Consider the following 238065-nt stretch of genomic DNA (forward strand, 5'->3'; position numbering starts at 1 on the left):
TGACCCGTTCTGAGAACTGCCTTTCGGACACCCCAGTTCCGACCGCCGTTGGGCGGCACCGTGAACTCCTGGGGCAATCCTCGGCCGTTCTAACTAGTCCAGGATTAGGTCAAACCCGCGGTGGTCACTGCTCCACCAGCCAGTTTAACCTCAGAGTCGCAAACAGAATGCGGTATGATATGCCGTGTTCAGTAAAAACGCAAGTGATAACAAACCCGAAATGATAATAATCAAGATAATGTCCCATGGGGGCGAGGATATCTGGAGGGAATGAGCGATGCGGTTAGTTGAAGCGTCGCCTTCGAGCTCTCTCAGATGATACTCAATCGTCATGAAGGGACTTACTTGGATTTGGATGGCTTCCTACATTCGAGACATATTCAAGATAGTGAAAGAGGAAGCGTTAGAGTTAAAAACATTAGAGACATATTCATGATGCGGCTCATCCTCAATATGCATGCGTTTAACGGCACCTATGTCATCGATCGGCTCATGGGCCCGCCGAGGAAGTTAGGATAGAGAGGGCCTGAGGGGAGTATTGACTTGAGCCTGACGACGGAAGCGGGCAGGAAGCGGTGGTCGGGGGGATATTTATATTCCAAACCTTCCGACTTGACCTGTCATTACACTGATATGGTCACTATGGGTCAAGTTCGGACAAACTCCCTTCGTCATCAAGCGGCCTCAAGCACTTTTTGGCCCAACTACCTGCGACATTTGCATCGACTTGTCAAATCGGAGGATCTTGCTCGATAATATAAAAGCCACCTGGAATGGTTGATATAAGTATCAGCCTGACTTTGCCTCTCCAATTGCAGCAAAGCTGTACCCACCGCCTTCCATCTCGAAGTATCCGACAGTAGAAACGATGGCATCGGCTGGAACAAAGATATGATTCGTTGACTCCATGCTGTCGAGGTGGAAGGTAGCGCACTCGTTGCATGGGCGGTATCCTGAACTGTCATCTCCATATCTGATGTTGATCTTTGGAATCACACAGTATGCCCAGTTTGTTGTTTCTCCATCAAAGGAGTGGCTGATGAAATATTGGACTTGATAGAAGCGGACAGAAGAATATGGGTGATTGCTTGCTGATGCATCGGGCATATTGGTCCAAACCTGTAGATTCAGAATGCATTAGCTCATATGAGGCTTCGCTATCGCGCGCTGCCGAATGCCTTACCTTCACAACAGAGTTCATCCGATGATGTGCCGTGCTCATCCGATGTGATTGAGATATGACATGTAGTTCCCCCGCGTCCATCTTGGTGTGTTTGGAGCAAGTGTCCGAATTCTGATCCCAAAGTGAATGGACATATTGCAAGGCTTCACGATAGCCGTATGAGGAATTGGCAGAAATCGTCCTGGCATAAGCGCTCTTTAGCTTCGCGACTTGTTCAGAAGGTAGTTTCAGCTTTTGTTGCTGGCCAGACAAGGTTCCGCGGCTATCTTGATTCGAGGCCCGCCCATTGTTTGCAAAGGAGGATGGCCATATCCCAGGGTCTTCGCCCAACCTGGATGTTCCTCTCAAGGTCAAGTTCGGAGCAATGCTTGGACCGCTCAGAGAGCTTTGGAGGACGAGCCGATTGGCCATATTGTCCACTGGATGGACCTTCGATCGCCCGATGAGCTTCAGGCGACCACAGGTTCTTTCCATTTCAAACTGCCATTGATATACCAAGGGTCCAAACAATCGGATGCACCTAGGCAAGTGTTGGAGCTGATGCACGTAGGTTTTCATCAAACGAAGTCCAGACAGGTCTGGAGCTCTGTCTGGAGGAGGTTCGAGTGACTCTGGGAGATTTGCGATTGACCTGGTGAATACATTTCGAGTATACGTGGTTAGATATTGAGAATTAGTGAGCTGCCCAACATCCTCAAGTGAAGGGACTGCTGTCTCGTGCTACTTGCTCTGTGTAGTACTCCTGGAACCTCTGAAGATTTCTCTCGATCTGATTGCATTGAGCAACATTCAACTGGGGAAGCAGCATCAATCGAAGGGCATAGACAAAGCGCCTCCATCCCAATCTAGGCACAATAGCATCACTGTTAGGATCAATTCGAATCAAGTATCTCATCGACCGTAGGACGGGCCCCGGTTCGAGCAGGGTACAATATCAAGAGCTTACAAGTGTTCTAGTGGAAAGCCCGCCGCATTGAGCAGAGGTAGGGAGTACATGATAATCCAATTCTTCCATTCTTCGGTTTTGAAGCTTTTGTATGAGACAGGGTCCCGACAAGAGGCACCAAAGCCTGTTGGAATCTGAATCCTGCCTTCGCTGATCCATCTTCCGATCTTTTTCAGGCACTTGGACGTGATCTTTTGGTCCAAACTTGAGGATGAGGGAGCCTTCCGCGTTCCATTCCAAATCTCCATCATGAGTGGACCGATGTTCGAGATCACATGCATCAGATCGAGAGGAAGACAGAAGCTGAGCTCGATGGACTCAAGTTGAGTTACACCTGGTCGCCCCACGATCCCTGATCAACATAGTTAATGTTAACATCGGAGTCGAAAACAACGCCCTGACTCGTCTCGTTAACGTACCGTTTCGGGGCATGCCGTCTTGATCGATGGCCTCCCATATTCTGTTCAGACTCTCTTCGGTGCGGTATGGACTGGGAGTGTCACGTTCATAGAAGCACATGGCACCCCCGGTGTGATGATCATGCACGTTGGGAACACGTGTGGACTGCTGCGCGTGATGCACCGTGAGTCATGTTTGTTTGTCTTGGCGTGTATTCCCTGATTGGCTGGCGCCGATGACTCTTACTTCGCCTCCGACTGCGCTGTGCTTCGCCCCTCTCTCTAGCAGCTCCGCCTCCCTCGCACCCCCATCTCGTCCCTCGTTTGTCGCTCCACCCCTCTCGCCCACTTTCGCCCTTCGGTTTCCCTCTTGGCTATAAAGCCCCTCCTTTCTTGCACCCATTTTGTATCTGCAGTTCGAACAACACTTGTTGTTATCTGATAAGTCGTAATATAGCTTATCGTTGTTCGCCAAGCACCTGGTCGTCCAGTGTCGTTGCTTGTCGTGGTCCTCACATATTGTTCGAACTCCCTCTCTCTGTCTGACCACCTGCTTGGCTGAGGCTTCGTTGCTGCCCTCATCCTTCTATTCTCTGTTGTCTTCCCTGCATCCTCGCTCCCCACTTTCAAAGCCCACATGGACCAACTCCAGGCCCAAATCGTTGCCCTCCAGGAGGAACTGGTTCTCCTCCGGACCACACATTCTTCCGCCGCCCCACAGCTCCCGCACATGCCGACCCCGGACAAGTTCGACGGCACCAGGTCAAAGTTCCGCCCCTTCGTCAACCAGTGCCGCCTGCTCATGATGCTCCAGGCATCCAGGTTCCCGTCCGAGCAAGTCAAGGTGGGTTACGTCTTGAGTTTGCTCACTGGTCCGGCCCTCCAGTGGGCGACTCCCTTGATCGAGTCGAACGATCAAATCCTGCACTCGTTCGACTCGTTCATGGAACGCTTTCGCCAAGCGTTTGACGATCCCGACCGCACCCACACTGCCGAGCTGCTCCTTTCCTCCATGGCACAGGGCAACCGCTCGTGCATGGATTATGCCTCAGAGTTCCTCCGCGTTGCCGCCGACCTTCCCTGGAACGACGAAGCCAAGATCTCCGCCTTCCGCCGTGGCCTGTCGAGGGAGATCAAGCAGCGCCTCTCCTTCATCGACCCTCTCCCTCTCCGCTTGGTCCCGTTCGTCGAGCGTTGCCTCAAGATCGATGCACGCATCATCGAGCTCAACAACGAGCTCCGAAACACTGGCCCTGTTTCCTTCGGCACCCAGGCCTTCAACTCCCGCACCCCGTCCTTCCAGCCGCCCGCCCAGGAGCCTCCGGTTCTCTACTCCGAGCCGATGCAGATCGACGCCGCCGTCGTCAGCCGCCTGACCCCCGAGGAGAAGAACCGCCGCTTCCAGGAGCGCCTCTGCTTCCGCTGTGGCAAGCCCGGCCACGTCGCCAAGTCCTGCCCCCTCAAGTCCGGCTCCCGTGCTCCCGCCTCTGGTTCCCGCTTCCCCGGCTCCCGTCCTCAGGCTCCCGGCTCCCGTCCCCGTTCGAAGGTTGTCCGAACCATCGTCTACGATGATGGTGAGGAGGAACACTTCGAGTCGGGAAACGACCAGGCCCAGATCTAAGTGGAGGCTTAGATCTGGAGCCGTCTCCCCTTCCTCCAGAAGCAAGCGTCGATGGTAAGGAGCATGAGGTAAGTGTCGAACGCATGGCTATGTGTGGAATGATCAATGTAGTCGGTGGTGGATCGCACTCTGTCAAACCCGCCTCTTCTAAGGGCACATCTGGCTCCCAGATGTCTTTGACAGAGCTCCCGATCTCCACACCACCTGCGAACTTGGTCATCTGCTCGAACCATGCTGCCGACACTGATCTCTGCTCCGAGCCTTCTTCGTGCGTCTCGTCGATTTCTTCGTCTTCTCCCGTTTTCTCCGCTTCTCTTGTTCTCCCTTCTGGTCGCTCCCTCTCTTGCCAACTTCTCGTCGATTCTGGTGCCTCCGGCAACTTCATCGACGAGAGCTTTGTTGACCGCTTCTCGGTCCCCCTCGTTTCCAAATCCACTCCCCTCCCTGTCCAAGGTGTCGATGGCCAGCCACTTTCTTCCGGCCCCATCACTTTTGAGACGGAACCCCTCAAGATTGTTCTTGGGGACTACACTCAACACCTTTCCTTTGATGTCATTAAGTCTCCCCACCAACCTGTTATCCTTGGCTATCCCTGGCTGCAGTCCATCGAACCCAGGTTCCACTGGGCTCGTGGACTCCTTTGCCTTCCCCGTCCTGCAAACCACATCCTCAAGGTTGTGGATGCCTCTTCCCTCCCTTCCGTTTCTTCCGTTTCTCCTTCTCCCCTTCCTCTTGTTGGCGACACACCCAATGTTTTCCCTCGTGCCTCTACCGACACCACTGTGGTGCTCGCTTCTTCGCCTCGCACCGTTTGTACTCGCGAAGATGATCAGAATAAAGTGATCGCTCAACGTTATTCTGATTGTGTTCCGAGTGAGGTGCCCTGTTCCTGTGCTGCTCGTCCTGGTCCCTCCGGTCTCGTCTCCGTCCGTCCTGGTCTCCCCGGTCCCGTTGCTCCCAGCCCCGCTCCTGTCCGTGTCCAAGCGATCAGGTACAAGTCGTTGGAGCAGTCCGTCCTCGACACACAGTCTAGCCCCGACCCCCTGACTGTGTTCCAAGTCCTCGTCCTTCCTGCCACCGATCCGGATCCGACGCCCCTCTCGACGTCGATCCCCGAGGAGTACAAGTCGTTTGGCTCAGTCTTCTCGAAGCAGGAAGCCGATTCGTTGCCCCCGCACCGGACGTACGACTGCCCGATCGACCTGGAGCCCGGCAAGACCCCCAAGTTCGGACCGCTCTACTCCCTGTCAGAGCCCGAACTCAAGGCCCTTCGTGAATACCTCGACGACAACCTCGTCAAAGGGTTCATCCGTCCTTCGTCCTCTCCCGCCGGTTCTCCGATCCTTTTCGTCAAGAAGAAGGACGGCTCTCTGCGTCTCTGCGTGGACTATCGCGCATTGAACACGATCACGGTCAAGAATCGTTACCCCTTACCGTTGATCAATGAGATGCTGGACCGAGTCCGGGACGCGAAGGTGTTCACGAAGCTGGACCTCCGCGGGGCCTACAACCTGCTGCGTATCCGCGCAGGCGACGAGTGGAAGACGGCCTTTCGCACTCGTTACGGCCAGTTCGAGTACTTGGTGATGCCCTTTGGACTCACCAATGCTCCGGCCACCTTCCAGCACTTCATCAACGATGTCCTTCGTGATGAACTGGACAACTTTGCGATTGCCTACCTTGACGACATTTTGATTTACAGCGCTGACCCCACTCAGCATGCAAATCACGTCAAGCAGGTCCTGGCCAAGCTCCAGGCTGCAAAGTTGTACTGCAAGCTGGAGAAGTGCGAGTTCTCCAAGGACAAGGTCTCATTCCTCGGCTACGTCATCTCGCCCAAGGGTATTGTGAGGACCACGACAAGCAACGACACTGGACGACCAGGTGCTTGGCGAACAACGATAAGCTATATTACGACTTATCAGATAACAACAAGTGTTGTTCGAACTGCAGATACAAAATGGGTGCAAGAAAGGAGGGGCTTTATAGCCAAGAGGGAAACCGAAGGGCGAAAGTGGGCGAGAGGGGTGGAGCGACAAACGAGGGACGAGATGGGGGTGCGAGGGAGGCGGAGCTGCTAGAGAGAGGGGCGAAGCACAGCGCAGTCGGAGGCGAAGTAAGAGTCATCGGCGCCAGCCAATCAGGGAATACACGCCAAGACAAACAAACATGACTCACGGTGCATCACGCGCAGCAGTCCACACGTGTTCCCAACGTGCATGATCATCACATCATCCCCTCCCCAAACTACGGCCACTCCTGCGAACAATAAGTCCAGGCTTGTCGGGGTACCGGCGGTGGAAGTCGGCTATCTTGTCGGGAGCGTTAACGTAGTTGGCGGGCTCCCAGCTGCGATGATCAGTCGAGTAGCCCTTCCAATCAACGAAATAGCTCAACTTACCGCGGACCAGCTTGGAGTCGAGGATCTCCTGGACTTCATACTCCAAGTGGTCGTCGACGCGGACTGGCGGAGGAGGGTCTTGGATGCGGCCGGGGAGGGTGTTCGACTTGTGGGGCTCAAGGAGGGAGACATGGAACACCGGATGGATCTTGAGATCCTTGGGAAGGTCGAGGCGGAAGGCGAGGGAACCGATGGCTTCGACGATCTTGTAGGGTCCGATGCGCTGGTAGTCCAACTTCTTGCTTGGACGGGTGGTCTTGATGTTGCGTGTTAGGACCCAGACTTGATCGCCAGGAGCGAACTTGGGAGCGTCGGACTTGTGGGCATCCGCAAAGCGCTTGTAGTCCGCCTTGGCCTTCTCGAGGTTCTCCTTCAGCAACGCCAAGTTGTGCTGAAGGTGTTCGACTCGGTCGGTCGCGGAGGGGACATCGAGGCTGGAAGGAAGGACCGGAGACTCGAATCGAGGGTTGAAGCCGTAAGTCGCCAGGAACGGGGAGGCCTTGGTCGAGGTGTGCTCGAGGTTGTTGTATGAGAACTCGGCGAGCGGGAGCAGCATCGCCCAGTCATCCTGCTGGTACGAGGTGTAGCAGCGGAGATGCTGGTTGATGACTTGGTTGACCCGCTCAGTCTGTCCATCGGTTTGGGGGTGGAACGCCGTGGACAGACTGGTCTTGATGCCGAGTTCTGAGCACAGGGCCTGCCAGAACCGCGAGGTGAACTGGCTTCCTCGGTCCGAGACGATGTTGTCCGGGAGACCGTGGAGACGGAAGATGTTGTCGAGGAACAGCGACGCTGTTTCCTCGGCACTTGGGAGGGACCGACAGGGAAGGAAGTGGGCCATCTTGGTCAGGCTATCGACGACGACAAAGATGCAAGTCTTGCCGTTGGACTCGGGGAGGTCGGTGATAAAGTCCATCGTCACCAGAGACCAGGGTCGCGATGCCGTCGGGAGGGGCTGCAAGTATCCAAACGGCTTATGTCGAGGGACTTTCGAGCGTGCACAAGTGTCGCACGTCGAGACATAAGCCTGGACATCCTTGCGGATTGAGGGCCACCAGAACTGCCTCGAGATCAGTGCCCGAGTCCGCCGAATGCCAGGATGTCCAACAGCGACAGGATCGTGGCATGACTTGAGGACGGGGACTCGACACGACTCGGGCACAACGATCTTGTCCATGAAGGTGAGGAGACCATCCTTCAGGACATACTTGGGATCGTTGCGGAGCTGGTCCAGGGACGGGTCCTTGGGTTGCTCCTCGGCAATGAGCTTGAGCAAGTCCACAGGGCGAGTGGAACTTGCATCCGAGGAGCGACGGACGGCACAGGCGAACGACGAAGGTGGCAGCAACGGGGGAGGCTCCTTGGACACAGGTGCGGACGGAGGGACGTAGTCCGGGCGGCGGGAGAGAGCGTCGGCCTTGCCGTTCTTTGGACCGGGGAGGTACTGGATCCGGAGGTCGAACCGAGACAGGAACTGCGACCACCGGGCGTGTCGCTGGTTGAGGATGCGGGCCGACGCCAGGTATTCCAAGTTCTTGTGGTCGGTAAGGACTTGGACTGGGTGTTGGGCACCTTCGAGGTAGTGTCGCCAGACCTCGAAAGCCTCCTTGATGGCCAAGAGCTCCTTCTCATAGATGCTGTAGTTGCGTTCAGCATCCATGAGCGTGCGGGAGTGGAAGGAGCACGGGTGCAGGTGGCCATCGGAGCCGCGCTGGGACAGGACGCATCCGATCGCAAAGTCTGAGGCATCAGACTCCACGACAAAGGGCTTGGATGGGTCGGGGTGCGCAAGGACGGGCTCGGAGACGAAGGCTTCCTTGAGGGACTGGAAAGCCTTGTGGGCGTCGGGGGACCAGCGGAAGACCTGGGACTTCTTGAACAGGAGCGTGAGCGGACCGGCGATCTTGGCATATCCGTCAATGAAGCGACGGTAAAAGTTCGAGAACCCAATGAAGGAGCGAAGGTCGGAGACATTGCGGGGGACGGGCCAGTCGACAATGGCGGAGAGCTTTGCTCGTTCCATCTCGATACCCTTGGGCGAGATGACGTAGCCGAGGAATGAGACCTTGTCCTTGGAGAACTCGCACTTCTCCAGCTTGCAGTACAACTTTGCAGCCTGGAGCTTGGCCAGGACCTGCTTGACGTGATTTGCATGCTGAGTGGGGTCAGCGCTGTAAATCAAAATGTCGTCAAGGTAGGCAATCGCAAAGTTGTCCAGTTCATCACGAAGGACATCGTTGATGAAGTGCTGGAAGGTGGCCGGAGCATTGGTGAGTCCAAAGGGCATCACCAAGTACTCGAACTGGCCGTAACGAGTGCGAAAGGCCGTCTTCCACTCGTCGCCTGCGCGGATACGCAGCAGGTTGTAGGCCCCGCGGAGGTCCAGCTTCGTGAACACCTTCGCGTCCCGGACTCGGTCCAGCATCTCATTGATCAACGGTAAGGGGTAACGATTCTTGACCGTGATCGTGTTCAATGCGCGATAGTCCACGCAGAGACGCAGAGAGCCGTCCTTCTTCTTGACGAAAAGGATCGGAGAACCGGCGGGAGAGGACGAAGGACGGATGAACCCTTTGACGAGGTTGTCGTCGAGGTATTCACGAAGGGCCTTGAGTTCGGGCTCTGACAGGGAGTAGAGCGGTCCGAACTTGGGGGTCTTGCCGGGCTCCAGGTCGATCGGGCAGTCGTACGTCCGGTGCGGGGGCAACGAATCGGCTTCCTGCTTCGAGAAGACTGAGCCAAACGACTTGTACTCCTCGGGGATCGACGTCGAGAGGGGCGTCGGATCCGGATCGGTGGCAGGAAGGACGAGGACTTGGAACACAGTCAGGGGGTCGGGGCTAGACTGTGTGTCGAGGACGGACTGCTCCAACGACTTGTACCTGATCGCTTGGACACGGACAGGAGCGGGGCTGGGAGCAACGGGACCGGGGAGACCAGGACGGACGGAGACGAGACCGGAGGGACCAGGACGAGCAGCACAGGAACAGGGCACCTCACTCGGAACACAATCAGAATAACGTTGAGCGATCACTTTATTCTGATCATCTTCGCGAGTACAAACGGTGCGAGGCGAAGAAGCGAGCACCACAGTGGTGTCGGTAGAGGCACGAGGGAAAACATTGGGTGTGTCGCCAACAAGAGGAAGGGGAGAAGGAGAAACGGAAGAAACGGAAGGGAGGGGAAGAGGCATCCACAACCTTGAGGATGTGGTTTGCAGGACGGGGAAGGCAAAGGAGTCCACGAGCCCAGTGGAACCTAGGTTCGATGGACTGCAGCCAGGGATAGCCAAGGATAACAGGTTGGTGGGGAGACTTAATGACATCAAAGGAAAGGTGTTGAGTGTAGTCCCCAAGAACAATCTTGAGGGGTTCCGTCTCAAAAGTGATGGGGCCGGAAGAAAGTGGCTGGCCATCGACACCTTGGACAGGGAGGGGAGTGGATTTGGAAACGAGGGGGACCGAGAAGCGGTCAACAAAGCTCTCGTCGATGAAGTTGCCGGAGGCACCAGAATCGACGAGAAGTTGGCAAGAGAGGGAGCGACCAGAAGGGAGAACAAGAGAAGCGGAGAAAACGGGAGAAGACGAAGAATTCGACGAGACGCACGAAGAAGGCTCGGAGCAGAGATCAGTGTCGGCAGCATGGTTCGAGCAGATGACCAAGTTCGCAGGTGGTGTGGAGATCGGGAGCTCTGTCAAAGACATCTGGGAGCCAGATGTGCCCTTAGAAGAGGCGGGTTTGACAGAGTGCGATCCACCACCGACTACATTGATCATTCCACACATAGCCATGCGTTCGACACTTACCTCATGCTCCTTACCATCGACGCTTGCTTCTGGAGGAAGGGGAGACGGCTCCAGATCTAAGCCTCCACTTAGATCTGGGCCTGGTCGTTTCCCGACTCGAAGTGTTCCTCCTCACCATCATCGTAGACGATGGTTCGGACAACCTTCGAACGGGGACGGGAGCCGGGAGCCTGAGGACGGGAGCCGGGGAAGCGGGAACCAGAGGCGGGAGCACGGGAGCCGGACTTGAGGGGGCAGGACTTGGCGACGTGGCCGGGCTTGCCACAGCGGAAGCAGAGGCGCTCCTGGAAGCGGCGGTTCTTCTCCTCGGGGGTCAGGCGGCTGACGACGGCGGCGTCGATCTGCATCGGCTCGGAGTAGAGAACCGGAGGCTCCTGGGCGGGCGGCTGGAAGGACGGGGTGCGGGAGTTGAAGGCCTGGGTGCCGAAGGAAACAGGGCCAGTGTTTCGGAGCTCGTTGTTGAGCTCGATGATGCGTGCATCGATCTTGAGGCAACGCTCGACGAACGGGACCAAGCGGAGAGGGAGAGGGTCGATGAAGGAGAGGCGCTGCTTGATCTCCCTCGACAGGCCACGGCGGAAGGCGGAGATCTTGGCTTCGTCGTTCCAGGGAAGGTCGGCGGCAACGCGGAGGAACTCTGAGGCATAATCCATGCACGAGCGGTTGCCCTGTGCCATGGAGGACAGGAGCAGCTCGGCAGTGTGGGTGCGGTCGGGATCGTCAAACGCTTGGCGAAAGCGTTCCATGAACGAGTCGAACGAGTGCAGGATTTGATCGTTCGACTCGATCAAGGGAGTCGCCCACTGGAGGGCCGGACCAGTGAGCAAACTCAAGACGTAACCCACCTTGACTTGCTCGGACGGGAACCTGGATGCCTGGAGCATCATGAGCAGGCGGCACTGGTTGACGAAGGGGCGGAACTTTGACCTGGTGCCGTCGAACTTGTCCGGGGTCGGCATGTGCGGGAGCTGTGGGGCGGCGGAAGAATGTGTGGTCCGGAGGAGAACCAGTTCCTCCTGGAGGGCAACGATTTGGGCCTGGAGTTGGTCCATGTGGGCTTTGAAAGTGGGGAGCGAGGATGCAGGGAAGACAACAGAGAATAGAAGGATGAGGGCAGCAACGAAGCCTCAGCCAAGCAGGTGGTCAGACAGAGAGAGGGAGTTCGAACAATATGTGAGGACCACGACAAGCAACGACACTGGACGACCAGGTGCTTGGCGAACAACGATAAGCTATATTACGACTTATCAGATAACAACAAGTGTTGTTCGAACTGCAGATACAAAATGGGTGCAAGAAAGGAGGGGCTTTATAGCCAAGAGGGAAACCGAAGGGCGAAAGTGGGCGAGAGGGGTGGAGCGACAAACGAGGGACGAGATGGGGGTGCGAGGGAGGCGGAGCTGCTAGAGAGAGGGGCGAAGCACAGCGCAGTCGGAGGCGAAGTAAGAGTCATCGGCGCCAGCCAATCAGGGAATACACGCCAAGACAAACAAACATGACTCACGGTGCATCACGCGCAGCAGTCCACACGTGTTCCCAACGTGCATGATCATCACAGGTATCGAGATGGAACGAGCAAAGCTCTCCGCCATTGTCGACTGGCCCGTCCCCCGCAATGTCTCCGACCTTCGCTCCTTCATTGGGTTCTCGAACTTTTACCGTCGCTTCATTGACGGATATGCCAAGATCGCCGGTCCGCTCACGCTCCTGTTCAAGAAGTCCCAGGTCTTCCGCTGGTCCCCCGACGCCCACAAGGCTTTCCAGTCCCTCAAGGAAGCCTTCGTCTCCGAGCCCGTCCTTGCGCACCCCGACCCATCCAAGCCCTTTGTCGTGGAGTCTGATGCCTCAGACTTTGCGATCGGATGCGTCCTGTCCCAGCGCGGCTCCGATGGCCACCTGCACCCGTGCTCCTTCCACTCCCGCACGCTCATGGATGCTGAACGCAACTACAGCATCTATGAGAAGGAGCTCTTGGCCATCAAGGAGGCTTTCGAGGTCTGGCGACACTACCTCGAAGGTGCCCAACACCCAGTCCAAGTCCTTACCGACCACAAGAACTTGGAATACCTGGCGTCGGCCCGCATCCTCAACCAGCGACACGCCCGGTGGTCGCAGTTCCTGTCTCGGTTCGACCTCCGGATCCAGTACCTCCCCGGTCCAAAGAACGGCAAGGCCGACGCTCTCTCCCGCCGCCCGGACTACGTCCCTCCGTCCGCACCTGTGTCCAAGGAGCCTCCCCCGTTGCTGCCACCTTCGTCGTTCGCCTGTGCCGTCCGTCGCTCCTCGGATGCAAGTTCCACTCGCCCTGTGGACTTGCTCAAGCTCATTGCCGAGGAGCAACCCAAGGACCCGTCCCTGGACCAGCTCCGCAACGATCCCAAGTATGTCCTGAAGGATGGTCTCCTCACCTTCATGGACAAGATCGTTGTGCCCGAGTCGTGTCGAGTCCCCGTCCTCAAGTCATGCCACGATCCTGTCGCTGTTGGACATCCTGGCATTCGGCGGACTCGGGCACTGATCTCGAGGCAGTTCTGGTGGCCCTCAATCCGCAAGGATGTCCAGGCTTATGTCTCGACGTGCGACACTTGTGCACGCTCGAAAGTCCCTCGACATAAGCCGTTTGGATACTTGCAGCCCCTCCCGACGGCATCGCGACCCTGGTCTCTGGTGACGATGGACTTTATCACCGACCTCCCCGAGTCCAACGGCAAGACTTGCATCTTTGTCGTCGTCGATAGCCTGACCAAGATGGCCCACTTCCTTCCCTGTCGGTCCCTCCCAAGTGCCGAGGAAACAGCGTCGCTGTTCCTCGACAACATCTTCCGTCTCCACGGTCTCCCGGACAACATCGTCTCGGACCGAGGAAGCCAGTTCACCTCGCGGTTCTGGCAGGCCCTGTGCTCAGAACTCGGCATCAAGACCAGTCTGTCCACGGCGTTCCACCCCCAAACCGATGGACAGACTGAGCGGGTCAACCAAGTCATCAACCAGCATCTCCGCTGCTACACCTCGTACCAGCAGGATGACTGGGCGATGCTGCTCCCGCTCGCCGAGTTCTCATACAACAACCTCGAGCACACCTCGACCAAGGCCTCCCCGTTCCTGGCGACTTACGGCTTCAACCCTCGATTCGAGTCTCCGGTCCTTCCTTCCAGCCTCGATGTCCCCTCCGCGACCGACCGAGTCGAACACCTTCAGCACAACTTGGCGTTGCTGAAGGAGAACCTCGAGAAGGCCAAGGCGGACTACAAGCGCTTTGCGGATGCCCACAAGTCCGACGCTCCCAAGTTCGCTCCTGGCGATCAAGTCTGGGTCCTAACACGCAACATCAAGACCACCCGTCCAAGCAAGAAGTTGGACTACCAGCGCATCGGACCCTACAAGATCGTCGAAGCCATCGGTTCCCTCGCCTTCCGCCTCGACCTTCCCAAGGATCTCAAGATCCATCCGGTGTTCCATGTCTCCCTCCTTGAGCCCCACAAGTCGAACACCCTCCCCGGCCGCATCCAAGACCCTCCTCCGCCAGTCCGCGTCGACGACCACTTGGAGTATGAAGTCCAGGAGATCCTCGACTCCAAGCTGGTCCGCGGTAAGTTGAGCTATTTCGTTGATTGGAAGGGCTACTCGACTGATCATCGCAGCTGGGAGCCCGCCAACTACGTTAACGCTCCCGACAAGATAGCCGACTTCCACCGCCGGTACCCCGACAAGCCTGGACTTATTGTTCGCAGGAGTGGCCGTAGTTTGGGGAGGGGATGATGTGATGATCATGCACGTTGGGAACACGTGTGGACTGCTGCGCGTGATGCACCGTGAGTCATGTTTGTTTGTCTTGGCGTGTATTCCCTGATTGGCTGGCGCCGATGACTCTTACTTCGCCTCCGACTGCGCTGTGCTTCGCCCCTCTCTCTAGCAGCTCCGCCTCCCTCGCACCCCCATCTCGTCCCTCGTTTGTCGCTCCACCCCTCTCGCCCACTTTCGCCCTTCGGTTTCCCTCTTGGCTATAAAGCCCCTCCTTTCTTGCACCCATTTTGTATCTGCAGTTCGAACAACACTTGTTGTTATCTGATAAGTCGTAATATAGCTTATCGTTGTTCGCCAAGCACCTGGTCGTCCAGTGTCGTTGCTTGTCGTGGTCCTCACACCCGGCCCTCGTGGCCGTTATTTCGCAGAGACGACAGCCCTTCGTGGCGGTGTGCCCAGAAAATTTACCGAATTTGTTGGATCCGGGCATGTCACTCTGGCAGTACAGCAAGTGACCTCGGAGAGTGAAAGAATGTTCCACGCCATTTTTGTCGACCCTTATCGCCTCAACACCTGGGAGCGAGAGACATTGCTCCGTCAGCAGCGTGCTCTCGCGAGGATTATGTGGAGTGACCAAGTGATCCACACCAGAGGGGCTTACGCACCGGTCTCAAGTCTCTTCATATCTTCGAAAAACGGCTTCAAAAATGTATCAAAGTCACGAGGCGATCGTGGACCAGGCGTAAGCAAGACCGTAATGAGATTTTCCTTTTTGTAGCGCAGAGCAGGTGGAAGATTGAAGTTGTGTGAGGAGTGAACAAGCGCAAGGACGAAGACCAAGTGCTTGGTATGAGCTTTATTAGCTTTTAGCCCCGAACACCAAAGAACAAGTTTTGTTCGAACTGGTGTTCAACATAGGCTCAGACATGCAGGGCTATTTATAGACCGGGAGAAGGTCGAGGGGCAAAAGTGGGCGAGAAGGGTGGAGCATCACAGAGAAGCGAGAAGGGGGTGCGAGAGTGGCTGGTGTGCAAGCGAGAGAGGCTTGGCACAGCCCGGGGACATGTGCCGAGCGGTGGGGGAGGCAGGAAACCAGTAGACGCGGGTGGCAACGGCGCGTGCTCATGCATGGGGGCAAACAAACACGTGGGGACTCATGATTGGTGCGGAGGGCGAGAGCATGCGGGACAATCTCATTGGTCCGTTGTGATGCTGGTCATCACACTATCTCCTCCTCAAACTACGGCGTGTTCCATCTTGAGTTCTCCTGGGGCCAGGCTTGTCTGGGTAGCGTCGGTGGTACTCCGCGGCCACCGTTGGGGCAAAGACAATGTCGGCGGGCTCCCAACTTCGATCGGTGACCGGGTAGCCTTTCCAATCGATGAGATAGTGCAGCTTTCCGCGCACGAACTTGGAGTCTAAGATCTCTTCGACCTCCCACTCCAAGTTCCCATCGATGACCACCGCAGGGGGCGGCGCTTGCACCCGACCCGGAAGCGAGTTCTTCTTGTAGGGCTCAAGAAGAGACACATGGAACACCGGGTGCACCTTTATGTCCTTTGGCAAGTCCAGGCGGAAAGCCAATGTCCCGACGGCCTCGAGGATGGTGAATGGTCCAATCCTCTGGTAATCCAGCTTCTTGCTTGGGCGAGTGGTGCTGATGTTACGAGTCAGCACCCAGACTTGATCGCCCGGACGCAAGTCGGGAGCCTGGGACCTCCGGAGATCTGAGAAGTGCTTGTAGTCAGACTTTGCCTTCTCAAGATTCTCCTTCAACAGTGCCAGGTTCCGCTGGAGATGTTCAACCCTCTCCGTGGCAGAGGGAACATCAGGGCCGCCAGCGATAACGGGGACTTCGAACCTTGGGTGGAACCCATAGGTTGCCAAGAATGGCGAGGCATGTGTTGACGAGTTCTCGAGGTTATTGTAAGAGAACTCGGCCAACGGCAGCAGCTCGGCCCAGTCATCTTGCTGATACGACGTGTAACAGCGCAGGTATTGGTTGATGACCTGGTTGACCCTCTCAGTCTGTCCATCGGTCTGGGGATGGAAGGCCGTGGACAGACTGGTTTGGATCCCGAGCTGCGTGCAGAGTGCCTTCCAGAACCGAGAGGTGAACTGACTTCCTCGGTCTGAAACCACTGTGTCGGGGAGGCCATGGAGACGAAAGACATTGTCGAGGAACAGTGACGCAGTCTCCTCCGCCGACGGCAGTGAACGCCAGGACATAAAGTGTGCCATCTTTGTGAGGCTGCATACCACCACAAAGATGCAGGTGTGACCCTTGGACTTTGGCAGATCAGTGATAAAGTCCATGGTCAGTGTCCCCCAGGGTCGATCGGCTGTCTGGAGTGGCAACAGGAACCCAAACGGCTTGTGTCGCGGAGCTTTCGAGCGTGCACAGGTGTCGCACGTCGAGACGTACTCTTTGACATCTTTCCGATAGGTTTGCCACCAAAACTGTCGCGATACCAGAGCCAGAGTCCGTCGGATGCCTGGATGACCCACAGCGACTGGGTCATGGCACGACTTGAGCGCCGGAACTCGGCACGACTCTGGGACCACAATCCTGTTCTGGAAGGTGAGGTACTGGCCATTCCAGACGAACTTCGGGTCACGACGGTATTTGTCTAGACCGGGATCCCGAGCCTGCTCTTCGGCTATGAGCTGCAGCAAGTCCACAGGGTCACTGCGACTTGCAACCGAAGAGCGGGCGTCTCTGCTTCGGAGCACGCGTATCACCGCGGCAGGATCGAGAAGCAGAGGCGGATCCCTCGACACGGAGGCCGACGAAGGGATGTAGTCCGAGCGACGAGACAGGGCATCGGCCTTGCCGTTCCTCGCACCAGGACGGTACTGGATGCGGATGTCGAACCGAGACAAGAACTGGGACCACCGTGCATGGCGCTGGTTTAGGATGCGAGCCGTCGCCAGGTACTCCAAGTTCTTGTGGTCGGTCAGAACGGCAACGGGATGCTGGGCGCCTTCGAGGTAGTGTCGCCACGCCTCGAAAGCCTCCTTGATCGCCAACAGCTCTTTCTCGTATATGCTGTAGTTACGTTCAGCATTCGAGAGTGTCCGCGAATGGAACGAGCAAGGATGAAGGCGATCATCAGCACCCCGCTGGGAGAGCACGCATCCAAGCGCAAAGTCCGACGCATCTGACTCTACGACGAACGGCTTGGATGGGTCCGGATGCACCAGAACGGGCTCCGAAACGAAGGCATCCTTCAAGGATCTGAATGCTTTATCGGCTTCGCGGGACCACTGGAAGCCATGCGTCTTCCGGAAGAGCCGAGTCATGGGCCCCGCGATCTTTGCGTATCCATCGATGAAGCGTCGATAGAAGTTCGCAAACCCGACAAAGGATCGAAGATCCGAGATGTTGCGCGGTATGGGCCAATCCAAGATCGCAGAGAGCTTGGATCGCTCCATACCGATGCCCTCGGGCGAGACCATGAAACCAAGGAACGAGACCGAGGTTTTGGAGAACTCGCACTTCTCCAGCTTGCAATACAGCTTTGCAGCTCGGAGCTTCGAGAGGACCTGCTTGACGTGCTCTACATGCTGCGACGGGTCAGCACTGTAGATCAAGATATCGTCAAGATACGCAATTGCGAACTGGTCCAACTCGGTGCGCAGGACGTCGTTGATGAAGTGCTGGAACGTCGCTGGCGCGTTGGTGAGCCCAAAGGGCATCACCAAGTACTCGAAGTGCCCATATCGAGTACGGAAAGCTGTCTTCCACTCGTCCCCGGAGCGGATGCGCAGCAGATTGTAGGCTCCACGAAGGTCCAGCTTAGTGAACACCTTCGCGCCTCGAAGTCGGTCCAGCAGCTCGCCGATCAGCGGTAAAGGGTAACGGTTCTTTACCGTGATACCGTTCAGTGCGCGGTAGTCAACGCAAAGACGAAGTGAGCCGTCCTTCTTCTTGACGAAGAGGATTGGCGAGCCTGCTGGGGACGACGAAGGACGAACGAATCCCTTGGCAAGATTCTCGTCGAGATAGTCACGCAGAGCGTGAAGTTCGGGCTCGGACAGTGAGTACAGAGGCCCGAACTTTGGCGACTTGCCCGGCTCCAAGTCAATGGGGCAGTCGTAAGGGCGATGCGGAGGCAAGGAGTCAGCTTCCTGTTTAGAGAAAACAGACAGGAAGTCCTTGTACTCCGCAGGCACTTCGACAGTCGCAGTGCTCGGCTCGTCAGTGGGCAGGACATGGACCTGAAAGATGGTCAGGGGTTGCGTTCCATGCCTGCATGCATCCAGAGACTCGCGCATCGAGCGGTAATCAATGCTGCAGACGCGGAGAGGAGCGTCCGAGCTGAGAGGAGGGGCGTGGACAAGGTCAGAATAATGTTCGACGGTTACTTTATTCTGAACAATGTCCGAAGAACAAACAACAGGAGGAGGTACATCAAGGAGGGAAAGAGAACTGACAGCAGGAGAAGGGGTTTGGGAAGAGCGAAGGGGTTCGGGAGGAACAAGACAAGAAGGGGAAGACGAAGGTGGGAGCGTAGGAGAGGAGCTTAGATCAATCAAAGGAGTGGAATCATCAAGAAGGGGAGTGACATTGGAAGGAATTTTACAAGACGAAAGGGAAGAGGTGCATGGAGAGGGGTCGGAATCAACAGAAGGAGGGAGACAAAGAAGACCGCGAGACCAGACAATCTTGGGCTCGGCGGTGCGCAACCAAGGAAAGCCAAGGATAAGTGGTTGATGTGGAGACCTGATCACATCGAACCGAAGGCGTTGCGAGACGTCCCCGAGAATCACCTCGAGTGGAGCAGTCTCGCGGAGGATGGGGCCAGACGACAGCGGCTTACCATCCACGCCTTCCACTGCCAAGGGCGAAGCCTTGGAGCAGGTGGGGACAGAGTGTCGAGCAACAAAGTCCTCGTCGATAAAGTTGCCAGAGGCACCAGAATCGACAAGTCCTTCGCACGACAGAGAATCACCAGAAGGAAGACGAACAGCGACGGGAACAACCAACGAGCAACGACGAACAGACGAAACACAAGACTTTGGTTCGGTACCAGCTTCGGCACCAGGGTTGCGGCTAGCACAGACAGTTAACTTTGCCGAGGGTTGGCAGGACAGCTCAGGTATTTGCACCTGTGGATGAGGTGCAGTTCCCAGTGACACCAGAGGTGCCACGGGTACTATGCCAGAGCTGAGAGTGTCCGCCGGTCCAGAGGCAAGGCGAAGCTGTCCGCACATCACTGCTTCCCCAGTACTTACCAAAGGCACCTTACCAATGTCTTCACTTTCGGAAGGCGGTGGGCACGGCTCCGGTTCAAGGCCTTCACTTAGAACCGGGCCTGGTCGTTTCCCGAACTGAAGTCTTGCACTTCTCCATCCTCGTAAACGATGGTGCGGATGATCCTCGGGCCGGGAGGTCCAGGGGGCGGTCCGGTAGCTCTGGTAGATCCAAACTTGACGGGGCAGTTTCGTACCAAGTGGCCCTTCTTGCCACAGTACAGGCAGAGTCCAAAGCGGCGGCGGCGTTGTTTCTCCTCGGCGGTCAGGGGTCCAGAGACGGCAGAGTCCACTTGCATGGGCTCGGAAACAATGTAGGAGGGGTGCGGCGGAGCGAGGACGGGCGCGGGAGCGATGGCGGGAACGGCAGCGGAGGCGGAACCAAAGGCGAACTGGGAAGACCGGTAGCGGGCAGGCGTGCTTCGGCGCTCTTGACGGCGCTCGCGGATTCGTGCATCGAGCTCGTTACAAAGCTCGATGTACTCCTCCAGATCTCGTGGCAGAGGGCGAACTCGCGAAAGTTCGTCTCTGACATCATCCGACAAGCCAAGTCGGAAGAACGAGATCTTTGCACCGTCGTTCCAAGTCGTATCGGCGGCAATACGAAGGAACTCGGATGCATAGACTGCGCACGGGCGGTTGCCCTGAGACAGTGTGGTGATCACTGACTCGGCAGTCCTGGCCCGATCAGGGTCGTCAAACACTTTGGAAAAGCGTTCTAGGAAATCGCCAAAAGAGTTGAGTCGGGGATCACCCATCTCAAGCATCGGAGTCGCCCACTGGAGAGCCGGTCCAGTGAGCAGACTAATGACGAATCCGACCTTAATCGGGTCAGCAGGGAACCGGTGGGGCTGCATTCGTATATACAGTTTGCACTGATTTACGAATGCCCGGAACCCTTGCCGGTTACCGTCGTAACGGTCCGGCATCTGCACGCTGTACCCAGCGGCAGGAGCATCGCGAGCTGTCCGGAGCTCGGCGAGCTCGGCCTCCAAGGCACGGAGGCGGTCCACGAGGGCAGGATCCATGGCGGGACTGGGACTGGGACTGGGAAAAAAAAAAGCGAGGAGGTTCAAGAACAGGAGAGCGAAGAGGGCTCAGACACAAGTGTGCTTGAGGTTCGGACAGGACTAGGAAAGGGGCGGGGCTAGGAGCGGAAGATACCAAGCAGGTGGTATCAGTAGAAGAGAGTTCGAACAAAGTGTGAGGAGTGAACAAGCGCAAGGACGAAGACCAAGTGCTTGGTATGAGCTTTATTAGCTTTTAGCCCCGAACACCAAAGAACAAGTTTTGTTCGAACTGGTGTTCAACATAGGCTCAGACATGCAGGGCTATTTATAGACCGGGAGAAGGTCGAGGGGCAAAAGTGGGCGAGAAGGGTGGAGCATCACAGAGAAGCGAGAAGGGGGTGCGAGAGTGGCTGGTGTGCAAGCGAGAGAGGCTTGGCACAGCCCGGGGACATGTGCCGAGCGGTGGGGGAGGCAGGAAACCAGTAGACGCGGGTGGCAACGGCGCGTGCTCATGCATGGGGGCAAACAAACACGTGGGGACTCATGATTGGTGCGGAGGGCGAGAGCATGCGGGACAATCTCATTGGTCCGTTGTGATGCTGGTCATCACAAGTTGATCAAGATGAAGCCCCACGATTGATGGCTTTGCCTACACCAGATACAAAGGTCAGCTGTGGTTATAATCTGATTTTGAAACAGAGAGCGGGCGTACCTCTGATTGATATTGAAGCCATCAAAATGCAGCCCGAGAGCAACGTCGGTGGGCTGCTGGAACATTGAGCGACTACAAAGGTGCTGGTAATATTCGGCATCGAAAATGTCGCTCATGACGCCTGAAGATTCAGATTTGGTGAGTTCAGAGCACCATATAGCAATATAGTATTGGGAAATAATACGGGTGGAAAGTACCTGGTTCGCTCGCTCTGTTTGCTCTGTACATCATCAACTCTGCCATAGTTGGATTTCGGTAGAGTGTCTGAAGTATCTGAACAAAATCGAAATACTTGTAGGTCTGAATCGGCCTCAGTTGTGGTTGAATGCCGCCATTCAGAAGTTTTTCGTTCACCGTCGCATAAGCATCCTCTCCACAAAACGTGCATATTCGACTCTGGTTATCATTGATGTCGAATCCCATGCAGCTGTTTGGGCAGCAGGGAAGCCTCTGAAGATACTCGTTCCACTCGCAACAAATGATCTTTTGGATCTTGTACAGACTGGGTGCAGCTGGTAATGACAATCCTTGGAATTTGTTGCAATGATTAAGGACAGATTTGATGGCTTTGTCGGTAACATTGCACTCGGTCAACACCTTGACCAGCTGCGAATAGAAGGGCGGGATATCTGGGGGAAAGCCGCGGGTGAATACATCAATTCGGATGCTACATCGGATTGCTATCTGTCCTTTGAATTTGACTCACCATCTGATATGCGGGGCTCTTCGTCACCAGTTTCTTCATCATCTTCATTCATTTCAAGCAGTCGAAAGTGGCCGAGGAAGCTATCCGGATACTGTCCTGGAAGGTGAACCGTGGCATTTATATGAGTCAACCGGACTCTGAAGCAAGACCAGGAAGATTCGACGATACGATCAGGCTGGGTGACGTTGATATCTCACCCGAAATGTCATCGAATTCTCTCGGTGAGCTTGAAGTGGTGTCTTCTGAGTCTATCGAAGAGTCTTCAGAGTCTTCGTAGTACATGGACGCTTCTTCAGAGTCCCGCGATGCCCACATGCTTGGCGACCACGAAGGGCAGCGTTCAAATTGAGCTGGAGCAGGGCCTTCGTTGTCTTGGGTGCATTGCTGAATAGATGCTCCTGTTTGGATATCCATGCTCTCGTGCTCAAATGCGCGGGGTGAGCCTTTGGGCCAGGCCAAGGATGAAGAAACAAAGTCGGACAAATCGAGAGTGTATTGGTCATTTCGTAGTGAGCTCTGGCAGCGTCCAAGCACAGATCACTGATTATTGCTCAAGACTGAAACCGTGACGCACACAAAAATTTAGCGAGAATGTGATATCAGGTGCTCAGTCTTACCCAATGAAGGTCGCTGCGATGTTATCCCATGTGGTCGCAGTTCATCTACCACCAACACTGGGGGATGAAATGTCGGCGAAGTTCGCAAATTGGGGTTATTTTCGCATATGCTTGTAATAGGACGGTGAGGGAACGAAGAAAGATGGCCAGCTGTGTTTTCTTGAGGATCTTTGAGCGAGTACATGTGAACAGGGGGGACTCCAGGTGGAAAGCCATAGCGATAGAAGTGGTCGTAGTAGGTCGTTCTGGAGACAATCCTGAAGCCTTGCGAATCGGTGCTACACTTGCGACAACGACAGATGGATCTGTTCTTGGGAAGCCCATCGTGAGCCCTATTTATCGAGGATGGTACCCTGGTCGATGATATTGGATATGGAGTATGCCTTGGGTGATCGTGCCCAGATGGTTGAGCGGCTGAACTCATGATTAGAGTCGGATGAGAAGGTCGAGGGGAGAAAGGATCAAGAGGAGATTGACGAAGCAACTGGGGGCGGAAATGCCCGGTTTTTGTCCAAGTCCGAAGGCTCTGATGACCCATGAACACAGATGAGTCAGGAAAGCAGCCGGGGGTCATGGACAGTGAACGAGTCGCGGAAGACAGTGAAAAGCCGGGATGACTCGGATGCCATGTCACGTGAACGGAAGCAGCCCATTGGCCGAGGGCTCCACGGGATGTGGCAGTGCGGGTTCGGGGACACCCAGGGAGCCAGCAACCTGGACGAACAAGGAGAAATGCGGGTGACCCGAGCCCGTCGCGGTCGCTTCAGTGGCCAGACGCGACCCCCAAGGCAAAACAAAACGCGAGAAGACGTGTTTTTCCTTGTTATGCTGAGTCCGGTGGGGGATTTGCGAGGGAAGTATTGGCCAACGCGTAATTTACACGTCAGCTTTTTTTTCATAGTGCAAGGGGGTGTGGGTGTTGGGTTGAATGCGATGCGTTGGGGGGGTTGGATGATGGTGAGTGCTGAATGTGTTGGGAGGGCGAGTGCTGAATGTGCCGATGTTGAGCGTTGGATGGGATGTAGAATGCGATGCCAGGACGATATCGGGCCAAGTGAGGACAGCACTACGGCTCCTGCCATCTCCCCGCACCAACAAAGAGATCGCTCGGCATGCAGCCACATGCAGATGCATTGTTTTGGTCGGCGCCGGCTCGGTTGGGGACATGGCGTTGAGGATCGCCTCCTGTCAGCCCAGCCAGCCCAGCCAGCCAGCCCGGCCCGCAAAGGGGCGAAAGATGAGATGCATGTGGGATCAACAACAGCAACCTACCAACGCCGTGGGAGGCCGAGGTCGCAGTCGCGACCAGAGTCGATGTTGCTGTTGGCACCGGGACAGCCGCCGAAACAGCAGCGGCAGCATCGGCCGCCACCGACGAGCGGGTTTTCTTGCTCACTTTGCTGACCACAGCGCCGCCCATCTCGTCGTTCTTTCTCTTGGACTGCATGGTGATTGTCGAGTCGTGTGCGGATGGCAGTTGTGGGGGTTGAGCAGGTTAGGATCACGATCGGCGAGGTCGTCGATATTGGCAGGTGCGATGCCGGGGCTGGAGTCGAGAGGGTGGGAGGTCTGGCGATCGCAGTCGAGATATCCAAGGAAGCGACGGGAAGCCTGTTCGCGCTCGGGGACCTATTCTGCCATCAGCTATCTGGTGCGGCTCCGGTATCGGATCGATGGGCGTGGATGCAGCAACTATCTGATGCAACGGCGGTCCTGTCGATCGGCCATGATCCGCTGTCCTGCGACCATGGCCGATCGACAGGGACTCCCGCGGACTGACCCTTTGATCGTCATCCTCAACTCTGACCCGCGCAAATACTGGTCCTCTACACCCTGCGACGCTTATCCGATCCATCTGCCTCCCCATCGCCTCCTCTCAGCGCCTACCGGATGTTGATGCGTTTGTGCGGATGGATGATGTCGACGGCAAGCGCTGGGCGGGACGGTGATCTGTGTCGGCCGTCCGTCACGTGCACACGCGTCCCGGCTTTGTGCTGGCGATCTGATCTGGCCCGCTGTGTCCTCCTGCGCTTGCCTGTATCGCTTCCGCAAGCTCATCCAGAGCGAGCCCCGCCCCGCAGAGACCCATCCAGAGCAACCGACGGACATGATTGCTGCACGCATATCGCTGCGCTTGGCTCGCCCCTATGCCCTTGCCGTAGGGCGACAGCAGCGGGCCATCCACCAGTGCCGCACCCTGCTTCACGGCCATCCCGCTTCGCTCAAGGACCTCGATCGGCTGCTGGTCAAGGACGGAGCAACCCAGACGATCCGGGGCATTGCAAAAGAGCCTGAGACCGTCTTGGCCAAGCACATCAAGGACACCATCAAGGTACAGTGCTGGAACGCCGTGGATCTGAAACTGGAGCTGCATCAGGACCAGCACCCGCAATCCAGGAACTCACAAGGTCGTCTCGTTCTTCGCTCCGCTACCCGTCGAATCGTCCACATGCTCGACTGCAGATAGCAGGGCCTCTATCTGTCGGCCAGTACATCCGCCAGGCCCTGACCCATCCCCTCGGCGGCTACTACATGAAAGGCGATGTCTTTGGTGTCCAGGGCGACTTTACGACGTCTCCAGAGATCAGCCAAATGTTTGGCGAGGTGCGTATTGGGGCATTGTCGGTCGGTCCGGTGGCGATCGGTCCGGTGGCGATCGGTCCAGTGTCGATCGGATACAGCATATCGATTTTGATCTCTTTGGCTGATGATTGCTGCTGACTGTCGCCGAGCACCCTTGCAATCGACCCACGGGCTCAAAGCAGGATACCTCAACTAAACGCAGCATCTCGCTTGGCGGATCAACCGCAACGATCGCGACAGCTCGTGGGTGTTTGGTTCATCACTCAGTATCAGGCCTTGAATGGCCCGGACAAGATCCAGCTTGTCGAGCTTGGTCCCGGCCGTGGAACGCTCATGTCGGATATCCTGAGAGTAAGCACCCTGCGCGGACCAGAGCAACATTGCTTCGACCCAACCCAACCCAGCTCAACCCAACCCAACTCAACTGAGCCTGGTCGAACAGCTCGCCCATATGCGCGGATGCAACCACTCCACTCCACTCCATTCTCATTCTCTCCTTCCCCTTCCTGTCGTACCATCCCAGACACTCGAGACATTCCCGTTTCTCCATAACAAGATCGAGGCCATCCACCTCGTCGAGGCATCGCCGCACCTGAAGCGTGTCCAGGCCAAAGCTCTCACAGGCCAGACCATGGAATCCAGCGACTTCAAGAGCCTCAAGACCCCGAGCGGCGTTGAAGTTTTCTGGCATGAGAACTTTGAAAACGTGCCAGGCGGTAAGCTCGGGGCAGTCTCCGGAATAGCCCATCCCATCTGAGACACCGACTGAGCGCCCGTACTTTCCTCCCTGCAGGCCGATGCTCCATGTTTATCGCCCACGAGTTCTTCGATGCGATGCCAATCTACAAATTCGAGGTAATGCGGACGACGACCTGTCGATAATTGGCCCACCAGCACGGATCCAACGACCCGACGACCATGATCTCTGGACCACGACACAGTCTAACCAGAAGCGAACCTCATTCTCAGATGACCGAGCACGGATGGAGAGAAATCATGGTCGACATTGATGAAAGCGATAGCAGGTGGGCAGCGGGGGTTGACATGCCACCTCGTCCAGCTTGTGTGCCCCTGTTTCAGGTCAAGTCGCTCGGTTGAGACGCAGGATGCCTCTCTGAGTGTACTGCTCGTGGGTCGAATGGAGGACTGCATTTGACCATCTCGCTGAGGGTGTAGCAACCGGATCGACGACGGCGTCTGACTCAAGCTATCTGACGGCCGTGGCCGCCAGCCCGTATCATTTGCGCTTCATCCGCGCTCCTTCCAACACCAAGGCCGCCGCCACGATGATCCAGGGCGAGCGGTATGCGAACTACAAGCAGGGCGAGCGCATCGAGATCGCCCCCGAGTCATGGGGCTTCGCCAAGCAGATCGGAGAGCGCATCAAAGCCGATGGAGGTGCAGCCCTGGTCGTTGACTACGGCCGCAACCACATCCTGGGGGACAGTCTGCGGGTAAGTCGTCCTCAGGCATCAACGCGCGGCAGCCGCAGTTCCGCAGTTGGCATTCTGCTCGGTTGGCCTGCACTGCCGAGACGGACCAAGAGGCGCTGCCCGACTGCGTGTTAATTCCAATCGATTCCCAGGGGATCCGCAAGCACAAGTTCACACACGTTTTTGAGCAGCCGGGTGACTGTGATTTGAGTGCCGATGTGGACTTTTCATTCGTGGCCGACGCCGTCCAGGCTTCGGGCAGCCACGCACACGGACCGATCACCCAGGGCACCTTCCTGCGGGCCATGGGCATTGGCACTCGCCTGCAGGAGCTGCTCAAGGTGGCCCAGACACAGGACAAGCGCAAGGAGATGGTTCAGTCGTTCGAGCGGCTTGTTGGGCCGCTGGGAATGGGTCGGGTCTACAAGTTCCTGGCGATCACCGGCTCGAGCGAGGCGCCGTATCCGTTCCTGGGTGTCGAGGATCCCGAGCTGGACACTGGCGCTGGCGAGGACGGCCCGACGCCGTCGCTGAAGCAATAAACGGACCGCAATCGCTGGACTTTGGCTCAGGACATGCTGGCGGGTGGCTGCGTGTGGCGGCGGATCACTCATGCGACATGTCGCCCAGAACTCTGTGGCGAGACGTTGACACGTCTGCGGCGGAGCACACATCCGCAGGACCGGCGGACCGGCGGACAGGATCGACAGCATCGGCAACAACGGCAGCATCGGCAGTATTGGCAGCATCGGCAGCATCGGCACTGCCATCAACTTCAACACCAACAGCAGCAGCACCATTAACATCAACACCAACAGCAGCACATGCCGTGTCTCGCGTGCGCAGCCACAAGCTGCTATTTCCGGCTGCGAGCGAGGACGGCTCGCCGAGGCGAGAGCATCTCGCCGCCCACAGTCTGTGTGCAGCCTGCGAGCTGTGCCGCCCGGCGAGGCCGCGGCGACATAAATAGACGCCCGCCCCTTTTTTTGCGCCTCTCTCCAACGTGGCCTCAGTCGATTTGGTCGGGCGTGCATCCATCCTTCGCACCAGCGTCCTGCTCCTGGGCCCATATCCCCGTCGCTGCATCGGCCTGCCTGTCCCGTCGCCAGTGTCTCCGTCTCCTGCCACGATCACCGTCGAATCGATCCAACCCCGGCGCATATCTGCATCATCATCGCTGCCACGGATCATCGCAGTCCCGTCACCCACTTCCCGCCTGTCTCCTGTATCCGATCGACCCTTCCTGTCCCTTCAACCCAATCCGGCCCGCACACCATGACCTCTCGCAGCGGGCTATCCACCCCGCCGGATCTGGACCTGTGGCACGCCGTCGACGCCCAGAAGGAGTGGAGGGATGCTGAAATGCAAAAGACCTGGGATCAGAAGGCTAAGGGTACGATCAGCCTCATCTGGACTGGCAGCGCCGACTGCAGAATTCCTCATCTCCAGGGCGTCCACTCCTCGCATCTCTTGTCCGACTGCTTGCATGTGTGGCCCTGGGGGCTCCGTTGATGTGCTCTGGCAGATGCCACCACAGGCTCTTCCCTCTCAGACATCTGGGATGCCACGTCTCGATTCACGCACTGTCCAATCGCTCGGCCTGGTGTCGCCCAACCCACTCGTTCCCACACCTGCTGGCGTCTCTTGAGTGCATTTGCATCCTTGGACGCTTTGATCCGCTTAATTCCGTCGCCATAGTCGTGTCCCATACCGAATGCCTGCGTCTCTCTAACCGCACCGTCTCCCTTTGTACACGGCTCGGCCTCGTCCTTCCGGACCCATTCCCCCCTCATCCAGAGCTCATATCGGCACCGCCCGCCCCAGTCCCATGGGACATTGTCGACATCGATGAGTCTCAGCCCGTGCTGCTCGAGCCCCTGACCATCAAGCCCGAGCTCGATCTGTCGTCGTTTTCCGACCCCATCGGCTTCACTCTCGACGATGTGCCCGACCACGACGGCGCCAACGCCAACGCCAACCCGCCACACCATCCCCTGAGTCTGCTTGAGCCTGCCAGCGAGTTCAGCGACCTGCATGAGCAGCAAGAATTCCAACCCGACGACAAGCTGCCCGCCGTCCGTGTCGAGGAAGATGATGATGTCGTCACTCTGGCCTCAGGAGCCAACACGCAGTCGTCGTCCCTGACCGACCTCGATGTCCCTGGCATCTCCGTGACTTCCCAAGACATCGCTGATGGTGCACAGCCAGAGCCTTCTGGAGCAGAGCCGATAGCATCCAGCTCGTCTGCCTCTGCACCGATACCGATACCAACTTCCGCTTCAACATCGTCCTCAGCTCACCCTTCGGCTAGCCCCAGCGATTCGTCCGAGCGCCCAGCTTCTCAGCCCAAGGACAAAAAGCCCAACCTGCTAGCAGGGGTCCTGAAAAAGGACGGCGCTCCTGCTCCCCACCATGGCCACTCTCACCAGCGCGTCCACTCTGAGCCCCACAACTTGAACCTGCCTGCCACCCTTGCTGCCGCATTCGGATATCTGTCAAAGTCCAGCACCGTTGCCGCGGCCATGGTGCGCACCGCCAGCCAGAACTCGCTCGTTCAGATGGGTGTCAACGCCACGGCTCCGTCCGCGCCGTCGCAATCGACCGCTCTGGTTGTCTCGAACAAACCCCTGCCCGACCCCGTCGTCGACCAGTTGGACGACGAGACCGACGACCTGTCCTCGACCATCACGCTCTACCAGGGATTCCGGGCCGTCTACCCCAAGATGGCGACGGCCCAGGGGCAGCAGAGTGTGCGTGGCCGCCCCGCCCCCGCCGGATCGCGGTTGATGCTCGAAAACGGCCCAGCAAGCGACAGCCCAGCAGCTGGAGGCGAATTGCAGGTCTCGAAACGCAAGTCCGTCAACCTAACCCGGGAAAACTCGATCCTCTCCCGGCTACCCAACAAGGCGCGCAACCATGCCGGTAAGTGCGGCTCGGACCCCTTCGTGGTCAATGTCCTGCTGCCCAAACTCAATGCCCGAATCCAGCAGGGAAATGCGTGTGCTGATCTGGGGAGTGTGTGCGGCTGCTCGGCGCATAGTAACTGGTTCATTTCTCCTCAGCTGCCATCACCAACATTGCTCGGATCTTCACGGAGCTCCTCAATGAGCGCGACCAGGTCCTCCAGGAAAGCGAGCGGCTCACGGCGCAGACGGTATGATTCTCGCCTTGCCGATTCGATTCGATTCGATTCGATTCGATTCGATTCGCACTGGTGCATCCGGTTTACGTGCTCTTGGCTGACCCGCATGTCCGTCCCTCAGTCCGTTATCACCGAGGAGCTGCGCCAGATCGAGGATTTGATGACCGAGCTCGTCAGGCGCAAAGGCGAGCTCGAGGAGCGTCTTCAGCACGTGTCAGAGCGGGAAGAAGTCGTCGAGTCCCTGCGTATGTTGTGCTCCGTCCTGCTGCCCTTGACCGCGCCATCTCTTTCTTGTGCCAGTCGTTGTGCCTATCTGCGATTCTCGCACTTCACCGCAATTGCATCGACGTGACAGATTCCTGGCTTTAACACTCCATTGGTCTTGTACCAGTTGGTGAGCTCGATGAGCGCATCAGCTCCATCGGCGAGGAAACCTCTCAGTTTGAACGCAAGCTGAGATCTATCAAGGGCGACCACGCGCCTGCAGCCGCTCGCCACCAGATCGCTGCTCCCTCGCCGACCCCCTCCAACACATGTCTCAAGGTGGGCCACCCAAATCCTGCTCATAGGCTCGGCCCATTGATATCGTGTTCCGACTGCATCACAACTAACCACGATGCCATGTGCGCCCACATGTCTAGACCCTCTACGGCCACACCGACTCCATCATCACTCTCGACTTTGACACACCGCAAGGCACCCTCGCCACGGGTTCGTCGGACAAAACTATTCGCATCTGGGACCTGAGCAGCCATCGATGCTCGGCGCTGCTGGACGGACATCTCGGCATCGTGCGCACTCTCCAGATCAGCGACGGCGTGCTGCTGTCGGGCTCGACAGACCACACCATCAAACACTGGGACCTCACGCGACTGGACCCTCTGCCACTAAGCCCTGGCAAGTCGGACTCGGGTGCCATCGCGGCAGCCTCGGAGCCGCACTCGCGGCCGCTGCATGACGAGGTCTGCGCCCGCACCTTCCAGGGACACACTGCCGGAGTGACATGCCTCAAGTTTGACTCGACGTGGCTCTTGAGTGGCAGCTTGGACAAGACCCTCCGCCAGTGGGACATGACCACTGGCCAAGAGATCACCGTGCTTAGGACCGAGAAGTGGGTTGCCAGCGAGGCGCCGGTGTCGCCCGTGCTACGCGACAACCCCTTCCTGGATGACGACGACCTGCTGGATCGCCAGCCGAACGGGACCCGGATCCAGGACGTTGGCGGCTCGGTGCACTCGCTCGAGTTCATCCAACACGCCCTCGTCTCGGGCTTCGCCGACGGCATTGTGCGATTGTGGGATCTGCGCACCGGACAGTGCCATCGCGAGCTCAACGGGCATGTCGGCGGCGTGAACCACGTGCGATTCGACTCGTCCTTTGTCATCAGCGCTGGTGCTGACCGGTTTGTGAAGGTGAGTTTGCGGAGCACAGCAACCCGACTGGGTTCGGATGCGTGCGGGTCGACGGGGGCCACCAACCCGAGCAGTGGCATCTCGCATGGGCTTGCTAAAACTGCGCTAGGGCCGGTTCGTGCATATGCCCTTTGCATCCCAACTCACGCTGGTCACTCGACGCCTTATTTCGACGTTTCCTGTTCGCCGCGGTCGCCCTGGGCGGTCTCACTCGTGACTGTGCCTTGATATAGATATGGGATCTGAGAACCGGTCAGATTGTTGAACAATTCCGACTGCAACACAGTGTCTCTGAGTTTTCCTGCGACTCCAAGCGGATCGCTATCGCAGGTGCCAAGGAAGTAACGGTGAGTCTGCCGTTTCCACCGCGGGTGCGATTGGCCTGGCGTCCCTGTCGCCCAACATCCTTGGCTTGGCGTGGCGACTTGCTCGGTCGACTGGTACCTCGCTTCTGCCCCCGGTCGTTGCGATATCCATCGCATCGTGCTCGACATCGTGTAATGTAAGCTCGCTGCTCATGCTTACGTTGCCTCCGTGATTGCCCCCCCCCGCAGATCTACAACCGCGCCACGCTCCAATATTATGCCCTGGACGGCCACTCCAAGCCAACCAACTGCGTCAAGCTCTTTGACGAGACCCTGGTGACGGGTGGCATGGACCATACGACCAAGTTATGGAAGCTATAGACTTGAAAACTCCGTTTTTTGCGCACTCTCCATTGTCACCCTCGAGCCCTCGCTTCTCTCGCCACCTTTGCACAACTCCTCGCTCTTCACCACCCCCCCCCACCATCGATCGCCTCTCCTCCCCCATGTCCTCACTGCTGTATTTTCGTTTGAACTCGCCTCCTTCCTTACTCATGTCGACGCTCTTTACCCTGCTCCCTCGCCGCCTTTGTCCTCCGCACCTTCCACCACTTTCACGCTCGCCGCACATCGAAGCGGCCCTCCCCATCGCGCTGCAGGGGGATTGCGTGGCTTTTTTTTCGGACTCCTTGTAAAAATGAAATCGAAAAAAAGAAAGAAAGAGTAAAGCCCGGAGCCAATATCCACACCGCGATATCGCCGCCTTGCTCTCCGCCTCCACGACGCTGCGGAACCTGCCGCTCCCTCGACAAGATCCGGCACCCATGGCCCACGATCCACTGTACCAATCTGTGTCTCGCTATACGATTCATATTTCGAGTGTAAAGTACAGTCGTGTGCAAGGCAGCTCGCTGGTGGGGTCAGCCTATTTGTTGCTTGTGATAAACAGCTTGCTGAGCGAGTCCTTCTTCCCCTTCCCTTGCGAGGTTTTGAGCCGGGTGAGGGGCGACCCTGATGGAGTCTTGTTGAGCTCGAAGCTGTGCAGGTTGCTGGCGATCATGCGAGTGTCCGTTGCGGCGATGACGCATGTGGCTACACCGTCCACCTCGTCGGTCATGCTCTTGTCGGCCTCAAAGCCGTGGTAGTCCTTGACCAACTCGAGCGTGGTGCAGCTGACGTTGACTTTGTCGAGCGGGCAGCGTTCCTGGACCTGAATGGAGGCGGATGCACAGATTGGTTGTCTATCAGCACAAGAATTGGTCGCGCAAGGGCTGCCAGCGTACATTCAACAAATGTCTGTCACTTACCCGCTCGGCGAATGTAACTGCGTGACCGAGGAGAGGAGAGGAGAGGAGATGAGAGGGTCCATACCACAGAGAACCATGACAATGTGGCAGTGTACCAATAAGTATCGTCGCTGGGATCGATATGCCTCCCCCCAGGCTGTCTCTCTCAGAGCTACTCGTGCCGCTGGTTTGTTACCTGTGTCGCCCATGATGTCGTATCGGAAATTCCTGGAGCCACCCATGATAGCGCCGTAGCCCGGACCTGAGGGACGCCGTTTGCATATGAGTCAACCGCCTCGCTGCTTCCGCACACCGTCCCATATCCAGCAATGTCCTGGCCGGACTTGCCTGTGTGAACGCCTATGCGCATCGACAGCGGCTTCTTGACCACATTGACCACAAAGTCGGACTTGTTGAGATGGTTTGCCACATACGACTGCATCTGGAGGGCAACCACACAGACAGATATGGCTCCCTCCTTCGGATCCGAAAACGTCGATAGTGTCGAGCAAGCCACGTATGCGTCACCTGTTGCAATTGAGGCATTTGCATTTGCGTTCACGTTTTCGTTTTACGTTTGTGGTGATATTGGGAAGCTGGTTAGTGTCCACGCCCGACTGAGGGCCCTCCCACCGATCGGCAACTTTTGCCGTCGCTGTCGTCATCAGCACGACACCAAAGCTGGGGGCTTACCAATGGTCATGATCTTTTCCACGTTGTAGTCCTCTGTTAGCCGGTCAAAGTACGTGAACAGCGTGTTGAGCATCTTGACAATCTTGAGGGGCTCGAGGTCGCTCGACATCGCAGTGAAGCTGTGGAATATCGTGCCGTGTATCGCCGTCAGTGATTTGCGCACCGGAGATGCTCAGGCAAGCATATCTTCGCAGTGAACACCAAGAGCACTAAGAGCACTAAGAGCACCAAAGAGCACCAAAGAGGGCCCAGCCAGCTACACCCAGCAGGGCCGTACCCAGCGACATCCATATGCAGCACCGTGATGGCCGGAAAGTTGTCAAAGACGATTGCATCTGGGTCCGCCAGCATCTTGAGCGACACGCGCTCTGGCAGGATCGTATTGAGCACGACCGAGGACTTGACGGCTTCCTTCTCGAGCATCTCGGTCTGGGTTTCGAGCATCAGGTCCAGCAGATACTCGGCGCGGAGCGAGTGCTCGGTCATATGAAACGTTGTGATCCAGATCAGGGTGGCGCCGATGAAAGCTAGGTTTTCGGTCCAGTTACTACCGCCGCGCTCCGCAAAGTTGATGATGATGATGAAGGGTGCGACGGCGGCGACGACACTGAACTTGTAGAGGAATATCATGCCGTCGATGCGCATGATGTACATGGTTGTGATGGATCCGATGACGCACGTTTCGTAGAACGGAATATCCCACATCCCGTCCCAGACCAATGATACAGTCACCGTCATGACGAACATGGTTGCAGCTGATATCCCAAACAGAATCATCCGGGTCCGAAACAGGCCGCGACTAGACCTTGTCTCGTCTTCGTCGCCCTCGAACATCACGATTCCAGTCAGAAGCATCTGAATGCCGAGACTGAGGATGAACAGGATGAGGACCGTATAGAACTGCCCGAGGGAGGTGAAGATGACGCCGCTGTGGATTTGCGAGGAGCTGAATATCGAAAGTGCCATCAGCACGATCTCGCAGAGCAATCCAATGATGGTGCTGACCATAAACTGGCGCGATGTCCCACGACAGTAGTCTTCACGAAAGGCTCGCTCGAGTGCGCGGTCTCGGAAAACGAGCGTATAGGGCTTGACCTCGTCGTAGATCTCGGAGAGATAGAGCGAGTACACCTCTTCTGCATCGCCCGAGAGATCAATGCCGTTGCACAGCTTGACGATGACATCCGAGATGGCGCCTCTGACTTTGTCGGCGTTCTCCTTCTCATCATCCACTCGTTCAAACTTCTTCTCGTGCGTCTGGTTGTTGATCTTGATGATGGTGGTATCCGCATCCGACGCGCGGCGCTGTGTGTTGATATCGCTCTCCATGAGCGAGCCATAGAGTGTTTTTCGCCGGTCCCGGGAAGTGAAAGAGGTCACAGCAACGGGCTGCACTTGTGGCGTAGTAGCAGTGGTCTGTGGGAATGTTGGCGACGACGGTGATGGAGTCGAGCATTGCGATGCCAGTGACCGAGCTATCAGGTCGTCAGAGTCCGATGCGATACATTCATCTCCCAAACTCTGTTCCTCGTGCTCTGGCGACTCCTCGATAGGTGGGTGGTCGGTCACCAGCGGTGGAACATATCGTATCGGCGATGTCATCAGGTTTCTTGAAAACGACTCTGCTCGAGTTTGAATCGCCAGCGCGCGCTTCTGGGAAGGAATTGGTGGAAGGGGCGGCTGTGCAGCAGGGAGCGGGGCCACTCGGACTGATCGTCGAGAGCGACCACCCGTCGATTTTCGACCCACGGTCCCAGAGTCCGAGAAGCCGACTTTGGTGCCGCTTCGAGACCTGGGACGATCCTCGCCGAGGTTTTCCTTGCTGCCGGTCACGGTGTACACGGCGTCCATATCAATGTCACTCAGGATCTCTTCTGCCTCATCGTGCTCCCGCTGGGCTTCTGGGGTGAGTCCTTGTATCGAATAGATGGTGACTATTCCCTTGCCTTTTACGGCGCGCTCCCCGAGCGAAATGCCCCGGAATCCTGGCCAACGACGGAGCGGTGAATGAGATATCTGTATGGTTCCCACCACCACCACCACCACCGGGCTCTCCTACACCTCAATTCAGACGATAGCACTGCTTACTGTCGTTGACTGTCGACCAGACTTTCTCCGTGACAATGATCTGTCCGCCTTTAGCCTGTGCAAGCATTCTGTCGAGCAGCACAATTGTTTAGTGACACCGATCGTATCCTATGACGGCCACAGAGGAAACGGAATTGGCTACAGATACCTACCGACTCGCTGTTCGGTCCCGTGGTTTGGAGCACAGAGTTGCAAGTTCCGTTCGAGTTAGAACCCCCAATCTTTCGGGGTCACGCTGTTCGCCGCTTTGACATACGTACCTGTGTTTACAACATCTCCATAGACCTTGGTAAACAAGTATAACGAGAACATTCGTCAGTTTGAGTGGTCGTCTACTGCCTGACTCGCGATCAGTCAGCCTCAGCGAACACGCGTCTAGCCTGTCTTGCGATGCCAGCTGGTGTGCTTGATGCACATGCTCGATATTTTCAGCGCAGATTATTGACCTTCTTGACATGCATACTAGACACAACGCGCTGGGTTGCTGCGGTTGATGTGTCGGTGGGATGGACACCGCCGCATTACGTACCTCATACCAAAACTTTTTCTTTCCCACAATTCCAGCAACAATTGGACCTGCACACGTCACATTGAGTGTCTTGTCTTCATCTGCGGCCCATACGGCGCGGGACAAAGCACAGGGGCAAGTACTCACCCATCTCAATGCCAAAGGCGACATTCAGATTCACAGTCCGGCTCTCTGTCTCAGTTTCAAACTGATATGGCTGCGCGAAAATGTTGCGCAGTGTCAGCGCCATGTCGACCATCCGCCGAATTCTACAGTTTACTCCATCGAGGCCGCCGACGAGGAGGATCTTGCTTTGTATCGTCTATAGAACCAAGATCAGCGTAGCGTGTGAGGCGACTCGAACTCATCGGACTGCAGTTCACGAAATCCAATCTCTGTTCGTGCCCTCGCGGATGTCTCTGTGTGATCTTTGCGGCCAATGTCGCTGCTCCGGCGATGGACTTGTTATTCCGCAACGGCATTCCCCAACGCAATCGCCCGTTCACAACGAGGCATCAGGGGCTACACTCACCTTGATCTTCTCAATGTAGATATAGCGTTGCATAACTGCGTCCATGGTCTCGAAAACGCTGTTCAATAAAATGACAGCGTCTTTGATCGAACCCAGATCATGCATGATCTGCTTGAAGTTCTTGAGATCGCCAAACATGATCGAGGCTGTTATGGAGCACGATGAGTCCTCGGTCCGCTGCCTTGTTGACCCTCCTGTGATATCTCAGCCAGCTTTGCTCGAGACACTTACACGACTTTATTCGCTCAGCGATCAAGTCAAAGTTGTCGGTTCCAATGTCTCGCAGTCGAGTGACAATCGTTTGAGGTAGTGACATGGCAAGGATATGGTCTGTCTTGTCTCGCTCTTGCTGCAACAGCTTGAGACGCTCTTGCACAAAGCGCCCTTTGATATACCTGGATGTGACGGTATCGCTGGTATGTTAGGTGGGGTGCCAAAGCAGATGGGGCAGCAGCATATCCAAGGCAAATGAAACCGCTGTGGGCTTCGCTCAGTCCTGCCTTACCTCATACGTTTGTCCATATCTCCACTGCGTATGTAGCCACACCCCATGGTAACTGCTAAAACCACTGGCAAGGCATACATGATCACGCCAGAATAGCTGTTGGCGTTATAGATGAACACACATTTGACAACAGCGATGCTGCAAACCACCACGATGGCACACACGGACTCGACAAAGGTTGCTGAGATCCCTGAGGTGAGCGAAACATAGAGAACATGGATGGCGACGGTGGGGCCGACAACGTCGCTGGGGCCTCTGCCCAGACAAAAGTCAAGGGCGAGCGTCCAAGCCAGAGAGAGCTAGAAGGGCAGAACCGGCAGCCAGGACCGGCAGCCAGGACCGCACCAGTCAGACCGAGACCAAGGGTTGTGTTCCCACGATGCAGCCAAGGCCCCGCGGCGACAGCGAGTGCATGGAAACATGACCAGACGTATTTTTCTGCAGCGGATTGCCTGGCGGCCTCCGAAACTCCCCGCCCGTCTCCGGCTAGCTTACCAAAAGCATCCGTGTAAACATCCTGGAGCCCGTTGTGGCGTACCACAAGCGCGCAAAGAGGATTCCCTGGTCGTAGTGTGCAATGGTCATCCACATGGTCAAGATTGCCACCAGGATCATCCAGGTGTAAAACCGATAGTCCATAGTGATGTTTAGGCCGTTCATGAAGATCAGATACGGATACACCACAAGACAGTAGAAGAAAAAGATCTGTGGCGTCCCCAATTGCAGCTTCACGAGTCGGTTGGGAGCAAGCATGGTGCTTTCGTAGTGCTCCTCGATGCGTCGCGAGCGAAATCGCAGCGTGAGCGGGTCGATGATTTTCTTTATCGTCTCTTGATTGATGTTTGTGAAGGTTTCCTCCATCGCCGCTTCCTCCCGCGCGATGTTGGCCAGGTCCATGCCGCTGCCCTGCATGTAATGGTGGTCCTTGGGAAGCGCCGCGACGCTGTATATCACGTCCTGCGCCAGCTTGATGCGATCCTGGAACGTAACAATCTTCATGTTGTGCTGGTGGAATGGCGAGGGTGTGGCGGTGATAGCGGTAACGGCAGAATACGGTAGGCAGGCGACCCGGGGCTATCGGCGGCTCCGACACGTCTGTTGGCGAGCAGGGCCTGGATCGGAGGATTTGGACTTGAGAGGGGTATCTCACGAAACAGGGTGCTGAATCTGACGCGAGAGCTGCGCTTGCTCCGTCAGGCTGCTTTGTCGGTGCTGCAGCGGCTCAGATTGCAGGTATCGTAGCGGGCGAGGGCAGGGGTGGTGCGCCGGTGATGGATACCGCAGGCGGGAACGAGGGCACGCAGGCGACAGACCGGCGAGGGGCCGTTTCAGGGACACACGGCCTTTCCTCTGAGGCCAGAGCGCCGCCTGCATCCTCACTGGCCGAATTGCAGTCGCAGACTCGACCACTGGGGAGTGCTGGCCCGCGGGGCTGGTGATTGCACCCACGGTCTCGCACAGGGGGACTGTGCGCCCCAATCAGGGCGGCGCCGTCACGTGGGTGCATCGCCACGGCGGCTGGAGTGTGGCTGGAGTGTGGCTGGAGTGTGGCTGGAGTGTGGCTGGAGTGTGGCTGGAGTGTGGGTCCGATGGATGGAGCCGGGGGCACGATTCGATCGCCGCCGCTGCTGCTGCACGACCGATCCTGGCCAATCCAACACCAATCGCCAGCAGAGGACCTGGCCACCCCAGCAGCATGCCGACCAAGGAAATCATCACGCTGCAGATCGGCCACAGCGCCAACTTTGTCGGAACCCACTTTTGGAACCAGCAGGTAGCGACAGCTCCTCTACATCGAAGCTCACCCGTGGCAGATCGTTTGCCTGCGACTCGCTGACCGCCGCTTCGACCACAGGAGGCGCTGTTTGGGGACGATGGAGATCAAGAGCCGGAACTCAGCCACGACGTGCTCTTCCGTCAAGGCAAATCAAGCCATGTATGTTGTCCGCATATTTTACCGTCAATCGGTCTTGCTGGGCTTTCTTGGCAATTAACGAAACTGCTTCCCTGCCGCCATGTTGCTGACAGGGCGACGAGACATACACCCCACGCCTCCTGGCGCTGGATCTGAAGGGTACGGACTTTGTGCGCTCCTTTGCCGGGCTTTGCATTTCGCCGGCTGCAGCTCCTTGACCTGCGCCTCGTATCCTCGTGACAGGTAGCCTCGGCTCTCTCAAGCTCATGAACGAAATCTATGAACGGGACACAAGGTCCGACTCGTGGTAAGCCGCCGCCACTCAGCAAATCCCGAGTGCATTGGGGCCAAAGCCGAGGCAGCCGCAGCAGTTGAAGTTGAATACAGCAAGGATGAGGCTATATGAGCAACGGCGAAATCGGCAACGCGGACCAAGTCCCAACCTGACCTTCCCTGCTGTCGCTTCACAGGGCCAACGGAGTCGATCGCCACGAGTCCGACCTGCATCCAAAGAACGCCTTCCTCCAGCATCTTGATGAGGCGCAGCTCCCAGCACCAGAGCAGCCACCTGTCCAAAGCTATGCCAAAAACTTGGACCAAACCGTCCGCGTCTGGTCCGACTTCAATCGCATGTTCTACCACCCAAAGTCGATTGTGCAACTCCCCCAATACACGCACGGCAGCGAGGAGCAGCCCTTTGCCCTCTTCAGTCAAGGGATGGAGGTCATGGCTGATGCCGATACTGTAAGCAGCGTCGTTCGGTTGCCTGCACTGGTGGAGCATGGTAGCAGGAACATCCACAGCAACATTGGCTGTTTGAGTGCTAATTGATGTCGCACTGCCTGATCGATATTCAGTACGACGACGTCATCGATGAGCGCCTGAGGTTTTTCATGGAAGAGTGCGATGCGCTGCAGGTAAGAACAGTCGTGGAGAGCATCATCTGTGGCTAGATTGGGTGCCGCGGCTGAAACTGATGGACTTTGGCTTGTCGTTTAGGGCATCAACGTTATTGCTGATGTCGGCGATGGCTTCGGTGGTATTGCTGCCTCGATCACCAGTACGCTCCGCGACGACCACCAGAAACTCGCCATCACGACATTTGGAGTCGACCGACCGCTGCCTCCGAGTGCGACGCTGGTATGTTGTATTTGCATGTGCCGATCACCCGCGGGGCACTTCTCGTCGGGTGTGTCCCAACGGTGCTGAGCGACAGCGATATGACAGCATTATAGCCTTGTGTGGCTGCAGTGAAATACTCGGTCAATAACATGCGGGATGGAGGTGCGGGTCAGTCGATGACCCATGCACGCGGATCCCATCCGATTATGGTGTCAATCCGTTGGAGGTCAGTGCTAACGTTAGATGTTATCGCGGTCATGCTTCACAGAAGTCCGTCTGGGCCCACAATGTCAACTCGGCGATCGCCTTGCAGAAGCTGAGTGAAAACTCCTCGCTCTTTGTTCCGTTGAAGGCCGCCACACCGGCGACCCTGGACCCATTAGGCTGGTCCCGATACCAGCGGCCCAATGTGAGTCCGCCTGGCCCTGGTGGTTGCTCCCGAATCCACCGATCTAACCATGCCACGTTCCCCTCCGGACCAATCGACACAGCTCAACCTGCCATACCATTGGAGCGCTGAAATTGCAGCTGCAATCGATACTATCACCATTCCGTACCGGTACGAGGATGAACTGTCTCAAGCTCGGCACCGTCGGATCGCTGCCGAACTTGGGCGAATGGCTGACATTCTTTCGTGATTAACCAATGCGAATGATTATTCATGGATCGCAAAGACTCAAGAAACAGTCGCTGGCAATGTACGACTCCGTATCTGTGATGAATGCCCGCGGCAATTTGCATCTTGCAGCGCTGTCGATGGCTATGCCGTGCCCAATGCCGGCCGACGATCCTCTTGCCACACTCTCTCGCCCTCTGAAGATCGACGAGCGAATCCCTTGGATGCGCGATCTCTCCACAGGCGCCAATTTCGACCAGGTTTGTTCTTTGGCTGCTCCGTCGTTGTTTCTAGGCTTGTTCCAGTGCCCTGGGTGCTGACGCTCTTTGTTTCTTCTGGACAGTGCGCTCATGAGACGGCCCAAGTGAGCGTGCTGAGGGGATCTGTACCAGGCGTTGCTAAAGCTTCGCTGGTGGCAGCATTTGATGCGTTCGCATCTTCGTTCCCGGTTCCCATCGGCGCCAGCCAGAGCTTTGTCGTCGACACTGCCCTCCGGCTGGGTGAAACATTTCCTCAATTCTTCTCAGGACTTGGTGACCAAGGACAGATTCAGGACCCATCGTGAGTTGACATGCCAGGCATATTGAGATTTTGAGCCCGTGACATTCGCACCATTGATATTCTTACCCTTCAATCTATAGCAGTGCAGAAGGTGCAACGGAGGTGTCTCAGCTCCCGGTTCTGGCCCGATTGAGAGCAACGCCCCGCTTAAGAGGTACTGTTCTTGCCAAGGCCGACGCCCTGAGAAGTGCCAAGGTTGCCTCGATGCAAGGCGGCGGCGTGGGCTCCGTCGGCATCCAGTTCGAGAAGGGCGACTTTGGAATGGATCGCGAAATGCTTCAAGAATGCGAAGAGCAACTCCGTGAAATCTGCGACGCCTACGCCGAGCTTGCATAGGGCCCAGCAGCGCATCGATCAGTGATGCTGTGAGACCCTGCCTGTTCGCGATATCCGCATCGCTGTGTTTGGCCAGCTACCGGTGCATCCATCCGACATGATGCTGAGCGGGCTGAATAGCGCTGTTGCTGTTGCTCCTTGCGACTCTCGGCAATCAGCAGCACCATCTGTGCTGAACCATGTCGACTCTCCAGGATCTTGAATACACATCTCTGTCCAGTGTACTCAAGGACACCGTTTCCTGTGTATTCCGATACACCCCGAGAGCCGATGGGCGCTGAGCTGCCCGACCGTCGATGTGGCTCCAATCGGGCTTGCGGTGGCCGTCTGCCAGTCCCGCTGGGGCGATGGGCACGTTTTGCAACTCCGCCTTTTTTTTTTCTGCTCACCAGCCAAGCCAAGCCCAGCCAGCCAGCCCAGCCCAGCCCAGCCCAGCAATCCCCGCTCCGGATTTATGCCGCCCCTCGACTCCCGGCGCTTCGATTGCCACTCATCCGACCCTGTGTTGCGTCCGTAAAGCCCACTCTCCGCTGCCTACTCGCTCGAGCAAACATGGCCCCCGACAAGAAGAAGATCAAGACTGAACACACCAAGGAGCCCGAGGTCGAAGTGGCCGAGCTCCCCGATCCGGACGAGGATGATGAAGAAGAAGAGGACGACGATCTCGACAATGTACTCTCTCTCGAAGATCAGGAAGCCATCAGCGAGCTCTTGGAGCTTGAGGAGCAGTTCTCCGTAAGCATACTGCTCGCGTATCGCCTCCCATCGCCCTTGCCTGCTCGGATCACGTATCGCACTCCTGAGCGACGATCCGTCCACCCCTGGCTGTTCAGAAAGATCGGGTCGATCCAACGTATGGGATCAAGTAGATTTCTTCGTATATTTGGCCGTATCTATCTGACGTGCTGTCTTACCGATCTGATCTCTACGGCTCCACTCCCTCTCCCGGCCAGTCGCGCGAAGACGAGCTGCGAAAGGAGCTCGAGAAAATCGAGGCCAAGTACAACGCTGCCAACAACAATCTCTACAAGCAGCGCGACCAAATCGCATCCAAGATCAAGGGCTTTTGGTGAGCATGACGGACCTTTACGGAGCTGCGAGAAGACAGGCTGCGTCATGGTGTCCCGTTGATGTGCTCCCGAGGCACGATCGTGGAGATGGAGCCCGATTGTTCGCGTGGGGCCCACAGTCCGGCCGGGGAATCTGGTGCGATCGCCAAGTAGCTTTCGAGGTGCATTTGGTGATATGTACTGCCTGGAGTTGGCCGTACAATCCTGGCGATCGAAGACGAGGGCAAGCGATGTACTGATAACGATGCTCGCGCGACAGGGGCAAAGCTCTGCTCACGATCTTCGGGTCCTCCAGCGAGGATGAGGCAAACCTCATCATCGACCACCTGGCTGGAGTCTCAGTTACCTTCGATAAAGAACATCCCCGAGCCTTCAAGGCAGTCTTGGTGAGCCGCGGTTTGTCGTGCTATGCGTGGATGTGAAGTTGTCGAGCATGTGGCTGATGGATCGAATCTGCTCCACCACGCTTTCCACCTGTCGATCCCAACAGAAATTTTCGGCAAACGAGGTAACCATCGCGATGCACAATCATCCTGGAATGCAGCATCGGCCGGCAATGCGCCTGTCCCACGCTGCAATGGATAGTCGCAATCGATGGAGGACGCCGCGCATGTCGTGAATAGACACTGAGCTCTCGCCTCTTCCTAGTACTTTAGCAACACAGCGTTGAACTATGAGCTCAAGTTCAAGGACGACGAGCCCATCATCGGTATGTGATGTCCAGCAGGCACCGGAGCGTGATCACATTGGTGATGGCGAGCTGATCAGGACCTGACCACCACCGTGAATCCCACCCGCTTGACCAACACAGTCCCCGCCAAAATCAACTGGAAGCCCGGAAAGGTGAGCAAGAAAGCGTCTCTCTTGTTGGCCTGGACATGTCACCGATCCATGTGATCAGACGCACGCTTGCTGACTGCTCGATCCAATCGAAACAGAACCTCACCCATCCTGCCGAGAACGATCAGGCGAGCAAAAAGCGCGACCACGACGGCGAGCACAAGCACGACATCGTTGGCGGGGATGTCGGTCTCTTTTCCTGGCTCCAAGATGACGACGTATGCTGTAACATTGAGCAGGCCCAGGCCTTGGCTCATGACTACTACAAGGACGCCTTGAAGGTCTTCTTGGGCCTTGGCGAATACGCAGACGAATTCGGCGAAGACGATGACGGTGATGATGACGGTGATGATGACGAGGACGAGGGCGAAGATGAAGATGAGGATGGCGAGGATGACGAGTAGATTGCTGCCCATCCGGACAACGAGCCTTTCCTTGCTGCAAATCGCACCACAATTCTTGCTTCTGTCTCTATCCTGGTGTGAGCCCTGCCTCGAGCAGCCCCCATTCTGCTGCCTCGCCTCACGCGCCCAGTCTTTTGTTGGCTCGCCTCCCCCCGTTGTAGCCATTGCCAGACGCCGATGGATGGGAGACCAGCTCTTTGCTCTGTGGCCTGCGCCCGACCTTTTGATCCTCCAATACAGGCCCGTGAGCAGCATCCGTGTGGCCGGGGACCCTCCTGCAAGCCCACCCCCTCTCAGCGGGACGGGAGCACCGAGTGCACGAGGCTATCCTCAGCGTGCTCTGGTCTATCCAATACCGCCTGTCCCCTTGGGTTGACGGGCGGAGGGTGCTTCTCGGCCCTTCCGGGCGCACTCAGGATCAGGTCCGATGCAGCCAGCCGCGCCAGCCAGCCGCGCCAGCCAAGCGCCCTTGTCCTCCCTTGCCCCTCCGACGCACCTGCCTTTTCCGGGCGCTGCGCACGTCCATCCAGCCGCCGCCCCAATCCCCAACGCATTTTCTCCCTGCGCCTTTGCTGGTATCTCCCAGCCTTCGTCTGACTCGATCTGCCTTGGTCTGCCTCGATCTCCCCAGCCGCCTCGAATCGCTTCCTTCCGCCATGGCCGACATCGACACCGCTTGCATCAACACCATCCGCTGCCTGGCCCCGGATGTCGTCCAGAAGGCCAACGCCGGCCATCCCGGTGCCCCCATGGGCTGCGCCCCCATGGCCCACATCCTCTTCTCCCGGTTCATCCGCGGCTCTCCCGCCCACCCCAAATGGGTAAGTGCCCGTCGTTCGATCGCCCGCTGCACTGGATCCGTCCAGAAGACTGCTGCCTCGAGCTGCTCGGGCGCCCCTGGCTCCCCGATCGGTCCGCTCATCCGTAGCCATCCTGAGGATCCGCGCACTGCCCGATGGGCCGACAACCGCAATCCTGATGCCGACGCAAGACTGACCCCTGGCCATCTGTCGTTCGTCCCGATTCCAGATCAACCGCGACCGTTTTGTCCTCTCCAACGGCCACGCTTGTGCCCTGCAGTACATTCTCCTCCACCTCACCGGCTACAACATCTCTCTCGATGATCTGAAGAGCTTCCGCCAGCTCCACTCCAAGTAAGCACTTGCGGCGCTTGCCCACGACAGCACTCCATCATTGTGGCTTGCTGGTTGGGAGCGACCGCACAGCATCTAATTTTGCCGTCCCACACTGCACAGGACCCCTGGTCACCCCGAGACCAATCACGGTGTCGACGGCATTGAGGTTACCACCGGCCCGCTCGGCCAGGGCGTTTCCAGCGCCGTCGGTCTTGCCATGGCTGAGGCCCATCTTGCCGCCACCTTCAACCGCCCCGGCTTCGAGCTGATCAACAACTACACCTACTGCATCCTTGGTGACGGCTGTCTCCAGGAGGGTGTCCAGGCTGAGGCTGTTGCTCTCGCTGGGTAAGCTCTGCTCTGATGCCCGCTGTCGATTCCTGGATTTCAGGGCATTGGTCCTGCAATCAGGCGCTGTTCTCGCGCTGCGAGAGATGGTTGGGCCATGAATCCAAGGGCTGCGGCTCTTGCCAAACCAGAGCACTTGACGATCCTAGGCTAACACGCATGCCCGCTGCTTGGTCCTCAGCCACCTCCAGCTTGGCAAGCTGATCTGCCTCTACGACGACAACCACATCACCATCGACGGTGACACTGCCTTGGGCTTCACCGAGGATGTTTGCAAGCGCTTCGAGGCCTACGGTTGGCACACCCAGGTCATCACCGATGGTGACCACGATATCGAGGGCATCGCCAGAGCCATCGAGATCGCTCAGGCCGTCGCCGACAAGCCCTCCCTGATCAAGATCCGGTGAGTCGCGGCTACATCGCCCTCGCTACATCTTGCAATCTGGATCGCCTGCATCGATCTGCAAGTTCCGCCGCCGCCTTTGAGCTGCGAGCCCACCGTCTGCCTCTACTGCATCCCTTGACAAGTGGGAGTGCACTGTCGCCGAACTGACACTTGCATCAACTCCGCTCATCAATGTCCCTGCAGCACCACTATCGGATATGGCTCCAAGAACCAGGGCGAGGAGAAGGTCCATGGCTCCCCTCTGGGTGAGGCCGACATTCTCAATGTCAAGGCCAAGTTTGGCTTCCCCACCGACAAGAAGTTCTATATTCCTGATGAGGTGGGTGTCTCTGCTGTTGCGGCATCTTGTTGCTTTCAACCAGCCCCCTCCTGCTTCTGAGCCCTCGCGCAACACACATCCTTTCTGCGGCTCACCAATCGATTGGCTTTGCTTTGCAGGTCTACGGCTTCTACAAGAACTTCTCCCTCCGCGGCCAGCAGCTCTACGCCCAGTGGACCGAGACCTTTGCCACCTACGGCCAGACCCACCCCGAGCTGGTGCGTGCATGCTCAAGCATAACGTGCCATGGCCGTCGCCGTCGCTGTTATCGTGGCCATTCCGCCCTCTGTGCTCGGCCTGCTCACAATGCTCTGTATCTCGATGCATTCGTGCTTTGCCACACATTCAGCATGCCGAGCTGAGCCGTCGTCTTGCCGGCGAGCTCCCTGCTGGATGGAAGGATGCCCTCCCCAAGTACACCAGCGCAAGTGCCACCCTGGCCACTCGGTATGTTCACAGTTCGATTCGTCCTGTCCGATCGCGCCACTCCCACTCGATGGTGGCCGATCCTGCTCGATTGGGCGCAACGCTGACGATCCAACTTGCTTCCAGCAAAACCTCCGAGGCTGTCTTCAACGCCATCGCTGAGCGCATCCCCGAAATTATCGGCGGCTCTGCCGATCTCACTGGCTCCAACAACTGCTGGTGGAAGACCGCCAAGGACTTCCAGCCCGTATGTGCACATTGCTCGCTTGCTTGACCCTGCTCTCACACGCCCACTGCACTGGCTCTGCTGTGGCTATGTCTGTGTCTGTGTCTGCCTGTGTACATTGCTGACGAAAGTACCAACACTCTCGTATCTCGTGCAGCCCGCCACCGGTCTCGGCACCTATGCCGGTCGATACATCCGCTTCGGTGTTCGCGAGCACGGAATGGCTGCTATTTGCAACGGCCTCCACGCCTACGGCGGTCTGATTCCGTTCGGCGCTACTTTCTTCAACTTCATCGGGTGAGCATCGAGATCGACATAGCGTCGTCTGTCGCCACTGGGCATGCATATCCTGTGGTGGATGTCACTGACGCCACGGCCGATCCGATATCCGCCTCTGACTTGCCGCGCGGTGTCAACTCTGTATTCTGTGTCGTGTTTGATTAGCTACGCCCTTGGTGCCGTGCGTCTGTCCTCGCTATCCAAGCACCAGGTCCTGTACGTCATGACCCACGACTCGATCGGCCTTGGCGAGGACGGCCCTACCCACCAGCCCATCGAAACCCTCGCCGAGCTCCGCGCTCTGCCCAACACCCTGGTCATCCGTCCTGCCGATGGCCACGAGGTATGAAGCTCGTTTGTGACTCGAGTTGACGAACCAGGCACTACGACCTCGCAGACTCGATAGGCGCTTGGCAACCCTCGGCAGCATCCAGTCGAACTGACCTTTGCCGGCCGTGTCTCCAGACCAACGGCGCCTACATTGCCGCCCTCGAGAACCGCACTGGCCCGACTGTTCTGGTCCTCACTCGTCAGAACCTGCCCCACTTTGACACCTCCTCGGCCGAGGGCGTCCTCAAGGGTGCCTACGTTCTCCAGGACGTGGCCAGCCCTCAGGTCATCCTGGTTGCCACTGGCTCCGAGGTCTCGCTCGCCGTCAACACCGCCAAGGAGCTCGCCAACTCTGGTGTCCATGTGAGTGCCATCGCATTGTATCCACACAGCTCGTCGCTTTTGGCCGTTCCTGTGCCCGTTCCTCACCTGCTGCTCTCCAACAGGCCCGCGTCGTCTCTTTCCCCTCCTGGGAGCTCTTCGAGGCCCAGTCGCAGGAGTACAAGGACTCGGTCTTCCCCGAGGGCATCCCTGTGCTGAGCATTGAGGCCCTGAGCACCTTTGGCTGGGACCGCTACGCCCACGCCTCGGTTGGTGTCAACAGCTTTGGTATCTCTGCCCCCGCCAGCCAGATCTACAAGACCTTTGGTCTTGTTCCCGATGTCATCGCCGAGAAGGCCAAGCGCCTCATCAGCTACTACAGCGACCGCAAGCCCGAGTGGAAGCTGCGCAAGCCCTTCTAAGTGGCTCGCCTGCGGCCACCACCACCCAGTCGAAAGCCCTGCAGTCGCCATCGATCCGTAACCCCCCCCCCAGAAGTTCAATGTTAACAAAGCTGACTGGATCTGCGATGATGGATGTGTGGCCGTGCCGGGCCTGCTGGACAGTCCTGTGGACAGTCCTGATGGGCAGTCCTGTGGGCAGCAGGAGTGCGTGCTTCGAATTGTAGGGCGATGGTGGCGAGCCAAGTACACCAAAGGCAGCCGAGCGTTGGCATCATGCAATGTGCGTTGTTGGGTCGAGACGAAAGCCCGTGGCCATGAACCCACCGGGCATCCGGACACACCAGGCATCTGCGTCAGGCGCCGCGCACTGGTCTTCCAGGGTCTGTGCGTGGCAGCCTTCGTTTTGCACAGGAACAAAGCGCAGGCCACGTGCGCGAGCAACAAGAAACCGGGAGACATCAGTCGCGTCACGTGTGTCGCCTCACATCTGGTCCTGGTGAGCGTTCGCATTCGCGCTCCACACAACCCCCGACTTGCACAGTCCATCGCCGAGCAGCCCTGGTCGCCCTACTCTGCCCGTCTGACTCTGGGCAAATGAACACCAAATCAGCTAAGCGGCTGGGCATACTGGACCCAGATGCCTCCGCACTACCGCCGCCACCGCGGGTACAACTGGAGCAGTCCAACGCTGAGGTTCGGCCAGCTCAGCGCAAGACCTTTGCCAAAAACCATCCCAAACTGCGGCTCAAGGAGTCAACGAGGAAGGCAAGCCCGATCGGATACTCAGAAGCAAGGGGAGGTCATCCAGCCAGACCCCGGATGAAACCCGCAAAGACGGATGGGCTCCATCAAGCAGGATCATCTGGCAGCCTGTCCCGATTCACCGAGGAGTCGCCGATCGATAGCCCGCCTCGGGTTCTCCATGAGCAGATATCGAACGCTCGCCTGCTCGATCGAGGAATCCTCCCGTTTTTCAAACCCATATCCGCTTCACCCCCCTCAAGCCACAAGTTGCCGCATGAGGTCCGCCGACAGTCGCTTGAAAGCAGATCGCCTGTCGGGTCCTATCGTCCGCCTCATCCCAACCGCCGCAGCCGCCAGGATCATATCTTGGCCCCATCAGGCGCAGGTGCAGGTGCCGGAAGCTCGACAGGAAGAGCCATTCATGTCACACAGATATGTGATACCGATTCCAGTGACGAGCAAGGGCCGAATGCCATCCGTAGCGGCAGCGATTCATCTCGAACAGCCCGAGTGCCTCGTCAGGCAAGCCCCTCGAGCGGAAAGCGAGACGGCGCATTCGGCCATTCAAAGAATGCGAGCACCCAGCAGCGGTTCAGGACTCCAGAAAAGGGAATAGATCTCGCAGATACATCCGATGACGAGGTTGCAAAGATCACTCCTGTGCGGCACACCGACAGCCGCGAGAACAACCCGGCCAGGAAGCCCATAGGCAGCAAGGTGACAGACGACCGCTGCAAGGCAAGGGAGAGTCTCGATAGCGACGATGATGAGTTTTCTCGACTGACTCCGAAAGCAAAGTCCTGCGATCGTAATCGTGGATCCAAGCCGAGTCTTGTCCCAAACGCAAATGCAGATACGGTGCGCGAGCAGCGGTCCGGTTTGGACCCAAGACCAGGATCTCGCCAGGTTCCAAAGCCTGAGACAATGCCCAGGCCGGCCCCAAGGCCCAGCCCCTTGCCCCAACTGGACGACACCAGCAGCTCCTCTGACGAGGCGCTTACCAAAAAGCGGGTGGTGCGAGAATCGTCAAGCACTCGGCCGCTTCAACCAACGAAGCGAGTGCGCGGAAAAGCACCATCAAGTACCCCAGAGCCTCACGCCCCCAAATCGAAGCCATTGTCGAACTCATCGGCCGCGCCTGCCCTAAGCATCCGCGATACACCACAGTCATCGGCTCGCCCAAAATACACGACCGCGATCGCAATTCAAGATACCCCTGAAGTCGGCGATGTTCAGATTGTTACCAACAACTCAGCTTCCTCTCCAGAACACACGCCCACACACCCGAGAGCATCCAAAACAGGCGCTGTCCGTGCAACTTTCGGTAAGAACATATCGCCAACGACTGCGTCTGCTGGCGATCTGGAGGAACATGCCTCGACAGCAGCTGGAGCGGCCGTTGAAATTGTGGACAGCAGCGACTTTTCCGACGGCGACTCCCTGGACTCTGGCTATGACAAGGCCCTCAGGTGTCCAAGTTGCCAGAGACACCTGTCCGACAGCCTCTCTGCCAAAGCCATGGATCTGTACAGTCACCTCCTGTCGCTCACGCCGGGATCGGAGCAGTATTACATGCAGGGATTCGAGTTTTGTCGGCGCCACAAGGCCGAGGAGACCACCATTCCGGAGGGTATCAGGAGAGGATATCCAACGAGCATTGACTTTAAGCGTATCAAGATGCGGGTTCGGGGTCTGCTGTCCGAGATCAAGGGCATTGTTTCTAATCCAGAAACGAGCTACTTTCGCACCCTGGCGATGCAGGCATACAGCTCCCTCGGCAAGCGGCATGCACAAGGTGGGCCGCACCGTTTGACGAACCGAGTGCACCGAGCACAATGTACTGCCGGCTGACGATTGACCGTCTGCCTCGGATCGATGCCGATGGCCGTTGAGTCATGGCATCGCGGAGTGCCGTCTATCGCTATGGAGAATGAGAGGGCTTGTTGTTCAGCCAGGCCGCTCGTCATACCCCCAGCAACTAAGGAGCCTCTGCCCATCCCATCCCATCGATGCCCCAGGCGTCGAATACAAACTAAGACATAGCCAGCAACTCAAATGTGGCTATTATGGAATGGTAAGAGTATGGACTCAGTAAAATTGCTCGCCAACATCCCCCATGGAGCTTGGACGATGGCGCTAACGCCTGCTTGAACCTCGTCACGACCAGCTCGGGACAAGCATCATCTTCAAAACACTGATCGAGCTCTTGACTCGCGGAGAGAAGCCGATCCTGAAGTACAGAACAACAAAGCCCCAGACCGTTTTCGAGTTCATCCAAGACGTACTTGTACCCGAAGTCGCGAGCCGTCTTATACTCCAGGACTGTCAGAGCGAAGCCAGCCGGATTGGCGATGTGACAAACTTGGCAGAAGCCCGCCAAGTGATGCAGGAGAGCTCCGAGTTTGGCTGGGCGCTCCACGGCGACTGGAGCGACGAAGAAAGCAGCGACTAGGGACTAGGGGGAACTCGCCTCACCTCGTCTCGGAGCGACGAAGCGTCGGCTGAATCGTCTTCGCTAACCCTGCTGTCCAGCGGGCTTGCATGCAGGGCTATCCGGGACTCACTTCCCATCCGTTGTTCATCCACTGTCCATTCGTGTTCATCTGTCCCATCGTCACTGTATGCACAATGCAGCCTTCACCGACCGAGAGGTGGCACCCTGTTTTGAATCCGCATCACCTTGGCTGAATCGCAATACATATACGGCCTATTGTCATTGACCCACCCATTCGTACCATCCCATGCCCATGGAGCTATTTGCAAGAGTTTTGAGCGACTGTCGATTGGGAATACAAACGAGTGTACATAGCCTGAAGTGCATGACCAATAACGGATAGCATTTGAGCATATTGGAAATTGCCCTGAACGACACCAACGACACAAACGACACGGGTGATGCACAAGAAAATAACCAACGCCGTTTCGATAAACGATGGAAAGGGTGGCTCGGTTTGCGGGCCGCTCTTATTGGAGGATCGCTTTGGACCGCCATATTTCAAAGTCTATCTCGGACAGATTGCCACAGCCCCGGAAGTCTCTCACCAACAGACTTGTTGATCGAAACACAGGCCTCAAGACCTCCCTGCGGCGAGTCCAAAATAAACGCACATCCATCGAGTTCGATTCGGACTGGTCCGGCATAGACTGGCTTGGATCCAAAGTCGGGCTTGAGTAAGCCCATGCCGGACCAGGAGCTTACGATAAAGTCCTTTCCGATCTGAATGGAAAGTACAATACGTTCTTGCCTGGGCTGGGTATCGAGATAGTTGACGGTGTCTCGCATGAACTCAGCGCTCGTTCTCTCGATACCCTGTCGAACCCGCCTTGCTGCTTGGGCGATCTTGTCTTGGTCCAGCCCGATCCACTCTTGGCGATGCTCCATGATGGCAGTGAACACGGCGTTACCAAAGTAGTTGGGAGGCAGACCAAGCTTCGCTCGGCCGTTGATGGCGTTGCTGGAACGGAAGCTATACTGAGGATCGCGGGCGGCACCGACAACCATAGTCACAAGGCCGATGAAAGAGTCCATTGTGCTGGCAAAGTGGCCGGCCGGCTGGTCTGGGGGATTGGTCCAGTTCTTGAGCTTGACCAGCTCCTCGGGAGACAAGTAGAGCGAGACGCTGGTCGTCGAAGGTGGGCCAGAAGAAGACCTTGCCTTGGCTTGGAGGGCCTCGATTGGAACAGGCACAGTGAAATATTCGGGGTGAGCCCTGGCCGGAGGGCCGGTGCTGAAGAGGAGACTGCGATCGTGGCAGGGCATCAGCTTTGATTGACCACGGAAAGCACGGCCCCACGACTCCATCAGCTGGAACATGGAATCTCCGTCGAGGACACTGTGGTGCGCCGACAGCCCGATAGAGAGGGCGCCGTGAGCGAGCTTGGAGACCTTGACTGCGAAAATGCGCTCGTCGCGCAGGGGCAGGAGATTGAGCGGTCGCTCCTGGGCAAGAGCGATGTGGTCCTCGGGTCGGTCAACAAAGAGCAGCAAGGGCTTGAGCTCCGGGTCGATCAGCACAGAGGCAGAGCCGTTGTCTGCGCCGTGCTGGACTCGGCCAAAGAGGATGGGATAGTCCTCCATCACAGACCAGAACGACTCTTCCAGGAGCGACTGGGGATACTCGCCGGGCGGGTAGATGTACACCAGCGCAAACAGAAAGACGTGCGCAACGGTGTCCATGGGCGTGAGCCTTACAACGGTGCCGTCCGTGTTGCTGTCGTCAGCCGCGGCTGCTGGTGCTGGTGCTGCTGATGCTGCTGTTGGGGATGTCGAAGCGGGCATTTCGGGCTCCAGCGTCTCAATCGTCGAGGGGGGTGGGCGAGAGGAGCAGGGAGGCCAGGGGTCTGTTGTGGATGTCTTGCAGACCCACACACGGCAGTGGCGCAGTGGCCATGGAGGGACGGCGTGCGCCACCCGCCCCTGGCTTGGCAGGCACCGCATTGCCGAAGCATCAGGCGACATTGCAGTCCATCGCAGTCCATCGCAGTCCATCGCAGTGCATCGCTCTGCCAACGACTTTGTGGATAGTGGCGTATCGTCATCTCGATGGACGGTCGTTGGATGTTGCCTGTGCTGTTGATCCGGCGAAGCACAGTGCAGCGCTGTGCTGGCGACACGTCGTTCCAGACCAGACCCCTGTTGCGATGCGGACATCGACATACAAACGACTCGCAAGCAGTTTATTTCCACGAGCAGGCGGTAGGCGCCAGGCATCAAGGCATCTCTGCGACAAATCCAGCCATCGCTTTCGGCAGCTGCCGAGTGCTGGCGATCTGTGATCCCTGGTGGCTGTGCTGATGAAGACCGGTGCGACGAGATCTATGCGACGGCCTTGCCCTTGAGGTCGGCCGGCTCGTCGTCGTGAAGTGGCTCGAACTCAGGAACTTCTGGAATCTCCCACTTGCCCTCTGCAGCGTTGGCTGGGATAGGATCAAAGTTGCAGAGCCGATTGTGGATATTCGGCCGATGGCGAAAGGCCGCAGGATAGACAGAGGCATGAATGCCAGCAGCGAAACGAGGATGAGAGTTGCATCAGGCGCAGTGCTGTTGTGCACCACCCTCGATGCCATCGATGCACCCAGCGGCGGGATCGTGGACAGGTGGATGGGTTGGTGGATTCGGAAACAGGAGATCTGGGGCTCGAGATGCTAAAGCATTCAAAGGGACAGGGGCAGCACGTCTCACCTTCGTTCGAGATCCAGAACGTCGCAAAGAGAACCGACTCGTTCTTGAGGCCGAGTTGATCGAGCATGCTGCCGTCCTCGAGAGGGGTGTAGACGTTTGTCTGTGAGTTGTGGATCGAAAACCGAACATCGCGAGGGTCCGTTTTCTCGAGGAGCAGAGCCGCAAACCGGGTCTTGACGGCCACGACCGAGTCCGACGGGTTCGCTTCAAGGAACCAGGTCGTTCTATGGCGCTTGATTCGGATATATATTGTTGGGCTCTGCGGCGGCAGGCACCGAGCCAGGTTCGGCCGTAGGTGGAAAATGGCAATCATACGATGAGAATATGGGCGGGCAGGCCGGACCGATCGGCGAGGCTGCAGAGATATCCTATGGGGCAGGCTATCGCTGAAGGCGAAATCATCAGGATAAGCAGGTGGCGGAGCTGCAGCCAGCTCATACCATGGTGTGCGGACAGCGAGGCGGCGATCAGGACGATCCAGAAGGAAGATCTGCGACGAGGCCAAGCGGGACTGCGGGGTCGCGGCAATAGAGCGCTCTCAAAACGAAGCGGGACATCCCGCTCTGAGCCAGGACAGTTGTTGCTTGCTGGAACCTGAATACATCCACCCACTCGTTGCATTCACGGCCAAGCAGTATGTCCAAGGAGACCGAGGCCGTCATCGCCGTTGGCAATGCTTCATGGCGTCAAGGCAAGGGCTATGCATCCAGTCACAGGAGATAGCGATTGTGAGACCGGAGAGCGTCCCAATGTCTTCACTCGGAGGTGATTTGCTGAATTGCATGTGGTTCTGTTGGATTCATTCTCATCACACACTGCGCTGACATGCGGAATCAGTGGGGGTGTCCCGATTCCTCATGAGCAAAGTGTATTGTGTGCGGGAATAGACAGCCCCCCTCATAGAACGCGGCCAGAGTAGCAAGCATGCCAATGAATACCAGCGAATGCCGAGGATGCCGAGGATGCCAAAGATGCCGATGGATGCCGATGGATGCCGAGGATGCTGATTGATGGTGACCGCCGGGGACGGCACACAACGCCGGATCGGCCACACCGAGTACATAATCCGATGGCAATCCGGCGGCTGTCCTTCGATTCTGGTGCTGCCGACATCGCATTGCTTCCCAGTGGCATCGCAATAGCAACGACTGATTGGCTTCGATCACTGCTGATTGCATCCATGCCCTCCGTCAAGCCCGTCGGCGCCATCGCGGTTGCTGAGAGCCGCTTTCCTCTCGGTCTGGACCGGATGTTTTCGGCTCTCCCAGAACCACAAGGTCCCCCCCCGTCTGCCCCCTGTCCTGGAGATCCAGACGGCCGTCTCGAATGAACAGCTTCGGGCAGCGATGGGTTCTAGCTGTCGCCTGGACCTGCCTCGGCATCGCTTCGTGGCTCGCCCAGGCGGCCAGCATAGCCCCCACGAGCACCATCAAGATCGGACTGATCTTTCCTTATAACTCGACCAATCCATACATTCAACGGTGGATCGGAGGTGAGCAAATGTCGCGCCAGCAGATCGTGGTGGCATCCCCAGCACTGCTGCTCGAGATTTCCGACGCGAGTCTCACCTCACATCGTCACAATACCGATGCCGGATCGCAATCAGTTATGGAGGTAGGCTCACGGCATCGTTACGGTGCACCTGGACAAGCACAGCACCCATTCCACGAGCGCGAGTACGCCGTTTGACCCTTGCCAAACTCCTCCATCGACCCGCTTGGACGGGCTGCAGGGCGCCGCCAGAACAGCCGAGTCGCATATCAATGTCGCTGCCAACCGCTCTGTGGTCCAACTGATAACGGGATCGAGTGGCTCAGGCGAAGGCTTCACAGCCGTGTGAGTTTGGCCTCCGGACTCGAATTGCTCGAATTGCTCGAAGCAGCTTCATTCCGACTGACTGCGATTGAAGTCTGCAGCTGCTGTACGAAAGACCAACCCCGAGCGCTCATACAGATCGACCATTCTTCCAACTAGGATCGCTCTCTCGTATCTGTATTACTCTGGCGCCACAGCCCTGATCGGCGACATCCTTCCGCTGGTATAGTGAGCAGTAGAGCACTTTGTACCAATGCTCGCTCGGTAACTCACACTTGTTTCACCACCCAGACGACCACGATTGAGGCAGGATACACCAACGCTTTTGAGGCAGGCATCTCAACTCTCTGCAGGCTGCATATTGGCTTGTCTCGACAGCATCTTCGACAACATTTCTGACGGAATGAGTTTGCAGCTGCCGCAGGTTTCCGTATTCCCCCTGGTGGATGTGCTCGACAACAAAGCGGCGTATCCAGTAAGTCCCAGACATGGCAGCGGCGCCATCTTGGGTGGGATCGATCGACACCGCTGATAGATCGAGTCCGCTCGGATTGGGTCGAGCCTGATGGCACCACAATTCGATTGGCTGACCTGGCAAACCCAACGGATCTGTGCTCAGTTTTATTGGCGAGCGACAGCCGGTAGTCAAGCGATTGCAAGTGCCTTGACAGGTAAGGTCCCTGCCGAACTCAGCACAGCACCCGATAACAACAGCATATGCAGGAGTGACTGACATGGTTACCTCATACTCGATCGGATTTGCATTTCCGCAGCATATGCCACCATGCAAAACTGGACATCAGTAACTGTCATATCCGGCCCTGACGTTGGCTCCCGATCGTTGCTTTCGGATATATATCTGAAGTAAGATACTGCAGTCTGTTCAGGATGAACACGCTCCGAGATCAGCTGTGCTAATAGAAGTAACTGGCGCGCATTTTCCTTTGAAGAATGAAGACCGTTGGGATAGGCATCGATTCCTTCAACATCTTCACTGACACGAGTCTCCCACCGGAGCAGGTATTTGGTATGTCACTGGGATGAGCAGAGCGGATACGGGGGGGACAGCGATGCACCGTAATAGCCCAGAATACACTGAAGTGGCCTTGGTTGGGCACTCAAGTACCGAGCCTGTATTATTCAAGGAAAGTCACCCGGACTTTGAACTCAACCGTCTCGACGTCTGGCCATCACAGCCAATACACTCGATCAAGCTCCAGTCAGCCTCGAGAGCGTCTATGAGGGCGTGGAGTTTGTGAAGAAGCGCTCCAACATTGTCATCCTCAGCATCACCGACCCCGCGGTTGTAATGTTGTTCCTGAAGATCTCATGGTAAATTGCTTAGACTGCAGTCATGCCACGATTTATGCCATGCTGAAATCTATGCAACCTCAGCTAACTGGCACTGAAATGCCAATAACGCACAGGTACGAGTACGGTCTTCTCGGGAGCCCGTACGTGTGGATGGGTCCGGAACTGGCCGGGGATGTCTCCCAGACCAAGGGTAAGCCAGACTTTTCTTGGCATCTGCTGTCGAGCCATGCAGACGATCGCTCTGACGAGCACGATCAGCATCCCGCGATCGACTGGCCCGTTGCTAATGTCTTTGAGTCACAGGCATCTTGGGCGATCTGTTCAACATCCAAGATTTCCAGGGATACATCCAGTTCTCAGAGTCCACTTTATTCAAGGATGCCACGGGGGGCTTTGTGGACCTCAACGGACGTCCCCTGCCAGTCAACATTTCCTTCACCGACACTCAGCTCGATGATAGGGAAACAATGTATTCTTATGCAATGTGAGGATTGCTCGTTCGCCAAGGTGAACTGCTATCCCAGGAGAGTGTCGACGAAGGCCTGACTCGTGATTTTCGACTGATTCGCCATCGAAATTCGATCAACTGGCAACCGATTGGCTGCAGGGCTACCTATGATTCCGTCAATGTGCTCGTTAAGGGAATCCAGCAGGTATGCATCGCTTGGCTGGAGCAGCCCAGGCATCCCTCCTCGAGGGGCTTCCATGTTCACCACTCGATATCGGGCACTGGGTAACACAATCAACTCGATCTCCAGAGCATGATCTCCCCGACCCCGTTGCAGACGCTCATCGCGGATCCAATCCATTTTGCTCGGGGGCTTGACTATACCGTGTTCAAAAACACGGGATATATCGGGGCCGCAGGTCCATTCATTCTCAACAACAACGGCGAGCCTCAGTTCTCGTAGGTTTTAGCTGCGCAGCGATGATCATGTCTCGGTGGTAGCAGCATCGCAGCGGACGACATATAGCTCACCAAATCATGTGTTATCATCACAGAATCATCAAATTTCGCTCGTTTGTAAGTGAAACCACTGTGAATACCTTAGTTCCGGAGATATCCAATCTACCGAGCCACCATTATCCGCCCACCCTTCGTTGCAACCGCTTGGATGGGAGCAGGCTGGCGGAGTCGGCCGCCCTGAAGAGTAACGAGCTGCAGTCACATGGGAATCCGGCTCACTTGGTGCTGTTGAGCCGAACAGATCTTGATACAATTTGAGAGCGCTGACTTTGCCTGAATTCACATAAACCCACCCAGATCAGGCAGCTCAACAGAACATCGACCCTGGCTTACTACAACACTACGCAGCAGAAAGTCACTGTGATGCGTGGCACTGGGTTTATAGGATACTCCGGAAGCGGCAAAGTAAGCGAGGGTGGCCGGTGAGCGACGTTCCTTGGGTTGGTCTCGTGATTGCACTATTTGTGTCTGACCTGTGCTGACTGTGATGCATCAATATCAGCCACCGACATCAAGATGCGGTAGGTGGTCAAACTTGATGCGAGTGTACCAGACATATGCACCACAAGGCCATCGGCTGACATTGGTTTGACTGTCAGACAACTGTCCGATCGGAACGATCCTGGTCGGTGGTGTCTGCATGGAATGTGGATTCAATGGTATGTTCAGAAAGCGGCTGGTGGCCTCGGCTGCAGTTTCGAGTCTGTGCATCACCGGTTGATATCCTGCAGGCCAATGCCTCGCCACTAACGTTTGCCGTTGCTCTGGCACCTTGAACCCGCTGAAACTTGCAGAACCTCAGAGCAGCTCGACAGGACACTCCCAGTACTACAACATGTCCAGCGGGACTTGCGTTGGCCCGTGCCCATACGGTAGGGTACAATCGTCGCTTCGCGTGGATCACAGCGTAAAATCCGCCGCCCGATTGGCTGTTTCTCGGTCTTGACACCAATCGATATCCTACTGCAGGAGGGCGATGCGTCGATTCGTCTACAACGCCTCTACCGCAAGCTGACTATTTCCGGTTTGTCAACACTCACTACTATCGAGTATGGTTTTTGGAATGCCCAGAGGTCGGCGTGTGCTGTCCGGGAGGTGAGTGCCCATGAACGGCTGCAGTCGATGCAGGTCGGCCGCGCGTGTGTCTGTGTTGTTTGACGCCGGTGTCGAATTGCCTCTCGTGACTGCTGCAGGAAACTGCACCGAGTCGTCGCTTTGTGCGCCCACCATGACCGGCACCTACTGTTCAAGTTGTCGTCTCAACAACACATACAAATGGAACGGGGCTTGTGTGCCCTGCGACAGCTCAAACTGGGACATTGCTCCCATAATCAACCTGATCCTCGCCTACTCCGGAGTGGCTATCTTGATTTATCTGAAGCCCAAGAGCGCAAACACGTTTATTTCTGATATGGTACCTGCCATCCGCAGCGGTGCCAAGCCCAGGGGTGGTCGTGCGTGTGCGCTTTGGACGCTTTAGCATGGTAGCTTCATTCGCTAACCCTACCTGTCTGCTCATTTGGCGGTATGGCAGATCATGTTCTATCAAATTGCTACGATTATGTACTCTGACATGAGGACGGTGGCCGGGACCATGTAAGCACAACTGCACAGATAAATCCTGAGGGTGGCCCAATTGTCCATTTGAGTGTCGTGTGAGCGTCGCAACCAACCTTGTTTGTGTAAGCGTCGTCGTTGTCGGTACAGCTTCTGGAGCCTCTGTTGATGCGATAATGATCATATGCACTGGTCGAAATCACACAATTAATGCAAATGCTGGTTTGCCCAGAGTCAACATTGTTGGATTCAATCTGCAGCTTGGATCAAAATCATCCAAATGTGTCCTGCCGCTGGGCCCGCTCTCCAAATCGATATTCGATGCGTACTTCCAGCCGGCCATCATCATTGTCTCGTATGGCATGATCACGTTGTTTGCGTACATGTTCCGGCGGATCAAGGAGCGCAACGTGGTGATCAAGCTGTGGTTTGAGAAGCTTGTGCCGCAGTGGCTCCAGAACTGGAATTTTTCGATCCAGGCCATGATTGCAGCCGTGGACATTATGATGTACGTCGAGAGGCCGCTGATCAATTCGAGTGAGTATATTTGCTCGCACTGGTTCAGCCGCGGCGACTATGCTGCTGCACGAGACGGTGGGATTGCTGTTGGTGCGCATTGCTCTTGACGCTGACTCGTGCATTCGTAGGCCTTAGCTTCAACGACTGCATCAAAGTGCCGCTCAAGAACCAGTACTTGCTGCGATCAAATCCTGCTGTCGAGTGCTTTTCAACAACCCAATTCAACACAGGTGAGTTGATCCGCCCCACCAGCGGGTCTCTTCACCAATAGCGAAACGAAATACGCAACCTCGGCTAGGTATTTTTGATGGTGGCACTCGTCGTCGTCTCAACGTTTCTGACGCTTTGATGTTCTGCTGACTCGACACAGTGTTGATCCTGAGTTCCTTTGTCGCTGCATTTTTGAGCATTGGGATTCCGATCCTCGTCATGGTTGCGCTCTATCTACGCAAAGTACCGAGTATGGCTTGCGTGTCACTGCTGCTGATCAAAGTCGGAGCCCTCGAATCTCAGTGGAGGGGTGGCACTGCGACGATGGCGACGATGGCGACGATGGCTGCTTCACAGGGATGGAAGCGGCAACAGAGACTCACGCTCACGTTCGCGTTCTGTTCCAGAAATGAGGCCCTATCTGATCTGGACCCGTCCGTGGCTCCACATTCTGTTTCGGTCATACAAGAAAAAATATCACTGGGTGTTTTTCTTTGATCAAGCCGAAAAGCCCATTCTGCTGTTGATGATGTTCTTCATCAGCCACAGTGAGTATTTTGGGCACAACAGGCTGGGCAGGCGCTCTGCATGTCGCCACAGCATGTGCATCCCATGGAGCTTGCGATAGTCACGGCAATGCAGCAGTTCGATCGGATGAGTGATTACGGGCAACTGTCTCCGAGCAGCGAGGCTTTTACTGATTCAAGTGGCAATCTCCAGCCGGCATTCAGTCGATTTGCATGATGCTGTTTATCTTTATTTCGGCGACCTTTCGCCACATTATGCAGGTAGGCTCTAAGGGAGTGACTCGTGATTGCTTCCGGACACTCGCATGCGCTTTTAGGTGGATTGCGGCACCACGTCGCGTGCACTGATTGTGATCAATTCCTCGCGACACAGCCATACATATCCACGCTCGATAACTACGGAAAGTCCATGTGCGAGCTCAGTCTCACGGGAATCGTCTGCCTGCGGATGTTGCGACTCATTGCAATCAAGTCGTCGGCACGTAGTGGCTTCCTGTGGAGCAAGAGCGACGTGGCCGGAAACAAGTGGTGGACCCTCGACATGATCCTTCTGGTGATTCCTCTCACTCTTGCCCCAATCAAGATCTGGGTGATGTTCAAGTCGGCAGCCCGGAATCCGACGCTCCAGCGGGCCTCCAAGAATGTCTTCAAGGCTCTCTCGGCCACCACTATGAACCTGACCCTGAGCCGAGCCGACAGCGCAAAGCAGTCGTCGCGGCTGGAAGGCAAGCTCGACACACTACCTCGTTCGGCGAGCATGGCCATCAGTAGCAAGCACTCCAGCCTCGAAGCACTCGATAACCGAAGCTCCCAGCTCCTGGTTGCCGAGGACGGCAAGTCAGGCACAAGCCACAGCCACTTCCTTCTTCCACTAAGCGCACACAGGAAGAAGCAGCTTGGATCGTCACTAAGCGATTCCGTGCCTTCGTCGTCAATGCCGAACCCGCCGGGCAGATAGTGCGGCGTCCTCATGATGCCATTCTTTTGATGTCATCCTTATGACAACATACTCCAGATATGCTATCGTGCCTGCTTACAATAAACACCGGAACTGCATGTGCAAGTGCGAATGCGTGGTATTTCAGCAATATAGCAGCAGACTGCACTTCCCCCCCCCCAAGAGTGGATCGGGGGGCTACAAACTACAGAAAGGAGAATACCAAGTGCCTGTCATTCTATGGGTTTGAGCTGTTCCAAGGAGAGGGCTCTTCGTCGTCGGCAAAGAAGAACTCGCCCTCATCGGCCGCGGTAGTGGCACCCGCCGTGCTGGGCTTTCGAATATCCTTGCTTGAGCCGGCCGTTTTGATATCCGGATGCGAGGCGTACGTCGAGTCGCGATGCGATTGCTTGCGCTGGAATGGAGGCGCTGTCTTCACGACGCTGCGGCGACTGGTTGAGAGCCGAGTGGCCTGTGTCGCCGGCGGACCAGCAACATCGGGAGGGGTTGCGGCGACGTTCACAAGCGATGCTCGTTGGGAGGCTGCGGTCGAGTTCACTCTGGACGACTCTGAAACTGAGTCGATAGCATCGGGCTCTAGGGAAATGAGGAACTGGCTTCCGATGACAGAGTCACCGCCATAGAGCTCCTGTCTGCTTGAGGCTGTGTCGTCAACCAGATCGGTGGCGATTGATGTGTTTGACTGGAAGGTGATTTCGGCTGGGAGATTCGGCTCACTTTCGACTGGGTGGGTGTCCAAAGCACAGGTTTCGTCGCCTGGCTCCATCGTGGCGTCCGGCTGGGCACTGCCGCCGATCTGGGACGCCTCCGTTGGGATACCATCAGAAGTTGGCGAGGCGTCGGTCATGATAATGCCCGGGAGGTCAGCTGATAGCACTGGGTCTGTTGGAGAGCTTTCGGGCGAGACCTCGACAAAGGACGCTATTGGTGCCAAAATCTGGATCTTGGGCATTGTCTTGGCCCCGTAGATGTTGCTTTCGGCGATTCGTTGGGCCTGCAGCAGCCGAAGCTGCTCCCGGCGCTCACGGGCCCTCCGCTCTCGCTCCTCCTGCTCCTGTCTCCGCTGCTCCTCCAGCCTGAGGATGGTCTGGAAGTTGATTCCGTGGATGTAGCACTGGCAGCCCTGGTCTCTGGCGTTGCGGGGCCGCGGGAAAAAGTCCGAGGTGAACTCCAAGGCCATGCGCTGCTTCTGGAGTATTCGGGCAAGGTGGATCGGATCGGTGAGGTGCATGATGGCGTCGATCTTGACGTCCCAGCTCTTGATCATCTTCTTCTTGCGCTTCATAAAGACATCGAGCTCGGCCTGGCTCTGCTTCTGCAGGGTCTCGATCTTGGATTTAAACTCATCCTCCATGTGGCGCAGCTCTCGGTCCATGATGGCGTCCTCGTCCTCCTCCTCGATGGGGGTTTCGATCGACTTGGCGGACTCGGATTTGCTGGACGTGGACGAAACAAGCGAGGAGCGAGCAGAGAAGCTTTGATCAGCCCCCAGGTCATCGCTCTCCACAAGCCGGACCCCAAAGCCGCGCATGGCCTGCCGAAGGATCGTCTTTTCGGCATCTTTCCAAATGGTTGCGCTCCGCGTCTTTTCGGGGTTGGAGTCGGACACCAGCAGCTCGTCCAAAAATACAACTCGGGAGCCCCCCAGCTTTTCTCGAACGGCTTGTTTCATCCGGGCACGCTCCTTGACCCTCTGGAAATAATCCATCTGGCTGGCGAGCTCGATATCGGTGCTGCCTTCGGCATTCTCGGCCACGGTGCTTAGGGGTCCTGGTTGCGGAGTAACGCTGGTCTCGAGGCTGGACGGTGTGGTGGGCTTGACAGGTGGGCAAATGACATCAAGGATCTCCTCGATGTTGCTCTTCCGGGTGCGCAAGTCGTGCAGCTTGTATTCAAGCCCGTCAAAGATTTGCTTGTAAAATGCGGTGATCTGGTCGACCTTGAACTTTTCGTGCATTTCCGAGGATTTACTCTGCGGTTGTTTTGGAAAGCGTGCGAGTTATTGAGTGGCGCTGTGCGAAAGCGCGGACCATGGTTGCTGCATGGTTGCTGCATGGTTGCTGCATGGTCGCTGCCCGGTTGACGTCCGGTCTGACTAAACAGATATCCCGCTCCCGTGGCTTGACTCACAGCAATGACATGTTGCAAATATCAATCTCGTACCAGTAGAGCCACATCGGCAACGCCCTTCTTCTTCAGCAAAAGGAAGGCTCTTGCGGCAGCATACTCGAGACGATGCATCTCGTGCTCCATCAGAATGAGATTCCTGTTGGCGCGGTCGATGGCGAGATCCATGTCCTTTTTCTTGGAGGCGTGCTCCTTTATCTTGGACTGTATCTGCTGTTCGTTGTAGGACTAAGGGAGGGGCGGTAAGATGGAGATGCAAATGCGTTGGGAGCTGGTGCGTGGCTGCCGGCAAGAGGGGATCTCTGTCGGTCGAGAGTGTGCCGAACCTGATACTGCGAGTAGAGTTTGTCGACACCCTCTGCAAGACTCTTATGGCACTGCTTTCGCACGCTGCGGATCTTGCGGCGATGCTCGTTCTCGAGGACGGCCAGCTTGGACCGGACGGTCTGCTCGAGGATGCGAAAGTTTTCTTTGAGACGCTCATTGCAGTGGACGGCCAGCATCCGGGTGGTGATGTCGAGTTCCTAAGGGCGCGGGCAGCCCAAGAAGCAGCCACAAGAAGCAACCACGAGAATCAGCCACGAGACGCAACCGCAAGAAGAGCCACATGGCCGGTAGTTGTGTTTAGATACACTGATGGATACAGTTTGGCATGCACCACAGCGGTCCAGCCCACAAATGCCACGGACAGCAGAATGGGGTGCCGTCGTTGGAGCCCTGTGAGAACAGATCCGGCCGAGTACCTCGTGGAACTTTGCGGCCATCTTTTCGACGAGCTTCAGATCGAGAATGTCGTCGTCGACCTGGGTGGCGCTGTCGATGAAGGACCTGCCCATGCGGATGTACTCCTCGCGCTCGTCCAGAAGCTCCTCCCACACACGGCCGAGCAGGCTGAGGTTCTCGACCTTGCGGGCCTCTGCGATTCCAGCCAGGCGGCGTGCAAAGACTTTGGCCCGGGCCATGGAGGTGAAGTTGCCAGCCATCGGCTTGGGCGTGGGAAGCAGGTCGGATAGACGGGAAAATGCAGACATGTTGCTTGCACGATGATGGAAGGATGCACGGTTGCCTGGCTGGCGAGTTTGAGTGTGGATGAGGAAGGACAGCGACGGGCAATGATGGACAGCAAAAGGCAGGGTATCGACGGGGTTGAAGCCGGACGAAGGAGCCGGCATCCCACGGATGCGTATGAGTGTGGGGAAGTTTGGGGAGGGAGCCGCTTCCCTCGACATCAGGCTGCTTCGCAATCAGAGGTATGCCCATATGTCAAGGACCCCCGATTGCAGTGGCCAGCCAAGAGGGAGCGAGCACTGAACTGGATGATGGCTGCCGGTGCAAGCTGCATGGCATGCAAGGCATGCATGGCATTCAAGGCATGCATGGCATTCAAGGCACTCCCAGGATGAATGCTTGCGACAGGATGCGTCCAGGGCGGATACCCGTTGCCGCTGCCTTGTCTGCACCAGCAAGGCGACCCCACGCGAGTCTGGAATCGGCAGGCGCCGGTTTCTTTTTTGGGGTTGTTGGCAACAAGGCCCATTGCTCCGGGCCCACAGCCACAGTCTGTGTGGTGTTGAAGTTGCAGCAGACCTTCTGCTGGACATTGCAGCGTTACGAGATCGTCGCCGATAAATGCACTATTTTCATCTGAGGATGTGCGGTTGGAGAGCGTCGCTCGATCGAACTGCCCCGCTGTGCTTGCGCAATCGTCGTGCTATTCCGGTCTCGCACTTGTGCTGGGTTGTGCTTCGTTGTCTGCTTGTGCTGCTTGTGCTGCTTGTGCTGGTGTCTGCTTGTGTCTGCTTGTGTTGCTTTCTGCTGCCCGGCACTTTCCGGCTGCACTCCTGGCTTGGTTGGCGATGCGACTTGCTGGCCCTCGTCGGTCGTCTCTGCTCGCATCCGATTCACCCAATTCATCCTGAGCGCCGTCGGCCTCCGCCAGACTTCCTCCTCTGCGACCCAGTGCAGCCCGCAGCCCAGCTCGCAGCCCAGCTCGCAGCCCAGCCGCTCAGTAGCCCCCCTCTGTGTGTCTGCAGTGGCAGTCCCGTTTCTTCCCCCACCCGGCCTGCCCTTGCTGTCACCCGCGACCAGGATCGCCTCTTGCATTGGCATCCCAGGCACCAAGGCTCCAAGGCAAGAACGCACTTCTTTCGTCCTGGGTCATCTTGGGTCATCCGTCGAGCTGCCCATCTTCCTGTCGGACCATCGCTCCGTCCTCTCCTCGGGACACCGATCCGGTACTCCCCACAGAAGGGCGTCCGTGGCAGCCGCAGAATCCTCATCGAAAGTAGCATACTGTCTCTCCAACGCCGCCCGCCAAAGCCAAAGCCAAAGTCAAAGCCAGTTTCCTCGCTGCTGTCTGCAAACCTCTTGTTCCAGGGCACCGTCGGCGTCTCGCATTCCACCTGCGCCTTCTCTCTCGCTCCTGCCATCATCGTCCGGGCCTGTGCCTCCACGTTCGTTGGCCGCAGCGGCTGTGGCTCTCATCCCCCCCCAAGCCAAAAACAGAAAATATGGGCAACCACCATTCCAAGCCGGGCAGCCCCGCCTCTGGCTCAAAGTCGTCGGCAATGCCAAAGAAACACTCGTCAAGCCAGCAGCCGTCCAGCAGCCCAAGCGCTGCCAAGTACAAGCACCTGGTTGTCCACAGCAGCGGCGGCATCCTCCCGCTGACGCTGCAATCCAGCCAAGTGCGTAAGCGTAGTTTGCAGACGGACTGGAGAAGCTCGGGATGGACATGGTGGGGTTTTGGGCGGCTGGCAAGGACAAGCTGTGCTCCGCAATGATTGCTCGACCTACCGTGATGATTGCTCGACTCGATGTGATGATTGCTTGGCCTACCGTGATGATTGCTTGGCCTGCGTGGCTCTGGGATATCTGGCATGTTGAGGCAGCGCCCTTCCTCGACACCCGGTGATATGCTTGGCCTGTGCGATACGGGCATGCCCCTGGCGGAGCAGCGGTCATCGTGGATCTGCCAAGCGCTCATCGGCCGGATGCAGCGGCTTCTGGACGATCGTGTGGGTTCCGTTTGCTCGCTTCTGATCCCCCCCCCTCTTCCCCTGTGTCTGCAGGAGCCGTCCAAGAACAGCAACAGCAGCAGCAACAGCAACAGCAACAGCAGCAGCGGCAGCGGCGCTGAGACTAGGCCCGAGGCCGGCCCCGACCCGCTGCAGTTGCCGGCCCTGCAGCAGATCACCCCACTGTCGAACTCGGTGCTTGCGCCGCTCACGACCGAGTGCTCGCGCTTTTACATGCCGTCTCTGTACGATCTCGGCAGCAGCAGCAAGCCCCAGAGTCCGCCAGCGCAGGCGAGCGAATGTATGTATAGCGGCCGTCGGAAGCATCGGGGGCATCGGGGGCATCGAGGGATGTGCGCAAGTCAGATCGGCGATGCAATGGCGATGCAATGGCGATGCAATGGCGATGCGATGGCTTGGGCTGTCCCATTCCATCTCGCCGTTTGTACATTTGATTGTTTGCACATCCCACCCATCGACCCCTCCCGTATGCACCAACCTCGTCCTCAACACCATCTCCCCCCCCCGTCCACTGCACCGGCATTCCGCTCCCATCGCACCCATCCCGCCGTGCGCATCGCTGCCAACGTGCGGCGGGTCACACGGTGGTGTGCCGCTCCTGTCCGGGGGCGGCCTGCTCGCCGCTGTTCGCTCGGCCGCACATAGAGGCTGTCGCCTGCCGCTCGTCCTCCCCATCGCCTGTCTGTCTGCGCCGTCTTGCATCGTCTCTTTTATCGCCCCGCTCCGGCTCCGTCCTGCTCGATTTTACTTTGCCTCGCTTCTCACCCCGCCTTCGGCTCTGCCCCCTTGCAGTCCAGCCCTGTCCCGACCAGGCTTCCCTGTCCTGTCCCGTCCCTGCCGCTGGACCACAACAGTCCCTCGAATCTGCCGCCTCCGCAGAAGCCTCGACCCCATCTGCTCCTGCTGCCTCGTCTGCAGCAACAGCCTCCCTTGGACCCGCAACCTCCCACGACAGCGTTGTCTCGGTCGACTCCATCACCTCGTCGATCGAGCTTGTCTCCGCTGTGCCTGAGCCTGTTTCTGCATCTTCACCGATACCGCCTGCTCCCCTCCAAGCGCCGCCGTCCTTCCTGGATTTTGTTAGCAGCTTGACCGGCTTCCGCCCCCCGAACCCCCCGGAGCCATCGGAGCCGTCAGAACCGTCAGAACCCCTGGAGCCTTCGCGGAATTCATCATCCACAGAACGCCCATTTGCCCCTGCACAAGCCTTGATGTCCGCAACCATCACCGAGAATGTCCTGGCACACTATGCGAGCCCCGGTATCTCGCCCACAAGCTCCCCCGAGCCGTCAAAACCGTCGACCGGTATGCAGCTCGCCCCCGGTGCCGATGGTCTGCCGATGGCCGTGTTATATTTCATTGGCATCGCATTTCACGCTTTTGCACTCACACTTTAACGCTTTGCATCCAAATTTGCTTGACCCCAGGATACGACGACGTCCCAAAGCCAAAGACGCCTCCGCCGACACCCCCGTTTCCCGACCAGCCTCTTGCCACCAATCGCCAGACGCCTTCGCGCCTGTACTTCACCGTCGTCGGCAGCGACGTTGACAACTACACCTCCGAGAGCACCGACAGCGACGAGGACGCCACCACCAACAGCGCCAAGCTCGAGTATTACGCCGAGGCAGCCCGCCAGGCGGCCCTCGAAACCACCCAGTGGTTTTCAAGCTCGGACCGCAAAGACAGCAGCGCCAGTACCCGCAGTGGCTCGTCCATCTCCTCGTCGATTCCTGTCCGACCCATGTCAGTAGACCAGGCTCCACATGAGCGGCTTCGTCCGCGCGGCTCCCTCGCCAGCCGCCGGTCGTCGTCGGTCGGCTCCAACCGTGGCCTGCAGCCGCCGCGCCTCAACCTCAGCAACGTCAAAGCCCAAGGCGCCAAGGAGGACAGCCCCAACTCGGGCAGTAGCAGCAAGCCTGGCACCCGCCTTTCCCGACTGGGCGCACAGCTCCACCTGGATCAACTGCCCATCTGGCTGGAGACTCTGTGTGCCATGGATCCATCCGAGTGCGCCAAGCGCCTCCGCTCCAACTTTCGCGATCTGGAGGAGTATCAGTCCGAAAACCTCAGGTCCGACTCGAAGCGCTTTCTCTCGGGCATCTCGAGCGAGCGTGAGAACCTTCGCCGCAACCGGTACAACGACATTGTCCCCTTCGACTGCAATCGGGTCGTGCTCAAGACGCTCTCGAACGGATCCGACTACATCAACGCCTCGCCCATCACGCTCCGCCACTCGGGCCAAGTTGGCTACATTGCCACCCAGGGCCCGCTCGCCCAGACCTTTGGCGAGTTCTGGCAGATGGTTTGGGAGCAGCACTCACGCGTCGTGGTCATGCTCACCAAGGAGGAGGAGCGCGGCCGCATCAAGTGCCACAAGTACTGGCCCGACTCGGTTGGCCGGCCTCGCAAGTACGAACTCGGCATGGGCGTGCTCTCGGTCGAGCTGTTGGAGGAACGGCTGGTATCGATGCCGCTGTTCCCGGACGTGACCCCGACCACGGCCAAGGACGACGGCGACAGCCTGAGGAGCGCCGGTGCCCTCAGCCTCGAGTCGCCCGAGCACTCGACCGTCCAGCGCGACTTTCGCCTGTCGCTCGTCCAGAACGGCCAAGAGTCCGAACGACGGGTGACCCAGCTCCACTTTACCGGCTGGCCGGACCGCAAGCGCAGCCATTCGAACGTTGTGCTGGCGCTCATCGAGCAGGCCAACTCCCTGCAGAGCAGCTACGCTGGCGAGGCCGCTCCGGGTCCGATTGTGGTGCACTGCAGCGCCGGCTGCGGCCGCACCGGGGCGTACATCTGCATCGACAGCGTTCTGCGCCAGCTGCGGCGGCTGCCGCAGTCCCTGCGCAGAGAGCAAGCCGACGACGCCATCTTTCGGACCGTCAAGCGCCTGCGGGACGAGCGCATCGGCATGGTCCAGACCTTTGACCAGTTTGCGTTCTGCTACGAAGCCGTCGTCACACAGCTGGGATACTGGCAGAAGGGATACGACCGCCCCAACGATAACGATGCCGACGACGGCCTGGCGCTGGACAGCCAACTCGCCGAGCCGGCGCCCACCACGCCGCGCCCCAGGCTGGTGATTGCCGCCGACCAAGCCAGCAGCGACGACTCTGCAGGCGACGCCCACGAAGACCTGGCCGCCAGCAAGAAGACGGGCAAGTTCAAGGGCAAGGCGCGGCTGGTGACCGTCAGCCCCGACGAGGTTGTGATGCCGCAACCACGATTCAAGGCCCGTCTGCTGCGCGAGATGCCCGACTCGCCGCTGGAGCTGTCGACACCGTCGACGCCGAGCGGCGAAGAGCGGTCGTTCTCGTGGGACCAGGTGCAGATCGTCTCACGCAGCCATGAGGAGTAGACGGCCAGGACCATGTTCGCAAGCACCTCCATCGCGGTTGCAGTTGAAGTTGAAGTTGAAGTTGAAGTTGTACTTGTACTTGTCGCCGCCCCCTGACTATTCTTTCCCCTGATCGTTCCCACTCATCATCCTCGCCATTTGGCCACTCCTTCATCGATTCATTTCATTCTTCTCTCACATGGCTCTCCGAGCATTCGACGGCGGCATGTCCGTTGGTCCTCCGGCCTGTTTGTGCTCTACTCTGTTCTGCTCTGCTCTGCCCTGCACTGCTCTGCCCATCCCTGCTGCGTGTCTGTCTCCCCTCCCCTTAGAAGTCCACACATGTCGTTTCCTTTTCCTAGAGTGGTGCACCAACGCAGCCCGTTTTCCCTTCGAGATCCGCCCCAGTGCACAAAAACCATTTTTTCTTGCAAAATGAGACAAGACAACACCGCCCCTGTCTTTGAGCCAGGCCTTCTGAATAATGAATATACAAACGTCCCTTCACTTCACTCACCGCTCTCGGAAACCCTTTCCCCCCTCCCCTCCGAACAATGTCACGACTGAGTCTGGTTTTTGTTGCACTGGCAGCGGAGCAGCGTTCCTCCGATCCGGCGACAGCGGAAAGTAGCAGCGATAGCCACGCTCCCACACCGTCTTCCTCAGAGGGCACCGACACTCGCCGCCTGTGCATGGTGATTTGATCTTCGCATAGAATGAGACCTCGACAGGGTGGATCATTTTTGCCATATCAAGGTCAATTAATATGCGGTTGCCGTTGCCGCTGCCGTTGCCGCTGCGGCTGCGGATTTGATGTGGGTGGGCGGTGAAGGTGGAGGTGGTGGTGGAAGGAATGGGGGGGGGATATGCGACATTATGGGTTGCGAGAAGGGCTCGGCTCACGATGCGATGGATCAATGGGGCTTGTGGGAGACGCAGCGGCCACACCCAGAAGCCATTGTCCGAGTCGCTCTGATGGGCACAGCGGGGGATCGCGAGTGGGCGAGGAGTGAGGCGAGCAGATCAAGATATGGAGGGAACAGATCAAGAACGGGGCGAATGGATCAGGAAGCCAAAGAAATTCGTCGGTCACCGGACCAGCGCGGTCCATATGCCCCAAAGAGGCAGGATGAAATGCATTCGGCACATTGACACACTTGGGCAATGTTGGTCGGCCGTCTGGGCTCGGCCAACGGTGACGTGGCCAGATCGATCGGCGACGACGGTCGCAGACAGCTCCAGCTCGATGGCCACATCCGGCGCAATGGCCATTTGCAGCCCCACGAACCGATTCGGCGCAGCGCAGCGACCGAACACCTATTCCGGTTTGTGCATCCACTCGATAGGCTCATAGTGCTACTCGGGTCGAATTGATATTAACCATTGAGGGCTGATAGTGTAGTGGTAGCATACTTGCTTTGGGTGCAAGTGGTCGCGGGTTCAAACCCCGCTCGGCCCCCAGCGATGTGTTTTTTCTTGCCCTGCCCAAATTCACTCAACTTCACTCCAACTCCCAGCTCTGCTTTTGCCATCCGCCTCCACTTGCCCTCGCGAGTTTGCTGTGCTGCAAACCGTCCCCGTGTCCAGCGTGCCCACCAACAAAAAGCCAGCTCGGCCGTGCCCAGACAGCGTCCCGTGGCCGGTCCCTTTCTCTTTTTCCTTTGACTCCAGGCTCACACAGACGCGTGCGGCGCCACATGAAAAAAGAAAGGCTTCTGTCCCCGTTACTTGCTTGGTTGGGTGTCCACCGCTGATTTCCTGGGCATCCAATCCGAGCATCCACGGACGAGCAGCCAAGCCCCAGCACTCGATACCCAGATGCTCCAATATGTCCAGCGCTTGAATGTCGAGTGGTGAATGCCGGGTGGTGAATGCCCGGCGGTGAATGCCCGGTGGTGAATGCCCTAATACCCCAATACCCCAATACCCCAATACTTCAATACCCCAATGCCTCAATACTCCAATAATCCGATACTTCGTTGCTTCAATCTGCCCAGGTCTCAAGACCGCCCCGACAGGTCTTCCCCATGTCTGCTGAGCAGCCTTCCCCCCGGGTATGGTCTCTGCCCGCGCTCGGCCCCCCTGCTTGGCTACTTGTCCTGCCCGGGCAATCGCACGCATGCTCCATGAGCCCCCAGTGGGCCTTGGTGCACCCAACAAGGCCGGCTTCCCCCGCTCCTTCTGCAGCGCAAGCGCAAATCCGAGCACGAAATGGACACCCGCCGGCACTCTTCGACTTTTGCGAGCTGCCCTCGGGACTGCCCGTCTTCGCTGTCTGCTCGTCTCGACTGCTTGGCCCGACGCCCTCCAGTCGTCCGCCAGCTCGCTCTCCCCACACTCTTCGTGGTGGTGGTGGTTCTTTGCAGAGGTACGCTGTGGCTGCTGTATGCAGAAAGTCACAGCCTCGTCTGCAGCACCGTCCTCCGTCCTCCAGCCATTCGCCGCGATCGTCTCCTGTTTGCCGATGGGAAGAGACCCACCACTGGCTGTCCGTGGCCCGGAAAGGCGGCTGCTGGCTGGTCCACAGGACGAAACTTGTGGTTGCCGGGTGCTGCTGAGGGGCCAAAGCTCCCTCCGGCGTGTCTTTCCGCTTTACCGCCAAACCCGCCCTGACTCTTGCCGTCATCCTGTCCCAGATCGGCGCTATGAACTAAGATCCAAGCGACCTGCCGCCCGCCTCGTCTTGTCTGCCGTCTTGTTCCTCCCATCAGCGCCAATATCGTCAACGCCAAATATCACCAACGTCGGCTCTTCGCAATGTCTGGTGAGCCGACCTCCCTCCTTCCCCCCCATGCCGCCATCTGTCTCCCCGCCTCTCAGGAACATGGATTCCATCTGCTCGTCTCCGATAATGCATTTCCGCAGCGGGAAGGGGCCCCTGGGCATAGTGCCTTCCCAGCCTCCCCCTCTCCCTTTGTCCGTGAATATCGCCGCTGAAGACCTGGCCGCTGACCATGCCGCACAATGCCCCGACTCTGTCAATCGCACCGTTTGTCCTTGGCCCGCCTTTCCGATGCGCCATGCGCATCGGCTCTCTCGGATGCGTGGAATCATAACCAAACTTGCACTGTGATGTCGTCGATGACCTCTCCAGCCCACGACAGTACCGACTGCACCATCATTCGACCATGGCTCGCTCGCAGCGACTGCTGCTCCTCGTCTGCGGTGGAGTGCGTCCAAAACCGAATCGTTGGGCTGTGAGTCTCCTTGCCCTTTGCTCCGCCATGGCTACTTGATACATGGGCCGCCGTCACTTGTCCGGACACGATGCCTGCCATGTCGGCCAGACGACTAATAGCAACGATGGGTTTGGATGATCTGCTCTGCTCTGCTCTGCTCTTGATCGGACTTTGGCCATCCCGCCGACCTCTTCTCGACTCCCAGATATCTGTCGAGCTCACAGCTGAGTGGGTCGATACCTGCGTCTATTGCAAAGCTTCAGAACTTGCAAGTCCTGTGAGTATTTGCACACCAACCGGGGGACGCTCGCCTCTGGATGGACTCACGGTGCCGATATATGCCCAAGCCGCATCCGCATATCGACATTGGCATGTGGGGCGGCACTTGCGAAGGTGTCGATGGCGCTGCTACTGGCATATTCCCCCCTATCTGCTGACAATGGCCGCCCCTTCTTCGACACCAAACTCACGGCTGCCTCGATCTCCAGCGATCTTTCCAACAACCGGCTCGTCGGAGCGATCCCCGCCGAAATTGGCGCGCTGCCGTCCCTCAAAACCATGTATGCCTGATTATCTGTCTATCTGTCTATCTGTCTATCTGCCTGTCTGTCTCCCGCGTCTGCTTCGAGTCTCCCACCCCCCTATCGTATTCGCCGCGAGATCCATAGATTGCTCCGGCTGCACCAGTCATTCATGGGGCTGAAGAGTCTCAAGTTGACATTGTTCTTGCTTGCTTGCCTCTCCATAGAAACCTCTCCAACAACAACATTAACGGGACCATCCCAGCCGAGATTGGCCGCCTTACCCGCCTCGAGAACATGTGGGTTGCACCGCCATGCTCCAGAGTAAAACCCCTGGACAAGACCGCCGATTCATTTGCCGTTGCTAATGCGGCCATCATTCGCTCTGCTCACAGCAATTTGCAGAGCAATCAGCTCTGGGGCCGAGTCGACCTAGACTGGTGGAATCTGACGGCCCTGCAGCAAGTGTGAGTAGTCCTGCCGCACCCACGCCCATGCTTGGCCGGTGGCATTCGCTGGGCTGCTGGGCGTTATCGCTGATGTTCTCCAATCCTGGCTCGGGCGGTGTCCTTGTTACCCGTTCGCTGACTCGGCCAAACCCTGCTCCCTCCCGCAATCGCAATCGCAATCGCAATCGCAATCGCAATCGCAATCGCAATCGGGCAGAAACCTTGACGACAACTCTCTCTGGGGAACGGTGCGCCTCAGACAGTGCTCATCCAACGAGACCCACGAACAAGCCGGCCTTGTGTGGAACTTTGGAGGACTGGACTGTTTCCAGACGACTGTCGCAAACCCAGCCGTCCTGCCCTCCACCACCTCTGTCGCCCCGGCCCTGATGGGCTCCCCGACGGTAGCAGCCAGCTCCACCAACCCGGCTCCTTCGGGCCTGTTCTCGGACCCATACGGCGGACCCATGATCGCCCTGTGGATCCTGGCTGGAGTTGCCCTGATCTCCGTGGTCGTCTCGGTCGTTCATGTCTGGCGGAGACGACGCCTTCGCAAGCACCAGCTCGGAGAAGGCAAGCCAGAGGATCCCGAGCAAGCCCGGCAGACAAACTCGCTCGAGTCCCTGCCCACCCAGCCGAGCCTATCGTTGCAAAACCCATCACCGTCCCCGTCGCCATCGTCATCACTGGTGCCGTCGCCGCCGGCCGTTTCTCTGCCACCACCTTCATCCCTCCAGCCGTCTCCGTCGCCGCCACTGTCGTTCCTGCCGTCCCATCGATCGTCGCTGTCGTTCCTGCCATCCCATCGATCGTCGTACTCAGCCCGGAGTATCACTGCCCGTGACGGCGCTCACGGCACCCACGGATCTGCCGGTCTGCTCAAATCCAGCTTTGAAAACTCCAAGCGGATTCGATCGATGGAGCAGCTGATTCTTCAAAAGTGCCTCAACCAGCTCGAGCTCTACCACCAGCCCAACGATTCGGGTGAAAACCTGGCGCGGCTCTCGGTCCAGAGCGGCGTCAGCTCCATTCCGAACCGAAGCATCCGGAACTCGGCCTACAGCGACCGCAAGCTCAACTTTTACCAGGCCATCGAGGCTCACGCCGGGAACGAGTCTGAGCTGGATCTGGAAGTCGGCGACTTGGTGATCCTGACGCAGTTTCTGGACAGCACGCGTGCCGAGGTATGTGGCTGGCGTGGGAATCCTGGTTCTTGAGAGCATCACGAACGGATGGGCCAAGACACTGCAGACGCATGGATCGTTTGCACAGTGGGCGGATCGTCTCTGGATGCAACTGCCCACTCACTCTGCCTCCATTGTCCTCCTCAGGCCATCAAGGAGAGCACCGGGGCGCTCGGTGTCGTGTACATCACCAAGATCCTCCCAACCACCCGCTCCATACCATAGTCCGCTTATCCCCCTCCCTGCTTCTAGACCTATAGCGTTCGCACTGGGCGCAGCCTCCGTATCATCGAGACCATATTCTCAACCTGCCTTCCTCCACCTCTCCGTCGAACCATCACCTTCCACCCTGTGGCTCAGCAGCACGTCCCGTTATTCTAATTCGACACTACCCTATCCCTTCGATTCCCCCCCCCCTTGATCTCGGGTTCGGCACGGCTTCTTTGCCTGCTGTGCATATTTGGTTGATCCAAACATGATGCAGTCGCAAGTACGGATGTCGCTTCCTCAGCCCCTTCCCCTCCCCCCCTCCTTTCCCTCATTCCTGCCAAGCCTGCAACACAGTGCATCCACCGAGACTCACACCGATACCTCTTGTGCCATCCTTTAATGACTCGCTTGGCAAAACCCGAATACCTCATTACCGCCCCGCCCCCTCCATTCCTCTCCCTTGCTATGCCTTTGGTCCCTATCCATCTCATCCGTGCGCGTCGTCCTCTTAGCGCCGGCAATCCTCGCTTTTTCCTGCCCCGCACACCACCCATCTCTCCTGCCCAGTATTTGTCGGAAGCAACAGAAAGATCACGATCTATTCGGTGAAACATGCGCTTTCTCGCCTTGGTCACCCCTCCCCGCTGCGGCTGGCTGTGTCTCGTCAAAGATGTGCTCTACGCTCGTTGTCGTCGCTGCCGTCGCTGCCGTCGCTGCCATGAGGGCCCGGATGCACATCTGGCCATCGATCTGGTCGTCGATTTGGATCGGCAATCGGTGCCATCAAACTTGGTCGTGTCTTGCCTCGCCGCCGCCAGGGCCAGTCATGCCTTCTGCACAAGGTTTCGCTTGACTTGCCCAAGCGCCTCTTCCAGGAGCAGCTGCTCCGAGTGGGTCAGTTGCGACGAGCTCGACTCTGTCGTCTTGATCCATTCGCGGTCCCAAGGCAGCGAGGTGGTTGGTGAAAGCCGGCAGAGCGCCCACCGGATCCGCACCAAGTCAGCCGAGACGAACGAGTCGAATCGCTCGCCGACATAGACGACCACGGCGTCGAGGAGCTTTGCGGTGTCGAGCGGCGGCTGGACCTGGGCCAGCGAGACGAGCGTCGTGGCAAGCAGAGGATGGTGCTGGCGAGGGTCGAGCGGGATCGACTTGGGCGAGCTCGGATGGATCTTGGTGGCATTGCTGAGGACGACGGCCCACCGTCGGGCGGCACTGGCAAAGAGCCCGGACGAGTGTAAATCGTGGACGATAGCGAACTGGAGGGTCGACGTGGCCGTTTCATAGTCCAGCCGGTCCCAGAGCCGAGTCCATGCTGGGATGGAGCAGGCGAGCAGTTCGTGCGAGGGTTTGAGACCAGCCCGGTCCAGGGACAGAACCAGAGCCGTAAGGCCGCTGGCCTCGATCAGCTCTCGATCGAATCCAGAGCGATGCACAAGCGAGTCTGCAATCCGGGCAAACACACCGCAGCACACAGGACGCAGCTCCTCATCGTCCAGCAAGCGGCCCGCCCACAGAGTCTTGCTCCAGTCCAGCAGCTCCTGCGCAGAGAAGGTTTCGATGTGGCGGCACATGAGGTTGGACCAGATCACAACCTGCTTGCTGTCGAGGTGGCGGCCTTGGAGCGCTGCATCAAACGACCGCACCAGATCAGCGGGCGGCAGCAACTGTCTCTGAGCATCGATCCGGCGGAATGCCAGCGCACGGAGCTCCTCGGAGAGTTTGGCCTCTAACTGCAGCCCTGAAAAGTTGAGGTGGGTAAAGGCCCAGAAGATCTTGGTTAGGCTCGAGATGCTGAGGGCCGACGGGCTGGACATTTGCGATGGTGATGTTGACGATGGAGGTGTTGACGATGTTGACGATGATGACGATGATGACGATGATAGTGGCGATGATGACGATGGAACAGAGGCACCAGACAGTTCGTGGGATGTCTGAGACTGCGACGGCGACGACGACGGGACCGCGTTGGTCCTGAGCTTTTCCAGCACCTGGAGGGCGATGGACGACGTCAGAGGCGAGTTTGGCAGATGGAGCAGCGCAAGCGCTTCGGCCACATCCGCGAGCTGTTGGTCAGACCAAGTGTCGATAGGCGATGGTGACGACGGCTCCAGCGACGCCTGCAGAATGGCGAGCAGGTTGGCGTTGAGACAGCCATCATGGGCAAGCTTGCGAAAGGCGCCGATCTGCTGGCTGAGAGTAAGCTGGTCGGGATGGCGCCGGTCCAGCTCGGCAGAGAGGAGAAAGATGCGGTCGGCCAGGGTCTGGGCGGGCGTGTTGTATCGGGCAATGTGGTCGAGGAGATCGGGGGTGGCGAGCTTCTTGAGATTCCAGTCCCGCTCGATCCGATAGAGCCGTCGTTGGTTCCAGAGCACCGGAGATGGAGCTGCACGATCGGCGACCGAAGCGGAACGCAGCCGAGGAACCGAGGGAAGGTCAGACGACAGCCAGGGCCTGGGATGCGGGCACGGCAGGATATGCCGATGCGGACGAGCGACGCTCTTGGACAGAGAGGCCATGGCGGCGACGGTTGGGCAGCGACGAGATCGAGGCAGAGCGGTGTGGACGGATGGCGACCGATGACTGCCGACAAGGCCTGCGGGATGTGCACGACGAGACGCAGTCCAGCGATGCGATCGACCGGGAGGGTTACCAATCCAGACTGTTGACCATCAACCGGATGGCTGGCGACTATCAACCGGATGACTGGCGACTATCAACCGGATGACTGGCGACTATCAACCGGATGACTGGCGACTATCAACCGGATGACTGGCGACTATCAACCGGATGACTGGCGACTATCAACCGGATGACTGGCGACTATCAACCGGATGGCTGGCGACTATCACCTTTGTCGACTATCATCTCTGTCGATCATCATCTTTGTCGACTATCATCTCTGTCGATACATCATCTTTGTCGACTATCATCTCTGTCGGTACATCTCACCGTCTCCCGCAGCGGCTCGCTGGCGGGTCCTGGTCGTGGTGACTCGTGTGGGTCCGTCATGCCAGCTCATCGCCGGGATGTGGGGGGAGGCACCCGGACGAGCCCACAGGAGCGAGCAGCCGTTTGTTGATCCCCAGCGGATGAGCACATGTCCCGCTCGGCCGCGAGCGAGTGGTGTTGTTGGCGGTGTTGTTATTGCCACTGCCGTTGTCGGCAATGTTGTTAATACTGTTGGTCATGTTGCAATCGCTGCGCTGTATTGCGATCCAGCCCGTTGATCTCACCAAGCCAAGCACAAGTTGCATCCCGAGTCAACATCCGGGTTGACATTCCCCGAGTCGACACCCGTCCAGGCCCATCGACGATGCTCACATGCCCCACGTTGTTGTTGGTCTCATGCCCACCGACAGCACCACACCACCGCCGCCCTCGTCCGCAACCGCATCTCGGCGTCGCTCCGAACCCACCAGCACCCCCGCGCTCACAGTGACTCATCCTGGCTGGCGTCATGACCCCGCCAAGTCATGTTCCCGTCGGCCCTGGAGTATAAAAGACCCGGCCCTGGTCGCGGCCTTCTTCCTTCCCCAGCCTGCCTCGCAAAGCCTGCCTCGCAAACCACTTTCGGTCATCTCCAGCCACCCGTCTTTTGTTCTTTGCACCCTTTCCCGCTCCTCTTTCATCCTCAGCCACCTCGCATCATGGCCACCGGTATTGAAGTCGAAAACGTCCCCGTCTCCCACGCCCCCCGCACGATCCTCATCGCCGTCGATGACTCTGAGCACGGCGTCCGCGCCCTCGAGCATGCCTTCACTCATGTCCTCAACGACGGCGACGAGGTCGTTGTCGTCACCGTTTTGAAGGCCGCCGCCGCCATCTCGTACTCGGGCGTCACCGGAACCCCCTCCGGTCTGGGTAAGTCGTTTCGCCTTGCTTGTTTGCCGTGCAACTGGCGTCGCCCCGTTTGGACCAGCATCCAGCCAACTGATCTGCTGCTTGCTCGCCTTGACCGACAGATGCCTCTGACTACGAGAACCAGAAGCTTGTAAGTTGAACATCTCTGCGTGCTGTCTCCGCCACCGCCCTAGTCATGCCCACACACATTCTCTGCATTTGCTTCTCACACTCACTCGTCCCATATTCACTTCAGCTGCAAAACACCATCCGCGAAGTTGTCGAGAAGGTTGCTGCCAAGTATACCAAGCGCGTCCACGTCAAGGTCGAGTCGTTCATTGGCGATCCTCGACAGATCATTGTCCTCCGCGCCGACGAAGTCAAGGCCAGCCTCATCGTTGTCGGCAGCCACGGCCGATCTGGCCTGAAGAGGTATGTCCAGTCCGCTTCCTGCCGCAGTCGGCTCCCCTGTCGATGCTGGTTGTGGATATGCACTGACGCCGCTCCATTTGTCTCCCCCGACCTTTGCTCCACAGCCTCCTGCTTGGCAGTGTCTCTGCCTACGTCGTCCAGCACGCCCACACCCCTGTCCTGGTCGTCCGCCCCATTGCCTAAACCGCCGAGCCGGCTATCGCAATTGACCTGTATATTTCTGCCGACAAGCCCTCACCATCATTGTTTGCAACCTCCAACACATCGTCGTATCTCTTTGGCTCTATACTCTTGCTTCATTGTTTTGCTGCTCTCTCGTTCCGCTTTGTATCAGTTATGCCGTCTGTCATCCCCCCCACCATTGCACTTGTATCCCACTGCATTGGCTATTCTGTGCTGCTCAAGTGCAGATCCTCTCTCTTTTTGGTCTCGCTCGGCTTGCTGCTGCATGAGAGCCCCCTGCCAGCACAGCACCACCAACCCTCCTCAATACAAGCCGTTCTATACACAATTCCCACAAAATGGCAGTGCACCCGGGTGTCATGGTTGAGAGTGTAGTCTCATTGAGTTATCACTGTTGTTTTGGTTGTGGTGAGCCCGAGCACCTTCCGATCCAGCCTGCCCCGGCCTCGTCGTTCTTGGCCAGGTGCATCTCATGTGGACCGATCCCACTCTCGACTATCGAGTCCCGAGCATGTCCTTGTGCACACCATGATATGCATGAAAGCGGTTCTCGGCAAGCCTTGTCAGAACAGTGGGATGGTTCACGCCACGGCCCCTGGTCACCCACCCCAGCCGCCCACAGCCAATCAGGTTCCCTGTCCCGCCATGGCCACAAAACATGTGTCCGTCGTCACACCACTTTTTTTGCTCCCCCGATGGCGCAACCGCCGTTGTTCATGACGCTCTTCCGGCATCCATCGCCCATATCAACCAGTGCTCCGCCCTGGACTATCGTCTTCCAGCGCCGCCATCGCATGGATGCTTCCTCCGTCAACCCAGGATATCCTCTAGAATTGATTCCAGGCTATTGTCCCCAGCCGCCCCCGTTTTCTCCCTCTGGCCCCACAATCAACCGTCCCCGTCGAGAAATCCTTTCGTCCTGCCGTACTCGAGCTGCACATCTGCTCGTTCCGCCGATTCGATACCTACAGAACCACACCATATTCACGAGCTCCGGACATCTTGCTCTCCAGTGTCTCGATCACCAGTGCCAACTCTCGGCTGAATCTCACGTTTCTGTCCGAACAGCTTCGACACTGTCTCGTGGGCGCCATTGCTGTTCTGCCGAACCTTCCTCCTGCCAGACCCAAGCGTCCGAAACCCGCTGGCTGTCGCCTCCGTCCCTTGCCTGATTCCGGATCATCGGCACGCTGGCGCCCCTCGTCTTTAAAAGCAGTGCCGCCGCCCAACTCCATCCCATTGCCCTCTGTTGTGGCCATCTCAAGCCCCTCCGCGAGATTCAATGCCTCATCCGTCCACCGCCCGTTTGCACGAGCCCTCGCCCTTTGCCCGGCTTCCGACCGAAGTCCTCAAGCTGATTCTGCACCAGCTTTCCGACCCGAGCCTGTTTTCGTGTCTGCTCGTGTCCAGACGGCTCTCGGCCCTCGCCAGGGAGGAGCTGTGGCGAGCCCCACCACTCTCTGCATTTGAATCCGTGATTGGTAAGCTTGTCGCATCCAATGCAATTCGTTCGGAGACCGATCGCCGTCCAGTCCCTCGTCGACCTATGGGCACTCGCAGTCCACTCGATACAGATGCAGCCCCGAGCATTGCCCGAGTCAGACCCGCGGGGATTACTTCGGCGCATAACCCCGGAGTTTCAGCATCCGAATCGCCCCTGCTCTCAAGCCAACACGACTCTCTGTGTCCTGCTGAAGCTCCCACAACCACGGACGCTGTGTCGATCCGGTCGTCGGTACCATCGCCCTCGTCGCTCCGGCATCGTCAAATGGATTCGCTCGGACACACGCTCCAGCCACTGCTGCAAGTCGGACGACTCGTGCGCTCGATATCTGTTTGCCACCGTGATATGACCAAGGCCACCCCGGCAGTGCTGTGGCTCATCCTGTGGGCCTGTCCTCATCTTCGGTCCCTCAGTCTCGATGCTGGACACGACCATGTCTCCAACAGACCCTTGATAAGCTCGGCGTTCCTTCTGCAATCGGTGTCGTTTGCGTCCAGTCTCCGATCTCTCAGTCTCGGTACATGCGACTTGCAGGACCAAACCCTGGCCGAGCTGGCTCGACTGTGCGGACCTACACTCTCCCAATTAGCTTTAACGGACTGCAGCGCCATTACCGAGCCCGCGCTGGTCAACTTCATCTCACAGACGCCTGGTCTCAAAGCTGTCGAGTTGGGCTCGTTCCAGTCCTACCTCGGCACATTCTCGAACCGCCTGCTGGCCGGCGAAGCCCTCGTCATGGCTCTGGCCGATCTCTCCCATCTCGAGCGTCTTTCGATCGGGCACGGCATCTGCTCGGTCCACAAGTCCTGGATGGTCGGCCTCTCGCCAAAGTTCTTTCCCTCGCTACGCTCGCTCATCTTTGCCGCCTCCCACGATACGGCATCTCCCGAGGCAATGTGTGTGTGGATATCTCACTTGAGGAGTCTCTCTGAGCTATCGCTGGCCGGCGATTTCATCAACGAAGCCGTGGTCGAACAGAGCGTCCTGGCAACAGGACGGACACTGAAGGCGCTGCATCTTATCCAAGCAAGCCAGATGACCATCCGAGCACTCCACCTCATTGCCGAGCACTGCCCCATGGTGCGGTCCCTGCAGTACACCCTGCCCCGGTCCAATCCCAGGCTCTCTGTCTCGCCGGGCTGGTACGATGGCGCCGTCGCAGACCTGCTCGACAAGTGTCTGCTGCTCGAGTCGCTCGCCCTGAACACTGGCCGATACGTCAAGTTCCACGACTCAAGCCTGGAGCAGATCATGCCCCGTGCCATGTGTCTCCGCGATCTGAAACTCAGCACCGGGCAGTTCCAGATCTCGGACGAGTTTCTGAGCCGATGCGAGGATCGGGGTCTGTTGTTTCCGAGTCTACAGGCCCTGAGCTTTTCACTCATCGACGAGCAGGGCTGCTTTCCGCCGCCACAGCGCATCGTGCGCTTCGTGGAGCTGTGCTGTCCGGTCCTGAAGGCCTTTGACTGTGGGAACATTTCGATCTGGCGGGAGGTCACGCAGGCACTACCGACCATCAGACATCTGTCGTGGTGACGCGAGCGACCCTGCAATCCAACTGGCGAATGTGCTTGGCGGGCCGCATCCTTTCCATGGCTCTGCGGTCTGCATATTCGGCATCCGTGATCACTTTCAATTGCTATTCCACACCACTTTGTCGACTTCCTCGCACGCACCGCCACATATCACCTCCCTGCTTTCCAATCCGCCACTTCCAGCACAAGCACTCTCTCTCCATATGTATACTCACTCTCCGAAACGACCTCTATTGTAGTCTTGGACGAATACGTGCGGACGCGAATAAACAATGCAACGACATCCGCCCAGGACACTTTTTGCTGTATCTTGGGGATACAGACCCAATACGGTGGGTGTACAGTCAATCCAGAAACACATCACAGAATGGTCATGGCCAGTGTGTGATGTTTTGAGTGATAACATATTTGTCCAACGACCGAGACCTGTTTTGTATTGTATTGGTCGCAAGTGACTGCTTGACGCTGAAACAGCGCTCTCGTTTCGATTGCAATCGACGACAGGCTTGAAGCCTGATTGTCTGTATCAGCCCAACAAGCCTGGGGATCATGGTTCCCACCTGTGAGCCAAGCAGCCTGGCCCAGGCGGTGCTGCTCCGACGCTTGTCAGAGCCCATGTCTATGCCTCACCCAATCACTCACGCTGGAGCCGTCCTGGAGCCAAGAGACGTGAGTCTTTGCCACGTCTTTTGCTCGCTCGCTCCTGCCGACCGCTCCTGCCCTGTTTCTGCATCTCTGTCGCTCCCGAGCCACGATTCCCTCTGCATCCGCTTCGGCTCGCTGATCTCCCTGATCGACCTCGACACCGCGTTCCCACGGACGCCAGCCACGATCCCACGAGCTTCTTTGCTGCTCCATCGACACGATCTCAATTTCGATCCCGATTTCGATCTCGATTTCGGCATCGGCTTCGGCCTCGATATCCAGACGCATCTCCGCCCTCCACTGCCGTCGGTGGGAACTACTGTCCGCGACCAACTCTTCACCGTCAAGCCCTTCTTACTTGGCTGTGCCATTCCACTTTGAGAGTGTGCCATTCCACTTTGAGAGGCGTCCGCATCTATCACACGAAACCAAGGCGGGCCGGGGTGATCTGAGAGCCAAGACGGACCGAGACACCCTCGCTACTGCAACTCCCCGTCGCGATCCAGGCCAGACGATGAGACTATGAGCTTTATTATCGTAAAATACGGTGGTGCGTATCGATGCGGCGCTTGGGCAGCCAGTCTGTCCAGTTGAGGAGCTTTCATTTTGTATTGCGTCAAATTCGGCCGCACTGTGCTGCAACATAGTCCATGTCCACGACGCTATGCGATGACGGTCGCTGTGGACGCAACGCGGGTGGGTCTGAAACATGCGGTAGCATGCGAACAAGCACACGCTATCCGCTAACCTTCCCAATTGTCTTCCACAGCTAATGAAGAAAAGATTCTGAACCCGAATTGTCTATGCTCTGTCCTGCTGAACCACATCAAAAAGGCACCCGCCATTCTGAGCGCTCTGGGGCTACAGCACCCCTTTTCCGAGCCCGTCGATCTAGCCTTGGAGACCGGAGAGGTCATTGATCTGCTTAACAAGCCCCGGGAATACGCCAAGCGCTTCGTAGAGCCGAGGGGCGTCTATGTGCTGGTCAAAGTCGTGTCAGGTATGGCTCTCGAAGGCGAGAGACGGGACGGAACGGGACGGGGAAGAGGCTCACGCTGGGAGCTGCAGAGAGGAAAGGGCCCAGGGGAAGGCGCCTGCTCTGAGAATGTTCGCGTTGAGTGAGATGGCCGAGGCTGGGAAGCAGCAGCGTCCCTTATCGCACCTACTGCATCTTACATCCCGCCATCAGAGGAGACCGAGGAAACGGTGGCGCAATACGTTCCTCTCCTGGAACAAACTGGAGACTCCAAGGTCAAGTACTCATGTGAGTAGCCAATGTCGTCGTGGGGTGGGGTGAAGTGGGGTAGGAGCGATCCATCTCAACCTCAAGAGCGTTGGTGTCGCTGTGGATGTTTGCAAAGGAGTGGATAGCGGAGAAGCAAGTCAATGTGGGTGTGCATATTCCTCAAAGCGGTGGTGCTGGCGAGTGAGTGTCGGCAGGCACCGACATGTGGGGCAGGCCCTAGCTCTGTTCGATAGTCTCGATCATGTCATTCCCAACAACGACTATGACTACGATCACGACTATGACCACGACCACGATAACGATAACGATCAAACACGCCCCTGACGCCATCGTCTCTGTTCCTCAACCCTTGACCGCAGTATCGTCACAAAGCCGGCAAAAGTACAAGTACGGCAAATATGCCTCGGGTTCAACTGGCCAGTCCATTGCCGATTCAAACGACAGCGGCGGTGGCGGTGGTGGTGGTGGTGGTGGCGATCGAAAGGGGCTTGGTGGGAAAGCGCGCCGATACGGGGGCTCGAGTGTCTCGCAATCGATATCGCACGATGCCTCGGCCTCGCAGGGCTTGTCGTCAAATCAGAGTCTGAGCTCCAACAGCATGATGGCCAGCCCAGGGCAGTCCTCCGGGACATCTGCAGCCGCCGCCAACCAGTCCAGCACGCTGAGTCCCAACTCGGCTGCCGCCGGCAAGTCCCCGCATCCTCCAAACTCCAAACCGGACACGGCCAACCCCCGGCCCCCGCAACCCAAGCGCAGCGTGGTGTCGCGCAACTAGCAACCTGCAACTTCGGTGTCGAGAATAATCAGGTGTGGGCATGGGATAGGTGCAGATGGTATGCCCGCTGATGGGACAGGCTGGATGGCACTACGCTATCTCTGGCACGACAGTCGCGAATCGACAGCGTCGTCATTGTAATCATATGGAAGTAAAGTATCGCTTTTGCATAAGGAGTGCAGATGGGCGATTCTGGCCCTGGCCAACTGGAATCATCATGGCTGGCCAATTCCGGGGCATCGGCGGGTGCGCGTGTGTCGCAATGATGATGGAGTGATTGTGACTACGCGTGTGTATTGGTATCGATGACGATGCCCTAAAACCGGCAGTGCTTGCTCATATAGAACTGAGCCAGTGCCGGGTTGCCCTTGCTGTAGTGGAGCATGGCACAGTTGTATGCCGCCTCCTTGGCCAGACTGTCTTCGTCCGCGCTGCTATCTTGAGCCATCTGTGGTGCCAAACACATGTTAACCCGTAAATGAAGGGGTTCGTGGAGCTGAATTGAGGGGGACGGAGAGCATCGCTGCTCCGAGTAAAAGTTCGTGAACGAGAGCGAAGGGGAGTTGGTTTGAACGGAGGCTCGCGATGGCCTCCATCCATCCAAGCGGTTGTTGTGAAAGCATCCATGGCAGTACCAACGGCTCGCTTGCGAGGCCTACCTGTTCGCTGGCCAGACTTAGGACTCGGTCATAGTACTTGAGTGCCAGATGCCAGACACCTATCAAGCCAGGAGATGATTGACAAAGCCAGCCAGGGATGAGTATGTCGGAGTCGAGGTTCGTGATATCAAGACGAAGGAGCTGTTCAGAGTCCCTCAGGAAACTGCTTCACGTACCAATGTGATGGTATGCCCTGGCGATGTTGTAAAAGACCTCTTGTGTGTCGCCGCGTAAATCGGCGTATTGGAACAGAAATGCGAATCCCTGTGGTGCGCGATTTCAGTTAGTCCAGGAGCCCGTATCCGGCAACGCCATAGTGCAACGCCATAGTGCAACACAGCACGAGCTGCATCAGACTGCAAGCCGGCTCCTGGATGCGCGATTGGCTCAGCAGAGCAAATGACGGATCGAACCTGTGCAATGTTTAGATGTCGATTGTCAGTCTTGCGCTGCAGAGCACGGTGGATGTGGCTGATCCCGAGACATAAGTTGGTGATAGGATCACTGGGACAGAGCTTGTATGCCTTGAGATAAAGTCCTGCCACAGGTTGGATGCGTCAGAACACAGTGGATTTGTGGGATTGCAAATGACGGCGTGCAAAGCAGGCTCTGGCTAGGTTTCTATGACGCAAGTAAAGCGAAAACAGTCCACAGACCAAGCCACGCATCGCATATGCCAGCAGACAAACAGCGCTGTGAACGTAGAAGCAGAGCTGTCTTACCGATTGCGTCCGTGTAAGACCGACCACAGCTCAGAATGTGGCCATAGAGCGTGTATACGATCGCGCTCGGCTGTTGCTTGGCCTCCATGTCTCGGATGTTTCGCAGGAAGAGCTTCTGGGCTGTGCCCGATGCATACAAATGCAGCGAGTTTGTGTTGCTGTCGAGATAAGGGATCAGCGATCCATGAGTCGGCATGGTTCATCACCGTGGGTAGGATACCATAGACAATGAAGCGCGGCATCCGGAAGCCACAGAGACATTGGGTGTGGCAGTGGTGTGGCTTACCCGTTGAAAATGGCATTGTAGAGTTTGTACACGCCATCACTCAGTCGAAAATCGCTCTCTATCCCGCGAAGGTACTCCGTGACTCTGATCAAGTTTCCGGCGTACAGAGCGGATGCTGTCGGATTCCGAGCACGGACTGTTAGCAAGCCACGGCGAGGCATGGGCCTCGCGTTGTCGGCCCGGCGAGCAGGGGGACCGTCAATTCTGGTGTTGGTGTCTTACTCATGATATGCAGCCGAAGCTGGTTTCTCCAGACAAGGTCGCTCCAGAAGACACACGAATCTAGAGCCGATTTCAGAGAATGGAAAGCTTCCTCGTGTCGGCCATCCAGGGTCAGGTTGCGAGCATACTGTCGATCGAACCGTGGACTGTGAGCGAGCAGCGTGTGGCTATATCGAAACCACATTCCAGGGCTGTCAAAGGCCACGTCGCATCCACACACTAAGGAAGCGCAATCCGTAGCAGAGGCATCTGAGACTTGCCTTCTCGAATACTTCGAGCCACTGGGAAAAGCGCAGTCCCAAGTAGCCTTCAAAGTTGGCGCCGCTACTGTCTTTGTTCCATCGGGTGCCAACAAATGACTTGTTCTAGAGTAGCCAGGCGGTGATAGGGTAAAGCCATTACTCTCAGCGCAAATGCGTACCTAGAGTGAAAGATGCAACAAACATTGGGCAGCACGTGCAGTGCGCCACACAATGATAAGGAATGCGCGAAATAGGAAGGCTGGAGCTGAGGCGTTACCCTGTCAGACTGGATGGAAATTGAGCGCCGTTTGATCGCATAGCGCGGTTGGTAGCAGCAGAGTTGTTAGTTGCGGAGAACACGGAGCTTCAGGATGCACGAGGACTTCACCATGGAACGTGATATCGAGCCATCACATTGCTGCCGTGCTTACCGGATAGAACTCCTTGGTTTCCTGGAACGATTGCACCAGCTTGCGGGCACACCGAAGGAACTCGTTCTGCAAGAGAGCCGCAAGGATGGGTGTTGGAGCAAGTCGATGTTTGAGGACGTTTACAGCCTGCGGGCTCCAATTCACGCCATACTTCCCAACACCAACGCTATTCCATGGCCCCAAGACAATATCTCGAATAGCAACGATACGTATTTGCTGCCATCCGATTTGCAAAGTCCTGGACTATCCCGTATGCATGTATCGGTCGACATTGCGCTGAATAGCACTGAAGTCATACGCACGCGCTGAATCTTGTTGTACTGCTCAGTTTCATGTTCCAGCATGGCTTGATACTTGGACTGGTTTTCGATGCTTCGGTTCTTGTATTCGATCTCCAACTTGGCAACCTTCTGAGCCTTTTCGATCGGCCGAGATATCGACTTGCTGCGGAGGTTGAAGGCCCGCTCGGCTCCGCCGTAGGAGCGACGCGACGATGATTTCGGCCGGCTGCTTTGGCGAGCGATTGCGGCACTGGCCTCCTCAAGGGCCTCAACTGCATGAGTGAAGCACAAAGGCCGCAAGTGAGCGTTCCTTGGTATCGTCAGCAAGTACTGGCATTCTCCACCAGCGCGCGGCGGCAGTCTACATCAGCATGTTGCGGCGATTTCACAATCGCTCCAACCAACAATGGCGATCTCCTACCTTCACGACGGAGTCTGATCGTGGCGTCTTCATCTCCGCGCTCCTCGTAGATCTGCGACAGCTGGGCCTTGACTTCAATATTTTGGGGGTCGACATTGAGGACTGGCGGAGAAGGGCGTCAGCACATCACTTCAAGGATCCAGGCAAAACAGCTGTACAATAGATGCGCCTACCCTTATTATAGTAGAGTATGGCGCGGTCATAGTCGTCTGTCTTGAGTTGCTGGTGGCAGTATCCCATGAGAGCCCATGCTGCAGCGCTGTGGGCCTAAGGTGCAGCAGAGGATGATGCCGGCGGTAAGTCGCGCGACTGAACCAGAGAAGTGCCTAGGCAGTGTGCTGGACAAATGACACATACAGAATCATCTTCTTCGAGATAGTAGCACACGTCCAGCGCAGTTTGGTACATTCTCTTGCCGACGTATGCATCGATGACGTCGTAGAAGAGCTCTCTGTACTCGGACAACGGACTCTCGTACAGGTATGCAAAATGTGCCTGGATGCAGGGGTAGCGGGAGTGAGTGCCGCGGATTGAGTAGCCAAAGATTGTTGGTTTGGCCAAGTTGCAGCTGCACGCTGTAGACCAGGTGCAAATCAAGATGCATGATCGAGACGGAGGATCGAGACGGAAGATCCAGTGGCAGCAGATCAAGCTGCGAGTTTGAGCGCCAGGCTGTGTCGATTTGAGCAACACACCAGCTGCCACATATCCAGTTCAGTGGCACACACGCAAAGGCAGTTCAGACTGAGCGCTGGCCGACGGCGTCTGGAGGTTGATTGTCCAGTCTTTCCGACAGACTGGACCCGATCGTTATCACGAGCGTCTGTGTATGCAAAACCACTGACCTGAGCGACCTCAAAGTTGTCGAGCCACAGACGACAGATGCCGAGCTTGGTGCGGAGCTCTAGCGGAAGATAGTGCTCTTCGTCGTCGTCAAACTCCTCGTCGTTTTCTTCCCACTCCTCCAAGAATGTCTCTTGCTCGCGGTCTTGGATGCGGCGCGCACCTTCTTTGATCACCGCAATGCACTTTTCGTAATCCCTCATCTCGATATAGGCTTCAGCCATCTGAAGCAGCTCCTCGTAGCCAACGCGTGTCTTGACCGTGACGCGGGCGCCCATGACAATCTCGCCGATGACCTGTTCGTCATTGGAATCGGCGCTGGGCTTGCCGATAAAGTCGTCCAAATCATCGTCGTCGTATTCATTCTGGGCCTCTTCAAGAGCCAGCGGCAGCGTTGCATCCGCCTTGAATGCGGACTCGTAGAGCGGCAACATGCTTTTGCTGTCGCCGACTTGCGCGTAGAGCTTTGCGAGTACTTTTATGATGTCCACGTTGTTTGGGACAACGTGGAGCAGCTTTCGAAAACATTCTATGGCCTGGAGAGTGGTGGTGAAGGACTTGTAAGGAGGCAGCTCATTTGACGCCGTTGCGGTTGTAAAGTGCTGCTCACGCAACGCTGATGCGCAAACCAAGTGCCCCTATACGACGTCGTCGAATTGACGTTGGCCGCTGTCTCATGGACTGTGGTTCACCTTCTCGGGTTCCTCGAGCTTGACGAGGAGATGGGATCGATCCCAGAGCGCCTGTATATCATACGGCGCCTTCTTTAGGGCTTGTTCGAGGGCATAGAGTGCCTGTTCGTCATCTCCCAGCTCGCTACAGTACAAAGTCAGTTGGACGGACGTTCCGGCGGCAAATCGAGTCGAGCCTTATCCTGCATGCACAGCAGCTGCGCTACTACCAGCGTCGCTGGCACGCTGGCGGGCACTCACTTGGCGAGCACAGAGATGTGCTTCCACTCGTCGAGATCGGGTTTGAGATGCACTGCTACCAGCCGCGCATGCAGCTCCTTTTCTTTTTCGCCGACATCGCCCAGCATCTGTGCAAGCGTCGTCCAGGCATAGGCGGAACGGGGCTCTTGGCGAAGGACTGTATGGCAGAGTTCAATCGCTCTCTTCATGTCTCGACGGGCAAAGGCGCTGTTGGCGCTTCCGAGGGCGCTGTGCAGGTCCGGAGGCAAGTCCATGGCTTTTCGGCGCTGAGACACCACCAGACGGCAGGGGGGTGCAATGGAAGCAAAGCCAGGCCATGCCACAAGAATTCACAGGGGCATAGGGTAAATGCCAAGGCTCGTTGAATACCGAGGGGCTCGCTCCCCAGGGTATATGTCGAATGCTCGCACCGTGGCCAGTCTCTGGATCGATCAGATCCAGATTCCGCTGCTCGTCGCATGCCTCACGATATCCAAGCACCCACCCGGCGTCCGGCTCGTTTTCTCTTGCCCTGTTGCTTGGAGGAGACACCAAGAGCCTCGTCGATGTATTCCATGGTCTCTGGATCCTCGTCCTCCCAGAGCGTCGAGACATAGTCTTTGCCGGGCTGCTTCAGATCAGTTCCGATGTCGACAAGGGCTTCGTTGAGGGAGCGTCTGTCATGGAGCGGGCAGACCCGGGGCGAAGAGCAGGTTTGACGAGAGGATTAGTGAGGAGGGAGGCGAAGTCCATCGATGATCGGTCTCGACCATCACGACAGCACCATGGAGGCTGGGATGCAGACGACGGCGGCGCTGGATAGATCCGGAGAGTCCATGTGGCATACCCTACTCCGACGGGCAGCCGGCTTAGGTCGTCGTATTCGTCGTCCATGGGCAGGACGTATTCACTCTCTGATTCGTGGTGGTCATCGCCGCCGGTGAAGACTCTGATTGGATCTGCAGGGCCGGGGATGACGGCCATGGGGCCTCCATCGCTCTCCCAGGTGCCGTCCAGGACGATCGAGCCGTCATCGGAGGCGTCGTCTTCATCGTTGTCTGGCTTGCTATCGTCGAGGAGATTCAGGGCGGCCTCCTTGAGCAAGCTGTCGATCTCTGCGTGGTCTGACATGGCTATGGAGGGAGGGGGCTCGTTGGACCGCGGATGCGTCTGATGCGTCTGATGGCGGACGATGATGGGCGTGTGATGATTGATGACGAGTTATGATCGCTTGAAGGCGGATGCTGGGTGAGGGACGGCAGATGGCAGATGATGGGCAGATGATGGCGCTTTATGGTCGATGACGGCTGGATGACGGTCCCTCGATGCTGGATGATCGGCGATGGTGGGCGACAGGCTGGATGCCCCCGGCGAGATTGATGCCCGACGATGAATGCTCTGAGGCGACGAACAACAGCAACAATGCCCATGAAAACCAGGGCCAAGCCAGGGCCGAACCAGGGCCGAACCAGAATGGAGCCGCCATGGAGCCGGCTCGAGCCGTGGCGGCCACGTGGGTTTGCGTTTGTGACGTCATGGCACGCCGCGCCATCCCGGCTGCCCGGCAACCAACTCCGCCGGCCGTGGGTCGCGGCCGTTTCCCCCGCCCGGATACCGCCCCGGCAGGCGCACGAGAGCAAGCGCAGAGGCAGAGGCAGAGGCAGAGGCGGAAGTAGATGCAGAAGTAGATGAAAAAAAAAAAGATGCAAAACCCAGAGCCAAGCGCTGATCCCTGGCCTCGCTGCTCAACGGCCCGGACCGGACCGGCGAGGGCGTCGCCATCGATGGTGACTCTTCCAGCAATCAGCAACCAGCAATCAGCAATCGTCGATCTTGCCGGCGTCGGCCTTTGCCGGGTCTTTGTCCTGGCCTTTCCGGCGTCCGCGCGGGAGGCTTGGCCGAGGCAAGGCCGTCCCCACGCAGCCCGCTTGTTGCGTCGCGGTTTGAACTCCCGCCCCCTCCCGAGCCACACGGCCAAAGCGATCCCAAACTCACCTCCCTCTGGCCCCGCAAGGCTCCTATATAGATCCCCGTCTCGTCCCTCGCCCGCTCTGCTCCCGCTCGGTCTGAATCCATTCGGCATCCGCCTCTGCTGTCTCCCGAGCAATCCCTGTCCCAGTTCCCTCGCTCCCCATCCTCGCCTGTCCACCCTCGCTGCACAATGATGACCTCGTCGCAAGTCGAGATTGCCAAGCCAGAGATTTCGTCGCCGGCACTCAGCACCATCAAGCCTTCCAAGTCCCTGATATCGGTGCTGCCGGTGGAAATCGGGTCTGCCGTCGCCTCGGCCGCCCTGATCACGCCGTTCATCTCCATCATCGACAAAGCCATCTTCGAGAATGCATCGGGGCGTATGAAGCTGGCCCCGGCAGTCGTGTCGGGACTGCGACTGCTGGTCACCAAGCCCTTGACCTTTGCCCGACAGCCCAGTTGCTATCTCATCTGGGGTCTCTACGTGGCCACATACACTGTCGCCAACACCATCCAGGCCACCTGCGAGTCTGCCAACATTGACTGGTTCTATCCCAAGTTTGTTGGTGAGTGTTGTGCCTGCGTCGGTCTGCACAAGAGCCGGACACCCTGTTGGAGGATTCGCGGCGGCCAAGGGCTCGGTTCGATGGTAGCCACTGGTTTCGATAGCGGGTTAGCCAGCGTCGATGGCGGAACGACGGAACGGCGGAACGACGGAATGACGGAATGACGGAATGACGGAATGACGGAATGACGGAATGGCCCGCGCAGAGCTCAGTTTTGCGGTGGCATCCGTAAAGCAGAGCGATACCAGCCTCGACTATTGGTGCAATTCCTCTGTATCCGATTGATGTTGCGGTTTTGCCCCGTCTGCGTACTGACAGCGTGCTTTTGCTGCTGCTTCTGCTGCTGCTTCTGCTGCTTTTGCCACTGGCAGGCACCTCGTTCGCCAACGTCACCCTCTCCGTCCTGAAGGATCTGTACTTTACCCGAGCCTTTGGCAAGGGCAGCATCAAGCCGGTTCCGCTGCGGTCCTACGGCATGTACACCATCCGTGACACGATGACTGTCTTTGCCGGCTTCAACTTGCCGACGTTGATGGCGGAAACGCTCTCGACCAACTTCCCCATCGAGCGGCGCCATGCCGATGTGATCTCGCAGCTGGTTGCCCCGTGCGCCGTCCAGGCACTTTCATGCCCGCTGCACCTCTACGGCATGGACTACTACAACCGCCCAGGCAACCTGGGCTTTGATCAGCGGTGGGCCTTCATCAAGAGGGAGTACTTTGGCACAACCCTCGCCCGCATGGGTCGCATCCTCCCGGCGTACGGCATCGGCGGCGTCGCCAACAAATTCTTCCGGGCCAAGGGATACGAGATGCTGGGTTGAAACCCCTTCCTGGGCTCTGTGGCTCTCGAACGCTCCTGGATCGCTCCTTCGGACAAATGTACATATTCCAGCATATGGCCGCGTGCGCACGCTGGCCATGCATTCCATGGCGATAGAGGCCATGGCCACAATCGATGATGACGGACTCTTTTTTCTTTCATTTTCAGCAGCAGCTGCTGCATTCACAATATATTGCCGACGGTTGGCCGGCCTGTGCATACCTGAGTCCGACTGCGACTGACTTTGCAGCGCTGGGGGCTGTGCGCCAGAGCCGGGTCGCTGCAACAGACAGGAGGCGACCGAACAAGTTCCAGGAACGCTGGAGCAGGCCGCCCTCAAGCCGCCGCTGGGCTTGAGCTGGATACGCAGGCAGAGCGAGACCAGAAGGCCGCTGGCTTTTGCATCGGGGCTTGCGTCACGGCTGACTGATTTCGAGCCCCGCGTCGTGGATTTGCAATTTCGTCGGCTCGTCGATCGCGGCACATCTTCATCGCCAGCCCTCGAGCGACAGCAAGCAGCGCCCAAGCCAGTTTGCAGATTGTACCGGCTCGTTGCAGACTCTACCCAGGCCCCCGATGGCTACTCCACCCGAAACCTCCTCCAACTTCAAGGTCGCCGTCATCGGCGGCGGGCTCGTTGGCTCCCTCACGGCCGTCTATCTCGCCCGTCGCGGCTGGAATGTTGAAGTCTACGAGCTTCGTAAAGGTAGGTTCAGTGGCCGCTGTCCTGTTCTTGGTCGGCAACGTCGTGGGCGATCAAGCGTCCGCTCACAACCTGCCAACGCTCAATAATGGCTGATCGCTCACTCATTCGCTCGCCGTTACCATCGCCGTTGCCATCGCCGTTGCCATCGCCGTTGCCATCGCCTGTGATTCTCCTCCCCTCGACCAGATTTGCGCAACTCGCCACACTATTCGGGCCGATCGATTAACTTGGCTGTCAGCCGCCGCGGACTGGCTGCCCTTGATGCTGTCGGCCTTGAGGCTGCCATCAAGCACACCATCATCCCGATGAAGGGCAGAATGGTGCACACACTCGATGGAAAGCAGAACTCGCAGCTCTACGGCGTGTTCGGCGAGGTAGCAGACTCGTTCCTGAGGATGTCGCAGCAACAGCATGTGCACTGCTGCTTCGTTGGCCAAGCAGCTCGTTCGCCAAGGCGGCCCATGCCCGATGCTGTGATTCCTAACCACCTGTGTGCGTCGCACTCTTCCCCTTGGTCGCCGTGAGCAGCACATCAACTCGATCGATCGCAAGGTCATCAACGAGTACGTCCTCACCGAAGCCGAAAAGTACCCGAACGTCAGGCTGTTCTTCGAGCACGACGTGCGGGCCATCGACTTTGAGTCCAACCTCGTCGAATTCGAGGCCAAGGACCGCCAGCGTGTGCAGATCAAGGCCGATCTGATCATCGGCTGCGACGGCGCCTTCTCCAAAGTCCGGGGACAGATGATGAGGAAGACGCTGTGAGTGTTGCGAGCAGCTCATGCTGCATAGATGCCGAATTGCCCCAGCCTTTCTGGACCTGGGCATTGCGGCAGCAAAGCCGCATTCTCGCATTCGGCCGATGCATGATCTCCGCGGATGACTTGTTTCTGACCGATCCGCCCGTTTGGCTTCGTGCTTGGCTCTGCACTTGGCCGACTTCTCTTGGACTCGCCAGCATGAACTACTCCCAGGAGTACATCGATACGCACTATGTCGAGCTGCACATCCCACCCACCCCCAGCGGCGACTACGCTCTCGACCCCAACCACTTGCACATCTGGCCGCGCAAGTCGTTCATGCTGATCGCCCTTCCAAATCCCGACAAGTCGTTCACTTCGACGCTCTTCATGCCGCTCGAGTCGTTCAACGTCATTACCACACCCGAGACCCTCGTGGACTTTTTCCGGACCACCTTCCCCGATGCCCTGCCGCTGCTGGGACGTGACGGGCTCGTCAAGTCGTTCTTTGAGAACCCCAAGGGCGCGCTGATCACGGTCAAGGTTGGTGACGATGTGTCTGACGCTGTCGCGAGAGATGCTCGATATGACGGCCATGGACAACTTGCTTCGCCAACTCAAGCGAGTCGTGTCCAGTCGGCGTCATCAGCAGTGCCGAACGATCATGCTCGGTCCGGATAGCATGCGTTGGCTGACTTTGGCAAATGCCCTGACTGTTTGCCGCCTGTTTGGTCGTCCAGTGCCAGCCCTACAACTACCAGCACAAGGCCCTGATCCTGGGCGACGCAGCCCACGCCATGGTGCCGTTCTATGGCCAGGGTATGAACTGCGGCTTCGAGGACATCTTGCTGCTCAACGAGATTCTCGACCGCCAGATCGGATCCGAGAAGAACCCGACCCAGGACCAGATGCTGCACTGTCTGGACGAGTACAGCCGCGCCCGCCATCCAGATGCCACGGCCATCTGCGATCTGGCCCTGTATAACTACCAGGAGATGCGCTCATCGGTGCTCGAGTGGTCGTATTTGCTCCGCAAGGCTGTCGAGGGCTGGATCTACCGCCGCCTGCCGTTCCTGGGCATTGTCCCGCTGTACACGATGGTGTCGTTTACACGCATTCCCTACTCGGAAGCCGTCCGCCGCTGGAAGCGCCAGACACACTGGTTCAACACCATTGGATCGACGACCAAGGTCACCCTGGCGGCTGCGCTGGGAGTTTTGCTTACCCGCGAGACGCTCAAGCGTCTCGGGATATCCGCGGTGTCGTGGGTGCTTGGCCGAGGCATCCAGACGGCGTGAGGCTCGCACCAGGACATGCCATGCCATGCCATGCCATGTCATAGCGCTGTGTCATAGCGCCTGTGTCCGACCCAATCAATATAATTCCAGACGGGCTGCATTCTTGCCGGCCTTCCAATGTTGCTTGGATGTTCCCTGTGGCTGCTCTTGCCCCGTGCTCCATGTTCCATGCTCGTGCGGATTGCCCTGTCGCTCGTGTCGGTGTGGGATTTCGGACCAGGATTTGTTCGGGAGGCGGCTCGGGGCCCGAGCCGATTCCCGCGTCCTTGCCGCGGAGGCCAGTGGCATCTGTGTGTCATTTGTGCGACGGGTGCGGGGTTTGTCGGATGTGCCACAAGGAATAAGGGCCCGTCGTTCTCGCCTCTGTGTCGGTCTCGCTGCGGCAGTGTCGCTGTCGAGGCACTGGTTTGTCGCAGCGCTCTCGGCCCCGTCTCGGCGCCGCTCGTGGCTTCTCGTGGCTGTCCAAGGCTGCGTTTCTGCCGGCCTCGTTCTGGAACCGACCTGCTCTCCCCAGCTCATCTCCAGACCTCCTCAGGCCATCTCTGCAAGCACATCCACCAGGATCGAGAATGCGCCCAGCACATCTCCTGTCACCTGTTGCCCTTGTGCTGCTCGCCCAGGAGGCCCAGGCCCTGGCTCTGACTGACTGCCAGAGGAACATCATCTACCAGCTCACTAAGTATGCCTGTCCTCTTGTGTCGCCCCAGAGCCGAACATGTCGCCCATCGCTCCGACTGACCATCCAAACTCTGTCCGCCTCAGCTTTCTTGGATACTCGACAAACCAGTTCGAGTACGGCTTCTGCTCGCTACACGGAGAACATACCTTCACCTGCGGCATCATTGGGTTCTCGACGTATGTGACCGTGCCGCATCCTATCTTGTCATCCCGGTCTCTGCCGCTTGCCTTCCGCCGCTTCCGCCTCTCGTCGCCTCGAGCCAGCCACGGGCCCTCAGCGGATGTTTGTGGCCAATGAAGCTAACGCCAACTACGCTTGAACCTGCCCTGTCGCCATGCAGCAAAACACAGGACGTCAGCCAGATTGTCGCCAACTATTCGTCGGCACTTTCGCCCGTCACCGCCAATCCCTTCCAGGCGTACCTCGTTCCGCTGCAACAACAGTCCACCTCTGAATCAGCCTACAATGGCTTCTGCGCCGCCTGGAACTCGACTGCCTCGCGCGATCCGGTCTTCCAGAAGGCCCAGGTCAACTACCTTGATCAGAATTACCTGCAGCCCTCGGTCCAGATTGCGCAAAATGCCGGCCTTACCTCGCCGCTGGCTGTAGCACAGGTCGGCCATAACCCATCGTCTGTCGACCGCCTCCCTTCGACGTCGTGCAATCCATGTCACCGGACTGAGGATACCTGTGTCTGCGACGGCATCATGAGAAGTCACTGACTCGCCATGTTCGATCACTCTACACCCAACAGATCTTTGACACCCTGATCACCAACGGCTACTTGGACGCACAAAAGGGCAGCACCGTCTCCACCATGATTAGCGACACCAACAGCCTCCTCGCTGCCAACGGAACCACATGGACCGAGCAGCAATGGCTCAGCACGTTCCTCCAAGTCCGTGTCGAATATGCCAAGACCTCGTCGTCCTCGTCATCGTCCACATATGGTGAAACAGTGACCAGAGTAAACTCGGTAGGTTGTGTCTATATGTATCTACATGTGCCTGCATGCGTCTGCATGTGTCTATATGTGCCTACATGTGCCTATATGTGTCTGCGTGCGTCTGCATGCGTCTGTATGTGTCTGTATGCGTCTGTATGTGTCTGTATGCGGCATCCCGGGCCCCGATTGTTTGTGCGGTATCAGCATGCCTATCGGCTCCGCCATGACCGCTTCGTGCATCATCAACACCTCCATGAATATCTGTGGCCGCGACTGACTCGTCCCTATCCCTTGATCTGGCGCAGTACCAATATGCCCTTGCAAACGGATACATCAACTTCACCGACATGCTGGTTGCCCTGCAGATGAGTGGCCAGGTCACCACCATCAGCTGCGTGCCTTCGCTTCTGCCTGCATCCGGACCTATCCCAGTTTCGGCCAGCGCAGCGGCGGCGGCCAAAACGACCACGTCCACGACTCTCTCATCGGGAAGCACCGGGTCGTCCATCGTTTCGCAGCCTATCTTTGTGGGCAGCGTGGTCGAAGGCTCCCTCATCGGCATCGCCGCCCTCTGTGCTGTCGTTATTGCGGGATACAAGATTCGCGCTCATTTTCGACGATTCAAGCACATTCCCCTCGACGATGTTGAGGGGCGTTTCTAAAGTTCGACTCTGCTCTCGGAGCATTCCTCATCATTCTCTCGCCGGCCGACCCTCATCCACCGCATCCAAGCTCCCTTTGGTTCATCCACAACCAAGCGATGTATTAAGATTTTGCATCCACCCAAACATGATCCAACCCCCCACGATAGAACCCAGCTCAATTCAATCTTGACATGGCGCTATACAGCTAGTGCACAATACAGCTTATTCAGAACGAAACGGGGCAGTGCGTTCCTGAGTGTCCCTGCCAGTAATCTGTTGGCCCCAGCGAGCAGGACATGGGATTGCACTCTTGCTTTGGTTGGCTGATTCGGGAGCGCGGTCTCGAACACATCCAGTCGATTCGCTGTGGCAACTGGGATTGGCTTTGCATTATGGGGTGTGGCACATGCAGTCGATACTCTGTATATCTTGGGTGCAAAGTTCGGTTCCTCGGCATCGATTGATTCGAGCGGCTTGAGTTGCTTGCTCGTCGCCATCTGCTCTGACTCATGCCAGACACGTGTCTCTGGTGCATCACGTGGACGACCGATCCAGCCGGATCGAGTGTCGCCCGTTCGAGCCTGTCTCTCGCCACCATCACTGCTGCAATGTCGCTCTCCATCGCCATCCATCTCCTCTGAAGCCATCGACCGCCAGCGAGCCCCGCCTCACCAACCTCGAACTCGCCGCCGTCTCGCAAGCCTCATCCCCAGTCAGCCATCCAGGTGCCATCGCGGCCCCGATTCCCTCCCCCTTTCTCTTCTGGACTGCTGCCCTCAGCCATGTCTTCCATCAGCCGCAAGGTCATCCGCGACATCATCCGCAAACAGAAGGCTGCTCCGTCAGCAGCCGGGCTCTCCATTCCGGGCATGGACGCCGTCAGCTTCTACCCGGAGCCCGTGGTGTTTCCCGCTTCCAGTCCGTCGCTGCCTCAACCGCCGTCGCACTTTGCTCAGCCGCGACCAGAGCGATCCGATACCGAGCAGGAGCTCTACAACTCGCTCAACGAGCAATTTCTGGATAAGCTCAAGGGCCATGTCGACCAAGAAACCATCTGGGAGAGCTACGAAAAGCTGATGGAGTCGGCTGTCGAAAAGGTAAGTTGCCGTGGATGCGATCTCGACTCCGGCCCCTGCTGCTGCGTTGCGCCTTGTCGAGTGATCGGGTCATGGCAACACTCATCGTCAGCACTCACACACGGGAGAGCCACCGGATTCGACGCTCTAATCGCTCTAATCGCTCTAATCGCATTTCCATACCACTGCTGCTTCCGCCGCCGCCGCCACTTCCATATGCAGTCGCTCCACTCGGCTGTCAATCACAAGCGGCTTCTCAGCCAGCTGCAGTACCTCGAAAGGTTCCTCACCGACGGCGAGCATACCAACGTCCGTGACCCTGAGAGGATCCGTGGCTTCTTCTTCAAAATTCGAGACCGTCTATCCTCCGATGCCAGCTACCAGACATATCTATACCTTATCAAAAGCTACGAAGAAAAGGTGCGCGAATCGTTCCCGGGACGGTAGCCTCAGCCACAGCTTGTATCGCTGTTGCCACCTGATAACCGCCTTGACACACGCAGTTGGTCTTGCGGCCCGCCACCAACTCCTTGGATCGGGCCGATTTTGTTGCGTAGTACGGCTTTTAGAATCATCTAGTTTGTAGACTCACTCGCCCTTGCGCTGTTATATGTAGGGTGACGTTGCCAAAATCAAACAAACCATCCTGGAGATGAAGCGCAGGAAGCTCGACATCCGATCCGAGATCTACAACATTTTGGTTCGCACCTGCATCGCCGTCGGTGATCTGGATGGCGCCCGTCAGGTGCTCCTCGAAGTCAAAGCCCTGCACGAAGCCAGCACCCCGTCGCATATCTCTGTCGATCCGTCCGTGTACGAGTCGCTCATCAAGCGTTTGTCCGCCTCCGGACGCCCAGACGACTGCGAAGACCTCCTCGAAGACATTCCCGTGCTTGGTATCAAGCCGACCTCACCAATGTACAACTACTCCATGATGTGTATGATGAAGCATCGCAGATACGAAGATGTCGTTCGCTGGTTCCAGACAGTCAAGAACGGCCCGGTGCAGCCAACCCTGAGCACGTTTCACATGGCGTTGATCGCATACAGTCATCTGTCCCCCAAGAAGGCCATACAGCTGTTCCGCTCGATGCAATCGTCGGAGGGATCCCTTCCCAAGCCCGATCTCCACGTCCTACAGACCATGGCCAAGTTTTCCATTCGCACCCATAATCTGGATCTTGCTCTCGAGGTTCTGGATCTCATCCACACCAACCCAGATTTCCTCCGAGAGCTTGGTAGAGGCCGCTCTGCTCTGTATCAGGGCCTCGTTTCGCTTGCGTGCAAAATGGAGCGCCTGGACATCGCCACGGATCTGCACCTGTCCTTGAACACCCATCCCAACATCGGCGTCCTGCCGCCTGACTTGATCCTGGAACCAACTCCCAAGCAACTCAACGAGCTGCTGACGTCCCTTGCCGAACGCAGCCGCATCGATCTCTTGAGCCGTGTCGCTGCTAACCAAGTATCGTGGCACCAACTCACGCCCGAGGCAATTCGCTCCATCCTGCAGTGTCAGATTCGTCAAGCACCCACTGATCCAGAAGCGGCAAATCGCGCCGTCGACATTCTCTGCTCCAAAACAACGCATCTGAGCGAGTCCGATCTGAATGCAGTCCTTTCGGTCGACCTTGTTGGCTTGCTTGGTCATCTGGAGCGGGCGCAGGGCGGAGAGAGCATCAAATGTCTTCTCGATCTTGCTGCCCGTGCCAGCGACCCGAAGCACCGCGAGACGCTCTACAACAGCTACTTGCGTGTGCTTTCTGCCCAGCGACGATTCGACCACGTAGTTCGCGTTTACAGCCTCATGAAAGACGACTCAGTGCCCGTCCACGATTCCAACCTCATCTTTGAAGCCCAGCTCCAGTCTTGCGCCGCCTCGACTGACTCTACCCTTCGCGACGGGCTGTGGCCCCTGATGCAGAGGGTCGTCCTCGATGATGGAATGTACCCAGGGCTTGCAGGAATCCTGCGGCTGTTTGAGCTGGCGGCTGAGTGCGAGCAGCTGAACGAGCTGGAGCTCTTTGCGCACAGCATCCGAGAGCAGTCGAAACAGCCCGGCCGCCGCTTGACCCAAGACGATCGACAGCGGCTCCAGAGGCTATGTGACATTACGCAGTATTTGCTGCTCTGTGTGCACCACAGCTTCAAGTTCGACGGCGATGGTGCCAAGATTGACGCCACGCAAATGCCAAACGAGCTCAGTCACGACGAGGTCGATCAATTGGTCGAGTTTCTGATGGGCAAAGTTGGCTTGCGCGGCAACCGTGGTGCCGACAGTCCACTTGGCCAATTGATTCAAGCACGGCTTTCTGCCTGAGTTGTGCTCAGCAATCGACTCTCATTCCGCGAATCGACTTGCGCCCCCCCCCGAACGGTCCGAGAGAGGCAAGAGACAGCCCAAGATGAAGCCCAAACAGTGTGTGCTGTATGGAGCTCTGCACTGCCACTGTAAATACATTTGACTTGATCGAAAGGAAAGCATGACATCTCTGTGATTCCGGTTGGCTGTGTTGGTAGTGGGAATGCCTGCGTCCAGCGAGCCATTGAAAACGAACGCTTGCAGTCTCAACATGACACCTTGGTCCGATGTCTCATCATAGATGATGAATGGGGCATGTTGAATCAATCCAGAAAGAAGCGGGACGCCTTGGTTTTTGGTCATTGACCGAATGATTTGTCACTCGAGACTAATTCGCGCCCATATCCCGTTATGACTGAACCTGGTGTCCAAGGAGACCGATGAGCAAGCGACTCATGCCGCTCGAATCAATCGATGCCGAGGAACCGAACTTTGCACCCGAGATATACAGAGTATCGACTGCATGTGCCACACCCCATAATGCAAAGCCAATCCCAGTTGCCACAGCGAATCGACTGGATGTGTTCGAGACCGCGCTCCCGAATCAGCCAACCAAAGCAAGAGTGCAATCCCATGTCCTGCTCGCTGGGGCCAACAGATTACTGGCAGGGACACTCAGGAACTCACTGCCCCGTTTCGTTCTGAATAAACTATAGAAATGATACCCAGGGCAAAAGATCTGGCGCACCATTTCATTTTGGGAGCATTCAAGTGCAGTCGACTCGCTGAAGCACAGATATGCGATGAGGAGCAGTGGCTTGTCTATCTTATGCAAGTGGGCGATGGTCCTCAGTCGATGGTGACGGCGCAGTTCAGATGCAAGGTGAATGCTGGTGCTAGGTGTCGTCGCCTCCTGAGTCGGTTCATTTGTGCGGCTGGATGAAGGATTGTCCGACTAAATGTCGGGGAACTTCCACGAGAACACCGCGCCTTCTGCCGAAACCGAGACAACGCACCGATGGTCAGGGGAGATTTTGACCTTAGTGATGTCGGTCGAGTGTCCCACGCCGACAAAAACGACATCGCCTTCCTCGTATCGGTACATCTTGACAAGTTTGTCACTGCCGCCGATCACAAAGAAGCGGCCGTCGGCGGTGATGTCGAGACCGTTGATAGTATCGGACTGCGAGGCCTCGAGCTCTCGGATGAGCGAACCATCAAAGGCCTCCCAGTAAGCCACCTGCGGACAAAGAGCGAGGTCGTTCGATGGTGGCACTCGCGTTGATAAGCGGTGCTAAGATGGCTGTGCTGTCCGGATCCAGGGCGAACAGCACCAAAACAGCACCAAAACAGCACCAAAACAGCACCACCGATCTGCCCACATCCAGTTATGTGTCTCATCAAACACTGGTGCACACAGTCCTGCTTCCATCAAGCCCTTACCTTGCGGTCCGTGCCGCTCGTAAGGAGCTGACTTTCGTCCGGAAAGTACGCCACAGCTTTGAAGAAGCTCGGGGCAAACAGTACTTGGTTGCGGACATATCGGGTCAGATCCCAGACGATACACGAGCCGTCTGACGACGACGAGACACACTCGAGGTTGTTTTTGCGGATCTTGATGCAGGTTACCGTTCCCTTGTGCTCTTTCATGGCATCCTCAAGGATCTGTATTTGCTTGGTTACTTTCCACACCCGGACTTGTCCATCTACGAGGGACACATCATGTTGGCTCTGAGTTCATCGACCGTTTGTAATGCAGGCAGTTGATGCGCCTGGAATCTTCGCTTGAACTGTGCCAGCCAAGTCGGCCCCACGACCGGCTCCGTGCGATATCCCTGATGCCAACATGTTGTCAACCACTCTGTGCATACCTCCTCCGCCCGAAACAATGCGAAAGTCCCCGCGCTGATTGAAGGGGTCGGTAACAGCCAAGGCGGTGACGCCCCGCTTGTGGGCATCATGAATCTCGTACTGGAGTCGACCGGACTGTGGCCCGAAAGCCCTGATCTTGCCATCGTTCCAGCCTGCAGTACAAGAAACGTTTCGGATATCACGTTAGCACGACTGTCCAAAGCTGACATTCTGTCCACGAGCAGTATACTTGTGTCAGCCGCAGTCAACGCAATTGCACCCATGCCTACCGCTGATGAGCGATGACCCATCTTTCTTGAAAGTGATGCAATTGCACTCGAGGTTGGGCACTGCAATTCTCAGGAGCTCGGTGGCCGTCATTGCGTTCCAGATTCGTATGTCGGTGTCCGAGGCTGTCGCAAAGACTTCCGAGGAGTTGCTACAGACAGATATCGCAGGACATGAGTCAGGAGGCGCCAGTATTGCCCCCCCCCTTGCACGCGCAGCCATTTTTCTTTCGCACACGAGTAAAGACTCACGGGGGGAAGCAAATGTCATTGATGGCCGAGTAATGACAGGTGGACTTGAGCGTGGCTTTGAAGTCCTTCTTGGTCACATGATAGATGTTGCTGTATGCTGTTCCAGCCACAAACGAGTTATCGTCGTAGACTGCAATCGATGTCACACTTCCGCTGACTTTGACAGTCCTGCCAGAAGTGGATGTTCGATAAATAAATTTGATGACGTCCGTGCATGCGATTTGCTGCAACACGCTTCAATGCGCGGATGGCATCGCTTGCGAGAGCAGCGACCGTTTGTTGATTGAATTGCTTACCTTAGAATGTTCAGTTTTGGGAGTTTGAGAGCCGCGATGGTGCCGTCGCCACATCCGACGACGATCATGTTGTCATCTTTGTATAGAGCAGCGGAAAGAACGCCCATGCTGAACAGATCCTGCATACGCACAAACCCAGGGCGGTCCATAAAGGTCACAGTCAGGGCGAGTACGGTCGAATCAGAGTCGGAGGGCCCTTTCTTAGCGTCGTTCAGACGACATACCTTCTCCTTGGGTGGGCCCGAGACCTTGAATAGCTTTGTTCGCAGGTTCACCTGGAGCAGGTCGCCTGTAGTGGTGCCGCAGTACATGAACTCGTCGTCGCTGTCGACCGTGATGCACTTGACAATTCGCTTGATCTGGCCCGTCTGGCAGTCTGTTGCCCGCACCTTGCGCTGGGTCAAATTCAGCTCCCAGACTCTCAGGGTGCTGTGTCCGCCGGTGACAAAGATGTTATCGTCGTTGTTGAGATAGGCGAGCGAAAGCGTGACGCCGGCGGAATCTTTGCCCGCCGGCGAGCCACAAATGGCTGCGCCCTTGGCCAAGTCCCAGACAATCACCGAGTTGTCGTCTTCACCGCCCAGTGAGGCCAAGTACTTGTCGTTGGGGCTAAATGCCAACGCTTGAACCTTCACCTTGTGGAGCGTCAGGCGATGCAGCAACTTGCGGTTCTCAAAGTCCCAGATGATAATGTCTGCCTAATAGAATCCGACAGAGGACCTTCTGCATCAACACAAAGCCACTCGCTGAAGGCGTGGGCGATGGAGCGCCAACTTCAAATATCGCTCATCGGTCAGCATCACGGCCACTCACCTGGAATCCCATGTGTGTGACCTGGCCGCTTGCGATAAATTTGCCACTCTTGCTCACGGCCAGGCAGCTCACGGTGTTCGTGTGGCCTTGGAGAAAATCTTGGCTTTTCTTGCCTTCGCCGCTGCTTTCGATCACGACGGTGCTGCCAAGGCTGTAGACCATGTGCCCGTCGGAGTGCTTCAAGAGCCCCTGGGGAACGGCACCTGCAAGCGAGTGGGAGGTGAGTGCCACCCGACGCGCAGGTTCAGTTGTCAAACCACAAGTTGAGGCGATAATGATCGATTCAGTGGATTTGGCGAAGGCATGAGTCGAACGGAACCCAGGCGATGGGGATCATGCCTCCCTCGCCGATGGGGTTCCTCACTGGACAGGCGAGTCTGACTATTCAGCGCGGGGAAGTGAAAACAGGGCAGGGAACGCGAGAGCATCGATGAATCGACGCGCATGCAGTCTTGCTTGGGCACAGCACCTCCAAAACCGATGATGGTTTCGAGCTCCAGATGCGTGAAATCCGATGTGATGGGCGGCATGCTCCAGATTGTGTGCGGAAAGTCAGAGGGAATGCGTTTTGGTTGTGCGCTTGTGTGGGCTGGGCGAGAGGATGCCGGGTTTGTGCCGAACGCGAACGGCAGCGACGAGATATGGCCAGAAACGACAGCGCCGGCGCGAGGAGAGTCGGAATGAGGGGCGAATGGAAGGCGGGGCAGCAGCAGCCGATGCGATTCAATGGCGGTGGACTAGAGTCAAGGCGGGCCAGGCCCGAGCCGGACCAGGAAGCGAGGATGGCGATCGGCGTCTTGGGCTGGCCTGGGTTCATGAGCGGTTGCGGTGCCCTGGCTCCCTCCAGGCGACCAACGCAGCAGCAGTTTCATCCTTGGAGGAGCAAGACACTCAAATCACACCCCAGCGGGCAGCAGAGACCAGAGCATGGCTTCTTGGCTTGGAGCGAGGACGATCGGCGATGCTGCAGCACCCCTCGCCACGACATCCAAACAGATTCGGCTGACAACCAAGTCGACAGAAACGGCATGGCAGGACTTGGTCTTGAGATGGCTGTCGTTGCGCCGGGACACCTCTGTCTTTGCTTTGTGCAGATGGGCCGCATAGCAGGCGCAAACTGTGGTTAAGACTGTCATGGGAGTGAGAGCAAGGCGAGCAATTGGTGTGTTGAAATGTGTGAACAACGAGTGAGATTCGACGCCACTCTGCTCAGTGAAATGCATTATCTCAGCCCCGTCAGCGGCGTTGCACTGCTGAACAACATAGCATTGAATAGAATGGAATTGAAGTGTATGCTGTTTGGGGCGTCGTCTCCTGGCTCGCCAGCCCGACAGGGGGAAAGCATCTGGCCTTTCCGTTCTGCCCCCCCCCATCGCTCTCTCATTTCGCTCCTTCGGCTTCGTCGCCGCTCTCCTGGCCTCGTCTGCACATCGTCGATTGCTGCTTCCCCCGCCACTGTCATCCAACCTCTCTGCCATGCTCAGAGCCTTTTCCTGTTGCTTTGGAGGGCTGGCAACCCCACCCAATGGCCGAGATGCCTCATCGCAGACCCCTGTTGCTGTGCAGCCAATATCCACTCCCCCGCCCAGTTCCATGAGCGCCTGGCTCCATCCCGTCGAGTGTCTCATCAACACCGCCCGCGACGAGCCCGATGCCCTTCTGATCAACACTTACGAGAACGGTGCCTCGGAGCGACTCAGCTATCTCCAGGTGTGGAAGCAAGCCTATTCCATCGCCCAGGCCCTCAAGGCTCTCCCTGGCTGGAACGACGACGGCCACGAGGTCATCGGCACCTTCTGTGAGGCCGAATCCAGCTGGGCGATCGACTCGCTCGCCGTGTGGATTCTTGGCAAGTGAGTATCTCTGGTCTGTTGCAGCGGTGTGATGTTGGGATGTGGAGTCGTGAGGATGGGCTCAGGCAAGGGACATGTTCAACCCTTGCTCCGTGCCATGTCAAGGGTCGAGTCTCACCTGTCCTTTGAACTCCATCCAGGAAAACACTCAACCTTGCTCTCAACCTGCCACCTGCAGCCCGCAGGGCCCTGTGCGAGAGGTTTGTGCTGGTTGCTATCGTGAGGATGAGCAGGCTGGTTCCTGCATCCTGGATTGAGCCAGCTTCTCTTCTGGGCTGGTCGACTGAGATCCTGACACTCACATCACCACCAACCGACAGACATGCGATCAAGTACATCCTCCACCATCGTACCAAGCCCGGCCGCACCGAAGGCGTGACTCTGATCGATGCCGCCACCTTCCCCATGCTTGAAAGCGTTCCGCCCCCGTCCCTCGAAGTCTGTGAGCCTCTGAAAGAGTTCGTTGCTGTTGCCTGCACTTCCGGGACGACAGGTATGTGACCCGGGGGATGAAAATGGTGGCAGCTTAAGGTGCACAACTCGATGATTGAAGGACATGGAGCAGTGGTGACATGATGATCGCCAGAAGGTCTTGTTCTGACGATCGTGTGCTATCCACAACACCGACTCTTGATCAATCCCAGGCGTCCCCAAGTCGTAAGTGGCTCGACAATGTCGCTATCGTCCAGCCCATCGTGCCTATCCATATATTCACCAATATTCCTGACAATATCTGTGTTTGGCTAGATACGACTATTCTCACAAGAGCGCCATGGCTTTGAAAAAATCGGCCGGTGCCCCATACTTGGCCATCGGAGTTTGCCAGGTACGAGTTAAATAGCAGGATCATATCTCAAAGATGAATTCATGATCATTAATCTCTGCTTATTGGCAGTTACCATCTTTTGTGGCGACCATCAATGGCTTGGCAAGCGTTGTGAACATCAAAGGATCGCTCTGGATACCCGAGCCTTCCCCCAATATAGTTGAGAGAGTCAAGAGCATGATCACAATGCTGGATGATGGCGTATCGTACCTTTTCCTGGTAAGCAGTCGGGTCTGTCATGGAGAAGTTGCTCACGATGTGGTGTTGACACACAACACCACGCTATCGAACTCCGCCACCAGACCCCCTCATTCATCAAGATGATCATCAGCACGGCCCTGGCATTGAATCCCAATGTCAAGTGGGAGAAAACGAGAATCATTGCTTTGGGTTCCGAGCTCGTGCCTCCGAGCATTATTCAAAGTACAAGACAGGTCTTCCCGAACGCCGAGATCCTGTCCATTTATGCTTCCAGCGAGGTTGGTCGAGGTCCCAGCAAATCAGTCTGGTGGTTGAAGTTTTCCGGTACTAATTCACTACGGCATCAGTCGCTCGTCCTTGGTGCAATTTTGCTCTTTCGCCTTGCGTCAGACACAAGGGCAATTCCTGAGAAAGTTGTCTACGGGCTCATAAAGCCTGATGTGCGCTGTATCCTCTTTGACGAAGAGGGCAACATTGTCGACCAGAAGGTCTCCAAGAGCGGCGTGCTTGGCTTTGCCGTCGACAAGGACCATCCCATCAAGGATCACCCGAGCTTTGTCAGTGCAAATCCGAATGACAAGCTCGCCTCGTTCGGCTTCCTCGAGGATGGCTCGCCCCGTGTCTGCACCATGGACTGGGTCGAGATGGTTGGCGAGAAAGAGTTCACTGTGGTTGGAAGGTGAGGTCGATGGCCGGGTGTTGCATCTCATTGATGGCGAGTGCATATCTGACATCCTGAGGACACATCCAACTCCTGCATCCCGGATACTCACGCCATCCATTCCCTCACTCCACACCATCACTCCAGATTCGACCAGAAGATCAAGGTCAACGGTGTCTATGTCGACCTCAACGCCCTCGAGGAGCTGGCCAACGAAAACATGTCCAAGGTCATCTCGGACTGTGCCTTCATCCAGACCTCCGAGAAGAAGATCGTGATGCTCTTTGTCCGCAGAAGGGGCTCTCAGGTCAACCCCACTCCTGCCGAGCTTCTGCAGCTGACCGAGGACATGTTTGCGCTGACGAACGTCGCCAAGTTTCCGATCCACAACTGCTTCGAGCTCGACGAGTTCCCCTTCAACGACTCGGGCAAGCGCGACCTCAAGAAGCTCAGGCGCATCGCCGAGAATGTCGATCAGTTCGGCAAGTCGGTCGAGTACCCTCCCCTAAAACTCACCAATACTCCCCTGTCCCGCGCTGCCGCCAAGATATCTCAGATCGGCAGCCAGATCATCGACAACCCCGCCCTCGACGGCCGCAACTACTATATCGGCGGTGTCGGCTTTGACTCGCTGAGTGTCGTCCGTCTGGCCCTCTCCATCAAGGACGAGCTGGATGTCGAGATCTCGCCACTGATCTTGCTGTCGAACGGAATGACGCCGCTCGATGTCGCCCAGCTGGTTGTCGACATCCTCGACGACAAACCGATGATTCCCCCGACCGTCCATCTGGCTGCTGAGGCCGCCAAGCTCGACGATGCGAGTGTGACGGCCGAGGGTCTCCCTCCGTTTGTCTATCCCAAGGACCCTCGCGGCATCGTCCTGACCGGTGCCACTGGCTTCCTCGGTGCCTTCCTGGTCTTTGAGCTGGCCCACAAGTTCCCTCGGGCCAAGATCTACTGCCTGGTCCGAGCCAAGGACGAGCAGGAGGCTGTCGAGCGCATCATCAGCACGGCTCAGAAGCTGGTCCTCGATCCGAGCCAGAGAGCCTTCCTTGACCACAACCTCAAGTCTCGACTCGTTGGACTGTGCGGCAACCTGTCGAAGAACAAGTGGGGACTCTCGGACGAGCGATGGAAGGAGATCAGCGAGGAGACCGACATGATTGTCCACAACGGCGCCGAGGTCCACTGGCTGTTTGACTATGACAGACTCAGGGGACCCAACGTCCTCGGCACGACGACGGCCCTGAGACTGGCCACAACCCACCACCTGAAGCCGCTGCACTACATCTCGACCATCGGCACGATCCCGATGGCCAAGAAGGCAGACAAGCCGCTCGAGGAGAAGATCTACTCGGCCTGGAACATCTCTGGCGGCTATTCGCAGACCAAGTGGGTCTCTGAGCAGCTGGTCAACAAGGCACGATCCAGGGGAGTGCCGGTGACCATCATTCGCCCAGCTGGCATCGTCGGCGACAGCCAGTACGGAGGTGAGTCGAGTGTGGTGTGGTGTGATGTGGTGTGGTGTGATGGAGATGTCTCATTCGCTCCATGGACTGGCCATGAATCGATGGTCTCGATTGTCAAGTGCCACTCACCCACCAACTGACACCAACTGACACCTTCACACCTCCATTGCTCCAGTGTCCAACTCTGATGACTACATCTGGCGATATGTCAAGGGATGCATCCAACTTGGTGTTGCTCCGTCGTATGCCACTCCCGTCACCCTGACCATGGATCCCGTCGACCACGTCGCCAAGGTGGTTGCCGAGATTGCCGGCTCTGAGGAGTCCCTGTCCAAGTTTGTGTTCCACATCAGCGACTCGGAGCACAGGTGAGGACTGTGTGATGTGGTGTGAAGTGTGATGTGGTGTGGTGTGGTGTGGATGGTGGATTCCGACTCTGATTACTCACTCACTCACTCACTCACTCACTCACTCACTCACCGCAGTGTCCTCTCCGAGACCAAGCTGTTCGAGATCATCAAAGACCATGGATGGCCGATCCTGTTCGAGACCCGCGAGCAGTTCAAAGAGACATTCCACTCCCATCCCGCCGTCGAGAGCAACGCCCTGTTCCCGCTCATGCATGTGATGATGGACATGTCCTTCAAGATCGACAACGCCAACACCCGCTCGATCTACCCGACTCCCTGTCCCTCGCTGGGGGAGGTTGTCGAGAAGTGTCTCAAGTATCTGCACCACGTTCGCTTCTTGGGCGATCCCCTGGACCCGTCTTCGCCCTTCAAGATCAAGTATCCCGAGACCAGCGCGGTCACCCGCACCGGCCGCAACTGATGTCCGATGCGCCACGGCGATGGTGGGTTCGGGACTCTGAATGCCTCATAATCTTGATAATATCCCGTGTTTCGTGTCTCTTGTTCTATTTGGATCTATCGTCTCTACCTTTTCTTCCAGATGTGCCTTGTCTCCCGTTTCCTTTTCCTGTCCGTTGCTTTCTTTGGTGATCCCAGTGATGGATGGTTTGCTTCGACTGGCGTGTTAATCCGCTCCGCAACACGCTGTTCCATTGACTACCTCGTTGGCCATGTACCCTTGCACACATCCAAGCCAGGACTGAGTGAGAGTGTTGCAGAATACAAGTGGTTCCTTGGTCTCAGCGCTGTTGACCAGACCAACGAGATCCTGGGGATGAACCAACCGCACGACCAACACGGCCGGATATGCCATGCCATCGACGCGGAGGTCATGATGGATTGCCCTTGTTGCGTTCCTGGTCAATATCATTAGTTTACATGCTGTACCGCGTATGTATTGGAATATATCGCGTCGATTGAATGGGGACGCATACGGAAATCAGATCCTCTTTGGCGGCGAACATCATTCTTGATACTTGCCCAGGCGCTTCAGCTCGTGCTTTGCTTCCCACCACCCCTGGTCTGCTGACCTATGATACCACAAGACGGCGGTGTCGATGTCTTTGGCCACACCAAGACCATTCCTGAAGCAGTTTCCCAGCCGGACCTGTCCGTGTTGGTTGCCCTGCTCAGCCGATTTGCGATACCACTCGGCTGCCTTGGTTTCGTCCTTGGTGACTCCCCACCCGTTCCCGTAGCACGCACCAACCATCCACTGCCCGTACGAGTTGTCCTGGTCGGCTGCCTTGCTGAACCAGTAGAACGCCTTGGAGTAGCTTCTCGGAACTCCTCGGTAATAGAAATAGCAGCATCCGGTCCAAAACTGGCTATCGCTGTGACCCTCGTTGGCAAGCTGCTCAAAGATGCTCACCGCCGTGTCGCTTGTCCCTTCTTTGCCGTATTCGATTCCAAATTTGCAATTCAGACACAGGGCTGTGAGGTGCTTGCAGAGCCAGTCTCGCTCCGATCCAAGCTGACACAGCTTGAAGAGTTTGCGTGCAGCGGGTGAGTGGGAGCCAGGCGCATTATATCCGCCAAAGCATTTTCCATCGCCAAGGGAAAACTCTGGAGACTGGTTCTCTCGGATGATCAGGATGCCCCTCTGCTTGTCTTGCTGAGTTCCCCGGCCGAGGTAGAGCATCCAGCCAACCATATGGGTGGCGATGGGCTTGGTGATCCGATCGGTGGACTTGTCGCTGACCTCCTGCCAGTGGCTGAAGGCATCGGCATCGCTCTGCTCGACACCGTGGCCGATGAATGAGACCCAGCCGCGAAGGAATGTTGCTCCAAGGCGAGCACTTTTGTCGCCTTGACTGGCAGCTTTGGTGTACCACTCGATGGCGGTGGTGAGATCTTGCTTGACACCCTCCCCGTTCTCGTAACATTGGGCGAGACTGGCACTGGCCTGAGCGATTCCGCGGTTGGCACATTCATGGAGCAGCCCGATGGCTTTGGCGTGGTCTTGGTCGGCTCCGTGACCGGTGAGATAACACTTGGCCAGACTCAGGTGGACCATTGGATGGCCGGCCCCTGCAGCTTTTTCCAGAAGGCTCAGGATGCGGCCGTTTTGTGAAGATGGCGTGGAGCTCTCGGAAGCGGCGTCATCAGAGTCGCTGTCATCATAAGCGTCATCCGGTTCATCTTCACACTCTGCCCGCCTGTCGATCTTCAACAGCAGGAACCGAGCCAGGAAGAGCGAGGCGACGATGTCTGCTTGGTCGGTCAGGGCGGCAAGCCAAGAGTGGTCGTCGACGGCTTGATCGCCGAATCGGCGAGAGATGGCGATCATATCGCTCGGCAAGATCAAGTCGGGCAGCGGCTTGTCTGGGCGATACAGGCCATTTCCCCTGCACCAGCGGCGGAATCGAGTCTGCTTGGAGTTCAAGATCGGACCAGCCCGTCTGCAGATCCCAAACAGTGCACCGAGCTCGTTCAGCGTGAGCGACAGCGTGAAGCAATCATTGGAGAAGACGATCGTCAGGATGTCCGGGCCACAGCGGTGGTCAAAGGTGAGTCCCTGGGCCATGGCTTGCACGGCGGCAGATGGCAGTCGGAGGGGCAAATGAAGGATACCAGATGTGATGAGAGACGAGATGCCCCCCTTGGACAGAGCCATCGAGAACGAAAGTGTTGGGCTTGGACTGCGGATCCCTCGCGGACTGGTGCATGTGGCGACGATGCCGTGGGCCTGAGAAGCTTCCCTGGACACCCTCACGGTCGATGCCGTATCTGCACCAAGTGAAAACGCAAAGGCGAGGGCCATGTAGGACCCAGCAGATCCCTTGGACAGACGTGCGTAGGCGAAGAAGGCGCCTGGGATGCTCTAGTGGAGAATGGGTCGGTCCCAAGACGAAGCCGAAAGGGCCGGGCGGGTTGAATACTGACGGACATGCCGGGAGAGGTCGACAAGCTGCATAGCGAAGAACCCATCATGGAACAGGCCCTCGTCGACGAGTGAGCTGGTTTGGAACAGATGGTGCGTGACTCGATGTGGATTCTCGCTGGATGGAGACCAGACCTGGCGACTCGAGTACGATGTATGAGGCACTCGAGTATCTCGACAGAGAGAGCGAGGTGCCAGGGTCCCTGGGGTTTTGATGGCCAGTGTCTGGCCGTGAAGACGAACGCACAATTGAACAGGAGCCGGGCATTGGAAGCAGCAATCAGGCCACTGGTTCGGGAGCGCCGAGGCACTCAGCATCCGCATCAACAATTGTCAACAGCGGAGCCAGATGGACTGGCAAGGCTGGAGACCGATCAGGGCTTGACCAGCAGAACGAGACCAGAGCACGAGGAGGCGGTCGACTTGTGGGATGGCGTGCATATCTGCAGCCAGACTACAAACAAAGATATAAGAGTGTCGAACTTGCACATGTGTTCCCACCGAGTGAGCTGATCGCTGAACCAACGGTGGAACTGCAAGCAGCTTGCTGGGCGAGGCAACAGCACAGTATCGAGGGCAGCCGAGAGGAAGCAAGGGCACTCATTCAATGCAATTTGGCAAGCAGCCAGGCCAAGCCGCCGTCTGGCTGCCCAGACCGACAAAGGACGCCCCTCGCCCTTTCCCCTCGTCATTTTTGTCTCGGTTCGCCCTTTCGGCTCCCTCCTCGCTCTCCTGCCCCCATCTGGCTTTGGCATCAACACCTTCGTCGCCCTCACCCCGCCTCTCCGCCATGCTCAGGGCCATCTCCTGTTGTTTTGGAGGGTCTTCAGTCGACGGCCGAGATGTCTCCCAGCAGACCCCTATCTACCTCTACCAGCAGACCCACCCACCAGCAGCCCAACAGAGCCAGCCTCCTGTCTCCGAGCAGACCCAGGATGTCGTCGCCCAATCTGCTGACACTCAAACCCAGACCCCTGTTTCCCAGCAGCCAAAGTTCCCTCCTCCGCCCGATCCGTTTGGCCCTTGGCTCCATCCCGTCGAGTGTCTCATCAACACTGCTCGCGATGAACCCGATGCCCTTCTGATCAACACTTACGAGAACGGTGCCTCGGAGCGACTCAGCTATCTCCAGGTGTGGAAGCAAGCCTATTCCATCGCCCAGGCCCTCAAGGCTCTCCCTGGCTGGAACGACGACGGCCACGAGGTCATCGGCACCTTCTGTGAGGCCGAATCCAGCTGGGCGATCGACTCGCTCGCCGTGTGGATTCTTGGCAAGTGAGTATCTCTGGTCTGTTGCAGCGGTGTGATGTTGGGATGTGGAGTCGTGAGGATGGGCTCAGGCAAGGGACATGTTCAACCCTTGCTCCGTGCCATGTCAAGGGTCGAGTCTCACCTGTCCTTTGAACTCCATCCAGGAAAACACTCAACCTTGCTCTCAACCTGCCACCTGCAGCCCGCAGGGCCCTGTGCGAGAGGTTTGTGCTGGTTGCTATCGTGAGGATGAGCAGGCTGGTTCCTGCATCCTGGATTGAGCCAGCTTCTCTTCTGGGCTGGTCGACTGAGATCCTGACACTCACATCACCACCAACCGACAGACATGCGATCAAGTACATCCTCCACCATCGTACCAAGCCCGGCCGCACCGAAGGCGTGACATTGGTTGATGCCGCCACCTTCCCGGTGTTGGACAACATTCCACCTCCGTCTCTCAAAGTCTGTGAGCCTCTCGATGAGTTTGTAGCATATACTTGCACCTCCGGAACAACAGGTATGCGAGTGGATGTGGCTGCTGTCAAACTAAGCCCCAGCCACAAAGGTCGAGCATGGGCAGTCGAGCGCGGGATGGTGGCTGCGATAGTTACGGTAGATAGCGAATTACCTGTTAGAAATGTGTTTGACCTGTGTCTCAATCCTCGATGCTGCTCCTTGATCAACCCAAAAGGCATTCCGAAGACGTAAGTGACTCATGGCACTGCATCCATACTCCTCACTCAAATCGAATGAAGGATCTCACACTCAGCGGATTCTTTTGATTCTTCAGATACAAGTTCCCTCATACTGGCGCAATTACTGGCCGAGGTGCGCTGGGGCTCGAGTATGTGAGTTCCGGGCTGTGCCAGGTAAGACACACGGTTCTGAGCGACAGAGTTGAGCCATTCATGCATGAGAACTAACGCGGAATGGCAATCAGGCACCTTCGTTCGGTGTTACACTCTTTTTTTTGCTTTGCGCCCTGAATCTCAAAGGATCCGTTTGGTTTCCCGAGCCCACACCCAATACTGTGGACAAGGTTAAGGGCATCATCAGAATGCTGGATGATGGTGTGTGGCATTTGTATGTGGTAAGTAGTATGCATCAAAGGCAAGGTTCCTTCGTCCCAGTGCTGATGGATTGTCCTCTGATACAATCTTCACAGACGCCATCGTTCATGAAGATGATCATCAGTGTCGCTCAGACTCAGAATCCGAAAGTCAAGTGGAATGAGATGAGAAAGATCGGTTTGGGATCCGAGCTTGTGCCCGCAAACGTTGTTCAAATGACCAGAGATGTTTGTCCTAAGGCCGATATCCAGATCTTCTACGCATCCAGTGAGGTAAGAAGCCACAAATGGAGAATGCAGTCGACAATAGTAGGATGCACATGTGTCACATTCTCACACTTCTCCTTCCAATGCCAGTCTACCGTCATTGGGGCTGCCTCTCTTCTCAACTATCCGGCCAGCGTCACCATGATTCCAGACAAGCTGGTTTACAGACTCGTGAAGCCCGGTGTGCGCTGTATCCTCTTTGACGAAGAGGGCAACATTGTCGACCAGAAGGTCTCCAAGAGCGGCGTGCTTGGCTTTGCCGTCGACAAGGACCATCCCATCAAGGATCACCCGAGCTTTGTCAGTGCAAATCCGAATGACAAGCTCGCCTCGTTCGGCTTCCTCGAGGATGGCTCGCCCCGTGTCTGCACCATGGACTGGGTCGAGATGGTTGGCGAGAAAGAGTTCACTGTGGTTGGAAGGTGAGGTCGATGGCCGGGTGTTGCATCTCATTGATGGCGAGTGCATATCTGACATCCTGAGGACACATCCAACTCCTGCATCCCGGATACTCACGCCATCCATTCCCTCACTCCACACCATCACTCCAGATTCGACCAGAAGATCAAGGTCAACGGTGTCTATGTCGACCTCAACGCCCTCGAGGAGCTGGTCTACAAGCACATGCCTGATACCATCAAAGACTGCACCTTTGTCCAAACCATCGAGAAGCAGATCGTGATGCTCTACGTCGTTCGAAAGGGATCGGGCTTCAAAGTAACTCCCAGCGAGATGATCCGTCGCATCGAGGAACTATTTACCCTCGAGAACGTCGCCAAGTTCCCGATCCACAACGTCTTCGAGCTTTACCAGTTCCCCTTCAATGACTCGGGCAAGCGCGACCTCAAGAAGCTCAGGCGTTTCGCCGAGCATGCCAAGTACTTTGGCGAGTCGGTTATCTATCCAACCCTTGACATCGCCAACACTCCCCTGTCCCGCGCGGCCGCCAAGATCTCCACACTTGGCAGCCAGATCATCGACAACCCCGCCCTCGACGGCCGCAACTACTATATCGGCGGTGTCGGCTTTGACTCGCTGAGTGTCGGCCGTCTGGCCCTCGCCATCAAGGACGAGCTGGATGTCGAGATCTCGCCACTGATCTTGCTGTCGAACGGAATGACGCCGCTCGATGTCGCCCAGCTGGTTGTCGACATCCTCGACGACAAACCGATGATTCCCCCGACCGTCCATCTGGCTGCTGAGGCCGCCAAGCTCGACGATGCGAGTGTGACGGCCGAGGGTCTCCCTCCGTTTGTCTATCCCAAGGACCCTCGCGGCATCGTCCTGACCGGTGCCACTGGCTTCCTCGGTGCCTTCCTGGTCTTTGAGCTGGCCCACAAGTTCCCTCGGGCCAAGATCTACTGCCTGGTCCGAGCCAAGGACGAGCAGGAGGCTGTCGAGCGCATCATCAGCACGGCTCAGAAGCTGGTCCTCGATCCGAGCCAGAGAGCCTTCCTTGACCACAACCTCAAGTCTCGACTCGTTGGACTGTGCGGCAACCTGTCGAAGAACAAGTGGGGACTCTCGGACGAGCGATGGAAGGAGATCAGCGAGGAGACCGACATGATTGTCCACAACGGCGCCGAGGTCCACTGGCTGTTTGACTATGACAGACTCAGGGGACCCAACGTCCTCGGCACGACGACGGCCCTGAGACTGGCCACAACCCACCACCTGAAGCCGCTGCACTACATCTCGACCATCGGCACGATCCCGATGGCCAAGAAGGCAGACAAGCCGCTCGAGGAGAAGATCTACTCGGCCTGGAACATCTCTGGCGGCTATTCGCAGACCAAGTGGGTCTCTGAGCAGCTGGTCAACAAGGCACGATCCAGGGGAGTGCCGGTGACCATCATTCGCCCAGCTGGCATCGTCGGCGACAGCCAGTACGGAGGTGAGTCGAGTGTGGTGTGGTGTGATGTGGTGTGGTGTGATGGAGATGTCTCATTCGCTCCATGGACTGGCCATGAATCGATGGTCTCGATTGTCAAGTGCCACTCACCCACCAACTGACACCAACTGACACCTTCACACCTCCATTGCTCCAGTGTCCAACTCTGATGACTACATCTGGCGATATGTCAAGGGATGCATCCAACTTGGTGTTGCTCCGTCGTATGCCACTCCCGTCACCCTGACCATGGATCCCGTCGACCACGTCGCCAAGGTGGTTGCCGAGATTGCCGGCTCTGAGGAGTCCCTGTCCAAGTTTGTGTTCCACATCAGCGACTCGGAGCACAGGTGAGGACTGTGTGATGTGGTGTGAAGTGTGATGTGGTGTGGTGTGTTGTGGTGTGCGATAAGGTGTGGATGGTGGATCCCGACTCTAATTACTCACTCACTCACCACAGTGTCCTCTCCGAGACCAAGCTGTTCGAGATCGTCAACTCCTTTGGCTGGCCCGTCCTCTTTGAAACTCGTGAGAAGTTCAAGTACATCCTTTCCACCAACCCCTTGTTCGACCAAAATGCCCTGTCCCCGCTCATGCACATGATGATGGACATGTCCTTCAAGCTCGACAACGCCAACACCCGCTCGATCTACCCGACTCCCTGTCCCTCGACTGTGCTGATCGCCAAGAAGTGTCTCAGCTACTTGAACCACGCCCACTTCCTTCCCAACCCCATCCAGCCGTCGAGCGAGCTCAAGGACGACGAGTATCCCGAAGTCAGCATCTTCACCCGCACCGGCCGCAACTGATCAGCGGACGGTGATTCAGCAATAGATTGATCAGGTCGTTTCTTTCCTCTTGTGCTCCGTACGAGTCTCTTCTTTGATTTTCTTTCCTTCCCTTCCTTTTCATCTATAAACGGCGGATCACTCGATTGATCCGCTCCCTTCGCTTCCATGATGTTGGTCTTTGGTCAAGTCCTGTCTGAGTCTTCTGATGTGAACACGATTGATTTGCTGAGACTGACTGTGACAGGACAGCGAACTTCCCAGACCGCACTGGGATTGCCTTCTGCGACCCAGTGTAGTCATATCGACGATGGGACTCGATCCTCGGATGATGGTTGTCGCATCTGTGGTTCGGGCACACCTATCCATTCCAGTGTCTGTCATCTTCCCAGACGATTTGGTAAGTGATCGCCACAGGTCGTCACGGACGGCGCACAGACACGAGTGAGTGAACGATCAGGAGAGAAGCAAGGACACAATGCAGGCCGAGCGGGGAGAGCGACAGAGATGAGTGGGAGTGCCCGTTCTCATGTCTCTCCGAACCAGATCGCCTCATGATGGCCGATGGTATCTCGCTTGACCTCCGAATTCACCCGATCGCCGGGGTCACGGTGACTCAAACTCGGCCAGACTCCAAATAGGCTGGTTGAAGACAGGGATCTCTCTGTCACTGACCTTATCGCTCCTGTTGCTTGATCAAGGATTGATTCCTTTGTGGTCCATTGGCAGCCAGGGTATCCATAATTTGGCGACAGGATCCCGATCGACGAGGAATATTGGAGGGGATCAATACATCCAGCCGAGCATATGCGTGACAATGGATTTCAAGACGGGGTCGGTCGATTTGAGGCTGACCTCATCCCAGTAGTGAAGTGCATCAATATCCTTCTTCTGGACGCCAAGTCCGAGGAGGTGCATCCAGCCGAGGTAAAAGTTGGCCTCAACGCTCCTCGCCTCGGATACAGCCTGGAAGTATTTGGCTGCGTCTGTCCAGACTGAGTCGACCGTGGGGTTAGTGGTGGAGCGAACGCAAGTGATGGTCCAGCATAGCTCCACGTTCATCTCGCCCGAGAACATCTCGATGATTGAGGCTGCCGGAACCCAGATTGCACCAGAGCTTGGCAGAGCATGTGTGACTTGGGAAACAAGCTCAATTGCGGGCCTCGTTGCTCATGTCACGGGCAGCCCACTGAAGCAGCTCGGTCACTTGGTCCATGACGGCATTGTCAGCAGCTTTATCGCGAGCGACGATGCGAGCAACTTCGGCGCAGGCATCAAGATCTCCAGCGAGGGCTGCAATGTCCATGGTCTCGGTATGCCCGTCGATCGTCGCCACAGGAGACCGGCCGGGTGTATTCAAGACCATGCTTCCCAAACCAACAAAATCAAAACGATCGCCAACAAAGACCGGACACAATCGCACAGCTTCCTCCACCGAAGCCAGTGGAAGTTCAGCAGGCTTCAGGCCGCCGATGCCAGAGCATAATGGGCACTCCCCCGCTATTTCTGGAACAACTCTGTACAGGATATGTTTGGCGGCGAGCGCGCAGGTTGGCAACCGCAAAGAACCCGCTGGCGCGACGAGCATGTGTGTTTCGCAAACATACACTCGCAGGCGACGAGAGAGAGGTCCCATGGGCAACCTGATCGAGCAAATGAGGGCCATTGCGGTAGGAGTCGCAGGAGTCAGTCGCTCCCATATCCATCAACGTGTCTGTGTAGGCCTCTATCGCAAAAGGTGGCCAGGCAGCATCTCGCGGAGGTTGTCGTAAAACTGAATGACTCGTTGATCAGCCCATATACTCTTGCGGTCCAGGTGGCGGATGCACAGCCCCTCCAGACTCCGGACGCGGCTGAGGGCGACATAGACCTGGCCTGGGGCAAAGCTTCCTCCGAGCTCCATTTCGACGGCATCCAGCGACATGCCCTGGCTCTTGTGGACCGTCAGGGCCCATCCCAGCTTCAGCGGGATCTGGAGCCGCGAGACGCGCGTAAAGTCGCAGTCCATTTTCTGCTCAAAGGCGTGGTACCCAACGACAAACTCCATGTCGGCGCAGGTCTGGAAGCGCACCACGGGGAGCTCGAGGGTCTCGCCTGTCTCGAAATCGCGCATGGTTTCAAACCCGGTGATGACGCCGCGCGAGCCGTTGACCAGGCCCTTCCGGACGTTGAGGTTCTTGATGAGAATCACTTGCGCTCCCCGCTTGAGCCTGACGTGTTTGTCGACATACATTGAACTGAGGGTGCGTGCGATTTCTTCGAGCGGCGGCAGCGGCGGCAATTCTGAGCTGACCGGGGTCGGGGCAATGTCGGCCGACATGCTCAAGCTTCCATTGTCGCTGATCGCTATGGGCTCCTCGTTGACATCGGGAGGCATCCGCAGCAGCCGGTCGCGGGCGCTAAAGACATGCTCTGGCCCCTCAATCTTGTCGAGACAGGACTGGTTGTACTTGGATGCCTGGAAACGCATGCTGCAGATACGCGTGGGCTATGGAGACAGGCATGTCAGTGCTCGTAATCGGGCCGGCAAGAGCCGCGTGAGTTAGAAAAGTGTGCTTATTGGACGGCATAGGACGTAAGCAACCATATGTCTGCCACCATGTTGGATATTCGGCTGCACTGCGCTCGGACCGTAGCTTAGGCGATCAAACAGCCAATATGGCCAATCCGCATCAACGCATCAACGCATCAACGCATCAACGCATCAACGCATCAACGCATCAACGCATCAACGCATCAACGCATCAACGCATCAACGCATCAACGCATCAACGCATCAACGCATCAACGCATCAACGCATCAACGCATCAATGCATGCTCCGGCTGCGGTTGAAACCTGAAAGGAGCTGCGGATCAGCCCACCTGAATGTCTTCCACGGCCGTCAATGGCCTTGAGCACTGCGAGAGTAGCTTCCAGGTCTCGTCATCGCACGTTCCCATCCGCAGGCGATCCAAAGCCGCGACAAAGCTCATGTCGCTCTGGCGAAAGACTTGCGTCAGGTAGCGAACTTGCAGTCCGTCCTTTTGCCCCACCCGCATCAGTTTCCAAGCCGGCGAGTCAAACAAGTACGTGATAATGGGCTTGTCGGTCTTGGCAAAGGTGTTCTTGTTCATGAGCGTCCGCAGTTCGTCCAGCTTCCGATCGTCCTTGGCCGTCGCGAAAGGCTGGTTTATGGGCGGAAGCTGGAAAAAGTCGCCAGTGATGATGATCTGGAGCGAAGAGAAGGGCTTGTGGGAGTCGCTGCGCTGGCGTGAGCCGCGGCGCTTGTTGTGGAGCGTCGAGAAGACTTGCTGAAAGAGATTAAAGTACATGGGGTCGACCATAGACGACTCGTCCATGATCAAGATGTTGGTGTTGGCATATTTGTTCATGCGCCAGGGCGACTGCCGGATGTACTGGCTGATGACCTTGGGGTCATTGGGCATTCCCGGGCTGATGCTGGTGAAGGAGTGCAACGTCTGCCCACCGAGCTGGAGGATCGATGGCCACAAACGTGTTACTGTCGGATGATGCGAGTGGACACGGATGCGTATGTGCAAGCAATCTACGGGCGCAGACTATGCTGCAGATTCGGGTAGTGCTATGGATCCACAGAAACGACCAGCTCGTTGGTCGTTGGAGATCAGCACGGTGGTGTGGTGCACTGAAGGCGGCAGCCTTGCAATACCCACATGCGTTGCCGCGATCCCCGTAGGTGCCTGAGCAAGTCAGAGAGGACAGCGATACGAGTGCGGGTCAGCGAGACGCAGCTTAGTGGAGCCAGAGAATGGGCTGCAGACCCCGTCATGGATGTCGCATGACAGTCAGACACTCCAAAGTAAACAGGATCTCGAAGCTTGCTTGTGCGAGGGCCCAAGACCAGGGTCGGATCCGTCTACCACTTACCGTCACGGCGACCCGCAAACCGTTCTGCTGGGCATATTCGATGAACTTTTTGAGAACCAGGGTCTTTCCTGTCCCTGCTTTGCCTGTGAGCACGCGCATCGAAGGAGGAGGTGGTGGATGAAATAGAGTCAATCGAGCGGCAAATCTCGATCGCCCACCACCCTCTCCCAACGGCGATACAACTATCGCACCGCAGTCCAAAAGGGCGAGTCAAGGGGACTGGGTCCACTTTGTGTTGTGCGGACGCACCTGAGAAGTAGACGCTCTGTCCACTCTTCATAAGATCGAGCAGTTCTTGTTGATCATCCGAGAGCGCAACGTCCAGGATCTTGTTCGCATCCTTGAGGGCTTCAGGTTTTTGGGCGGAGACTTTGGTGAGCTGCGCAAATCTCTTGATCTGCCAAGGTCGAGGAAGGTGAAAGCGAGCAAGGGCGAGCTGATTGAGTCAAGCGGCGCTGTTGGTGTGGATCGCGATGTCCAGACGTCCGAGGCATCGGAGTAAAGGTATCACGGACTCGAAAGCATCGTCGAAGTGGCCGGGAGAGATACAGATATGGGTTCTGATGGCAGCGTACCTCCTGACTGAGATTCTTCAGATCTTGCGAGACAACTGACGACGCCGGCCTGGTTGAGGGCGTTGGTGATGCTGTCGGCACCGCTTGAGCAGGTGCGGGTGCGGGTGCGGGTGCGGGTGTGGGTGCAGGACTCAGGGGATAGAGGGGCCGGCCATCCGGCACGGTTGATGCATGCTTGGATGCCCCCGAGACCATCGGGCGATGTGATGCGAGCTTGGAGGTGGGGTTCCAGATGACGGCCTGCGTTCCGGACGTCGAGATGGCTCTGGGCCGGTGGCTCGACGATGGCGGCGGCAACCAGCGGAGCAGCTGGGTGCCTGCCCAGCCCAAGCTCCGGCCGTTTTTCATGTCAGTGAGTGGAGGGCAAGTGGCCGATTGAAGAGAGGCCGGGTGACCCGGATGCGATCGGTTGTAACAGCTGGCGAGGGCAAGAATCGGCGGCATGCGCTGGCAATTTCGACCCTTCACTGCCTGTGCTGCGCACGGGACATGCTCCTCTGGAGGGACAGCGCACCCAAACGGAAACAGTTTGGCTGGTCATGGCGGGTGTGGGTGTGCTCAAGACCTACACACAGCGAGTCCAACGAAACTGAGGCAACTCATTATGGCGACAAGGCAAGGGCATGTATCCAGTTGCCAGGAGGCCGCGCCACGCTCGACACTTTGGGCAGCTCGGGCACCTCGCAGGTGTGCACCGGACCACAGAAGCAAAGCCGAAATATGGGATGTAGCCCTGTTTTCTCTTTGGCGAGCTAAAAAATATACTGAGTTTATCAGAAAACAGAATAATGAGAGACACAAGCGATCAACAAGACTATGGGATATAGACACAGGGGGGATAATCAAGAGGAAGGAGGAGGGGGGATCAAGGACGAGGGGACTCATCTCCGCACAAAGTACGGACGGGCTCCTCAAGCCCACATGACGCTGGCAAAGCCAAGCATAATAATGGCAACAAGAGAACCGAGCCCAAAGGCAGGACGCACAGGAGCAGCCGAGGTTGTTTGGGTGGGAGAGGTCGAGGCAGTTGGCAAAGTTGCTGTTGTGGCGTTGACGCTGGGCGACGGAGCAGGCAGGTCGCCGACGAAGGGGTTCTGGAATTGCGAGAAGGCGCCAGAGAGCCAGCGGGCAGCAGGCTTGACGGTGCGAGTCAGGGTGCCGTTGGTGTAGTCGACGGCGATGCATCCGAAGCGCTGGTCGTAACTTCCCCTGCACAAGCAAAAATCGATCGATGGTTGTGGTGTCAGTATCTGGTCTGGTCTGGTCTGGTCTGGTTTGGTCTGGTCTGGTTTGGTCTGGTTTGGTCTGGTCTGGTTTGGTCTGGTCTGGTTTGGTCTGGTTTGGTCTCATCGAACACAGCTTAAGGATGGTTCGCGCAACAAGAGACGAGCACGCGGGAACTGGCAACGACCACGGAGAAGCAGCCGGCACTCACCATTCAAAGTTGTCGAGGAGGGCCCTGATACAGCAGGAGGTGGAGGTGCATGTGGGTTTAGAAAGAAGTACTGCGGTTTGGCGACGCGTGTCCCGACCCAGGCACTGCATGTCAACCAGGCAATATAGCCCACCATGCAAGGACAGCCTTGATAGGGGTGCCGTCGTTGATGGAGTTGATAATGTACGTGAAGTGGCTTTGCCAGAATTGGAGGCGGTACGGATCGTTCATGATCTGCTGGAGGGTCATCTCGCCTTCGTTGGGGCTGGCGTAGCCTGGCAGAGGGACCCAGCAATAGGGTCAGCGACCGAAGCGTTTCATGGAATATGCAGCAGCGACGAGTCGATTTCGCAGTCACGGTGCAGTTGTCGGCAACAAAGCACACACCAATCTCAGTGATGTAGATGTCCAGGTTGTAGCGGTCGTAGAGCCAGTTGGGGAACTTCTCGGCACCCGGAGGGTACACGAACTGCCATGGGACACCCGTGGGCTGAGGGGCAGCGATCGCCAAGAGCGAGGGACATGGTCAGAGGCGGAAACGCAAGTCCGATGATGTGCTGTCGACGAAGCAGCCGGGAATCGGGCCACCTACCAGGGACGGGGTATGCTGACCGTTGGCTCCTTCGATGGTAGAGCCATTGCCGCTGACAAACTCGACCGTATAGTAGTTCAAGCTGCAGGCGAGTGTCACGATTTAGTGCACGCAAACCAGCACAGGAAACACCTCCGACGCGAGTCTTCACCATAGCTGCAGGGTTGGTGTTGCCGTCACTGCGTACCCGATAAAGTCGATGGTGCCCTTTAGAATGGACTGCTCAGTGCTGTTGAAGGGCACCAAGCCGGCCATAGCAAACGGACCGCTCAGGATCTCGGAGGGGTACTGGATGCAATTGGGTGGAGATGTCAGTGGCACCGGGGCGAAACGCAAGGCAGGAGAGGGGGGTTAGAAGCAGCCAATCCCAGCGACACTCAGTGACAAGGCGAAGAGACACGAGCATATCGGCATCAAGCTCTGGATTACTCACGTTGCCGGTGATGCAGGGCTCCAGGACACTGCAAATGAAAATGGTTCAAGAGGCTGGTATCAGTGACTGTCCTCCAGCCGTGTGGCGACAACGAAGAAACTGCAGGTGGTCAAACCATGCCGCCTACCTTCCAACGTTCTGGATCAGCATCATCTGCTGGGCCGTAACATCTGTTGATGTCGCGAAGGCAGAGGAGGATGGTCAGCAATAGATGGGGATACCAGAGCGGAACTGATACAAGGGAATGCGCTGCCGCCCCTACCGTTTTCGCTGGTAGGATCGTTCGGCTCAACCCAGGGCATGATAGTAGGGATACTGAAGAGCCACTTGCGGTTGCCCATCTTCTGCCGGCCGAGATGGGTGATCTGGGCGTGGGCAAGCAGGGCATTCTTGACACACTGGAAGCGAGCACTCGTGCCACCGGTCAGGCCAGGGCCCCAGCGAGCTGCATTGTCAAGGCGAGGGGAGGGTGCAACAAGACGAATGTGGACATGTTAGCGTCGCAGCCAGCAACCAAGCGTACAGGTCCGTTCGTCGAGTCACTGTTCTCGTTGAGGTGCGGTCGATGGCGATCCGTACCTGTGGCGTATCCACCATCGCACATGCTGTCGATCTCGTTCTGAGTAAGCCAGTACTGGAGAACGGTGGTGGTGAGCATCATGCGGTGTGCATATCAGACGCACGGGGCAGCCAGCCAGATATGTCACATGCAGCAACAGGTCTCAGCGACGGCTTACTCGGACGCGGTCGCCAAAGTTGTCAAACAGAACCGAGGCGTAGTTGGTAAAGTCGGCGATGATCTGCGGGCTCAGGAAGCCGCCGTATCGGTCCTCACAAGCTGGATGCGGCAACGAGAAGCAGGGCATTGAGATGACGGCTGTGGGAGGGCGAGGAACAACATCGACGACAGCACAGAGCGGCAATGAGATGCACGACGGTCACACGTACCCTGGGGAATATCCCAGTGCAACATGGTGAGGAAGGGCTCGGCGCCGTTGGCGCGGATGGTATCGATCATATTGGAATAAAAGTTGATGCCGGCTTGGTTGACCTCGCCGGTGCAGTTGGGCAGGATTCTGCTCCAGGAGACAGAGAAGCGGTAGGCCGTGGCGTTGAGCTGCGACAGATAGGCCAGGTCGGACTGCATGCGGTGGTAGTGGTCGGCGGCGACATTGCCGTTAGGGGAGCTGGTGTTCTTTTGGAAGAACGCTGATGGACAGACCGTGCCGGCCAAGACGCACGATGGCAGAGTGTATCGACGAAGGGTCGTGGGGCGGTGCGTCGAACGTATGGCGCAAACAGGCGCAGGGATAAGGGGTGGTTGTGGTGGAGGAAAGAAAGACAGCAAAGGCGGCGTGAGCAAGCCGCGGGGGCTTTGGAGCCAGGAACCGGACCATACCAGACCGGCCTTATGTTACAGGCAAGGGGCTGGCTGCTGGGACATTCTGTGATTGAGACCGTGGCCACTGCGGGATACATACTATCTTGGACGCTGGGCAGTTTGCCGTCGACGTTCCAGGCACCCTCAATCTGATATGCGGCTGGACAAGGCAACCAAGATGCAGCAGGGGGGAGAAGGGAGGGTGAGCTGTTGGCGGTCCTCTCGACGAGACAACCGGACATGGGCCGACCAGTTGAATGCCAATGGTACTTTGCAGCAGGTCTTACATCCACCAAAGCCCCAGGCGAGCTGGATAGGAGCGCTACTGCTGTTCCCGGCAGAGACCGAGCCCGAGAGGGCGGCCAGGGCAAACAGTGACAGCGAAACAGGGCAGTGGGTCTTCATCGATGCCGATGCCGATGCACGCTGAGAAGGGAGGGGGAGGAGGAGGCGAGCTTGGCGAAGCGCTCTTGGCGGAACAGAGCATGCGATGGAATCGAAGGGCGATCGCAGCAGGCCTCGAGGGGGTTATATGGACGAAGGGCCTTGGGCAAGCACGAAATGGTGGCCGAGCAGGACGAGCGAAGGACAAGGACGCACGATGCGCCGGCGCACCGAACACAGCCGCGGGAGGGTGAAACGCGTTGCCGCGAAGGGGACGCGTGTTCGACTGCGCGCGTTCGACTGCACGGATGACAGTGTGTGAAGCACTGTGAGGGACTCTGTGAAGCACTGTGAGGACTCTGTGAAGGACTCTGTGAAGCACTCGGCAATGCAATCGTCTTGCTTTGGACATGTCCACAACACTCAACCTCCCCCCATTGCTCTCCTCCCCCACTTTCGGCTCGGCCGTTTGCACAGCCGCTCACGCCCTCCTTCGTTCTTGCGCTCGTCGCGTCGGGGTGGGCGCGGTCGTCGTTGCCCGTGAGACACTGTCGCGCAGCCCCAGCCCTGCGATTGGTCTCGCTGGCTGTGTGCGTCCAGGCATTGGGCGCTGTGCGACGACGCGGGAGCGTCCTCCCTGTCCGCCCCCCGCGCTTGTGTCGCAGACCGAGCATGGAAGGTCCTGTGCATCCGCTTGGAACAGACCCAAGAATCCTCCGGGTCGGCAGCGTGCTGCCCGGCGCGAGGTCCACGTTTCCAAGACACAGTGCAGATTGTTTCCTCTCCCAGGCACGCCCCTGATGGCCTTCGTCGCGCTGCTCCCAGCAGTCTCGAAGACCCAAGGCTTCGACGGCCCGCTGTCAAAGGGCGTCAAAGCGCATCACCGAACCACAGCCATCGCCCCTCACTGTCCAAGGGGGCGGCGCCGGGCTGGTGGATTGCTTTTGGGCGACCGTTGCCGCTCTGTGGTCTCGCGACATGAAACTGTCCTCCCACCCCCTCCTCATGCATCAACGCCGCATAACTTTGCTGTCCGCATTCATGACCCCCTTGACGGACGGAAGCGGCCGCGTGAGGTCGCTGCTCGATCCTGCCGCCTGCACCCCGGCCGCTTTCGGCTCCGATGCACCACGGAGCATGTCCAGGTCCGGTTGGTATCCGGCAGCATCTGGATCTGCCTGCACTTGCGAACATTGTCCGTCTGCATTGGCAAATATTGTCCGGCTGCGCTTCGCTCGGATCATATCCTTTTGATATACATTGCGAAGCGCGGGGATCGGGTCCGTCTGCGTTTGCCCAGGGACATCATCCCCCTCCGCCGCCGCTCCCACAGCGGCACCGACCAGATCGACAGAGTCCGCCCAGGCCCAGTTCGCACTAGGCGGCCGGTCGGCGGATGATGTCGCCGTCGATCTGCTCCAACCACGGCAAGATCAGGCGCACCTTGTTGCGGTAGGTGGCCCGGTTGTTCAGATGCAGCGGGTTTTGCTCAAAGTAGACGGTCGTGAGCTTCTTCTTGTCGGTCAGCTGCCGCTCAATCTCGTCGTATGATTCGAGCTGGTTGCCGGAGAGCTGCATTCGGGTGCGAGATACCGTCGGCGTATTGCCGCACCCGTCCGGGTGAGAAGCGTTCGTCCGAATGGTGGCAGGGCAGGTTCCCGTGTATGCCGGATCGTCATCGGGTCAGGGCAGTTCCGCCGCGAGATGCACCGCAGCCACGGAGCCCCAGTGTTTACGTAGAAGGGGGATATTGCCATTGACGATATTGAAGGGTTGGAGAGTTGGTGGCGATGAGCAAGGATGCCGCCATGGGAGAGGGGCGGGACGACAGCACAGATATTACATGTGGGTTAGCTGCTAACTGCATCCGCTGTCACGACCCATCCGACACTGCATTCGAGGTCCATGTCGACATGACAAAGCCCAACCAACTGGAACCATGACTCAATGCGACTCACACATCCAAAGCAACGCCGCAAGCCACAAGTTGAGCGGCGACGGGGTCGCCACACAGCCCCACGGCCTCGCAGCTGCCACCAGCCAGCCATCCGACTGGCCGACATGGGCAATTGCAAGCAGGATGGCAAACCATGGGGCGGCGGGTCTCGGTCTCCCAGCAACAGCGCCCACTGCCCGCTGCCCGCTCTTGCCCGATACATACCCAGACCTCTTCGAGTTCCATCAGCTTCTCCAGTCCCTCCAGCACCTTGACCGTGTTGCTTGACAGATCGAGGACTCGGAGACGTGTGTTATGCTCCAGGTTCTCAATCTTGGAGACGCCGTTGTGTCCGAGGTAGAGCTCCTCAAGATTGACGAGATGCTCCAGGTTTTCCAGCCTGACGATGCGATTGCTCTGCGTGCGCGGCATAAACCATCAGCACATCGGCACGGGCGCGTGGGATATTCTCGTCTCTGGATGATGGTCCCGTTCGCGCTTGCATATCTCATTCGACCGATCTGTCATCATGGTCCTGGGTTCCTTGAGATGGCCAGTCCATGCAGTGCATCTAGTTGGCGACCGAGCCAGGGGGCCTCACCTGCATGCTCAGGATTTTCAAGTTGGTCAGGGAATTGAGGTTCTGCGAAGCACGGGGTCGTTATCGAGACATGATTAAAGCCACGGACAGGGTGTTTCGAGAGGAGGCTGTCGCTGTCGCAGGTCTGCAACAAACCCGTCCTTAGCGGCTCTAGCAGCCATAGTGGCGCTAGGAGCTGCAGCAGATGTGCTATGACTGCGAACACCACTGCTCATTCGTTTCCACCCACCTCGAGTCGTCGAATCTTGTTCTTTCCGAGCCAAAGCTGTTCTATCGAGACCAGCGTGTCCAATCCCTCGATCACCTGCGATGCATGTTGGGTCCAAGCCGCTGTCAGTATTCACTCAAAGATATGACGAGCCCTCAAGCCGGCCCACCCGTTCAAGCGAGCGTAGGTATCCTGCTGCGCCTGGTATCGAAGGCCGAGAGCCCATCTTATGAGGACACCCTGGCGTGGTCGGCAAAACGTACACGAATGCGATTCGCTCCCAGTTCCAAGTTGGTGACGTTCGACAGTCCCACGAGATTCTCGATCTTGCTGATCTTGTTGGCGACAAAATAGAGGTCCGTCAGGGCCGTGAGCTTGTTGACGCCGTGGATGTGTCTGATCTTGTTGAACGACAGGTCCAGGGATCTGGTCGATGGCGTTTCGTCGGCCCATCAGGAGGCGAGAGGGAGTCACACCAGCGCCGATGCGGTTGCCCCCGTTGCGTTGTCGTGAGTGATCGTTTCGTTTCGTTTCGTCCGACCGTTATTAATGGGTGGCGGTCGTTACGAGTGGATCACGCATTACCGCAAGGGGTTACAATTAGCGAACGTTAGCAACACTGAGCAGCCCGCAGCCCGAAAGCCGCACCTGACCTCCATCATGACGGAGGCATCTCTTACACAAGGGTCTCCTTGAGATGTTCGAGTCCATCGACATCAACAATGCGGTTATCGTAGAGATCCAGTTCCTTCAGTCCGAGACCTTCCAAGCATTCGATCTTGAAGATGAGGTTCTGGCGCACAGAGAGCCGCTGGGATCGCGAGCATTGCATTGTGATGGGGGAACATCATCAGGACGGGATCCGTCGCTGAAGCACCGCCCGAGCCTCCCCGAACCACAGTATAGCACGCGGCCGCCATCGGCCACCAAGGCAATCCTGCGGGCTTCGTCTGCCGTGCTCCCTTACCTCCAGAAGCTTGAACCGCTCGAGGCCGAGTCCCACAAAGGTCACCAAGCGCTCGTGGCTCAGGTCTAGATCGGTGATGTCGTCGGCGATATCGTCCAGGAATCCCTCTAAGGACATGACGAGGCAGAGCAAGCAGACATTTCAGCCTCGCATTGGCGGAAGGTGCACCGCATAGGGCCAGCCATATCGGAGCTCGTCCTCTCAGACGCTCAAAAACATTCGACCCTCAGAGCAGCCCTGGTGCTCTCCATGTTCATTCACCGGGCAGGCTTTAGCTCGTCACGCTCATCAGCCATTGCCCGTTTCTCCCGATATGCTAGCTACGTCGCTGGACACAGCGGAAGCGACGCACGAGCCCCAGCAGGACAGATCAGAGGCTTTGAGGCCCAAGGGACATGCCATACCATTGGAGGTTCGCCCAACGACCTGCTCGGACTGGTCGTCCTCGTCGCCCGAGTGTTGGTGCTCATGGTGCTCGTTGGCGTCCTCCATCGCGGCTGCTCCGTGCAGGTGGTGGTTGATGGTTGTCGTTTGGGGGGCGTTGATGTTGGTGTTGGTGTTGGTGTCGGTGTCGGTGTCGGTGTCGGTGTCGGTGTTGGACGGGGGCCACAGGCATGGCTGCGGGGAGGCGGCTGCGCACGGGGCATCTCGCCTGCTCTCGCTTGCTCTCGTTCGCACTCGTTCGCACTCTGTCGCACACGGTCGCACACGGTACAGCCGCCAAGCGATTGTCCTGGCTGTCTCGCATCCAGGTCTGTTTCTCCATCCATCCCTCCATCCATCCAACCCTCCATCCATCCAACCATCCAGTCCATCGTCCAGTCCATCGTCCAGTTCTTCATCTAGTCCCCTACATCAAAGTCCTCCACCCATCTGACCAGAGCACATCAGAGCATATCAGCATGACCTTGGTGTTCACCTCCGTCATTGTCGCCATCGACTCGCTCGAGTCCATCCCCGTCGAGAGCCGATCGTACCAGGTCAAAGCAGCCCTCGCGCTCCTGGGCCTCTACCGTGAAGAGCTTCAGTCGAGCGACCAGTGGGCCGACCCGTCTTCGCCGTCGTCGTCGCTGTCGGAAAAGACCACCGCCCGGGTTCTGTTCCAGGTCGACGAGACCCCCAGTGCCACCCTGACAGCCAAATACGTCCCAAACAACCCATCCCCTCTCCGGCTCTCGGCCTTGCCCGGTGTCAACCGAGCGCCGACTGTCGCCTCAGGCTTTGGCCAGCGAGCCGGACCCATGCCCGAGCGGGAGATCCCCAAGGAGGATCTCGAGGAAGCCTACCTCCGCTCTGGACTCAAGAAGCACTTGGCAGGCCTCCCCAAGCGAGTTCCTACCACGATCGAAGGTCTCGGAACAGCGCCGCCGTCGATCTTCAGCAACCTCGAGGCCGAGATCGAGTCCATGACCATCTTCAACAAGTACCTTCCGCCATCCGACTCTGAGATCCGAATCATGCCTCTCTCCCCTGAGACGAGTCACGGCACCGTCGCGATGCCGCTCAACGACGGTGAGTACGACGAACTGGAAGACATTACGACTCCCGAGCTCAAGCCCGAGCCCGAGCCTGGCCTTGAACCTGGCCTTGAGCTCGAAACCGCCCCTGTCGAGTCCGGTCTCAGCAGCCGGCGCTCCTCCAGCGGAATCAACCGCCGCTCAGTCTCTTCCCGAAACTCGTCCGTGGGTAGCCTCATTTCCAAAAAGACCATGTACCGAGCAATGCACCACATTCGCTCCCAGCCCGCCGACGACCCAGAGAACGACGACGACACCAGCGGCCGCGCGCTCTTCCAGAACTTTGATGCCGATGGCAAGGGCAGCATCTCAGCGGATGACTTTCGCAAGCTGGTGTATTCCATGGGATACTACCTGAGCGACGCAGAGCTGCAGATTGCCATGGCCCAGCTGGACGCCGACGGCGACCATGTCATCTCCCTCGACGAGTTCCTGACCTGGTGGCGCAAGGACGACCGATTCAAGCGCCTGCAGATGACCATGAACCAGGCTGAGGCTGTCCAGAGCGCCACAGGATTCTTCCAGGTATGCATTTGCTCTCCGGCATCTCTGAAATCCAGCGGCAGATGTCCATACGCCCGTCCTGCGTGGATGCTTGTCCGCGGTATATTTGCTTTGCGTGAGTGCCATCGGTCATCTTGATGGGATCCCTCGATCCGACTGGCTCATGCAGCCGACCCACACGATTGGCTCATCCCGCCTAACACATCTTTTGTTGATACAGTACTTTGATGTCGAAAACAAGGGCTATGTCGATCACGATCAATTCCGTCGCATGTACGAGTACATGCACTCCCAGCGCAACTACTTCCCGCCAGAGATGACTTTCCAGGAGGCCTATCTGACCCTCAAGTCCGACGGCGTCGGATACGTTTCCTTCAACGACTATATCGCCTGGCTGATCAAGATCGGCTCCATCCCCACGTAAATGCCGCTTGCATTCCTGTTCAAAAGTCGCCGCAGCGTCACATTACTTGGCGAAGCGTATTTGCGCCACCTCCTACCATTTCTGCCTCGGTTCTTTGCCTATTGGCTATGAACTACGCTTGTGTTTGTTGAATCTATCGGGCCACTTTGTCGTCTCAGCGCAGTCCCATCCTTGTGTTATTGCTGTCCAGAGTTCCGCTGAGAGGGCTGATCCAAGGGTGAGACGGCATATTTGATGTGTTCTTGACTTGGCACAGGACGGCATGTCGTGTCTCTCCTGTCTGTTACTCGGCACCGTGGTGCTTGCCATTGTGGTGATCCACGCATGTCTAAATCCAAAGGAATATATTGTATTCATGGCTCCTTTCGATCGATAGGATCATGTATGTGTGGTGCAGTGTGATGTCGTGCAGCCAGAGAAGAGGCAAGTGCACCCTCGAACTACTTTGTGCGTACAATGCCGAGTGAAGCGCGGTCTACGGACATGGTGTCATCCGATGGTGCTCGCCCGCAGTTCGTCCTTATCGTCGACGGACATGGGGGGGGGGAGGCTTCCAAAGGGTGAATAATCAGCCTAAAGCCTTGGAGGAGGGGCGCGGTTGACGCCAAGCTCCAGCAGCCTGGCAAAGGCAGCCGAAAAGTCTCTGAAGAAGGCCTCCTTATCCTGGGCATAGAGCTGAGACGGCACAGAGGTTGGCAGCAGTTAGTGTCATTCTTGAGGCATAGCGACTCTGTCGGTGGCTTTACACCGAAAACTGTACATGCGCCACTGCATAGACTGCCATACCTCGACGTATTTCTTGAACTCGGGGTCCCACAGCAGGGCCATGTCGGTGGGAAGCATCATCAGTTCATCGTGGGGATCTTGGTATTGCTCCGGACCATCCCACTGCTTCTTGGTCCACTTGACGTTTTTGAGAAGCACAAAGTACTGGTTGGAGAAGCGAGTGGGGTTGAAAGTCCAGGCTGGAGCAAAGAGACACGGCCAGATGGGTCAGTCACACCGAGGCGGAATATATCGGAGGCTCTAGTATCTCCAAAACACGCACTGGCGCACACTCGGGCAAAAAGTTACTCACGTCCTTTGTATCCGCTGCGATCGGTGTGGCACCGGCCCAGAGCATGCGCACCGCTGAGGGCCACAATCTCCTGATCGTTGAAGCCCATCCTGTTGAAAACATCGCGGATGTGCTGCGAGCCCTGAGAGGCGTCGGGCAGGCGTCCATTGGGAGGGATCTCGGTCTTGGTTACGCTTCGCTCGTTCTTATCAAGGCGTCCTGATGCCAAGAGAACCACATCGCCGCACAATCCATGGAGACAGGAGTCAGCAGCGGCATCGCTGAGATGACATACCATAAACTAATTCAGCCTCTTTGCCCCGCCCCATGCCATTTACTCTACTTCATCCCCTCACTTCCAGGGCCTCAGCACAAGCAGCAGTCCCTGCGTGTGCTCGGTTTGGTCAGGGGTGCGAGGTAGCATCGAATCGACTGGGCTTGACTCACCAGGCTTCCATGGAATCTTGGGGCCACCCATGACTTCGATGGCAGTGACGCCAGCCAGAGTCCAGAGGTCAGCTGTTGAGATCCAAGGGAACTGCTCCTTGACGGACTCCAGGAAGGCACTGTCGATGTGGCGCGTCAGTCTCAGGAGTGAGTCTGATGCACGAGCGTGCGGCATTGAGCGATTCCTATGCGCGAGCCGTCTCAAATCGCACTCACCGTGCGTGTTCCAGACCAGCGTTGGCCGGGTCTGTCGCTTCGGGCTTGAACCGCATCGTTGCTCCGTTGGAGCCGCCCGTGCGCGAATGCTTGTCGTAAGTGCCAGAGGCATGCCAGGCAAGTCGAACGAGCACAGGGCCAATCGAGCCGTCGTCCCACTCGGGTCGCTTGGTAGCAATAAACTTGCGCAGAGTCTCCGCGACAGCCTCGTAGTCTTGTGACATTTTGCGGGAGTAGACCTGGACGTCTCTTGAGTCGGATAACGCCAAGGGCTCTGTGTGGAGACGGGCGAGACGAAGCGTTGGCGTGGGAATGTCAGTATCTGGAGCGATGGGCATCAGCGGAACTGCGCTGCGAGCCATGCGGCCCCAACCAGACTCACCGAGTAGCAATAGCGACGAAGAGAGCGTGAAACGCAGTCGATCGAGAAAGCGCACGATGGAGCCGGTCTCTCCCCCCCCCGCAGGTCGCATATTTTATATAACATCGACGCTGCCTCGTGTCAGAACAGGCACGTGAAGAGCCGGATCAGCGCAGCCACGTGAAGAGCCAGAAGCACACGTGACGAGCAAACCTGATTCACGTGACTATATGTATGTTGCCGCCTATGCCCATGAATCCCATGTGGGCTGAGCCGGTGATGGCCGGATGTGTCTGTGCTGTGGTCGTTCTGGATGCGGATGTGGATGTGGATGTGGATGTGGATGTGGATGTGGATGTGGATGTGGATGTGGATGTGGATGTGGATGTGGATGTGGATGTGGATGTGGATGTGGATGCGGATATGGAACGAAAGAGAACCGCGCACTGCCGAGCATGCTGCCCAGTCTTGTGCAAATTTAGTCTTCTGCGAATTCGCACGAAGCGAGTCGACCGATCTTGTCGCGCAGGTTGAGCCGAGTGTCCGTACTGAGAGCCACGACTCGGTCACCATGCATCTTACAACCCTGCCCCATTTGCGTTGCATTTCCACTCGATTCCCGTCGGCAAGCCAGTCGCCGTCCACTTCATCACTCCCGCGCCGACTTCCCGTGATCCACCTGGCTGCGCACATCCGGCTTTTGGCCCGGCTGCCAGCCCCATCAAGTTCCCCCGCTGCCTCGGCTTGTTCGCAACCTGCATTTGCCCGCACAATCGCCTCCGTCAGCAATCGCAGCCAAAATGTCCAGCACTGCCGGAAAAGTCATTACCTGCCGGGCTGCCATTGCCTGGGCGCCCAAGCAGCCTCTCTGTAACTATCTCGCTGGGCGGCTCGGTGTTTCGCACTCGACGATTGGTTGCTCCCGCGGCTGCTTGCACCATCGCCGGCCGCTGATCGTCGCTGCTATTTCCGCCCGTGCCTCGTGCGTCTTGCGTGGTGCTGTGGACACACCTTTCTCTGTTTCCAGCCGTCGAAGAGGTCCAAGTTGCCCCGCCCAAGGTGCGTGTCGTCTTGGTTCAAGACTGCTGCTCTGCCCCGACCAGATCATGCCGTGATCCTTCGCGTGGCCAGATTTGATTCTGACGATCCAATCCTGCTTCTCGCATCTGTCTTCTTGCGTTGGCATCGCTGCTGGACCTATCTGGCCGCACGGGCCTATCATCCAGAAAGGCGAGGTCCGCATCAAGATCCTTGCCACCGGTGTCTGCCACACCGATGCATACACCCTTTCGGGCCAAGACTCCGAGGGCGTCTTTCCTTCGATCCTCGGCCACGAGGGCGGTGGCATCGTCGAGTCTGTCGGCGAGGGCGTGACTGATCTGGCCCCTGGCGACCACGTCGTCCCGCTCTATATCCCCGAGGTGGGTGTGTGATGCGAGGTCGCATTCTCAGCGCATGGATTGTTGGCGGCTGGGGCGATCAGCAACAGAGCGTGGGGCTCAGGACAGCAAGACTCGCCGCACCGCAATCGCACTCACCTAGGGGTTCTCCCCAGTGCCGTGAGTGCAAGTTCTGCAAGTCCAACAAGACCAACCTGTGCTCCGTCGTTCGCAGCACCCAGGTGAGTCAAGCGAAGCCAGGCCAAGCCGCCCAGAGCGATTCGATGACGATGTCTCCGGATTGCGTAGCAGAGTGATCACCGACTCATGCAGTTTGCCGCTATCCTGGATCTGCACAGGGCCGCGGCGTTATGCCCGATGAAACCACCCGCTTTACCGCCCGTGGTCAGCAGGTAGAGTTGAGCGCTGCTGCTGTTGCATGGCCCGGCGTTGCGCCCGCGGCTCGATGCTGATCAGAGATTGTCTGGCCCAGATCTACCACTACATGGGAACATCGACCTTCAGCGAGTACACTGTCGTGTTGGCCATCTCGGTCGCCAAAGTGTCGCCTTCTGCTCCGCTCGATCGCATCTGCCTCTTGGGCTGTGGCGTCACTACTGGATACGGCGCCGTCCTGAACACTGCCAAGGTCGAAAAGGGCGCCATCGTCGCTGTCTTTGGTCTTGGCGGCGTCGGTCTCTCGGCTATCCAAGGCGCCCGCGCTGCTGGTGCGAGGTAAGACTCGATACAGGCCGACAAAGCCGAGACTGTGATGATCCGGCAGCCCACTTCCGAAACGGTGGCGAGCGGTACAGCGCTGTACTGTCCAGCTACTGGGATCTTACTGGGATCTTACTGGGATCTTACTGGGATCTTACTGGGATCTTACTGGGATCTACTCAGCCATCTGACCGCCTGCCTTTGCTGTCTCCAGCCGCGTTATCGCTGTTGACACCAATCCAATGAAGTTTGAGCTGGGTATGATTAGCTGGGCGGGATGTTCTGTTGGCCGGGCGCAAACGTGGAGTGACGGTGCAGCATGCTCCGCGCTCATCTATCGACCAGCCAAACAAGTCCAGCTGCTGTCCAGACCTGTTAAGCAATCCGTTGGCAGATTGGGATGGGATCACATCCGATCGGTTAGCTGGACTCGTGAGTCGGGATGGCAATTGTGCAGATCGCCTACTCATATCCCTAATAACCTTCACCATCCCCAAGCCAAGAAACTCGGCGCCACCGAGTTCATCAACCCCAAAGACATCTCGGTCCCCATCCAGCAGCACATTGTCGAGATCACGGACGGCGGTGTCGACTATTCGTTCGAGTGCATTGGCAACGTCGATGTCATGCGCGCCGCTCTGGAGTGCTGCCATAAGGGCTGGGGACAGAGCATCATCATCGGCGTAGCTGGAGCCGGACAGGAAATCAAGACCCGCCCGTTCCAGCTCGTGACTGGTAAGCTCGGCAGTACAGTCGGTGGAAAGACGATGCAACACATGATTTCCCAGAAGTCGCTGTATGCTCTGCTGCTAGTCCCTTTGGATCTGCCCGGTAGAAACTTGGCCTGCGACAATTGCAATATTGGTGTCAGTTGTGTCCACGCTGACGTTGTGTTGGCGATGTGGTTTCGTCTTTCACCTCTCTATCAGGCCGTGTATGGAAGGGCAGCGCCTTCGGTGGCGTCAAAGGCCGCACCGAGTTGCCTGGCCTCGTTGAAAAATATATGACCCACCAGCTCGACATCGATAGCTGTAAGTCGAAACGGATCCAGCTCCGCTCTTGTCGCAGGATGGCTGTGCTGACTAGATGCAGCCAGAGTCATCTCATTGCCAGCATGGTGAACATAACCCACGCTGCTTTTGCTTTAGATGTCACCCACAACTACAAGCTTGAGGACATCAACAAGGCCTTTGACGTCATGCACGCCGGAGAGAGGTGAGTTGATCGGAGGGGCACGATACTGCAGACCCAGACAGTGCAATCAATGTCGCCAACTGATGCCACTCCCTCCCTACCCAGCATTCGTTCAATTGTGCATTTTTAAGACCAATCCAAGCTCTGTTGGTGGGGTCCAAGTGTAACGCCGACGGATTGTCGGCTGCTCCCGCCCCGAATTGAATGAATAAACTCCCAGCTTGCGCGACACAAAGCGGCAAGCTCATGGCGGTCCACGACGTCGATTGCTCGGCAATGGCGACTCGGGTGGATGCTGGAGAGCTGAGGATTGTCTGTTCGTGGAGGGCTGTAGAATGGAGTGTTTATTGAGACACTCCCTAGATTACACTCGCGTACTACACATACATGTGCACGAGCCAACTCATGTCGCGGAATAGGAGGACTTGCGCCGTCGAGTCTGCCGATCTCAGACGGCCGACTGCCGGCGCCTGTACCCCTGTGCAGGCTCTGGTGAGATCGAGTACCGATCTTCATCCTCGTCGTCGTCGTCGTCATCGTCGTCATCATCGTCGTCGTCCTCGTACTCTTCGTCCGAAAACAGATCGTGGTCGTCCTGCATCCCAGGCTCCTCGTGCACCGCGCCGATACCCGGCGGCTGGAGACTCAATCGCCGGGCGCCGCCTTCGTCCTGGGCTTCGGGCTGCACGGACGATATCGAGGCGCTTCGTATCGACGCCTCTACTAGCTTCTTGGACTCTTCTTCCATGCGCACGCGCTCCATACGCTCCTGGTAGATGCGGTTGATCCGCTGCCGCATGTCCTCAAACTCTTGCAGAATGATCAAAAAGTCGCTTCGTACGAGCTGATACATGACCGAAGATGTGACAGCGACGACAGTTGCCGTGCGAGGGATCTGGGCGATCAGCGCCACCTCTAAAACGCATTGTTGGATCGGAGGCAGCGCGGACCATCGTCAGTGGTTGCGGTCATGTGGATCCGACATCATCTCGTTGTCTTCTCTCTGTCCCATCGATTTGCGTCAGCTGCTCCATACCTCCAAAGAAGCTACCGTCGCCGAGGTTGGCGACAGGATTTCCATTCACAATGATCTGAACCTTGCCGGTGTGGATGAAGAACATGTCTGTTCCCGTCTGTCGATCAGATCGGTTGTTGCGTGAGTCAGGCGAGCTCGCTCCCCAAGCGACTCGGCACCGATCATACCAACATCGAAGGCGACAAGTAATAGTGTCCGACCGCTATCCAACATGAGCCTGAACCCTCCACATGAGCAAAAGATGGTGCGGGAAAGCATCTCTGAGCGATTTCTTACCTGTCCTTGCGAGAATATAACATCGCCAGCGACAAAGTAGCAGGCCCGTAGGGCTGTGGCAATGCGGCCCAGGAATTGCTCGTCGCGGCCATCGCTTTGCTCTCTTCTTAGGAAAGGCACCTTGGAGATGAGCTCTCGACAGTTCTGGATCGAAATCTCCTGTCGCAGTGACTCGTTCATCTCGGCCAGCAATGTTGCCTTGATCATCGCGATGGCATTGTCAACAAGGCTGTCACGATACGATGCGCTGCCTCCTCTCCATCACTCCCCTTCCCTTTGCATCTGTCGTACCTCTTCAAAGAACTTGCCGCGGTACTTGATTTCGTAGTAGTGCCGCACTTTTCGGCGAATGTCATCGGAGAGGTTCTTGTATCGCATGTACTCGTTGACTTCGTCCATCTTTTGTTTGTAGAGTCGACCGGAGGCATCCAGTCCAAAACTGAAAGACGAAATAGTGCCGACAATCGTTGCATACTAAATCGATTCAAAATCCCAGGGAAGCGCACAGCACGCAGGTGCCAGTACCACAGTGCAACACGGTGTTAGGTTGCTGTACATTCCTCGGCTGATCGGATTCACGCGCCGATGCAGGTATCATTGTTCATCGACGATGAGTGCCATGCCCTGTTTCACAGTGGGTCTCGCGGTCAACTCACAATGAGTGTGCCCGTGATAACGAACGCAACCGTCATCCATTGTTCCAGAGAGTCTGTGGGGCTGGAATGACAAACCAGGTAGTCAGTAACAGAGGACTGTGGCCAGTTATGTCGATACGGGGCATCCAAAGTTTGATGGCAGAGGATCATTTAAAGGCAATGCCGACACAGTGATTTGTGTGCCAGGGAATGGGCGATATAGAACTGTTGCCATTATTGAGTCGCCACTCGACTATTATTGGGCTCGCAGATGTGCGCTATCCCAGTCGTTTAGCACAACACATCCTCGCTCCACGGCGTACTCACATGAAGGCTAAACAGAACGTGTTGCCGATTGCCGTGAACAGTGCCCAGGAATATTGGCCAAAGGGGCTGAGGTACTGGACTTGGCCGTGATTGACTTGCCATCCTGCAAAATTGGTCAACTTGCCGAGGAGCAAAAGCAGGCACGACTCGATGTGCAGATAGGCCACCATGATCCCGCCGAGCATAAAGATGGTCATGAACGATTCGCCGACTCCAAGGAAGGTTTCGACCTCCCTTCGGATAAACGAGAGCACTGGCGACTGCCTCACGAGCTTGGGAAGCCTCTTGAGCTTGAGCAGACGAAGAAACAGAAATAGCTCCGAGAACGGAATGGGGATCAGGTCGAGCGGCAGGCAAGTGATCAGGTCGATCAAGAACGGACCGCGCAGGTATCTGGACTGGTGTTGCTGAAGCGTCAGGCTATTTGTTACCGAGCGGCCGACTTGCTCGTAGTGGCTCACAATCTCAATGTCCCGAGTCATGAGGTTGACAAGGAGGTCAATCGAGAACGCAATGGAGACGCCGATGGTACATGCCCAGTGAAGGTAGTTGAGCTTGATGATGGAGCAGATAATGGGGATCGCTAGCAGTAGGAAAATGAGAATCACTGGTACCAGAAGGTGAGTCAGTCTTATGGCCCTGTTCTTGGCAAAGGTACCAATCGGTGCGGCCGCCGCAGTGGTCGAGTGCAAATCGGGAGCGAGTCTGGGGTCTCTGTCAGCAAAGCAGAGTTCGTACCTATCATAAATATCCGCCACTGAACGACAAATAGTGACCGCGGATGCAAGCCAGCGAATCTGCGGATTCGCTCGGATGATCCAGACTCTGGATCGCGCTTGATGCTTCCGCTCTGCATGATTTTGCCGGACTTTTGCGAGGCAGTTCGGGACAAATCCGCAGGCACCCGGGGCAGCGAAGGTCTGCGCACAGTAGCAACGACGGCTAAAGGTACTGCCAGCGACGGGCGCCTGCCGTCAGTAGAGGTGTTTGACATGCCAGCCGAGAGGATACGCTCTCCCGTGGTTGCCGTCGAGGGAATCTGGTGAATGGCCGTGTTGGCGCTTGGAGGGACGATTTCGTACGCGGGTGGAGGGGCTATCGATATTGGCGGAGAGCTGACTGTGTTGGGAGATTTGAATCGAGGCTGGATCTCATTCTGAGTTCCGGTGATGGAAAGCCGTTGGGGGTGCGATGAGGACGCCGATGCTGCCGGTGATTGTGGCCGGTGGGACTCATCGCCGGTGAGGAATCGCTTCAGTGTGCCCATCGATATGGAAGCCATGTCCTCCATGATGGTATGACCCCGCCTGATTTCCTTCAGAGACTCCTCGGCATAGCGCTGGTCGAAGCGCTTGATGGTGGCGCTGATGGGATCGTCGAATCCTGCTTCCAGAAAGAGGGAGCGTGATACCGACTTATTGTTGCGGTTTATGGAATCGACGGTGTGTGATGAGACACTTGGACTGGCGGCGGCACAGTATCCCAGACCATCCAGCGACTCGTTGTAGTGTTCCTCGGGCTTGATGATAGACTCTGTCATGACTTCGCTTCGGCGGCTCGTCACCTTTGGAGAGGACGGCTTCATCTCGGTGATGAAGCTCCGGTTGGGCAAGTCGCGCAAGGTACCGCTCCCACGGAAGGGGGCCTTGCCTTTCTTTTCGCCAACACCGCCTGGGTGTCGACATTTGAGGCGGAGCAGTGAATGAGAGATGGAAGAGGCGATCCAGAGAAGATGTGAGCATTCGCGCCTGGGCAGCACTGCCATCGACTTGAGCAAGTTTTATCAGTGCCGGTCGCTCAGTCAGTTCAGCGACTCGTGCCCTTTCGGAGCCCCACGTCGCTCTCCCACTCCAACACGGGCTCGCTGCGTCCCTCCTTTTGTAACCCGGCCAGGCCAAAAAAAAATACACACCAGTTATCGGAAGAGACGCAGTGCTGGCGACCGACCGCAGAACGAGCTCCCGCTTCCACCTACTCTGCGGCGACGGTCCTTCCGGCGCCGCAACTGTATCCGGCTTTTCATCGACAGAGAGCGACTGAATAACCTGGCTGACGGACTCTTCGAGCCGACTCAGATCCGACCGAATTCGCCTCAGCTCGGCGAGGACGTGCGATGTGTCGCCCTTCATGGCAACGCGAGTTTGAGCGTGCAGAGTGTTCTTGAGTTTGGAGTGGGTGACGGTTCGCGAATGGGTTTCTCGGCGCAAGGTCTGGATTCGAGGCGCCCGGCCAGCAGATGTATGCCGCAATAATTGTCTTTGGTCGAGCTCGGGGCAGCTCTCGCTGGCGGGATCGATAAACTGCGAGCTTCGTTTGACTTGCTTCAGGAACTTCTGCAGTGATGATGGCGGCTTCCAGCTGAGGGGACCTGTGCTTATCCCCGGCCGGTCACTTGCCTGTCCTGGGTCAGCTTTTTTCATCTCTCGCAAAGAGTAGCCGAGAAATTGCCGAACCCCGCTGCGAATCGGTTCTACGGGTCATCAGCGGCTCCCAGACGTCATTGACCCTGCCAATCACAGGACAGTGACGTATGGAGTGCGAGTGAGGTGCTCTGCCCGCACTCACGCCATTACTCCTCGTCTGTGGATCAGCGAGTACAAGCGTGGACCGCTGGCGACGAGATCGGAGCATGACGCACCATCAGTGGGTCTCAGTTCTCGCTCGAGGCTGGGTCGCAAGACGGTTGATCCAGAGGCAAACCGCTGTACAGTGTGTCCGGTGAGCAATTGCCACCATTTCTTGTTGCGGAGAATGCCCACGATCCCCCATCGTATGCGCCATGGTGGCAGCGCTGCTCAAAGTACTCGGCGAGGCAGCCAGTAGTGATAGTGTCTCACATGGTGCAAGGCAACAACCTTGTTTCCATTGAGGTGGATGATGATTGCGGGCGGCGACTGGGCATATGTGTATTCAGGAGCCGATAGCAAACGGCGATCTGTGACCATCGACAGAGGGTCATTTCGCTTCATACAGAGCGAAATCAAAAGCCGCCGTGAAGAGGCGACATCTTGCCCACCGCGACTAGCTCTTCTCGTCATACCGGGGCTTGCAGTCGCTGCTGGATGAGGGTTTGGAGTCGCCGTCGTATTCCGGCGGCCACTCGCTGCTGGATCCCGCAGACTGCGATGGACGCAGGTTCTCCAGATGCGCCTTGTTCTCGGGCTGAAGGAGGCTCTCGGGGGGCTGCGGGGTCGGAGATGCTCTCCGGAACTCGAGTAGCTGTGGGTACTGAGCGACCAACGACTGGCACAAGCTCAGCGGCGCGCTACACACCTGGAGCGGCAGCTCCAGCTTGACGTTGGATGCGCCTTGGAGGGTGATGACGACCTTGATCTTGTGCGCGATGGAGACATGTGGGGTGTTGACCGAGGGGTTCAGACCAAAGTTTGGGGGGCTCGTCTGGGATGGCACGTCTGGGAGCTGGATGGTGGCCTGTGGTGTGGGAGACGATCAGCATTGCATTTGGCAGGCGCTTGGTGTGCGAGCGTTCCAGTGCCAGATGTGATTGCGTATTTGCATTCGGCGAAACAGGACGAACGAGCAACGAGTCTCACCGTTTGCTCCTGCCAAAAGGCGCCGTTCACTGGCTCGGTGATCTCCCAGTTCATGCAGTATTCCTTCGAGGCGATCTTCTGCCAGACCTTGGTGTCGGTGCGGGGCGGCCAGTGATGCACGGGCCCACTGAATACCAGTTTGTTTTTCGGCACATAGATGGTTTGATACTCCTTGATGCGGATGGCCAGGCTTTGGATGAGGACTTTGCCCCGCGGCACGCACCGGAACTTGACGTGCAGAGCGTCTCCAGGGGCCACGCAGAGCTTATCGAAGGAGATGTGGTATTCGATTTTGGAGTTGGAGTCGGACCATCCGCGGGGATCGTCCGTTGCCAGCATGGCCTTGACCATGTCGATGTTGAAGTGGAGCATGCGAAAGGGAATCTTCAGGGAAATAGGAGTTGACGAGGCGCTGTGGTAGACTTCACACTTGATGAGATAGCGGGCAAATGCAGCATAGTCTCGGGTGTCTGCATCAGGGAAACAACGCCGGAGTATAGAGAGGGCCAGCCATCAGTGCGCCAGATCAAATACCAAATGCAAGGCGCCGGCAGTCCGGAGCCCATATGGGTGCTTGCAAGAGCTGGACGAGATACCTACGCTGTCCCTTATTCGCCTCGAACGAAGACGGCAGCGAGTCAGAGAGGGCTTGATCGAGATTCCATTCGAACGGGAGATCGACGACTCGTCCCGACTGGAGAACCATGGGATACTGTATCAGCGTGATGGGGTTGTTGAGGAGGACCTGCTTGGCGGAGGAAGTGCTCTTGCGGGAGGTTTCGCAATTGCCGAGCAGGTCCAGGACGACGCTAGTGATTTGGGCGTCGTTCCGGCTCTGCGGCGAGGAGTTGTTGGTGATGCGGATGACGCCTCGGATGGTAACGGGTGTGAGTCCAGGGAATCCAGCACACAGATTCGGGTCGCTTCCGAGGAGGAGGACCTGGATGTCTGGCGGACTATCCGAGAAGATGGTTTGGAGGAGGCCAGCGATGGCCCGGAACAGACCCATTGCGTCAGGGAGTTGGTGGCGGAGGGAAGGTGAAGACGAGGATAGAAACGATGCGGGGGCAGCAGACTATGGAGGGGCTGGGACAGATGAGCACAGGAGCAGATGAGCACAGGAGCAGATGAGCGCAGGAGCAGATGAGTGACGATGGGTGCAGACGAGCGATGATGGGTGCAAGAGGACAAGCCCAGCATCCGCATGCATTTGAGGGGGGCAGGATGTCTTGGCGCCGGCCATTCAAAGCAATGTGTCCAGCAACCTGCCCAGCAATGTGTCCATCGATGCCAAGCGACATGCCAAGAGCCGAGCGACGACGGTCCGGATACACCAGCGCTGTCGCAGACCTTGGCTGGCGTTGATGTTGCCGATGCTGTCCAGCATGCAATCCTCCCCGGGATCGACAGCGGCGGTGGTGGTCAGAGAGAAGCATCGGCAACAGGGCGTTGCCGATGTCGGATCAGCACAAGCTAAGCATTCCAGATGGAATTCCATGCGATTCCCACACAAACAGCAGCGGCGGTGGCAGGACGCAAAGAGCAATCGAAGAATGGTGCCCAGCATCGGCACCAGGGAAGAAGTGGGCGAGATGCTTGCCGAAACAAACGGCGAGCGAGGGAAGTCTCCAGCGGACTGACTCTCATCCCTGCCCGATCGACACCCGATATATTACACTGCACGAAAGCCCAAGAGCACGCCACTAAGGTATCCGTCAATTGCAAGCCGGGTGCTTCATAGCCACAAATGCAGTGATCACTGCCCTTTGTACGGACAGCAGCGCTGCATCGGGCGAGGTCATCAGCAGGCTCACAGCGCCGTTGGGTCCGCAGGAGCAATGACAGAGTCCAGGCACGAGCTGCTCAACTGGATCAACGACCTGCTGTCGCTCAACTACACCAAGATCGAACAATGCGGAACGGGTACGGAGGCGTGCGGCATCCAGAGTCAGGCCGGGACATGGATCTTGGCAATTGTCCTGGACGGTGTGCCGCCACGTTGCAAGACCAGGGGCTGCACTGTCTTGACATTGCAGTCGATGATGACCGTGCTGGTCGCATGTTGCGATGTGACGGAACCAAACTGCTGCCCGCCACGAGCATTCCGGGTGGGAGCAGGAGCCATACCATTCGCCGGCCATTCGCAGGGGCCTCTGACTAGGATGTTGCTGACATTCAGGTGGAGCGTACTGTCAAATCATCGACTCGATCTATCGTGGGTATCGGAGCATGCTGGACAGGTCGAATGAGGCTGTGGTAAAGCACATCTGAGACGAGATGGACACGCATATCCTTGGACAACTGACTCGATAGACAACCCTCGACGAAAGGTGATCTGCCCATATCCCGAGTCAAGTTCCACCCCAACCAGGAGTACGAGTATCTGGCCAACTTCAAGATACTTCAGTCCAGCTTTAGTCGATATTCGATAGACAAGGTGGGTGCAACGCAGCCATGCTGGGAACATTTCCAAAGGCTCGCTCTGTCTGCAAGTTTGTCCAACGCTGTCGTTCTCTGCGACGGATGCCGATAGAACATCCCTGTCGAGCGGCTGATCAAGTGCAAATACCAAGACAACTTTGAGTTCCTTCAGTGGATTAAGAAATACTGGTATGGCCGCGGGCACTGCTCTGGTGGGCAACAGGAGAGCCTCGGGCTCCGAGCACCGCCGGGCATGAGTGGTTTCCAAGACTTTGGATTCACCGAGACGAATCGAAATGCTGACAGCGAGGTATCGGCTATGTCGCAGGGACACCTTCTATCCTGGCGGCGCCTATGACGCCGTGCTTCGCCGTGGAGAAGTTCGAGGTGCGACTCTGTTGAAGTCTCGGTGCCTTGCGGTGATGTGAACAGGAGGGCTGTGCAGACGCTCTGGTCGGGAGCGGATCTTTGGACTGCCATCTGGACAATGAGGAGGAGCTCGACCGGGCAAGGGAGCATCTGCCGGGGACTACGAGCTGCATATGTGACCAACGAGTTGTACATGTGGCGAGCCGGCTATCCGTCACTCCTGCCTTGGCTTACAAGCTTGACTTGCAACCTTGACATCCATGGGTCCTGGGTGGTCTCCCGGACGCCTTCGTCAACTGGTCGCCTGAACTCACCGAACTCTGGCTTTCTTGACCGTGGGTCTGGACATGCTAGATATGATCATCCAAGGGCCCGAGTCGCGAGGTATATGCACCAAGCGATTTGAGATATCGATCGCGGGGCTGGCGGAGCTGCTGGATAAGCACTAACGATCCGATACATTCACTCGTCGTGCAGCCTCGACCGCAGGCAAGCAGAGACTGAAAGCCCCGCTCAAGCCTCAGTTCGCTCAGAGCCCGCAGCGGCTCTCGACGCTCGGCCGTCGAGCAAGCAAGAAGACCCCGACACTCGAGCCGCTGGTCAAGCAGCAGCCTCAGCTTCCACTGCGCCCGTCATCGGCTGGCAATGTGCCTGGACGGAGCTCAGAGTCGGCGGCCTTAATGGAGGACATGTAAGTGGGAAAGCAGCACGAACGATATGCCCACATCGGATGGTGCTTCAGGGCAAGCCAAGTTCGACTCTGGCTATGAGCCGACCACAGCAATCTGTAGACAGCAATCTGTAGACAGCACTCTCAATACTGCGTCATTTACCTTGTGCTAATGCGGCTCTCGATCAATGTTGGCTTGGCGCTTCTTCGTCCATCCGTTCATGCTCGGACAGCGAGAAGCTGAAGCTGGAGCTTTCCCAGTGTCAGAGTGTGATTACCGAGCTCAACCAGCAGACAAGCGATGTTCGGACCGTCGCGGAGAGCCTCGAGCGCGAGCGAGACTTTTACTTTGGGAAGCTGCGATCGATTGAAGTCATAATCAATGTGCATGCCTCTTCTAAAGCGGTGGGTTTAGATGTGGATGAGAATTCCCGTGGTGCAGGTGTGTGGATGGGGCTGAGGCGGATCGAGACCTGGACGCTTTGGTACTTGTTCAAGATGAGCTTACAGAGTCAACTTTGAATGTCTGCTCAGTGCTCGCCAGATGTCAAACAGGTCGTCGGCGAGATACGAGATGTTCTCTATCAGATCGAGGTACTGTCGGAACATATGGACTGGGGGTAAAATGTAGTGATGCCGACAAAGGAACAGCTCCAGTCACCGTGTACCGATTCGTCTTGGCCAGATTGTGATTTGAGTGTGGCCGAAAGCTCCGAGCGTAGTTGGCGACGCATTGGCAGGCACTTACAAGTATATCGCACACAGGACGGATTCGAGATGCCGGGACAGCCACCGCCGCTTCTTGAGAGCGTAATAATGGCCGAGAGCCGCAGGGGCTCTCCGAGAGAGAGCATCAATGCCAACGCCGCCCGGGATGTCAGCACAGCACAAGATGGAAGAGTCCGAAATGAAAGTGTCGCCCAAGAAGCCAAGACAACCCAAAGTGTCGATGCAGTTGAACCAGACGAAGACGACAGCCAAGGAACCGAGTCCGATAAGCAAACACATCCCCTCGACCAATTCAATCCAGCAGAGGCCATTCCACTTCCAGATCAGTCCGAGCATGCCCAGCAGCCCGAACGAGAGGAAAACGCCGAGGAAATCCAGGAAAAGAATCCCGTCGAGTCTGCTTTGGCGGGTGCTGAAGACACGGCGTCACCCGCAGACAGTCCGCTGCTCCCAAGTAACGCGGACGCCGGGCTCATCCAAATCATCTCTGACGAGCCGCAGAGCCAAGAGGACGGCTGGCAGACGGCGCCCGAGGGCTCAAGCCTCGTCATAGACATCAAGGATCCGGACAACGACAGCATTCAGCCGTCATCGCTATCGCTGGTCCCGGACGCTGAGTCGAAAACCGGGTTGTCAGATCGATCGTTGTACTCGGGACTGCCCGGTCATGCCCCAGGGGCCGAGAGTGCGCTGGACTCGCTGGACAGCTTTGTGTCGGCCACTTCGCAGATGGATATGCAGCTACCAAGCGATTCACCTGACACGAGGGCAACACAGCAGCCTCCGAGAGAGACGAGTGCCGCAAAGCAGAGAGTAGGCTACCCGAGCGAGCCTGTTGAAGTCGCTGCTCCGATCGCCAATTCGGGTCCGTCAACGGAGCCGCAACGACAGACGGTCGATAACGAGACGGATACAGAGAAGGAAACAGAGGCCGCTGGGCCCGAGCCAGACGATTCAAAAGCCGAAGCGCTGGAGGACCCAGTCGATGATGGCGCTGGAGTAGCCCTTGAGAGTGAAGCCACGAAATCCGACTATGTTGTTTTGGACATTGCAGCGTCGGACTCCCAGCTGAATGCGTAGGCTTGATCGTGGTTCTTCCTGTTGTTGACCTCGGACTTCGGACTTCGGACATGGAGCGGGGGTTGCTTTTGATCTTCAACACGACTGGCTTGATGTCGACGAGCATTTTCGGGCTGCAAACTGGCGACGATGGGGGACTCGCTGGATACATGATTGAGTGCTGGCTTGATTGTCTCACATCGGGGCTGAGGCAAATGCAGATTGGTCAGGGTCGATCTGGGATATGGAGGGCGGCGCAACGATGGGAACCGAGCCGAGGACTAAGCTGCAGCTGAGCAGCAATAAAACAGAGCTACACAGCAAGTGACAGAGCTGCACACAGTCAATCAGATCGAGGCTGGCGATGCTGAATCACAAAGCAAGCTACATGAATCTAGCAGCATCGCCTGTGCTCGAGAAGTTATCTCGGCCGTTGCGGCTCGTCGGCGGGCGTCGCTTTCGTGCTCACAACAGGTGTGCAAATTCGCAAAAGCGTAAACCATCAATAATCATGAAGGTCAAGTGGAAGTTTTTCGAGCGGCTGCATCTGGACTCGCAGTATGGTGAGCGAGAGTGCGCCGGAAGCACAAGTGTTCGCCCAGGAATGAGAGGAGGAAAATGCCCGAGCTGGGTGGTTGACGAAGGAGCTCATCCACAAAATGCACCGTCCGCTGAGCGGACTGGCTTCATCTTGGTCGTCTCCGACAGGTGTCCTCAATGCCCGCTCGGCCTTCCTGGTCTGGGAGGTGTTCAAGCTCCTGGACTGGCGCGGCAAGGGATCGCTGGACGACGTCCAGTTTGCCAGTTTCCTGACGATGGTAACGGATCTCAAGGAGGCCCAGGCAATGAAAGTGTTTGATATTTTCGACTTGGATCGATCGGGATCAGTCGAATTTGACGAGGTGCGCTTACAGACCGAGGAGGGGTGCGAAGACAACGAGAAGGACGCATAGTGATGGCCATGCTTGAAACCCTGATGGGTTTAACATGCAGCTGGAGACGGTGTTCGATACGCAATTGGATGCAGTGCTCCACGCGGCATTCATGATGGCAATCGATATGATACTCATGCCGTTTGCTCCATTGGAATCGCCACGGCACAGTTCTACCTCTTGACGTGCATCTTGGTGGCGATAACGGTACGTCATCCATCCGGAGACTCGCCATACAGTCGACAGAGGAGACAAATGGAGCAAGCCTTTGGAACGGCCGAAGCTACACGATTCTGGACGCATTCTCCGAATGATGATGATGATGATGATGATGATGATGATGATGATGATGATGATGATGATTCCCCCGCTCTCACGCCAGGACAACCAAGGAAAGCAGTTCATGTACCAGCATTGGCGGACGTGTTTTGAGGTGTTGGACGAAGACGGCAGCAAGGCTGTTTCGCTCAAGGAGTTTGAGACGCTTGGATTTCTCTTCAACTTCACGCCGCACGCGATCCGGCAGATCTATGGCGAGTTCGACATCAATGGCACCAAGGTAATAATGCCTTGTAGATGTCAGCTGCAGGAGAGGAAGGGTGTGCCGCGATACAAGCTATGGTTTGAGGCAAACGATTGGTGTTCTGTCGTCTGTCGTTGACACGCATTTGCCTGCCATGGCTCGACTGTCTCAACGGCGACAGGAACTCGACAACAGCGAGTTTCGTCTCTTTGTCCTGGCGGCGATGGATTATCAGTCAGTGTTGGAGTCCAAGAGCAAAGAAAAGTCCAAGACCTTTCGCCAGCGATTCTGGATCCAGGTGCAAAAGTTCTTTGGCGTCTACAGCGAGCCGATGATGGCCCAGTTGCTGGAGTGAAGCACGAGACGACTCCATAGGTAGATGATACACTTGCTAGGGAGCTTCAGGGCAATCCCGAGTCACAGTCGGGTGTGTTTGTTGGTGCATTGATGGCCACGCAGATACACTTTATTCAGGGGGAAATGAGAAACTTGCCCACAACCCATTTGTCAGCGTAGTATGCGATGGCATGCGTCTAGCTATGCCATAAGAAATAGAACAGATCACTTTGGCAGCCTCCGAGTGAACACCACCGGTCGCAGTGCAGCGATGCAAAAATCGAGGGTGCTGTGCTTGGCCATGAATGCAATGAGAGGGTGGGTGTATTCAGGTCACAGAAAAAAACCCTGTCATGGCTCAACGGGGTGTCCCATTTCATTTTGGAAACGCTGTAAAGTAGTCGAGTGATGGATCTGTCCACTCGACACATGCGCATGTCAGGGTAGTATGAACGACTCAGGCGCAACAGGGCCATATGAATAAAGGATCGCCCTCCGAGTGGGACCTGCAATCGCGCTCCGGTCTCCACCATCGACTTGAGCAGCAGCCGTGATGTAGGCCGCATTGGTACCGCGATTCCGCATTGGATGGCCGCTGGAATGGCGGCACCGGAGCGCAGCGATGAATGGGTGTATTCAGGACCAGAAAAAACGAAACCCCTGACCCAAAACGGGGCAGCCCGTTTCGTTTGGAAAAAAGCCGTATGAAGTCTGCCGGATGGGCGTGGGAACTCAAATGGAAGCATGGGCTGTTGACGGGAACAAGCAACAAAAGGCGATGCAAGAAGAGCAGGGCCCGCGACCTGGGTGTGCGCGGGAGATGGCAAGACAGAATATGAGGCCAACGAAAGAGAAGGGGGTGGGATGCAACTCTGACCACACAGTCAAACGCCAAGGGTGGCTGGTGGTAGAGGGCAAGGCACCGAAAAAGTCTAGAGCAAATACAAAGGACAAATGGGCAAAGAGTGGTCCGATCTCGGGTTTGCAACATTGAGACACAGCATCCAAGGAACAAAATACATCATCCCGAGTGCATGGTCGAAGGTCAAAGGAGAATAAAAACGCACCAGCTGGGAGCAGACGTGCAGAGTTGATCCTGATCGGCTCGAGGGCTCGTTCCAGTTCGCAGAACAGCACAGGAGTTGTCGTTTGCTGGTAGCTCCGCAAGGACAGACGCTGGTGAATAGAGGATCGTGTTGCAGCCAGAGCACAAACGATGGATGCGATTGAAATTAGAGCGGAGGGTGAAAAGAAAATAAGAGAAAGAAACGACATGATATATATAGAAGCACGAGCAGAGCGGAGCAAACGCATAGAGGCTGACCAGGCGCTTCAAGATCACGGATGCGGGTCACGATGTGGAGAAGGGCAGAGGGTGGGAGAAAGTAGAGCATGGTGCGATAGCCGGATCATGCGACTGAACACGAGCGCAACTGGACTGCTTGAAAAAGTAAGCAGAAGGGATGAGGTTCGAGAGACGGGGAGCAAGAGCGAGAAGGTGCCCCAAACGGAGACGGGCGGAGACGGAATATGCAAGGAAGAGCGAGGAAAGTGAAAGGGCAGAACGGGGTGAACGACGAGCAGAACGATGATACGCAGCAGCCAGCTCAGCCTTGGAGAGGCCGAGGTCGTTGCAATTCGCTGCTGTGTCGATGTACGCTTGGGCGATCAGCAGTGCTCGCCGGCAGAGCAGCCGGCCACAGTCTACCCGGACAGACATCAAGGAGGTGCGTGGTCCGTTAATATCTACAACACGGAGCGCCGTCGCTTTGCCTGGACCACTGAGGATGCCAGCGCATGTTCGTTCCTCGGCATCGATGCTCCTACGATCCATGTTTCATCCAAACGCAATACTCCGAAAGAGCCAGCACAACATGGGGTGCCACCGCGGAGCCGCTCATCGGTACTCGTCGGCTTCCTCCTCTTCCTCTTCCAGATAGAAGACGAGCTTTCCGAGGTTGGTTTGGATTTGGAGCCGCAGGTCGTCGTCGCCAAAGAGGGGCAGCAGCAGGCCGGTCTCGTCCTTGTAGCTCAGGCCAACGATGCGGACCTGCAGCTTGTCCTCGACCTCGTCCAGGAGTTCGGTGTACCGCAGGTCGTCAGGGATCTTCCAGGCGACCATCTCGTTACCAAGGTCGATCTTGATCTTGACAAGGCCGTCGGAAATGTACTCGGCGATGAGGTCCTGGACAGTGCCTTCGCCCCGGAATTGCAGGTCCTCGTCGGTGGGGTTGTCAATGTCCTGCGGTTGCACCATAAAGAAGCGTTTGAGCGGGAACGAGTCACTGATGGGACGGCCCAGTTTGGTGAGCTCAACAAAGTAGATCTCGAGATGTAATCGGCGGGTCTCGGCCTCAGACGGGGTCATGTCGCGGATGGGGTTGGGCAGGAAGGGCAGGATGCGAGGCAGGTCCTTGCGCCCGCTTTCGTTCGGGAAGGATGTGAGGAGGGCAACGTGCAGCTGCCAGATCTGGTCGTAGGTTCGGAAGATGAGGCCCTGGGCATTGTCGGCGCGCTCAATGTGCAGAGAGTACTCCCACTGGCCGTTGACAAACTCGACAAATGGCACGGTCGCATACTGGACAGGCACAAAGGCCCGGCCGCGGGGGGTGCCAGGGCCCGAGGAAGCAGGGCCGTCCCGGACCGAGGCCGTGGGACTGAGCAGCTCGGGGGCGTTGCGACGGGGAGGCGTGACGGGGCGGCTGGAGGGCTGCGAGCTGTCGTCGGCATAGTCGTCGGTGGGGTCGTAGTCCTTGACCGGGTTGGAGTCACGAGCAGATGGCCCGTTGTAGGGATCGTAGGGGTCGTATTGGCCACTATTGCCTCTGGACGAAGGCATACTCTGTCGCTGGTCGTGGTCCATGAAGGACTTTGGGAGGACAACGCCGATCTCTTCGTGGAAGTTCTCGGGGATTTTGGCGACTCGGTCGAGGTTTTCAAAGTAGGAGGACGGCACGAGGCCGCGGACCTTCTCGATGGGGTTGATGACCTCGTACTTGTTGAGGTGGCTGTCGTCGACGACGTAGAAAAAGTCGCCCTTGCGGAAGGAGAGCTCACCCGAGTACTCTGCGGTGTAGTCGGCAGTGGCTTGGATGACCTTCTTGGGAACCTGGTTCCAGATCATCTTTGGATGCGACGAGCCGCGGGGGGCGAGGTTCGGGGGGCCGCCGCCGCCGGTGCCGGAGGGCGGGACAGGAGCCGAGCGCTGGGCGGGCGAGTCATAGCTGACCTTTTGGGAGTAGCCCTGGCCGGGCGAGGCATGGGACGAGGGCGAGGAGCCGTAGTTGTAACCACCGCCGGAGCCGTTGTTGTAGCCGCCGCCGGAGCCGTTGTTGTAGGGCTGCGAGGGGTAGTAGCTTGGCTGGACGGGGGTCTTGTTTTTGCCGATGTTTTTGAACATGGTGGATGGAGTGGAAGCGATGGCCCGAGCAGGGCAAGCAAGAGCGGGAGAGCACCGGGAAAAGATGGACAGGCAGCCAGCAGAAAGCGGGGGGAGAGCAAGCTCCAAAGCCGGACGGGGAGTCTTGGGCAGGACGGGAGGCGAGAGGAAGGGCGATGGAAGCGCAAGAGCGAAAAGGGCGGCGAAGACGGCGGGACAGAGGATCGCCAGAGCGATCGGCGGGCTGGGGCAAGGGCCAAAAATACCCCGCGTGTGTGTGTGCGGCGCTGTCTTTTCGGGGTGTGGACACTGTGGCTGTGCGGCTGGGGCAGCTGTTGCTGTGTGCGCTGTCGCTGTCGCTGCGGCTGTGCCGGCTGCCCTGTGTCCGTGTCGCACACGCACAGGTGCGCGGGGACGTCGCTAAATATAGACGCGACCGACAAGCCGGGCCGGCTGTTGCTGCTGCTGGCACTGTGGTGCGGAAAGAGCGCAAAGGGGCGGCGCGCTCAGGCAAGGCGGCTTGTTCAGGGCGGATCGAGTCTGGATCAAGCCTGGATCGAGCCTGGATCCATCCCGGATCCATCCCGGATCCAGCCGCGGCTCATTAATTTCATTATTGCTGCGGGCTTCTTTTTTCTTGGCAAGCTCCGCGATCTGGGCGCAAGGCAATCAATCGCGCAACCGAAACCCAGAGCTTCGAGGTCCCGCATATCGAGACGTCGCCCCATCAGCAGTGGCCCTGAGCGACAAGAGCATCTGCCTCCAAACGACACGGCATCGGCATTCGCACTCGCTGCATTGACCCCCATCCGCATCCTGCCGCCATGGTCAAGCTCTATCTCCGATATCGCCAAAAGGCATCGTTTGGAACCATCGCCTCGGCAAACTCCAACATCATCTACGACTCCTCCGCCCAGCTCGCCGTCTGTCCCGCCCTCGAGAACGTCCACATTTACAACCTCAAGCTCGGCGAGCAGACTGCAGCCTGGTCCGACGTGGACAACAAGGCCGAGGTGACCTTCATTACCCGCCAGACTGCCTCCAAAGACCACAGCGACGTCAAATACGCTGTCGGCTATTCGGACGGCTCCATCCGCATCTGGTCCATGGTCTCGTCGTCGACCTTGATTGTCTTCAACGGCCACCGCGCTGCCGTCACCTACCTGGCCTTTGACCGCTCAGGCACCCGCCTCGTTTCGGGATCCAGGGACACCGACATTATCGTCTGGGACATTGTAGCCGAATCCGGGCTGTTTCGTCTGCGCGGCCACAAGGATCAAATCACCGGCCTTGTGTTCTTGGATCGCAACGACCTCAACCACCTCGTCTCGACCTCCAAAGACACCCTGATGAAGATCTGGGATTTGACGACACAGCACTGCATCGAGACCCTCGTTGCCCATCGAAGTGAGGTCTGGGCCCTGGCGGCTTCGCCCGACCAGCTCACTCTCTATACGGGTGCTGCCGACCCCGAGCTTCGTGTTTGGAAACTCGATCCAGACGTGCTTGCGAAGAAGCTCGAGCCTGTCGGTCCGTCGGACGCGACTGAATCTGCACAGACCTCTGCTGTCGCCGACGAGCTGGCCAAGGGTGTCACCCTACATGGCGCTCTGCAGCGTCAAAGCAAGGAGCGAGTCACCACCCTGCGGACCGACCACACCGGTCGCTATATCGGCATCCAGGTGAGCTATGCGTGCCGCACACTGCTCGTGGTGTTGATCTGTTCAGTGGACATCTCATGGCAGTCAGAATGACAGGAAAGTGCCTGGCGGTACACAGGGCGGATCCAGGGCTGTGCTGAAGTTGCCTGGTTCTGGTCCAGGAGCAGTTCGCGTGTATTGATACTCTATCACGGAGCGTGCTGGAACGTGAGCCGTCAATTTAGTTGCGATACGCACCTTGCCCGCACCCAACGGCATTTGATTTCCACGACACCGCATGTCGATGATCTTGTCAATCCGTGTCCTGTTCGTGTCTCGCTGATCACCTGTTTATGCCGTTTCGTCACAACCCCGTGTGGCTGCTGTTTGTGAACGGCCGCTTTATGCTGCGGGACGACGTCTCATCCAGGGTGCTGATCGACTGGTAGAGGTCTTCAAGGTTCGCACTGCCGAGGAGGTCAAGAAGCGCCTGGCTCGTCGCAAGAAGCGGCAAAAGGAGAAAAAGTCAGCCAAGGGAACCGGTGACCCCGCCACTGACCCATCCCTCGATGGCGACGATGAGGCCGACATTTTGCCTACGGTCGCAGACGAGATCCCCACCTTTGCCGCCATCCGATGCTCGGCCAAGGTCCGGTCATTCGACTTCTCGCCAAAGACCAAGGAGAGCGAGGATGCTCCTGTCCAGGTGCTGTGCTCGCTCACCAACAACACCATCGAGCTGTGGTCTGCTGGACTGGACTCTGCCGAGGAACCTACCAAGCTGACATCGTCGATCGAGATCCAAGGCCACCGCTCCGACATTCGCACACTCGCCCTCAGTACCGACGACGATCTGCTTGTCTCGGGATCCAACAGCGGCATCAAGATCTGGAACACCCTGACGCAAAAGTGCGTACAGACCCTGGGCTCTGGATATGCCTTGTGCAGCGCCTTTGTGCCGGGCAACAAACACGTACGTTTCCGGTTGACTGAACGGGGTGTACTGGATGTGGGGTTACAGATGCGTGACGAATGGTCTATAGCGCCTCACGAGAGTTGCCACAGAACTCTCATCACTGGACTGCATCTAGTTGACACCCAGTGCTCGGCGTGTGATTGCCATCGCCGCAGTGTTTGCATCCGTGCTGTGTGAGCGCGACTTGAGGCGCTTCAATCCACGATCGTGAGCTTTGCTCCTGATTCCGTCTGCCTCTCTTGGTCGTATAGGTTGTCATCGGCACCAAAACGGGCGAGCTCGAGTTGTTTGATCTTGCCTCTTCGTCGCTGCTCGAGAGCATCAAGGCACACGACGGACCCATTTGGTCGCTGCAGGTGCGGCCAGACAAAACGGGGATCACAACCGGATCAGCCGACAAGGAAGTCAAGTTCTGGGACTTTCAGCTCATCCAAGACTCGGAGTATTCCAAGGCAAGCGCGCCGTCCCTGATGCTTGTCGTGTCAAGCAAGAGTGGTGGACCAGTCAAGCCGCTCTAGATGACCTCTGACACGCCGATTAGTGGCATTCTGCGGCGTATCTGAGGCATGTCTGGCGATCACCCAGACTGCAGCTTCTGGGCTGGTTCATTTGGCCGCACAGCTAACGTACGACCCTTGACCTACCCATTCGCATTCAGGTGGCTCGTCGACTCACGCTGGTGCCGACCCGGATCCTAAAGATGTCTGACGACGTCCTGAGTGTGTGTCACTCGCCCGATGGCTCGCTGCTTGCTGTCTCGCTTCTTGACAGCACCGTCAAGGTGTTTTACACCGATACCCTCAAGTTCTTCCTGTCGCTCTATGGACACAAGCTGCCTGTGCTGTCCATGGACATTTCCTCGGACGGGGCCCTGATCGCCACAGGCTCAGCCGACAAGACCCTCAAGCTCTGGGGGCTTGATTTTGGCGACTGCCACAAGAGTTTGATTGCTCACGAGGACTCTGTGATGGTCTGCAGATTTGTGTGGGGTACACACTCGCTCTTTACCGCTGGCAAGGACAAGACCATCAAGTACTGGGACGCCGATAAGGTTGGCACAGTTATGGGTCCGAGAAGAATCGGACTAGCTGCTCTTCAGTACCGTAGGATCGATCACCTGCTGTCCTTTGGATCAAAAATCTGCGTCTGTTGCTCGCACTGACTGTATTCGCTGCATTCCATCTCTGTATCACAGTTTGAGCAAATCCTGAAGCTCGAGGGCCATCACGGCGAGGTGTGGTCTCTCGCCGTGGCCAAGTATGGTCGGTTTATTGTGACCGGCTCCCACGACAAGTCCATCCGCATCTGGGAGAAGACTGACGAGCAGTTTGTGCTGGAGGAAGAACGCGAGCGGGAGCTGGAGGAGCTCTACGAGAAACAGCGGGACGATCGCGGATTCGAGGAAGAGATTGGATCTGGCGCTCCCGATGCGAACCCAGATGCCTCGGCATTCCAGGGTCCAGAAGTCGGCAGTGCCGGCAAACGGACGGCCGAGACCCTGAAAGCCGGCGAGAAGATCATGGAGGCGCTCGATGTTTGGGAGCAAGAGCGTGCTGCCCTGGATGTCTTTGAGATGGTAAGCGACCGCGAAACTGGTGCGGAGTGCCCAGCAGAACTCGGAATGTGGAGAGAATGGGAAAGCCAAGGCCACTCAGGCGACGATGGGCGGCTTGGTCTTGATCCGCTGTTCTCGAGATCCATCTGGTACCCACGTCACCCCAAGCTCACCCGATGCTCTGTCTGATAGCAAAAGTCAGCCAGCCCCGACGAAGACATTGCGCCGCCGCCACGTAGCCCCTACATCCTTGCCTTTGGCGATCCAAGCATCACTCCAGAAGGCTACGTCCTGAAGATGATTGAACGAATCCGACTGAGCGATCTGAACGAAGCCTTGCTGGTGCTGCCCTTTGGCAAAGTCGTGTCGCTGCTGAAGGTGGTCTTGTTCTGGATCGAGAAGGTGGGTGTTGACTACGATGGCGCGGGGGGCGACTCTCTTCGCCAAGCGGATAGGCCGTTGGGTCTGAGGGTGCTGCTTGTCAAGTTTGAGATCGAGCTGACAGAGGCTGATTATTTGCTTGCCGATGCCAATCCAACAGCGCTGGAACAAGCTGCTCTCGTCACGAATCCTGTTCTTCCTTCTCAATGTACACCATAGCCAACTGGTGACGACACGCACGCTGAGACCCACTCTCATCCGCCTGCGGAAAGAGATCCACAACTCGCTGCAGGAGCACCGGGACATCATTGGCTTCAATCTGGCGGGGCTGCGGTACCTCAGGACTCAGTGGGAGGCTGAGCATAGCACCGAGTTTTATGATGACGTCGGCGTCGATGGGGCAGCCAAGGGTCAAGGGAGCAGTGTCGGTGGCCCGACTAAAAATGGCAAGAGCGGTGCCAAGATGCGTGTGGTGGTAAAGGGATGAAAGCAGCGTGGCAATTGATTGATGGAAAGACCCTGAGCCAAAGAACAATCCTGTCGTTCATGAATACAGTCCTTCGATAACAAGGCGAGACACTGTTCGATTTATAGAATGCCGAATGGGGTGGATCTTGGTTTTTTGTTTTTTTGTGTTTACAGTAGTTTTTTTTTTTCTTTCTTTCTTTATTGTGCGCCGCCGTGGCGGCGCACTAGCCATCAGGACCCCGTGGTCCCCGGCATCTCGCTCTTCATGGAGTACATCGAGTGTTTAAAAGTCCCACTCAGGAATGTCGCCGGGCCTGGCTTGCCATCCAGCGAGTCTCCACATCAGGGTATGGAAGATCTGTTCCAGATCAGTCCACAGACCGTTGAAGGCCTGTCCCACGATGGGTTCTTCGTATTCCAGCTTGCCAACCTCTCCCAGCATATCCAGCAATTTATCAATAGGCCCGACACCTTCGGTCTCGGGCTCGGTCCATCCAGTGAAAATATCCTTATAGCCCTGTACCAGGGCGTCCAAGGCGTCTTCCTCATCCACACACGTCTGTGCGTGGGATCTGCTCAGCTCGATTCGGCCTTCGCCGTTGCGTTTGCACTTTTTGCAGAGGCGGTACTTGCCGTGTGGGTGCCAGGTGAATGCCCCCAGTCTCCACCACACCATTACTACGTGTAGTCTTCGTGGGATGCTTGGTCCAAGTTGGGTCCAGACTCCCGACATCTTTGTTCTTGGTGTGCACGCAGCCGTCAGCTGCTGTCCTCGCTTGAACGATGTGTGGGCATCGTGGGTCAGCATGAGTGTTTTGACCGACAGAATCTGTGTGCGATCCGTGGTCGAGTCGTCGTCCTTGGCAAAGGCCATGGACATCGAGAACGTGGCGTTCTTCTCCTTGCGGGTGCAGGTCAGGTTCCATTGGATGCTTTCGTAGAAGGGCTTGCCAAGGTATGGCTGGTCCTTCATCGCCGTGGATCGGATAAAGCGGGTGATGAGGGCGATCATCTTGTCGTCGTGTGTGGCGACGTCTTCCCATCGTGCTCGGCATTGGATGCCGAGGACCTTTGCTCTTGTCGCCATCGTGGGTAATCCGCAATTGAGGTGCAGTGCTCCGTGTGAAGTCGTGCGAGCTGTGCGGAACAGCAAGTTCAAGCAGAAGGTTTGTGTCCGGTGGAGCCGCTTCTGTTCGTTCTTTGGGATGGCGTCGAGGGCGAGGCCGTATTCCATCATCGGCCGCAGGAACGTGCGGTATGCAATCGTTAGGGTCTTAGCCGTGAGGTTCCCAAGGGTCAGGCCCATCTTGGCCATGTTGGATGCTGCTTCTCTTGTCCTGGTCACCATTCGGTCGACTTGTTTGTCGATGCGGAATCCATTGACGTCGATCATGGCGCCGAGGTACTTGAAGATCTTGGTCTCAGGGAGGTTTTGGCCATAGAGGCGCAAACCCGTTTGTTTGTCGGTGCAGTGGTCTGAGAAGATGACCTCGCACTTTGGGGGTGAGAACCTGTACCGGTTTCTCCGGCTGTGGGCCTCGCACAGATTGAGGAGTGGTTGTGCTTGTCCAGGTTTACAGATCAGGACACCGTCGTCGGCGAACCACAGTGAGTTCACTTTGATGGTGGCCCCGTTGTGTCCCTGGAGGGGGGTGCCTCCCATATCTCGGAGGCGTCTTGGTAGATCGTCGATGAAGGCGCTGAACATGAGTGGGCTCAGCACCGATCCTTGGATCAGTCCTTTCTGGAGCCATACTGGCTTGGATCTTCGGCCCTTGCTGACCATTTGGATGGATACCCGGTCAAACATGGCTTTGAGGAAGCCGAGGGCGATGCCGTTCATTCTTCGCTGCTTGAGCTTGGTCCACAGTCGCTCGCGCCATACTGTGTCATAGGCGGCTTTGATGTCGAGGAACACCAGGGAGTACTCCTCACCGTTCATCTTGTGGTGCTTGATCAGGGTGTCCAGGGCGACGATCTGGTCAAGGGTTCCTCGTCTGGCTCGGAATCCGCCTTGGGCGACGTCCATGTCTCCTGCCTGTTCTGCCAGGAAGGGGAGCATGATCCTTTCCACGATCTTCCTGCAAGTCTGAGTGAGGCCGATAGGGCGATACACGGCCGGGTCCAGGGTCGATCCCTTCTGCTTGTACACTGGGTGGATCGGCACGCTGTTCCATTCGCTTGGCACCACACTGGCCTTGAGCGCCGCCATGATGATCAGGCGGAGCCACTCGGCTATCACTGGTGCGACTGGTATGAGCATTTCGCTCTTGATCTTGTCGGACCCCGTTGCCTTGCGGCGTGGTGCCTTCTCGATGGTCACTTGGATGTGCTCCAGCGATACTTCTGGGAGCCGCTTGTCGGGCGGCAGGAGGGTCGCCTCCGTGCTCAGGGGTGGCGGGGTTATACTTCTGTCGTACTCTGTCCCGCTGTCCTGCGAGGCGGAGGATACCTTGCCAAAGGGCACCACGAGATTCTCGAGAGTCGGGTCCGAGTTGTCAAAGAGGTGGGATCCCTCTCTCTCCTTCCTCGTGCGCATTGCTCCGATGGTCTTGGTCATCTCGGAGCACTTCTGGGTGTCCATGGTGGCCATGGATTCCTTCCATGACCCTATGCCGTTCTTGCGCTTGAGCTGGGTGATGGCCTTTCTCGTGGACCGAAGCTGACGACGCAGGTCGTCCAGTTCTTCCGTGTCGTACTCGGGGGTCTGCTTGATCATTCTGCTCAGGCATCGCTGCTCTCGTTCCAGGCGTCGTATGTCGAGCCCCTGTGGGCTTTCGATCCGACCAAGGCTGATGCTGGATGGCCCCTTGGTAGGTTTCTGTTGTTCTGCGCTTTGGCGACCATCGCTGGCAGTGGGATAGTCGGCAGGGTGCGGTTCATTCTCCGGTGTGCTCTCTCACCCTGATGATCCCGCGGATATCGAGATCAAGTAAGGACATGCCACTTTTCATATCGCGGCTTGTCGCCATCGAACGACAAACAAACCCTTGAGCACGGCCTCGATGATATTGAGCAGCATTGACTTGCCGTTCTGGGTGTCAACCACAAGGAACGTGATCATTTCCCCGTTGCGTTCGGCAGTCAGTGCCGCATGGTTGTATCGGACCTCGAGCGTCGTCGTGAACATGTCCTCTGCCGTGGCCATGCGCCGTATGCCATTCAGGAGATTGATGAGAGTACCATCACTGAACACGACGCTGTCCGCCGATGTGTCCAGGGTGCCCACAAAGGCCTTGTATCCTTGGCGAAGACGGTCTTGAACGACGAGTGATGGTTGACGAGTCTGTTACCGTACTTGGTTTTTTTTTTTTGATAGTTGTATATTCAAGAATATTCAACATGCCATCAGTATCGCAGGATACCCGGCAGTGGGTGGCCAGGCTCGCTCATACACCCCTGTTGCGGCCTTCGCCGACTCTCCAGCCCACACGGCGAGCCATGCGGGTGAACACTTCTTCTAATAACTCCCAGAGGGAGTCGCATGTCTCCAAGTCCCGCTCAGGGATGTCGGGGGTTGGTTTATCCAAGTCTCCCTCCAGTATCATCTCGAACCCACTCCAGGGTTTGCTGTGCGGTGTTGGGTCTTGACTTGCCCTCAAGGGAGTGTGAGTTTGTCTGTGGGAGGGGTACTCGGGATTTATCTCGTATCCTGGGGTCTGACCTAGTCCCAAGTCATCGTCGGACTCTGGGATCGGGTCAGTACTTCGTCCTTGGGAGGGCGTGGGAACCTCTATGGTTTCGAGGCCAGAGACTATGTTTCTATTCGTCTTCCTGGCCCGGTTTCGGTCTCCATTGTCTTCGTTACCATCAGGGGAGTACTCTGAGCCAGACTCTGAGACTGACTCTGAGGTTCCTCCCCAGTTCGACCCCGAGGCAAGGTCTGAGCTCGGTTCGGGGTGGTGGGGCTCTAAGTCCACACCTGTGCCCAAATGCACCAAGCCCACGCTCTGGTCGGAGTGAGGTACTAAGTCCCCACCAAGGTCAGAGTGAGGCACTAGGTCCCCACTATGATCGGAGTGGGATACTAAGTCCAAACTCTGGTCAGTGTCCCAGCAGTAGTGTCCTCCACTATCGAGAGACAGTTCGTCAAGCTCGTCCCAGATTGGTCTCGGCGTTGGGTCGGTTCTTACCAAGAAGTCAAAGTCAATGTCGTAGTCTGACACTGAGCTGACTTCAGAGCCAAGGTCCGAGTCCACTTCGGGACCAGTGAGTCTGAGCCTCCCCATACGAGCAATCACTCCCGGTAGGGAGCTCCAGAGCCGATCTCGATCATCAAAGTCGTCGTCTACATCAGCATCACTGATGCCAGTGTCATCATCTGTATCCGAGACTATTGATGCGATCAAAAGCCCCGGTCTCTCCCCTCGCTTCCCCACCGAGTGATTATTATTGTTATTGCCATGTCTCTCTCTCCCTGGTGTTTGGGTTCCCACACCAGTGTGCTGCTGTTGCTCTTCTCTATCCTTCTTGGCTTCAAACTCCAGCAAGTCAAGCAGCATGTCTATAGGCCCCACTCCTTCGACTGTGGGTTTGACCCAGCTTGGGTGGGTCCGTGCGAGTTCGTTGACCTTTCTTGCCAGGATGCCTTTGGGGTCGACGCATCTTTGAGCGTGGGAACGGTTAAGGTCTACTTTGATTCCGTTCTTGGAGCACCATCGGCAGGGTCTGCTTCCTCCCTTGGTGTGTCCTGGGAATATCCCAAGTCGCCATCGAATCATTAGCTCGAGGATAGGCTGACTACCTGTGTATCCCTCGGCTCTCCACAGTGCCGACATCGAGGTTGTCGGTGTGCATGCGGCTGTGAGTTGTTGGTCTCGTTTGAACGCTGTCCTCATGTGTTCTGTGAGGATGGCTTCTCGCAGAGGGATCGCCAAGTCGTCCTCTTGGGCAGCCTGGGCTCGCTGTCGATGTCGTGCTCGTCCGTTAGCCGGGTCTGGGAATGCTCGAAGATACCTGTTCTTCCGTAGGTCCCGGGCTAGTCGCAGTGTCCACTCTGGGTTGGTGCAGAGTAGTGGTCTATCGGGGTCGAGGAACGGGTGGAACCAGCTCCTTTGTGTCCCTATGGTTTTGTCCTTCTTCCTTAAGGCCGACGCTTCCGTTCCAAGGAAGGCCTCGGTCGCTGTCAATTCAGGATTGGTGTCCTGCCTGGCCATTAGTCGTTGCCAGTGTTTGTCTTGCAACAGCTTGTGTCCAAGGAATTGCTCGCCTGTGAACGGGGGTGAGCGGGTGTTTCTGAGGACGATCGATATCATCTTTGAGTTGTCTGCGATCTCGTCGTCCCATCTTGCCCATGTCTGGAGTGCCAGTATCTTTGCTCGCATCGACATCTTTGGTAGTCCACAGCTGATGTGCATTGCTCCTATCGATGTCCCTGGTCCTGCGCGGAAGAGTGTGCGGAGGGCCGTCATCTGTGCTTCGTCGATACGTGTGATGACCAGCATCACAACGGACCAATGAGATTGTCCCGCATGCTCTCGCCCTCCGCACCAATCATGAGTCCCCACGTGTTTGTTTGCCCCCATGCATGAGCACGCGCCGTTGCCACCCGCGTCTACTGGTTTCCTGCCTCCCCCACCGCTCGGCACATGTCCCCGGGCTGTGCCAAGCCTCTCTCGCTTGCACACCAGCCACTCTCGCACCCCCTTCTCGCTTCTCTGTGATGCTCCACCCTTCTCGCCCACTTTTGCCCCTCGACCTTCTCCCGGTCTATAAATAGCCCTGCATGTCTGAGCCTATGTTGAACACCAGTTCGAACAAAACTTGTTCTTTGGTGTTCGGGGCTAAAAGCTAATAAAGCTCATACCAAGCACTTGGTCTTCGTCCTTGCGCTTGTTCACTCCTTACACTTTGTTCGAACTCTCTTCTACTGATACCACCTGCTTGGTATCTTCCGCTCCTAGCCCCGCCCCTTTCCTAGTCCTGTCCGAACCTCAAGCACACTTGTGTCTGAGCCCTCTTCGCTCTCCTGTTCTTGAACCTCCTCGCTTTTTTTTTTTTTCCCAGTCCCAGTCCCAGTCCCGCCATGGATCCTGCCCTCGTGGACCGCCTCCGTGCCTTGGAGGCCGAGCTCGCCGAGCTCCGGACAGCTCGCGATGCTCCTGCCGCTGGGTACAGCGTGCAGATGCCGGACCGTTACGACGGTAACCGGCAAGGGTTCCGGGCATTCGTAAATCAGTGCAAACTGTATATACGAATGCAGCCCCACCGGTTCCCTGCTGACCCGATTAAGGTCGGATTCGTCATTAGTCTGCTCACTGGACCGGCTCTCCAGTGGGCGACTCCGATGCTTGAGATGGGTGATCCCCGACTCAACTCTTTTGGCGATTTCCTAGAACGCTTTTCCAAAGTGTTTGACGACCCTGATCGGGCCAGGACTGCCGAGTCAGTGATCACCACACTGTCTCAGGGCAACCGCCCGTGCGCAGTCTATGCATCCGAGTTCCTTCGTATTGCCGCCGATACGACTTGGAACGACGGTGCAAAGATCTCGTTCTTCCGACTTGGCTTGTCGGATGATGTCAGAGACGAACTTTCGCGAGTTCGCCCTCTGCCACGAGATCTGGAGGAGTACATCGAGCTTTGTAACGAGCTCGATGCACGAATCCGCGAGCGCCGTCAAGAGCGCCGAAGCACGCCTGCCCGCTACCGGTCTTCCCAGTTCGCCTTTGGTTCCGCCTCCGCTGCCGTTCCCGCCATCGCTCCCGCGCCCGTCCTCGCTCCGCCGCACCCCTCCTACATTGTTTCCGAGCCCATGCAAGTGGACTCTGCCGTCTCTGGACCCCTGACCGCCGAGGAGAAACAACGCCGCCGCCGCTTTGGACTCTGCCTGTACTGTGGCAAGAAGGGCCACTTGGTACGAAACTGCCCCGTCAAGTTTGGATCTACCAGAGCTACCGGACCGCCCCCTGGACCTCCCGGCCCGAGGATCATCCGCACCATCGTTTACGAAGATGGAGAAGTGCAAGACTTCAGTTCGGGAAACGACCAGGCCCGGTTCTAAGTGAAGGCCTTGAACCGGAGCCGTGCCCACCGCCTTCCGAAAGTGAAGACATTGGTAAGGTGCCTTTGGTAAGTACTGGGGAAGCAGTGATGTGCGGACAGCTTCGCCTTGCCTCTGGACCGGCGGACACTCTCAGCTCTGGCATAGTACCCGTGGCACCTCTGGTGTCACTGGGAACTGCACCTCATCCACAGGTGCAAATACCTGAGCTGTCCTGCCAACCCTCGGCAAAGTTAACTGTCTGTGCTAGCCGCAACCCTGGTGCCGAAGCTGGTACCGAACCAAAGTCTTGTGTTTCGTCTGTTCGTCGTTGCTCGTTGGTTGTTCCCGTCGCTGTTCGTCTTCCTTCTGGTGATTCTCTGTCGTGCGAAGGACTTGTCGATTCTGGTGCCTCTGGCAACTTTATCGACGAGGACTTTGTTGCTCGACACTCTGTCCCCACCTGCTCCAAGGCTTCGCCCTTGGCAGTGGAAGGCGTGGATGGTAAGCCGCTGTCGTCTGGCCCCATCCTCCGCGAGACTGCTCCACTCGAGGTGATTCTCGGGGACGTCTCGCAACGCCTTCGGTTCGATGTGATCAGGTCTCCACATCAACCACTTATCCTTGGCTTTCCTTGGTTGCGCACCGCCGAGCCCAAGATTGTCTGGTCTCGCGGTCTTCTTTGTCTCCCTCCTTCTGTTGATTCCGACCCCTCTCCATGCACTACTTCTCTTTCGTCTTGCTCCACTTCCTCCAATGTCACTCCCCTTCTTGATGATTCCACTCCTTTGATTGATCTAAGCTCCTCTCCTACGCTCCCACCTTCGTCTTCCCCTTCTTGTCTTGTTCCTCCCGAACCCCTTCGCTCTTCCCAAACCCCTTCTTCTGTTGTCAGTTCTCTTTCCCTCCTTGATGTACCTCCTCCTGTTGTTTGTTCTTCGGACATTGTTCAGAATAAAGTAACCGTCGAACATTATTCTGACCTTGTCCACGCCCCTCCTCTCAGCTCGGACGCTCCTCTCCGCGTCTGCAGCATTGATTACCGCTCGATGCGCGAGTCTTTGGATGCATGCAGGCATGGAACGCAACCCCTGACCATCTTTCAGGTCCATGTCCTGCCCACTGACGAGCCGAGCACTGCGACTGTCGAAGTGCCTGCGGAGTACAAGGACTTCCTGTCTGTTTTCTCTAAACAGGAAGCTGACTCCTTGCCTCCGCATCGCCCTTATGACTGCCCCATTGACTTGGAGCCGGGCAAGTCGCCAAAGTTCGGGCCTCTGTACTCACTGTCCGAGCCCGAACTTCACGCTCTGCGTGACTATCTCGACGAGAATCTTGCCAAGGGATTCGTTCGTCCTTCGTCGTCCCCAGCAGGCTCACCAATCCTCTTCGTCAAGAAGAAGGACGGCTCACTTCGTCTTTGCGTTGACTACCGCGCACTGAACGGTATCACGGTAAAGAACCGTTACCCTTTACCGCTGATCGGCGAGCTGCTGGACCGACTTCGAGGCGCGAAGGTGTTCACTAAGCTGGACCTTCGTGGAGCCTACAATCTGCTGCGCATCCGCTCCGGGGACGAGTGGAAGACAGCTTTCCGTACTCGATATGGGCACTTCGAGTACTTGGTGATGCCCTTTGGGCTCACCAACGCGCCAGCGACGTTCCAGCACTTCATCAACGACGTCCTGCGCACCGAGTTGGACCAGTTCGCAATTGCGTATCTTGACGATATCTTGATCTACTGTTAGGGATAGCTTCTGCTTGTTCTCCACTTTGACTGCACACTTGGCTGTTCTTTTGCCTTTCTGTTTGTTTGTGTGTAGCTTTGCAGTTCCCCTCCAATTTTCCGCCTTTTGCCTGCCATTTCCGCTCCTTCCGCACTTCCGTTTCCCCGCGCTGCTCCGCTTCCTTTGTCTTCTTCGCACGCGCCGGTTTGTTTGTGCACGCGCCTTGCTGCGATTGGTTGCAATTCGGCTGCCGGTCATGTGTCCCACCACCGGTGACTCATGACCTGCCTGACCGCCCCGATCTCTTGTTCATCTCGCATGCATTTGCCCCAACCTTATACTTGACCAATCCGCTTCTTGGACGTTGAGTCACATTGCTTCGCCTTTGCACGTTTCTCCTGCCAGGTGCTTCGCTTTTGCTTGCGCCTCCCTCGCTTTGGTTCTCTGCCTGTCTCGGTGGTCCTTCTCGGCCCTCGTTCGTGCATCGCCCCCTTCGCCCTGCTCGATCGCCCACTTTTCCCTCCCTTGGCCGCCCTTCGCTGCCAAGTCCGGACTTGTCTATAAATAGCCTGACCCCCGCGATGTGTAGTCGAACCTCAGCGTTCAAAATAGGACTAAATAAAGTGCCTTCTACTTTATTCTCTGAGTGTTCCTCACGTCTCATTTCGAGACTAGTCTTATCTTGAACGGATCTTTGCTTCCCTCGCTCCCTCTCCGAGTCCACTTCGGACTTTACCCTTGCCTTCCCTGAGCCCACTTCGAGCTCACTTCTTCTTTTGCCGTTGAGTCCCCTTCGGACTCTAACATCATTTTGAACGCTCCCTCTTGGCTTCCCGGCCTTTCTTCTTCTTTCGCCTCTCTTTCCCTCGTCGATCCGATGGCTGAGCCTGCTGCACCCCCTGCAGACCTCAACGCGTATCTGGCGCGCATGGAGGAGCGTATGAACGCCCTCATGACCCAGAACGCTGCTCTCCATCGTCAGATCCAAGATCTGCAAGCTCCCGCCGCCGCTCCCCGCCAGGTCTACCAGGTCAACAAGCCCAAGGAGTTCCTAGGTTCCCGCGATGAAACGACGGCCTTCCTCGCCCAGTGCCACCTGGTTTTCCTCGCCGATCCTGCCTTCTTCGCGCCCGAGCGCCAGAAGGTCCTGTACGCCACCTCCTTCCTCCGCGGTGAAGCCTTCAAGTGGTACGAGGCCGCCTTCTACATGGCCAACCGCTTCCCGGCTTCCTTCGCGGATTTTGAAGTTGCCCTCAAGTCGACCTTCGGTGAGGACACGGCCTCCTCGCAAGATAAGGCCTTGAACGACCTCAAGCGCTTGGTCCAGCTCAAGTCCTGCCAAGCCTTCGCCACCCGCTTCGTCCAGCTCGCCGCCCGCGTCCAGACTGATGAACCCACCAAGATGCACTTCTTCAAGGAGGGTTTGAAGTCTGAGGTCAAGTTCCACCTCATCGGTCTCCGCCCCGCTCCCGCTTCCCTGCCTGAGTTGATCAAGGCAGCGGTCGAGTACGACGATGCCCTCCATCGTCTCAAGATCTCCTCCCGTTCCCAACCTCCTCCTCCTTCTTCTCGCTCTGCTCCCCATCACCACCATTCTCCCGCGCATGTTTCTTCTTCCTCCTCTTCTGCACCCACTCCCATGGACCTTGACTCTGTCTCGGTCCGCCCTGCTAAGCTCTCCGACGTCGAGAAAAAGCGACGTCGTGAGCAGGGTCTCTGCCTGTACTGCGGGGAAAAGTCTTGTCCCGGCAGTCGCGATGTTCAGCAGTGCCCGGTTCTGGTCAAACGGAACTCGGGAAATGCCCACAGCCGAGCAGCACCTCGCAAGTAAGCGAGGTGGTCTGTTCGGCGATACGAACATCTTCCCCCTCTGACTCGTCATTATCGGACGATAAGCTTCTTCTTCCGGCCACCCTTGTCGTCATGAGTCTTTCTGGCCCGGTCTCCATCTCCCTTTCTGTCTTTATTGATGATGGATGCACCGCTCTTGCCCTCATTGATCCTGCCTTTGCGGATCTCCATAAACTCTCTCTTATCCCTCTTTCTACTCCCTACTCCGTTTCCCTTGCTGATGGTTCTTCGGCCGGTTTCATTCGTTTCCAAACCGTTCCTGTGACGTTGACCATTGGTTCCCACACCGAGTCGATTTCTTTTCTTGTGACTCGACTCTCCACCACTCCCATCACTCTTGGTCTTCCCTGGATGCGCTTGCATAATCCAGTTGTCAATTGGAAGTCCCTCTCCCTTTCGTTCTCCGATCCCTCTTGCCTTGCTGATGGACACATCCTCGCGGATGTCTCTGCTTCCTCCTTGGACACTTCGTCCCCTTCCGGCTATTCGCCTCCCCCTTCGGGCACTTCGCCTTTGACTCCTCCCTCCGGTCCTTCCCTTACACCGGTTCCCTCCTTTGGCACTTCGCCTTCCCTTTCTTCCCGCCTTGACTCTGCTTCGCTTTCTGAAGAGCCAACGGCTTTATCTTCGCCCGACATTGAGCTCGTTAATGCGGCGAGTCTTCTCCGTCTTGCACGGGAAGACAAGCTCGACATTTTCGCTGCCCAAATGGATATCCGTCCTCCTTCGCCGGAGACGTATCCTACGGTGTCGATAAGGTCCGTGCTCACGACGAAGGTGTATGCCGAGTCTGGCACCCCTGTTGACTCTCGAGGTGTCCCGCTCAAATACAATGAGTTTGGCGACGTTTTCAGCCTCAAGTCTGACCCTCCTTCTTCCTTGCCTCCTCACCGTCCGTATGACTTGTCTATTGAGTTTGTACGGACCGAGGATGGAAAGGAACCTCGTTTGCCAAAGCCGGGGAAAGTCTATCCTTTGTCCCCGGCCGAGGAATCTGCTCTTTCGGAGTATCTGACCAACGCCCTCGCACGTGGTTGGATCTCCAAATCCTCTTCTCCCGTTGGTGCTCCCTGCTTCTTCGTGAAGAAGCCCAATGGTGGTCTTCGCCTTTGCGTCGACTACCGGGGCCTCAATGCCATCACGAAGAAGAACCGCTACCCTCTTCCCCTCTTCCAGGATCTTCTGGATAAACTTTCTTCTGCCCGCGTCTTCTCACACCTTGACCTTCCTGATGCTTACCACTTGGTTCGTGTCAAGAAGGGCGATGAGTGGAAGACTGCTTTTGTTTGCAAATCTGGCTCTTACGAGTACAATGTTATCCCCTTTGGTCTTTCGAATGCCCCCGCTGCTTTTCAGTTTTTTATGAACGACATCTTCTCGGACCTCCTTGGTGTCTGTGTTGTCATTTATCTTGACGACATCCTGATCTTCTCAAAAGATCCCCTGGAGCATGAGGAGCATGTTAAGCTTGTTCTTTCTCGCCTTCGTGAACACTCTCTTAAGGTCAATCCGGCCAAGTGTTCTTTTGACCTTTCTGAAGTTGACTTTCTCGGCATGATCATTTCTGCCGATGGCATTAAAATGGACCCTGCCAAGGTCGAGGCCGTTTCCCTTTGGCCTGTTCCCTCTTCTGCTCGCGACATCCAAGTTTTTATTGGTTTCGCAAACTTTTACCGCCGCTTCGTCAAGGACTTTTCCGCACTTGCTCGTCCTTTGACTTCACTCACCACCAAATCCTCCACCTTCTCTTGGTCTCCCGAGGCCCAAGAGGCTTTTGATTCTCTTAAACGTTCATTCACTTCCGCACCTATTCTTCGTTACTTTGATTTCTCCAAACCCGCTGTCATCGAGCCCGATGCTTCTGACTTTGCTCTGGGTGCCGTCCTTTCCCAGTTTGACCCTGACGGCGCTCTTCACCCCGTTGCTTTTCACTCTCGGCAATTCCGTCCCGCCGAGGTGAATTATGACACCCACGACAAAGAGCTCCTTGCTATTGTCGATTCCTTTACTGCCTGGCGTCATTACTTGATGGCTGCCGACCCCGATCATCCCACTCTTGTTTTCTCTGATCACCAGAACCTCACCCGGTTCACTTCCGCTTCCCAACTTTCTCGCCGCCAGTTCCGGTGGGCCCAATTCCTTTCTGATTTTGCTTTTCGCATTTACCACCGCCCTGGTCGCCTCAACACCAAAGCCGATGCTCTCAGTCGCCGTTCTGACTTTGAGATAAAGCCTGGTGACTCCCTCCACTCCACCAACTTCCTTCAGCTGTTCGAGTCTATTTCTCTCGACAGCATCACCGTTATCGGCTCGAACCCCGATTTTCTTTCCGAGATTCGAGCTGCCACCCTTTCTTGTTCCCTTCTTTCTGACTTCAACGCCAAACGTCTTGATGGCGATTACTCCTTCCGTGACGGTCTCCTTTACTTTAAAGACCTGATCGTTGTCCCTTCCCCCGAGCTCCAGCTCAAAGTGTTTGAGCAACGTCACTGCTCCGCTGCCGCTGGTCACTTTGGTCTTGCCAAGACCGTTGAGCTCATCTCCCGGGACTTTCACTGGCCCCGGCTTCGTAAGTCTGTGCGTCGCTTCATTGCTAATTGTGAAGCGTGCCAGCGAGCCAAGCCGTCCCGTCACTCCCCTTATGGTTTACTTCACCCTCTCCCCGTTCCTTCCGAACGTTGGTGGGACCTGTCGATGGACTTCATCACGGATCTCCCACCTTCGAACGGCTTTGACTCCATCTTCGTGGTTAAGGACCGCCTGTCCAAACAAGCACACTTTGTGCCCACCACGAAGACGGTTACAGGCGAGCAAACCGCCGAACTCTTCCTCTCCCACATCTTCCGCTTGCATGGTTGTCCCCGGTCTATTGTTTCGGACCGAGGAACTCAGTTTACTTCGGCCTTCTGGAGGCGCTTCAATGAGCTTCTGAAGACGAAGATTTCCCTTTCTTCTGCCTTCCACCCCGAGACCGACGGTTCGACCGAGGTTCTCAACCAGGTCATCGAGCAGTATTTGCGTATCCATTGCAATTACCTGCAAGACGACTGGACCCTTCACCTTCCCCTTGCCGAGTTCACTTACAACAACTCGGAAAACACCTCCACTGGCATGACTCCCTTCTTTGCAGTCCATGGCCATCACCCCATTTTTGATCCCTCCATCATCCGTGATCCTTCTGTTGTGCCCTCTGCCGAAGAACGTGTCGACCGACTTCAGACCGTTCTCGAGGATCTCAAGGCCAACCTCCGGGTTGCCCAAGAGTCCTACACTTTGCAGGCCAACAAATCCCGTCTCCCCACTCCCGACATCTCCGTTGGCGACCTCGTTTTTCTTGATCGTCGCCACATCCGCACCCTTCGTCCCTCCAACAAGCTTGATCAGAAAAAGCTTGGCCCCTTTAAAGTTCTTCGCCGCATCAACCCCGTTGCCTTTGAACTTAAACTCCCTTCCACACTCAAAGTCCACCCCGTCTTTCATGTATCCCTCCTTGAACCCCGAACGAAGGACATTGTTCCCGAGTTCACCCAACCCGAACCTCCACCCATTCTTGTTGACTCCCAGGAAGAGTTTGAGGTCGAGACTGTTCTCGATTCTCGGCTCTTCCGTGGTCGCTTACAGTACTTGGTTCAGTGGAAGGGCTATTCCGAGACTGACCGGTCTTGGGAGCCCGCTGCCAATGTTTCCCACGCCACTGATCTTGTTGCTGACTTCCACCTTCGCTATCCCTCAAAGCCGAAGGCGACGCCCGGAGTTCGTCGCTAAGGAAGGGGATGATGTTAGGGATAGCTTCTGCTTGTTCTCCACTTTGACTGCACACTTGGCTGTTCTTTTGCCTTTCTGTTTGTTTGTGTGTAGCTTTGCAGTTCCCCTCCAATTTTCCGCCTTTTGCCTGCCATTTCCGCTCCTTCCGCACTTCCGTTTCCCCGCGCTGCTCCGCTTCCTTTGTCTTCTTCGCACGCGCCGGTTTGTTTGTGCACGCGCCTTGCTGCGATTGGTTGCAATTCGGCTGCCGGTCATGTGTCCCACCACCGGTGACTCATGACCTGCCTGACCGCCCCGATCTCTTGTTCATCTCGCATGCATTTGCCCCAACCTTATACTTGACCAATCCGCTTCTTGGACGTTGAGTCACATTGCTTCGCCTTTGCACGTTTCTCCTGCCAGGTGCTTCGCTTTTGCTTGCGCCTCCCTCGCTTTGGTTCTCTGCCTGTCTCGGTGGTCCTTCTCGGCCCTCGTTCGTGCATCGCCCCCTTCGCCCTGCTCGATCGCCCACTTTTCCCTCCCTTGGCCGCCCTTCGCTGCCAAGTCCGGACTTGTCTATAAATAGCCTGACCCCCGCGATGTGTAGTCGAACCTCAGCGTTCAAAATAGGACTAAATAAAGTGCCTTCTACTTTATTCTCTGAGTGTTCCTCACGTCTCATTTCGAGACTAGTCTTATCTTGAACGGATCTTTGCTTCCCTCGCTCCCTCTCCGAGTCCACTTCGGACTTTACCCTTGCCTTCCCTGAGCTCACTTCGAGCTCACTTCTTCTTTTGCCGTTGAGTCCCCTTCGGACTCTAACAGATAGGCGGATGGATGGGGTGCTCCAGCAGCGATCTCTCGGGCTCCTCATATACCCATGTACCTGCGGAGTCTGTGGGAGACGAATGTGCCTGTCAGACAGGGTGTCCAAGCCCAGCCCAGTTCTCCGCCGTCGCTGGTGGAGCTGGTGGCGACGGGGGTTAACCCGCTCCATGCACACCGACCACCCACACACCCGAACCATAATCTCCATCGCCGTGGTGTCTGGAGATATCCAAATGACTCGGAAGAGACTCGGAAGTGAGCCATCGAGTGGTCGGAAGAGACTCGGAAGTGAAATTTTTATTGGAGTGTGATAATATTATCATCTAACACTGAAAACATGGAGAGAACACCACCGCGGAACTCACTCGGAAGTGATTTGGAAGTGAATATGGAGTGAGAAGCACTTTTGGGGCCGGTTGGGGCATTGGAGAAGAAAAAACAAAATTTTCAAGAAAAAAAAAGATATTCATGGTCGGGAAGTATTCGGGGCCCACCCACCCATTCGTGGAGTGGAGTGGGTCGGAAGAGACTCGGAAGTGAGGCTCACTCGATAAACATGGTGTAGGGCTGAAAACTCGTAAGAGACTCGGAAGTGAAACGTCGTCGCCTGTGAGTGGGTCGGAAGAGACTCGGAAGTGAAACGTCGTCGCCCGTGAGTGGGCCGGAACAGGATTGGAAGAAGGTGTGTGCACTGCATTCACTGCATGCATCCCTCGCGAATGAGCCTCTCATAGCGAGACCAAATAGCAGCACCATTGCTCTTGACCATGATGGAGCGCTTGAGTAGCTTGATAAACACGACTTGAACTTGGGGGTCGTTTCTGGCTGCGATGATGTGGTTCAGAGCGATCATATCAACCCAGTGGTCTGGACGATCCCAGTGATGTGGTGCACTGGGGGAAATGCGCAGGATTTCCTGGCGTGCTATCTTGCTGCCATCCCTGTACGCATTGAGTAGGTTACAGTAGCTCAAAAAATGTCCCAATGTTTTGGTGATTTGGACTGTGATGTCTGTATCTCTTCCATTTCTGATCCGATCCTCCTCAAACTTTGCCCCAAGAACCCCTTCCCAATGGTGTTGACACCCTATGAATAGTGTCGCACAAATCCCATAAATGGCAATTTGGTGCAAGTTCGAATTCACATCATGCATTGGGACAATATTTTGACCCTGGCCATTTTGTCCCAATGCGACCATTCTTTACCATGTATCTTCTTCCGATTGGGTCCAATCGGCCTGAAACTTTGCCCAATCACTGTAAATGCTACTGGAAATCATCTGTGACCATTGGATTGGACAAAATCCGTCATTAACATCTGACCCACCAATCACCCATATTGGCATAATAATCGAAATGGAACTCCACTCAAACTGCTTTTAACCTTCGGTTTCCCACCTTGAATCCACTAAGATCTCTATTTCAATTGATTTGATACGATTCCCCTGATGTTTCTATGGACAGTTTCGAATTTGACACCCAACACCCGATTTCGATGTTCAATTATCGACGTTGTTTCGAGCTTCAATGACGTCAAAACGACTTTAATCGTCAGGATTCTTCACTTTCTTATACAAATCCATCCTCTCAATGAGCTCCAAGATCTATCTCATGGGTTTTTTGATGTAATTGGGGATCACAGTTGGCTAGAAGCCAAGGTTGAATCAATCCTTAGACATACAATTTTTGCGTGCCTCAATGAGTACTTCAAAAATTGTCCATGAACAAAATCATTTTGTATGGATGTGAAGCCCTTACAGTGCCCTTTCACATCAATACATTTGTTCGAATAGACTTCCCATTTGGTGAATGATTGTAGGACCCAACATTCTTGTTCCTTATGAGTATGGGAACAAGGCAAGAATACCTTCGATTCCCATCCTTGTTCCGCGACCGATTGGAACGAAATCAGCACTTCTACATTGATCAGGAGTAGATCATTCAGAATGGTAACAAATTGACCCACTCTGAGAATGTTTGCATGTCTAACGTTTGGAAACATAGAGGAATAGGGGGGAATGGGATGAGCATCTCATTGAATATGCTGATCAAAAACTGCGAGAAACTTCAATGTAATACGTTAAAATAGATCTAAATAGTGTTTCGAGGTTGTTTCAAGTGGAAAGCAGAAGGATAAATACAGTTTGAGTGGAGTTCCATTTCGATTATTATGCCAATATGGGTGATTGGTGGGTCAGATGTTAATGACGGATTTTGTCCAATCCAATGGTCACAGATGATTTCCAGTAGCATTTACAGTGATTGGGCAAAGTTTCAGGCCGATTGGACCCAATCGGAAGAAGATACATGGTAAAGAATGGTCGCATTGGGACAAAATGGCCAGGGTCAAAATATTGTCCCAATGCATGATGTGGATTCGAACTTGCACCAAATTGCCATTTATGGGATTTGTGCGACACTATTCATAGGGTGTCAACACCATTGGGAAGGGGTTCTTGGGGCAAAGTTTGAGGAGGATCGGATCAGAAATGGAAGAGATACAGACATCACAGTCCAAATCACCAAAACATTGGGACAATTGTTTGAGCTACTGTATACTGATATGTAGCCTTGCAGTTCATCCATCGAGGGAAGCCAATCGAGTTCTTCATACAGTAGACACTCAGGAGGTTCCTGTCCCTTTCAGGGAGACTGTGTCCCGACGATTCCGACAACCGATGCCAGACGGACGATGCATGGGGTGCATCTCGAATCCACCCATATCGGCAGATGTCGTAGATCTGCAGGGCGCTGTCGTGATAACCACCTCGAGCGCATTCGACCAGGAGATCCAAGCCCCGGGTCGGGTTGGCATCGGTTCCTCTACCAAAACGATAGCATTCGTAGAGAGCGTACTTGACCTTCACGTTGGATACGTCCAACGACTTGAGCCATTGGAAGTACACCTGGTTGATCTCGACCGATAGTCCTTTGAGGAAGACGTCACGTTCTTCGAGGAGGAAGTCGTCGAGCGTCTCGGATATGTTGTTCAAGACGGAAAGGCATTTGCTGAGGATTTCGCCATTCCAGATCATGCGCTTGACAAACCACATCGCAGTGGGGATGTGCTCAGCCTCGATGAGTCGCTGCAAGATCTGAAATTCGGGGTTCTCTTGGCGGAAACGAGTGACGACTCTGACGAACTCGGCTGAAACCACGGATCTCGGTATGGTCTTGAACCACTTGACGTCGAAGGGAACGGTCCAGCCGGGAAATACTTGACCATTTGGACACAGTCTTCGGGGAGGAGCCTGGTGTCGTACTGCTTGTCGAACCACTCGGCCCAGATACGAATCCCCACAGTCTTGGTCGAGAACAGCGTCCTCACGTCGCTGGAAGTTGCCTTGAGCTTCACGAGACTGCAGACAGTGAGCATCTCGATCAGCTCGGGGACCGAGAGGACGGCCAGGAGGACAGAAAAGGTTTCTTCGATTCCCAAGGAGACCAGCTGCTCATGGAGACGCTGGCGCTTGGCAGCCCGGGTGCTCATCGAGCGGGTGATGCGCTTGGTGACCCGATGTTAGAGTCCAAAGGGGACTCAACGGCAAAAGAGAAAGTGAGCTCGAAGTGAGCTCAGGGAAGGCAAGGGTAAAGTCCGAAGTGGACTCGGAGAGGGAGCGAGGGAAGCAAAGATCCGTTCAAGATAAGACTAGTCTCGAAATGAGACGTGAGGAACACTCAGAGAATAAAGTAGAAGGCACTTTATTTAGTCCTATTTTGAACGCTGAGGTTCGACTACACATCGCGGGGGTCAGGCTATTTATAGACAAGTCCGGACTTGGCAGCGAAGGGCGGCCAAGGGAGGGAAAAGTGGGCGATCGAGCAGGGCGAAGGGGGCGATGCACAAGCGAGGGCCGAGAAGGACCACCGAGACAGGCAGAGAACCAAAGCGAGAGAGGCGCAAGCAAAAGCGAAGCACCTGGCAGGAGAAACGTGCAAAGGCGAAGCAATGTGACTCAACATCCAAGAAGCGGATTGGTCAAAGAAAAGATTGGGGTGAGCGCATGCAAGATAGGCGAAGGTTTGGGGCGGTCAGGGAGGTCATGAGTCACCGGTGGGGGGACACATGACCGGCAGCCGAATTGCAACCAATCGCAGCAAGGCGCGTGCACAAACAAACCGGCGCGTGCGAAGAAGACAAAGGAAGCGGAGCAGCGCGGGAAAACGGAAGTGCGGAATGGGCGGAAATGGCAGGCAAAAGGCGGAAAATCGGAGGGGAACTGCAAAGCTACACACAAACAAACAGAGGGGCAAAAGAACAGCCAAGTGGGCAGTCAAAGTGGGGAGCAGGCAGGAGCTATCCCCAACACCCGAGAGGACATGGCGGCGACAGAGGGATAGGCGGATGGATGGGGTGCTCCAGCAGCGATCTCTCGGGCTCCTCATATACCCATGTACCTGCGGAGTCTGTGGGAGACGAATGTGCCTGTCAGACAGGGTGTCCAAGCCCAGCCCAGTTCTCCGCCGTCGCTGGTGGAGCTGGTGGCGACGGGGGTTAACCCGCTCCATGCACACCGACCACCCACACACCCGAACCATAATCTCCATCGCCGTGGTGTCTGGAGATATCCAAATGACTCGGAAGAGACTCGGAAGTGAGCCATCGAGTGGTCGGAAGAGACTCGGAAGTGAAATTTTTATTGGAGTGTGATAATATTATCATCTAACACTGAAAACATGGAGAGAACACCACCGCGGAACTCACTCGGAAGTGATTTGGAAGTGAATATGGAGTGAGAAGCACTTTTGGGGCCGGTTGGGGCATTGGAGAAGAAAAAACAAAATTTTCAAGAAAAAAAAAGATATTCATGGTCGGGAAGTATTCGGGGCCCACCCACCCATTCGTGGAGTGGAGTGGGTCGGAAGAGACTCGGAAGTGAGGCTCACTCGATAAACATGGTGTAGGGCTGAAAACTCGTAAGAGACTCGGAAGTGAAACGTCGTCGCCTGTGAGTGGGTCGGAAGAGACTCGGAAGTGAAACGTCGTCGCCCGTGAGTGGGCCGGAACAGGATTGGAAGAAGGTGTGTGCACTGCATTCACTGCATGCATCCCTCGCGAATGAGCCTCTCATAGCGAGACCAAATAGCAGCACCATTGCTCTTGACCATGATGGAGCGCTTGAGTAGCTTGATAAACACGACTTGAACTTGGGGGTCGTTTCTGGCTGCGATGATGTGGTTCAGAGCGATCATATCAACCCAGTGGTCTGGACGATCCCAGTGATGTGGTGCACTGGGGGAAATGCGCAGGATTTCCTGGCGTGCTATCTTGCTGCCATCCCTGTACGCATTGAGTAGGTTACAGTAGCTCAAAAAATGTCCCAATGTTTTGGTGATTTGGACTGTGATGTCTGTATCTCTTCCATTTCTGATCCGATCCTCCTCAAACTTTGCCCCAAGAACCCCTTCCCAATGGTGTTGACACCCTATGAATAGTGTCGCACAAATCCCATAAATGGCAATTTGGTGCAAGTTCGAATTCACATCATGCATTGGGACAATATTTTGACCCTGGCCATTTTGTCCCAATGCGACCATTCTTTACCATGTATCTTCTTCCGATTGGGTCCAATCGGCCTGAAACTTTGCCCAATCACTGTAAATGCTACTGGAAATCATCTGTGACCATTGGATTGGACAAAATCCGTCATTAACATCTGACCCACCAATCACCCATATTGGCATAATAATCGAAATGGAACTCCACTCAAACTGCTTTTAACCTTCGGTTTCCCACCTTGAATCCACTAAGATCTCTATTTCAATTGATTTGATACGATTCCCCTGATGTTTCTATGGACAGTTTCGAATTTGACACCCAACACCCGATTTCGATGTTCAATTATCGACGTTGTTTCGAGCTTCAATGACGTCAAAACGACTTTAATCGTCAGGATTCTTCACTTTCTTATACAAATCCATCCTCTCAATGAGCTCCAAGATCTATCTCATGGGTTTTTTGATGTAATTGGGGATCACAGTTGGCTAGAAGCCAAGGTTGAATCAATCCTTAGACATACAATTTTTGCGTGCCTCAATGAGTACTTCAAAAATTGTCCATGAACAAAATCATTTTGTATGGATGTGAAGCCCTTACAGTGCCCTTTCACATCAATACATTTGTTCGAATAGACTTCCCATTTGGTGAATGATTGTAGGACCCAACATTCTTGTTCCTTATGAGTATGGGAACAAGGCAAGAATACCTTCGATTCCCATCCTTGTTCCGCGACCGATTGGAACGAAATCAGCACTTCTACATTGATCAGGAGTAGATCATTCAGAATGGTAACAAATTGACCCACTCTGAGAATGTTTGCATGTCTAACGTTTGGAAACATAGAGGAATAGGGGGGAATGGGATGAGCATCTCATTGAATATGCTGATCAAAAACTGCGAGAAACTTCAATGTAATACGTTAAAATAGATCTAAATAGTGTTTCGAGGTTGTTTCAAGTGGAAAGCAGAAGGATAAATACAGTTTGAGTGGAGTTCCATTTCGATTATTATGCCAATATGGGTGATTGGTGGGTCAGATGTTAATGACGGATTTTGTCCAATCCAATGGTCACAGATGATTTCCAGTAGCATTTACAGTGATTGGGCAAAGTTTCAGGCCGATTGGACCCAATCGGAAGAAGATACATGGTAAAGAATGGTCGCATTGGGACAAAATGGCCAGGGTCAAAATATTGTCCCAATGCATGATGTGGATTCGAACTTGCACCAAATTGCCATTTATGGGATTTGTGCGACACTATTCATAGGGTGTCAACACCATTGGGAAGGGGTTCTTGGGGCAAAGTTTGAGGAGGATCGGATCAGAAATGGAAGAGATACAGACATCACAGTCCAAATCACCAAAACATTGGGACAATTGTTTGAGCTACTGTATACTGATATGTAGCCTTGCAGTTCATCCATCGAGGGAAGCCAATCGAGTTCTTCATACAGTAGACACTCAGGAGGTTCCTGTCCCTTTCAGGGAGACTGTGTCCCGACGATTCCGACAACCGATGCCAGACGGACGATGCATGGGGTGCATCTCGAATCCACCCATATCGGCAGATGTCGTAGATCTGCAGGGCGCTGTCGTGATAACCACCTCGAGCGCATTCGACCAGGAGATCCAAGCCCCGGGTCGGGTTGGCATCGGTTCCTCTACCAAAACGATAGCATTCGTAGAGAGCGTACTTGACCTTCACGTTGGATACGTCCAACGACTTGAGCCATTGGAAGTACACCTGGTTGATCTCGACCGATAGTCCTTTGAGGAAGACGTCACGTTCTTCGAGGAGGAAGTCGTCGAGCGTCTCGGATATGTTGTTCAAGACGGAAAGGCATTTGCTGAGGATTTCGCCATTCCAGATCATGCGCTTGACAAACCACATCGCAGTGGGGATGTGCTCAGCCTCGATGAGTCGCTGCAAGATCTGAAATTCGGGGTTCTCTTGGCGGAAACGAGTGACGACTCTGACGAACTCGGCTGAAACCACGGATCTCGGTATGGTCTTGAACCACTTGACGTCGAAGGGAACGGTCCAGCCGGGAAATACTTGACCATTTGGACACAGTCTTCGGGGAGGAGCCTGGTGTCGTACTGCTTGTCGAACCACTCGGCCCAGATACGAATCCCCACAGTCTTGGTCGAGAACAGCGTCCTCACGTCGCTGGAAGTTGCCTTGAGCTTCACGAGACTGCAGACAGTGAGCATCTCGATCAGCTCGGGGACCGAGAGGACGGCCAGGAGGACAGAAAAGGTTTCTTCGATTCCCAAGGAGACCAGCTGCTCATGGAGACGCTGGCGCTTGGCAGCCCGGGTGCTCATCGAGCGGGTGATGCGCTTGGTGACCCGATGTTAGAGTCCAAAGGGGACTCAACGGCAAAAGAGAAAGTGAGCTCGAAGTGAGCTCAGGGAAGGCAAGGGTAAAGTCCGAAGTGGACTCGGAGAGGGAGCGAGGGAAGCAAAGATCCGTTCAAGATAAGACTAGTCTCGAAATGAGACGTGAGGAACACTCAGAGAATAAAGTAGAAGGCACTTTATTTAGTCCTATTTTGAACGCTGAGGTTCGACTACACATCGCGGGGGTCAGGCTATTTATAGACAAGTCCGGACTTGGCAGCGAAGGGCGGCCAAGGGAGGGAAAAGTGGGCGATCGAGCAGGGCGAAGGGGGCGATGCACAAGCGAGGGCCGAGAAGGACCACCGAGACAGGCAGAGAACCAAAGCGAGAGAGGCGCAAGCAAAAGCGAAGCACCTGGCAGGAGAAACGTGCAAAGGCGAAGCAATGTGACTCAACATCCAAGAAGCGGATTGGTCAAAGAAAAGATTGGGGTGAGCGCATGCAAGATAGGCGAAGGTTTGGGGCGGTCAGGGAGGTCATGAGTCACCGGTGGGGGGACACATGACCGGCAGCCGAATTGCAACCAATCGCAGCAAGGCGCGTGCACAAACAAACCGGCGCGTGCGAAGAAGACAAAGGAAGCGGAGCAGCGCGGGAAAACGGAAGTGCGGAATGGGCGGAAATGGCAGGCAAAAGGCGGAAAATCGGAGGGGAACTGCAAAGCTACACACAAACAAACAGAGGGGCAAAAGAACAGCCAAGTGGGCAGTCAAAGTGGGGAGCAGGCAGGAGCTATCCCCAACACCCGAGAGGACATGGCGGCGACAGAGGGATAGGCGGATGGATGGGGTGCTCCAGCAGCGATCTCTCGGGCTCCTCATATACCCATGTACCTGCGGAGTCTGTGGGAGACGAATGTGCCTGTCAGACAGGGTGTCCAAGCCCAGCCCAGTTCTCCGCCGTCGCTGGTGGAGCTGGTGGCGACGGGGGTTAACCCGCTCCATGCACACCGACCACCCACACACCCGAACCATAATCTCCATCGCCGTGGTGTCTGGAGATATCCAAATGACTCGGAAGAGACTCGGAAGTGAGCCATCGAGTGGTCGGAAGAGACTCGGAAGTGAAATTTTTATTGGAGTGTGATAATATTATCATCTAACACTGAAAACATGGAGAGAACACCACCGCGGAACTCACTCGGAAGTGATTTGGAAGTGAATATGGAGTGAGAAGCACTTTTGGGGCCGGTTGGGGCATTGGAGAAGAAAAAACAAAATTTTCAAGAAAAAAAAAGATATTCATGGTCGGGAAGTATTCGGGGCCCACCCACCCATTCGTGGAGTGGAGTGGGTCGGAAGAGACTCGGAAGTGAGGCTCACTCGATAAACATGGTGTAGGGCTGAAAACTCGTAAGAGACTCGGAAGTGAAACGTCGTCGCCTGTGAGTGGGTCGGAAGAGACTCGGAAGTGAAACGTCGTCGCCCGTGAGTGGGCCGGAACAGGATTGGAAGAAGGTGTGTGCACTGCATTCACTGCATGCATCCCTCGCGAATGAGCCTCTCATAGCGAGACCAAATAGCAGCACCATTGCTCTTGACCATGATGGAGCGCTTGAGTAGCTTGATAAACACGACTTGAACTTGGGGGTCGTTTCTGGCTGCGATGATGTGGTTCAGAGCGATCATATCAACCCAGTGGTCTGGACGATCCCAGTGATGTGGTGCACTGGGGGAAATGCGCAGGATTTCCTGGCGTGCTATCTTGCTGCCATCCCTGTACGCATTGAGTAGGTTACAGTAGCTCAAAAAATGTCCCAATGTTTTGGTGATTTGGACTGTGATGTCTGTATCTCTTCCATTTCTGATCCGATCCTCCTCAAACTTTGCCCCAAGAACCCCTTCCCAATGGTGTTGACACCCTATGAATAGTGTCGCACAAATCCCATAAATGGCAATTTGGTGCAAGTTCGAATTCACATCATGCATTGGGACAATATTTTGACCCTGGCCATTTTGTCCCAATGCGACCATTCTTTACCATGTATCTTCTTCCGATTGGGTCCAATCGGCCTGAAACTTTGCCCAATCACTGTAAATGCTACTGGAAATCATCTGTGACCATTGGATTGGACAAAATCCGTCATTAACATCTGACCCACCAATCACCCATATTGGCATAATAATCGAAATGGAACTCCACTCAAACTGCTTTTAACCTTCGGTTTCCCACCTTGAATCCACTAAGATCTCTATTTCAATTGATTTGATACGATTCCCCTGATGTTTCTATGGACAGTTTCGAATTTGACACCCAACACCCGATTTCGATGTTCAATTATCGACGTTGTTTCGAGCTTCAATGACGTCAAAACGACTTTAATCGTCAGGATTCTTCACTTTCTTATACAAATCCATCCTCTCAATGAGCTCCAAGATCTATCTCATGGGTTTTTTGATGTAATTGGGGATCACAGTTGGCTAGAAGCCAAGGTTGAATCAATCCTTAGACATACAATTTTTGCGTGCCTCAATGAGTACTTCAAAAATTGTCCATGAACAAAATCATTTTGTATGGATGTGAAGCCCTTACAGTGCCCTTTCACATCAATACATTTGTTCGAATAGACTTCCCATTTGGTGAATGATTGTAGGACCCAACATTCTTGTTCCTTATGAGTATGGGAACAAGGCAAGAATACCTTCGATTCCCATCCTTGTTCCGCGACCGATTGGAACGAAATCAGCACTTCTACATTGATCAGGAGTAGATCATTCAGAATGGTAACAAATTGACCCACTCTGAGAATGTTTGCATGTCTAACGTTTGGAAACATAGAGGAATAGGGGGGAATGGGATGAGCATCTCATTGAATATGCTGATCAAAAACTGCGAGAAACTTCAATGTAATACGTTAAAATAGATCTAAATAGTGTTTCGAGGTTGTTTCAAGTGGAAAGCAGAAGGATAAATACAGTTTGAGTGGAGTTCCATTTCGATTATTATGCCAATATGGGTGATTGGTGGGTCAGATGTTAATGACGGATTTTGTCCAATCCAATGGTCACAGATGATTTCCAGTAGCATTTACAGTGATTGGGCAAAGTTTCAGGCCGATTGGACCCAATCGGAAGAAGATACATGGTAAAGAATGGTCGCATTGGGACAAAATGGCCAGGGTCAAAATATTGTCCCAATGCATGATGTGGATTCGAACTTGCACCAAATTGCCATTTATGGGATTTGTGCGACACTATTCATAGGGTGTCAACACCATTGGGAAGGGGTTCTTGGGGCAAAGTTTGAGGAGGATCGGATCAGAAATGGAAGAGATACAGACATCACAGTCCAAATCACCAAAACATTGGGACAATTGTTTGAGCTACTGTATACTGATATGTAGCCTTGCAGTTCATCCATCGAGGGAAGCCAATCGAGTTCTTCATACAGTAGACACTCAGGAGGTTCCTGTCCCTTTCAGGGAGACTGTGTCCCGACGATTCCGACAACCGATGCCAGACGGACGATGCATGGGGTGCATCTCGAATCCACCCATATCGGCAGATGTCGTAGATCTGCAGGGCGCTGTCGTGATAACCACCTCGAGCGCATTCGACCAGGAGATCCAAGCCCCGGGTCGGGTTGGCATCGGTTCCTCTACCAAAACGATAGCATTCGTAGAGAGCGTACTTGACCTTCACGTTGGATACGTCCAACGACTTGAGCCATTGGAAGTACACCTGGTTGATCTCGACCGATAGTCCTTTGAGGAAGACGTCACGTTCTTCGAGGAGGAAGTCGTCGAGCGTCTCGGATATGTTGTTCAAGACGGAAAGGCATTTGCTGAGGATTTCGCCATTCCAGATCATGCGCTTGACAAACCACATCGCAGTGGGGATGTGCTCAGCCTCGATGAGTCGCTGCAAGATCTGAAATTCGGGGTTCTCTTGGCGGAAACGAGTGACGACTCTGACGAACTCGGCTGAAACCACGGATCTCGGTATGGTCTTGAACCACTTGACGTCGAAGGGAACGGTCCAGCCGGGAAATACTTGACCATTTGGACACAGTCTTCGGGGAGGAGCCTGGTGTCGTACTGCTTGTCGAACCACTCGGCCCAGATACGAATCCCCACAGTCTTGGTCGAGAACAGCGTCCTCACGTCGCTGGAAGTTGCCTTGAGCTTCACGAGACTGCAGACAGTGAGCATCTCGATCAGCTCGGGGACCGAGAGGACGGCCAGGAGGACAGAAAAGGTTTCTTCGATTCCCAAGGAGACCAGCTGCTCATGGAGACGCTGGCGCTTGGCAGCCCGGGTGCTCATCGAGCGGGTGATGCGCTTGGTGACCCGATGTTAGAGTCCAAAGGGGACTCAACGGCAAAAGAGAAAGTGAGCTCGAAGTGAGCTCAGGGAAGGCAAGGGTAAAGTCCGAAGTGGACTCGGAGAGGGAGCGAGGGAAGCAAAGATCCGTTCAAGATAAGACTAGTCTCGAAATGAGACGTGAGGAACACTCAGAGAATAAAGTAGAAGGCACTTTATTTAGTCCTATTTTGAACGCTGAGGTTCGACTACACATCGCGGGGGTCAGGCTATTTATAGACAAGTCCGGACTTGGCAGCGAAGGGCGGCCAAGGGAGGGAAAAGTGGGCGATCGAGCAGGGCGAAGGGGGCGATGCACAAGCGAGGGCCGAGAAGGACCACCGAGACAGGCAGAGAACCAAAGCGAGAGAGGCGCAAGCAAAAGCGAAGCACCTGGCAGGAGAAACGTGCAAAGGCGAAGCAATGTGACTCAACATCCAAGAAGCGGATTGGTCAAAGAAAAGATTGGGGTGAGCGCATGCAAGATAGGCGAAGGTTTGGGGCGGTCAGGGAGGTCATGAGTCACCGGTGGGGGGACACATGACCGGCAGCCGAATTGCAACCAATCGCAGCAAGGCGCGTGCACAAACAAACCGGCGCGTGCGAAGAAGACAAAGGAAGCGGAGCAGCGCGGGAAAACGGAAGTGCGGAATGGGCGGAAATGGCAGGCAAAAGGCGGAAAATCGGAGGGGAACTGCAAAGCTACACACAAACAAACAGAGGGGCAAAAGAACAGCCAAGTGGGCAGTCAAAGTGGGGAGCAGGCAGGAGCTATCCCCAACACCCGAGAGGACATGGCGGCGACAGAGGGATAGGCGGATGGATGGGGTGCTCCAGCAGCGATCTCTCGGGCTCCTCATATACCCATGTACCTGCGGAGTCTGTGGGAGACGAATGTGCCTGTCAGACAGGGTGTCCAAGCCCAGCCCAGTTCTCCGCCGTCGCTGGTGGAGCTGGTGGCGACGGGGGTTAACCCGCTCCATGCACACCGACCACCCACACACCCGAACCATAATCTCCATCGCCGTGGTGTCTGGAGATATCCAAATGACTCGGAAGAGACTCGGAAGTGAGCCATCGAGTGGTCGGAAGAGACTCGGAAGTGAAATTTTTATTGGAGTGTGATAATATTATCATCTAACACTGAAAACATGGAGAGAACACCACCGCGGAACTCACTCGGAAGTGATTTGGAAGTGAATATGGAGTGAGAAGCACTTTTGGGGCCGGTTGGGGCATTGGAGAAGAAAAAACAAAATTTTCAAGAAAAAAAAAGATATTCATGGTCGGGAAGTATTCGGGGCCCACCCACCCATTCGTGGAGTGGAGTGGGTCGGAAGAGACTCGGAAGTGAGGCTCACTCGATAAACATGGTGTAGGGCTGAAAACTCGTAAGAGACTCGGAAGTGAAACGTCGTCGCCTGTGAGTGGGTCGGAAGAGACTCGGAAGTGAAACGTCGTCGCCCGTGAGTGGGCCGGAACAGGATTGGAAGAAGGTGTGTGCACTGCATTCACTGCATGCATCCCTCGCGAATGAGCCTCTCATAGCGAGACCAAATAGCAGCACCATTGCTCTTGACCATGATGGAGCGCTTGAGTAGCTTGATAAACACGACTTGAACTTGGGGGTCGTTTCTGGCTGCGATGATGTGGTTCAGAGCGATCATATCAACCCAGTGGTCTGGACGATCCCAGTGATGTGGTGCACTGGGGGAAATGCGCAGGATTTCCTGGCGTGCTATCTTGCTGCCATCCCTGTACGCATTGAGTAGGTTACAGTAGCTCAAAAAATGTCCCAATGTTTTGGTGATTTGGACTGTGATGTCTGTATCTCTTCCATTTCTGATCCGATCCTCCTCAAACTTTGCCCCAAGAACCCCTTCCCAATGGTGTTGACACCCTATGAATAGTGTCGCACAAATCCCATAAATGGCAATTTGGTGCAAGTTCGAATTCACATCATGCATTGGGACAATATTTTGACCCTGGCCATTTTGTCCCAATGCGACCATTCTTTACCATGTATCTTCTTCCGATTGGGTCCAATCGGCCTGAAACTTTGCCCAATCACTGTAAATGCTACTGGAAATCATCTGTGACCATTGGATTGGACAAAATCCGTCATTAACATCTGACCCACCAATCACCCATATTGGCATAATAATCGAAATGGAACTCCACTCAAACTGCTTTTAACCTTCGGTTTCCCACCTTGAATCCACTAAGATCTCTATTTCAATTGATTTGATACGATTCCCCTGATGTTTCTATGGACAGTTTCGAATTTGACACCCAACACCCGATTTCGATGTTCAATTATCGACGTTGTTTCGAGCTTCAATGACGTCAAAACGACTTTAATCGTCAGGATTCTTCACTTTCTTATACAAATCCATCCTCTCAATGAGCTCCAAGATCTATCTCATGGGTTTTTTGATGTAATTGGGGATCACAGTTGGCTAGAAGCCAAGGTTGAATCAATCCTTAGACATACAATTTTTGCGTGCCTCAATGAGTACTTCAAAAATTGTCCATGAACAAAATCATTTTGTATGGATGTGAAGCCCTTACAGTGCCCTTTCACATCAATACATTTGTTCGAATAGACTTCCCATTTGGTGAATGATTGTAGGACCCAACATTCTTGTTCCTTATGAGTATGGGAACAAGGCAAGAATACCTTCGATTCCCATCCTTGTTCCGCGACCGATTGGAACGAAATCAGCACTTCTACATTGATCAGGAGTAGATCATTCAGAATGGTAACAAATTGACCCACTCTGAGAATGTTTGCATGTCTAACGTTTGGAAACATAGAGGAATAGGGGGGAATGGGATGAGCATCTCATTGAATATGCTGATCAAAAACTGCGAGAAACTTCAATGTAATACGTTAAAATAGATCTAAATAGTGTTTCGAGGTTGTTTCAAGTGGAAAGCAGAAGGATAAATACAGTTTGAGTGGAGTTCCATTTCGATTATTATGCCAATATGGGTGATTGGTGGGTCAGATGTTAATGACGGATTTTGTCCAATCCAATGGTCACAGATGATTTCCAGTAGCATTTACAGTGATTGGGCAAAGTTTCAGGCCGATTGGACCCAATCGGAAGAAGATACATGGTAAAGAATGGTCGCATTGGGACAAAATGGCCAGGGTCAAAATATTGTCCCAATGCATGATGTGGATTCGAACTTGCACCAAATTGCCATTTATGGGATTTGTGCGACACTATTCATAGGGTGTCAACACCATTGGGAAGGGGTTCTTGGGGCAAAGTTTGAGGAGGATCGGATCAGAAATGGAAGAGATACAGACATCACAGTCCAAATCACCAAAACATTGGGACAATTGTTTGAGCTACTGTATACTGATATGTAGCCTTGCAGTTCATCCATCGAGGGAAGCCAATCGAGTTCTTCATACAGTAGACACTCAGGAGGTTCCTGTCCCTTTCAGGGAGACTGTGTCCCGACGATTCCGACAACCGATGCCAGACGGACGATGCATGGGGTGCATCTCGAATCCACCCATATCGGCAGATGTCGTAGATCTGCAGGGCGCTGTCGTGATAACCACCTCGAGCGCATTCGACCAGGAGATCCAAGCCCCGGGTCGGGTTGGCATCGGTTCCTCTACCAAAACGATAGCATTCGTAGAGAGCGTACTTGACCTTCACGTTGGATACGTCCAACGACTTGAGCCATTGGAAGTACACCTGGTTGATCTCGACCGATAGTCCTTTGAGGAAGACGTCACGTTCTTCGAGGAGGAAGTCGTCGAGCGTCTCGGATATGTTGTTCAAGACGGAAAGGCATTTGCTGAGGATTTCGCCATTCCAGATCATGCGCTTGACAAACCACATCGCAGTGGGGATGTGCTCAGCCTCGATGAGTCGCTGCAAGATCTGAAATTCGGGGTTCTCTTGGCGGAAACGAGTGACGACTCTGACGAACTCGGCTGAAACCACGGATCTCGGTATGGTCTTGAACCACTTGACGTCGAAGGGAACGGTCCAGCCGGGAAATACTTGACCATTTGGACACAGTCTTCGGGGAGGAGCCTGGTGTCGTACTGCTTGTCGAACCACTCGGCCCAGATACGAATCCCCACAGTCTTGGTCGAGAACAGCGTCCTCACGTCGCTGGAAGTTGCCTTGAGCTTCACGAGACTGCAGACAGTGAGCATCTCGATCAGCTCGGGGACCGAGAGGACGGCCAGGAGGACAGAAAAGGTTTCTTCGATTCCCAAGGAGACCAGCTGCTCATGGAGACGCTGGCGCTTGGCAGCCCGGGTGCTCATCGAGCGGGTGATGCGCTTGGTGACCCGATGTTAGAGTCCAAAGGGGACTCAACGGCAAAAGAGAAAGTGAGCTCGAAGTGAGCTCAGGGAAGGCAAGGGTAAAGTCCGAAGTGGACTCGGAGAGGGAGCGAGGGAAGCAAAGATCCGTTCAAGATAAGACTAGTCTCGAAATGAGACGTGAGGAACACTCAGAGAATAAAGTAGAAGGCACTTTATTTAGTCCTATTTTGAACGCTGAGGTTCGACTACACATCGCGGGGGTCAGGCTATTTATAGACAAGTCCGGACTTGGCAGCGAAGGGCGGCCAAGGGAGGGAAAAGTGGGCGATCGAGCAGGGCGAAGGGGGCGATGCACAAGCGAGGGCCGAGAAGGACCACCGAGACAGGCAGAGAACCAAAGCGAGAGAGGCGCAAGCAAAAGCGAAGCACCTGGCAGGAGAAACGTGCAAAGGCGAAGCAATGTGACTCAACATCCAAGAAGCGGATTGGTCAAAGAAAAGATTGGGGTGAGCGCATGCAAGATAGGCGAAGGTTTGGGGCGGTCAGGGAGGTCATGAGTCACCGGTGGGGGGACACATGACCGGCAGCCGAATTGCAACCAATCGCAGCAAGGCGCGTGCACAAACAAACCGGCGCGTGCGAAGAAGACAAAGGAAGCGGAGCAGCGCGGGAAAACGGAAGTGCGGAATGGGCGGAAATGGCAGGCAAAAGGCGGAAAATCGGAGGGGAACTGCAAAGCTACACACAAACAAACAGAGGGGCAAAAGAACAGCCAAGTGGGCAGTCAAAGTGGGGAGCAGGCAGGAGCTATCCCCAACACCCGAGAGGACATGGCGGCGACAGAGGGATAGGCGGATGGATGGGGTGCTCCAGCAGCGATCTCTCGGGCTCCTCATATACCCATGTACCTGCGGAGTCTGTGGGAGACGAATGTGCCTGTGTTAGGGATAGCTTCTGCTTGTTCTCCACTTTGACTGCACACTTGGCTGTTCTTTTGCCTTTCTGTTTGTTTGTGTGTAGCTTTGCAGTTCCCCTCCAATTTTCCGCCTTTTGCCTGCCATTTCCGCTCCTTCCGCACTTCCGTTTCCCCGCGCTGCTCCGCTTCCTTTGTCTTCTTCGCACGCGCCGGTTTGTTTGTGCACGCGCCTTGCTGCGATTGGTTGCAATTCGGCTGCCGGTCATGTGTCCCACCACCGGTGACTCATGACCTGCCTGACCGCCCCGATCTCTTGTTCATCTCGCATGCATTTGCCCCAACCTTATACTTGACCAATCCGCTTCTTGGACGTTGAGTCACATTGCTTCGCCTTTGCACGTTTCTCCTGCCAGGTGCTTCGCTTTTGCTTGCGCCTCCCTCGCTTTGGTTCTCTGCCTGTCTCGGTGGTCCTTCTCGGCCCTCGTTCGTGCATCGCCCCCTTCGCCCTGCTCGATCGCCCACTTTTCCCTCCCTTGGCCGCCCTTCGCTGCCAAGTCCGGACTTGTCTATAAATAGCCTGACCCCCGCGATGTGTAGTCGAACCTCAGCGTTCAAAATAGGACTAAATAAAGTGCCTTCTACTTTATTCTCTGAGTGTTCCTCACGTCTCATTTCGAGACAAGTCTTATCTTGAACGGATCTTTGCTTCCCTCGCTCCCTCTCCGAGTCCACTTCGGACTCTACCCTTGCTTTCCCTGAGCTCACTTCGAGCTCACTTCTTCTTTTGCCGTTGAGTCCCCTTTGGACTCTAACATCATTTTGAACGCTCCCTCTTGGCTTCCCGGCCTTTCTTCTTCTTTCGCCTCTCTTTCCCTCGTCGATCCGATGGCTGAGCCTGCTGCACCCCCTGCAGACCTCAACGCGTATCTGGCGCGCATGGAGGAGCGTATGAACGCCCTCATGACCCAGAACGCTGCTCTCCATCGTCAGATCCAAGATCTGCAAGCTCCCGCCGCCGCTCCCCGCCAGGTCTACCAGGTCAACAAGCCCAAGGAGTTCCTAGGTTCCCGCGATGAAACGACGGCCTTCCTCGCCCAGTGCCACCTGGTTTTCCTCGCCGATCCTGCCTTCTTCGCGCCCGAGCGCCAGAAGGTCCTGTACGCCACCTCCTTCCTCCGCGGTGAAGCCTTCAAGTGGTACGAGGCCGCCTTCTACATGGCCAACCGCTTCCCGGCTTCCTTCGCGGATTTTGAAGTTGCCCTCAAGTCGACCTTCGGTGAGGACACGGCCTCCTCGCAAGATAAGGCCTTGAACGACCTCAAGCGCTTGGTCCAGCTCAAGTCCTGCCAAGCCTTCGCCACCCGCTTCGTCCAGCTCGCCGCCCGCGTCCAGACTGACGAACCCACCAAGATGCACTTCTTCAAGGAGGGTTTGAAGTCTGAGGTCAAGTTCCACCTCATCGGTCTCCGCCCCGCTCCCGCTTCCCTGCCTGAGTTGATCAAGGCAGCGGTCGAGTACGACGATGCCCTCCATCGTCTCAAGATCTCCTCCCGTTCCCAACCTCCTCCTCCTTCTTCTCGCTCTGCTCCCCATCACCACCATTCTCCCGCGCATGTTTCTTCTTCCTCCTCTTCTGCACCCACTCCCATGGACCTTGACTCTGTCTCGGTCCGCCCTGCTAAGCTCTCCGACGTCGAGAAAAAGCGACGTCGTGAGCAGGGTCTCTGCCTGTACTGCGGGGAAAAGTCTTGTCCCGGCAGTCGCGATGTTCAGCAGTGCCCGGTTCTGGTCAAACGGAACTCGGGAAATGCCCACAGCCGAGCAGCACCTCGCAAGTAAGCGAGGTGGTCTGTTCGGCGATACGAACATCTTCCCCCTCTGACTCGTCATTATCGGACGATAAGCTTCTTCTTCCGGCCACCCTTGTCGTCATGAGTCTTTCTGGCCCGGTCTCCATCTCCCTTTCTGTCTTTATTGATGATGGATGTCACCGCTCTTGCCCTCATTGATCCTGCCTTTGCGGATCTCCATAAACTCTCTCTTATCCCTCTTTCTACTCCCTACTCCGTTTCCCTTGCTGATGGTTCTTCGGCCGGTTTCATTCGTTTCCAAACCGTTCCTGTGACGTTGACCATTGGTTCCCACACCGAGTCGATTTCTTTTCTTGTGACTCGACTCTCCACCACTCCCATCACTCTTGGTCTTCCCTGGATGCGCTTGCATAATCCAGTTGTCAATTGGAAGTCCCTCTCCCTTTCGTTCTCCGATCCCTCTTGCCTTGCTGATGGACACATCCTCGCGGATGTCTCTGCTTCCTCCTTGGACACTCGTCCCCTTCCGGCTATTCGCCTCCCCCTTCGGGCACTTCGCCTTTGACTCCTCCCTCCGGTCCTTCCCTTACACCGGTTCCCTCCTTTGGCACTTCGCCTTCCCTTTCTTCCCGCCTTGACTCTGCTTCGCTTTCTGAAGAGCCAACGGCTTTATCTTCGCCCGACATTGAGCTCGTTAATGCGGCGAGTCTTCTCCGTCTTGCACGGGAAGACAAGCTCGACATTTTCGCTGCCCAAATGGATATCCGTCCTCCTTCGCCGGAGACGTATCCTACGGTGTCGATAAGGTCCGTGCTCACGACGAAGGTGTATGCCGAGTCTGGCACCCCTGTTGACTCTCGAGGCTGTCCCACTCAAATACAATGAGTTTGGCGACGTTTTCAGCCTCAAGTCTGACCCTCCTTCTTCCTTGCCTCCTCACCGTCCGTATGACTTGTCCTATTGAGTTTGTACGGACCGAGGATGGAAAGGAACCTCGTTTGCCAAAGCCGGGGAAAGTCTATCCTTTGTCCCCGGCCGAGGAATCTGCTCTTTCGGAGTATCTGACCAACGCCCTCGCACGTGGTTGGATCTCCAAATCCTCTTCTCCCGTTGGTGCTCCCTGCTTCTTCGTGAAGAAGCCCAATGGTGGTCTTCGCCTTTGCGTCGACTACCGAGGCCTCAATGCCATCACGAAGAAGAACCGTTACCCACTTCCCCTCTTCCAGGATCTTCTGGATAAACTTTCTTCTGCCCGCGTCTTCTCACACCTCGACCTTCCTGATGCTTACCACTTGGTTCGTGTCAAGAAGGGCGATGAGTGGAAGACTGCTTTTGTTTGCAAATCTGGCTCATTTGAGTACAATGTTATCCCCTTTGGTCTTTCGAATGCCCCCGCTGCTTTTCAGTTTTTTATGAACGACATCTTCTCGGACCTCCTTGGTGTCTGTGTTGTCATTTATCTTGACGACATCCTGATCTTCTCAAAAGATCCCCAGGAGCATGAGGAGCATGTTAAGCTTGTTCTCTCTCGCCTTCGTGAACACTCCCTTAAGGTCAATCCGGCCAAGTGTTCTTTTGACCTTTCTGAAGTTGACTTTCTCGGCATGATCATTTCTGCCGATGGCATCAAAATGGACCCTGCCAAGGTCGAGGCCGTTTCCCTTTGGCCTGTTCCCTCTTCTGCTCGCGATATCCAAGTCTTTATTGGTTTCGCAAACTTTTACCGCCGCTTCGTCAAGGACTTTTCCGCACTTGCTCGTCCTTTGACTTCCCTCACTACCAAATCCTCCACCTTCTCTTGGTCTCCCGAGGCCCAAGAGGCTTTTGATTCTCTTAAACGTTCCTTCACTTCCGCACCTATTCTTCGATACTTTGATTTCTCTAAACCCGCTGTCATCGAGCCCGATGCTTCTGACTTTGCTTGGGTGCCGTCCTTTCTCAGTTTGACCCTGACGGCGCTCTTCACCCCGTTGCTTTTCACTCTCGGCAATTCCGTCCCGCCGAGGTGAATTATGACACTCACGACAAAGAGCTCCTCGCCTATTGTCGATTCCTTTACCGCCTGGCGTCATTACTTGATGGCTGCCGACCCTGATATTCCCACTCTTGTTTTCTCTGATCATCAGAACCTTACCCGGTTCACTGCCGCTTCTCAACTTTCTCGCCGCCAGTTCCGGTGGGCCCAATTCCTTTCTGACTTTGCTTTTCGCATTTACCACCGCCCTGGTCGTCTCAACACCAAAGCCGATGCTCTCAGTCGCCGTTCTGACTTTGAGATAAAGCCTGGTGACTCCCTCCACTCCACCAACTTCCTTCAGCTGTTCGAGTCTATTTCTCTCGACAGCATCACTGTTATCGGCTCGAATCCCGACTTTCTTTCCGAGATTCGAGCTGCCACCCTTTCTTGTTCCCTCCTTTCTGACTTTAACGCCAAACGTCTTGATGGCGATTACTCCTTCCGTGACGGTCTCCTTTACTTTAAAGACCTGATCGTTGTCCCTTCCCCCGAGCTCCAGCTCAAAGTGTTTGAGCAACGTCACTGCTCCGCTGCCGCTGGTCACTTTGGTCTTGCCAAGACCGTTGAGCTCGTCTCCCGGGACTTTCACTGGCCCCGGCTTCGTAAGTCTGTGCGTCGCTTCATTGCTAATTGTGAAGCGTGCCAGCGAGCCAAGCCGTCCCGTCACTCCCCTTATGGTTTACTTCATCCTCTCCCCGTTCCTTCCGAACGTTGGTGGGACCTGTCGATGGACTTCATCACGGATCTCCCACCTTCGAACGGCTTTGACTCCATCTTCGTGGTTAAGGACCGCCTGTCCAAACAAGCACACTTTGTGCCCACCACGAAGACGGTTACAGGCGAGCAAACCGCCGAACTCTTCCTCTCCCACATCTTCCGCTTGCATGGTTGTCCCCGGTCTATTGTTTCGGACCGAGGAACTCAGTTTACTTCGGCCTTCTGGAGGCGCTTCAATGAGCTTCTGAAGACGAAGATTTCCCTTTCTTCTGCCTTCCACCCCGAGACCGACGGTTCGACCGAGGTTCTCAACCAGGTCATCGAGCAGTATTTGCGTATCCATTGCAATTACCTGCAAGACGACTGGACCCTTCACCTTCCCCTTGCCGAGTTCACTTACAACAACTCGGAAAACACCTCCACTGGCATGACTCCCTTCTTTGCAGTCCATGGCCATCACCCCATTTTTGATCCCTCCATCATCCGTGATCCTTCTGTTGTGCCCTCTGCCGAAGAACGTGTCGACCGACTTCAGACCGTTCTCGAGGATCTCAAGGCCAACCTCCGGGTTGCCCAAGAGTCCTACACTTTGCAGGCCAACAAATCCCGTCTCCCCACTCCCGACATCTCCGTTGGCGACCTCGTTTTTCTTGATCGTCGCCACATCCGCACCCTTCGTCCCTCCAACAAGCTTGATCAGAAAAAGCTTGGCCCCTTTAAAGTTCTTCGCCGCATCAACCCCGTTGCCTTTGAACTTAAACTCCCTTCCACACTCAAAGTCCACCCCGTCTTTCATGTATCCCTCCTTGAACCCCGAACGAAGGACATTGTTCCCGAGTTCACCCAACCCGAACCTCCACCCATTCTTGTTGACTCCCAGGAAGAGTTTGAGGTCGAGACTGTTCTCGATTCTCGGCTCTTCCGTGGTCGCTTACAGTACTTGGTTCAGTGGAAGGGCTATTCCGAGACTGACCGGTCTTGGGAGCCCGCTGCCAATGTTTCCCACGCCACTGATCTTGTTGCTGACTTCCACCTTCGCTATCCCTCAAAGCCGAAGGCGACGCCCGGAGTTCGTCGCTAAGGAAGGGGATGATGTTAGGGATAGCTTCTGCTTGTTCTCCACTTTGACTGCACACTTGGCTGTTCTTTTGCCTTTCTGTTTGTTTGTGTGTAGCTTTGCAGTTCCCCTCCAATTTTCCGCCTTTTGCCTGCCATTTCCGCTCCTTCCGCACTTCCGTTTCCCCGCGCTGCTCCGCTTCCTTTGTCTTCTTCGCACGCGCCGGTTTGTTTGTGCACGCGCCTTGCTGCGATTGGTTGCAATTCGGCTGCCGGTCATGTGTCCCACCACCGGTGACTCATGACCTGCCTGACCGCCCCGATCTCTTGTTCATCTCGCATGCATTTGCCCCAACCTTATACTTGACCAATCCGCTTCTTGGACGTTGAGTCACATTGCTTCGCCTTTGCACGTTTCTCCTGCCAGGTGCTTCGCTTTTGCTTGCGCCTCCCTCGCTTTGGTTCTCTGCCTGTCTCGGTGGTCCTTCTCGGCCCTCGTTCGTGCATCGCCCCCTTCGCCCTGCTCGATCGCCCACTTTTCCCTCCCTTGGCCGCCCTTCGCTGCCAAGTCCGGACTTGTCTATAAATAGCCTGACCCCCGCGATGTGTAGTCGAACCTCAGCGTTCAAAATAGGACTAAATAAAGTGCCTTCTACTTTATTCTCTGAGTGTTCCTCACGTCTCATTTCGAGACAAGTCTTATCTTGAACGGATCTTTGCTTCCCTCGCTCCCTCTCCGAGTCCACTTCGGACTCTACCCTTGCTTTCCCTGAGCTCACTTCGAGCTCACTTCTTCTTTTGCCGTTGAGTCCCCTTTGGACTCTAACAGCCTGTCAGACAGGGTGTCCAAGCCCAGCCCAGTTCTCCGCCGTCGCTGGTGGAGCTGGTGGCGACGGGGGTTAACCCGCTCCATGCACACCGACCACCCACACACCCGAACCATAATCTCCATCGCCGTGGTGTCTGGAGATATCCAAATGACTCGGAAGAGACTCGGAAGTGAGCCATCGAGTGGTCGGAAGAGACTCGGAAGTGAAATTTTTATTGGAGTGTGATAATATTATCATCTAACACTGAAAACATGGAGAGAACACCACCGCGGAACTCACTCGGAAGTGATTTGGAAGTGAATATGGAGTGAGAAGCACTTTTGGGGCCGGTTGGGGCATTGGAGAAGAAAAAACAAAATTTTCAAGAAAAAAAAAGATATTCATGGTCGGGAAGTATTCGGGGCCCACCCACCCATTCGTGGAGTGGAGTGGGTCGGAAGAGACTCGGAAGTGAGGCTCACTCGATAAACATGGTGTAGGGCTGAAAACTCGTAAGAGACTCGGAAGTGAAACGTCGTCGCCTGTGAGTGGGTCGGAAGAGACTCGGAAGTGAAACGTCGTCGCCCGTGAGTGGGCCGGAACAGGATTGGAAGAAGGTGTGTGCACTGCATTCACTGCATGCATCCCTCGCGAATGAGCCTCTCATAGCGAGACCAAATAGCAGCACCATTGCTCTTGACCATGATGGAGCGCTTGAGTAGCTTGATAAACACGACTTGAACTTGGGGGTCGTTTCTGGCTGCGATGATGTGGTTCAGAGCGATCATATCAACCCAGTGGTCTGGACGATCCCAGTGATGTGGTGCACTGGGGGAAATGCGCAGGATTTCCTGGCGTGCTATCTTGCTGCCATCCCTGTACGCATTGAGTAGGTTACAGTAGCTCAAAAAATGTCCCAATGTTTTGGTGATTTGGACTGTGATGTCTGTATCTCTTCCATTTCTGATCCGATCCTCCTCAAACTTTGCCCCAAGAACCCCTTCCCAATGGTGTTGACACCCTATGAATAGTGTCGCACAAATCCCATAAATGGCAATTTGGTGCAAGTTCGAATTCACATCATGCATTGGGACAATATTTTGACCCTGGCCATTTTGTCCCAATGCGACCATTCTTTACCATGTATCTTCTTCCGATTGGGTCCAATCGGCCTGAAACTTTGCCCAATCACTGTAAATGCTACTGGAAATCATCTGTGACCATTGGATTGGACAAAATCCGTCATTAACATCTGACCCACCAATCACCCATATTGGCATAATAATCGAAATGGAACTCCACTCAAACTGCTTTTAACCTTCGGTTTCCCACCTTGAATCCACTAAGATCTCTATTTCAATTGATTTGATACGATTCCCCTGATGTTTCTATGGACAGTTTCGAATTTGACACCCAACACCCGATTTCGATGTTCAATTATCGACGTTGTTTCGAGCTTCAATGACGTCAAAACGACTTTAATCGTCAGGATTCTTCACTTTCTTATACAAATCCATCCTCTCAATGAGCTCCAAGATCTATCTCATGGGTTTTTTGATGTAATTGGGGATCACAGTTGGCTAGAAGCCAAGGTTGAATCAATCCTTAGACATACAATTTTTGCGTGCCTCAATGAGTACTTCAAAAATTGTCCATGAACAAAATCATTTTGTATGGATGTGAAGCCCTTACAGTGCCCTTTCACATCAATACATTTGTTCGAATAGACTTCCCATTTGGTGAATGATTGTAGGACCCAACATTCTTGTTCCTTATGAGTATGGGAACAAGGCAAGAATACCTTCGATTCCCATCCTTGTTCCGCGACCGATTGGAACGAAATCAGCACTTCTACATTGATCAGGAGTAGATCATTCAGAATGGTAACAAATTGACCCACTCTGAGAATGTTTGCATGTCTAACGTTTGGAAACATAGAGGAATAGGGGGGAATGGGATGAGCATCTCATTGAATATGCTGATCAAAAACTGCGAGAAACTTCAATGTAATACGTTAAAATAGATCTAAATAGTGTTTCGAGGTTGTTTCAAGTGGAAAGCAGAAGGATAAATACAGTTTGAGTGGAGTTCCATTTCGATTATTATGCCAATATGGGTGATTGGTGGGTCAGATGTTAATGACGGATTTTGTCCAATCCAATGGTCACAGATGATTTCCAGTAGCATTTACAGTGATTGGGCAAAGTTTCAGGCCGATTGGACCCAATCGGAAGAAGATACATGGTAAAGAATGGTCGCATTGGGACAAAATGGCCAGGGTCAAAATATTGTCCCAATGCATGATGTGGATTCGAACTTGCACCAAATTGCCATTTATGGGATTTGTGCGACACTATTCATAGGGTGTCAACACCATTGGGAAGGGGTTCTTGGGGCAAAGTTTGAGGAGGATCGGATCAGAAATGGAAGAGATACAGACATCACAGTCCAAATCACCAAAACATTGGGACAATTGTTTGAGCTACTGTATACTGATATGTAGCCTTGCAGTTCATCCATCGAGGGAAGCCAATCGAGTTCTTCATACAGTAGACACTCAGGAGGTTCCTGTCCCTTTCAGGGAGACTGTGTCCCGACGATTCCGACAACCGATGCCAGACGGACGATGCATGGGGTGCATCTCGAATCCACCCATATCGGCAGATGTCGTAGATCTGCAGGGCGCTGTCGTGATAACCACCTCGAGCGCATTCGACCAGGAGATCCAAGCCCCGGGTCGGGTTGGCATCGGTTCCTCTACCAAAACGATAGCATTCGTAGAGAGCGTACTTGACCTTCACGTTGGATACGTCCAACGACTTGAGCCATTGGAAGTACACCTGGTTGATCTCGACCGATAGTCCTTTGAGGAAGACGTCACGTTCTTCGAGGAGGAAGTCGTCGAGCGTCTCGGATATGTTGTTCAAGACGGAAAGGCATTTGCTGAGGATTTCGCCATTCCAGATCATGCGCTTGACAAACCACATCGCAGTGGGGATGTGCTCAGCCTCGATGAGTCGCTGCAAGATCTGAAATTCGGGGTTCTCTTGGCGGAAACGAGTGACGACTCTGACGAACTCGGCTGAAACCACGGATCTCGGTATGGTCTTGAACCACTTGACGTCGAAGGGAACGGTCCAGCCGGGAAATACTTGACCATTTGGACACAGTCTTCGGGGAGGAGCCTGGTGTCGTACTGCTTGTCGAACCACTCGGCCCAGATACGAATCCCCACAGTCTTGGTCGAGAACAGCGTCCTCACGTCGCTGGAAGTTGCCTTGAGCTTCACGAGACTGCAGACAGTGAGCATCTCGATCAGCTCGGGGACCGAGAGGACGGCCAGGAGGACAGAAAAGGTTTCTTCGATTCCCAAGGAGACCAGCTGCTCATGGAGACGCTGGCGCTTGGCAGCCCGGGTGCTCATCGAGCGGGTGATGCGCTTGGTGACCCGATGTTAGAGTCCAAAGGGGACTCAACGGCAAAAGAGAAAGTGAGCTCGAAGTGAGCTCAGGGAAGGCAAGGGTAAAGTCCGAAGTGGACTCGGAGAGGGAGCGAGGGAAGCAAAGATCCGTTCAAGATAAGACTAGTCTCGAAATGAGACGTGAGGAACACTCAGAGAATAAAGTAGAAGGCACTTTATTTAGTCCTATTTTGAACGCTGAGGTTCGACTACACATCGCGGGGGTCAGGCTATTTATAGACAAGTCCGGACTTGGCAGCGAAGGGCGGCCAAGGGAGGGAAAAGTGGGCGATCGAGCAGGGCGAAGGGGGCGATGCACAAGCGAGGGCCGAGAAGGACCACCGAGACAGGCAGAGAACCAAAGCGAGAGAGGCGCAAGCAAAAGCGAAGCACCTGGCAGGAGAAACGTGCAAAGGCGAAGCAATGTGACTCAACATCCAAGAAGCGGATTGGTCAAAGAAAAGATTGGGGTGAGCGCATGCAAGATAGGCGAAGGTTTGGGGCGGTCAGGGAGGTCATGAGTCACCGGTGGGGGGACACATGACCGGCAGCCGAATTGCAACCAATCGCAGCAAGGCGCGTGCACAAACAAACCGGCGCGTGCGAAGAAGACAAAGGAAGCGGAGCAGCGCGGGAAAACGGAAGTGCGGAATGGGCGGAAATGGCAGGCAAAAGGCGGAAAATCGGAGGGGAACTGCAAAGCTACACACAAACAAACAGAGGGGCAAAAGAACAGCCAAGTGGGCAGTCAAAGTGGGGAGCAGGCAGGAGCTATCCCCAACACCCGAGAGGACATGGCGGCGACAGAGGGATAGGCGGATGGATGGGGTGCTCCAGCAGCGATCTCTCGGGCTCCTCATATACCCATGTACCTGCGGAGTCTGTGGGAGACGAATGTGCCTGTCAGACAGGGTGTCCAAGCCCAGCCCAGTTCTCCGCCGTCGCTGGTGGAGCTGGTGGCGACGGGGGTTAACCCGCTCCATGCACACCGACCACCCACACACCCGAACCATAATCTCCATCGCCGTGGTGTCTGGAGATATCCAAATGACTCGGAAGAGACTCGGAAGTGAGCCATCGAGTGGTCGGAAGAGACTCGGAAGTGAAATTTTTATTGGAGTGTGATAATATTATCATCTAACACTGAAAACATGGAGAGAACACCACCGCGGAACTCACTCGGAAGTGATTTGGAAGTGAATATGGAGTGAGAAGCACTTTTGGGGCCGGTTGGGGCATTGGAGAAGAAAAAACAAAATTTTCAAGAAAAAAAAAGATATTCATGGTCGGGAAGTATTCGGGGCCCACCCACCCATTCGTGGAGTGGAGTGGGTCGGAAGAGACTCGGAAGTGAGGCTCACTCGATAAACATGGTGTAGGGCTGAAAACTCGTAAGAGACTCGGAAGTGAAACGTCGTCGCCTGTGAGTGGGTCGGAAGAGACTCGGAAGTGAAACGTCGTCGCCCGTGAGTGGGCCGGAACAGGATTGGAAGAAGGTGTGTGCACTGCATTCACTGCATGCATCCCTCGCGAATGAGCCTCTCATAGCGAGACCAAATAGCAGCACCATTGCTCTTGACCATGATGGAGCGCTTGAGTAGCTTGATAAACACGACTTGTGTAACGTCCACTACTGGGACGTTGGGGCAAGACGGGGAGGGAGGGGGTACAAGACAAGACAGGACAGGGCAGAACAGGGCGGTGCTAGGCTACTCTAGCGGACGGGTGAGCTCGGGGAAGCACTTACGTTTATTCACGATAAAACCGAACTCCAGACAAACGGGGGGAACGGGGGCAACCCGCAGGTATACCCTGCGGTGGCCTGCCTGCGGTGCGTGAAAACGCAAAGCGCAGCACAGGTCACGACCCACTGCGCCGCGCAGTACGCGCAGTACGCGCAGCACAGCGTCGGAGATACCATCTCCTACACTCCCACACTTAAGAAGGCTTCCTGCGAGGAGCCCTGCGTGTGCTCTTTATTTGGGGCTCCTCGAGGTGTTTACCGTATTTACTCAGCTCCTCGGGTGCATGGGACAAGTCCTCCAGTGTTTGCCATGTGTTGCCCGAGTGTGGGTAACCAACCCACTTGACATAAAACCGAAGTGACCCATCAGCCACTTTCTTGTGCCTCACGATCCTTTCGACTTCATATTCTTGAGTATAGTATTGTCCGAGGTCGTCTTCCAGTGGTGCGTCGTCCGGGACACCTTCGTCGGCGTCGGGGAACTGTGCTGGACTGCGGGTCGTGTGGCGACGCAGCTTGGACACATGGAAGACAGGATGGAGCTTGCTTCCAGGTGGCAAGTCCAACAGGTAGTTGAGGGGACTGGGTCGGGCCGCTATCTTAAACGGTCCTCGGTACTTGGGCAACAACTTCTTTGACTGGGCTTCGGGGACCTTGATGTTGTCGGCGTCCAGGTAGACAAGGTCTCCAACTTCAAAGGAGACATCCTGGTGTCGGCGGTCGTAGTACTTCGCCATCACTTGTTGCGCATCCGTGAGCGCATCGGCGATCATCTTGTGTCGGACTTGATGATCTTTGACAAAGGCACTTGGTTTGGGAGGCAATCCAGCCGTGGACTCGGTCAGTGTCAAGGAGGTGGGAACATCAGGCTGGAATCCGTAGAGCGCCTCAAAGGGGCTCAAGCCAGTTGTGCTCGACTTGGCGGTGTTGTATGCAAACTCTGCATGACTCAGCTGTATGTCCCAGTCGTCTTGGCTGGTCGAGGCGTATGTCCTCAGGTATTGCTCGAGGGTGCGGATCGTCCGCTCGGACTGTCCATCCGTTTGTTGGTGGTGCGAGGTTGACATGTTCAGCTTGGTGCCGAGATGGTCGAACAGACTTGTCCAAAACAAGGAGGTGAATCGGGGGTCTCGATCACTGACGATGGACTTTGGGAGGCCGTGGTGCTTGAACACATGCTTGAAGAACAGCAGTGCAAGGTCAGGCGCGGAGCATGTCGTCTGGCACGGCACAAAGTGTGCCATCTTGCTGAACCTGTCGACAAAGACAGCGATTGCATCGTGGTCCAACTTGGTCGTCGGTAGATGCGTGATGAGATCCATGGACATGCTGGTCCAGGGGCGGTCGGGAACAGGCAGGGGTTGCAGCAATCCTTGCTCTCGGGTCGTGCGTGACTTGACCATCTTGCAGGTATGGCAGGACTCGATGTACTTCTCGACGGTGCGCTTCATTCCAGGCCAGTATGCGACTTTGGCCAGTCGGTCGTATGTCTTCTCGACTCCAAAGTGTCCAGCGAGGGGCGAGTCGTGGACCTCTTGGAGCAACTTGGTCTTCAACGACGGAATGTCCGGCACACAGACACGGCTGTCCTTCTTCAGGAGGAGCAGGCCATCACGCACTGTGTACTCGGACGATTCGTCGTCCTTGGGGAGCTTAGACACCTTTCGGAACAGTTCTCCGAACTGTTTGTCGTTGGCGATGTTGTCTCGGACAACATCCAGCATCGTGTTGTCGACACTGACAGTCGACTCGTACAGTGACGCCAATTGGTAGTCGGGGCGTCGGGACAGTGCGTCAGGCACCACATTGAGTTTGCCTTTCTGGTATACAACCTCGTAGTTGTACTCGGCGAGGAACTCCATCCATCGCGCTTGGCGTCGGCTCAGGTTCTTCTTGGTGTCGAGGTAACGCAGTGACTGGTGGTCCGTCACAATCTTGAAGGGCTTGGCGGTACCGTGGAGGTACACTCGGAACTTCTGCAGCGCGTAGATGATCGCAAGCTGCTCCTTCTCGTGCACGGGATAGTTGATCTCGTGTTGGGACAGTTTGCGCGACTCGAAGGCAACGGGCCTTCCCTCCTGCATCAAAACAGCTCCCACCGCAAAGTCGGAGGCGTCGGTGTGCACGGAGACATCCGTGTTCGGGTCGAACACAGCGAGGACAGGAGCGTTCGTCAAGGCGTGCTTGAGGGTCTCGAACGCTTGGCGTTGTGGGTGGTCCCACACGAAGGGGCACTCTTTGCGGAGTAGGTCTGTGAGTGGACCGGCAGTGCGCGCCAGATCGGGGATGAATCGGCGGTAGTAGTTGACGAGACCGAGAAACGACTGCACGTCAGAGACGCATGCGAGCGGCGGCCACTCGACCACAGACTTGACCTTGGCGGGGTCGACTTCGATTCCTCTTCCTGAGACAACGTGTCCCAGGAACGGGACTTGATTCTTGAAGAACTCGCACTTGGACAGTTTGGCATACAACTTGTGCTCGCGTAGCTTGGCCAGCACGCGGGCGACATGACCTTCATGGGTCGCTTCATCCTTGCTGTACACAAGGATATCATCCAGGTACACGATGACAGAGTTGTCGAGCTCTTGGCGGAACACATCGTTCATCAGCTGCATGAACGTGGCAGGTGCGTTCGTCAATCCGAACGGCAGCACTAGGAACTCGTACAGTCCGTAGCGAGTCCTGAAGGCGGTCTTGTGGACATCATCCTCGTGGATGCGGATCTGATGGTAGCCTGAGCGGAGGTCTATCTTGCTAAAGACCTTTGCTCCACTCAGACGATCCATCAACTCGTCGATCCTTGGCAACGGGTAGGTGTTCTTGATGGTCTGTTTGTTTAGTGCGCGATAGTCGACGCACATCCTGAGATCACCTTCTTTCTTCTTGACAAAGAGCACTGGTGCACCATACGGTGACTGGCTCGGGCGGATGAACCCATGGGCGAGGAGGTCATCCAACTGGCGCTTGAGTTCGTCCATCTCCGTCAGCGACAGTTGGTACGTCGGTCTTGACGGAGGCGACGAGCCTGGTTCGATGTCGATGCGATGATCGACGGTGCGTTGGGGTGGCAGGCATTGTGGCAACTGGTCGGGGAATACGTCCTTGTACTCGTCGAGCAGCTTGGTCACCACAGGCGGGGGACCGGGACCGGCTTGGTCGGTGTCGTCGACCTCACGCACGACACAGAGGAACGACGTGTCCTTCTTGATCAGCCTCTTGAATTGCATGGCTGAGAGGAGAGGTGGCATGTTGGGTGAGGCCATGCCCTGCAGGACAATGTCAGGGCCAACACGGACAGTGCGGCCTTTCCAGTCGACGACTGGAGTCGGCTCGGCACGAGCAAGCCAGCTCATGCCGAGGATGGCATCGAACTTGGTGTCGATCACTTGGAACAACAGGACAGGATGGTACTTGGGATGGAGGGCCACTCGCAGGACCACTTGGTGTGTGCACTGCTGCACACGATCGTCTGCAAGCGCCACACTCATCGGCGACTTCTTCTTGGTTGCATGTATGTTGAGCTCCTGGAGCAAGCGTCTGCTGACAAAGTTGCAGCTTGCTCCAGAGTCCACCATCATTCGGACGGTGTGACCTTGGACGGTGGCAGGGAGGTACAGCAGGGACTCTTCATGGTCCTCCTGCACAGCCTCCTGCACCATGACTTGACTTGGGGGAACGGGCGACACTTGGTCTTGGTTGGCTTCATCACGGCCACTCGGACATTTTGGATAGGGTTCGGCCATTGCGGGGGCCTGCGGCGTCAGCACGCCATTGCACACGACGTCCACGGCTTGCGGACACATGTCGGAAGCATCCGACACACACGACTTGACAGGGGTGAGGGCACAGGCGGTCCTGTCCCTCAAGGGTTCTTGATTTTCTTTTTTGTTTTGGTTTTCAATTTTGGTTTTCTCTTCACGTTCGTGGAGAGGCAGGCGGCTTGCGCCACCATGCACCTCTCGCACGACGCACAACACTTGGTTTGTTTCTCCTTCGGGGGAGGGGGCGAGGTGAACTTCCTCTGGAGACGCGTGGACTGCATTGAGCAATCCGCGGCGTTGGCCTCCTACTAGGGCTCCAGAGCCACCTAGTAGGGTCGGCCGTTTCCCGACTTCATGGGGCACTCCTTGGCCTGGTGTCCCGGTCGGTGACAGAAGAAGCAGGAACCATGGCGGAGGTCCTCCTGCTTCTGTCTGTCCTTGGGGGAGACAGTGGCAGCTTGCTGGAACCGGGAGCGGGGAGGGCCACGAGCCTCCATGGCGTTGACGTCAACGTCCATGGGCTCAGGCATGGGTCTTGCGGGCGGGGCCGGGCGAGGCGGACGGGCTGGGACGTGATGAGACCGATGGCCGCCTGCCAGCTGCGGGTAGAACTGGCGGCCATGGTACTGGACGTTGTCGAGGTTCTCGGCAACGTCCATCATCACGTCCAGGGACTTGCGGGCATCAGGGTTGCTGGCGATGTACTCTCTGATCTTGGGCTTGAGGCCCTTCTGGAAGAGGTACATCGCATCAGCAGAGCCCAGCTCCTCAATCTGGGAGGAGAGGTCTTCAAACTCCTCGATGTAGCGGGTCACAGAACCACGCTGCACGAGAGAGTATAGCTTGTCACGGGCAATGAGTTCAGCATTGGGGCTGCCGAAGCGGCGACGGAGGCGGTCCTTGAAGTCGTCAAACACACCTTCGCTCTGCTCGTCGAACCCTTGGCGGCGGTACCAACGGTACGCCTGGTCCTTCAAGCAGAGCTTGGCGGCGACGATGTGGTGGGTGGGGGCGACTTGGGCAGCATCGAGGTAGTCCTCGAGTTGCTGCAGCCAGTCCTCCACCGAGGAGGAGCGGCTCTTCCCAGTAAACACTGGGGCACGGAAGGTCTTGAGGAAGGCTTCCGGAAGTGGGCGGGGGTTGCTCATGGCAGGGGCAGGCTCCAGGGACAGAGAGGAGAGTCGGTCGGCAAGAGAGGCGGGATCCAGCTTGAGGATCTAGAAAGAGGACAAACAGGACGAAAACAAGACGAGGATTTCCGATGCTACCATGTAACGTCCACTACTGGGACGTTGGGGCAAGACGGGGAGGGAGGGGGTACAAGACAAGACAGGACAGGGCAGAACAGGGCGGTGCTAGGCTACTCTAGCGGACGGGTGAGCTCGGGGAAGCACTTACGTTTATTCACGATAAAACCGAACTCCAGACAAACGGGGGGAACGGGGGCAACCCGCAGGTATACCCTGCGGTGGCCTGCCTGCGGTGCGTGAAAACGCAAAGCGCAGCACAGGTCACGACCCACTGCGCCGCGCAGTACGCGCAGTACGCGCAGCACAGCGTCGGAGATACCATCTCCTACACTCCCACACTTAAGAAGGCTTCCTGCGAGGAGCCCTGCGTGTGCTCTTTATTTGGGGCTCCTCGAGGTGTTTACCGTATTTACTCAGCTCCTCGGGTGCATGGGACAAGTCCTCCAGTGTTTGCCATGTGTTGCCCGAGTGTGGGTAACTGTTAGAGTCCGAAGGGGACTCAACGGCAAAAGAAGAAGTGAGCTCGAAGTGAGCTCAGGGAAGGCAAGGGTAAAGTCCGAAGTGGACTCGGAGAGGGAGCGAGGGAAGCAAAGATCCGTTCAAGATAAGACTAGTCTCGAAATGAGACGTGAGGAACACTCAGAGAATAAAGTAGAAGGCACTTTATTTAGTCCTATTTTGAACGCTGAGGTTCGACTACACATCGCGGGGGTCAGGCTATTTATAGACAAGTCCGGACTTGGCAGCGAAGGGCGGCCAAGGGAGGGAAAAGTGGGCGATCGAGCAGGGCGAAGGGGGCGATGCACGAACGAGGGCCGAGAAGGACCACCGAGACAGGCAGAGAACCAAAGCGAGGGAGGCGCAAGCAAAAGCGAAGCACCTGGCAGGAGAAACGTGCAAAGGCGAAGCAATGTGACTCAACGTCCAAGAAGCGGATTGGTCAAGTATAAGGTTGGGGCAAATGCATGCGAGATGAACAAGAGATCGGGGCGGTCAGGCAGGTCATGAGTCACCGGTGGGGGGACACATGACCGGCAGCCGAATTGCAACCAATCGCAGCAAGGCGCGTGCACAAACAAACCGGCGCGTGCGAAGAAGACAAAGGAAGCGGAGCAGCGCGGGAAAACGGAAGTGCGGAAGGAGCGGAAAAGACAGGCAAAGGGCGGAAAATTGGAGGGGAACTGACAAAGCTACACACAAACAAACAGAAAGGCAAAAGAACAGCCAAGTGTGCAGTCAAAGTGGAGAACAAGCAGGAGCTATCCCTAACATCATCCCCTTCCTTAGCGACGAACTCCGGGACGTCGCCTTCGGCTTTGAGGGATAGCGAAGGTGGAAGTCAGCAACAAGATCAGTGGCGTGGGAAACATTGGCAGCGGGCTCCCAAGACCGGTCAGTCTCGGAATAGCCCTTCCACTGAACCAAGTACTGTAAGCGACCACGGAAGAGCCGAGAATCGAGAACAGTCTCGACCTCAAACTCTTCCTGGGAGTCAACAAGAATGGGAGGTGGTTCGGGTTGGGTGAACTCGGGAACAATGTCCTTCGTTCGGGGTTCAAGGAGGGATACATGAAAGACGGGGTGGACTTTGAGTGTGGAAGGGAGTTTAAGTTCAAAGGCAACGGGGTTGATGCGGCGAAGAACTTTAAAGGGGCCAAGCTTTTTCTGGTCAAGCTTGTTGGAGGGACGAAGGGTGCGGATGTGGCGACGATCAAGAAAAACGAGGTCGCCAACGGAGATGTCGGGAGTGGGGAGACGGGATTTGTTGGCCTGCACAGTGTAGGACTCTTGGGCAACCCGGAGGTTGGCCTTGAGATCCTCGAGAACGGTCTGAAGTCGGTCGACACGTTCTTCGGCAGAGGGCACAACAGAGGGATCACGGATGATAGAGGGATCAAAAATGGGGTGATGGCCATGGACTGCAAAGAAGGGAGTCATGCCAGTGGAGGTGTTTTCCGAGTTGTTGTAAGTGAACTCGGCAAGGGGAAGGTGAAGGGTCCAGTCGTCTTGCAGGTAATTGCAATGGATACGCAAATACTGCTCGATGACCTGGTTGAGAACCTCGGTCGAACCGTCGGTCTCGGGGTGGAAGGCAGAAGAAAGGGAAATCTTCGTCTTCAGAAGCTCATTGAAGCGCCTCCAGAAGGCCGAAGTAAACTGAGTTCCTCGGTCCGAAACAATAGACCGGGGACAACCATGCAAGCGGAAGATGTGGGAGAGGAAGAGTTCGGCGGTTTGCTCGCCTGTAACCGTCTTCGTGGTGGGCACAAAGTGTGCTTGTTTGGACAGGCGGTCCTTAACCACGAAGATGGAGTCAAAGCCGTTCGAAGGTGGGAGATCCGTGATGAAGTCCATCGACAGGTCCCACCAACGTTCGGAAGGAACGGGGAGAGGGTGAAGTAAACCATAAGGGGAGTGACGGGACGGCTTGGCTCGCTGGCACGCTTCACAATTAGCAATGAAGCGACGCACAGACTTACGAAGCCGGGGCCAGTGAAAGTCCCGGGAGATGAGCTCAACGGTCTTGGCAAGACCAAAGTGACCAGCGGCAGCGGAGCAGTGACGTTGCTCAAACACTTTGAGCTGGAGCTCGGGGGAAGGGACAACGATCAGGTCTTTAAAGTAAAGGAGACCGTCACGGAAGGAGTAATCGCCATCAAGACGTTTGGCGTTAAAGTCAGAAAGAAGGGAACAAGAAAGGGTGGCAGCTCGAATCTCGGAAAGAAAATCGGGATTCGAGCCGATAACAGTGATGCTGTCGAGAGAAATAGACTCGAACAGCTGAAGGAAGTTGGTGGAGTGGAGGGAGTCACCAGGCTTTATCTCAAAGTCAGAACGGCGACTGAGAGCATCGGCTTTGGTGTTGAGACGACCAGGGCGGTGGTAAATGCGAAAAGCAAAGTCAGAAAGGAATTGGGCCCACCGGAACTGGCGGCGAGAAAGTTGGGAAGCGGAAGTGAACCGGGTAAGGTTCTGATGATCAGAGAAAACAAGAGTGGGATGATCAGGGTCGGCAGCCATCAAGTAATGACGCCAGGCAGTGAAGGAATCGACAATAGCAAGGAGCTCTTTGTCGTGGGTGTCATAATTCACCTCGGCGGGACGGAATTGCCGAGAGTGAAAAGCAACGGGGTGAAGAGCGCCGTCAGGGTCAAACTGGGAAAGGACGGCACCCAAAGCAAAGTCAGAAGCATCGGGCTCGATGACAGCGGGTTTGGAGAAATCAAAGTAGCGAAGAATAGGTGCGGAAGTGAATGAACGTTTAAGAGAATCAAAAGCCTCTTGGGCCTCGGGAGACCAAGAGAAGGTGGAGGATTTGGTGGTGAGTGAAGTCAAAGGACGAGCAAGTGCGGAAAAGTCCTTGACGAAGCGGCGGTAAAAGTTTGCGAAACCAATAAAAACTTGGATATCGCGAGCAGAAGAGGGAACAGGCCAAAGGGAAACGGCCTCGACCTTGGCAGGGTCCATTTTGATGCCATCGGCAGAAATGATCATGCCGAGAAAGTCAACTTCAGAAAGGTCAAAAGAACACTTGGCCGGATTGACCTTAAGGGAGTGTTCACGAAGGCGAGAAAGAACAAGCTTAACATGCTCCTCATGCTCCTGGGGATCTTTTGAGAAGATCAGGATGTCGTCAAGATAAATGACAACACAGACACCAAGGAGGTCCGAGAAGATGTCGTTCATAAAAAACTGGAAAGCAGCGGGGGCATTCGAAAGACCAAAGGGGATAACATTGTACTCAAATGAGCCAGATTTACAAACAAAAGCAGTCTTCCACTCATCGCCCTTCTTGACACGAACCAAGTGGTAAGCATCAGGAAGGTCAAGGTGTGAGAAGACGCGGGCAGAAGAAAGTTTATCCAGAAGATCCTGGAAGAGGGGAAGAGGGTAGCGATTCTTCTTCGTGATGGCATTGAGGCCCCGGTAGTCGACGCAAAGGCGAAGACCACCATTGGGCTTCTTCACGAAGAAGCAGGGAGCACCAACGGGAGAAGAGGATTTGGAGATCCAACCACGTGCGAGGGCGTTGGTCAGATACTCCGAAAGAGCAGATTCCTCGGCCGGGGACAAAGGATAGACTTTCCCCGGCTTTGGCAAACGAGGTTCCTTTCCATCCTCGGTCCGTACAAACTCAATAGACAAGTCATACGGACGGTGAGGAGGCAAGGAAGAAGGAGGGTCAGACTTGAGGCTGAAAACGTCGCCAAACTCATTGTATTTGAGCTGGGACACCTCGAGAGTCAACAGGGGTGCCAGACTCGGCATACACCTTCGTCGTGAGCACGGACCTTATCGACACCGTAGGATACGTCTCCGGCGAAGGAGGACGGATATCCATTTGGGCAGCGAAAATGTCGAGCTTGTCTTCCCGTGCAAGACGGAGAAGACTCGCCGCATTAACGAGCTCAATGTCGGGCGAAGATAAAGCCGTTGGCTCTTCAGAAAGCGAAGCAGAGTCAAGGCGGGAAGAAAGGGAAGGCGAAGTGCCAAAGGAGGGAACCGGTGTAAGGGAAGGACCGGAGGGAGGAGTCAAAGGCGAAGTGCCCGAAGGGGGAGGCGAATAGCCGGAAGGGGACGAAGTGTCCAAGGAGGAAGCAGAGACATCCGCGAGGATGTGTCCATCAGCAAGGCAAGAGGGATCGGAGAACGAAAGGGAGAGGGACTTCCAATTGACAACTGGATTATGCAAGCGCATCCAGGGAAGACCAAGAGTGATGGGAGTGGTGGAGAGTCGAGTCACAAGAAAAGAAATCGACTCGGTGTGGGAACCAATGGTCAACGTCACAGGAACGGTTTGGAAACGAATGAAACCGGCCGAAGAACCATCAGCAAGGGAAACGGAGTAGGGAGTAGAAAGAGGGATAAGAGAGAGTTTATGGAGATCCGCAAAGGCAGGATCAATGAGGGCAAGAGCGGTGCATCCATCATCAATAAAGACAGAAAGGGAGATGGAGACCGGGCCAGAAAGACTCATGACGACAAGGGTGGCCGGAAGAAGAAGCTTATCGTCCGATAATGACGAGTCAGAGGGGGAAGATGTTCGTATCGCCGAACAGACCACCTCGCTTACTTGCGAGGTGCTGCTCGGCTGTGGGCATTTCCCGAGTTCCGTTTGACCAGAACCGGGCACTGCTGAACATCGCGACTGCCGGGACAAGACTTTTCCCCGCAGTACAGGCAGAGACCCTGCTCACGACGTCGCTTTTTCTCGACGTCGGAGAGCTTAGCAGGGCGGACCGAGACAGAGTCAAGGTCCATGGGAGTGGGTGCAGAAGAGGAGGAAGAAGAAACATGCGCGGGAGAATGGTGGTGATGGGGAGCAGAGCGAGAAGAAGGAGGAGGAGGTTGGGAACGGGAGGAGATCTTGAGACGATGGAGGGCATCGTCGTACTCGACCGCTGCCTTGATCAACTCAGGCAGGGAAGCGGGAGCGGGGCGGAGACCGATGAGGTGGAACTTGACCTCAGACTTCAAACCCTCCTTGAAGAAGTGCATCTTGGTGGGTTCATCAGTCTGGACGCGGGCGGCGAGCTGGACGAAGCGGGTGGCGAAGGCTTGGCAGGACTTGAGCTGGACCAAGCGCTTGAGGTCGTTCAAGGCCTTATCTTGCGAGGAGGCCGTGTCCTCACCGAAGGTCGACTTGAGGGCAACTTCAAAATCCGCGAAGGAAGCCGGGAAGCGGTTGGCCATGTAGAAGGCGGCCTCGTACCACTTGAAGGCTTCACCGCGGAGGAAGGAGGTGGCGTACAGGACCTTCTGGCGCTCGGGCGCGAAGAAGGCAGGATCGGCGAGGAAAACCAGGTGGCACTGGGCGAGGAAGGCCGTCGTTTCATCGCGGGAACCTAGGAACTCCTTGGGCTTGTTGACCTGGTAGACCTGGCGGGGAGCGGCGGCGGGAGCTTGCAGATCTTGGATCTGACGATGGAGAGCAGCGTTCTGGGTCATGAGGGCGTTCATACGCTCCTCCATGCGCGCCAGATACGCGTTGAGGTCTGCAGGGGGTGCAGCAGGCTCAGCCATCGGATCGACGAGGGAAAGAGAGGCGAAAGAAGAAGAAAGGCCGGGAAGCCAAGAGGGAGCGTTCAAAATGATGTTAGAGTCCGAAGGGGACTCAACGGCAAAAGAAGAAGTGAGCTCGAAGTGAGCTCAGGGAAGGCAAGGGTAAAGTCCGAAGTGGACTCGGAGAGGGAGCGAGGGAAGCAAAGATCCGTTCAAGATAAGACTAGTCTCGAAATGAGACGTGAGGAACACTCAGAGAATAAAGTAGAAGGCACTTTATTTAGTCCTATTTTGAACGCTGAGGTTCGACTACACATCGCGGGGGTCAGGCTATTTATAGACAAGTCCGGACTTGGCAGCGAAGGGCGGCCAAGGGAGGGAAAAGTGGGCGATCGAGCAGGGCGAAGGGGGCGATGCACGAACGAGGGCCGAGAAGGACCACCGAGACAGGCAGAGAACCAAAGCGAGGGAGGCGCAAGCAAAAGCGAAGCACCTGGCAGGAGAAACGTGCAAAGGCGAAGCAATGTGACTCAACGTCCAAGAAGCGGATTGGTCAAGTATAAGGTTGGGGCAAATGCATGCGAGATGAACAAGAGATCGGGGCGGTCAGGCAGGTCATGAGTCACCGGTGGTGGGACACATGACCGGCAGCCGAATTGCAACCAATCGCAGCAAGGCGCGTGCACAAACAAACCGGCGCGTGCGAAGAAGACAAAGGAAGCGGAGCAGCGCGGGGAAACGGAAGTGCGGAAGGAGCGGAAATGGCAGGCAAAAGGCGGAAAATTGGAGGGGAACTGCAAAGCTACACACAAACAAACAGAAAGGCAAAAGAACAGCCAAGTGTGCAGTCAAAGTGGAGAACAAGCAGAAGCTATCCCTAACAGTAACCAACCCACTTGACATAAAACCGAAGTGACCCATCAGCCACTTTCTTGTGCCTCACGATCCTTTCGACTTCATATTCTTGAGTATAGTATTGTCCGAGGTCGTCTTCCAGTGGTGCGTCGTCCGGGACACCTTCGTCGGCGTCGGGGAACTGTGCTGGACTGCGGGTCGTGTGGCGACGCAGCTTGGACACATGGAAGACAGGATGGAGCTTGCTTCCAGGTGGCAAGTCCAACAGGTAGTTGAGGGGACTGGGTCGGGCCGCTATCTTAAACGGTCCTCGGTACTTGGGCAACAACTTCTTTGACTGGGCTTCGGGGACCTTGATGTTGTCGGCGTCCAGGTAGACAAGGTCTCCAACTTCAAAGGAGACATCCTGGTGTCGGCGGTCGTAGTACTTCGCCATCACTTGTTGCGCATCCGTGAGCGCATCGGCGATCATCTTGTGTCGGACTTGATGATCTTTGACAAAGGCACTTGGTTTGGGAGGCAATCCAGCCGTGGACTCGGTCAGTGTCAAGGAGGTGGGAACATCAGGCTGGAATCCGTAGAGCGCCTCAAAGGGGCTCAAGCCAGTTGTGCTCGACTTGGCGGTGTTGTATGCAAACTCTGCATGACTCAGCTGTATGTCCCAGTCGTCTTGGCTGGTCGAGGCGTATGTCCTCAGGTATTGCTCGAGGGTGCGGATCGTCCGCTCGGACTGTCCATCCGTTTGTTGGTGGTGTGAGGTTGACATGTTCAGCTTGGTGCCGAGATGGTCGAACAGACTTGTCCAAAACAAGGAGGTGAATCGGGGGTCTCGATCACTGACGATGGACTTTGGGAGGCCGTGGTGCTTGAACACATGCTTGAAGAACAGCAGTGCAAGGTCAGGCGCGGAGCATGTCGTCTGGCACGGCACAAAGTGTGCCATCTTGCTGAACCTGTCGACAAAGACAGCGATTGCATCGTGGTCCAACTTGGTCGTCGGTAGATGCGTGATGAGATCCATGGACATGCTGGTCCAGGGGCGGTCGGGAACAGGCAGGGGTTGCAGCAATCCTTGCTCTCGGGTCGTGCGTGACTTGACCATCTTGCAGGTATGGCAGGACTCGATGTACTTCTCGACGGTGCGCTTCATTCCAGGCCAGTATGCGACTTTGGCCAGTCGGTCGTATGTCTTCTCGACTCCAAAGTGTCCAGCGAGGGGCGAGTCGTGGACCTCTTGGAGCAACTTGGTCTTCAACGACGGAATGTCCGGCACACAGACACGGCTGTCCTTCTTCAGGAGGAGCAGGCCATCACGCACTGTGTACTCGGACTGATTCGTCGTCCTTGGGGAGCTTAGACACCTTTCGGAACAGTTCTCCGAACTGTTTGTCGTTGGCGATGTTGTCTCGGACAACATCCAGCATCGTGTTGTCGACACTGACAGTCGACTCGTACAGTGACGCCAATTGGTAGTCGGGGCGTCGGGACAGTGCGTCAGGCACCACATTGAGTTTGCCTTTCTGGTATACAACCTCGTAGTTGTACTCGGCGAGGAACTCCATCCATCGCGCTTGGCGTCGGCTCAGGTTCTTCTTGGTGTCGAGGTAACGCAGTGACTGGTGGTCCGTCACAATCTTGAAGGGCTTGGCGGTACCGTGGAGGTACACTCGGAACTTCTGCAGCGCGTAGATGATCGCAAGCTGCTCCTTCTCGTGCACGGGATAGTTGATCTCGTGTTGGGACAGTTTGCGCGACTCGAAGGCAACGGGCCTTCCCTCCTGCATCAAAACAGCTCCCACCGCAAAGTCGGAGGCGTCGGTGTGCACGGAGACATCCGTGTTCGGGTCGAACACAGCGAGGACAGGAGCGTTCGTCAAGGCGTGCTTGAGGGTCTCGAACGCTTGGCGTTGTGGGTGGTCCCACACGAAGGGGCACTCTTTGCGGAGTAGGTCTGTGAGTGGACCGGCAGTGCGCGCCAGATCGGGGATGAATCGGCGGTAGTAGTTGACGAGACCGAGAAACGACTGCACGTCAGAGACGCATGCGAGCGGCGGCCACTCGACCACAGACTTGACCTTGGCGGGGTCGACTTCGATTCCTCTTCCTGAGACAACGTGTCCCAGGAACGGGACTTGATTCTTGAAGAACTCACACTTGGACAGTTTGGCATACAACTTGTGCTCGCGTAGCTTGGCCAGCACGCGGGCGACATGACCTTCATGGGTCGCTTCATCCTTGCTGTACACAAGGATATCATCCAGGTACACGATGACAGAGTTGTCGAGCTCTTGGCGGAACACATCGTTCATCAGCTGCATGAACGTGGCAGGTGCGTTCGTCAATCCGAACGGCAGCACTAGGAACTCGTACAGTCCGTAGCGAGTCCTGAAGGCGGTCTTGTGGACATCATCCTCGTGGATGCGGATCTGATGGTAGCCTGAGCGGAGGTCTATCTTGCTAAAGACCTTTGCTCCACTCAGACGATCCATCAACTCGTCGATCCTGGGCAACGGGTAGGTGTTCTTGATGGTCTGTTTGTTTAGTGCGCGATAGTCGACGCACATCCTGAGATCACCTTCTTTCTTCTTGACAAAGAGCACTGGTGCACCATACGGTGACTGGCTCGGGCGGATGAACCCATGGGCGAGGAGGTCATCCAACTGGCGCTTGAGTTCGTCCATCTCCGTCAGCGACAGTTGGTACGTCGGTCTTGACGGAGGCGACGAGCCTGGTTCGATGTCGATGCGATGATCGACGGTGCGTTGGGGTGGCAGGCATTGTGGCAACTGGTCGGGGAATACGTCCTTGTACTCGTCGAGCAGCTTGGTCACCACAGGCGGGGGACCGGGACCGGCTTGGTCGGTGTCGTCGACCTCACGCACGACACAGAGGAACGACGTGTCCTTCTTGATCAGCCTCTTGAATTGCATGGCTGAGAGGAGAGGTGGCATGTTGGGTGAGGCCATGCCCTGCAGGACAATGTCAGGGCCAACACGGACAGTGCGGCCTTTCCAGTCGACGACTGGAGTCGGCTCGGCACGAGCAAGCCAGCTCATGCCGAGGATGGCATCGAACTTGGTGTCGATCACTTGGAACAACAGGACAGGATGGTACTTGGGATGGAGGGCCACTCGCAGGACCACTTGGTGTGTGCACTGCTGCACACGATCGTCTGCAAGCGCCACACTCATCGGCGACTTCTTCTTGGTTGCATGTATGTTGAGCTCCTGGAGCAAGCGTCTGCTGACAAAGTTGCAGCTTGCTCCAGAGTCCACCATCATTCGGACGGTGTGACCTTGGACGGTGGCAGGGAGGTACAGCAGGGACTCTTCATGGTCCTCCTGCACAGCCTCCTGCACCATGACTTGACTTGGGGGAACGGGCGACACTTGGTCTTGGTTGGCTTCATCACGGCCACTCGGACATTTTGGATAGGGTTCGGCCATTGCGGGGGCCTGCGGCGTCAGCACGCCATTGCACACGACGTCCACGGCTTGCGGACACATGTCGGAAGCATCCGACACACACGACTTGACAGGGGTGAGGGCACAGGCGGTCCTGTCCCTCAAGGGTTCTTGATTTTCTTTTTTGTTTTGGTTTTCAATTTTGGTTTTCTCTTCACGTTCGTGGAGAGGCAGGCGGCTTGCGCCACCATGCACCTCTCGCACGACGCACAACACTTGGTTTGTTTCTCCTTCGGGGGAGGGGGCGAGGTGAACTTCCTCTGGAGACGCGTGGACTGCATTGAGCAATCCGCGGCGTTGGCCTCCTACTAGGGCTCCAGAGCCACCTAGTAGGGTCGGCCGTTTCCCGACTTCATGGGGCACTCCTTGGCCTGGTGTCCCGGTCGGTGACAGAAGAAGCAGGAACCATGGCGGAGGTCCTCCTGCTTCTGTCTGTCCTTGGGGGAGACAGTGGCAGCTTGCTGGAACCGGGAGCGGGGAGGGCCACGAGCCTCCATGGCGTTGACGTCAACGTCCATGGGCTCAGGCATGGGTCTTGCGGGCGGGGCCGGGCGAGGCGGACGGGCTGGGACGTGATGAGACCGATGGCCGCCTGCCAGCTGCGGGTAGAACTGGCGGCCATGGTACTGGACGTTGTCGAGGTTCTCGGCAACGTCCATCATCACGTCCAGGGACTTGCGGGCATCAGGGTTGCTGGCGATGTACTCTCTGATCTTGGGCTTGAGGCCCTTCTGGAAGAGGTACATCGCATCAGCAGAGCCCAGCTCCTCAATCTGGGAGGAGAGGTCTTCAAACTCCTCGATGTAGCGGGTCACAGAACCACGCTGCACGAGAGAGTATAGCTTGTCACGGGCAATGAGTTCAGCATTGGGGCTGCCGAAGCGGCGACGGAGGCGGTCCTTGAAGTCGTCAAACACACCTTCGCTCTGCTCGTCGAACCCTTGGCGGCGGTACCAACGGTACGCCTGGTCCTTCAAGCAGAGCTTGGCGGCGACGATGTGGTGGGTGGGGGCGACTTGGGCAGCATCGAGGTAGTCCTCGAGTTGCTGCAGCCAGTCCTCCACCGAGGAGGAGCGGCTCTTCCCAGTAAACACTGGGGCACGGAAGGTCTTGAGGAAGGCTTCCGGAAGTGGGCGGGGGTTGCTCATGGCAGGGGCAGGCTCCAGGGACAGAGAGGAGAGTCGGTCGGCAAGAGAGGCGGGATCCAGCTTGAGGATCTAGAAAGAGGACAAACAGGACGAAAACAAGACGAGGATTTCCGATGCTACCATGTAACGTCCACTACTGGGACGTTGGGGCAAGACGGGGAGGGAGGGGGTACAAGACAAGACAGGACAGGGCAGAACAGGGCGGTGCTAGGCTACTCTAGCGGACGGGTGAGCTCGGGGAAGCACTTACGTTTATTCACGATAAAACCGAACTCCAGACAAACGGGGGGAACGGGGGCAACCCGCAGGTATACCCTGCGGTGGCCTGCCTGCGGTGCGTGAAAACGCAAAGCGCAGCACAGGTCACGACCCACTGCGCCGCGCAGTACGCGCAGTACGCGCAGCACAGCGTCGGAGATACCATCTCCTACAAGAGGAAGGAGACATCAAGATGTACCGCCCCATCTCACTACTACAAGTAACGAGGAAGATATTCGAAAGGATCGTTCACAGCCGCCTCCTGGAAGAAATGGGCCCCATCGACATTGCCCAGGGAGGCTTCCGACACAACCGTGGAACCCTCGACCAAGTATTCACACTCGACGTCCTCGTCAAGAAACTCAACAACGAAGGCCACACCCCCTGGGTAGTCTTCATGGACATCAAAGCAGCCTACGACTCTGTCGACCGTGAGATTCTCTGGCCAAAGCTAGAGCTACGGGGAGTACACATGTCCACCGTCAGAATACTCAGAACACTATTCGACAACGTCAAAACCACGGTACTCATCAGCGGAGCCCGTTCCCACACTTACTGGCTCGAAATCGGACTACTACAAGGCTCGGTCATCTCACCAACCCTGTACAGCCTTTTCGTCGACGACCTCCCCCAGAGGCTCCGGAGAATCGACTCACCAAAGATTGGCGACCTGACCATCAACAATGTCATGTACGCCGACGACATGGCACTGGTCGCGACCAATCACGACGACGCACAACGACTACTCGACATCTGTGAGGCACATGCGGCGGAGCATAAGTACTCCTTCGCCCCGACCAAGTGTGAAGTACTCACAGCGACACCAAACCCCGAACCACTGACTCTCGGAGGAACCGAGCTCGGCTTCGTCCGAAGTACTTTCAAGTACCTCGGAGTACAGTTCGGGGCCAAGGGAATTGACGACGAAGCACATGTCACACACCTGAAACACCGCGCCACATTCCAAACGAAGAAATTCAGGATGTACGGCATCTTCAGCAAACAAGTACACCCCGGTGTCATCAACAAAATCTTCAAAACCTTTATCAGACCACGCCTAGAATACGGGCTGGCAATCATGAGACCCAGTGCAAGGGTAATGACTAGTCTACGTACATGCATGCTGGACAACCTCCGGGCAGCCTTCAACGTGCGAAAAACCACCTCAGGACACGCCCTCATGACGGTCACGGGGGTCTACTCCATGGCCGTGAGACGAGAAGTACTCATGATCAAGTGTTACGGCCGCTGGTTCGAAAGGATCAACGACCCTGGGTTCCTGGGCTCCCGAGTACTCAAGTACCTCCTGGAGCTCCCGGACAGGGACCGCAACAAGTCGATTCTCACACCAGTCCTGAGCAACGACTGGTGGAAAAAGGTGTCAGCACTGAAGATCCGCTTCCCGACTCGATCACGTGTTCAGCTGTTCGAGAAAGCACTACCCGGAAGTACCCCACTGAAACGAAGAATGATCACCAAATTCTTCGAGGACGGACGAGACCCCGAAAAAATCATGTCAGTAGCAGGGACGTACCGCTGGAAGGGTGACCCCATACTCAGCGGTCGCAAACCGGTAGCCTCCGTGGGACAGGTACGACGGATATTCCTGTGGAGACTCGGAGTATTCCCCCCCAAGCCAGACAGAATCTGCAAAAAATGTGAAAGAGAGGGCCACCCAGATGTCAAAGTCAACCGCCGACACGTGGCAGAATGCATAGACGCCGAAGGACGACTGTGGGAATTTCTTAGAACTCCGCCACCACCAGAAGGATTATCGTATATTGACCAAGCCATCGATGCCCTCCCCAAGCTCAAGCGACTACCCCAGAAGCCGTTCACGACCGACGAAACAAGACTAGAAGCATGGCGGACCGAGTACCAAAAAGTACTCGACCAGTCCCCACCACTGTGGAGAGCAGTGCTGGAAACCCTAGGTGCAGTCACCAACCAATGTCTGGGTTGGACTGACGACATAACAGCCCCCGCGAGAGTCGCAAGGGACCATGTGGACAACTGATCCCACGGCCACACGGAGAAAAATAGTGTGGGATAGGGGCATGCTCTGACAACCTCGTGCTAAAGGGCGATGAGTACTCGCAAATCTTGACATCGCTTGACCTCTCCCTGCCGCTTGAACCCTCACGGGTGATGAGGGGAAGGAACACCCACTACTATCCCAGCTGGGCGCATGGCCAGCAACCAGTGCCAGAGCCCGAACGGGACGCTAAGGCAAAAGTCTGTCTAATAAACGGCCCATCTGATGAAAAAAAATGAGCTGATTCCCCCAGGTTTGCCCCGATCTCGTTATCGAGTGTTCCGCGGACGCACCTTTTGAATTACTACCCTCCCATTGCCTACCAACCTAACCAACCCGGTATCAACCATGCCCCCCGACGACTCGCCTGCCCCCGAAATGGCCGTAGACGTCCATGACAGTGTCCCTGGACCCTCCAGAGCACCCCCTGAGGCCCAAGCTCAGCCCGAAACAATCGATCTCACGGACCAGCCTGTAACAGGACTGGGGACTGGACGAGAGCGGATGGACTGGAGTGAGCGGGTAACGACTGGTTTACTAGGCGAAGGACGGTGTTGTCGTCTCGCTGGTTTATTTTCGGCGGGCGACGCCTTGCATTTACATCCCTGGGGGGTAGCGGACCGGCTTGCCTGCGCTCCTTGGCGCGGGCTAAGCCCCCTCGGGATGCCTTCCGGGTCGTCCCGGAGCTCCCTGTCCGCGTGCCCATTACATCACCCTCTCCCTAAGCCCCCTTCCTATGTCTGGGGTGTCTTGCGGACTTGGTCTTGGTCGACGTTCGAGGCTTCAAGGGGTACCGTTGATGGAATTCTTGGACTACTTGAGGTGCGCTCCTGCAATTCTTTTCGGATTCCCACGAGTCTTCGTCTGGTCCGTAGCCACGCCATCGGATCAGGTGTTTGTAACGGGGATGGGAACTGGGCTGGGACTGGACCTGGGCTGGGACTGAACTGGGATCGGGCTGGGACTGGTTTTACTGGCGTTGTCTGCCTGGAGTTTATTTGTTAAGCTCAAGGGCATCCTATTTATCGACCCTCCTCTCGCGGTCCGCAGGCGGTGAGCTGGTGCCTGCGGTCGGCGGGCGTGGCTGCGGAAGGTGCGGATGCCTGCGGACGAGGCTGCGGAGCGGAGTTGGCAGAGCCATCGGCGGCCTTGCTGCGCTCTGTCACAGTGTTCCAACTTATTACCTCTTACCCTCGAGTCCAGTATCTCCTGCACCTCGTATTCTTCGTGGCCGTCAATTTCGATCGGCGGTGGAGGAGGTGCCTGTCGTCCTGGGAGCTCATTGGGCTTGACCGGTTCCAGCAGAGACGCATGGAACACCGGATGGATCCGGGCCATCGACTTCGGCAGCTTGAGTTCGAAGGCCACCTCGTTGATCGCCCTAACGACTTCGAAGGGTCCAAGGCGCTTCCAATCCAGCTTGTCGCTTGGGCGCTGCGTCCTTATGTTGCGACGAGACAACCAGACCTTGGATCCGACGGCAATGTCAAAAGACTTACGGTGCCTGTCGGCGTTGGCCTTCTGTCTGGACTGTGCGTCCGCGAGGTGAGTCTTGAGTTGTTCGAGGTGCTGCTTGATTTTTTCGATGCGCTCCTCGGCTGCAGGCACCTCGGACTGGGTCGACAGCTTGAAGTCACAGGCAGGGTGGAATCCGTAGTTCGCATAGAACGGTGTGCTCTTGGTGCTCGAGTGGGCCGAGTTATTGTATGCGAACTCAGCTAACGGCAAAAGCGAGACCCAATCGTCCTGTTGGTAATCGCAGTAACATCGGATGAAGGTTTCGAGGACGCTGTTGACTCTTTCCGACTGCCCATCCGACTCGGGGTGGTAGGCGCTGGACAGGTCAGTCGAAGTGCCCAGAAGCTCATGGAATCGTCGCCAGAAGGTGGACTTGAACTGCGGACCCCTGTCCGTCACGATGGACTTGGGAGCCCCGTGGATCCTGAAGATGCTGTCCATGAACAGCGTTGCCGTTTCTTCGGCCGTGATGGAGGTACTGCAAGCCCGGAAGTGGGCCATCTTCGTGAGCCTGTCGACGAACACGGCAATTGCGTCGAAGCCTTCGGACTTGGGAAGTTCGACCACAAAGTCCATGGATACGGCCGACCAGGGTGACTCCGGGATCGGGAGTGGCTTAAGCAGTCCGTATGGTGCGTGGCGTGCTGGCTTGGCTCTGCAGCACGTCTCGCAGGACTGCACGTACTTGCGCACCGTGGCGGCCATCTTGGGAAACCAGTAGTTCCTGCTCAGGAGCTCCAGTGTTTTCTCCCTCCCAAAATGGCCCGCCGTCCTCGAGTCGTGGCTGTCCCACAGCACTTCAAGCTGCAGCTCGGTGGTCGGGACATACAGCAACCCGTCTCGGAAGAGGAGTCCATCTCGGAGGCGGATGGCATGGAATCGCGGGTTGGTCAGGTTTGCGATTACTTCCTGGGCATAGGGGTCAGTCTGTTGAACTGCCTTGACCTTCTCCTCGAATGCCGACAGTGCTATCACCTGAAGGGCAGCGATTCTGAGGCGACTTGCATTGTAGGAGATGGTATCTCCGACGCTGTGCTGCGCGTACTGCGCGTACTGCGCGGCGCAGTGGGTCGTGACCTGTGCTGCGCTTTGCGTTTTCACGCACCGCAGGCAGGCCACCGCAGGGTATACCTGCGGGTTGCCCCCGTTCCCCCCGTTTGTCTGGAGTTCGGTTTTATCGTGAATAAACGTAAGTGCTCCCCGAGCTCACCCGTCCGCTAGAGTAGCCTAGCACCGCCCTGTTCTGCCCCGTCCTGTCTTGTCTTGTACCCCCTCCCTCCCCGTCTTGCCCCAACGTCCCAGTAGTGGACGTTACATGGTAGCATCGGAAATCCTCGTCTTGTTTTCGTCCTGTTTGTCCTCTTTCTAGATCCTCAAGCTGGATCCCGCCTCTCTTGCCGACCGACTCTCCTCTCTGTCCCTGGAGCCTGCCCCTGCCATGAGCAACCCCCGCCCACTTCCGGAAGCCTTCCTCAAGACCTTCCGTGCCCCAGTGTTTACTGGGAAGAGCCGCTCCTCCTCGGTGGAGGACTGGCTGCAGCAACTCGAGGACTACCTCGATGCTGCCCAAGTCGCCCCCACCCACCACATCGTCGCCGCCAAGCTCTGCTTAAAGGACCAGGCGTACCGTTGGTACCGCCGCCAAGGGTTCGACGAGCAGAGCGAAGGTGTGTTTGACGACTTCAAGGACCGCCTCCGTCGCCGCTTCGGCAGCCCCAATGCTGAACTCATTGCCCGTGACAAGCTATACTCTCTCGTGCAGCGTGGTTCTGTGACCCGCTACATCGAGGAGTTTGAAGACCTCTCCTCCCAGATTGAGGAGCTGGGCTCTGCTGATGCGATGTACCTCTTCCAGAAGGGCCTCAAGCCCAAGATCAGAGAGTACATCGCCAGCAACCCTGATGCCCGCAAGTCCCTGGACGTGATGATGGACGTTGCCGAGAACCTCGACAACGTCCAGTACCATGGCCGCCAGTTCTACCCGCAGCTGGCAGGCGGCCATCGGTCTCATCACGTCCCAGCCCGTCCGCCTCGCCCGGCCCCGCCCGCAAGACCCATGCCTGAGCCCATGGACGTTGACGTCAACGCCATGGAGGCTCGTGGCCCTCCCCGCTCCCGGTTCCAGCAAGCTGCCACTGTCTCCCCCAAGGACAGACAGAAGCAGGAGGACCTCCGCCATGGTTCCTGCTTCTTCTGTCACCGACCGGGACACCAGGCCAAGGAGTGCCCCATGAAGTCGGGAAACGGCCGACCCTACTAGGTGGCTCTGGAGCCCTAGTAGGAGACCAACGCCGTGGATTGCTCAATGCAGTCCACGCGTCTCCAGAGGAAGTTCACCTCGCCCCCTCCCCCGAAGGAGAAACAAACCAAGTGTTGTGCGTCGTGCGAGAGGTGCATGGTGGCGCAAGCCGCCTGCCTCTCCACGAACGTGAAGAGAAAACCAAAATTGAAAACCAAAACAAAAAAGAAAATCAAGAACCCTTGAGGGACAGGACCGCCTGTGCCCTCACCCCTGTCAAGTCGTGTGTGTCGGATGCTTCCGACATGTGTCCGCAAGCCGTGGACGTCGTGTGCAATGGCGTGCTGACGCCGCAGGCCCCCGCAATGGCCGAACCCTATCCAAAATGTCCGAGTGGCCGTGATGAAGCCAACCAAGACCAAGTGTCGCCCGTTCCCCCAAGTCAAGTCATGGTGCAGGAGGCTGTGCAGGAGGACCATGAAGAGTCCCTGCTGTACCTCCCTGCCACCGTCCAAGGTCACACCGTCCGAATGATGGTGGACTCTGGAGCAAGCTGCAACTTTGTCAGCAGACGCTTGCTCCAGGAGCTCAACATACATGCAACCAAGAAGAAGTCGCCGATGAGTGTGGCGCTTGCAGACGATCGTGTGCAGCAGTGCACACACCAAGTGGTCCTGCGAGTGGCCCTCCATCCCAAGTACCATCCTGTCCTGTTGTTCCAAGTGATCGACACCAAGTTCGATGCCATCCTCGGCATGAGCTGGCTTGCTCGTGCCGAGCCGACTCCAGTCGTCGACTGGAAAGGCCGCACTGTCCGTGTTGGCCCTGACATTGTCCTGCAGGGCATGGCCTCACCCAACATGCCACCTCTCCTCTCAGCCATGCAATTCAAGAGGCTGATCAAGAAGGACACGTCGTTCCTCTGTGTCGTGCGTGAGGTCGACGACACCGACCAAGCCGGTCCCGGTCCCCCGCCTGTGGTGACCAAGCTGCTCGACGAGTACAAGGACGTATTCCCCGACCAGTTGCCACAATGCCTGCCACCCCAACGCACCGTCGATCATCGCATCGACATCGAACCAGGCTCGTCGCCTCCGTCAAGACCGACGTACCAACTGTCGCTGACGGAGATGGACGAACTCAAGCGCCAGTTGGATGACCTCCTCGCCCATGGGTTCATCCGCCCGAGCCAGTCACCGTATGGTGCACCAGTGCTCTTTGTCAAGAAGAAAGAAGGTGATCTCAGGATGTGCGTCGACTATCGCGCACTAAACAAACAGACCATCAAGAACACCTACCCGTTGCCCAGGATCGACGAGTTGATGGATCGTCTGAGTGGAGCAAAGGTCTTTAGCAAGATAGACCTCCGCTCAGGCTACCATCAGATCCGCATCCACGAGGATGATGTCCACAAGACCGCCTTCAGGACTCGCTACGGACTGTACGAGTTCCTAGTGCTGCCGTTCGGATTGACGAACGCACCTGCCACGTTCATGCAGCTGATGAACGATGTGTTCCGCCAAGAGCTCGACAACTCTGTCATCGTGTACCTGGATGATATCCTTGTGTACAGCAAGGATGAAGCGACCCATGAAGGTCATGTCGCCCGCGTGCTGGCCAAGCTACGCGAGCACAAGTTGTATGCCAAACTGTCCAAGTGTGAGTTCTTCAAGAATCAAGTCCCGTTCCTGGGACACGTTGTCTCAGGAAGAGGAATCGAAGTCGACCCCGCCAAGGTCAAGTCTGTGGTCGAGTGGCCGCCGCTCGCATGCGTCTCTGACGTGCAGTCGTTTCTCGGTCTCGTCAACTACTACCGCCGATTCATCCCCGATCTGGCGCGCACTGCCGGTCCACTCACAGACCTACTCCGCAAAGAGTGCCCCTTCGTGTGGGACCACCCACAACGCCAAGCGTTCGAGACCCTCAAGCACGCCTTGACGAACGCTCCTGTCCTCGCTGTGTTCGACCCGAACACGGATGTCTCCGTGCACACCGACGCCTCCGACTTTGCGGTGGGAGCTGTTTTGATGCAGGAGGGAAGGCCCGTTGCCTTCGAGTCGCGCAAACTGTCCCAACACGAGATCAACTATCCCGTGCACGAGAAGGAGCAGCTTGCGATCATCTACGCGCTGCAGAAGTTCCGAGTGTACCTCCACGGTACCGCCAAGCCCTTCAAGATTGTGACGGACCACCAGTCACTGCGTTACCTCGACACCAAGAAGAACCTGAGCCGACGCCAAGCGCGATGGATGGAGTTCCTCGCCGAGTACAACTACGAGGTTGTATACCAGAAAGGCAAACTCAATGTGGTGCCTGACGCACTGTCCCGACGCCCCGACTACCAATTGGCGTCACTGTACGAGTCGACTGTCAGTGTCGACAACACGATGCTGGATGTTGTCCGAGACAACATCGCCAACGACAAACAGTTCGGAGAACTGTTCCGAAAGGTGTCTAAGCTCCCCAAGGACGACGAATCATCCGAGTACACAGTGCGTGATGGCCTGCTCCTCCTGAAGAAGGACAGCCGTGTCTGTGTGCCGGACATTCCGTCGTTGAAGACCAAGTTGCTCCAAGAGGTCCACGACTCGCCCCTCGCTGGACACTTTGGAGTCGAGAAGACATACGACCGACTGGCCAAAGTCGCATACTGGCCTGGAATGAAGCGCACCGTCGAGAAGTACATCGAGTCCTGCCATACCTGCAAGATGGTCAAGTCACGCACGACCCGAGAGCAAGGATTGCTGCAACCCCTGCCTGTTCCCGACCGCCCCTGGACCAGCATGTCCATGGATCTCATCACGCATCTACCGACGACCAAGTTGGACCACGATGCAATCGCTGTCTTTGTCGACAGGTTCAGCAAGATGGCACACTTTGTGCCGTGCCAGACGACATGCTCCGCGCCTGACCTTGCACTGCTGTTCTTCAAGCATGTGTTCAAGCACCACGGCCTCCCAAAGTCCATCGTCAGTGATCGAGACCCCCGATTCACCTCCTTGTTTTGGACAAGTCTGTTCGACCATCTCGGCACCAAGCTGAACATGTCAACCTCGCACCACCAACAAACGGATGGACAGTCCGAGCGGACGATCCGCACCCTCGAGCAATACCTGAGGACATACGCCTCGACCAGCCAAGACGACTGGGACATACAGCTGAGTCATGCAGAGTTTGCATACAACACCGCCAAGTCGAGCACAACTGGCTTGAGCCCCTTTGAGGCGCTCTACGGATTCCAGCCTGATGTTCCCACCTCCTTGACACTGACCGAGTCCACGGCTGGATTGCCTCCCAAACCAAGTGCCTTTGTCAAAGATCATCAAGTCCGACACAAGATGATCGCCGACGCGCTCACGGATGCGCAACAAGTGATGGCGAAGTACTACGACCGCCGACACCAGGATGTCTCCTTTGAAGTTGGAGACCTTGTCTACCTGGACGCCGACAACATCAAGGTCCCCGAAGCCCAGTCAAAGAAGTTGTTGCCCAAGTACCGAGGACCGTTCAAGATAGCGGCCCGACCCAGTCCCCTCAACTACCTGTTGGACTTGCCACCTGGAAGCAAGCTCCATCCTGTCTTCCATGTGTCCAAGCTGCGTCGCCACACGACCCGCAGTCCAGCACAGTTCCCCGACGCCGACGAAGGTGTCCCGGACGACGCACCACTGGAAGACGACCTCGGACAATACTATACTCAAGAATATGAAGTCGAAAGGATCGTGAGGCACAAGAAAGTGGCTGATGGGTCACTTCGGTTTTATGTCAAGTGGGTTGGTTACCCACACTCGGGCAACACATGGCAAACACTGGAGGACTTGTCCCATGCACCCGAGGAGCTGAGTAAATACGGTAAACACCTCGAGGAGCCCCAAATAAAGAGCACACGCAGGGCTCCTCGCAGGAAGCCTTCTTAAGTGTGGGAGTGTAGGAGATGGTATCTCCGACGCTGTGCTGCGCGTACTGCGCGTACTGCGCGGCGCAGTGGGTCGTGACCTGTGCTGCGCTTTGCGTTTTCACGCACCGCAGGCAGGCCACCGCAGGGTATACCTGCGGGTTGCCCCCGTTCCCCCCGTTTGTCTGGAGTTCGGTTTTATCGTGAATAAACGTAAGTGCTCCCCGAGCTCACCCGTCCGCTAGAGTAGCCTAGCACCGCCCTGTTCTGCCCCGTCCTGTCTTGTCTTGTACCCCCTCCCTCCCCGTCTTGCCCCAACGTCCCAGTAGTGGACGTTACATGCATCCAGCAGCACTTGGCGCTGCTGTGTGTAAGCCGGCTCGTCCGGCTTGATCTCCAGCTGGGGCTTCCTGGAGAGGGCGTCGGGCACGACCATCTCCCTTCCAGGCTTGTACACGATCTCGTAGTCAAACTCGGACAGGAACATCGCCCATCGCGCTTGGCGACGGTTGAGCATGCGACTGGTGGTGAAGTACACCAGGTTCTTGTGGTCACTGTGGACCACCACCTTGTGCTTGGATCCGGAGAGGAAGTGCCTCCACTCCTTGAGTGCCGTGACAATGGCAAGCATCTCCTTGTCGTACACTTCGTAGTTGATCTCTGGTGCCGTCAGCTTGCGTGACATGTACGAGATCGGATGCATCGACTCGTCGGGTCCAAGCTGGCAGAGCACGGCTCCCAAAGCATAGTCGCTGGCGTCTGTCTCAACAACGAATGGCTTATCCGGGTCTGGGTGTGCGAGCACAGGTGCCGTCGTGAAGGCTTGCTTCAGCAGATCGAATGCTTCCTGAGCCGTGGGAGACCACTCGAAACTCCCCGAGTTGCCCGTCAGGGCGTGCAGTGGGGTAGCTATCTTGCTGAAGTCGTGGATGAATGTCCTGTAGTAATTGGCAAGACCCAGGAACATCTGCAATTGCTTCACAGACTGGGGCGGGACCCAGTCGAGGACAGCTTGCACCTTGCGGGGATCCATCTTGATGCCCTCGGTGTTGACAATGTGTCCCAGGAACTCGACTTCGTCCGTGTCGAAGTGGCACTTCTCGAGCTTGCAGTACAGTCCATTGCGGCGGAGCTGTTCCAGGACAGCACGCACATGGTCTTCGTGTTGCTCGGGGTCCTCGGAGTAAATGAGAATGTCATCCAAGTACACAGCCACACAGTGTCCCAGATCCTTCATGACATGATCCATGAACGCCTGGAATGTGGCCGGCGCACCTTGCAGCCCGAATGGCATCACCAAGTATTCGAACTGCCCCAAAGGGCAAGTGAAACTGGTGAGCCACTCGTGGCCCTCGGCGATCCTCACGAGGTTGTACGCCCCTCGGAGGTCCAGCTTGGTGAAGACTCGGGCGCTTCGGATCTTCCTGAACAGGTCTCGAATGTTTGGCAGTGGGTAGAACTGCTTCTTGCATGCTTGGTTCAAACGGCGGTAGTCGACGCACAGCCGTAGCTCGCCGGATTTCTTCTTCACGAACAGAATTGGAGCGGCAACCGGGGAGGTGCTCCGGCGAGTGAATTCCTTGTCAAGGTTCTCCTTGACATAGTCTTGCAGTGCCTGCATCTCCAACTCTGTGAGGGGGTACACCGGGCCACGGACCGGGTGCTTGTCCGGGTCGACCAGCTCGACGCGGTGGTCCCACGGTCGGTGGTCGGGCAAGTGGTCAGCCTGTTGCTTGCTGAACACATCGTTGTAGTCTTCGTATTTGTCTGGGAGCGGGAGGTCTGTTTCCGGAGTTGCGGTGCTCAAGGCTCCAATCAGGACTGGCTGGCCCCGCTTGAGCATTCTCTTGAGGCCCGCGGCGCTGACGAACGACACATGAGGCAAGGTGGGCACGCTCGGAGCGTCTTGTGCGCTCTCGGTATCTGGCTCGGAGGGTGCAGAGTCCGGAGGCAACGACTGACTTGGCTCCGTTGGGAGCGATACGGTTTCGGACCGACACACCTCTTGGCAATGACTGGATGTGAATCGGATGATCTTCTTGCCCCAACGTATCCAAGGCTCGTGGGATTGCAGCCACGGGTAGCCCAGGATAACTTGGTGGTATGGGGACTTGATGATCTTGAAGGTGAGGACTTCCTTGTGGCTATCGATGTCCATCACAAGGGGCAAGGTCTCGTGCGAGATGCCCCCGGATGTGAGTGGTTGACCATCGATGGCCCGTCCATCAATGGGGCTGTCCAAGCATCGGAGTGGAACTTGGTGGCGTTGGGCAAAGTCAGCATCCATGCAGTTCAGCTGGGCCCCAGAGTCGATGAAGGCCTTGGCGGTAAACTGGGACTCTTGGGATTGGCAAGATACGGGAGTCTCAAAGCACATTGGTGGAGTACCACTCGAGAGGCTGCTGATGAGTGCACGCTCTGCGTGGGTAGGGTCAGGAGGTTTGTTGTTGGAGTCCGGCGGGGCTCCTGATGCAGCCGCCGGACTCAGCGAAAACCCTGCTGTTGCTTCTCAGGGCAGTGCTTTGCGATATGGCCTTTGCCTCCACAATAGAGGCAGAGGCCCAAGCGACGACGTCGGTCGCGCTCGTCGATGGCCAGCTTACCCTTCGCTGCGGGCTGCGGGCCAAGAGGTGCCTTTAAGGCATCCACTTCCATTGGAGTGGGTTCGGCCGAGGCGTAGGCGTTGGTCGGGAATCTTGAGCTTGCGCGGGGAGCAGGCTGGTAGCGGCGCTCTGCACGTTGCTCTTGACGGCGCTCGTACAGGCGGTTGTCGATCGATATTATGTGTTCGACAAGGTCGTCGAGGTCGAACGGCTCTCGGGACTTGGCGAGCTCGTCCTTGACCTCTGGGTGCAGACCACGGCGGAGGGCAGAGCGGAGGGCCGCGTCGTTCCAGTCCGTGTCGACTGCGAGGCGACGGAACTCGGCGATGTAGCTGGCGGCCGATCGGGTTCCTTGGGTGAGCGTGTCGAGGGCTCTCTCGGCTGACTTGGTTCGATCGGGGTCACCGAACGAGGCGTCGAGGCGGCGGACAAACTCCTCGAAGTTGTCCAGCACCATGGCGTCGTTGCGCTCCAGCACCGGAGCGAACCATGCTGCTGCAGTTTCGCGAAGGAAACTGGCAGCGAACATGACCTTGAGGCGCTCGGTGCTGTAGCGGCGAGGTTGGACCGAGTAAATCAAGCGCAGGTGGTTCAAGAACGAACGAGTCTCCGAACGGCGACCAGAGAACATGGGTGGGTCAGCCATCCGTGGCTCGTTGGGAGCCTGGGGAAGTTGGGCGAGGAAGTTGCCCAGCGCGGCGTGCTGCTGGGCATTGGGAACTTGGGCTTGCTGGAGGGCAGCGTATGCGTGCTGCAACTGACCGAACTGCTCGTGCAGTTGCTGATAGGCAGCGAACAGTTGGTTGGCATCGGGGGGAGGAGGAGCTTCAGCCTCCATCGGCGGGACGTCGGGATTGTACATGGTTAACAGAGAGACAGGGCACAGGGCACAGGGCAAGGCAAGGCAAAGCAAGGCAAGGCAAGGCAAGGCAAGGCAAGGTGTCACGGACGGGCAGGGCTGGAGAGGACGGAACGGCGGGCGAGGCTCGAGCGAAGGCAGGACGGAAGCGAGGCGACGGCAGGGCGGAAGCAGGACGGGATCGGGGGACGGGGACTGGAGACGGTCGTTTATTTGGCGAACGACGCAGGGCAAGGCGGAGAATACAGGTGATTCCTCTTGCTGGGCCTCTCGGGCGACGGGGATGGCGCCTTTATATAGTTTGGGCCCAGCAAGAGTCGGTGCGGGGAACCGGGTCGAGGTTCCCACGCTGCGTCGCTCAGTCTGCGTGCACGCGCTATGTGACGAACACGCCGGTTCGTCACATCACACCCTTCTCAACCCTTACGCTTGCTTGTTGGGGGGAACTGGCTTCTCTGGGAAGCGCTGGTGGAACTCCTTGACAATCAGTGGTGCGTGGGCAAGATTCGAAGCGGGTTCCCAAGTGGCTTCGGTGATGTGATAGCCTCTCCAGGCGACCAAGTATTGGATTCCCCTCCCTTGCCTTCTCGAGTCCAGAATCTCTTCAACTTCGTATTCGAGTTGGTCTTCCACCTCGATTGGAGGTGGAGGAGGGATATCCCGGTTGGGGATCGTTGACTTGTGGTACGGCTCCAGGAGTGCGGTGTGGAACACCGGGTGCACTCGGAAGTGTGCTGGGAGGTCCAGCTCGAACGCTACCTCGTTCACCTTCCTCTTGATCTTGTAAGGGCCAATTCGCCTATAATCGAGCTTCTCCGACGGGCGTGTGGTCTTGATGTTGACCCGCCGGAGCCACACCTTGTCGCCCGGTGCATACGGCGGTGGTTCTGCCCGGTGATGGTCGGCAAATCGTTTGTGTCGTTCTTGCGCCTCTGTCAAGACCTTTGTCAGACGCTGACGAACATCTTCAAGGAGCTTTGCGTGCCCCTCCGCGGCGGGATTGACCGTTGCTTGTGGCTGGAGGACTGAGAAACGAGGGTGCAAGCCATAATTAGCGTAGAATGGGGACACTCCTGTCGACTCGTGAGTTGCGTTGTTGTACGCAAACTCTGCAAGTGGCAGGAGTTCCAACCAGTCATCCTGCTGGTATGACACATAACAGCGGAGATACTGTTCCAGGATCTGGTTCACCCGCTCGGTTTGCCCGTTGGTCTGCGGGTGAAACGCAGATGAGAGATTGACCGTGGCACCGAGCAGTTCCATTAGTCGCCTCCAGAAGCGGGAGACAAATTGTGGGCCCCGGTCGGACACGATCGTGTCTGGCATCCCATGCAGTCGAGCAACCTCACGGATGAACAGCGAGGCGGCCTGTGGAGCAGTGGTTGTTTTGGTACATGGTACGAAGTGAGCCATCTTGGTCAGGCGACACACGACGACCATGACCGAGTCCATTCCCTTTGCTGGCGGTAGGTCCGTTATGAAGTCGACTGATGTTGAGCCCCAAGGCCGATTTGGGACTGGGAGTGGTACCAGGAGGCCACTTGGAGGGTGTCTTGGAGTCTTGGCCCGTGCACACGTATCACATGTGCGCACGTAATCGGCAACATCACGCTTCATTCCGGGCCATCTGTGGTCACGACTGAGCAGCTTGTACGTCTTGGAGATCCCGAAATGTCCTGCGAGCGGACTGTCGTGATACTGACGCAGTAACTCAAGCTGGCGTTCCGGGCTTGGGGGGTGGTGCTGGTCGTCCTGACTTGGGAGAGGGTCGGCATCTTCTGTACCATCCGGATGCGTATCGTCCAGGTCATTTGGGCAAGCGTGCGCATCCTCCTTGTCGAGGTCGCTCTCGTCGTCGTCGGCCTCGTCTTGATGGATGGCGCTGGCTAGGACTTGTTCGGGTCGTATGAGCGGCTGTTCGACCCGGGCGGAGCCTTCTCCCTCCTCAAAGCCATGCTCCGCCCTGCGAGACAAGGCGTCGGCCTTGGTGTGGAGCTTGCCAGGTCGGAAAGTAATGACAAAGTCAAAGTTTGCCAGGGTCATGGCCCATCGTGCTTGGCGTCCGTTGAGCGCCCGTGCGGTCATGAAATACTGCAGATTTCTGTGGTCGGTGTGGACCGTGACTCGATGTGCCGATCCGACCAGGAAGTGCCGCCATCTCTTGAATGCATCCACGATGGCGAGCAACTCCTTGTCATGCACATCGTAGCGACTCTCGTTGGGCAGCAGCTTTCGGGAGTGGAAGGCTACGGGGCGTAGCACATCCTCCCCGTCCGGCTGCGAGAGTACTGCTCCGATGGCAAAGTCAGACGCATCAGTCTCGACCACAAATGGGGCATCCATCCTGGGATGTGCAAGGACGGGTGCGGACGTAAAGGCTTGTTTGAGTGAGTCGAACGCTGTTAGAGTCCAAAGGGGACTCAACGGCAAAAGAGAAAGTGAGCTCGAAGTGAGCTCAGGGAAGGCAAGGGTAAAGTCCGAAGTGGACTCGGAGAGGGAGCGAGGGAAGCAAAGATCCGTTCAAGATAAGACTAGTCTCGAAATGAGACGTGAGGAACACTCAGAGAATAAAGTAGAAGGCACTTTATTTAGTCCTATTTTGAACGCTGAGGTTCGACTACACATCGCGGGGGTCAGGCTATTTATAGACAAGTCCGGACTTGGCAGCGAAGGGCGGCCAAGGGAGGGAAAAGTGGGCGATCGAGCAGGGCGAAGGGGGCGATGCACGAACG

General features: G+C 56.3%; 51 protein-coding genes and 1 non-coding gene across 52 annotated transcripts; 27 read left to right on the forward strand and 25 right to left on the reverse strand.

Annotated features, from left to right (window-relative positions):
* The first annotated feature begins 23167 nt into the window (after nt 1-23167).
* Nucleotides 23168-24402, forward strand: BJ171DRAFT_295463 (uncharacterized protein). The gene has a single exon (XM_053106978.1). The coding sequence runs from the start codon at nt 23401-23403 to the stop codon at nt 24295-24297; it is 897 nt and encodes a 298-aa protein (XP_052969403.1). The 5' UTR covers nt 23168-23400; the 3' UTR covers nt 24298-24402.
* On the forward strand, nt 24150-27075 carry BJ171DRAFT_494304 (S-adenosyl-L-methionine-dependent methyltransferase). The gene is made up of 8 exons (XM_053110010.1): nt 24150-24732; nt 24864-25004; nt 25224-25334; nt 25507-25699; nt 25777-25838; nt 25953-26008; nt 26215-26437; nt 26569-27075. The coding sequence occupies exons 1-8, from the start codon at nt 24508-24510 to the stop codon at nt 26956-26958; spliced, it is 1401 nt and encodes a 466-aa protein (XP_052969404.1). The 5' UTR covers nt 24150-24507; the 3' UTR covers nt 26959-27075.
* A 348-nt stretch (nt 27076-27423) lies between these two features.
* Nucleotides 27424-32125, forward strand: BJ171DRAFT_494306 (WD40-repeat-containing domain protein). The gene is made up of 8 exons (XM_053110011.1): nt 27424-27809; nt 28214-29338; nt 29479-29570; nt 29680-29803; nt 29950-30101; nt 30200-30970; nt 31204-31317; nt 31525-32125. Exons 1-8 carry the CDS (start codon nt 27692-27694, stop codon nt 31654-31656), a joined length of 2628 nt encoding a protein of 875 aa, XP_052969405.1. The 5' UTR covers nt 27424-27691; the 3' UTR covers nt 31657-32125.
* Nucleotides 32126-32193: 68 nt separating this feature from the next.
* Nucleotides 32194-36520, reverse strand: BJ171DRAFT_566125 (nucleotide cyclase; the record flags this gene model as incomplete). Its single annotated transcript, XM_053113386.1, has 13 exons — nt 32194-32485; nt 32583-32599; nt 32758-32823; nt 32910-33089; nt 33255-33373; nt 33532-34643; nt 35004-35239; nt 35343-35397; nt 35495-35501; nt 35599-35627; nt 35872-35918; nt 35998-36172; nt 36383-36520. The coding sequence occupies 13 exons, from the start codon at nt 36518-36520 to the stop codon at nt 32201-32203; spliced, it is 2466 nt and encodes an 821-aa protein (XP_052969406.1). The 3' UTR covers nt 32194-32200.
* An 853-nt stretch (nt 36521-37373) lies between these two features.
* BJ171DRAFT_472729 (uncharacterized protein) lies at nt 37374-37886 on the reverse strand (the record flags this gene model as incomplete). The annotated part of the gene is made up of 1 exon (XM_053108673.1): nt 37374-37886. One exon carries the CDS (start codon nt 37884-37886, stop codon nt 37374-37376), a length of 513 nt encoding a protein of 170 aa, XP_052969407.1.
* A 654-nt stretch (nt 37887-38540) lies between these two features.
* On the forward strand, nt 38541-41737 carry BJ171DRAFT_566126 (Tubulin/FtsZ, GTPase domain-containing protein). Its single transcript, XM_053113387.1, has 12 exons — nt 38541-38661; nt 38743-38823; nt 38916-38961; nt 39046-39109; nt 39273-39546; nt 39660-39719; nt 39802-39942; nt 40193-40333; nt 40416-40483; nt 40599-40800; nt 40884-41101; nt 41182-41737. The coding sequence occupies exons 1-12, from the start codon at nt 38584-38586 to the stop codon at nt 41435-41437; spliced, it is 1629 nt and encodes a 542-aa protein (XP_052969408.1). The 5' UTR covers nt 38541-38583; the 3' UTR covers nt 41438-41737.
* Nucleotides 41738-41837: 100 nt separating this feature from the next.
* Nucleotides 41838-44005, forward strand: BJ171DRAFT_494310 (uncharacterized protein). The gene is made up of 7 exons (XM_053110012.1): nt 41838-42172; nt 42391-42506; nt 42767-42893; nt 42998-43015; nt 43156-43216; nt 43319-43350; nt 43446-44005. The coding sequence occupies exons 1-7, from the start codon at nt 41990-41992 to the stop codon at nt 43749-43751; spliced, it is 843 nt and encodes a 280-aa protein (XP_052969409.1). The 5' UTR covers nt 41838-41989; the 3' UTR covers nt 43752-44005.
* Nucleotides 44006-44347: 342 nt separating this feature from the next.
* On the forward strand, nt 44348-48275 carry BJ171DRAFT_494312 (Transketolase, thiamine diphosphate binding domain-containing protein). Its single transcript, XM_053110013.1, has 12 exons — nt 44348-44572; nt 44781-44905; nt 45008-45235; nt 45417-45638; nt 45825-45960; nt 46080-46178; nt 46310-46407; nt 46513-46633; nt 46770-46909; nt 47057-47234; nt 47357-47584; nt 47668-48275. Exons 1-12 carry the CDS (start codon nt 44408-44410, stop codon nt 47962-47964), a joined length of 2037 nt encoding a protein of 678 aa, XP_052969410.1. The 5' UTR covers nt 44348-44407; the 3' UTR covers nt 47965-48275.
* A 1339-nt stretch (nt 48276-49614) lies between these two features.
* Nucleotides 49615-51142, forward strand: BJ171DRAFT_579062 (RTC4-like domain-containing protein; the record flags this gene model as incomplete). Its single annotated transcript, XM_053113936.1, has 3 exons — nt 49615-50485; nt 50709-50764; nt 50858-51142. The coding sequence occupies 3 exons, from the start codon at nt 49615-49617 to the stop codon at nt 51140-51142; spliced, it is 1212 nt and encodes a 403-aa protein (XP_052969411.1).
* A 543-nt stretch (nt 51143-51685) lies between these two features.
* BJ171DRAFT_579063 (transferase family-domain-containing protein) lies at nt 51686-52867 on the reverse strand (the record flags this gene model as incomplete). The annotated part of the gene is made up of 1 exon (XM_053113937.1): nt 51686-52867. The coding sequence occupies one exon, from the start codon at nt 52865-52867 to the stop codon at nt 51686-51688; it is 1182 nt and encodes a 393-aa protein (XP_052969412.1).
* A 479-nt stretch (nt 52868-53346) lies between these two features.
* On the reverse strand, nt 53347-54427 carry BJ171DRAFT_494319 (uncharacterized protein). The gene is made up of 3 exons (XM_053110014.1): nt 54313-54427; nt 53873-54131; nt 53347-53607 (listed from the first exon to the last, which is right to left on the reverse strand). Exons 1-3 carry the CDS (start codon nt 54313-54315, stop codon nt 53507-53509), a joined length of 363 nt encoding a protein of 120 aa, XP_052969413.1. The 5' UTR covers nt 54316-54427; the 3' UTR covers nt 53347-53506.
* Nucleotides 54428-59866: 5439 nt separating this feature from the next.
* On the forward strand, nt 59867-61851 carry BJ171DRAFT_494323 (uncharacterized protein). Its single transcript, XM_053110015.1, has 6 exons — nt 59867-60062; nt 60173-60274; nt 60415-60504; nt 60662-60802; nt 60975-61042; nt 61155-61851. Exons 1-6 carry the CDS (start codon nt 59888-59890, stop codon nt 61737-61739), a joined length of 1161 nt encoding a protein of 386 aa, XP_052969414.1. The 5' UTR covers nt 59867-59887; the 3' UTR covers nt 61740-61851.
* Nucleotides 61852-61956: 105 nt separating this feature from the next.
* BJ171DRAFT_640204 (uncharacterized protein) lies at nt 61957-64897 on the reverse strand (the record flags this gene model as incomplete). The annotated part of the gene is made up of 4 exons (XM_053115760.1): nt 61957-63711; nt 63903-64094; nt 64193-64390; nt 64610-64897. The coding sequence occupies 4 exons, from the start codon at nt 64895-64897 to the stop codon at nt 61957-61959; spliced, it is 2433 nt and encodes an 810-aa protein (XP_052969415.1).
* A 1990-nt stretch (nt 64898-66887) lies between these two features.
* On the forward strand, nt 66888-70357 carry BJ171DRAFT_295617 (protein-tyrosine phosphatase-like protein). Its single transcript, XM_053106979.1, has 3 exons — nt 66888-67184; nt 67697-68209; nt 68332-70357. Exons 1-3 carry the CDS (start codon nt 67118-67120, stop codon nt 70266-70268), a joined length of 2517 nt encoding a protein of 838 aa, XP_052969416.1. The 5' UTR covers nt 66888-67117; the 3' UTR covers nt 70269-70357.
* Nucleotides 70358-70759, forward strand: BJ171DRAFT_295618 (uncharacterized protein). Its single transcript, XM_053106980.1, has one exon. It carries the CDS (start codon nt 70447-70449, stop codon nt 70684-70686), a length of 240 nt encoding a protein of 79 aa, XP_052969417.1. The 5' UTR covers nt 70358-70446; the 3' UTR covers nt 70687-70759.
* Nucleotides 70760-71634: 875 nt separating this feature from the next.
* On the forward strand, nt 71635-71706 carry BJ171DRAFT_t71. The gene has a single exon. It is a non-coding gene; the product is annotated as a tRNA-Pro (tRNA).
* Nucleotides 71707-72283: 577 nt separating this feature from the next.
* BJ171DRAFT_295636 (uncharacterized protein) lies at nt 72284-73614 on the forward strand. Its single transcript, XM_053106981.1, has 3 exons — nt 72284-72615; nt 72884-73011; nt 73342-73614. The coding sequence occupies exons 1-3, from the start codon at nt 72459-72461 to the stop codon at nt 73540-73542; spliced, it is 486 nt and encodes a 161-aa protein (XP_052969418.1). The 5' UTR covers nt 72284-72458; the 3' UTR covers nt 73543-73614.
* Nucleotides 73615-73825: 211 nt separating this feature from the next.
* BJ171DRAFT_579068 (uncharacterized protein) lies at nt 73826-75805 on the forward strand (the record flags this gene model as incomplete). The annotated part of the gene is made up of 5 exons (XM_053113938.1): nt 73826-73986; nt 74175-74246; nt 74343-74414; nt 74614-75580; nt 75728-75805. The coding sequence occupies 5 exons, from the start codon at nt 73826-73828 to the stop codon at nt 75803-75805; spliced, it is 1350 nt and encodes a 449-aa protein (XP_052969419.1).
* Nucleotides 75806-76358: 553 nt separating this feature from the next.
* BJ171DRAFT_494327 (uncharacterized protein) lies at nt 76359-78498 on the reverse strand. Its single transcript, XM_053110016.1, has one exon. The coding sequence runs from the start codon at nt 78307-78309 to the stop codon at nt 76615-76617; it is 1695 nt and encodes a 564-aa protein (XP_052969420.1). The 5' UTR covers nt 78310-78498; the 3' UTR covers nt 76359-76614.
* Nucleotides 78499-79440: 942 nt separating this feature from the next.
* BJ171DRAFT_579070 (uncharacterized protein) lies at nt 79441-80248 on the forward strand (the record flags this gene model as incomplete). The annotated part of the gene is made up of 4 exons (XM_053113939.1): nt 79441-79654; nt 79756-79784; nt 79890-80065; nt 80170-80248. 4 exons carry the CDS (start codon nt 79441-79443, stop codon nt 80246-80248), a joined length of 498 nt encoding a protein of 165 aa, XP_052969421.1.
* Nucleotides 80249-81340: 1092 nt separating this feature from the next.
* On the forward strand, nt 81341-83288 carry BJ171DRAFT_566135 (uncharacterized protein; the record flags this gene model as incomplete). The annotated part of the gene is made up of 2 exons (XM_053113388.1): nt 81341-81729; nt 81946-83288. The coding sequence occupies exons 1-2, from the start codon at nt 81531-81533 to the stop codon at nt 83286-83288; spliced, it is 1542 nt and encodes a 513-aa protein (XP_052969422.1). The 5' UTR covers nt 81341-81530.
* Nucleotides 83289-84454: 1166 nt separating this feature from the next.
* BJ171DRAFT_640221 (uncharacterized protein) lies at nt 84455-85953 on the forward strand (the record flags this gene model as incomplete). The annotated part of the gene is made up of 4 exons (XM_053115761.1): nt 84455-84482; nt 84702-84932; nt 85122-85196; nt 85538-85953. The coding sequence occupies 4 exons, from the start codon at nt 84455-84457 to the stop codon at nt 85951-85953; spliced, it is 750 nt and encodes a 249-aa protein (XP_052969423.1).
* A 266-nt stretch (nt 85954-86219) lies between these two features.
* Nucleotides 86220-92360, reverse strand: BJ171DRAFT_494333 (uncharacterized protein). Its single transcript, XM_053110017.1, has 19 exons — nt 91819-92360; nt 91477-91648; nt 90993-91258; nt 90753-90876; nt 90063-90596; nt 89575-89712; nt 89391-89484; nt 89218-89319; nt 88818-89068; nt 88516-88581; nt 88362-88370; nt 88103-88207; nt 87843-87969; nt 87621-87735; nt 87335-87492; nt 87026-87150; nt 86789-86876; nt 86613-86671; nt 86220-86401 (listed from the first exon to the last, which is right to left on the reverse strand). Exons 1-19 carry the CDS (start codon nt 92100-92102, stop codon nt 86270-86272), a joined length of 2949 nt encoding a protein of 982 aa, XP_052969424.1. The 5' UTR covers nt 92103-92360; the 3' UTR covers nt 86220-86269.
* A 285-nt stretch (nt 92361-92645) lies between these two features.
* On the forward strand, nt 92646-94556 carry BJ171DRAFT_439618 (uncharacterized protein). Its single transcript, XM_053108027.1, has 2 exons — nt 92646-93508; nt 93880-94556. The coding sequence occupies exons 1-2, from the start codon at nt 93133-93135 to the stop codon at nt 94329-94331; spliced, it is 828 nt and encodes a 275-aa protein (XP_052969425.1). The 5' UTR covers nt 92646-93132; the 3' UTR covers nt 94332-94556.
* A 92-nt stretch (nt 94557-94648) lies between these two features.
* BJ171DRAFT_561484 (uncharacterized protein) lies at nt 94649-97074 on the forward strand (the record flags this gene model as incomplete). Its single annotated transcript, XM_053113239.1, has 6 exons — nt 94649-95036; nt 95223-95410; nt 95565-95797; nt 95995-96319; nt 96517-96966; nt 97018-97074. The coding sequence occupies exons 1-6, from the start codon at nt 94907-94909 to the stop codon at nt 97072-97074; spliced, it is 1383 nt and encodes a 460-aa protein (XP_052969426.1). The 5' UTR covers nt 94649-94906.
* A 514-nt stretch (nt 97075-97588) lies between these two features.
* Nucleotides 97589-99836, forward strand: BJ171DRAFT_494337 (lysozyme-like domain-containing protein). The gene is made up of 5 exons (XM_053110018.1): nt 97589-97753; nt 97837-97929; nt 98094-98367; nt 98508-98729; nt 99005-99836. Exons 1-5 carry the CDS (start codon nt 97644-97646, stop codon nt 99359-99361), a joined length of 1056 nt encoding a protein of 351 aa, XP_052969427.1. The 5' UTR covers nt 97589-97643; the 3' UTR covers nt 99362-99836.
* A 114-nt stretch (nt 99837-99950) lies between these two features.
* On the forward strand, nt 99951-102899 carry BJ171DRAFT_566139 (uncharacterized protein). The gene is made up of 3 exons (XM_053113389.1): nt 99951-100440; nt 100642-100839; nt 101036-102899. Exons 1-3 carry the CDS (start codon nt 100126-100128, stop codon nt 102737-102739), a joined length of 2217 nt encoding a protein of 738 aa, XP_052969428.1. The 5' UTR covers nt 99951-100125; the 3' UTR covers nt 102740-102899.
* A 507-nt stretch (nt 102900-103406) lies between these two features.
* BJ171DRAFT_494340 (quinon protein alcohol dehydrogenase-like superfamily) lies at nt 103407-106990 on the reverse strand. The gene is made up of 9 exons (XM_053110019.1): nt 106690-106990; nt 106221-106423; nt 105632-106105; nt 105408-105526; nt 105112-105279; nt 104863-105011; nt 104593-104745; nt 104165-104427; nt 103407-103961 (listed from the first exon to the last, which is right to left on the reverse strand). The coding sequence occupies exons 1-9, from the start codon at nt 106748-106750 to the stop codon at nt 103677-103679; spliced, it is 1875 nt and encodes a 624-aa protein (XP_052969429.1). The 5' UTR covers nt 106751-106990; the 3' UTR covers nt 103407-103676.
* Nucleotides 106991-107813: 823 nt separating this feature from the next.
* On the forward strand, nt 107814-112061 carry BJ171DRAFT_579079 (male sterility protein-domain-containing protein; the record flags this gene model as incomplete). The annotated part of the gene is made up of 11 exons (XM_053113940.1): nt 107814-108073; nt 108214-108273; nt 108394-108566; nt 108718-108730; nt 108821-108899; nt 108969-109118; nt 109202-109378; nt 109448-109779; nt 109909-111251; nt 111406-111598; nt 111716-112061. The coding sequence occupies 11 exons, from the start codon at nt 107814-107816 to the stop codon at nt 112059-112061; spliced, it is 3126 nt and encodes a 1041-aa protein (XP_052969430.1).
* Nucleotides 112062-112509: 448 nt separating this feature from the next.
* BJ171DRAFT_494366 (Sel1 repeat family protein) lies at nt 112510-112936 on the reverse strand. The gene has a single exon (XM_053110020.1). The coding sequence runs from the start codon at nt 112851-112853 to the stop codon at nt 112605-112607; it is 249 nt and encodes an 82-aa protein (XP_052969431.1). The 5' UTR covers nt 112854-112936; the 3' UTR covers nt 112510-112604.
* Nucleotides 112937-115314: 2378 nt separating this feature from the next.
* BJ171DRAFT_579081 (male sterility protein-domain-containing protein) lies at nt 115315-119811 on the forward strand (the record flags this gene model as incomplete). Its single annotated transcript, XM_053113941.1, has 11 exons — nt 115315-115799; nt 115940-115999; nt 116120-116292; nt 116467-116479; nt 116566-116644; nt 116716-116865; nt 116941-117117; nt 117202-117533; nt 117663-119005; nt 119160-119352; nt 119463-119811. The coding sequence occupies 11 exons, from the start codon at nt 115315-115317 to the stop codon at nt 119809-119811; spliced, it is 3354 nt and encodes a 1117-aa protein (XP_052969432.1).
* A 765-nt stretch (nt 119812-120576) lies between these two features.
* BJ171DRAFT_640222 (uncharacterized protein) lies at nt 120577-121396 on the reverse strand (the record flags this gene model as incomplete). The annotated part of the gene is made up of 2 exons (XM_053115762.1): nt 120970-121396; nt 120577-120881 (listed from the first exon to the last, which is right to left on the reverse strand). The coding sequence occupies exons 1-2, from the start codon at nt 121376-121378 to the stop codon at nt 120577-120579; spliced, it is 714 nt and encodes a 237-aa protein (XP_052969433.1). The 5' UTR covers nt 121379-121396.
* Nucleotides 121397-121909: 513 nt separating this feature from the next.
* BJ171DRAFT_406041 (uncharacterized protein) lies at nt 121910-123262 on the reverse strand (the record flags this gene model as incomplete). Its single annotated transcript, XM_053107239.1, has 2 exons — nt 121910-122143; nt 122669-123262. Coding segments are annotated over 2 exons (828 nt in total), but the record flags the coding sequence as incomplete, so codon positions are not given.
* Nucleotides 123218-124674, reverse strand: BJ171DRAFT_295805 (uncharacterized protein). Its single transcript, XM_053106982.1, has 4 exons — nt 124253-124674; nt 123927-124074; nt 123678-123760; nt 123218-123490 (listed from the first exon to the last, which is right to left on the reverse strand). Exons 1-4 carry the CDS (start codon nt 124598-124600, stop codon nt 123350-123352), a joined length of 720 nt encoding a protein of 239 aa, XP_052969435.1. The 5' UTR covers nt 124601-124674; the 3' UTR covers nt 123218-123349.
* Nucleotides 124675-124891: 217 nt separating this feature from the next.
* Nucleotides 124892-128620, reverse strand: BJ171DRAFT_494392 (glycoside hydrolase superfamily). Its single transcript, XM_053110021.1, has 14 exons — nt 128381-128620; nt 128194-128253; nt 127661-127921; nt 127450-127550; nt 127292-127346; nt 126975-127157; nt 126840-126882; nt 126713-126740; nt 126467-126567; nt 126280-126361; nt 126075-126177; nt 125821-125962; nt 125688-125711; nt 124892-125461 (listed from the first exon to the last, which is right to left on the reverse strand). Exons 1-14 carry the CDS (start codon nt 128496-128498, stop codon nt 125164-125166), a joined length of 1599 nt encoding a protein of 532 aa, XP_052969436.1. The 5' UTR covers nt 128499-128620; the 3' UTR covers nt 124892-125163.
* Nucleotides 128621-129625: 1005 nt separating this feature from the next.
* On the reverse strand, nt 129626-132759 carry BJ171DRAFT_494394 (uncharacterized protein). The gene is made up of 8 exons (XM_053110022.1): nt 132594-132759; nt 132190-132296; nt 131903-132033; nt 131486-131648; nt 131244-131318; nt 131015-131056; nt 130639-130830; nt 129626-130049 (listed from the first exon to the last, which is right to left on the reverse strand). Exons 1-8 carry the CDS (start codon nt 132679-132681, stop codon nt 129855-129857), a joined length of 993 nt encoding a protein of 330 aa, XP_052969437.1. The 5' UTR covers nt 132682-132759; the 3' UTR covers nt 129626-129854.
* Nucleotides 132760-132908: 149 nt separating this feature from the next.
* On the forward strand, nt 132909-135001 carry BJ171DRAFT_439634 (uncharacterized protein). Its single transcript, XM_053108028.1, has 2 exons — nt 132909-134231; nt 134431-135001. Exons 1-2 carry the CDS (start codon nt 133092-133094, stop codon nt 134632-134634), a joined length of 1344 nt encoding a protein of 447 aa, XP_052969438.1. The 5' UTR covers nt 132909-133091; the 3' UTR covers nt 134635-135001.
* BJ171DRAFT_494398 (heme peroxidase) lies at nt 134993-136780 on the reverse strand. Its single transcript, XM_053110023.1, has 6 exons — nt 136737-136780; nt 136355-136628; nt 136139-136257; nt 135713-135910; nt 135421-135599; nt 134993-135309 (listed from the first exon to the last, which is right to left on the reverse strand). Exons 2-6 carry the CDS (start codon nt 136576-136578, stop codon nt 135208-135210), a joined length of 822 nt encoding a protein of 273 aa, XP_052969439.1. The 5' UTR covers nt 136579-136628; nt 136737-136780; the 3' UTR covers nt 134993-135207.
* A 683-nt stretch (nt 136781-137463) lies between these two features.
* BJ171DRAFT_494400 (chaperonin 10-like protein) lies at nt 137464-140268 on the forward strand. The gene is made up of 11 exons (XM_053110024.1): nt 137464-137585; nt 137743-137774; nt 137942-138136; nt 138271-138336; nt 138454-138507; nt 138588-138829; nt 139029-139072; nt 139313-139549; nt 139744-139845; nt 139963-140029; nt 140114-140268. Exons 1-11 carry the CDS (start codon nt 137516-137518, stop codon nt 140136-140138), a joined length of 1134 nt encoding a protein of 377 aa, XP_052969440.1. The 5' UTR covers nt 137464-137515; the 3' UTR covers nt 140139-140268.
* Nucleotides 140269-140334: 66 nt separating this feature from the next.
* Nucleotides 140335-143176, reverse strand: BJ171DRAFT_494403 (cyclic nucleotide-binding-like protein). Its single transcript, XM_053110025.1, has 7 exons — nt 143021-143176; nt 142283-142889; nt 141977-142037; nt 141612-141794; nt 141321-141518; nt 141045-141141; nt 140335-140923 (listed from the first exon to the last, which is right to left on the reverse strand). Exons 1-7 carry the CDS (start codon nt 143136-143138, stop codon nt 140457-140459), a joined length of 1731 nt encoding a protein of 576 aa, XP_052969441.1. The 5' UTR covers nt 143139-143176; the 3' UTR covers nt 140335-140456.
* A 1991-nt stretch (nt 143177-145167) lies between these two features.
* Nucleotides 145168-146983, reverse strand: BJ171DRAFT_494405 (uncharacterized protein). The gene is made up of 3 exons (XM_053110026.1): nt 146437-146983; nt 145837-146306; nt 145168-145714 (listed from the first exon to the last, which is right to left on the reverse strand). The coding sequence occupies exons 1-3, from the start codon at nt 146843-146845 to the stop codon at nt 145304-145306; spliced, it is 1290 nt and encodes a 429-aa protein (XP_052969442.1). The 5' UTR covers nt 146846-146983; the 3' UTR covers nt 145168-145303.
* A 493-nt stretch (nt 146984-147476) lies between these two features.
* Nucleotides 147477-151397, forward strand: BJ171DRAFT_596913 (uncharacterized protein). The gene is made up of 11 exons (XM_053114714.1): nt 147477-147544; nt 147670-147759; nt 148016-148051; nt 148167-148273; nt 148370-148446; nt 148586-148644; nt 148981-149010; nt 149104-149317; nt 149530-149701; nt 149831-149890; nt 150062-151397. Exons 2-11 carry the CDS (start codon nt 147675-147677, stop codon nt 151103-151105), a joined length of 1884 nt encoding a protein of 627 aa, XP_052969443.1. The 5' UTR covers nt 147477-147544; nt 147670-147674; the 3' UTR covers nt 151106-151397.
* A 39-nt stretch (nt 151398-151436) lies between these two features.
* BJ171DRAFT_494411 (uncharacterized protein) lies at nt 151437-153120 on the forward strand. The gene is made up of 5 exons (XM_053110027.1): nt 151437-151647; nt 151793-151986; nt 152188-152223; nt 152399-152575; nt 152721-153120. The coding sequence occupies exons 1-5, from the start codon at nt 151449-151451 to the stop codon at nt 152892-152894; spliced, it is 780 nt and encodes a 259-aa protein (XP_052969444.1). The 5' UTR covers nt 151437-151448; the 3' UTR covers nt 152895-153120.
* Nucleotides 153121-153485: 365 nt separating this feature from the next.
* On the reverse strand, nt 153486-154297 carry BJ171DRAFT_296002 (uncharacterized protein). The gene has a single exon (XM_053106983.1). It carries the CDS (start codon nt 154187-154189, stop codon nt 153608-153610), a length of 582 nt encoding a protein of 193 aa, XP_052969445.1. The 5' UTR covers nt 154190-154297; the 3' UTR covers nt 153486-153607.
* A 359-nt stretch (nt 154298-154656) lies between these two features.
* Nucleotides 154657-156469, reverse strand: BJ171DRAFT_494415 (uncharacterized protein). The gene has a single exon (XM_053110028.1). It carries the CDS (start codon nt 156273-156275, stop codon nt 154773-154775), a length of 1503 nt encoding a protein of 500 aa, XP_052969446.1. The 5' UTR covers nt 156276-156469; the 3' UTR covers nt 154657-154772.
* Nucleotides 156470-156906: 437 nt separating this feature from the next.
* On the forward strand, nt 156907-161381 carry BJ171DRAFT_494416 (WD40-repeat-containing domain protein). Its single transcript, XM_053110029.1, has 7 exons — nt 156907-157936; nt 158325-158867; nt 159122-159322; nt 159529-159921; nt 160066-160446; nt 160618-160827; nt 160967-161381. The coding sequence occupies exons 1-7, from the start codon at nt 157079-157081 to the stop codon at nt 161291-161293; spliced, it is 2913 nt and encodes a 970-aa protein (XP_052969447.1). The 5' UTR covers nt 156907-157078; the 3' UTR covers nt 161294-161381.
* Nucleotides 161382-164576: 3195 nt separating this feature from the next.
* Nucleotides 164577-166849, reverse strand: BJ171DRAFT_296045 (uncharacterized protein). Its single transcript, XM_053106984.1, has 2 exons — nt 165224-166849; nt 164577-165196 (listed from the first exon to the last, which is right to left on the reverse strand). Exons 1-2 carry the CDS (start codon nt 166797-166799, stop codon nt 164664-164666), a joined length of 2109 nt encoding a protein of 702 aa, XP_052969448.1. The 5' UTR covers nt 166800-166849; the 3' UTR covers nt 164577-164663.
* A 15078-nt stretch (nt 166850-181927) lies between these two features.
* On the reverse strand, nt 181928-182949 carry BJ171DRAFT_566155 (uncharacterized protein). Its single transcript, XM_053113390.1, has 2 exons — nt 182143-182949; nt 181928-182024 (listed from the first exon to the last, which is right to left on the reverse strand). Exon 1 carries the CDS (start codon nt 182744-182746, stop codon nt 182381-182383), a length of 366 nt encoding a protein of 121 aa, XP_052969449.1. The 5' UTR covers nt 182747-182949; the 3' UTR covers nt 181928-182024; nt 182143-182380.
* Nucleotides 182950-186266: 3317 nt separating this feature from the next.
* On the reverse strand, nt 186267-187288 carry BJ171DRAFT_566156 (uncharacterized protein). The gene is made up of 2 exons (XM_053113391.1): nt 186482-187288; nt 186267-186363 (listed from the first exon to the last, which is right to left on the reverse strand). Exon 1 carries the CDS (start codon nt 187083-187085, stop codon nt 186720-186722), a length of 366 nt encoding a protein of 121 aa, XP_052969450.1. The 5' UTR covers nt 187086-187288; the 3' UTR covers nt 186267-186363; nt 186482-186719.
* A 275-nt stretch (nt 187289-187563) lies between these two features.
* On the reverse strand, nt 187564-188335 carry BJ171DRAFT_296170 (uncharacterized protein). Its single transcript, XM_053106985.1, has one exon. It carries the CDS (start codon nt 188134-188136, stop codon nt 187603-187605), a length of 534 nt encoding a protein of 177 aa, XP_052969451.1. The 5' UTR covers nt 188137-188335; the 3' UTR covers nt 187564-187602.
* Nucleotides 188336-190605: 2270 nt separating this feature from the next.
* Nucleotides 190606-191627, reverse strand: BJ171DRAFT_566157 (uncharacterized protein). The gene is made up of 2 exons (XM_053113392.1): nt 190821-191627; nt 190606-190702 (listed from the first exon to the last, which is right to left on the reverse strand). Exon 1 carries the CDS (start codon nt 191422-191424, stop codon nt 191059-191061), a length of 366 nt encoding a protein of 121 aa, XP_052969452.1. The 5' UTR covers nt 191425-191627; the 3' UTR covers nt 190606-190702; nt 190821-191058.
* Nucleotides 191628-203151: 11524 nt separating this feature from the next.
* BJ171DRAFT_296326 (uncharacterized protein) lies at nt 203152-203895 on the reverse strand. Its single transcript, XM_053106986.1, has one exon. The coding sequence runs from the start codon at nt 203660-203662 to the stop codon at nt 203204-203206; it is 459 nt and encodes a 152-aa protein (XP_052969453.1). The 5' UTR covers nt 203663-203895; the 3' UTR covers nt 203152-203203.
* Nucleotides 203896-238065: the final 34170 nt, after the last annotated feature.

Source organism: Polychytrium aggregatum (assembly GCF_025602895.1).
Source record: "Polychytrium aggregatum strain JEL109 chromosome Unknown BJ171scaffold_8, whole genome shotgun sequence".
Classification (NCBI taxonomy): domain Eukaryota; kingdom Fungi; phylum Chytridiomycota; class Chytridiomycetes; order Polychytriales; genus Polychytrium; species Polychytrium aggregatum.

What these genes read in the sequence shown, in the direction of transcription:
- BJ171DRAFT_295463 (XM_053106978.1), top strand. Translation starts at nt 23,401, where the DNA reads ATGTTGAGCGTTGGATGGGATGTAGAATGCGATGCCAGGACGATATCG.
- BJ171DRAFT_494304 (XM_053110010.1), top strand. Translation starts at nt 24,508, where the DNA reads ATGATTGCTGCACGCATATCGCTGCGCTTGGCTCGCCCCTATGCCCTT. An exon ending in ATTGATGAAAGCGATAGCAG is followed by an intron (nt 26,009 to 26,214) that starts GTGGGCAGCGGG and finishes CGTGGCCGCCAG; the next exon opens with CCCGTATCATTTGCGCTTCA. An exon ending in TCCTGGGGGACAGTCTGCGG is followed by an intron (nt 26,438 to 26,568) that starts GTAAGTCGTCCT and finishes ATCGATTCCCAG; the next exon opens with GGGATCCGCAAGCACAAGTT.
- BJ171DRAFT_494306 (XM_053110011.1), top strand. Translation starts at nt 27,692, where the DNA reads ATGACCTCTCGCAGCGGGCTATCCACCCCGCCGGATCTGGACCTGTGG. An exon ending in CTGGGATCAGAAGGCTAAGG is followed by an intron (nt 27,810 to 28,213) that starts GTACGATCAGCC and finishes CCCCTCATCCAG; the next exon opens with AGCTCATATCGGCACCGCCC. An exon ending in AGAAGTCGTCGAGTCCCTGC is followed by an intron (nt 29,804 to 29,949) that starts GTATGTTGTGCT and finishes GTCTTGTACCAG; the next exon opens with TTGGTGAGCTCGATGAGCGC.
- BJ171DRAFT_566126 (XM_053113387.1), top strand. Translation starts at nt 38,584, where the DNA reads ATGCCGACCAAGGAAATCATCACGCTGCAGATCGGCCACAGCGCCAAC. An exon ending in CCTGGCGCTGGATCTGAAGG is followed by an intron (nt 38,962 to 39,045) that starts GTACGGACTTTG and finishes TCCTCGTGACAG; the next exon opens with GTAGCCTCGGCTCTCTCAAG. An exon ending in ACTATCACCATTCCGTACCG is followed by an intron (nt 40,484 to 40,598) that starts GTACGAGGATGA and finishes TGGATCGCAAAG; the next exon opens with ACTCAAGAAACAGTCGCTGG.
- BJ171DRAFT_494310 (XM_053110012.1), top strand. Translation starts at nt 41,990, where the DNA reads ATGGCCCCCGACAAGAAGAAGATCAAGACTGAACACACCAAGGAGCCC. An exon ending in AGCTTGAGGAGCAGTTCTCC is followed by an intron (nt 42,173 to 42,390) that starts GTAAGCATACTG and finishes TCTCCCGGCCAG; the next exon opens with TCGCGCGAAGACGAGCTGCG. An exon ending in GGACGACGAGCCCATCATCG is followed by an intron (nt 43,217 to 43,318) that starts GTATGTGATGTC and finishes TGACCAACACAG; the next exon opens with TCCCCGCCAAAATCAACTGG.
- BJ171DRAFT_494312 (XM_053110013.1), top strand. Translation starts at nt 44,408, where the DNA reads ATGGCCGACATCGACACCGCTTGCATCAACACCATCCGCTGCCTGGCC. An exon ending in GAGGCTGTTGCTCTCGCTGG is followed by an intron (nt 45,236 to 45,416) that starts GTAAGCTCTGCT and finishes CTTGGTCCTCAG; the next exon opens with CCACCTCCAGCTTGGCAAGC. An exon ending in CCCTCCCTGATCAAGATCCG is followed by an intron (nt 45,639 to 45,824) that starts GTGAGTCGCGGC and finishes ATGTCCCTGCAG; the next exon opens with CACCACTATCGGATATGGCT.
- BJ171DRAFT_494319 (XM_053110014.1), bottom strand. An exon ending in GTTCTGGATCTCGAACGAAG is followed by an intron (nt 53,608 to 53,872) that starts GTGAGACGTGCT and finishes ATCCTATCCCAG; the next exon opens with CCAACGCTGCAGAGGGCAAG.
- BJ171DRAFT_494323 (XM_053110015.1), top strand. Translation starts at nt 59,888, where the DNA reads ATGATCACGTTGTTTGCGTACATGTTCCGGCGGATCAAGGAGCGCAAC. An exon ending in GAGGCCGCTGATCAATTCGA is followed by an intron (nt 60,063 to 60,172) that starts GTGAGTATATTT and finishes GTGCATTCGTAG; the next exon opens with GCCTTAGCTTCAACGACTGC. An exon ending in CTATCTACGCAAAGTACCGA is followed by an intron (nt 60,505 to 60,661) that starts GTATGGCTTGCG and finishes GTTCTGTTCCAG; the next exon opens with AAATGAGGCCCTATCTGATC.
- BJ171DRAFT_295617 (XM_053106979.1), top strand. Translation starts at nt 67,118, where the DNA reads ATGCCGTCTCTGTACGATCTCGGCAGCAGCAGCAAGCCCCAGAGTCCG. An exon ending in GCCAGCGCAGGCGAGCGAAT is followed by an intron (nt 67,185 to 67,696) that starts GTATGTATAGCG and finishes GCCCCCTTGCAG; the next exon opens with TCCAGCCCTGTCCCGACCAG. An exon ending in GCCGTCAAAACCGTCGACCG is followed by an intron (nt 68,210 to 68,331) that starts GTATGCAGCTCG and finishes GCTTGACCCCAG; the next exon opens with GATACGACGACGTCCCAAAG.
- BJ171DRAFT_295618 (XM_053106980.1), top strand. Translation starts at nt 70,447, where the DNA reads ATGGCTCTCCGAGCATTCGACGGCGGCATGTCCGTTGGTCCTCCGGCC.
- BJ171DRAFT_295636 (XM_053106981.1), top strand. Translation starts at nt 72,459, where the DNA reads ATGGACACCCGCCGGCACTCTTCGACTTTTGCGAGCTGCCCTCGGGAC. An exon ending in GGTGGTGGTTCTTTGCAGAG is followed by an intron (nt 72,616 to 72,883) that starts GTACGCTGTGGC and finishes ATCCTGTCCCAG; the next exon opens with ATCGGCGCTATGAACTAAGA. An exon ending in TCGGCTCTTCGCAATGTCTG is followed by an intron (nt 73,012 to 73,341) that starts GTGAGCCGACCT and finishes TGACCTCTCCAG; the next exon opens with CCCACGACAGTACCGACTGC.
- BJ171DRAFT_494327 (XM_053110016.1), bottom strand. Translation starts at nt 78,309, where the DNA reads ATGGCCTCTCTGTCCAAGAGCGTCGCTCGTCCGCATCGGCATATCCTG.
- BJ171DRAFT_494333 (XM_053110017.1), bottom strand. Translation starts at nt 92,102, where the DNA reads ATGTCAGACCACGCAGAGATCGACAGCTTGCTCAAGGAGGCCGCCCTG. An exon ending in AGCTCGAGGAACCCGAGAAG is followed by an intron (nt 90,597 to 90,752) that starts GTGAACCACAGT and finishes ACCACTCTCCAG; the next exon opens with GCCATAGAATGTTTTCGAAA. An exon ending in GGCTCGAAGTATTCGAGAAG is followed by an intron (nt 87,970 to 88,102) that starts GCAAGTCTCAGA and finishes TTCGATCGACAG; the next exon opens with TATGCTCGCAACCTGACCCT.
- BJ171DRAFT_439618 (XM_053108027.1), top strand. Translation starts at nt 93,133, where the DNA reads ATGATGACCTCGTCGCAAGTCGAGATTGCCAAGCCAGAGATTTCGTCG. An exon ending in GTTCTATCCCAAGTTTGTTG is followed by an intron (nt 93,509 to 93,879) that starts GTGAGTGTTGTG and finishes TGCCACTGGCAG; the next exon opens with GCACCTCGTTCGCCAACGTC.
- BJ171DRAFT_494337 (XM_053110018.1), top strand. Translation starts at nt 97,644, where the DNA reads ATGCGCCCAGCACATCTCCTGTCACCTGTTGCCCTTGTGCTGCTCGCC. An exon ending in GGCATCATTGGGTTCTCGAC is followed by an intron (nt 97,930 to 98,093) that starts GTATGTGACCGT and finishes GTCGCCATGCAG; the next exon opens with CAAAACACAGGACGTCAGCC. An exon ending in CAGTGACCAGAGTAAACTCG is followed by an intron (nt 98,730 to 99,004) that starts GTAGGTTGTGTC and finishes GATCTGGCGCAG; the next exon opens with TACCAATATGCCCTTGCAAA.
- BJ171DRAFT_566139 (XM_053113389.1), top strand. Translation starts at nt 100,126, where the DNA reads ATGTCTTCCATCAGCCGCAAGGTCATCCGCGACATCATCCGCAAACAG. An exon ending in TGGAGTCGGCTGTCGAAAAG is followed by an intron (nt 100,441 to 100,641) that starts GTAAGTTGCCGT and finishes TTCCATATGCAG; the next exon opens with TCGCTCCACTCGGCTGTCAA. An exon ending in TCAAAAGCTACGAAGAAAAG is followed by an intron (nt 100,840 to 101,035) that starts GTGCGCGAATCG and finishes TGTTATATGTAG; the next exon opens with GGTGACGTTGCCAAAATCAA.
- BJ171DRAFT_494340 (XM_053110019.1), bottom strand. Translation starts at nt 106,750, where the DNA reads ATGCCGCCCATCACATCGGATTTCACGCATCTGGAGCTCGAAACCATC. An exon ending in AATGACATTTGCTTCCCCCC is followed by an intron (nt 105,012 to 105,111) that starts GTGAGTCTTTAC and finishes ATCTGTCTGTAG; the next exon opens with CAACTCCTCGGAAGTCTTTG. An exon ending in CATTGTTTCGGGCGGAGGAG is followed by an intron (nt 104,428 to 104,592) that starts GTATGCACAGAG and finishes TGTCCCTCGTAG; the next exon opens with ATGGACAAGTCCGGGTGTGG.
- BJ171DRAFT_494366 (XM_053110020.1), bottom strand. Translation starts at nt 112,853, where the DNA reads ATGGTTGGTGCGTGCTACGGGAACGGGTGGGGAGTCACCAAGGACGAA.
- BJ171DRAFT_295805 (XM_053106982.1), bottom strand. Translation starts at nt 124,600, where the DNA reads ATGAAAAACGGCCGGAGCTTGGGCTGGGCAGGCACCCAGCTGCTCCGC. An exon ending in TGAAGAATCTCAGTCAGGAG is followed by an intron (nt 124,075 to 124,252) that starts GTACGCTGCCAT and finishes CGACCTTGGCAG; the next exon opens with ATCAAGAGATTTGCGCAGCT. An exon ending in ACAGAGCGTCTACTTCTCAG is followed by an intron (nt 123,761 to 123,926) that starts GTGCGTCCGCAC and finishes GCGTGCTCACAG; the next exon opens with GCAAAGCAGGGACAGGAAAG.
- BJ171DRAFT_494392 (XM_053110021.1), bottom strand. Translation starts at nt 128,498, where the DNA reads ATGAAGACCCACTGCCCTGTTTCGCTGTCACTGTTTGCCCTGGCCGCC. An exon ending in CGATCCTACCAGCGAAAACG is followed by an intron (nt 126,883 to 126,974) that starts GTAGGGGCGGCA and finishes CGACATCAACAG; the next exon opens with ATGTTACGGCCCAGCAGATG. An exon ending in AGCCCTGCATCACCGGCAAC is followed by an intron (nt 126,568 to 126,712) that starts GTGAGTAATCCA and finishes AATTGCATCCAG; the next exon opens with TACCCCTCCGAGATCCTGAG.
- BJ171DRAFT_494394 (XM_053110022.1), bottom strand. Translation starts at nt 132,681, where the DNA reads ATGGAGGACGCCAACGAGCACCATGAGCACCAACACTCGGGCGACGAG. An exon ending in CGTTGGGCGAACCTCCAATG is followed by an intron (nt 132,297 to 132,593) that starts GTATGGCATGTC and finishes TCATGTCCTTAG; the next exon opens with AGGGATTCCTGGACGATATC. An exon ending in CATCTCAAGGAGACCCTTGT is followed by an intron (nt 131,649 to 131,902) that starts GTAAGAGATGCC and finishes GCCATCGACCAG; the next exon opens with ATCCCTGGACCTGTCGTTCA.
- BJ171DRAFT_439634 (XM_053108028.1), top strand. Translation starts at nt 133,092, where the DNA reads ATGACCTTGGTGTTCACCTCCGTCATTGTCGCCATCGACTCGCTCGAG. An exon ending in GCGCCACAGGATTCTTCCAG is followed by an intron (nt 134,232 to 134,430) that starts GTATGCATTTGC and finishes TTGTTGATACAG; the next exon opens with TACTTTGATGTCGAAAACAA.
- BJ171DRAFT_494398 (XM_053110023.1), bottom strand. Translation starts at nt 136,578, where the DNA reads ATGTCACAAGACTACGAGGCTGTCGCGGAGACTCTGCGCAAGTTTATT. An exon ending in TCGCAGCGGATACAAAGGAC is followed by an intron (nt 135,600 to 135,712) that starts GTGAGTAACTTT and finishes TCTTTGCTCCAG; the next exon opens with CCTGGACTTTCAACCCCACT. An exon ending in AGTTCAAGAAATACGTCGAG is followed by an intron (nt 135,310 to 135,420) that starts GTATGGCAGTCT and finishes GTGCCGTCTCAG; the next exon opens with CTCTATGCCCAGGATAAGGA.
- BJ171DRAFT_494400 (XM_053110024.1), top strand. Translation starts at nt 137,516, where the DNA reads ATGTCCAGCACTGCCGGAAAAGTCATTACCTGCCGGGCTGCCATTGCC. An exon ending in TCCAAGTTGCCCCGCCCAAG is followed by an intron (nt 137,775 to 137,941) that starts GTGCGTGTCGTC and finishes CCTATCATCCAG; the next exon opens with AAAGGCGAGGTCCGCATCAA. An exon ending in GCCCGCGCTGCTGGTGCGAG is followed by an intron (nt 138,830 to 139,028) that starts GTAAGACTCGAT and finishes TGCTGTCTCCAG; the next exon opens with CCGCGTTATCGCTGTTGACA.
- BJ171DRAFT_494403 (XM_053110025.1), bottom strand. Translation starts at nt 143,138, where the DNA reads ATGCAGAGCGGAAGCATCAAGCGCGATCCAGAGTCTGGATCATCCGAG. An exon ending in TTATATTCTCGCAAGGACAG is followed by an intron (nt 141,142 to 141,320) that starts GTAAGAAATCGC and finishes TCTGATCGACAG; the next exon opens with ACGGGAACAGACATGTTCTT. An exon ending in CGACGGTAGCTTCTTTGGAG is followed by an intron (nt 140,924 to 141,044) that starts GTATGGAGCAGC and finishes AATGCGTTTTAG; the next exon opens with AGGTGGCGCTGATCGCCCAG.
- BJ171DRAFT_494405 (XM_053110026.1), bottom strand. Translation starts at nt 146,845, where the DNA reads ATGGGTCTGTTCCGGGCCATCGCTGGCCTCCTCCAAACCATCTTCTCG. An exon ending in CGAGGCGAATAAGGGACAGC is followed by an intron (nt 146,307 to 146,436) that starts GTAGGTATCTCG and finishes TCCCTGATGCAG; the next exon opens with ACACCCGAGACTATGCTGCA. An exon ending in CCTTTTGGCAGGAGCAAACG is followed by an intron (nt 145,715 to 145,836) that starts GTGAGACTCGTT and finishes CCCACACCACAG; the next exon opens with GCCACCATCCAGCTCCCAGA.
- BJ171DRAFT_596913 (XM_053114714.1), top strand. Translation starts at nt 147,675, where the DNA reads ATGACAGAGTCCAGGCACGAGCTGCTCAACTGGATCAACGACCTGCTG. An exon ending in GTCGATATTCGATAGACAAG is followed by an intron (nt 148,274 to 148,369) that starts GTGGGTGCAACG and finishes GGATGCCGATAG; the next exon opens with AACATCCCTGTCGAGCGGCT. An exon ending in CAGTGGATTAAGAAATACTG is followed by an intron (nt 148,447 to 148,585) that starts GTATGGCCGCGG and finishes GCTATGTCGCAG; the next exon opens with GGACACCTTCTATCCTGGCG.
- BJ171DRAFT_494411 (XM_053110027.1), top strand. Translation starts at nt 151,449, where the DNA reads ATGCTGAATCACAAAGCAAGCTACATGAATCTAGCAGCATCGCCTGTG. An exon ending in GATCAGTCGAATTTGACGAG is followed by an intron (nt 151,987 to 152,187) that starts GTGCGCTTACAG and finishes GCCACGGCACAG; the next exon opens with TTCTACCTCTTGACGTGCAT. An exon ending in TCGACATCAATGGCACCAAG is followed by an intron (nt 152,576 to 152,720) that starts GTAATAATGCCT and finishes CAACGGCGACAG; the next exon opens with GAACTCGACAACAGCGAGTT.
- BJ171DRAFT_296002 (XM_053106983.1), bottom strand. Translation starts at nt 154,189, where the DNA reads ATGCGTTTGCTCCGCTCTGCTCGTGCTTCTATATATATCATGTCGTTT.
- BJ171DRAFT_494415 (XM_053110028.1), bottom strand. Translation starts at nt 156,275, where the DNA reads ATGTTCAAAAACATCGGCAAAAACAAGACCCCCGTCCAGCCAAGCTAC.
- BJ171DRAFT_494416 (XM_053110029.1), top strand. Translation starts at nt 157,079, where the DNA reads ATGGTCAAGCTCTATCTCCGATATCGCCAAAAGGCATCGTTTGGAACC. An exon ending in GTCGCTATATCGGCATCCAG is followed by an intron (nt 157,937 to 158,324) that starts GTGAGCTATGCG and finishes CGTCTCATCCAG; the next exon opens with GGTGCTGATCGACTGGTAGA. An exon ending in TTGTGCCGGGCAACAAACAC is followed by an intron (nt 158,868 to 159,121) that starts GTACGTTTCCGG and finishes TTGGTCGTATAG; the next exon opens with GTTGTCATCGGCACCAAAAC.
- BJ171DRAFT_296045 (XM_053106984.1), bottom strand. Translation starts at nt 166,799, where the DNA reads ATGGGGGCAAACAAACACGTGGGGACTCATGATTGGTGCGGAGGGCGA. An exon ending in AGTACCTCACTCCGACCAGA is followed by an intron (nt 165,197 to 165,223) that starts GCGTGGGCTTGG and finishes ATTTGGGCACAG; the next exon opens with GTGTGGACTTAGAGCCCCAC.
- BJ171DRAFT_566155 (XM_053113390.1), bottom strand. Translation starts at nt 182,746, where the DNA reads ATGTTTCCAAACGTTAGACATGCAAACATTCTCAGAGTGGGTCAATTT.
- BJ171DRAFT_566156 (XM_053113391.1), bottom strand. Translation starts at nt 187,085, where the DNA reads ATGTTTCCAAACGTTAGACATGCAAACATTCTCAGAGTGGGTCAATTT.
- BJ171DRAFT_296170 (XM_053106985.1), bottom strand. Translation starts at nt 188,136, where the DNA reads ATGTGGTTTGTCAAGCGCATGATCTGGAATGGCGAAATCCTCAGCAAA.
- BJ171DRAFT_566157 (XM_053113392.1), bottom strand. Translation starts at nt 191,424, where the DNA reads ATGTTTCCAAACGTTAGACATGCAAACATTCTCAGAGTGGGTCAATTT.
- BJ171DRAFT_296326 (XM_053106986.1), bottom strand. Translation starts at nt 203,662, where the DNA reads ATGAGCACCCGGGCTGCCAAGCGCCAGCGTCTCCATGAGCAGCTGGTC.